Source organism: Aptenodytes patagonicus, chromosome 6, assembly GCF_965638725.1.
Source record: "Aptenodytes patagonicus chromosome 6, bAptPat1.pri.cur, whole genome shotgun sequence".
Classification (NCBI taxonomy): domain Eukaryota; kingdom Metazoa; phylum Chordata; class Aves; order Sphenisciformes; family Spheniscidae; genus Aptenodytes; species Aptenodytes patagonicus.
In genome coordinates this window covers 23,889,251-24,176,345 of record NC_134954.1, presented here as the reverse complement: position 1 = coordinate 24,176,345, position 287,095 = coordinate 23,889,251, and the positions used below count along the sequence as shown (strand labels likewise).

The 287,095-nt window shown below is 46.8% G+C and overlaps 4 protein-coding genes and 1 long non-coding RNA gene across 24 annotated transcripts in view; 4 read left to right on the top strand and 1 right to left on the bottom strand.

Moving 5' to 3' along the window:
• The first annotated feature begins 13,179 nt into the window (after nucleotides 1–13,179).
• On the top strand, nucleotides 13,180–17,534 carry SUCNR1 (succinate receptor 1). Of its 2 annotated transcripts, none has more exons than XM_076341525.1 (2): nucleotides 13,180–13,237; nucleotides 15,859–17,534. In XM_076341525.1, exon 2 carries the CDS (start codon nucleotides 15,889–15,891, stop codon nucleotides 16,807–16,809), a length of 921 nt encoding a protein of 306 aa, XP_076197640.1. In that variant the 5' UTR covers nucleotides 13,180–13,237; nucleotides 15,859–15,888; the 3' UTR covers nucleotides 16,810–17,534. The 2 variants fall into 2 exon arrangements, with proteins under 2 accessions (XP_076197640.1, XP_076197638.1); XM_076341523.1 differs by lacking the exon at nucleotides 13,180–13,237 and adding an exon at nucleotides 13,635–13,723.
• Nucleotides 17,535–65,116: 47,582 nt separating this feature from the next.
• Nucleotides 65,117–175,984, top strand: MBNL1 (muscleblind like splicing regulator 1). 19 transcript variants are annotated; one of them, XM_076341505.1, is made up of 11 exons: nucleotides 65,135–65,184; nucleotides 93,859–94,804; nucleotides 144,978–145,148; nucleotides 151,079–151,279; nucleotides 158,265–158,522; nucleotides 159,617–159,670; nucleotides 160,568–160,721; nucleotides 166,481–166,516; nucleotides 167,215–167,309; nucleotides 170,900–170,974; nucleotides 172,599–175,984. In XM_076341505.1, the coding sequence occupies exons 2-10, from the start codon at nucleotides 94,631–94,633 to the stop codon at nucleotides 170,954–170,956; spliced, it is 1,200 nt and encodes a 399-aa protein (XP_076197620.1). In that variant the 5' UTR covers nucleotides 65,135–65,184; nucleotides 93,859–94,630; the 3' UTR covers nucleotides 170,957–170,974; nucleotides 172,599–175,984. The 19 variants fall into 19 exon arrangements, with proteins under 19 accessions (XP_076197636.1, XP_076197620.1, XP_076197635.1 ...); XM_076341504.1 differs by lacking the exon at nucleotides 65,135–65,184 and adding an exon at nucleotides 73,424–73,492; XM_076341506.1 differs by lacking the exon at nucleotides 65,135–65,184 and adding an exon at nucleotides 73,746–73,823.
• Nucleotides 69,057–73,503, bottom strand: LOC143161968 (uncharacterized). Its single transcript, XR_012995615.1, has 3 exons — nucleotides 73,442–73,503; nucleotides 69,534–69,685; nucleotides 69,057–69,450 (listed from the first exon to the last, which is right to left on the bottom strand). It is a non-coding gene; the product is annotated as an uncharacterized LOC143161968 (long non-coding RNA).
• Nucleotides 175,985–220,830: 44,846 nt separating the features above from the next.
• Nucleotides 220,831–228,737, top strand: P2RY1 (purinergic receptor P2Y1). Its single transcript, XM_076341501.1, has 2 exons — nucleotides 220,831–221,048; nucleotides 221,781–228,737. The coding sequence occupies exon 2, from the start codon at nucleotides 221,849–221,851 to the stop codon at nucleotides 222,938–222,940; it is 1,092 nt and encodes a 363-aa protein (XP_076197616.1). The 5' UTR covers nucleotides 220,831–221,048; nucleotides 221,781–221,848; the 3' UTR covers nucleotides 222,941–228,737.
• A 54,790-nt stretch (nucleotides 228,738–283,527) lies between these two features.
• Nucleotides 283,528–287,095, top strand: part of RAP2B (RAP2B, member of RAS oncogene family) — a 4,440-nt gene continuing 872 nt past the window's right edge. The window contains exon 1 of the mRNA XM_076341500.1: nucleotides 283,528–287,095. This exon is cut by the window's right edge and continues 872 nt beyond it. Within this exon, the coding sequence (XP_076197615.1) occupies nucleotides 283,589–284,140 (552 nt within the window). The 5' untranslated portion in view covers nucleotides 283,528–283,588 and the 3' untranslated portion in view covers nucleotides 284,141–287,095.

The window sequence follows — 287,095 nt, the reverse complement described above, 5'->3', positions numbered from 1 at the left end:
GCAGCACCCAGCCTCTGCTGTCAGAAAGTGTGCCAGCCCAGCGGCAGCAAACCTGGGACACCCTCCTTGTCCACGCCGCCACCGACTTGGTGTTTTCTCTGTATCAGCTATGGCAGGGACACGGGGAGCACCCGATGCAGTGAGAGCAGCAGGGGGGTCTGTCAGGTGGGCATTGCTACTTTGCCTTTGCACCCTGAGCAGGGCTGGTGGTGCTTCCTGTGCTTCCCTGACGCAGGTGTCACACGGTGTGTGTGCATGCAGCTCCTGGCAAAGCCTGGGGAGGGCTTTGGATATGGGTCCTGGCATTTCCTCCATTTCTTCAGACAAATACTCATTGAAGGCATTAGGGAAGGGCTTGGCAGGGGAGGCAGGCTTGCTGATGGGATGGTTGTCAGCTGAGAAGGGAGCCTGGGGAGGCGGTGAAGGAGGAGGTGGAGCCATGCCTTAAGTGTAAATGCTTAAATTAGTGGAGAATCTGACTGAGCAGGCATCGAGGAGATAAAGCAGCGAAGATGTTGGTAGTGAGAGGAACAGAGTGAAAGACACCTCTAGAAATTATCTTTCTTAACTTTAGAAAAGTTTTATACTTGTAAAGTAGTAGAAAAATTTATGCTTTAAGCAAAAATGCTAACAGTATTACCAACCTCCCCCTGCATGTTTTTATATGACTCTGTTTGGAACAAGAAGTAAATGTCTCTTAACCACCAGCACCTAAATATGGATTAATGATTGATTGGACTGTATATGCTTTTGATTAAATTCCTAAAATAGACTTTTTGAGTTGGAAATGCATGGTGAGGCACAAAATGAGACAGTAAAAATTGCAACGTCAACATCTCTGGCAGGAGAGGCTGAACCCACAGTATGCAACTCATTTATCAAGAGCAGAAAACAGTAAAAACTACCCCAAGGGAAGGCTTTGTTCCATCTCCCAGTAGAGACTGAAATGAAATTTGGTGTTTGAAAGTAAAAGAAAAAGCTCAACGTTGCCGTTGTCACGGCGTGGCTTAGCCAGCAGCATCCCGACTGGGGAAGACTGCACTGGCGGGCGCACCGTAGCTCTGCTCTGCCGCCGCTGAACCCATCCTGCCAAACGTCACCAAGGCGCAGGCAGGCTCGTGCCCCTCCTGTGTGGCATGCTGTGCTCATGTGCCATACGTGCACCGTGCCCTTTGCTGCAGGTCCCGGGGCTGAGTCTTATCCCGCCAGTGCGTGCTCAGGATGCAGCATCGGCCTCTCGCCAGCGGCTCCTCCATTTTTCTCCTGCTCGGGAGATGCAGCCGATCCTCGCAGCCCTGTTGGGAGTTTGCAGAGAAGCCAGCTCCAGCTACAGAGATCAAACCCTCTGAGGATGCCCAAGCGTGCAGGGGTTCTGATTTCAGACTCTCCAGTTCCTCTATCACCTGTATAAAACATGATACAGTGGTAGGCGTATGCAGAGAAAATGAAACTGGTTTGCACTTGTAAGTGAGTGGAGGAGGAAATAAAGCATTTCCACTAATTAGGGTTTCCCCCATTATCAGCTTGTTAAGAGTCCTTAACTTTTTGCTAAAGTACTATACTAGTTTAAAAAAAAACAAAACCACCCCCAAACCCCACAACTTCGTAAATAGTTTTGGTTTTCTAGTATTTTTGGAACTGTTGATTAAGTTGTTCCCTGTTGGCAAATTCAGTTTAAGGCCCAATCACATTGGTGCTGCTCAGCATATTCATTATTTTCATTAACCACTTCATAGAAGTAGCTTCATGGGCTCCCTTTAAAGGTTAACCCATAAAGCTGTTTTATTTTGTTTCGGTTCTTCGCACTAAGTTTAGCCAGGAGCCCCAGGCTGAACGCTCCCCAGCAGAGGACAGCACATCTCAAACCTGCGTCACCAGCGAGGAGAGCCTGGAGCTGGCTGGTATTGCTTCTCTGATGCCAGGCACGCTGTGTGGGACACCCGACTGTTTTGGCAACAACAAAAACTGCTGCAGAGAGACCCTTTAATTCAGGTATTCCTTATTGATAAGCCTACTGGAAGACAATGTAATTACAGATGCCAGCTCATGTCACTGAGAGAGCTTTGCTAAGTCTCTGGCCTCAAAATAATCGAGGTTTAGAAAACTGTGCTCAGAAACAAAATGAATCTATGCAATATTCATAGAGATGTTAAACTGGGACAAAAATCCAAACCCACTGAAATTACATTAAGACTATTTTAACTACAGCAATTATAAGAAATTTTTGAAATGTCTTTTTCATTGAAATATTTGTGCCTTGCTGTACATTTCTTTTCTCAAGGGAGAGCATGTTTCGGGCTAGACAAGGATTGTGACCTGCCCTCCTTCCCTGCCTCTGCTGCAGCATCCCCAGCACTGATGAACCCGCTCATGCCGGAGCGTGGTGGCCCTGGGCAGAGCCCTGCAGGGACACCACCACCCCACCCCACCCCGCCCTTGCCCCCTTGGTGATGTGCGAGATGGAGAGACCTTCCAGTTCCCGCAGTGTCGGCACCTGCCCGGGTGCCTGCTCCTGGGGCTTGGCTGCGCTGGCGGGGGTACCGGGGCGGGTGGGATCCGGGGGTCAGGGGAGAGGTGCGGGGGGTCCCCGTCATGGCTCAGCTTTCCCGGCAGCGCTCTGGCTGTCCCACAATTGGCAAAGCTGAAAAAAAAACCCAACCCCCAAAAGTTGCATTTTATGTCTTTGTTTCTTTCAGCCTCAGCTGTTGGGTATCGTTTATACAAATCCACTAATTGTGGCTAGAAAGTGCTGAGGTGGAGTTAGTTATTAATTACCTGTAAAGAATGCTTATCTGCCCTGGGAAATTGTTTTTGCAAATAGACTGATGCCCAGCTGCATCACGCTAACTCACCTGCACCCACCTGTTTGAATAGCCAAACAGGGGCAGCGGTAAGGGCAGGTGCATTTTTGGAGGTTTATGTCTTCATTGCTCTATTACATGTTCTTTGAAGCTTTACTGCAGTGTGGAAGAAGAAATGCTCCATTTATCCAGCCCCTTTTTATCCTTCAGTGTAACAGCAGTTGCCTGAATGAACAAAATATTTAAAAGGTGGTGAATGAGAAGCCAGTATTATTTATCAGCCATGTGGGAAATTTTAAAGCAGCTTCTGTAATGCTTAAATATTAGCTCATTTATTGGCCTTGTCTTCAGAGAAAAGCTAGAATACCTTTTTATATCACAGATATTAATAGGGTTAACATTCTCTGACCTTGAAGTACATCACAATGAAGGGGAAGGAACGAAAAAAAAAAAGGTATTTTTAGAAGCTGAACCATGTTTATTTCTCCCATTTAAAAAGAATCATGGTAGTATTCAGTCTTTCGCTGATGTGTATCATGACCTTGCATTTAACTTCTCTTCTCTACTGGGCTTATTCACTAAGCCCTAATTATACCTACTGCTATTTGTATTTTATAAAAAAATACATTTATAAGCATATGATATATAGTTTATGTATGTTGCTTTGTATAAATCCAACAAAAATTTCACATTTTAAATAAAATACACGTTGTACTTTAGGGAAGCACCAAAGCTCTCTGCACACCTGCAGCTGTATGGGGAAGGAGCCCCAGCATGCATCAATCTGGAGGGCTCGGGGTGGCAGAGCCCAAGCTGGGTGTCACCCACCTCCCTCCCGCGTGGCCACAGGGCTGGGCTGCTCTCCCGGGAGCAGGAGGAGGAAGAAGGCTCCAGGGTGGAGTTTCCATGCGGCAGCCAAGAGCAGGGAAGGCCCCTTCCTCCTTCTCTTCCTGGGAGGTGGATGTTGAAAAAAGGGCTTTATAGCTTTGGGGGAGCAAAAGATATCTGTGTGTTGGAATTCTTGAAACATACATTATTAATGAAGATCTATTCCTTCCAGGAAAAAAATATTAATTGAATAATTGAAGCAATTTCATGTCTTTCCTCATTTTCAGGCCCTGCATATAATTAGTACAATTCTAAAAAACAGATGGCAAAGTGTTAAGGGAAGCAATTGTATGAGAGATGTGTATTATGGAGGCATTTTATGCAAATAACGTCCTACGTACAGCTATTACATTGCAGGCTTGCTCAGATGCTGCTGTCATAAAAGCAGAATTGTGGGCAGAAGATACACAGATGGGAGTGGATTTATTTGGGGTTTATCTGCTTTTTATATGTGCTGCTTGTCTGCACACAGCAATTCATAAAAGCCAGATCTCTTGCCCAACAGTGCCCAGCACAGTGCTATTGAGATGGGTGGGTACGGGTGCTGGCCCACAGGGCTCGCTGCCAACGTCAGCCTGGAGATGCTCAGTCCTTCTCCCACGCTCTGCCTCTATGCCCCTCTTAGCACACAACACCTCTCTCCTCCATCAAGTTCTAGTCACTGCGATGCTGCAGGTTTTTCTTGCTTCTCAAGCCTGCCATTTGCTCTCCGACATCCTGAATCGTACTGATTTTAGGAGCTGGAGAGACTCATCCATTACCTCTGCAAGGCAGCGATGGAAAAAATGTAACTTCTGGTTTACAGAAATGGCTGCAAAAGGTCTGTGCAGTACAGTCCTCCTTGGGCTTTGGTTGATTGTTCAGCTATTAAATATACTGCACCATGGAGAAGGGTCACAAAGTTTGTCCAAATGCTGTGTGGGAAACACTGCCTTGCTGGGGGGAGCTGATCACGTTCGGGCACAACCGTGGCTAAAGGCTAGGCACTGCACCCAAGTGAGTGCAGTGATAGGAGCTGCCCATGGCAGGGCAGCCTTTCCTGCTATAATGCCCAATTTATTTAATTTTGAACATTCAACAATTTAAGATAGCTTATTTTTTTTCTTTAGCAAAACCTTAACACTGCTGGAGGCTGGCAGCCGGGGACGGGTGTAGCTCAGACTGTGGGTTTGGCACCCCAAGAGCCCAGCTGTGCTGGGGCCGCGGCAGAGCGAGGAGAGCCGTGCTAGCCTGGCTCTGCCCAACGGTGGGGCTGGGAAGAGCTTGCAGTGCTGCTGGGCTTGCAGTGTTCCTTGTTGGAGCCTTTTGGGGCTACGGCAAACACTCCGAGTGCTGCACTAGGAAGGCTTCCTGCTGTCCCCACCTGTTTCTTCTTGATTTTTCCTCACTGGATTCAGATTTCTTTATTCCAAGTAATCTGACATTTGTGGTAAGCTATATTCAAGCCAAACAAAATTGGTTTTGAATTATGTTTATAAGCCAGCTCTGCCTGTGAAGTTTTTGTACCGCCGCGTTCCTTCAGCAGGGCAGCGCCTGTGTTAGAGCTGGAGTTTTCACAGCCAAACCGCAGGAAGTGTCGGAGGTTGGGAACTTTATCTTACACTTGCTCAGCAGGAGGAGTCGAGCCAGGAAAGCTTCACCCCAAACTCTGGGGCAGCTGGGGGCTTCCATGGGTCTGTCAAAACCTGCAGCTGGAGGGTGGTAGCACCGCTACTGAAAATCCATGTGCGCAGCCATGCAGCGGCATGGTGTGTACTTGCAGGGGTGACAGTCCTCGTGCTTGGAAGGGTGACGGCTCCTTGTGCTTGGAGGGGTGATGGCCCCTCAGTGCCCACTTGTCCCCCAGCTCCCTGTCCCTGGGGATCAGCTGAGAAGGCAGTTTTACTGCAGGGCACCATCAAGGGTTGGCTGGGAGCTGGGGTCCTGGTGCCACATGCCTGCAGGAGGAACAGCAACACCAAGGGTAAAGCGAGGTTGCTGGAGCATGGGCTGCTTTTAGCATCTGAAATATCTGGAGCACCCTACACACATCCCCTAATTACCGCAGCCAGCAGGGGCGGGAGGTGCCGCGGCCCCTTCATCAGGGAGAGCTGAAGACAGGGAGAGCACAGAAATGCTCAGATGCATTTTTCTGACAGGGAGCTGGCAAACGAGCATCTGAGTCCAAACACGATGACTTTGGCTTGGGGACTGAAGCAGAGGAGAAATGGGTCACATTTATTCCGGAGCACAGGGAAACCAGGTACTGCTGGGATAACATAAACAAGCCACAGATAAACAAAAGTAAACATTCAATTCTATCCCTTCTTTGTACTAAGGGTAGAAACAGCATTAGGCTATGTCATTTACAGTAATCGGCTGTACAGCCTCTGCCCAACGCTGTCCAGGCTGGTGTACAGCAGCAGCGTGTGCTGCTGACCTGTTTGTACTGCAGTTGTCATCGCAAAATTCTCTTCTACTGGTTCATGGTGGCCAGGGCGAGGTATTAATTAATTGCCCCTAGTAATAATTTATTACCTAAAAGAATATTCCCGTGTTCCATTTTGCTCACGGGGATGAATCCCGAGCGGGGATAAACATCCCCTGTTCAAAAGGTTCTGCAGGAAAGGCACCACATTTCACTCGAGGTCAACCTTAATGACTCACTCCAGTCAGTCAAATGCAAATACATCATAATAAACCATTAAATACGCATGACTCATTTCATAGGCCTCAGTCTAATATAAATTGACTAATGGGTATTTAATGACAACAAACGTGCCTGACTCCAGTTGCATTTCTTCTTTAAAGCCCACAGGATGCTAAAGAACCCAATGAATTTAACAGCACGGCGTTAATTTACAGCCGGAGCCTGCCCTTGTCTCCCAGTCTAAATGCCCAGTTTTTGCAAACTTGCTTCAAATTGACTGGGAGCTGCAGGATTAAATCTGGGCAGCACCATTTCAACAGCTTGCCTGAGAAATACTATAGACACCTATCAAAACAGCACAAAGTTCTGTAATCATTAGGGGCTGTTTTCTTTTTGAATGGACAGCGGTTGCATTAGGCTGTTTCTCAGTGGGAAGATTTGTACTGACGATTCCTTGAAAGACCAGTTGACTGTAATAAAAAAGTGTGTTATTGGGGTGCTGTAGGAACGAGGGTTCCCAGGTATGGGATGAATTTTCCCCTACCAAATCACTATGGACAAGTACGTAGGATCAGTAAATTGTGCACAGTGGCCAAGGCCACCTCCTGCTGCTCTCTGCCCCTCTGGCCCTGGAGCTGCTGGCACACTACCACTGCGCTTGCTGCTGCATGGAGACTCCCTGCGGGATGCTGCAGCTTGCACATGGGCAGAATCTCTCCTGCTCGCCGGGCTTTTAGTGCACCCTTGCAGTGCTCGTGCTTTCCACCCCTGCCTCTCTCGTGTGACCCCACCCCAAAATTGTCTCTCTCCTCCCTTCTGGACCCAAATCTGTTCTGGAAGGTTAGACTTCTGTAAGCAAATGTAAAGGTAAATGCCCGAGTACTGACTTTGCAACTTGTATTAACTTGTTCTTTCAACATAGCTGTATATGAGATACCTTGTATTCGTCAAAATGCCCTTTAAACCCCTCTGTGTGATAGAAGGTACAGTTAGGAGACCTGGAGAGCCATGGGTTTTCCTTAGTCAAGCCTGCGGAGTGCAGCATGGCTCTGCGAGCTGCTGCCAGGCAGAAGAACATCTTTCACAGGCACAATTTGTTTTGAAAAATAAATCCCTCTGCCTTTCAGTGGAAGAGTGGAAAAACATACCAGCTGCCTGAGTGTTTAGAGATTTGTGAGATGTGTCAACATTGTGTAATTAAAGTTTCCTTATTACCCATGCTGGAAACCTTGTCAGGCAAACACAGGTCTCTTCAGGTGCTCTGAAAAGACCCAGCATGCACCCTGGTATTCTGGCCACGCGACACTATTTTCACCGTAGACACTGGTTTTATTGGACACTTTGATTGGTTGTTTGCGTGCAGTTGTTGTTTTTAACGGAGTAAGAATCTATCACAGCCTGTAGCAGAGAACTGAATGGGAATGTTGGTGGTTGTGCTTTCCTAAAGCCTGGTGTATAGGAAAAGACCATCAGTTGCTTTTGAATCAGTTTCTAAATAAATGATCCATCAAGGATGTAGGCATTTGGAAAATAATCTCACACAGGGATGATGGATGTGTAGTATTTTGAGAGAAAAGCGCTCTGCGGGGATTATCGTTTCCCAATAGCATATGTTCAGGAACTGCGGTTACCCTGGCACGTGGCTGTCCCACAGTCGTGCGCTGACAAGCAGACAGCTGGTCACCCCCGTGGTCTTTTGGGGCATGCACGGGACTGAGAGCAGAGGAGATCCATCTGTTGCAAAAGCACCTTCATTCTTCTGAGGCATATTGTAGAAGTTGTCCTCAATATTTTGAAGAGCTCTAATCCTCCATCTTGAATGGGTCAATAGAGGAGGAGACAGACCCAAGAGGGGAAAAACTGTCGAGAAAACACTTTGCTCTCTTCTCACCATCCTCTGAGCCAATATTTATAGGTAGAAAAAGAAACGGCCTTTAATTATCATTAAACTGTATGAGACCTACCTTAGCATAATGCTATCTAACTTCAGTTGATTGCTTTGAATGCTTCTAGTTCGTTCTGAATGAACATTCATGATGTATGTAGAAAGTACCAGAAATTATGTAAAAAACCCACCCCAAAACAACAAAAAAACCAAAGGTGCAGGAAGAATTCTGATCATTATATTTTGTAGAAAAGCATTTGTCTCTGAACCTGTACTGGGATCAGCATTTGCTAGGAGTAAAACTCAGAAGAACCCGGTTCCCAGTAACATACCGTTGTGTGGATGGTTATTGCAAGTGCTCGACTTCGCCTGCACGCCGGCAGTGCCGGCTCTTCTCAGTCCTCGGGTGAGTCAGTGACAAGGCGTGAGGCCGGTGCTTCTTTATATACCTTCTGGCAATTGCTCACGTGAAGTACGATTTATTAGTGATCTATAATTTCCCCTTGTCATATCTAATCATAATCTTCAATTACAATAAGTGAAAAATATTACGGTAAACATTCTGTGCTAATTATAAAAGCAGAAGTTTTGACTCATTTGACAAAGAAACTCAATGTGAATCTATCTCACTCAGTGAAGCCAGGGCTGGCCTCTGGTTGCCAGCCTGCCTGATGAGCTCCGGTCTCTCCCATACCGCAGTGCCAGCCTGTCTCCCTCCCACCTTGCTGACGGCAACTGATTCCAGAGAAGAAAAATCAAAAATTACTGTAGCAGAAAACAGTTGAGGTGAGTTTCCAGCCTTGTTCCCATGGCGGCACCCTCAGCGACTCACTGCTGGCTGCAGCCGGGTGTCAGAAGCACCTTCCTGGGGCTATTTAAGCACCGCAGTGTGCCGGGCACTCACACCCCAGGACTCGTGCTCTGTGTCCATAGGGGCTGGGGGGGTGGAACTGGTGCCCATGGGGGTTTCCAGGACTCATCCAGACAAACCCACAGAGTAAACAGATTTCTTCACAAACCTGTGTTGTGGGTGGGACCTCATCAAAGGCTTTTTGAAAATCCAGATATACAATGACCACTAGATCCCCTTCATCACGGGCTTCAAGCATCACACCTTGGCATAACCTACCAGGTCTCCTTGAAAAAATCCCAGTTTTGTATGAAAGATGTGGAGATTTAAGATCAGTTAATTTGTTAGTTTTCCTTACAAATTGTTACTGATACACAGTAGTGCTCTAAAATGATGGGTTAATGTAACGTGTTACCTTTTATAATGCTTTACTTAGCCATTTAAGGAAGTCTCATTTAAGTCACTCATTTACTGTGAGCTTTCTGCACATACATATTAAACTGTTTCACAGCACTTCATCCACCATAAACTTCTTCCATCATCAATCACGTGCGATGACTCACTTGTGATGGGTTCTTTATGTTATCAGTGCCCATTCCATCCCATTTGGAATTTTTTATGGCACGTATCATGATACCGATGCAGAAATGAGGTAGTTGCTGCTTACAGTTTCCATACAGCTCTGTGTATGCTGATGCCCATCTCCCCGCTGCCCGAGCTCGCGCTCTGCAGAAACCTTCTCTGAACAGACACGGAGGTCATCGCGCTGTGACAGCTCAAGCCAAGTTACTGCTGATCATAGTGAAGAAACTGAAATCCCTCCGGTAGCTGGGCAAAAGATATGCAGACCTAGAAGACTTATTTCGAGCATAATGGAAATATTTATTCCTTTAGTTGATTTCACATTTTGTTCAGTTTAGCTGTCAGAGCGTGATGATTGTACAGCAAAACCAGCAGCTCTGAGCAGGTGGCAGCTAATCCTCCTGCCCCAGTTACGTTTCCCATTTCATCCTGCTGTTACCATGATAGGAGAGAATGGTAGTAGCTCCTGGCTCTTGTGAAACCAGACAGCTGCTCCATGTGAAGCATCAACATGGCCCACAGCACTGCTAAACTAATGAGCAGTTTCAACATCTGTTTGTTTTCCAATTTATCTTTTTTAAATTTTAATTTCATTGCATTAGTAAAATTCGGAAACTGCTCTTTTGTATAGTTCGCCAGGGCCGAGTAATGCTGAATACACGCTTGTGCTGATTATTTCCAAACTTTCAGGGACTGAAAGCTAATGTCTCATTTAGCAGTTTATTTTATTTAGCTTTTTTCCAGCTCATGATAGTTTTTCTGCAGCCATCTACATATGACCTGTAGCTTTTTTCTCTTTTTACTTATCCTTTAAAAATGAAGCACACAAATTTTGGCTTAAATTTAAGAACTGTAACTGTACTTCAGTTACATTCGCTAAACTTGCAATTTCCAGGTATTTTCATTTCTGACCAACATATTTGGCATGAACAATATAGGTATTTCTAAATAGTGTTTTTTAAAAGTACCTGTCCTACACAGCCATGTTAAAATGATCTGGGTTTGTCCAAATTGCCACACAACATGCAGTGGTGAAGCACATGTTCCCAGATAAATGTAATTTAATTTCCTTTCCAGATTTCCGCAGTGATTGTTGATGCATAGAAGTTTGTGTTGTGCCCCGTGTTTGCACCAGATGTTGTTTATAAAAAAAAAATACCCTCCTGTGACTTTAGCTGCAGTCCTGGCACAGACCATGGCTGGAGATGCTGCCCCTGGGCCCCAGGTTGGGTTTTCTCTTGCAGTCAGAGGAACAGACTGAGCACTGGCTGGGGACATGGGCACCATCCCTGGCTGCCTCAGCCATTGCAAACTGCCACATGTTCACTACTCCTGCTACCTGTATTAGCTAAATTAAAAGTATTATGGGGAAGTGGCATGTTCTGCAGCCAACCTCCAGCACTCTCAGTTAAAAATGGCTGTCGAACCTGCATCTTCTCTCAAGGTTCCCATTACTCTGTCTTAAAGAACGAGGCAGGTGATTGCCCTTGTCAAGCAATCTTAGCTCTGATGTCCTTTTTGGTCTGTGCTCCCAGCCATCACCACAGCACTTCACCGCTGCCTGTCCCCAGCGATGCTCCTGCCCAGGCAGCAGCCCGACCTCCTGCCTGTGCTGCGGGGACCGCTGGTGCTGCCGTGCCAGCTTGCCCCCGGGCAGGACAGAGGTGTGGTGGGGCAGGTACCTGCCACTAGTCCCAAACCTGCCCAGCTCTTCTTTCCTTTTTATTTTAATCTTGTAGCGGAAATTCACAGAGCTTTTTTAAAGCTCAGTCTTTCACTGGCACTCCTCTTTCTTCTTGCACTTTTTCAAAATGTACTTTTTGTCTGGAGCACTGGATCATTTTTCTTCTGAGCACTCACTCACCATGTACAGGAGCTCCTTCAGCACCACAGGGCTATTGGGTACATGGAGAGGAGAAAAGAAGTGAGCCTTATCTTCTCAGTTCTTTGTATTTCCTTCTGAAAAAGAAGGAAATTGCTTTTAAAAGTGATTTTAGTTAACTATGTGGTGGCCATATTTGCAGACAATCTCAAAGCTTTGCTCTGAAATGCTCTCCATGGCAGTGACCCCCTGGAGAAGGCTCGATCCCGGACTGGTCAGGATGAGACTGTGTGCTGTTACCTGCGTAGTCAGGAGCAGGGATGAGGCTGGGAAGACCACAACTCTGAGACTGAGCAGTTCGCCTGAGAACTGGAGATACCCACCCTAGCGGTGCTCTGCCTGCAGCTGAAACACCCCTTTCTCCTGGGCATGACCTTCCCCAGTGAAGGGACCATCCCAGCCGGAGCGCGGCACAGTGCTGCTGTCACCCACTGTCACCTGGGCTTCTGCTCCTCTCCTGCCTGAGGAAGCCTTGCCCTCAAGTAGACAAGCTGTATAAAGGGCTAACCCAGCAGAGAACAGCTTTTTTTGGATACGCTCTAGTTTTACATCGGAACTTAGCTCCAGTTTGTTTGTCCCTGCGAGGGATGAAGCAGTGGATCGGTGCTGTAACGACATACAGTGTTGCTGGGAGCCGCTCACCCAGCTCACAGCAGCGCCGGCACTGCCCGTGTTTTCCAGATGCTGCATGCGATCTAAATACTGCATGAATGGCCTGGTTTTGCTGGGATCGGATGAAGCAATTAGATGTCAGTATACATGCGCGCGTTGCAAATGCATGGCCATCTGCTCGTGGGTGCAGTAGTAGCTGGTTTGGTATCTGCCAGCAATTCTGAGCAAGCTGTCATTAATGGGTGAATAAAGCAGTTCTGGCTTGTTTACTAAAGGGGCGATTAATAAGCCCCACAAATGCTGGGATTTTATTTTTCCTGCAAAGTAGGCCTAGTGACTGTAAATGCAGCCCCGCAGCCTGCATAGAGTGAAATGTTTTTTCTGTAGCGGGCTGAAAAGAGCTATACTTCTTACATGAGCCAGGAAAGAAAGACAGATCCTTTTGTCTTCAGTCATTAATGTATATTGACAGATCACACAGTAGCAACTTTTTGGCTTGAAACCTGACTTAGAGCATGCTTATGCACAGCAGTAAAAGTTAAATCTTCTTACAGTGGAAGACAGCGGTCCACAGGTAAAAATACAATCAAAACCACACCTAAAAATGCCACTGTATCGTTTGAAACCAAGAAACAACTTTTGTGCTGATATAAACTGGTTCAGGTGCATTAGTTGCAGTGGAGCAGAGTCATTTTGCATTAGCAGCATTTATTCTCAAAGTTAAAAACATAATAATATTACATAGCAATGATGAATAAACCATCAAGCTTTGAAGTGTTAAAATGTGTTACTATATGAAAACTAAGTGCTCTTCTTTAGCATTCTGCTCTAATATAATTAAAATATGTTGTTTTAATTGGTTTGCTAACTATAGAATGTCACTGAGCTGCTGCATCTGTTGCATTGATCTCCGAGTGTAACAGGAGAGACTGTTCTGTGGTTGAAGAAGACTGGATGTGATCAAGACACAAGCCACCAGGCTTTGCCTTCCTGATGCCTCTGGGGATCTCTCAAAACGCGGGATGAAGAGCAGCGCACTCTCCCTCTTCATGGCTCTGTGAAGCAGGACCGGGCTCTCCACCTCGACAGCCGCTGCAGCCCGCACGCCGTAAGTGCTTTGCACAGCGCTGGCCAGGCGGGGTGGGAGCTGGGGACCTCTGACTGCTGGCCCCATGGCTCGCTGTGAGATCTGGACATTGTCCAAACAGAAGCATTTCACATTAAATCCTTTATCAGAGCCCCGCGTTCGGCAGGTGCTCTCGGCACGCCCCGAGCTCCCCATGGCGCGGGGCAGAGCTGCAGCCCCCCCGTCCTCCCATCCTCCCCGGGTGGTTTCCAAACAGGTCTCTGCAAAGGGGAAGTGTTTGTTTGGCTTGGCTCGGCACACATTTTGCAGTACCTTCCTCCCATGAAAACTGCCCCCGTGTTCTGCTCAGCCAAACAAATCGCTCCTTTGCCTTGACTCATTAATGATTGAATCATATGCAAACTAGGTTAAACGGCAGTGTTGTGCTGCACTCGAGGGATCGCAAAATTCTTGCCAAGGCATGGTCCAGGAGTGCTGATGGAGAGGCAGTATCCAGCCCTGGGAATGGTAAGGCGTCCTTGTGCCCCGAGAGCCGGCTGTCAGACTGCGGCTTCTCGAGAAGACTCTGTTATTCCTCTAGCGAGACCATTTCTGAATTAACCCTTTAATTGTTTTACCCTGACTGCTTTCTTTAAAATTGATTAATCAGCCTTTTTCTAACAACTACCTAAATCAATTAACTGTCAATATAGTAATTTTAAAGTTATTATTTGTATTTAAAGTGCTAATGTTAGTGCAGTGTTTTCTAGAATTAAAATCTCACTGAAGTGTTGAATTTCTTCTCAAGAGCCTGACCAGCCAGGGTTAGGCTAGGTGCTGCATGTGAGGTCATTCTGACCAAAGTGAGCATTCATGGCTATATTTTGTCCCCTGCAGTACACAGTGTAAGTGTAGATATTTGCTGGATGTAACTTTATGCTGGATATATGCTGGATGTATATGCTGTACTTTATTCTGTCTCATGACCTACCTTTAAAATAAAATACAGTGCTTTGAGAGCAGAGACCTATTAACAAATTCTAGACACCAGAACAACTTTGAAAATACTTAAAACAATTACATGGTTTGCGGAGGTTGTCTTTAGCAGGTTTTGTGGCAGTCACATTGCTGCTCTTTCAGAGCTTAGACTTAGCTTGATTTCAGTTTTAATCTATATCCCATTTTTCTAACATTTTGTTTTCCCCTGCTTTCTAATTGTTTTGTTAATATTTTAACCAAAGGCTCTCACTAAAAGCTTTCTTTATCTTGCAGTTCCCCTGCAGGTGGGTGCGGGTGTCTTTGCCTGAGGAGGGAGAGGAATGACTGCTTGAGAGCCTACTCCATTTCTTTCCCTGTAGCATGAAAGCATTTTTTTAACCAACCTTTAGAAAGACAGCAAAATTTGTCCTCAGGCAAACTCACACTTGGTGCAGCTTCCTAGAAAGCTTTGCTCCTTAAGGAATACTGATTGTGCTACTTACTTCCAAGATGAAAGGAGAAGCTCTTTGTCTGGAGCCAAAGAGAAAATGAAATAGCAGTGCAGGAGGAGTGGCAGCGGTGCTGGCAGCCCTGCCAGGAGCTCTCCCGGCTGCAAACAGCCACGCGTTTGCCAGCACGGTGCTCAGCGTTGTCCTGGCAGGGAAGAGCTTCTCCTCCTCCGGCCGCTCCATGGGGCTGGGCTTGGGGCACTCCATTACACACAGGGTGTGGGCTTAGCAGAAGTTATGAGCTGTAATTGAATAAATCATACACAGTGTTCTCACTTCATGGGAAGTTAATAACAAAAGTAACTTAGAGTTTGTGAATTTGGCTTTGAAGGTGTTTTATCCTGATCTTGACTGTGCTGTCCCCTTGACTACAGTTGCTTTCGTATCAACGAGGACTCAGTCGTAACTGAACCTTCCCTTCTTGAAAGGGCTTTTTGTAGAAAACAGAAAAGACTTGTAAAACCCCAGGAGCAGAAATGCCCTGTGTCTGCAGGAATGGCTCAGAAGCCCTCCGGCACGCCTGCCGTGATGCACAGGATATGCACTTCATCCTCACAGCGCTTTCTGTGCAATTCTGGTACCGAGTTACCAGCAAAACCGTACAAAGTGCGTGATGAATGGTTTGATTAATTTAATAAACACATTCTCTCCTGACTTCTTAATGAATTCCGAGTAATGCTGTCAGAGCGTGGCCGTATTGCTGCTAATGAGTTCATCCTTTATCAAGCTTGACAGTGGACTTCTGCTTTAGTGATGAGTGAGGAGACCACCGGACAGGGGTTGGGTAACAGGGAGGCAGATGACTTCCAGCAAGGGCTGCGACAAAGTGGTGACAGGCGAGTTTTACTTTCCCGGCCTCTGGTACTGCCATGGGTTTGGCCAAGCAGCAGCTGGCACGTTATGGCAGATGCCTTCAGGTGATGCTCTTACTTCAAACTCCTCACACAGGTTTTTGCTCACACAAGTTTTCACCTCGCTCTGTAACTCTGGTCAATAGCTGAAGGTAGAAATCTTGCGTGCATAAGGGATATTCTTTGAGTTCAAATCTCTACTTATCATAAAAGCTGTAAGGAAATAGCATGCCATATTCACCTATTACAGCAACAATATAAAAATAGTCATGCAATGATCTTTTACTAATTTTTGGTGTTTATTTTTTGTCTTTCGACTTTCCAGGCTGTGAACGAGACAGGTGGCTGTTTGCCGATGAGCAGAGTCCTAGAAAAGTATTATCTTTCCATCACGTACAGCCTTGAGTTCATCTTAGGCTTCACTGGAAACACCATTGTTATGTTCGGCTATATTTTCTGTCTGAAAAATTGGAAAAGTGGCAACATCTACCTGTTTAATTTATCATTATCAGATTTATTATTTCTTTGTACTCTTCCAGTACTTGTGAACAGCTACTCCAGAGATCAATCGTCAGTGGAGAGCATCTTGTGCCACAGCAACAGGTTCCTGTTGCATGCAAACCTGTATGGCAGCATCCTTTTCCTCACCACTATCAGTATTGACCGATACATGCTCATAAAATGTCCTTTCAGAGAACATTTTCTACAGAAGAGGAAAATGGCCCTTATCGTGTCTTTTGCTATATGGATCGGAGTGATACTGGAATTGCTGCCGTTGGTGTATTTCCTGGAGCCTGTAACGCCTGACAATGATTACAGTTGTCTTGATTATGCAAGCTCTGGAGACCCCGCGAAAAACCTCATCTATAGCATGTTTCTGACGGTCTTTGGGTTCCTTATCCCTCTCATGATCATGTGCTGCTTCTATGTGAAGATGGTTCTTTTTCTTAAAAACAGGAGTGAGCAACTCAGCTCCCTCCTGACGCTTGAAAAACCTCTTACTTTAGTCATCCTCACAGTGGTTATCTTCTCATTGCTTTTTACTCCCTATCACATAATGCGCAATGTCAGACTTGCTTCCCGAATACCAGCCTTGAATGTATCTATGTGCACGCAGAGAATCATCAACATCATTTACATCATCACGAGACCCATTGCGTTTTTAAATAGTGTCATTAATCCTGTTTTTTATTTCTTAATGGGTGACCACTTCAGAGAGATGCTGATGGCAAAAATAAGGCAGCTCTCGAGCAGGTTGACAACCACCAGCAAATGAACGAATAAGAAGACCTCTCGTAGTCGGAGACGGGGGGAGGAAAATCTCTTAGAGAGAGCATTCAACAATGTACAGTGCCATTTTTTAGATAACTTTATTTGTGCTATAGAATATGCGTAAGCTGATTGTGTTCCTCTAAATGCACTTGTTACCTTATTGTACAGGATACAACTGCTAATCTGACTCCAGCAAACCAGGAGTGATTGCTCACTCACAACAGTACAGCAGGAAACTGTGCTCTCATAGCAGGATACGCTATGGCCTATTAATATTGTAAATAAAAGATCATCATGGTAGTTCTTAGAGGGAAAATATGTTGCTCTCAGACAACTTCTTTGTGAGCCATAACTTGAGGCTGGACTGGACCTAGGCTTGGATAAAATGTGCCGCGGCACTAGTTCACATGGTCTACACAATCCGGGGATCAAGGTTGAGTCTTCTTTGTAGAAGTGTTTGCAAACTCTGCGTCTCCTGGGAGGTTTACCTTTCAGAATAAATAACTGGGACAATTCACATTTCCAGCTGATTTGGCAAGGGTTGGCACCTTGGATGTGGCAAAAAAGGAGGGTATGCAAATGGCTGGGTGGAACGTTTTGTTGGCATTGCCAGAAGGGAGGCAGTGGCTACGTCACTATTTTTGTTTGTGATGAGTGTGAGGAGTGCGGAAAGCTGTAATGTTTGGCTGCTGGTCATACAAGCGTTTTGTGGAAGCACTGAGACAGCAAAGGGTGTGTGTGTGTGTGTGTGGGAGGGGGGGGGTGTGTGTAGAGACAGGTTCTTTCACACTTTGATGTTAAAGCTAGATTCAGCTTGCAGAAATAAAAATACGAAAATCTATCATTTTAGATCTTAACTGAGATTTGCCTTCGTACATCACTGGGACAGCTATGCAAGCCCATACTGGCATTTTCACAGTCACTTTTCAAAGTATAGATTTACTTAACTTTAATGTAATTATGTATAAGTGCGAGCAGAATGTATAGCTTGAAGCAGAATTTGGACCTCACAGTTAGAACTTCATTAACAGTTCTGATAATGAAACAGGAGCTATCGAGGAGCCAGTTCTCTGCCTAACATCCCTGCAGAATCATTGCAGCAGCAGAACTTACTCTCCAATTGACTGACCTGACTTCAAATATAAAGGGTGAAGAGATCGATGAAGTAATATGCTTGTACAAGCTTGGGCTCGGGAAGGACCTGCAGAGAGCACCGGGGCGTGCCAGGCGGAGTGTGGACAGCAGCATGGGCTGGGTGCGAGCAGCCCCCTCCTCTGCCTGAGTTCCAGCAGGCAATGGAGGAGCCCGCAGCAAAGCACAAAGTGAGCGCTGCCCAGGGGCTCGCTGCTCCCCAAGGCATGGAGAAAGGACCGCTGGTCGTGTCTCATCAGAGACAACTTTAGTTCTGCTTTCTGATGTGTTGCTCATCTGCAATATCCTTAAATATTTCACTGATACCTGCCTGTCTGATAATAAACTGTGCGTCCTGTTTAAAAAAAAAAAAAAGTCCCCTTTGTGTTGAGTGTTTTGTTTTATATGCTATTCTCTTTAATGTCCATGAAGCCACTCTATCTGCCTTTTTCCTGTTAACAGTAAGACCCTAAAAGTCTGTGAGCAAAAGTACTCATTTGGCTCAATTTGAGGGATAAAGTGGCTGCTTTCCTCTGCGAGTATCTCGCACAAATACCCATGCCAGCGTTCCCCTGGCACGGTGGGTGGCCACGACACGTGCTGGGTGCTACGCCCAGGCACCCCTGGGGCACCTGCGGGGATCCCCCTCAGCTCAGGGTGATGATGCTGATGCTGCTGATCCCAGTGATGCTGCAGGAAGGATTTTGCTGTCACATCACACGAGTGTCTCCTGCACCGCTCCCCGAGAAGTTTGCCATGGGAGGGCTCGTCCCGTCCCCCCGCAGCAATGCTGCTGGCTGAAGCCACCGCTCTCCAGCTCAGCCAGCAGCGGTTCCCACGCTGGAACAGCACAACTTTGGGGGGGCTGGAAACAGCAGCCAGGCTGCGCCGGCAGGGAGAGGGTTGTCCGGGGAGTGCTAACTAAAGTTTTGACTGGAGAGAAAGGTGCGTAAATCCTTATTTTCTTCCCTCTGTTTGCTTTGTAACAAATCGTTACACATAAATCACTAAATCACTCGGTGGAAAAAAGACCCATCATGTGTGTTATGGCAGCACGGCCTGGGACAGGTAAGGCTGCGCTTGAGTTTCCATTATAAATACCTCCTGTTTTTTAAGGACCATTGTACATAGCACCAAGAGGCAATAATTCAGCTGGGTGTGACATTGCACACGTTCAGCCCAATACAAATGAAGCTAAGAGCAGAATTTCCAAAAGCAGGTCGAATATTCCCTTTTTAAAGTTGGAGCCTAACACATTAAAGAGGAATTTTCTTCCAGGGAAAGCACCATACAGCAATAAATATTAAGCTGAAACACCTTTAGTAGACTCACCTTTGCCTTTTGCAGTGGACAGAACAGGACTTTTCAAAGAAATGTTTATTTTCTAAAACTGTAGCTATTTGGGGCTTTCCTGTACCAGCTCAGTGGCTCCTTTTTCTCGTGAATGGGCTTACGTGGGGCACAAGAGGAGTTGGTGGGTTTTGGCTTTTTAAATATGTACGTAATCCCATAGCAGAAGTGGAAAGGCCACATACACTCTGCCTGGACATGCTGTTTGTATTTAATTTTTTTCCGCATTAGAGATTTGTGGTTGTCACCTCCTACATCTGACTATCTATATTTGCTTTCACTGCTGTTATCCATCTTGGGCTTGAGAAAGAATGTGAAAAGAGAATTTTGCATTTTCAACACAAACCCACTTTCTGTTTAGCCTGATTTCTTATGTGTGTCTCATATAGGAATCTGCCAAACCAAATGCAATGCCTATCGCTCCACAACACAATTCATTCTGGTCACCTGTTCACCTAGCAGAGTTATTCATGAGATTAGTGTAATAAAGTGGTGAATATTGTAATGCTGGAATAACTCATGGTTCAATTTGCAATCCATGCAGTGTTCCTGGGTTTATGTAGGCGGCTCCTTGGCAAGAGGCTCACCGTGGCTCCCGGTACCCCCACCCCAGACCCATCAGAGGCAGTGCCCGTTGCGGGCAGTTTGCCACGTGCCCTTCCTTCTTGGTAGTAGTGTTTCTCTTCTGGTGATTGCCATCATCTACACAGGGTATGGAAACAACTTTCTTCACCTTTTAACGTCATGGGGCAGTTTCATTATACCAGCCATCCCTTTTTTCCTCCACGTGATGGCTGTACGTGCTGGGCAAGAGATGGCAGCAACCCCCAGTTGTGCAAGCGCTGGTTCAGCACCCACATCTCGGCTGCGAAAGGGGAAGCGGAGGGAAGGGGCCACCAGGCGTTCATTCAGACCCCATACTGAAGGCAGGGCAGGAAGGATGAAGGCAGAAGAGAAATAAACCGTCACCTGCTAGCCACTTTCCAGTAAATAGCTTGTGCAATACTCAGCTCACGTAGTGCTGGCAGCTCAGCCTCCCCCAGCAGCTGTGTATGCAGAAGGGCAGATGAAGACAGGCAGCTTCCCTGGGAATATCCGCATTGGTAATTTGAAAGTATCTATTTAATTAGGCCTGTATGAGTCTGAAATGGTAAGCCACAGCCTACTTTCAATGATACTAGAAAACACATCTCTGCCCCTTCAGAGAGCATGCAGGATAGCAAGGCTTGTTGGGGGAACGCAGCTGACCCTGCCTGATGCTCGCCCCAGCTCCTTCCTGCCCGTGGGTGGGCACGGGATGCTCCGAGGCAGGCACAGCCATCCTGCCACAGACAGGACCACTCCTGTCACAGTGTTAGCAAAGCAAGGTCTGGTTTTCCCATCAGCACACATCGGCAGCAATTCTGTTACTGCCAGGGACATGACTCTGGGCTCTTCATATAAATCAGGAAGAAACTTACCATTTTGCTTTTAGGTTTTTTAGCACAGAAGCTCAAGTTGCTTTGATATGTGGAAGGTCTGGGTTAAGATGTTCTCCTCAAGGCTGCGTTGGCTGGAAGAGGAGGCATTGCCGGCCCAACAACATCCAGGTGTCACTGCCCTGGTCCTGCTGGGGTCTGGCCAGGGTCCGGCTCTGCTGTCCTGCTCAGGCTGGGATGAGGCCAGTCCAAGCCCTGTGACAGGGCTGGAGCTGCGGGCACGTCGGATGCCGCTGCCCTCTCCCCACCAGAGATGCATCTGTACAGCACGTGGTATCCCATGTCCGGGAGATCGATGGCCAGGAGATGATTTTTCTTTGTAAGCAATGTGTAGTGACAGTTCTTATGGATTAATATGTTCAATTATTTGTTTTGCTGTGTCCATGGAGGGGAGCAGGGTCATCTGCTCCTTATTAAGTGCATTGAGTCACTAAGGATACCTCCCTGTGTACACACCAGTGTCACATTTACCCACACAGCTATTCCCCGTCGGCTTGGTACCCAGCAAGTAATCATCATCTCTAAATATATGCTCTTTCTATTAATATATACTATATATCCATCATAAAAAAGGTGCAAAGTTAGAAACTAGTGCCTGGCATCTGAGAGCCCAGCACTACTTAATAGAACTCCCATACATTATATCAACTGTTTTTTATAATGGTGATGCTATTATTTCTCTAGTATGTGTACTGATCATATCATGGCATATGAAATTTTAAAAGACAGAGGTTAGCTAATAAGAAAACTGGTTATCAATTCATTTAGGTGAAATTCTGAAGGACTGTAATAGCTCTAACTTAAGCAGGAACAGGCTGGCAGCTGTTAAGCTCTTTTTTGTTTCTATGCAATTAAACCGCAAGAAGAATACTGAAAAGTCACGTCAACAATTTCCCATGAAGCGGTAGCATCAAGCTGCTAACAGGGATGCAGGGGCAAGCACTGCTGCTCCAGTGCAGAGTCTGAGGGCCATGGGGTGAGCAGGGCCAGGCTCAGCTGGGCGCAGGCTCGGTGCCCTGCATTTCCCCTCTGGACCCAGCTCCTGCAGCCCAACCCAAAACCTGCTTTCGGTTCCCACAAATGAGAAGGATTTGGAAAGGCAGAACAAGAAACTAGAAATATTTGCATGCCCTGACTAAGCAAACAATGCCCTGAGCGCTCGCTTCCTTCCCAAAGAGGAGGACGAGCCCTGGAGCTGGCACCTTCCTTGGCCACACTCAGCACCTTTCCACTCTTTGCATGCACAGCTGGTTTGTCAAGGGTTGAGCTGGGCTCTGCCTTTTAAAGTACCCCCAAAGGCAGACCTGGCACAGGTAACCTTGTGTCCAGCTGAAAGGTGGTTGTCTCAGCTATAACAGAATCAGCAGCAGGTAATATTTGCCTTTACAAACTGTGTGTTGAAATCTCTGAAACCGTTTTGAGACTCAGGATTATAAATCCCAAAGCTTTTGAAAACTGTCTTTCACAGCACTACCTATTATACAGGTTTGCAGCACTTACAGATCCAGGCAGTATGTAAAAGCAACATCTTCTGAGATTTCTCATGGCAGATATTATTTCCATTTCACATATTTTTGCCAAAATTCCACACTGGTGACAGTTAGTTTGTGTTTTGTATTGTCATTTTCAATGTTTCCTTCTTTTTAATGTCTTCGCTGCAGCTGATGTACTCCAGCAGTTGGACTTGTGGGCCACCTAAGATGTAGGAAGAGGATCTTGATTTTATTGACCATTTATTTTAAGACCAGCTGTTGTTTAATCCCAGGAAATATTTTCTATTTAATAATATAAAAATAGGTAATATCATAGGATAACTCAGGGTAGAAGGGACCACAGGAGATCATCTAATCCAACCTCCTGCTCAAAGCAGACAGCTGTGAGGTCAGACCAGTATATCCACAGTGTCTGATTTCACTCTACGTGAAGAATTAGATATAAAACAGATATAAAGATATATAGCCAAAATAAAAATCCATGTTATTTATATAATTAAGTTTTAGAACCAATCTGTTCAGAATGGAAGAAGACAATGAATTATAAATATCAAGCTGTACAGACTAGCTCCTTCTAGAAGGAAAATTTAGCAGAGGACATTCATACTATATACATCACTAGTGTTAGAAAACATAGGAGTGGGGAAGAGATGGCAATGATCATATTAAACTGCAGATATAAAGTAAAGCCACATAGTAAGAAACCTTTTGCACATGCACCAAAGCTCAGAGCTTTGCACTTGCTTTTAACTGAGCCAGGTCTAAGAACGAGCCTGTGCCGCAGCTCAAACTTGGTCGCGTAACACCCACACCCAAGACCCGAGCTCTTCATGCTCTCCTGTGGCTGAAAGGCAGCATTGCACCAGCTTGTTGGGACTTAAAGCAAAGGCAAAGAGAAAAAATGAAGTTTAATAATCTCTTAGTAACCCTATTTCTGAGTCTGGTTTTATCCTGATTATATGATATTGATTAACATAACAAAGTAATTTTAGCCCTTTTGATAATTCAAAACTGTGACATTTGCAGCTCCTGCGTTGCCTAGCCTAAGGTGAATATCGCAGCAGCAGCAGCAGCAGCAGCAGCAGCAGCAGCAGCAGCAGCAGCAGCAGCAGCAGTAGCGTACTCCTCTCTGCTATCGCCCCCAGCTCCCTTTAGCTCGCTGCTCTGATTTCTAACACTGCTGCAGCAGACCTACCCTTTTCTTCTCTTAGACTTCATAAAAGCCATTCTGTTTAGCTTGGGAGCTCCTAGACAGAACCCAGGCACCTTGGGTGATTTTAAGACCTGCTGGGCTCTGGTCCCTTTCACTGTCTGAGATAATCCTGGTTTGTACCTTTGATTTAGTGGCAGTCTCTAAAATCCCCACCTACTTCCATTTCCCCAAACTAATTAGTGAAAATTCTGATCATTACACATTTTACTAAGGTGCTTCTGGTCTTGCAATTAAAAAGAGCAAAAATGTGATAAAAAAGGATTCCTTACAGAAATTATCTTGAAAATGAATACACAGTCTGTAGCATCCAGCTAGAAAAACATGAAAGTTTCTTTCCAAAACAGCTACTATTCAAAAGGACCCTTTTCTTCCCTCCAAAGTTACTCTCTGCAGAGGTACCTGTTTTGCTTTCAAGGGGCAGGTCTCAGGGCCTTTGCACGAACCGGTCACATCTCACTTCACAGGCGAAATGCATAATTCTGTAAAAACCGTCCTAAGGTAATAGCGCTGCTCCCCCAGCCCTGGGTGTCATGGTGTTTCCAGCTCTGCAACCCCTTGCAGGCTTTTGGCTTTGTTTTGGATGTCCCAGGTGACATCAAGATAAAAAAACTCTATATTAAAGTTATGCATGCGTGCTCCTCTCTGCTTAATTCTTCTACTCCTGAGTAGTATACAGACAAATTTAAATTAAAAAAAACTCAAAGCACAAGCTCTCCTGAGGGCTGTATTTCACCTAGGCTGGGCTAAGCAGGGCTGAGCCGGGGTGCAGGCATGGGGTAAGCGCAATGGGCTGTTGGCGTGGGTCCTCCCTGGAGAGAGCCATGCAGTGCCCCATCACTGCTGTGGCTACGGCCGTAGACCAACGCTGACGCCAGCCTGAGTGCCCCCGGTGCCATCCTGTGCCAGCCGTCCTGGCCATCTCATGCCCCGCTCGGGATGTGGGCACCAGCACCAGCACAGGCTGGACACATGCACGCTGGGCTTCAGTTCGGGTCCAGCTGGGGTTTTTTTAGTTTCATTTTGATTTGTCTTCCCTCATTTTGGGTGGGGACAGAAAACTCGGCCTCCAGAAGAACAGGAATTCAGCTGTGAGTCAGACAGAAAACAGTCCAAGTATGTTTTAGTGGCGGTAAGTGATCTAAAAATAAATGTTCCTTGCGATGAGCAGTGCTGGGTACGGCAAGGGGTTGTGTTGCAGCACCGGGCGCCCTCAGCTCTCCTCAGTGCAGAGGCGTGTTCCGAGCCCAGCCATCTGCTTTCCCAGTCAAATGCAGAAGCCAAGACATTGGGCTACTTTTAACCACTGATTTTAGGCGCCTGACATGTCAGTCTGAAAGAGGGAGAGTTGCTTTCCAGGATACGCCTGGTTTTAGGGGAAGGAGCTGCGGGAGCAGGACCCGCCTTTTGAGGGAAATCACAGCTTGGCTCCAAACCCACCCGTCAGAGCAGCGGGCTGAAAAATGCATGAGTGTATTTTTTATTCATTCAAAACCCAAGCAAACCTCAGCTCCTCTGCAGTTCAGAATATGTAAAATGTTCTACAATGTTTTTTTCTGACATTTAGAGGGAATTTCCAGGATTTGCCTTTGTGCCCATTGTCTCTTGCCCCATCACTGCCCAAGCAGTGCTGCTCCCTGGCACACCTGCATCGGGGACAGGAACCCCGCTCCATTCCCCACCAGCTCTCCGGCAGTGGTCTATGCCAAAGCAGCTTCTGCTCTGCATTATTTTAATAATTATTTATAAGAATATCTTTCCAGAAGAACAGGATTGCCTACAGGCTACTGCAGTGGCTGTGGATTTAGTGTTGTGCCATGCGAAGGCTGGCTGCTTGCAAAGTCAGAAAAAGCCCTGGAAACTCGAAATGAGCTCTCCCCACCCCGTCAGCTGCAGTGTAACTGTGCAGCGTGTATGCCAGGCTGCCCGGCTGTGCCCACCTGCCAGGCTCCCATCGCTGCATGCTGGCACCCTTCTGTGTGAAGAGTGACACCAGCGAATTCTTGACAGTGTAGCTGGTACAGCTGGACAACTTCAGATTTTTAACTACTGATGTTGATAGTGATAGAGATAATATCTCTATCACATTAATTCAGCTGACTTTTGCTTGTTTTCAATTTGGTTTCCACTGTCTAGAAATATTAAAGCTAAAAAATCTTCCTGAAGCCCAGGAGGAACTTAATTCTTTAAGAGAGTCTGTAAGCCAGCCAAATGCACTCCTTTGTTTGTTTAAATGTTATCACCTCAACAGTACCCCCAAGGTCTGTGGACAGTATCTGAATTTTGCAGTAAAACTCACACTTAAATGCTTACATTTTTACATATGTGTTCAAAGCAGCTTTATAGCGAGTGATCAGCAACACACGGGTCTGACCTAAATGCATAAACACCCTGAGGATAGGACATTGCAGGTGACTGATGTCACGGGCAAGGTGGCTGTTAGACTTGCCTTAATTCTTTTTACTTTTCAGAATCAAGATAAGACATATTCTGATCCACATAAGTGAAGCCAAACATTTAACTGCTGCTTTTGCCTCATGTTGTCCATTCCTGCACTCTTACTTCACTTCCTGACGTAGTCACAGAAGAATCACAGGATGGAGTGTCTCATGAATAACCTTCCAGTTGAAATAATTAAGTCATTTGATAAATAAAAGCAATTCAGCAGCTTGCATGCTGACTTTTGAAATAAATTCTGCACTCTGAGCTACTGTAAGGCTTGGTCTTACGAATCCTTTTTCCTTCCTGGAGACCTGCTTTGTTTTGGTGAGTGCCGTTGAGAAGCAGACAACATGTCCCACCTGCTGTCGGCTTGATTCCTTCTTTCTGATGGGAAAGATGAAGACCGTGACTCGCATAACCCAGCTTTCCAAACAACTGGAGGCCATACGCTGTAGGTGCTGTTCTGCAACCTACCCAGCCAGGTGATGAAGTGCCGGGGCAGGGGGCTGGGGAGCATCCCACCGCCTGGGTGAGGGGCTGGGGGCAGCCAGCAGTGCTGATGAGCTGGAGGAGAGGATGAATCCCACCTGTACCCATCAGACAGGGCGTGGCTGCTCAGCAGGGATTAAATAGGAAGCGTGGTGCTGGCTATCTGTTTGCATGAGGACCCCCACTGCCCAATACTGATTGCAAGCTGTGGGTGGGAGCACCCAGAGTGCTGTGCCAAGGGTGCATGAAGAAAAAGCCAGCTGAAAAGGTAAGAATGAGATTACATTTCTCAAATGTCTTTTTCTAACTAAATAGTAAACTGCAGCAGAAAATTTTACTGCTGGATGTGGCATTTCTTGGGAAAACCTTGTTAGATGATCTGCTGGATGAGCATATGAGCATTTTGTGTGTTGTTGGGTTGTGGTGTGAACCATCATATGGAAATATGAGTTACTATAGAGAAACAAAGTGACCCAGTTTGGTTTATTTAGCAATGGAAATATATATTCAGTGTTCATGCAGCAATGTAAAGGGGAACTGGTCTTTGCTAAGATGCTCTCTGTGACACAAGCAGGAGGATTGTGAAATGTGGCACATGAAAGTGAAAGCAGGGTTGGCATACAGGGCTCACGGTCTTCTGCAGATGCATATTGCTGGCTGAGTCAAGACTTTGCTGCATCAGTCCTGCATGATAGCTCAGGCTGTTCCTTCAAAGGCATTCTCTCCTTAATGTCGTCCTGAGGCAAATGTGATGGAAACCGTAAGGCCATTAGTCTTCCAACACTACATCAAAATGTTAACTAACTTTAAATGAAATGCCCTTGCAGTGGCTGAAAAGGATTGGAGACTGATGGTCACTGCTAGGTGGCCTATGCCTTCCAGCAGCTGAACACCAGTGAGGAATATCAGAAATGCCATTCTGGCACACATGCCGTCTGTCCCATCCTGAGCTGGGGAATTCGGCTCTACCGCTCTCGCTGCCCTTGCAAACACCAGGAAAGCGAGCCTGGGTGCCGCATCTCTGCATGGTGTCCTGTGGCAGAGGCAGGTTAACAGAGCTGCTCCCTGATGGGATGTTCTCACGCTGGGGTGGCAAGAGGAGTGGTGTCTAAAAAATAATTTTACTGGTCAGACCCAGCGGCAGCAGTTCAGATGCTGTATTTTCTGCCACTATATCTAGCCACAAAAGCTATTGATGTGCCTGATGAGTATAATGTGACTAAGTAGGAAGGTATTTCTCTTAGTAGTGGCTTTGCAGCCTTTCCAAACTGTTAGTTGCTGTTAATGTCTCTGTTGGTGGAGAAATATGCAGATGCAAACACTTCTCCGTAAGCTGGCTGTTTGGTGGTATTCGCTTTTGGGCTTTTCTTTTGATTCTATCTACATATGCTTGCCTTGTGTAAATCTTTGATTAGGCTGAGAGCACTTTGGGCTCAGAAGTGAAGCTGGAGGGACCGGTGCTGTAATGGCAGCAGTTTGTGTTTCTGCCAAGCAGGAGGGGCAGTTCAACCGCCTACTGAAATGTCTGTGCTGCAAATGGGAGAGGTGAAGGAGAAGCCCCCAGAAGGAGTGCTTGGCCTCTGCTTGCATTGCTCCCTGAAAAAACTTGATATAACAAGCAGATAATCTAAATCTTGCTAATCTCCTGTGTTATTATTTCATATCAACAGAACGGAAACTACTCTTTGATGTTCTCTAATGACACACTTAAATCGTTAACCTGCTAACTTGAATAATGCTGCCTACTTGTGATGCTGAGAACTGAAAAAGCTAAAGCTAAAAATGACTGTAATTCTTAGGAACCAGATTTGAGTTATGGCGGTTGACAATAAAAAAACTACTGAGGTTCAGCAAAGCAATTGATTATGTGCTGATTACTTGGTGGCTTCTGGGATATGGCGAAGCTGAAAGTGGCTGTGCAAGTACAGCTTTTGGGGATGTAAAAGGTGCAATATTGACTTATCTTGAAAGGGCACCTAAAGTACTTTTTTCTTTGAAAATTATAAGCCTTTGTAGTAGGGGTGAGGATGACTTAAACTTGTAAGTTTTTGTTCAGTACAGATTTCTCCACTCTTAATTTAGGAGGAAAAGAATGTTTAAGCTGAGTACTTGTTGAAGAGTTGGGGCTTTTTTCCCCTCGTGCAGAATAAGATGCTGAAATCTGCTGTTTCTTTATGTAGCATTTTATTGTAGTATTTAGTATAAACTAAGATTTTAGAGATTTATTCCTTCCAAGATGTGAATGTCATAGAATAGTTAAGCCCACTCCTCTGCTAGGCTGTGCGTTTGTCCAGCCGGCTGAGTGGCCCCACAAAGGTGCAGCTAATATAGCATCTGGGAAAATACAGCACATGCCACGGTTCTGCTGGCAGCGGGGGGCTGTCCACACGTAGCCAGGTTCTAGAGCAGCGTGTGCAGCAGGGTGCTGTGGCTGCAGGGCTGTCGCCGCACTGAAGGCATGGAACAGCTCTGCGGGGTGGCGGTGGGCATCCAGGCTGCCGGTGCTGTGCCCGTCCTGCCCAGGGCCGGAGACGGCGCTTCCCAGTGCCTGGCGTAACAGCACTGGCTGGTGACACATGGCTGTCCAGACCCTGCTGTTACAGGGAGGAAGGGAACTGCTGGTACAGAGTGGCTGCAAGAGGGAACAACGGTTATGCCATGCTGAAGTAAACCCAGAAACTGGTGTAGCGTGAGCTGGTGTCAAAGAAACTTGTCTGGGGTTTGATGACAATGTGAATTTGACAGTACAAAATTTTGAGGTATAGATATATTTTCAGGATATTTCAGTGCCATGCCTGCCTTTGCCTCTGTTAGAAGAGTACTTGGCAAAATAGTGCCTAAGTGGTGCTGGCAGAAGAGAAGGTTTTTGTGCACAGGATGCAAGTCTCAGGTGTAAAACTGAACTCAAGTGCGTTTTGGCTGCAAATGCTTAAAAGGGAACATAAATGCCAAAATCAGTAAATTAAGCATTGATCTATTAATGTATTGGCTCCTCCATGATTTATCATCTGATGTTGATTAAGAACATCTTGGCTATTAACCTTTCTTTTTTTCTTTAGTAATGTGTCATTGATTTATTTTAAAGCATTGGCTTTTGCTTATTGCAGCGTATCTCAGTAAATATCTGAGAAAATGACAGAGTCACTTTATTATATACATGTTGTGTAACTGCACAGGTTTAAGGAAAACACTGCTGCAGCAGCAATGCCATTATTGACCTTGTTTGCAGTTCTCTCAATGCCAGCCTCAGTTTCCCTGCTGCTCGCTTTCCAGCTGCTTTCTTGTCTCCTCACTTGTAGTGTTGTAGAACAGGCAATGCCCATGACATATGGTTTGCAAGTTGCTAGGTGTCCTCCCCCACAGCCCTGGTGAGCCCCTCTGCAGACCTGAGATTGCAGAGCTGAAATGTCTTGCCTGTGCCTGGGAGAAGAGATACAGAGGTTGTAATAAAAGCTATAGGAAAATATGTCTGTAATAAGAAACTGTTACCTAGGCTGAGTGGCTGTGACATTACAGCTTCTTGGGAAGATACTGTCATGGATAGAGGGAAAGAGTAGAAAGGAGTATCTATTTCTATGGATTTACTTTGACTTCGAGGAATCACTTTAAAAAAATCTATCCCTGGGAAACATTTAAATATTTAGAATGATTCATTTGAGTGGAGGGTGAATGATGTTCACTGTGCTCTTAAGCTTAACACTTGCCTTTTTTCTTCCTTTAGACAGCACTTTCCCCCGAGCTTGACACCAGGAGCTGCTCCCCTGGGGTGAGGATGTGTTTTGCTGTTGGGACTGCGGTAATGAGAGCCTCGGGCTGAAGCACATCTCCCAAACACAGTTTCACTTGTGCCCCATTAGTGATACTTGCAGCGTGTCAGCTGTAAGCTAGCAGGGAAGTGTGGGTTTAGTACCCGTTTAATTTACTTGCTATGTATACCAACCCACACAATTTTCTTTTGAGTTTATTTCAAATGGGAGAACTCATTGTGGCACACAAACTGGGTTTGTTGGGCTTGTCTGACACCGAGTCAGGAAGTGGGAAAATTCGTCACCATCTTCAATTAACTGAATGTGCAGATGATGAAATTCTGAAGCAAAACTGAGAAATAATATCAGGCTAGAAACCCTTGACTGAAAATACACTTGTGAGCATATGAGCATGAGCAATATTCCTGTTTGTGTGAGCAGCTGCAATTGAGCAAATCAAACATTTTAAAGGCTGTTGGTAGGCTCTGACGGTCAGTGTATGCTCTTTCCATGTTTTGTCAAGACTACGTTGTGGCTTTGAAAACATGACAGCAACAGTAATGAAGCAGAGGCGATCCCCGAGCAGATGGCAAGGGAATAGCATGGGATAAGGAAGATATACATCATGTACTGGAAATGGAGGTGAGGGTTCAGATCTTTGTTTCTGAACGTTACAGGACACTCAGAGCACCACTCCATGATCCAGGAGTTGTCAGGCAACGTTGGCATTGACTGACATTTCTAGGGTGTTTGTGCCCCACTTCAGCTGCTGACATACCTCATCCTTATCCTTCCCCATGACATTAAAGCTTAAGCTAAATTTGCAAAGACATCTGAAATTTTGAAAGTGAGTAGTTCTGTTATTTGTAGAGGTAATTAAATTTTTGTTGAATTTGAAAACCTTTAAAAACAACTGGGGTCAAACCGCACCAGATTTGGTTGGATTAGGTGAGTACTGACATAGATAAATGTGAAGCATGTTTTATTTTGATATCATTGAAGGAATTTGCTAATATTCATACCTGAAATTTGGGAACATGTTACTGTATTTTTAAATCAGCCCCGTGAAGTCTTTTTTTTTGCATTGGAAGTAAACTGTGCATATTCACTGTGCTGTAAATGAAGTAAAAACTGGTATGCCAGCGTGCCCCAGGGGAGGGCAGGCCACGATGCTGTATTGTAACTGGAGGACTGTAATAAAACATGATTTAAAAACCTTTTGTTGCCAATGTGACCTTTAATATCACCTGTTATGACCAGCAGCATCACAGGAGAGATGCTTAGGAGACAGAAAAATGAAGTGACCCACCAAGCATTTGTTAACCAGGTCATTTAACAGCTACTCACTGCTGTTATCCCTTCCATTCTGTTGGTTTAAATACCTGGTGGTAATAATTTGATGCTTTTTGTTTTTTTCTTCACTTTAGGCTTTTGTGTGTGTGTGTGCTGAGCCAAGCACTGGCCGGTCCCCAGCCCTGCGTGGCTGTGGAGGGGGCACATGCACCACCACTGCCTGCGGCTGGTCTGGGGCTGACCCGCAGCGGTTTGATACAACAAGGTTAGGGAAATCCTGGGATAATGGTGTGTCCTTGTCTGGGATGGATCACGCTGGCAGCTCTGGGTTTGGGAGCAGCGACTGGGGCAGCTACTATTTTCTACCACCTCCTTTTATAAATATATATATAATCATATAAGATAAATTAAAAATATAACTATAACCATATTATACAATATATAATTAAAATATATCTTATAAAATAATATATATAATAGTTATATTTAAATTGACTCCATGCCCTCGCAGTTGTTTTCCCTTCCTGATCATTTGTGGTGTTCCTCTCATAGTCCTCCTTTTTTCTTCTACTCCTCTCCCTTTGTGCTCCTTCCCAGGCTGTAGCTGCTCTCCTCCACCCATGCCTGCCAGGAGGCTCTCGAGAACCTGCTCCAGTTCAGTCCCCCTGAAGATGCATCTGCAGGACTTGTCCCTGCTCCTGGCACCATGGACCAGTGTGCAGTACAGGTTCATGGAGCCTTTGCTCAGCATCCCCTTGCACCCAGCAGTGATGCCTGTTAGCGAGCGTGCTGGTGGGGCTCCCCTCTGCAGGTACGGAGATGTGGCCAATGGGATCATGACCCAGGAACTCCACCCCGAGGAACCTCTTCCCTTTGGCTGTAAGGAAGAGGAGTTAAAATATGGTACGTGTTATTTATTGAACCCTAAAGCTTGAGATGGCGTTACCATCAGTCTATGAGACTGCGCAATGTAAAGCTTAGAAAGGAGCTTCATTAAAAGCAAAACCCAACAGCAGTAAAGCTAGTGGTGAAAGCAGCAACTGTTTCCACAATTAAAATCTTTACCTTTATAGGTTTCTGAATTAGCTGGGAAAAAATATTGCCGAAGGCTCAAGATTGCCAGTTGCATTTAGCTTTCCTTTTATTTCTTCAGACTGTAAGTTTTGCATGAGCTTTAACAGCAATAATTCCAAATATTTATTTTAAATCATTGTCTAATTCAGGTGTGGAGAATTATGTTTTGAAAATGGCATGTGAACTTTTAAGACAAATGTGGTGCACACAGGCAGCATTCATACTCACAGCATAATGTGTTAAACTCTATCTGGCCCATAACTCAAATTTTAGAGAGTGCCAAAATATCCATTGGCATAATATAGTGGGTTTTAGTACCTTTGAAGTGATAATATAGAGTATAAGGGTGAAAAAAAAATGCTGTTTCAGAATCCCTGAATGAGGATGCAAAAGAAGAGCTGTTGTCAGGTTGCAGAGAACTGGGAAACTCTCTAAGTAAATAATTGCTTGATGGTCATTATACTAAATATTCTGGGTAAATTTTTACACTTGTATAGCTGAAAACATCAATTAATGGGCCTACTTTGATTATTATAGTAAATAACTCGGAAACGTGCAATAAAGTCTCCTGAGACATGGAGCCATCCCAGCAGAAGATACCACTCTAGTGTATTGTGGGATGTAGAAAGTGGGCAAGAAGGAAAACCCCTGGTTTAGCAAATGCCTTGACTGACAAAAAAAAAGGTCCCTGTCTTCTCTCCTGCCCCAGGAGGGACCGGGGGGTCCTAGGGCCACTGCGCTCTGCACTGCCCTTAGGCTGCTCTGAAGCTGCATTGCTCTACGCTGCATTGTGTGCAGGAGCTGGTGAAACACTGTGTTGGTGGGAAGTGGCGGCAGGAGCCATGGCGCTGGTGAACAGGGTTTTAATCAAAACCAACGCCAAATTTCTTGTAACAATACAGCGAGTGAAATTTATGATGAGACCAGCACAGGCCTGAATTTGCATCAAATGAATTATAGTTATATGCTAAAAGCAGTGGGCCCTTTGGGCTGCTGCTTCAAGTTTTCCTTACGTGGTTACTATACTGTCAATCAACATCACTGATTTATTAGATATCTCCTTTGGTTTCTTCTCTGACGGATGTTTTTTAACATTGAATATTAACATGTAATGGCACTGTATCCAACAAGATTGTTACTTAGTCATCTCATGTATGATTAATAGTGATTTGTTAAGATATTTTCAGAGGGATTTAATAGGATTCTACATTGCAAAGCGCGTGGCTGCGTGCTAAGCATTAGGAAGCTATTAGAGGTTTTTAGACAAGTTTAGAATTTTTGGTACAAAATTATGCACTATATGTCTTGCAGTGGAAAATACTGCTTTAGTAAGCATATTGGTATTAAATTTAGTATGAAATTGGAAATAAGAGTACTTTGATATGGTATATTCTTTCCTTCTGCTTTTCCAGCAACAGGTTCCTGGTGTATACTTCAGATGTTTATTCTAATCAATAAGCTTCTCTAAGGTCTCACTTTCCTCATAATATATGTTTCTGCAGATGTGGCAAATGGGAGGTAATGTGTGAAAATACTATTCCATAGAGCTGGTTTACAAGTAAAAATACTCAGAAATATCCCATGTAAATGACAGTATGAAGGGCAAATTTAACCCAAGTCACCAGCCAGGAGCCAGTCTGCCGTAGGCTCTAAGGGGGGTGATGCATGTGTGGGAGCTTGTGCCATGCTGCACCTCCGTACTCTGCTGATAGGGCAAATGACTTAAAATGTGTGAATCATTCGAATGTGCTTTTTGCATCCTTGTAATGGTAGCTGATGCAAGCTAGCTTTAAAAAAAAATTGGACTTTCTCTTCTTTCCTTTAAACTAACAAACAACCCCCTGCAGCTTATTTCCTCTAATTAGCTAATGGAAAGTTTCAAATTGAGATTTCTTTAAATGATGAACCTTGGGCTGCTCATATCTAATCTTTTTCTATTGAATAGCTTATGGCACTTTACGAGTTTACCATTCTTCTAACCAAATAAAGCTATCAGGATGCCTGATTGTTTTTTACTGGCAGGTTTACTAGAGGAAATCCTCCTTCTGAAGGAGCACAATGGCTGGTGATTTCTCCAGGGTGAGTAGCAGCCAGTAAAAACAAACATTATCCTGTTATAGTACATTTCTACAAAGGCCTGAATTTAAAAGCTTATGTATGAGGTTCAATTACCATAATTTTATATCTAATAATATATTTTTGAGTGGAGAGGAACTACTTTATCATGCTAATTTTTATGATGTGTGGAGAAATTCTGGTTTCTGTTGTGCATTTCAAAACTGGTTTATTTGCAGGGAATCACTTAGGTATAGACTGCCCTAAGCAATGCTGTTTTGTCTGAGGTTTGTGTATATAGTTCTGTCACAGGGAAAGAACCTTTTCCTGATATGAGAGCGCTATTTATTTTCAGTGCCTATTTGGTTTTCAGGTTGTTTTTTCTTATCTCCTTTTAATTAATTTTTGTGTGTTTTAGGGAGGTCATGAAATGACTAACCACCCATTTAGTCATCCTGTGGCAAGTTTCAATATATCTTCAAGAACTTGGTTTTATTTCATGGTGCTCTTCTCCCTGGGGCCAACAACACTCCTCCGCTTGACCTCTGTGCCTGGGGGCTAGCCCTGGAATAAAGCCTGCCATTAAGCCCAGCCCAGGCAGGCTGGCATTGCCCCAGTACGACCGTATATGCTGCAGAAGAGCCTTTCCCGGCGGCTGTGGAAACTGCGACACAGGAGCTGCCCTTGCGCCCTGGGCAGGTGGCCTCAATGGAGCAGCACCCATGCCAGTGGTGGAGGCATCTTCATCCTGCAGCTCTGGAAGGCTGGTCCCTGTGAAGCTCCACCTTTTGACCAAACAAAACCTGGCAGCACCATCTGCCCTTGCACAGGGAGAGAAAGCGCTGCAGCACAAAGTGCCACTTTGTTCTGTAATAGGTTGAAGGTGCATCATAGGAAACATAGATAACCTTGTACGTGATGCTGTTGGGTGCTTAAATAGTTAAGGAGTTATGCTGTGAGGTCAAAATGGGGATATTCTCTCAGGGACACTTTGTTCGTGTAGTAGCCATGCTCACTGCTATGTATGATTTGCATGTTATTCCCAAAGATATTTTGGGTGACGTTACTGAAATTTGCATGAAGAAAGCTTAAAGGTGTCTCTGGTTCCATGGGGCTTTTGGATGTGAATATAAAGGGAGTGGGAAATAATTCCCTGTGAAAATGGGGCTGAATGACATGAAAACACCAACTCCTGATCTTGTAATGGCTGTAACATCAGCTTAGCATCAGTTTGCATATTAAGACCCATGTTTTTGAAGGTGCCTTTTCTTTTTAAGGTTTCATTTGAATGACTGTACAGGCAGCCGAGCGAGCTGGGCAGCCTCCCTCCCGGGGCAGGTCCTCCAGCAGCCGCCATGGCTGCCGGTCACTTGGTGCCGTCCTGTGGACCCGCAGGCTGGAGCCTCCCTGCAGAGGAATTTCATTCCTGGCACAAGCTGCTGTTCCTGGCCCAGCTCTGCTGGGAGGGGAGGCGAGACGAGCACTTCTGTCAGGAGTTCTCTTGGAAAACTTTAACATCTTCTGTGCAGGGAAAACAGATGTTCTGGGAAGGACTGAAAGATGGTGCCTTTAAAAAAATATCAGCAGGCTGTGCTGAAGCCTCGTGTTGCTTCTGAGCTCTGCGCTGCCTGATGTGTTTGGAAACCCGACTGCCTTGCTGCCTCCGTCAGAGGCCGTGTCTGTTTGGTGAGTCCTGCAGCCTGTGAGAGGGCAGCAAATCTTCACTGACATATTGTGAAAATACATTAGTCCGCAGCCCTTTTGAGATTTAATAAGTACAGACATGGTCCTCGAGTCCTTAGTGCATGTGAACCCACTTGAGTTCACGGGACACCTTGGGTGCTGTGCTGGCAGACCTGGTGCCAGGGGGTTTGGGGTTCAGCAGCTGCTGCTGTGGGGGCAGTGGGTGTTCGGTGCCTCCCAGGTCAGACCCACACATCAGTCCCTCTCTCCCCTATAGCTCATATGTAGCAAAGGGTTCTGGCCAATATGTATGTTTGCTGAGGAGAGTGATTTCATGGACCATTGTTCTGAAAATTGAAATGGGGTAATAAGAATGATTTTTGGTTTGGTTTTTTCTCCTTTATTGGTGTATCTGGACAGGATTTTTTCTTTATAGTTTTCTTAAAAATGCAGCTGAGCCAGTCACTGGGTTCGTTCTTAAGCAAAGAATTTGGCCTGTTTGAAGTCAGAGCTGCAGCCTGGACCACTGACCTCTGGGGACTGCTGACCAAGGAACTTCACTGGTAACTAAACTACTGCCTGACCAAAATCAGGAGATCGGATGCTGGCACGTTCCTGTTTGATGCTGAGCCCTCTGGCTCTGCTGTGGAGCAGCTGGAAGGGGAAGACAAGAGAGGGGCTCTTTCTATAGGAGTTCAGCAGATTTATCCCATTTAAAATATCAGTGTAATGCAGACAGCTGCTTCAATCAAATGGGAAACCTGTTTCAGCAGTTTTTAAGGACTAAAACGTAAAAGTATGGTGGCAGTAATATTTTTCCTAATTTTGCTTTCCTGCATGTGAAGTTAGCTGTTTCAGTCTGATAATACCCTGTGAAACATGATCTTCAGGCCACTTGGGAAAATGATGTGCTGGAGTGTTTGCACCACAGACAATGTCTGTTCTTGGCAGTTGCCTGGATGAGTGTCCCACTCTGTCAGAAATAAATCCTGTGGAGAGCTGGAGCCTCCTGCCCAGCCTGGAGCATGCAGCAGTGCCCTAGTCAGTGGGGCTGAGGGGATGGCAGGTGCTTTTCTGGGTTTTTTAATTGAAATTCTGTGCACTCAAGTCAAGACTTCAGTGGGTATAACTTAAATAATGCAGATATATGGTTCTTTCAACCAGCCGGTGTTGTCTACCATGATAGAGTATTTTATTAGTTAACTGCTCCATGCCTGCAGATCTCATCCCAAACCTTAATTTGACATTTGGGCTGTGAAGATGGCACACCGCTTGTTCTGTTGTAAATCCTGCCTGAGAAGCTGGATGCGGGGACGGCCAAAGCCCTCTGTCCTCCTGCTGCTGGTGCTGCCCCTGTGGGAGTCCTGATCCAGGGCAGGGTGGGCTCTGTCCCCACAGGAGGTGCAGGACCTGCAGCCCTGGCCAGCACTGCTCGGGTCTGTGGCATTGGCACGTCAAGGGCAAGGCTGTGAGCGCAGCTGGGGGGCACTCACAAGGATGTCCGATGGGAGATCCTGCTCCAGGTGTTGGACTGTCAGTGTGGTGCTTCTTGCTGCCAGTTTTGCTTCGCTTAGAGAAGTGTCATGAGGCGTTTTAAAGGGCTTTATTTCCATAAAATCCCTTTTAATTCACAGATTTTGTTTGTTTTTTAGGATGAGTGTTGTGACCCCTGAATGCCTGTCCCGGTCCTCATCCTTGCCTTCACCTAGGACCAGTTGCGCATCTTTCATCTTCCTCTTCATCTTGTGCATGGAGCTGGAGTTGGGTGGGCAGATGCTCTCTCCTTTGTTTTAATTTTTGATATTTCCTAGAGTGATTTCAGTAGTACCCTCAAAGAAGCCAGAAATGAATTTTCCAGTTACCATCAGAGGTTAACATATCCTTTGTTTTCTCCTGACTGCAATACCTTTGGGCATAGTATTTGGTACAACTTGGCAAGGGAAGAAATAACATCAGAATTGACCTTGGTACCAAAATAAATAGAGAGGAATTAATGTTTAGTTATAATTATCCTGTTCTCATTAACAGTTCCTCTGCTTACTGTAAAATATATGAGGTTCCAAGGAGTTTTGTGTGACTTTTGTTGTATTTATGAAAGTAGCTTTTCAAGACCTACTGCCTGTGCAAGGAAGAAAGAATAAGCCTGCATGCTTCTTAAAACAGTTTTCAGACTGCTCTAATTAACACTCAGTATTGCTTTACACAAGACAAAGATCAAAATAAACACTTAAATGCTTCCTCTTAGCTACTTTATTCCTATTTTGAACTATATCAAGGAGAAATCAGCTTTTTTATGACAGCTGCTGCATATCATGACAATGATTCAACCTGTTGTATAACATACTGATATAATGGAAAATAATAATTTTCTGAAACAGTATGTCTAAGCATGAAGTACTTGAATTTGATTCCTTGTGCTGGACTGAAATCTTATTTCTTATTTTAAAGAAGGTTTCTGCTTTGTCTTTAACAGGCAACCTGTAAATCTTTTAATGGACTTGCTGTCTGGGTGTGCACTCTTTATTTATTTTTGTGTCTTTCTGTAATTTGACCTTTCATATCTTTTCTTTATATCCATTTCTAAAACATAAGGTACAAATAATGATGCCCACATGATTCGGGACTCTCCTTCTGCAGAATACTCTGTATGTGCTCTTGTTCTGCCATAGGGATATAGTCTGCCATGGACGAGGCAAACCAGCCTGGAACAGTGAAAAGACAACTTGGCTGCAAATGCAGTATTCAGAAGCTTGACTTCACGCATGGGCAAGAAATGTGATGTGTTTGTGACATTCCCCTACTCTTCATCCATATTCATTACTTTTCCTTCAGCCATCTGAAGGCTATTAATTAAGCAGCAGTGCATTACAAGTATTTTGGAATTAGGAGTGTGACATCTGGTGACCCATGAAAGGAGCATCTCTCCACAGCTGCCTTTTCACTCCTGACATGCTGCTTTGTATAGGCTGTACCACAATACAATACAGTAATGTGAAGGTTTGGAGAGCTTTTCTTCAGTAGGATTTTTCAATACCCTTATGATCAGAAGTTGAATGGAATGACATATTTTGTTTTATATGGAGAAAGTTGAAAAAGTGTTGTAAAAATCAGAAAAATACCAATTTATTTAAAGTAAGAGGAAATGTGTACATTCTGAAAATCCTGAATTTTATACTGTAATGAAACTGCCTGCTGTTAATATGAATCTTGCATCAGGCCAGTGCAGTCTGTAGTGGAGGAAGCACAAGGCAGGGCAGGTCTTTGGCGCAGGTGTGTGACAATGGTGGGGATCTTGTCGTGCTCAGTGCCTGCTTCACCTCTCTTGGGGCAACTCAGACTTAACCTCAGACATGAGAATGAGACGTGATTAATAACGAAATACATTTACTATGTCTTCTCATTGCAGCTATGACAGTACCATAACCAACCCTGCGCCTGGAGAGAGGCGTTCCCCTGCTGAGATCCTTCATTTAACATAGAGATGGGCGACCCGAGAGTGATGGTGTCATGGGGTCAGCGTTTGGGTCCGTTTGCAAATAGCAAAGTTCTCTGTAGTGGGAGAGGTTTAAAGTTTACTCTGGCAATGAGAGGTAAATGCAAGACTGGTCTGTGAATCCTCAGTTTGTTGTTACTCATATGTTCAAACTGTGACAGGTCAGTAATATTAAACATGAAATACCTGAGTTACATGTCAAATAGCAAAATAAAGGATAAATGTATTGGGTTATAATAGAAAAGTAATTAATTACATTTTAAATAGTTTAAATAAGGTAAATTTCCATTAACATCGTAACTGCAGATTCAATCACAGAAAGTGTATCTTCAGAAATAAAAAACTCTAGCAAAGTAGTTTTTACATTCATGCTACAGGTATCTTTGGGTTTTTTGTTTTGTTTATAAAATAAATAGCAAAAAACAATACTTGCATATTTATCTCACTGAACAAAATGCACTGCCCACTGGCTTTGCCAGATCTCCTGCAATTCAGTCTGCAATAATTATTAACAGTTAGTGGGAAGCTAAATGTTTAAAAAAGTTGCTGAGAAAATTGCTGAGAAAATTACCAAATAGTAACTGATTGGCTGAACAACAATAAAGCAGCTTGACTAGCATTTTTATCTCTAATAGGAATATCAGGAAATAAGTCAATATTTATTAAATCCCTCTACTCATAATGTAAGAATAAAAATATCTGTATCCATCTTCCATTATCTAGTGCTCTCCTAAATTCCTATTTTAAGGCTGCTTTCCCATAGCCTATGTCAGTGTTTCCTGCAGGCTGACAGAAGATGCTGCCAGTGCCACTTCCTCCTCCCAGAGACAACCCTGGCTCGCTGGACTCGGCTGGGTGAAACCGTAACCACCTAAAACACTAGCAGCCTGCCCCGGCCCTTGCCTGTGAGCAGGTGCCGGTGTTTCGGTTCTGTCCTCTGCCCTCCGGCTGCCTGAGCTGTGAGTGACCAGGCTTTCCTGCCTGGAGGCTGGTTAGGAAACCCCCTGCTCACCGGCGTAGCTGTTCATCTTGGCCATCCTGTTCCTCCAAGAAACCCCCCTTCTTCCCCCTCCCAACTGTTTGCTGGGGCTACCGCTGTGCTTTGCTTTTTGGGGTGGCTGTACAAAAGATTCGGCTAATGCCCAGGTCAGCAGTTAGTGGCACATGGTGTGTCCTGGTGATACGGCTTTATTGCTTCCCCTCCGGGATCCCTTGGACTGCCTTCGGCATGCTCATTGTGACTTGCTCCCCAGCTGCTTGTGTGTCTTGCCTGAGTTGCTGCAGAAACACAGGAACTGGGAGATTAAATCTTTCTGCCACTACTGAGTATTGAATATAAAATGTAAAGCTGAGCAGTTTCTTGTGCTTAGGAATGAAGGGTTTGCTTTTCTGTAACCCTGCCGTGAATTTTGTTGTTTCCTGCAGGATTGGATAAAAATCCCAACACAAATAATATTAAAAACTACTTCCATATGAGCATGATGCTAGCATCCTAAGTGTGTAATTTTTTTATATACTTGTCGGAGTTGGAGAGCAAAAGTATGGAAATGCAAATCTCAGAATATACCTTTGCTCTTTCACACGCTGTCTGTCAGTATTCTGCCATACAGTGACAGGACTCTGGCTGCAGTTTGGTATTTACTGTTTACCAAATTTTCATCTTTCAGGTAGTTCTGACCTAATGTGGTTATTAATAATAAATCTCTAATGAGGACTGCTCAGTTCAATGCTCCCCTCTGACACGCAGCCTTAGCTCATGTGCTTTGACTTCTCTAAGGTATGTTTTTTGATTATACCTTTTCTTTTCTTTTAATTAGCAATCATTCCAAACTGGGAATCCTTCCTGCTCAACTGATCATCTGCGGTGTGTAAGTGATGGAGAAGCTGGGTGCCAGCACTTCTTTCCCTGCCCTTCCAGTGCAATGGCTCTCGCTGAGGATGGGGGATGATGCTCTCGTGCAACCAATTTTCAAGCAATATAGAAGGCACCGTTTCATGCCACTGGTGCACCCACAGCTCAAAAGCTGGATGTTACTTTCCAAATGCCCTTTTTCATCACTGCTCTTTACATAACCTGGCCACATTCAAGCCCCTGTGGCATCATGTTCACCACCTGCTTAGCTCCTGAAGCTGGCTGCGATGTCACCTCTTTCATAGAATCATAGAATCATTAAGGTTGCAAAAGACCTCTAAGATCATCGAGTCCAACCGTCAACCCAACACCACCATGCCCACTAAACCATGTCCCTAAGCGCCTCATCTACACGTCTTTTAAATACCTCCAGGGATGGTGACTCAACCACTTCCCTGAGCAGCCTGTTCCAACATCTTCTCCCCAGATAGTGCCTCTTAAAGGTACTTTCTTAAGCATTTACCTGTACAATTCTTTAAAGCAAAAGTAATCTAGTCACCTTAAAAAAATATGAACTTTGTTATTACTAAAGCTCCAAGTTTTGGTTCTGGTTTGGAAATTTTTTTGTCTTGTCCCATAATAGTCCTTGGAAACAGCAAATTGTTTCAGCCTGGTTTCCCCAGTTGTGTCCTCTGCTAAACTTAGTGCAGATGGTGTTTTTTTCAGACTAACACAGAGAAATTAGTGCATAATATTTCCGATTAACTGACTCTTGTTTAAATTGCACTTCACCCATTCTTTCTGTCAGTGGTTAGTGGCAGGAGGCTAGTACTTATTTTCTTTCATTTTATGCTGTGCCTAACTCAACTGAATTCTAAATGACTGTTTTATCGGTACGGCTGTCCCTCACAGGCTGTGCCATCCCGTATCTCTGCAGCGCCTGCCTGACCAGCCCTGTGACCCTGATCCACTGCAGCCAACAGAGGAGTCTGGCAGTTGAATATCCCTGGGTTGGTGCAAGGGTCTAGATCTGTCCTATGTGTGAAGACAGTCCTATGACGATCTTGCAGGAATAGGATTAGTATACCAACAGGCTAGTAGAGGATTCATTAGAAACTTTTTTCCTGAAATGTCAAAATCTTTCAAAACAGAGTATTCTGAGAGGATATATTGAAGCCCTGCTCTGCTCTCAGTCTTCATGCCCTACTGACAGCACTGTTACTGCTCTAGGTGATCGCCAGCACCATTGCAGCTTCTGGGACAGGGCCAGACGAAGACACAAATATGCTCCAGAGTAATACTCAAGATGACAATTTACTTTCAGCTTGAAAAAGAGTTTCTGAGCCTGGCAAGACAGCTGATCAATCCAGTGGTCGGGTCACTTTCCAGTGTATATCAACTTTGGATGCACTTCTTTGGGGCAGGAGGAGGAGTCTGGCAAATCATCGGTAATGTTGCTCCCGCTGCAGTGGAGGACCTCAACACTTTTGAAATAGGAATTCACAGTTGGAAGAAATAGCTCTGCTTTTAATATTACCTAATAATGTGAGGTGGTTGTGAGAATGAGGAAGTCTGAAATGATTTTTTTTTTTCCCTCTCATTAAGTCAGAGTTTCTATCTTTGTGTCATTTCTGACCTTGGAAACAGATTGGTAAATCCACTTCAAATCCATAATGGCCACTGCCATAGGAAGCAATTAACAGCTCATGGACTAAGTAAAAGAAGATGTGTACTAGCAGATGAGTCTGGAGTGTGAGCACACTGTCATACAGAGAGCCCCAGGACTTGCAGTGCCATCCACCAGGAGGGAAGGTCAGGGCTGGAGCTGGGCTTTCCATCCCTTTGCACCGCTCCAGGCATGCGGTCAGCTGGTCTGCACTCACATGCATCTTGCACTGCTTTGTAGTAGGCCTGAGAGATGTCACCTCTCTTATGGCCCTTGGTGCTATGAGACAGCAGTGACTCTGCCAGTGCAACAAGGCTACCATTGCACCTAGTCTTCTGCAAGGATTCTGCAGAGGTTTGGGATTTTGTCACCATTTGTCATTGTGTGTTCAGTTCATTCTGGAGTGAGGTTACCAGGCTGCAGGCAACCACAAGACACTTGGAAGTCAACTAGGAAGGTGGTGAAAGGACACCACTGGAGATGGCTGAAATGCTCTGTCAAGCGCAACTGCAGATGAGGTGCAGAGGGACTAGCTGTAGCAGGAAGCCTGGACTGCATTTCTGAAGGTGATGCTGCCCCCAAAGCAGAGATGTCTCTGAGAACACGGCAGCTACACCAGGAAACTCTGGGGTCAGGATTCTGCTCTTTGCAGCTCCAAATGAGCTTTTGTCAGAACCCAAACTAAGCAGCCTTTATCATCTTGAAATTGTTTCCACTGTTGGCCATCTCAGTTCTCCATCAATAGCCTGTTTGCCAAAATTACTGTTACTCGGTTGATCCCAGATGGGGTACTTACCAAGTATGATTTTTCAGTTAGTGATCTTTAAAAGCAGCTGTTGAGTTTGACCTTCCTTTTTTGCTGCTTCTTTCATTAGCAACATCTGAAGTTACCACTTTCATCACTGTGCTCCACATCAAGTAACAGTTCAGCTGGTGAATGGACAAAGCACTGCCATAGCCCCATCCCCACTGGTGCTGCGTGGAGCCTTACAGATTGTGAAGCTCTGTGTATGCCCCAAAGGCTAGTCCATTTTTCACTAAAAAAAAATATTTGACCTAATATTAATTTACCTGAAATCTGATTTTTATGACACTTCCATACTTATTACTTAAATATAAAGTGTACAACTTTAAATATTGAGTTAGAAAATCCAGCTTATGGTTTACGGAATAAGCTAATCATTAACCCAAGGCTCTAGAGATACCGCCCTATACCCTATTATGTCCTTAGCTTGTAATGATTGCATCAACTGAACTTTACTGAGTGAGCACTGTTCTGTTTTTATTTCAATGGGATGGCAGGCTGTGGAAAGGCTGTGCTCTGAAGCAAGCGTTTCCAGAATACGGTCATGAGCCCGTACACTTTACGAACAGGATGGCTGTTTCTACTAACAGTTTTGTCATAGAAAAATAGATCATGGAATTTTTTGGTTTGTGTCAAAGTGAAGTGAATGGTGTGTGTTCCGTCTGTTTTCTGTCTGTCTGCTGGGGTTTGTGTTTGTCACCACGTTTTGGTTAAGTGGTAGGTACATCAGCCCATTTGTAGTTCTTGAGCAATGTGCGATTACAGAAAAATCCCTGACACTTTTTTTGATGTGGCCAGACTCAGATCCTACGTGAGAGGAAGACAGAAGTAATACTTTTGTTGTCTTCCCATTTTTTTTATCTGATAACTCTTAATTTGGGCATGAAAGGATGGGTCTGGGTGTCTATGGACAAGGGTTGTTGGCAGGTGAAGTGGTCATAACAAAGCAACGTGGCCTCTTGAGGTGCTGTGAATCCAATGCCACGCTCAAAATACTTTATCTGTGTTGGTTAATTCCTCAGACTGGGAAAATGTGCTATAAAAATGCTTGTTTGGAGGGCATTTCATAGCAGATGATGTGTTTGAAAGTAGGTCTCAACTAGACCTGTGAGAATTAGCAGCGTCTTCTAAAGAAATCAAGGACTATGATTTACTGGAGAGACAGGAAGTTACCAAAGGGTGAGGCATCAGTGATCTGTGAACTAGAATACCTTGGAATTTGCATTTGCAATCAGCAGTGACTGAGAAATTTCCTACAGACATCAGATTTTGATGTAACTTTTGCACCGGGAGCCAGAGCTGCAGCTGAGCCCTGGCATCTCTGGGACAAGGGGTGTAACTGCTGACATAACACTGCAGCGCTTCCCTTCAGATCTGCAATAGCACACTTAAGTAACGTCTAAATATTTGGTTTAGGCCACAGGATCCCATTTTCTGCTGTGAGCTGTAAAGCATAAAGCACTGTACGCACCTGCTCATGGCAGCCCTGGATGGTGCTGGCCAGGAGGGCTGCAGGGCACGGGGGTGTGCACGGCTGTGCCAGCCCCTCTGTAGGGGCTTATGGCAACCCCCTGGTCTTAACACATCTCCCACACCCTCCAGATCCCATGGTGGAGAGTTATCCCTTCGCGCATGCTGCTGCTGTCCTCGCAGTTTGACTTTTCCCCTTGGTTTTGGGGGCCCTTACCGTGTGTTTCTGTAGACTGAATTACCATTTTTTTTCCTCTGGATGATTTTAAGTGCAGAAGATGGAGTGGAGCATGCGCTGCTCGCATTAATGTTGTTTATAAGAACATTCTTTGCTGGGGGCTGGAGAAGTGTGCCTGTGAAGCCTGCCTGTGGAGCCGCTACCTCACGGATAAAGGGCTGGCTGGGCACAGTGCCCCAGAAGGATGCTTTGGTGAGCTGAGAAATGCAGTAGGGAAAAATACCTAGTCCTAAGGCGGGTGGCCCTAGGACTGACAACCCCAAAATGAAAGTATGTCTACAGCCTCCTCCAGAGCACTTGTGATCTGCTCCTGTGCTCTTTAGATATGGAATTAATTTTTTTTCTTTCCTTTCTCTTTTTCTTTCTCACATTTTTAACATGCATATTATGCATATTTGCATAATAAGGACTGTTGCTATCTACTACTGCTTTGACAAAAGATTAGATTTAATGTAGATTTTTATTTTAATTTGAAGGACCCCAAAGCCAGGCTGCTAATTCTTGTTAGGCTCAGCACCCTTTTTGGGGCAGGCTCTGTGAAGAGCTGCTGAGAACTGCTGTACCCTGGCAATACGTTTCATCAGTGTGGATGGACCATCTGACCTATGGGAACAGCCAATTCATTCTTCTGAAACTTGAAAACTGGTGTCCAGCACGTATAGAGCTTTGGCTGTTTGTCATTTAGGGACTTAATCACTATGGCAATGTTTTGTAACTTCTAATTACAAGTAATAGGAGAGTAATTCTATTACTGTCTGCAGTAATGCAGTCAATTAAAATTCCCCTGCATCCTTATGCAGCCTTCTGTAGCTTGCACAGAAAATGTTTTTCAACAAGCAGATTTTTCATCACCTTATGAGAATACTTAGTGTGAGATTCTGCAATTCATGGCTTTACCATAACGACTGTATTGGCAGAAGCCAAACCAAAGCTCTCCTGGCTGCGCTGCCCCAGCCATTGTCAAAGAGCATGAAGACCTCTTCCTAAATGTCAAGTTATCTAGTAGTTTTAATAAAGATTTGGGGATTGACAAGCCATATATATGGTGTGGACAACATTGTATCGATCATTTGGTCAACTGCTAGAAGAAAAAATGACTCAAGCAAAATGTTCTTTGATTTAGAGCACTGCCTAAATAAGGCCATTTCTTTCATTTAGAATATTTATAAGTATCATTCATCTTAACATATTCCCAGCCAATATTAATAAAAAAAATTATTCAGTGATTACAGAAATGTCTGTCTTCAAGAACTCTCATTATTAAAGTAATTTTCAAAATATAAAAATATACCAGGCCCAAACACTGGGACTGTAGGAATTCCTCTGCTTTTCAAGCTGTTACTAAAGCCTTGCAATGTGTCATGGTTCGGTAGCTGGCAGTGTGGTCTTCACTGCTGTGGCTGGGGTCACGCTCCTTCTCATTGCTGCTGTGATGGGAAGTACCATTTAATTAATTTTGTTTCCTACTGTGCTGCTTTTGGCTGGGATAGAGTTAATTTTCTTCATAGTAGCTAGTTTGGGGTTATGTTTTGGATTTGTGCTGAAAACAGTGTTGATAATATAGGGATGTTTTAGTTACTGCTGAGCAGTGCTTACACAGAGTCAAGGCCTTTTCTGCTGCTTACACCACCCCACCAGCGAGTAGGCTGGGGGTGCGCAAGAAGTCGGGAGGGGACACAGCTGGGACAGCTGACCCCAATTGACCACAGGAATATTCCATACCATATGACATAATGCTCAGCATATAAAGCTGGGGGAAGAAGAAGGAAGGGGGGGATGTTTGGAGTGATGGCGTTTGTCTTCCCAAGTAACCGTTACACGTGATGGAGCCCTGCTTTCCTGGAGATGGCTGAACACCTGCCTGCCCATGGGAAGCAGTGAATGAATTCCTTGTTTTGCTTTGCTTGCGCATGTGGCTTTTGCTTTACCTATTAAACTGTCTTCATCTCAACCCATGAGTTTTCTCACTTTTACTCTTCTGATTCTCTCCCCCATCCCACCATGTGGGAGTGAGCGGCTGTGTGGTGCTTAGTTGCTGGCTGGGGTTAAACCACACCACCTTGGTTATTTAAATAACAAACGATGTGAAATGACTACCTCGGGTGGAGCTGGTGGGTGGCTCACCCAGCATCCGTGGATCCTGTGGGAGGGGAGTGATGCAGGTGCTTGGAGTGAGGGAAACAGGATGAGCTGTGGCATTTGCACAGCTGTGAGATGACTCCAACTTTGGCATGACAGTGCTTGCTGTCCTGCTGATGAAAACCATACCCAAGCCAGCCTGTGGATGAAGGGCAAGCGGGGAGGAAGGGTGAGTGGGCATCCCAGCTGCACTCCCTGCCTCAGGCTGACCTGCTTGGGTCCCTGCTGTGAGCCCTGTAAGACCCTAGCCCTGCACAGCCTCTGAGCCCCCCAGGCACCCTGAGCTCTGCTGCCCTTCAGGGATGGGAGCCCCTGGCAGGATCAGCCCAGGGCCGGTCGCCGTCGCACCCCAACGTGTCTCCCTTCCCTAGACATGCTCCGGGTTTGAAAGCTTTCAGGGATGTGCTGTTTTGCAGGGGACATCTGAACCAGGGCAGCTACCTGAAGAGGAATTGCAAACCATCTGCGGATTCACACAAAACTAATTAACCCTGTGCAAATATTCCCCTGCCGCTCTCTGCCACTCTCTGGGTCGGCCCCTGCCTTCCCATGGCCCCAACGTCCTCCCTCATATCCTCCCCTCCTCTGGGCAGCTGTTCGCCCTTTCTGGGGGTGAAGGGTTGCAAAGGGCAGGGGTGGTGCTGAGCAGAAATTCGGGTTTCTGCCCCCCAGGGCCCTGAGCAGCCCCGGTTGGTTCCTGCCATCTTTGTCTTGCCTTTGCTGTGTCCTGCCTACTGCCTCGATGGCAACAACCTTGCCTGGCTGGGGAACAAGTGCAATCTTGCTCTGCCTTAGCAGGTAGTCACCCTAAGACCTACTGTTTTCTACAACATCCCGGTCAGCTGAAAGCCCTCGAGTGAGCTGCAGCCCTGGAAACAGAGACGTGGCTCTGGGCTAAAGGGGTGCACGCCCATCCCCAGAAACACTATGCAGAAATTAAGGAATGTCTAAAAAGCAGGCAGTGTATTTTGCGTGGCCTGTTCCAACAGTCATCTATGTAGTACTTGAGCTGGTTATTAATTTTAAAAAACGGCACATAAAAGAAGAAAAAGTGGAACAGAGTGTGTGCAGAAGATATACTGATTTGAGTACTTCAATTTGCAGGGTTGGAGGAGAACTTTAAGCATCACTTCAATGAAGTGATAAAAAAGTTCCCTTTCTTAGGCAAAAGACGGCCCGTCTCAGTTGTTTCACGCTGCCTGAGCGTTGCTTTTCCCCTGGCAGCCCCGGGTTCCCCCGGAGCTGCCCTCCCACTCTGGAGGGCATGGCTGCAGTCGGTCCTCTCCTGGGATGCCGCTTGCAGCCCTGTTTCCTCAAGCACATTCAGCCGTCCTCCCCTGGAGCCAGAGGAAACGTGCAGGAGCTGAAATGTGGAAACAACCTCCTTGCCACGCCTTTCCTTCCCTGCAGTGAACTGTGTCAGTCTGATGCAGACCCAAAGCCAAAGGCCTTTCATGGCAGCCAGCCAGGGCAGGTCCTGCTGCCCTCCTCCCCAGCCCGTCCCCTCAGAAACAACCACCCCAAACACCGACTCACAGGTATTTTTTCTGTTTGAGTGTTCATGGCTGTGCTTTGACACAAAAGTGCCAAAAACCCTTGCATTTTGGCACTGCAGGGGTTGCATTTTGTTGTTTAAAGCAGTGCAAGCAGACAGGAAGGCTGTGCCCAAGCAGGCAGCTGTGACCAGCCGTGGGACAGCCCTGGGGGTCCCCAAGCCCCGTGGTCCTGTCTCTGCTCCCTCTCCCAGCAGCACCGCTGATCGGCAGATGCACGGCAGACGGGACAAGGGCAGGGCGTTTGGTGGCCCAAACTCGGCTATTTGCAGAAAGATTTATGAAATGGCATCTCCAGTAGCAGCCAGAGACTTTGCAGCATTTTTGCAGAGCTGCTGTCGGTGCTTTGCTCCTGTGCTTTGCTCCTATGCTGCTCCCCGGCTTAGCAGCTCCTGCCCGGCACGCTGCCACTCGCCTGCCTGCCCGAGCCTCGGCTGCAGGCAGGGCTCAGCTCCGACACACCACAGCCTCCCCACCGCCCACCACAGCCCTCCCGCCGGGGCCAGGACCGTGCAGCCAGCCTTAAAAGGAGAAGAACGGCATTGCCTTCTTGGAACATGGGGCTGGTATTCTAAAACAGGAATGAAATGGCCTTTGGCTTTGCCAGAGCTGGCAGAAGGGGTGTGAAACTAAATACTGGTGTACAAAATGTGTAAGTCACCAAAACGAGGTGTCTAGCTGGACCTGGGGCACTGCTGTCACCAGAGTTTGAACGGCCTTGCTAAAAAGTGAAAAAAAATAGCATGCTTTTTATTTGGCTAAAAATATGTGGGGCACAGAAAGTCATGTCTGCTACGCTCATTATAATGTAATTATTTAAGTGTATGTGTAGACTAACCTGCAATAACTCTCCATGTTCACATAAAAATGAAATCTGACTTCGAAATGTAATTTTAATCTCCCTCATTGGCAGGAGGGAAACTGTGCTCCGTATCATCAACTTCCCATCACATAGGACTATGTAAGCACTGTTAGTGTGACTATACATGAAAGGCTGTGTATTATTTTGGAGCCATTCTGCTACTCACAGTGTTAAAGTGAGCCAGCAATATTAATAGGTCTCAGCATTTCAGTGGTAAATCCAGCCAATACCACTCTGGCGAGCTAATGTTAATCAGCTGATGTTGCTGCAACAAATGTGAGAAAAAAATGATAGTCGTCCTTTAGATTGTGATCCTTTAAAAACATCTCCGTTCCTGAAATTGCTGTATTCTGTGTAAAGGAAGAGTTGCTGTGTACTTCCACTTGTGCAACTTGACAATTTTGCAACAAAATACTTTGAAAATGTGATTGCTTTGGATCGCAGATATATAAAACCCTCTTGCCAAGCAAAGGAAATACTTTGATAAAATGCCAAAATGCCAGAGTTCTGAAACAGATCAGAGTTTACTGCTTCTGTTAGCACAGCAGCATACATACTTCTAGTTAAATATTAAATGCAACTAATAAGTAGTTAGCTACAGTGTCTTTCCATGAAGAATTTCTTCATTTCTAAATGTGGCTGGTAAACTATTTGATGCCTCTACTTGAACTGCAGTTCAAAATGTCATTTAATTGCTGAAGCATACAACAGTACCTTGCTTCTTTCACAAAATAATAATAAAGGTCAGTAGACCTGTCCCTCAGGTGCAATTCTTTATTTGCTCCAGCTGACTGCTGTTTTGCTAAATTGCATCATTTGTTGCAGGTATGAAATGCAGAGCAAACCCTTGTTGGATGCTCTGGAAAGGTTTGGTAGTTTTTTCCTTGTAGTTGCTTGTTCATACAGCAGAGCATGTGGTAGGGGTTTGCTGGCTTTCCAGCATGCTCCGGGCAGGTGCAGGAGACAGGTGCGCCTCGCCTGCTGGGGCAGCCTGTTTGCGGTGGGATGCTGCCCGGGTGGTGGGGCAGCCCCAGGTGAGCCCTCGGGCAGGGTGCTGCCTGCTGGGCTGAGGCTGCCCGTGCCACCTCTCTAGCTGGCCCGCACAGCCCCAACAGCCAGGGACTCTGCTGTGGACCCAAGCCAGGCAAGAGACAAGGAAAATGATTCCGCCCCCCCCAATTTCTGCATTATTGCCCACTGTGGCTTTTCAGAAGGATTCATGTCCAGGATCTGAGTTCCTGCAGGGTCGCTGCTTAATTCGGTCTCCTTCATTTAAAACAAACAAGCTGGAGTCATTTAAAGTGCAATACTTCAGACAAATAAGTTGAAGCTGCTGCATTGTTATAATATTTTGGCATAATTAGTATTTTTCCTGGGGAAAAAAAGGTGAAAGAGCTCAGCATGGGGGGCAGAAAAGTGCCTGTGCCCAGGCCCAGCACCAGTCCCTGAGCGCAGGGCAGTCAGCAGAGCATCAGGGCAATCCCCAAATTAATCCCTGTGATGTACCAGACTCGTGACGAAGGTGTGTGGCGTGGGGTCTAGAGAGAGCTGAACGCTCCAGGGGAGCAAGGCAAACCTCATTTACCATGTCTGTCCACAACTTACTTAAGGAAGAGATTTGCAACCGGTACTAGTTCCCAAATCCTACTTTATTTTAATTTTTACTAAAGTGGTTACAGGACATTTTCTGCTGTTACAATAAATGCTGTTGTGTGCTCCTAGTATATGAACTGGGCACTTGGGCTCTTTGAAGGGAGGGAAATAAGGTCGAAGGGAATGTTTCTGTGATAAAATATCAGGTTTTTACTGTTAGGTGAAAGGCCACTTGTGCAAATCCTGTGGGCCTTCAACTGTGAAATAGCATAAAAGTCTAATACTTTGTATTTAGTTAAAAAAAGAAAAGAAAGAGTGCCGGGATTTGGCCCGTGAAGGCCAATTTAGAATACTGGAGGGATGAGTCTGACACAAAGAAATGATGGTTGGTCATGGATAAGTAAAGAGTGATTTGTGATATTTGCTGGGCTTTTTCCTTTTTTATTAGATGTACAAGAGTTGTTCAGTGGCTGTCAAAAGCATTGTTTATACTAAGGCTTGGGAAGCTGTGTCTCATCTGGCAATACAGGGTCATAAAATGTAAAGAGTTAGATTAATGGACATCTATATTTAAAAAAAAAAATTAGCAATTAGTTGTTTTCTTTCTTTCTGAAGATATTTCTTTCTTAGATGAAGGTATCAGAGTTGCCTCTACTTCTGGTTGGCTTCTAATACCAAGTATTTCTAATTCCAGTAAACACTTAAAACTGTTACGGATTTTATATCAGTTTGAAAACAGTGTTATTTATGCTGATCTAATTTACTTTTTGGGGACTGTCATAGACTGTTCTGTTAAGAATTAAGATTTAAAAATTGGTAGAATTCAAGTGTTGTTAAGGAGGATAAATGAAAATGTCTGTTCATGAAGCTTGCCCAAGCCTGTAGTAAGTGATGGAAATACTCTGACTTAATGCTGGCATGACGCTTTACTTTGAAGGGTTCTCGTTGCCTGCAGGGTGTTCTCTATATTGTAGTCACATTTCTCCTTCAGAGTGACTTTAAGCACAGCTTTGGCTAGATGTGTGTGAGTCAAAAGCATGCACCCTCTCATGTTCTGTTTAAGAGAATATCTGTACGTTTGGGGAAGCTGCAGTAACGACGACCATATAGCAAAACATGGGAGATGCAAACACAGGGAACAGGCAATGCCTCTCATGGATCTTATAGCTGGGTAGCTAAAATTTGACATAGTAGATTTAGAGATGAGAGAAAAGTGTCTGAAGTTATGGTTACACAAGATGGTTGGATAAGATGCTGGTGTGCTGAGGATGGCAGGAGACGCGGGTCCGGCAGTGCCTTCGTCACCCACAGAGACAGGGGATGCTCATGGCTCACACCCTGTTTTCACAGCTGGGGCCAGTGGAGTTGCGGGGGGGGGGGGAGTGGGAGCATGGGGGCGAGGTGGTGATTTGGCCTTCCTTAAGAGGCTGCTAATTAAGTGACTGCTTGAGATGGGCTGCTTTGTGGCTTCATGGTAATTAAGGGAATTCTTTAGATGGTCTGCTCTGTGGTTTCATAAAATCTGAAGACTCCAGATAGCTTCAGAGGAGGAGGAGGTTGGTAAAACCAGACCAGGGTACCCATGGCTCGGTCAAGCTGGGACCCGAGCGATGGCTTCTCTGCGTGCTGCAGCTGTAGAGACCACCATGAGTTACTGCCTGCGTGGGGCTGATGTACCAGATGTGGATAAATACATCTGTATGGGATTAGGAGAATAAGAAAAGCTCTTATACATATAGCACACTAATTACCCTCTGCTTTACTCTTGTATTTAATTGGAAAACCAGTCTAGCATGCACATAACACCTCCCAAAATAAGCTACCAATACTGAAGAAGCACAAGGGGAGAACCCATATGAAACTTCTGGCTGGATGACGTGTATCTCAATTTGTTAAGGATTAGTGACTTTGGAAAACGTTAGCAGTAGTTTTGGTCGCTTCCAGAAGCCTTACTGCAGGGGGTTGTATATATCACCTTGGAGGAGAAAATTAATTTCCTTCTGTAGTAAATTCAGTTCTAGTCTCCCTACTGAAGTAAGGGAAGAAATAAGAGAAGCAAGAGACAATGAGCCTCTTGGTGGAAGTTATAACGAGCGAGGGTTTATGGTGAAGTTACCTTTATACACTGACAGAACATTTGATAATGTGCCTTATAAAGTGGCGTCGAAGAGACAGTTTTGTGTGGATTTATAGAAAGGATGAAGGACTATTAAAGGAGGTCAGTAATAAATATTTCTTCACTATGATGTTGAAGGGGTGAGGTTAAATCACCTTTAATATCATTAAGGATGTGGAAGGGAAAGATAATTACACTATCAGATGACACAGCTCGGTAGGGATCCCACAAACCCAACGCAAGCTTGTGAGTCAGGCAGGGGAGAAGCAATACGGACAGACTGGGCAGCAAGCTGACAATCTGCTCTGAAAACCCCAGCTGTGCCTGCTGGCAAGTGGCTGTGAGCACAACCAGTCCTTGGAAAAGAGAAACCTGGCACAAGTGATGTAGGGATAAGCAGCAGGTTAGATATTAATGTGTTAATGTGTGACACGGCACGGCAGCTGAGGAAGCCCAGGTATTTCTGGCTGCGCACACCTGCGTGCTGCAACCCACGCACCGGCCGGGGAAAGCCTTCCTCCAGAAAGCTGCTGTGTGGCGCCCAGGATGTGCCGTTGGCATCACAGGCACCGCGATACCGGCAAGCCTCAGAGCTTAGGGGGAGCCTTGCCCGGAAGATAAGTGAGAGAGAGAAATGAGGAACATTTCCAGGAGTTAATATTTAATTTGGCTGAGTCGGTATGGGCAGGAATGAGATATTGCTCTGAAAAAACAGGGAGGTTGTGAAAAGCAGAGCAGGAGAGGAGTTATGCTGGCCGTTTGCCAGGCAGTGGGGTGATAACAGGTAGAATTGAAAAAGAAAATTAAATAAAGCACTAGGCCTGAAAATCTGCAGAAAAGATCCATGGTGGTGTACTGCCCTGCAGAAGGATTGCCCGGAGAAAGGAGAGTGATGGCGTCGGCTGAGACCTGCTGACGGAAGGCTGCACAAAGCTCCAGAAAACGTGTCGGGAAGCGACAGCACATGCTTCCTTTTAGTAAACGGAGATAAACTTTTTTCACTCCTAAAAATCTATGACTCTGCTATATTAGGCATCTGTATTTGTCTCACATGAACGAGGCTTAAATCACTCTATTATCTCATATCTCATTATCTTATATCACTCTATTGTCTGTCCTTTGAGAGGTCGGCATGGGCAGAATTGTTGCAGTAACAAACCTATATTCCTCAGGAAACAATAAACATTTCAGTTTAGCGATCTACTTCTTAAAGTCCTTGGGATTTAGGAGAAATGAAATTAGTTATGAATCTTAGGGGGGAAAATGGCATTTTGAAGGGCTGCAGCATACTCAGACCGAAGATCTTCATTATTGCCATGGCATGGAAAGAGATTTTGAAAGTAATGCCAAACAGCAAAGCTGTTAGTTACAATTAACTGTGTCATAGGTCTTATACCAGTATTTGATACTGAAGAAAAGAAAAGGTATTTCAGTAAACATAAGGTCAGGGTGGGGGATGAACTGGTAACCTTACCAGTCCAGTAACTTAGCATTAATGGAGCACCATATATTGCTCCTGATATGAAATGGGAATATTTGTGGTTCCAGATTCACAAATCAAGTTAGTTCGAAGGTGAAATAAAGCTACTTTCCTGTATTATTAAGAATGGAATGCATGAAAGCACGGCTGGCTTGCCTATTTTAAATGCCATGCTTATGCTGGGATGTGTCCAAGGGGCAAAATAGTCTTGAGTATAAACAGATTGTAAGAATCAGATGTTTGGAGGACTTGTCAGCCTGCTCTCCAAAGCACTTGCTGGCTCACTTTTTAAAACTATCTATTATTTTATGCCTGGATACATTTAGTAAAAAAAAAAAAAAAAAAAAAAAAAAATCCAGCAGAAAGGCCTTTAATAGCTATCCATGTTGTTTGGGGTTTAACTTCTGAAAGGCAAAAACGCAAAACACAGAAGCCAAATAAGTATCAGCCATTTTACCTGGTGTAATTTGCATTTATATAGTGCCCATCTTCCGTATTCAGGAATTATATGTTTTACTTCCTTGAGCCAACCTCCTCCTTACGGTTGGATTCGATGATCTTAAAGGTCTTTTCCAACCTAAATGATTCTATGATTCTATATCAGATGGAGCTCAGGAAAATTAAGGTGCTTCCACTGCTGCCCATCCACACTAGAGCCGATGTGCCCATGGCGTAACTCATGGCCAGCGCAGGTCTGCGCTCGAGTTACACAATTTCTCATGGAAAGCAGGAAAGTTGCCTAAACAACACAAGAAGGCACGAGAGGGTCTTTTGCAGCCCCACTTTATTATTGCAAATTACACTGGTTTTTAATATAAAAATATCAGGATCCTGTTACTAGTTCCCATATCAGGGAAGAGACCTCTGTTTCCAATCTGGATCTGTTCGATGTGATATACAGCAGAAAGGCAAAGCTGTTATCTCCAAACACTGGGATGAAAATGAGGAGAGAGGATACTTTATCTCCTAACTAAGGAGAGAAGAGATTGTCCATACTTCCCACATTTCCTCTGATTCAGATAACCCTTTACAAATTAACCAGTGTCCTCATTCTTTTCAAACAAAACAAAATGCTCCTGCCCCTGAAAACTTTTAAAATCATGATTTTTCAAAATAGAGCCAGAGACCTGACGAAAACTCAGAAAAATAATGAAAAGGACAGAGTCAGGTGTCTAGCCAGACAAACGTCAGCTTTAATAAGAATGTGTTAAATCTATTGGTATATGCAGAACAGAAAACTGTTCAACACAGAAAAAGAAACAGCACTGTAGGATCAGTTCTGTTCTGATGGAAATGGCCTGGATTTTGCCTTTTCTATTGGGAAAACAGTAGAGTTCAGGAAGTTCCAAACGGATTTTTTTCTCAGTTTTATATTTTACTAGATCAGCATTTAAACATGTAGCTTCAGCTTAATATCTTAGTTTCCTTTTTTTCCCCTATTGTCATTCATCATCATTCGTATCCCACAGACAAAAAAAAAAGGATTTAATTGCACAGCTATTGTATGCAGTGTGGTGTCAGAGACCTTCTCCTTCCCTTGCCTTTGCATGCCGTCAGTGCACGTGCTTTCCAGATGGCTTCAGTTGTTTCTTATCTGAGCAGATAAAGCATCGGTGACTATATTTTATCCTTAATGGGGACTAGCAATTTTATCCCATCTTTAAAGACAGTCTTTTCTCTCACCTGCCTGATGGCCTCGGCAGGCTGGGATGTTCATTGACCGTTCTGGATGACCCCATAATTGTCTGTGCCGTAAGCGGCACTGCCCTTCATTTCGGGTCTGAGGTGCCAGTACTGGGTTTGGCTGTAGGGAAACAGGAGCTGGGAAGCGCTGGGACTCCCCTGGAGCAGGAGGCCGAGGGTCCTGGGAGCTGCCTCTGCGGGCACCAGCTCCGGGCTCACACCGAGCCCATCCCGCAGGACCACCGAGCGTGGCAACCTCCTGGCCCCGGGATGGCACACCCACCCCGGCCTGACCCAGAGAGGCTTTCTTGGCTTTGTTAAGGACTGCCAGCTTGGTAAAAAATTCTAGAACAGAAACTGAACCCAATGCTAGCGTTCCCCAAAGGGGGCTGGCTTTAAAGACTCCCAGGTGGGGATGAGTAACCTCGACTCCTGTTGTCACTAAAATTTGGAGAAAACACGCAAGGCGGGTTACCGCTAGGATTTCCAGCAACGTCCAGGTCTGCCCCATGTCTTTTGGTAGTAAACCATTTAACTGTCGTCTTAATTTTTAGTGATTGCTGTATGAAAACCATATTAGAAATCTTATTTTTACCGTACAAAGTATTTTAATCATGATCCTATTTTCTTTTTCTAGAAATAGACTAATTTGGGCATTTTGCAGTTCCTAGGTGTACTCCAAAGTTTGTTCCCTTTGGCAAAAGGTTTGTTAGGGCTTTGCCATCTCATCAAAAGCACAGACACGAGTGTCATGAAATACAAGGGGTCTCCAGGGCAATGGAAACGCTAATTTTAAAATGGTTTAGGCATGTCATAGCCCTTCTCTGCTAACGGTGTGAAACGAGAAAGGAAGAAATGAAAATGCAAATTAGCCTGCTGCAGTTACCGAACAGTAACGTGTACAAAACTGGAATGAAGTTTGTTTTCAAAGGACGTTCGCACACATACAGCTTGTATTGTGTGGTCAGGATCACGTAAGTGTATAAACATTTTTGTACCGTGCAATCCTGATTTTTTTAACTATGGATGATATTAGTGATGGAAATGCCACTTGGTAAGATGTATGCTGGTGGGGCTGTATACCATAATATGAAAAGAGAGAGTACTTTGTATATTTGGTTTCTACTCAGTCCCACATATGCCATTACTGAAGCAGAAGTACAGTGGATGCCCAGCTTGTTTATCAGAGGGCAAACCAGCTTGGGAAGATGTTGGCCAGTTTTATAAATTCCCTCATAGGAGAGCACTGGTATTTTTAGGGGGTTATATATAGCATAAAGGTCTGCTTTATATGCTTTATATGCCTTTATATGCCTTCCTGGCTTGTTTTAGAAATTTGCAGAGCTTTTACTGAAGTTGGGAGGTTTATAAATGAGGTTTGTGACAGCAGTGGCTGGTGCGACTTTGTGAGACCCCAGGAACAAAGTGGCTGTAGGGAAATATCAGACTATAGTGTGCCTGTGCAGGGCTGCTGTGCAAGGGTGGCTTTTCCCTGTCGGCATTTCTCATTATGTACGATGCGGCTTACAAAGACTTTTTCTGTGTTAGTGGGACTTCTGTGCAGAGCTACCTGGGACTCTTAGGAACTGGTTGAATCTCTGCTGACTTTAGCACAGTTTCCCCAGAGAATTACTTAGTTTTAGCTCTTGTTACTTCTTGGCTACGCTGTTCTCTTTCAGGTCCTATTCTGTTGAATAGTGAATGTCCTAACTGGGAAATGCTGTATATGCGAGTGATATGCAAGTGTATGTGCCAGTTACACTGTTCATAACACACGAACGCTATGAAGCACATAGATGACATTTCTTACATTTCTCCTTCTTGCTCAAATTTTTTTTTTAACAGAAAACAGGTATTAATGAGAGTTATTTCCCCCCAAAAGCAGAAATCCTCTGTAAAAAAATACTGATTATAAACTTGGAGCCTTTCAGCATTATGGAGGATACTTCGGTTTGGAAGAACAGTTTACTTTATGAATTTTTCATCTATTCTGCTGCCACTATAATTTGCATAATTATGAAATCGTATTATTGACTCAAAAAATGAAGTAATGTAGGGCTGTTTTCAAACCATGAGCAATCGTACACCCTGGTTTTGCCAGCAGTTACCACAACAGCTGTTGAACTGGATGTTTGTTTGAGTCTTTGCCTCCGCAGACAGCAGTGGGTGATAACGTTGGGACTGGCTCACTGGGAGGCTGGAGAGCAGGTTACAGCTCCCCTGCACCCGCTGCCCAGCACCGAGAGGCTCAGCAGAGCTGCTCTTCCTTTGGCCCGAGACCTGCTGGTCTCCCAGTCTCTCAGTATTCAAGATGTAAATCTTAGGTCATGTTTGCCCACCTTTCCAACAGCCAGATTCTCTTTATGAAGTAGCATCCCAAATAGAATAATTAAAAATACAATAATGATCTGTTACAATAAACGATACCAGAACCCCCCAAAAACCATAATACGTGTTCAGCCCTATAATGGCAGTGTCAGTTTATGGCTTTCCATGGCCCTTGGGGGTGAAGTGCTCCCCATCCCAGGATTGCTGTGGGAGGGAAGGAGCCGAAGCTCGGCCAGGGAGTGTTATCCCGCATGACTTCCCCCATCACGCACAGTCCGCAGCACTGCGTGCTCCTCTCCTTCTGAGGCTTTCCAAGTGGCTGCCATGCCCTGCAAGGGGTTCTTCAAAGGTTTGTCACATGAATTACTAATTGAACATCTTGACACATTTACATTTTCAAACCAAAAGCCCAAGTCACGGTAAACCTCTGGAGCGCTGGAGGCAGGTGCGGTGCCACAGTGGTGGCTTTGCTGCTGCTGCATGGCACGAGCCCTGGGTGCAGACATCTGCTCTCGGGACGGCACGCGTGGCCCCGGCACAGCCCTGGGAAGAGACGCATTCATGGTCCTCTCTGAAGGTCCTTCCTCCACAGGGCTAGCACTTGCTAATGACATTTGCAGGGAAATAAAGTATTTTGCTCAGCTCTTCTGCTTTTGCATACTGTTTTGCTCTCTGGCATCGTATTCCTGTGTTTGCGATACAGGCATCTCCACAGCAACAAGTCACATGCAGGGCTATGACTTCAGCCGGGGAACATGCAGAAAGCGTCGATGAGCTGCCAAGCAGCAAAGATGTTGCTCCAGCACGGATGCAAAAGGCAGACAGTGACACTGTGCTTGGTATCTGGCTGTCCTCCCTCCACTGAGCTCCCACTGGAGGTAATTTAGGCTCAAGAGAGAAGAAAGCCCTTCCAAAGGAACTCAATATTTTAGTATCTGTGGAATAAGGCCTAAGAAAGACCTCAGGCTTTGGACAACTCTTTAGGAGTAATAATAATAAAAAAGGAAGCAGCTAGATGGAAAGTGTTGTCATCTGACCTACCACCATAAATCTCCCTAAGCAGTCTGGTGTTGATGACACTTCAGCTCGATGCAAAAGAAACACAGAAAAGCAAACAACAGTCTGAGCAAAAAATGTGCCAACAAGTTTGTCTTTAATCAGTAATTAATGAACAGTTTTACTCATTTATCAGAGTGTGAAGACTTCCCCAGCTGGGTATCTGACACTGTAGGGAAAGCGTACTGGCCCTGTTCTAAACATTTTATAAGCCCATGTGTTAATACTACATTAAAGTGAATTACCTGAAGAGACAAGAAGGGGTGATGTTTGCTAACACGCAAACCCAGCAGTGCAAGAACTGTACGACAAATGAGAAATATCTCTTTGTAACTTTAGCTGTGATTTTCAGACCAGAACAGGACCCCTCTCCAGGGATGCCTCTGTTCTGACGGAGACCTCGAGGGCATGTTGGGCTCCTGCACAGGCGGCTGGCACACACGGAAAACCGTATGTGTTGCACCTCTGTGGTTGAAATTTCTGAGTACCTTTCACTCTCACCAGAGGTTTTACTCTGACCAGGCTGCTGAACCTCTGAAAAGCCCTGACAAATGACCAGCATGCCTGTGCTTTGCCTGGAAAAAGGCTTCTGGATGGGAAAAGTGGAGCACTCTCATGCATGGTATCCATGTCCTTGCAAAAATGCACCAAATTCTACACTAGAAATAGCTATTTCTTAGTAAAATCAAATTAGCTTATCATTTACATTCTGCAATTTATATGTATTTTGTTATTTATTAGCAATTGAAATCAAGCTCAAGATTTGGATCTTTGCAATGTCCTGGATCTCGCTTTACATTTGAACTCTCTGGGAAAGATTGCTGGTTATCAAAAGGAGAGAAGTACATTTTGCTGGAAAAGGTAACTACATTTTTCCTGCTCTGTTTACTACGTTAATTACATCAGTTGATTAAACTAATGATGCAAATCCCAGAAGGGAAAGATTTTATCCTTGAAACTGACAAAAAAGTTCACCCTGTGCCTCGCAGGACATGCAATAACACAGAATATACTCTTATGCTCCATGGTCCTGGTAAATTTGGGGTAACTGTGATACTTTCGAAGAGATAAGAACAGCAAGATTTTTAAATGGGATAGCTCTTGGATTAAAAAGCCTTATGTTGCTGAAAAATTGCATAAAACCATTCAGGCACACCAGGCCATTTTCAACTGTCTCAACTACTTACATGTGTCTGGTGGCTCAAGAAGAGTTCCTTAATATTTACAAGACTTTTATCTTGTGAGAAGCACTTTACTGATAAATATGCGTACTGGGATTGCACATGCTGTCTTCTAGTGTTGGCCTCAAATGTCCCTGCATTTGCAGGGTGCCGGTGTGTGCTCCATGCATGGGCAGTCTCGCCTGTGGGCAGGGAGAGCTGGAGCTCTGCACAGCACCCACCGCATCCCGGCAAAGCGTGCTGCTTAGATGCATGAATTAAGAATCCTTGCCCTGTGATAATGTGCAGCAGATAACATTGTCGTGTGAAAAGCAGCACACGACACCTGGCAGCACTCCGAAGGGCAGGGGAGGCTGGCACACTCCAAGTCGCATCTTTCTAACGCTGAAATGCGCGATTAGAGGAGCGCAGTGGGTCAGAATATAGAAATTGTTTATCTCCCCGGGGCTATCGTGTGCAGGACAGATGGTGTTTCTCCCCCTGCCTCCTCAGCAGTGCCTTCTCTCTCCCTGCCTCCTCCTGCAGCCCTCTTCCTGCAGTTGTGTTCTGCGGCTTGCATATTTTACACCAGTAATTTTCAAAAATAAAATATAACCTATGCAGTGTAAATTTCCGTAATCTTTTTCATCGTAAAACCTAGGAACACATGTGAAGTTTGTGGGCTTGGACTTCATCCCCCCCCAAAAACAAGCGGTAGCTGTATAAATACATGATTTAAAAAATCACTGCTTAGTGGACGTCTGTAGTATGAATTCCTTTAAATAGTTAATGCATTTTAATGTACTATATATTAAAGAGCAATTAAAACTTAAAGATTAAATGTGTTCCCCACTGCAGTTGCTGCAGATTAAGGACTTGCACATGATGATAGCAGTATCTGATCTCATTCAATCGTGTGCCTCAGCTTAAACAATCCTAACACAATTTAACAGCGTCCATACAAGGGATTTTGCCAACCTAGTTAAATCACTTTTTGACAGAAAGAGAGCCTGTCTTTATGGGCGGGTGTCCATGCCCTGCCCTGCCATGCACCGGCCAGGAGGAGGAGAGTCTGACAGTGGCTGGGTGCAGCATGGGAGGACATCGCTCCTGAAACACACCATTGAACTACAACTGTCCTGCAAAACATCTCTTTGTGAATCATTAAAAAACATTTCCTGGTGTTGTCCATGTGAAGGTGTATTTTGTTAATAGTTGTTGTTTGGGCTTTTAACATGGAAAAAGCCTGTTTTGTAAATCATCTCCTAATTTCCAGGTATAAAGTGAACCATGGTTGTTGTATAAGGTGCTGAAGTATTAAACTTGGAGCATCCTGCTCCCTAAAAACCAGTTCTTGGTGCTTCATCCTGTAGGAATTAGTAGTTAAGTCCCTCCGCCTGCAAAACAAATGTAAGCATAGTACCGCAAATATATTGTGCTGAGCAGTCTGCTTATTTCTGCTTTGAAACCCATGTGTTATTTCCCAGGAATAGATCCTTGAGAGATGCTGTCCGCAATGCTTGGTTCTTTGAAAGAGTCAAGCCAGCAGCAAGATCTTAAAATCCTTCAGACAAGGGGGACCTTGGGGGCTGCCGCCAAGGGAGGAGCGTGAGGGTCGGCGCTGCCCCACTGCTCCCTCAGCAATAAGCCTTCCCCATGGATGCTCCCCCTCCAGCCAGCCCACGGTGCAGAAGTTTGGTAGCGGTTACAAAAGGGAGCCCTGGCGCTTGCACGACTTCTCCTTTGCCCAGCATGCAGGGCTGTACTGCTGCCCCCGCTGCTGCCAGGAAGAACCATCGCCCAGCACCAGTCCTGCCTGTCCCTGCCAGCTTTTGCCTTCCCACCCCACCTCGGGCTTCAGTGATGCCAATATAAATGACCAGGTCTGGAGAAACCGCATTTCATTAAATGGCAGCTCTTGCAGTGACCTCAGCGATGAAGCCGTGCAGGCGAAGACACCTCCTCCTGGTCCCTGGCAGCGGGGCTGCGCCCACTCTGCCAGCACACCAGCTGTGGGTTAGCTGGTATGTGCCACGGTGCTGGGAGGGGTATGAAATGGGCTGAGTAATTTTTGTACAACTATTCTGTTAACTCATGCAGCATCCTGTAGGATGAGATGGTGAACCTTCGTGCCTTGACACCAGCCTTCCAACAGCACAACAGTAGTAGAGGGAGACACTGGTAGAGGAGTGGAAAGAAATAACAAGAAATCCTGTCCGTAATTCCTGCTAGTGTTGACTGCAGCATCCCTTTGCAGTGGTTTCCAGGCTGCTTTTATCTGCAGGTTGCACCTCCAGCACACCCTGAAAGCACGGGCAGTTAAGGGATGCAGCTCCTGAGAAACAGGCCGCTTTGCAAGCTTGGGTCTTGTGCACCGTACCCTGTAAGTAGGCAGCCCTCTTGCTCCCTGTGCAGAAAGCGGCTTAAACAAGCAGAAAGGAAGCCAGACAGCGTTTCCGCTGCAGCAGTTCCCCGCGCTGCTGCTCCCCAGCTGCCACCCACACACCCCTCCTTGCCCTGTGCAATACCCTCCACGGGCAGTCGGCTCCTACCGAGGCGCTGCCCCAGGCTGGGAGCCGCTCTGAGGTTTTACAAAGGCTGGCAGTGACCGGTGAAGCTGGGGGGGATAGCGTTTCCCTCCCTGGGTTGAGCAAGGGCCGTTTCCAGCAAGTTCTGCAGTGCTCTTGCTCTGCAGGGCTTTGGTAGGAAGGGCTGTTGCTCGTGCAGGAAGCCCGGAGATGGTGGCAGCCGCAGCAGAAACAACAAAAATGGGTCTAAATATCTCTGGTTGTTGAGGCCAGCTGTGCTGTGGGTGCTGCCAGCAGTGTGCCAGCAGCAGCACCGTCAGTGCTGGCTGGGCAGCCGTTATCTGCGGCTCACAGCAGGAAGGGAGCCCCAGGGGCACCACCCCAACCATCGCCCCATTTCCAGGGACTGCAGGTGACGGCCTGGTCGGGTGGCCTGAGCCCGTCCCCCCACCAGATGCCCATGGGCAGATTAATGGGTCGCAACGGAGATGTGTTCAACTGGTGCATTTCAAAATGCGTGTTTGTGCCCGAGACGCAAGCTTCCCCAGCAGCGAGCCATGCTGCAACTCGAGACGTGGCTGCGATGCAAAAGCACTTCCCCTTGCATCTCTTTTTTTATTAGCTGGAAGTAATTTTTGCTTCTTTAAGAAAATATACATGCAAACCACAGCCCGTTGCCATGGTTACTGCTGTATGCTACTGCGAATAGCTTATTTCACATCCTTAGACCTATAGGGCCTGGAAAACATAATTCTTCTGGCCTTTCACCATTTCCCCTCTCGCTAGGCCACCATCCCACTGTTGCAAAAAAAGCATGTTGTAATTAGCCCCGCGCGCTGCCGGAGGAGGCGGTGGCTGCGCTGCCAGAGCGCTGCAGCATGCACTAACGCACCCCACGCATCAGGCCCCCCAGGTAAGAATTACGCTTTTTACTCCACTTTGTGGCCCTTGCCGGACGTGCAAATTCGCAGCAGAATAGTGTACAGTTGTTTAGCGGGTTACGGTAAGTTGTTCAGAAAGCTAAATTGTTTTATTATGTCTGCATTTCATTGCGCCTACTTTGGCATATAGGTTTTGCTATCTTGAGATAAGTTAGGGAAGATTTAAATAATATGTTAAAGAAATGAGCACTAAATGTAAGATTTTGTTGTGTAAAGTTGAAGTAACAAAAATCTGCAGTTCTTAAGAGTATTAAAAGTAGCAGTCAGATTCCAAAGCAGACCCTTCCTGGCACTTGCCGGGGGCGCAACAGGACCCCTGTGGTGTGGAGCTCCTCCAGGTCCCCGAGCGAGCACTGACCCACTCCCAGGAATACGTGGGACAAAGCCGGTGCGGGAGCCAGCCACCGCAGCGCCGGCGGGTGCATTGTTCACTTGTCTTTTGCTTTACTATCATTTTGTCAGTTAATCTTCTGTGGTGCTTGTTCTGCTGGAAAAGTTGAGAGAAAGATTTTCACGTGCTTTCAAGAGCCCCATGAGTTGGTTTAACAGTTTACTCTGTAGTGTTGGTGGAGTGGAGACAGGGCGGGATGCTTGTGCTGAGGCACCACCGCCATAGTTGTGCTGCAATTCGGGTGTGTTTCTCAATGGGGGCCAAGCGCTGCTCCCCCCGTGTGGGGGTCCCCTCCAGCCCTGAGTGAGGTGGGTGGGTGCCCGTCCCTGCAGCATCGCTCCCTGGCCCCGCTCTGGCTCCCTAGGAGTTGTTGGTAAAGCCCACGAGAAATTAAAATGACATTAATCCCCGAGAGTGAACCCTCGGCTTCCTGCTGTGAAATATGTTGCTGCCGGCGAATGTCCCACCAGTTTTCCATGATTAAATATGATGTTGGATCGCAGGCAGGGTCCACCCGGACTGAGAACCTGCACTGCTCCCCATAGAGGTTAAAGTGGGCCCCAGCACTGCCAGCTGGGCTCCAGCACAAACTGAAGAGCAATAAAGAAATCTTTACAGAGAATGCAAAGGATGTGGCATATATCATAATTATTCGCTGTGAAGTGTGGATTTTGCTCATTTATATGCTTGTAGACTAGTAGAGATTTTAAATACTTTATTACTTTTAACAAAAATATTGTCACTTGATAGTTGCAGGAGGCTTTAAAATAAAAGGACAATACAGTGGAAGGGCCAAGTTTGAAATTTGTACATTAACTTTAGTAAAATGCATATGAAGATAATATCATTAAAACAGAAAAAAAAATCTTTTAGCACTGTAGTGCGAAAGCGATGGCCTCCATGTTGCTGTGAAGCAGAAGCGGAAGTTCGTTACTGCAGAAGTTGCACTGTGTTAGAAGAAATGTAACGATTGCTTTCTTTATCAGCAAGACTGAAATTTAATGTCAGACCTTTTCAGGGAACTCGAGTTTCACGAGTGTCAAACAAATAACAGCTTAAGGAAGCGAGTAGCTTCTCCAGGATCATAATCGTGTTTAGTCTGCGTTTGCAGTAACTTGTGTACTTGTCTTTTAATAAAGGCCAGGGGAAAAAAAGGAAAATTAAGAGTACAAGGTTTATTTTGTGACTATTGTATTTCAGCTATATGTTATGATAAAATGAAGCCACGAGACATATTTCAAGCTAGATTGATTTGCACTGTGATTGTTACTTATCTGTTTAACAGACAGCGGTACAGCAGCACCCTGTATCCCTCGTGGGTGGGAGTTCTGCAGTCCGGCTGCAGTGAAGAGCAGCCCAGTGCTGCTGTAGTCACTGTGCGGAACAGGGGGGCAGGCTGCTAAGGAGACTGCGGATCTCTTAATGTAGTTATCCTTTAAGTGCTATGTTACTGTAAATACTAAGGAGAGAAGCTTTGCTTTCGGGTGCACAGCTGGAAGTGCCTAAGCAGCTGAACAAACCTTTCCGCACCCGTTCCTGCCCAGGGCTGCCGGGGGCACCGGTGTAGTGCAGTGCAGGCGGGGAGCGTGCCGGGTGCTGGGGCACGGGGCACATGGGAGCGCTGACTGTTCATCCAGGCTGCTCTCACCCAGCGCCAGCTACACAGCTGGCTGGAGTCCAGGGACTTTGTCAGCTAGTTCTGAATCAAATTAGGTTCTTAGCTGACCTTTTTCTTGTTCTTCTTCTTTGGCAAAAGATTCCTGTTTGATTTACAATCTTACTCAAGCAGGAGCTGGGGTTTGAAGCAAAGAGCTGGTGCAAGCCGAGCTGGAGGCTTTGGTCCTCGCTAGCTGTGTGCGCATCAGTTTGTGCACCTCCAGTCACCTATGCCTGCCTCCCTATAGGCACCAGGCCTCTACAGGTACCCTCAGGCTGCGTGGGCAGGCAGCAGGCTGCCAGGGTGGCTGCCTTTATGGAGTAACAATTGAAAAAAACCAGTCGCTGAGTTGGCGGGTTACCTTCTCCTGCCCACACGGAATGCCTTAAGAAACCCACCTCTGAGGGAGGGCTAGAAATTATCTATGAGGCTTTCATAATACAAGTTTATTAATTTTGCAGACTTAAGTAATTTTTCAGAGTATTTATCACATTTGTAATGCCAAAGAGAAAATTTAAATATATTTTCACCTTATGTCCCTAATGCCATGCCTGTTACAGGATGACTTGTCACTCAGAGTTTTCACTTTAAACTTTTCCCTTCAGATCATTTTGAAGTAGGAACTGAAGTGGGAAGTGCTTTTATTCTGCTTGAGGCATAGTTGTGAAGAGGATGCCAACAGCCATCCTCACGCATGGCACCCAGGACACGTTGGTGTCCCACTGCTGTGCTTGGGGGGCTTCTGCCAGCCTGGGCTGGATTGTCATTGGCCCTGCAGCCTTCCTCACCGGGTTTCAGAGGGAAGGCCAGGCAACCGTTGCACAATCTTCAGAGGTCAGACTCTTGCTTCACTTGTGCAAGGGCTGCGTTAACTCAGCCAAGAGAGTTCCTCTTTTTTGCTCCAGTTGTAATATCACATAGGGACTCTAAAACATAAAATGTCTCTCAAAATACTTTCTCTGTACACAATGTGTTTCTTTTTTCTCCTCTCCTAATTTATGTCTTTTTGTTTGAATGACATACGAAGCTAAGTGTACAATGACATACTTCTTTATCTTTCTCTGCTGGAAGGTAATTTGTCCATTGTCTTGTTTGGTATCCCAGATGGTAATTATCATTATCAGATGATAATTTGGGAGACCACTGGATCTGCGATTTCCTTATGGTTTCCTCTTTACCATGCCCTGCCTGGACATGTTGTTACTGCAGAGCTTGTGCTTGGCATCTGTGCTCTAGGGTTTAACCCCCTGCAACCTATATAAACCTATGTGAAATAGAATACGTTCACTTTATAGGATATAGTGAGAAATGACATCACAGATGAACAGGGCATAAACCCAACGATAAGGCAAACTGGCCCTCTACCTTGTCAAAGAAGGGACATGTTTGAGCGGGGTTCCCAGCAGGAGCCAGCACCAGAAGAAACGCCTGGTGGTGGCAGCTGCCCGGCAGGGCTGGGAGGAGAGGCTGGCAGGACTGCTGCCATCGCAGGCAGCAAGTACCAAACCCAGAAGGCAGGTTGCTGTGTGCTGTCATGTGAAAATGGACTTGACAGGAAAATGAACCTAAGTAAACCTAATTACCAATGCAACCAAATAACGGCTGTGAAGGTAGGCCCTTTAAACTGGGGGCGGAGGGGGCTGGGTAGGGAGCTGCCATTCCAGCTGTGAGCATCTTGGTGTCCACATACCTGCTCTGCTGCCGATGTCAAGGCAGGACAAGGAGGCACAGTTTAGACACCAGTTATTTTTTAAAGCTAGCTCTGTGTATAGAAAAGATCATTTGTGCAGACACTGGCTTACTGAAGTTATTTAAGAGAAATCTGGGGAGTGAGGAGTTTGTACGGAAAATTTTGTGACCGGAACAACTGCTTTGAAAATGCCCAGCGTACTGATGTAAGCATACAGAAAGGAAACAGCCTCGCGTATTTCTTTGTGATAGAACAGAAACAGGAAGAGCAACAAATGATCCATTGCAACATTCGTTCCCAGAGACTATCAAGGTGTGTGCAACCAATGCTGATGTTATCTGAGTGGTACATCTGTACTGCTGCTGCTTTATATAATGACAGGCAAAGTCATGTATATCAGGCAAATATAAAAATACGATGGGATACCCATTGTCATGCATTTTTTACTGATCTGGATTAAACTTCTTTGAAACACAAGTGTAAATTCATGGCATATTTTCCTGAAAGAAAAAGGAATGTTTCTTTATGTCCTTTCAGTCTCCAGTTTCTATAAAAAAATCCAAAAATGATAAACAGAAAATACCAGAAAGTTCTCCCAGTCAGTGACGTGTCTTCACTTCCTCGGGCACTCAGCACTCCAGGATGCTCCCCGAGGCTGCTCGGTCTGGGCAGTTCCCGAGGAGGGACGTTCAAGGCATCCCGTTTCTCACTACAGGTTCAGAAGTGCTGTGTGGTCTGTTGCAGGGTGTGATTAGAGCACACAAAAAGAAAAGTTAATTATATTAATGCCAGGCTGTATAATAGAACAAAAAGCCTTAAGAAGGAAACAACTGGAGTTCAGATCTCTTGAGCAGGTAATATTATTTGTCTCCCAAAGTAAAGTGAGGAATTATTCATTAAAGCTGAAAAGCATATTATCACCTCATTTCACAGATGTCCTCTAGTCTCCAAGCCTAATAAATTTCAAAGCAAACAGCAAAGTGGTTTGGCTTATTCTGTTACGGACTGAAGGATGTGGCGGATGTAATTCTGAGCGAGCATTTGAAATTTCAGAAGTCAATAGAAGCTCAGTATCTATAAATGAATAAAAGTAGCATTCAATTGCCGTGGAAATACCACTTTAGTACTGATTTTTTTCATTTGTCAGGTAAAAATAAAGATATTCTGGAACAACTGAGTATGGGTAACAAGTGATGCTCAGAATAATAAACACAAATTACAAGACTGGGCAGGGAAAGACAAGCACGAGAGGGGGAAGATGGAAAGACAAAGTTCTAGCAGAACTACAACCCCCAATGTGGTTGGTAGAAAAAGTAAAGTTGGAACAAGGTTTCTGTGTTGATAGCGATGTTTAACACAAGCAAGTTAGTTACACTCCTGATGCTGGAGATAAAACCTTTGATTTTTTTCCTTGTCTCCCCTGAGGTCGATATGCCTTGTAGTTTCCTTGTTGACTGGCAATGAACACCAGCCTCACAGTTTAAAAAAATACATGGCATGGGAGTCCCAGCCTGCGGAAACAGAGACAGGCTGAAATTAAACCACATCTGAAAACGGGAGCCTGCTTGGGGGGAGGGAGGCCGTGTGTTTATTTTCTGGCAACAGGGCACCACTGCACGACCGCTGCTTGTCACAGCATCCAGCCCCAAGTGTTGCTGTGGCCACTGTGTGCTTCCAGTCGAGAGAATCCGGTGCGGTAGTAACGTTGAAAATAGTAAAGAATTGAGGAATCAGAATTCAGAATAAAGTCACCAAGGAGCGTAAGGTGTAAAGGACAGAGGCGTTCAGAGTATCTGGTATTTCCACGCAAAAGGTGAGCAGGAAGAGAGATGTGGGGCATGGGACATTGCAAGCAGCACGCACACCGGAGCATTAAATCAGCCCCTTCGGTGAAGTGCCCATGCTGGACTGGGGCACTGGCCTGAGCTGTTAGGGAGCTGAAAGGGAGATCAGACCAAATTTGAAAACTTAACCACGGAAAAGCCTTCTATAGTTTTTTGTGGTTTAATTTCTGAAATGTGTGGTACCCAGCTCCTTGCAGCAGCCCTTGAACCCCTTCTCTTGCCGTGCATGCCCCCGTGCTGCAGTCCCTGCCGGTGAAGGACCAATGCTTAACGCCTACGGGACTTCAGAAAAAATTGCCTCCTTACAGACATTATGATGACTTTTTGACATGGTGTAGATTATACTGGCAGCACAACTCATTTATAGGATTCACACTCTTTCTCTCTGTGAACACTCATTTATTTGATGGCTTTTAATTTTCACAACCAAAGTGAGGAGAAAGCTCTATGGAGGTGGAGCTGCGAGCGTTTGACATGTCCATTTGATAATGCTTTCCAAACCTAAGAGCGGTTAAAGCCTCTGTGGAAGCTCCCTGTGGTAACTGTCATTCCTGTGGAGAGGCGGGAGCACAGCGCTGGCAGCCAGCGGCCGTGGGCGGCTGCACTGGTCATCCGGCAATCTGCGGCCGAGGTACCTGCAGGTTGGGGGCCGAGCCTCAGCCCGGGCTTCGGCACCCCTGGGAGCTGCTCGGGCAAAGCCTGCGCCCAGGGGGAAGCAGGGATCTCCTTGTCTTAACTAATTCGCCTACAGTTACATTTAGTAACAGGGACCAGGAAGGAACAGAAACTGTGGAGCGCTCGCCATAAGGTAACAGTTCTCTGAATTGTTCCCTATGCAAGAAAACAGAAATTGAAATTAAAAGTTTAAGGGAAAAGAGAATAATTGAGTTTTTTTGAAAATGTATGTGTATATGCATTGAAATGTACTCACCTTACCAATAAACAGTTGCTTCATACAATATAATACTTTGAAAAAAAAACCCAAGTAAAATGTCTCCTGGAATCATTGCAAATATTTGTAGGGTTTGGGTGTCAGTTTGGCTAAGACATGACTGCTGCCTTGATATCAAAAGACAAAGTCAGAGAATCCTGCCACTGATATTATTAAAATAGTAAAATATAGAGAACTGAAAAACATGGTTTTCAAAGGCACAGGAATCTTTTATGGCAAATGGCAAAAAAAAAAAGAATTAACAATGTAAGAGGTATATTGTGAGCCTCAGGGATGGAACAGAAGGCACACTTTAAAAGAGAAGTATAGATCAAAAAGAGTAAACCTTGACAGGGTCAGAGGAAGATCGAGCTAGAAGAGGGACCACAAAAGGTCACTTAATCCATTCCCTTGCCCCAGGCAGGATGGAGTGTACCTAAATCACTCCTCAAGACAAGTGTCTAACCTTGATTTAGTAACCTTGTCAGTCCTTTTTTTTCCTCCAAGTCCAGCCTGAATCTCTCTCTCTGCAGTTTAAGCCTTCTTGTCCTCACCACCATAAATACAGAGACCAGATTGTTCCCTGCTCTTTATAGTGTCCTTAAGTCTTGGAAGATCATTGCTGTGCTTCCTCCAGTCTCAGCATTGGCAGGCTGCTTCCAGTTCTTTCCATTGTTTCATCCCCATCACCGTCCCCGGAGCTCCCATCCCACTTGCCGTGTCCCGGCAGGCTGACACTGGTGTCCCTGCGCACACCCCACCGCCTGGCAGCCTGCCTGCCTCTGGTATGTTTAGGTGCATGTCCTTCTCTTTTTCTGTCCCTTAGGTTAGTGCCACATTGTTTTGTTGAGACTCCTTCGCGTGTGGCCCTAGATGTGTGTCCTGGCAAGGGACACATTTATGTTGTGTCTGTCTATATTATGGTAGCTCCTTTTTCTGCACTGCTCCCGTCGGCGTCACCAGCGTGGCGGGACCGACACCTGCCCATGTGACACGCGGCAGAGCAGAACTGCCGCCTCGGTGATGGGTTTGCTGGTCTCGAAGGGACAGGGTCGCTCTGGAGCCCGGGGAGGCTCAGAGCAGCACCCGTCCCTCGTGGTGGGTGCCGGCCACCTGCTCTGGCCGAAGTGTGTGCTGGCTGTCCTGGGAGCAGCGGGGACACACCCGCCCAGGGCCCGTGGGAGCACCACGCCAGACGGCACAGCTCCCCAGGGACCCCAGCGGCAGCTGGCAGCCTTCGGGCTCGCCTTGTTGGGACCAAACGGGCAAAAATTACCAGTTTGCAATGCGCTTTATTTGCCAAGAAGGAATGGGGAACGGGATGAAAGCACGGTCTTTTTGCCTGCTCTGGAGAGAATATCAGTACTATTGCCTCACTAGGGGAAAAGCATTTTTGGGGGGGTCTGGAAAGAACAGTATTATAATGGATAATGCAGTTTGAGGAGACTTGTGCTGACGACCTCGTGCTGCAGGCCGGGCGGCGAGCGGTGGTGTCGGCAGGGCTGTTTTGCCGGAGACATTTTCCACTCGCTTCCCTCCCCCCGCTTTTTTTTTTTTTTTCCTCTTTCCTCCGAAACCGGAGGCGGCGGCGGGGCCGGGCACGTGTGCTGGGGCTCGGGCACCGTGACTCATGAGGCGCCGGGCCGCTCCGCCGCTGGGAGGATGAAGGAGGCGAGTCCCCGGGGGAGGGCAGCCCGCGACGCCTCTGCTCCTCACCTTTTCCTCGGTTTTGTGTCGCCCGGATCCCGGAGGCTGCGCCTGGCTTAGGTGAGCGCGGCCGGGCCGGGCCGGGGCTGGGCCCGGGCTCCCCGCGGGACCGGGGCCGGGTCTCCTCGCGGGGCCGCGACGGGGCCCGGGGCTGCCCGCGGGGCCGCGGCTGGGGCGCGCTTCCGGGCGGGGCGGGGGCGGCGGCGGAAGCCGGGGCCGGGGCCGGCGCGGGGAGCCCGGGCCGCTGCCGCCGCCTCCCTCCCTCCCGCCCGCCCGCCCGCCGCGCCGGCGGCGCTGTCAGCATGCGCCCCTGACCAGGCTGGGCCGCCGCGGCCGCCACCGCCGTGCCCGGGCAGGGCCGCCGCCCACCCGCCCCGGGAGCATGCCAGAGGTGAGTGCCGGCGGGGGCGGCTGCAGGTGCCCGGGGGCGCCCCTACCCCCGGCCCGGCCCGGCCCAGCCCAGCGGCCTCCCCCGGCGCGGCGGCTGCGGCGGGCCCCGCGGGCGGCGGCCTGCCAGGGGCGGCGGCGCGGGGGAAGGGGGGGTTCTCCGCTCCGCTCGCCGGGGGCGCGGGCCGGGGCCGGGGGCAGCCGCCGTCTTCCGCCGGCGGGGTCGGGAGCGGCGCCCCGGGGAGCGGCCCCGCCTGCCCGGGCGTCCCTTCCTGGCGCTGGCGGAGCCGGAGGTGTTACAGCCCGGCTGTAGAAGCTCGCCACGCGTGACCCGGTCCCGGGTGCCGGGAGCCCGTCCCGGCCGCGGCCCCGCTGCTGTGCGGGGCAGGTGCGGGGGGCGAGCGGCGTGTCCCGGGGCGCTCGGGGGAGGGAAAGCCCCGAGGGCGGCAACGGCGGCGGAGCCGGGCGGGAGGGCCGGGCCGGCGGCGTCCGAGGGACGAGGCGGTGTGAAGCGGGCGGGTGCCGGGACGGCAGGCGGCAGGCCGCTGTGCTGGGGCTGCCCGCCCGCCTGCGCCGCGACTGTGTCCTGGAAATGCGGGTGCTCGAAAAAAACACAGTTCTTTAGGTTAGATTTTTAAAGAAGACGGTAACTTCAAAGGGACGTCACTAGTCTGGGTGCAGGCACATCGCGGTGTTGAGCAAAATCCCATCCCACTCACTGTACTGCCTATCCCTTTGGGAGTTTCTAGATTAACTGGGTGGAAATAGAGGTTTGGTTTTTTTTCTCTTTAGAGAAAGTTCTTGCATTCAGAACTTTGTTTTGCATCTAGTTACTGGAAACAAATCAGTTAAGATGTTAGTATAGTTCAAGAGAAAAATGCAGGGATGTTGCCTGTATAAAATGGTTATTTTAGAAAAATATATGATTATTTCTTTGAGAAAGAAGTTATTTGGTGATTTTTTGAGGGGGGAATATATGCCGCAAAACGTATGGCAGTAGCAGAAGGACACAGGTGACAAAGAAGTAGAGGTAGTGAAACTGCATGAGAGCAGGTTTAACAAAGGGATGTAATGGATAGGAGAGAGGTATGTAAATAATGGATAACAACATTGAATAAGTAGCTGGACTGTATCTTTAGCACTACGAAAAAAGGTTCTAATGAAATGACAGCATGTTCCAAAGTGACAACAAGGAAATAATTTGCATAATGAACAATTAACCAATGGTACTTATTACTGCAGGGGAAGTTTGAGGGTGAGAGCCTGAGGTTGGGCACTTGGAAGCGGTGATGGGTTGCAGGCTCCCACCAGGGCGCATGGGCTCTGTCTGTTTTTGTTTGGTGCTGACCCTTGCCAGACCTGCGGACATATAACAATATTATGACAATTTAAAGTAGATAAAAGAGAAAGAAATTAAAGGCTTGGCATCCCCGGTTTCACTGAAATGGGTGACAAAACTGCTGGACATGGAAGGTTGGGAAGTACCAGTGCAGAAACCCAAGGTGTCGGGAGTCTGTCCGCTTGCAGGGCAATGCGGGCTGAGCTGGGAGTGCTGCCTGTGAGGTTTTCTGCGGAGTGGAGCACCCCGACACTCCCATCTGGAGGGGACGGGGATGCTGGGTGTATGCTTAGCTGAGCTCTGCGGTTCCAGCGTGTGTTTTTGCAATTTAAATTTTGTGAGGCCCGTGTCACTCTGCTTTCCTCAGCTTGTGTCGGATCAGGTGTAGACTAGAACATTGTAAAATGGAATTGGACTTCCCTGGACTTAAAGGTTGGGCTTCTGAGCTACAAAACTTCTTTAAGCTTAGTTGAAACAGATGATGTTTAAATAGAAGAGCAATGGCGATGACTGAACATTCTAAGTTTTATAACCAGTTAGTCTCCCAACTTGAGAAAATTTTGAAAACTTATTACCCTGTATGTTGTATGTATGAATTAATGGTAATTGTGGAGTCTGCCTAGTTTACGTGACACCTAAAAGTACAGGATTGTGCAGTTATTTACTCGGCCTACTGAGGAAAGACACGCAGGCAACAGATTTCTTTGTCTAATATGGGAGAGAGAAAGTGACAGGGCATATTTATTGTCCCATTTCTTTAAAGCCATCATTGGATTAAATTTATTTTGAATGGCAGGCAAGGGTCTGAGTCCAAGGATGCTTAGTTGTACTATGAGGCAGTTGAATCAATTGGCAAAATTGGAGTGTTATGTGAGCAATTTGTAGTTCACTTGAGTCAGGAAGCAACGTCAGAGCTGTCCTGTGAAAACTCCCCTCAGCTGCGGAGGGTATGGTTTCCATACATCCACGGCACAGCACTGGCGTTCCCTGCAGTGGGAACAGCCTGGCTTTGTGATTTCTTTTCATTTACCCACAAAATCCTCCTTTGTGCTTGCTGTCTCAGAAGTGTTGTGAAGCTCAGCTGTGCCATGTGCTGGATCGGCACGAGCTTCGTGTTTTTCTGGGCTGAAAGCTGTATTGCAAACATGGGAAATCGCCAGTTCAGATGTATCCAACAACTGCCTACAGCTCAGACCCTCCTAGGCAGATATCTGACCCACGTTCTTCACCCTCGTGGCAGAAGACGTTAGAGTTTTGGATCTAGTAGATTAACAAGGCAATGGATAGTATCTATCTTAAGGAGTATCAACAAAAGAGTTTAGTTAGTGGAAGCAGAGAATTTTAATTTAAAATTTCTCTGGTATAGTATTATCTAATTGTGGAAGTAACCATAATCATTATTCAGAATAGTCTTTACTCAAAGGTTTTTCTGTAGGCAATCAGGGCCAAGAAGGTATTCTTTCACTGACTCGCTGCAGTCGCTGTACAGTGTTGTGAGGGGCTTTCAGCCCAGTTAATCCTGGTGAGACTTAGGAGATTGTGAAAGCATAATCCTAAGCAAGATACTGGAATGGGGGTTTAGTAGGGTACTGTGCTGGTTCCTGGAGTACCTCGCCATCACAGCAGCCACAGCACGGGCGCCTCGGAAAGGCTGGGGGTGCGGGTAAGGCTCTGTGCTGGGCTGCAGTCAGACGGGCACGCAGCCCTCTGCTGCTGCCAGTGGTGGCATGCCTGGGTGGGCATGTAAAAATTTCAGGGGGTTTTGCTGATTTTTCTTTAGACTGGAAATGCTCTTAGTTCATTCTGCTTTGGGAAGTTCAACAATATAATCAGAAATAAATAAGCATGAATCAAGCTGCTTCAAGCCTTAAATAAAGATGTTCATTTTCAGTGTTGGAGAAAGGTTAATTTTGTTTTGCTTTTGTTTTGCTTTATTCCACCTCTTGAATTCTAGTACTCTATTGCTTCACTAAGTCTCAGATGGTGTTCATCATTTACTAGTATTACTTGGTAATAATTACAGACGCCTCCATGACAAATACCACACACCGACAAACATTTGAAAGTAGCAGGTGCTGCTGTTGCTTTCTTTTAAAACCTGTTTTGCATGGAGGTTTCTGGTGCTTGTCCAGTTTGCATGTCTCGGGAGCACTGAAAATGCTACTTTCCAAAATTTCATAAGCAAGGAGGATAAGATTGAAAAGAACCCATAACGTAATTTGCTGCAGTCTGTCCTCCAAGGGAATTTTAGAAGACTGGTAAATGGACTATTCTGTGGCCTTTGCACAATGCCCGAGCTGCATCGCTTTGCATCCCTGCATCACGTGCAAATCTGACTTTCCTGAACTTGGAGCCTAGGTGTATTGGAAACCTGGAAAATAAATTTGAAGTACAAGAGATGGTGATGCATCACACCAAACAGCTGAAACAAACATTAAATGGTCAAAAGAGTGTTGCTCCACAGGGCCACTCTTTTGGCTGCTCAGAGGAGACAGACCGTTAAAGCTGCATGGTTTTTACCGTATTGTCCAGGATGGGTTATGTGGCCACAGTAAAGGTTCTTACACATGTGGTATAGATGAAGATCTCGTGGCCCGTTCAGATTAAAACATACGCTTTCCCCTCTGTTTTTATTTCCTTTAAGTACTTGTTTTATTCTGCTGCTTTAGATTTAATGCAGAGGTGGTAATGACACAGGAATGCCTGTAATTAGGAGGATGAGCCTTAGCACCTCTTGATGTCCAGAATAGAGGATGATTGCTACTTAGGAACCACATGTATAAACTGCAACCATCATATTTCTAACAGTGCTAACATCGAGGAAGTCACACGTGTTGGATTATAAAAGACGCCTTGCAGCAGCTATTCATTACCTTCAAAGGCTTAATATGAGTTTTCCTTTGCCTTATGCACATTTTAAATGCAAATGCTATGAAGAGGTGATTTTGCTGTTAACAAAGACCAGCTCATTAAGATAAAACTGAAAAAAAAGTTCTGTTCCCTTTTGTTGTCACGTTTTTATGATTTTTGTCCATGCTGAGGATAACTTCTGTAACTATGAATATTTGTCAAAAAAATCCTGCAACTGCTCCTGTCCAGAAGGAATTTTACTGTGGTTGTAATTTATATATTTTTATGATGGTTTTCCAGTATGAGCAAGGAAAGACACTGATGTCAGCTATCAGGTGTTGCCTGAAATGATCTGGTTTTGTACTGTCGTTTGTTTGTAAGCGGTGGCAGAATAATCCTGCACACAAACGTGCAGGTGCTGCCAGAGGGCTCAGAGATCTGCTGGAGTGCGAGCAAAGCTCGGATGTGTAGATTAATGTGCTTTATACACCTAACGACTGTAAGGTGTGGAATCTGGCTGGGTTTGATCGCTTCCCTAGGGACTCCTATGTTCAAATCTGTTCTGCTGTTTTCAGCCTCACACAGGGCAGAGGGGTGGCAGGAGGACCCAGGGCAGGCAAAGGCTCAGGGCTTTCCTTTGCCTACACATGTGGTGGTCTCCACTGTTTGTGTTCCTTAGGGATTAGAGCAGTTGCCTATGATTATTATTAGGTTTTTTATTTTATTAACAATTATATATTGTAAACTTAGTTTCCCAAGTAATGCAGCAAAGTAAACAACATTTCCTTCCTACTACCCCATAATTATTTACCGAAAAGATAAACACGTGAATGGTTTTTCATTGCTATCCTCGGTGACATTTGGAGTCTGTTCTGCTGTGCGTATGTGCAATTGTAATTCCCATTAGTGTCAATGAGAGTTCAGAGCAATTAACAAGGAAAGAGAAGGGACCATTAGAACTGTATCACAGTTGTGATGAAACTTGAATACATCCCAAGATAAAAAAAAAATACACATTTAATATTAAAAGTTGAGAGGTGAAGGTTTTGCATGTGGCATTTTATAATGGAGCGTGGTTCCTGGTAAGGATGTTCAAGCGAGCAGTCAATGTCACCCTTTCCCGTTCTAACTTCAGCAGTTTGTGCAGGGTGAATGTCTTAGTCATTGCTTCGTTTGGAGAATAAAGCCAGTGACAAATGTTGTTTTACACTGTTATGTGCATTCAGAACCAGCAGTAAATTTTCCTGCTCTGAGGCTGATCTGAAATTTCTTCCATAGCTTCAGTGGATGCAACAGGAGAGCGACAGCAGCAGTGCTGAGCTGGTGTAGGTCGACGCACACGAGGCTGTCTGTGCCCATTGGGCTGTTTGATGACTGTGTGAGGGTTTGATGTGTGCTGACCTCGGGATGAAATCCAGCTATGTATCAGGAGAATTGCTTTTCCTCTGGGATCAATTATTTTTTTTAAAATGTCTGCTTGCTGTCAGCTACCACCCTGTGAAATAGTCCATGTTTCAAATTATGTGCATATGATGCATTGTTATAGAAGAATATTTTTATCCAAAATATGTTTATTTTAGGCAGCTGGGAAAACTCTTTTAATGTACTATAAAGAAAAAAAGTCAAAGTTTGCAATAGGTGTAATCTGTCCTCACTAAAGTCTAACTTAATTTCTCACTAAATGCAGCCTGAATTTTCAATGGGATGATTGGTATTTGGTATTAATTAGAAATATCAGCAGCAGTTTAAAAGGTAAAAGTATACTTCTGTCAGTAGGATGCTAAACAGTGTGCTCAGAGTTCATTTTTGTTTGAATCTACAGATTGCACAGGAAAACCAAGGAAGCCAAGCTTGGCTGTGAGTTTTGTGTAGCCAGATTATCATTTCCATGAGCCAAGTGTATAATCAGCATTAACCTAGCGCGGGGGCACGGGGCCGTGCTGCCTCCCCGCTGCCACGCAGCCCGTGTGCCAGCTCAGTCCCCCAGGTCTGTGTGTCCTTCTGCAGCCCCGCTACCTCCTGGAGCTGCCGGTCGCAGCTGGCAAGAAGTCTCAGAGAGAAACAACTTTCAGCCCTTATTTGAGCGCTATCAGAAAGTGTGCAAGTGCCTGTGTTGCTCTTAAGACCTTATGCTTTTGGCAAATATGCCAAGTATTTGTTTTCACAGAAAAATATTTTGGGACGTAAATATGTAAGCTGTATATCGGTGGCTGAATCGGAATGAATTTCAGCACAATAAAAAGAACCTGTCTAGTACTTATTTAAAATATGTTTAGTCATTTGGCATTTTGAGAAGTGAGCTTTCACATAGCCCTCCATTGCAGGCCAGCTGTATTTGACTCATTTTATCAGTTCTTTGTTTGAATGTACAGGTGGGAGTTTGAATTTCTACATATAGTCCAGGTTTTCCTATTGGAAGCATACCTTGCTGTCTGCTGCTCAGGGAGGCTGGTGTTGTAAAAGGAATTTTTTTTCACTTATGTACTTGTCATTACCATTACATTCAGAGTTGCTTCTTACAAAAGTGCATCAGTCTTGCTTGCAGTGGCACAGAAAAAAATTAACAGAGCGTGCACTGAATTTTCCCCTTATCTCACTATACCACATTTTATATATCTTGTAGTGAGGTGTTTTGTTTCTACAGTTTCAGACTGTGTTTCAGAAGATTAATAGACTTAGCAGCCCTGTTTGCTAAGCTTAGTGATGATAACAGTGTAATAAGTCATGAGACGGTCGCAGATCATCTGGCAAGGCAAAATATGGCTTGGGCTTGAACTTGGAGCAGGTATTTTTTGGAGAGAAAAGTAAAATGTCGAAAGCATTATAAATAATGTGTCCTGACTTGGGTGGCTGTAAGTTCAAGTTTGCCTGAAGAGCCTGCATGGGAAGCTCAGTTGACGGCGTCTGCATTCACTCTATACAGATACAGAGGGACAGCATTTATAAGGTACATGTATGGTATTTAGTGCAGCAAGTACAAAGCACGAAATTGTTCCTCTGGCTGAGCTGGGGTGAAGATGGCAGCAGTGCAGGCTGGAGGAGTGGAGGGCAGCGTGGTGCCAGACCCCGGGCTCCTGCAGCCGTTGCTGCCTGCTCTGCCTGGAGCAGCTCCGCACATTCCTGCTGCGCTGCTGGCTCCCGCGCAAGTGAGTCTGACTGTGAGTGGTGAGTAAGGACTTGAGAACCCAGAGCATGTTTGGGCTCTGGGCCCAATCCTGCTTCCAGAGAAGTTACTGGGAATTTTTCCTTCTAAAAAAGGGAGAGCAATCAGAGCTCGTCAGCTTGGTTCTGCAAAGCCCTCAGCGCTCCTCTCTCGGTAGTCCTTTAACCCCAAGCTCCCCCTTTGCACGGGGAGGAGATGGTCCACAGGTGCATGGCCAAAGCCCACCATGGGTCAGCCTGCAGCGGGGCGTGTGGGACAGGAGCTCGCCCCTGAGACCACGTTAGCTCTGGCATTGCAGTGACGTTACCTCCACTGCAGTGACACCTACACGGTGTTCAAGGAAATAAGCTTTTCTTTTAAATTTAAGTAAATTGCTGTAGGAGAAAATGAAGTTTGCTGTATTAATTGGGTCTAGATGTACCACAGGTCTTGAGCTTTTAAACTCCGTGCTCCCTGGGGGCACCATGGAGGAGTGTGCAGGCTCCAGGAGCTCGCTGAACCAGGCAGATGTGTCAGGTTTTCCGAGCAGGTTGCCAAGCTGAAGGCAGCAGTAATTAGGCCTGGATTCACCATAGAAAATACATGTCTCTGTGTGCGCAGGCGCCTGAGAGCCAGTGCTCCAACATCTGCTGAGTTTGCTTGCAGAGGTGCAGGCAGGATGGCGGCTGCTCTGGGGCTGGCTGTGCAGAACTGCCCGCCCTTCCTCCTCCTTGCCAATCCCCCAGGGTCGGTGTTTGCCGTCCCAACTGACACTGGCTATTTCGGTGTTGCTTGTGCCATCTGGATTCCATGGAAGAAAGGTTCTGTCAACTGCACATACTGATAAACACAGCATGATTTACTTGTGAGAAATAAATTCTAATTTTTCTGTGGCGCTCTGAGGCTGGAAGAAACAAAATCCAAACAAAAAATGTTTCTTCCAGTGTTTGGGAGACTTTTAGTGCCTGGGCAGCATTCTTGACTTCATGTGATCACTTTCGGTTTTCAGTGAAATCCTTTCCATATGTAATTTTTTATGGGAATCCTTCAGTGCTCAATATGTAGGCAAAACTTAAACTGACTTTGAGACTTCTTTCACAAGCAGTGAAAAATCAAAGGTAGTGAGTCTGTGATGCTGATAATGTAATTATGTGCTTTTCAGCTTTTTGGTGTGCAACGGTTAAAAATGTTCTTCTGGGAGCGCAGACACTTGCTGCTATGACTTAGCTTTGGAAACTGCTTAGAAAAAGTCCCTGGGAAAATATCTTGCCTTGCTGCTTATCAGCATTTTATTGAGCTCCTGTATTTATGTGCAAATATATTCCATAAATAAATCTTTAATGATGTGATTTTTTGTGAAAAGTAGACGCAGCTCTGTTCAATTCTTCTAATTAAATACAGCTAATGGTGGCAACTAAAATACAAGAATTGGAACTTCTTTCACTCATTTTTCTGCATGACTGACAAAATTATTGTTTTGGGTTTGTTTGTTTTGTTTTCTACAACTTCTAAGCATTCTGTCTTTAATCACCATTTTTATAAAAATTGCTTTTCTGAAATCTTTTCAGAAGCTATTTTCCAAATATTCCATATTTTTTTGTATAAGACTAGAATTTTAAACTTTCATATTCGTTTTTTTTAAATGGCTTTTTAGAGGTAAGAGTGAGAATACAAGGAAAATGGTAATCCTTTGAGCTTTTTCCAAAATTCCTTCACTGTGTTGTTCAGTTTGGGTAGCTTGCACAGGTACATTAATGAAAAAGGAGACAGATTGAGGAGAACTCAAGTAGAGGATAGGGAGGAATCTTCCATGTGAGAAATACTTTGGGAAAGCAGATAAAAATAGTGGAGGTAGACAGTTAGGATAAATCATTTGGGTATTATGTAAGCCTCTACACTTGCTGTGCAGTGCTGAGAGCATTAATTGGAACAGTGCTGGGGGGCTCGCAGGGGTCAGTGCAGAATCACTGGGTGTTCTCGTCCCTGGAGGCTGAGGGGTGGCTCAGCTGTTCTGCCTGCACGAGCTCCCCGAGCACGTGGGCTCACACCCTCACCGTCTGCTTGGCCGGGGGACCTCTGCCACAGCTCTTCTTTAGAAAGAAGATAGACAAGGAGCTGCAGAATGAGCGCTCAGCACGTGAGTGGCACCATTAAATGGGCTTGAGCACTTTTTTGAATTGGATTTTCCTATGGCATCATTCTTCAAGCTGTTATTTTGGATCGTTTAAGGAATAAGAATGTTTAAAGCAACTCTAATGGCAGGGGTATAACCTGAATCTTTTAGACGCTTAAAAATTGTCTAAAATCTTTGGTCCACACCTGTGGTCCTTTGACATATTAACACTGGTATTTTTATTCTGTTGTAGCAGGCTTTTTGGGGAAAGTGATCCATTTTTATGTTGCATGAAGATATAGAGGCCGTTTCTTCTGCAAGAAGAATTAATGGGAATTTGAAGGTTATGTGTTTGGGATTTGGCACCAGTTGAGCATAAAAAAGTTTTCCTACAGAGTGAGCAAAAAGGACACAGTTCACTTTTCCTTGCTCACGAAGGAGATTGTATTGGAGACCAGGCTGTGAGCCTTGTATGCAGGGCTTTGCTAGAGCGGTGGGAAATGCTGCTGCCTTGGCCTGACCTAAGCAGAGAGCAGCCTGAGAGAGCGAATCGCAGGCATGTGTTGTTGGAACAAGAGCAATCCGGCAGCTATTACAACATGAGACCACGAGGAATACAAGGATGCAAGAGTGTAATGAAGGGTCCACATTCATTCTGCCTCAGAGACATTCCTTGATTATTCCATGGAAGATGGGAGCTCAGAAATAGTTCAAATAGCTCAGCCAGGCAACAGCTGTGAATAAAAACTTAGCAAGGTAGTGGGTTATGACCCGATCCATAACCCAGAAACAAAAATTATTAAAGATCTGACTGGCCGAGCTGGAAACCCCCTGTAGCTACCATTTGTGGTGATGCCGAAGACAGTGCCACCGCGCTCACTGCACCTTCCAGCGGGGCTGCTGCTTGCTCTTTTTATTTTTTTTTTTTTTAATATAAGTTTAGCGACCTCAGATGATAACAGCCTGTGGGTGATCTTGTGTGCCTCTGTGTGTTACACCAATGGTGTCCCTGAAGCAGTTTTCGCTCAGTGGCCCTAGGAACACCCCAGGACCCTGCGCTGGCTGGGATTTCTGTTGCCGCGCTGTCTGCAGGGCTGCAGGTGTGACGGCGTTGCAGCTCCCTCCCATATGAGCACAGACCTTCTGGAAGGGCCACCTTCTAGGCGCTGAAGTAACCAGAAATCTCTTTTTCATCCTCCCCCGATTTCATCTTTATTACCCACAGCAAAAGGCTAAAAACAAGAGAAAAGTTGTATGCAAGCATGCACTGAAGCAGCGTTACACCAGCTGGGTCATTCAGACATTGGGGAATCCATGAACAAAATGAGTGTTAGCAAAATTCATCACCAAAGCCAGCTCTTGATGTCATTCCCAGAGCCTGACTGCTCCCAGGAAATCAGAGAGCCTGATCTTGGGAAGGCTACAATGCAGGAGCTGCTTTTCCTTCTGACTAGTCATAGCCTCCGGAGCTGGGGAGGAAGGCTAGGCTTAAATCCTGTGCGCAGTGCACCGCTGCACTGGGAGGGTATCCCCATTAACTGCATCGCTGCCGTCTCGCACGCTGGGAACAGCCTTGCTAAGAAGTCCCTTCGTAATTCACGTCCATCAGTCGTGGCGTTTCTTCTGGCTGAGGTTTTGTGCAGAAGAAGCTGCTCCAAACAGGGGCTGTCAGTGGGTTGTTTTTCATGATTATTGTTAGCTACGTAAGTCTCATGATTCAAGATGAACAAGCATAATAATAAATTATAGCAAATACTGATTAAAAAAAGGTCTCAAAGACATTTTTCACTTCTTTCCTAAAATAAAGCGTAGTCATTCAGGTTTTATTATTTCTTTTTAATACTGATTTGGAGCTTTTCCTTGATGTCTGAAGACACATATTTAGCTTGGGTGAGATTGTTCACGATGCAAAATTAATCGCATCAGTAAGTGTTTCTGTGCTGCTGAGCACTGTATGTGTACTGATCTCTGTTAAGTCAAGGAAAGTGTCTCTTAAACTTGATTAGTTTTGCTGTAAATAGAAGAATCATTTTACTCTTACATTAGTGCATAACAATTATCTCTGATACCTTGGATGGTGACAGAGCATAGAGAGTTAAAAACCCCATTCTCTAGGATTTAGATTCATACATAATGAAAAGAAATTACTTTAGATTCATTGTATTTTCTGATAAGTCGTGTAAGTTTTTACTATCCTGGAAGGATATGACTGATGAATATAAATTAAATGTAAGGCCAGAATGTATTAAAACTTAGAAAATACTCTATTTTGGATTTAAGAGTCTTTAAGAAACAGAAAGCTTTGAACTGAAACGCAGTCGGCTTTATCTCCTGCCTTGCAACAGATGCTGGAGTAGTTTTCCAGTACTGTCGTTGCCTTGTGAGTCATGTTAATGTTAACGGGAGTCAGGCAGTTATACCCTCGCACTAAGCTCACGATGCTTCACTGCTCTGGGTGTCCCTGGCGTGGCAGTGCTGTGATTGTTGGAGACTGGGGTGATTTCAGAGGCGCGGGTCCCCTGGGCCCTTACTCGGGAGGTGCTGCATGGTGGTGCGCTTGGCGGTGCTGTGGTGCCGGGGCGGTGCTGGGGTGCCGGCTTGGTGCTGCCATGGGTCTGTCCAGGGGAGTGCTGCTCTCCTTCAGTCCCTACCGCATCGGTGACCCCATTTTCACCCATTCCCACATGATTTTCTCATCCTTGAGAGAAGCATGTGATTGTCACAGCATTGCCACAGCTCACCGTTACTGAGCTGAAGTGACCAGGCCATCGAAACCTGAGTTCTAACTTGCTGTCGAAAGCGGAACTCTGTATAACGTGTTCCTCATTATCTGTATTCATGTCCCTTTTTGTTTGCCCTCAAGTCAGATGCAAGATGAAGCAATGCATGTAATTATAACTTCTGATTGGCCTCGCTAGGAGCATGCCCGTTTATGCAGCAGGCAGTTAGTGGTAAGGTGCCCCACACTGAATTTTGCTGAAGATGCCACAGTCTTCCCTGGCAGGCGTTGCTGCGCCGGTCTGCCTCTCCGCAGGGTGAGCCAGGGTGCGTGGCAGTTCAGGGGAGTGGGATGGCGGGGTGTGACTGGGAGTGGGATGACGTGCCGGTTCAGAGCAGGTGACATGAACGACCTCTTCTGTTTCTGGTAATTAAGTTTGGATTTAATCTTGCCAATTAATTTGATGTGTGCAAGGGTGTGGTGGCTGCATCCAGACTCCTAGTTCATAATTATTCACATAACAAAGCAATCATCATGCAAATGGGCGAGAGCTTTGAAATCTAGAGTTTGGTGATGGGGGCAAATGTGGGAGGGGGTGCCCGGACTGGGGCAGGTTAGCAAAGCTAAGTGGAGGAGCTTGTTGCCTGGAGCAAATGCTATTAGTAGTAAATTAATAATAATGTTAGTACTGACCATGTATATGCTGTAATCCATCAGGTGCTCACCAGAGTGGTCTCCCAAGACTCAGTTTACACACTGCTGGGATCCAGCCATTTCTGGGGAAGGAGAAAGCCGCCCTTTGTAACCAAGGCCATGTGGCAGCTGCTTTAGGAAGTGAAAAACGATGTATCTGATTTTTAAAATTGGGAACCTTTCTAGAGGTCACATGTAGATTTAATTTAGAACCTTAGTAGTAATAAGGTGCCAGTATATTTTCCCTTGCTATAAAGTAGACGTTAAGGCATCTGACCTGCAAGAAGCTAGGCTGGGTGTCTGCTGCATCTCACACAAGTGAGAGCTCCTCTGGGTCACTTTTCCTCCCTGAAACCATTGACATCAGCTGAATTCGATGCTAGAGGGAAGCGGTTGCTTCCCTTGCTGAGTCATGGCCATTGTTTTTTTCTGTAGTAGTTGTTATCATGGATGATGCTAATAATCACGTCTATATATATATAATATTTTCTATATATACACACATGTACAGTTAGAAATCACCTGTCAATATGGGAGTGTTTTTCAGTGATGTGTAGCTATCCTTTTTGTCACTGTTACAGGTACCTCCCAGTTTTGAGTCTTAGTTGTGGGACTTGTCCTGAGGTTCGGTATGTGGCTGTGTTCTTGAGGAAAACACCGAGAAACTGCTGCATGCGGGGCATTCTTTATTAATATTTGGCTGCATAATCAACAGGCACTGCAGCCTGCTCCCACTGAAACAAGCAGGAGAAGTGACACGTAATATAATGTCATGCGTGCATGATGCAGGAGAGAGTAGGAAACATTTTACACGTGAAATGTGCCTTTCTAGTGGCAGGGGACAGTGTGGGGCGGACAATTTGGCGTGACCGACCTGTCGGGCCAGCTGTGCTCACACAGCCCATGCTGCCCCAGAGGAGACGCTGGGTTTGTGGGAGACTGATCTTGGTGTGATGCCATTGACGTAGGTCATCTCGCTCCTCTCCTGCATCACTTGGCTTACGTGCATTTGTAGTTAATCAAACAAAATGTCTTTAATGTGCAAGAGTGATTAATAAATAGCTTTCTGCTTTTTAGAAGGATACATAGTTGTTTATGTATAATTATGGCCTCTTAAATGTCTTTGTATAGAAACTCAGTGTTTAAAATTAATATTCATTAGAACAAGCACATAAGACTGATTTTAATAAAAGAGCTTTTGGTTATTTCAGTTCAGTTTGTTTTCTTTTTAAAAAAACCTAGGAGTTTTAAGTTAAATCGTGAGATTACTGTTATTTTTAAAGATAAACAACTTCTTTTTAGACTTGCGTGGGAAATGTCACTTATTTTATGGTTGAAATTCCCCTATGTCAGGATAATGCAGAACTTCTATTTCTGAAATACATTCTGTAAATGTTACGGTAAAGGATTATAGTATGGCTATGTTTTTACTACCAGAAACAATATTTGCAACTTCAGTGGTGTGGGTGGATATGTGAATGCTTTGTAATACATAAATTAACGGTAAAATGGATGAAATGTAGAGTAGTCCTTCCTTCCATTTTGTGTCTCTGGGTTACCAGTTGAAAGAGAATAAGTAGCCAGTAGACACATTTCCTGGTCTAGAGACAGTCACTGACCTTTCCCTATTTTAGTTTATAAATACACATCCATCTAATGCTGTCAGGTAATGAGAATTCTGCATGTCTCTGAAGTCCCAAATTTTGTAAAGGAGATTGATATATACCATACATAGGTTATAAAAAAAGAAAAATTTCAACAGGCATATTTCTTGACTTTAAAGTTTTTTTTAATTACAGTAATAATGGTTAATTCATAACCGTATACTCTTTAAAGGAGAGAGGGTTTATGGAATTTGCAGTATAACTTTCTGACTTGAAAATAGCATTACTCTAATCTAAAATAAGAAAGGATTGGGCTATGGGATTTGTACGTCAGTGCCATTACACTGTTGTTAGAAATTGGTTCACAGTTTGATTAGGGACATAAATCTTGGAGAACTGATTTCAAGGAAATACCTTATTTCTGCACACTGCAGTAATGTGTGTGCAATTGGGGGGGCTTACTTTATGACGTTGCCTCTTTTTTCATTATTTATCCAGTTTTCATGAACTGAGTACACTTGGATGTGTTAAATTCAGATGTAATGTCACAGTTAGGTGTTTCTGCTAAAACCGTTTTAGAAACTGTGAAATATACTCAAGATAAAAACACGTCTGATGAGGATCTGCCTGAGAAGCCCATTGAAGTCAGTGGGAGGTTGCACTGTCTTCCCAAGCAACTCTGTCAGAGCTAAAACAGTACAGAAATAACCTTTAAAGCACTACTACTAGTACTGCTACTACTAAAACTATGTATATTATGCAAAATATCTGGGTCATAGAAGAAGTGTTGGCAGTTTTTTTACAAATCCGGTGTGGGACTTGCGTAGTAGTTCAATGCTAATATGTGCTTGTAGTTTTACCAAGCTCTGTTTATGTCACAAGTTGCTGGGCTGTGGAGGGCTATGACGTACATCTTAAATGGTACAGTATCAGGGCATTCCCACTTCAGAGCTGGCTGTTCTGTGCCGCTGCCTTTGCGCTCTACTTTTTCCCCAATATATGCAAAAGTACCAAATTGAGAGAGGGGTCTATTTGCTTTTACGTGCTGTCACATCGGTGTAGTAGGTACAGTTCCTACAGAGCTAGAGTACAAGACCAATTTGGTTTGTTCAGCAGTAGTTTACTAAAGAATATTTTTCTTTAACCAATCCTTCACTGTTATGTGGCCAAGATGTTAATTAGCTCATTGTTTCTGCTTAATTTTGTGACAGTGCTATAATTATATCCATCAATTGTGCCATGAAGTAATTGCTGTATCTTTTCCAAATTCTATGTTGAGATATGTTATTGGTAACTTTGAATTGGCAGAGGTGTTTTGAAAATACTGTAAGGCGGTCAGTAATTTTTGTATTTATTTAAAAGACAGCCATTTGGCAATTTCAAGCTTTGAGACTGTACTGTCAATGTAAATAGAATATTGATTTTATTCCATTTCCTATCTCATTAGAGTCATTGTCATGAGGATGAATTCACGTTGTGTAATTATCTGTTCTTGCTGACAGTTCTCATGTCATTGAGACTGGCGTTTTCAGCTTCCACTTTCTCTGAGCATAAAAATAGCATTCTTCACTGCCGTGTTCTTCTTTAGTGTTGTGCTTTTTGCCTGTCCAGCTTTATACATCTTTCTTTCCAAGAGATGTGTGTGAATTGAGATAGAGAAAAAAGGAACGTCCAGCAAACCCAGTTACAGGAAGAGTGAAAACAATGGCTCCTCGGGAACAGTTCCCAGCGCAGTGAGACACTCCTGTTCAGATACCTTATTTTTGTGTCAAAGACTGTAATGAGAAGAGGAGGAAAAACATGTCATTAACCTGGCTGTACAACATTTCTTTATAGCAATAATGGGAAGTAATAAAAATGGAACATATTTAATCAGAACTTAGAAACTGTAATCACATGGTCCTTTGTGTGTTAGTTTCACTTTCTTGGGCGTTTTCAGATAACCTTTCCACTGATTTGTGAAGTTGTTTCTTAATTGTTTGAATTGACCCAGCTCAGCAGACAACTGAGTCATCTCTCTTACCCTCCTAAGGAATGACTTCTCAGTGTTGTTTCTCTCTTTTATCTTTTCTGAGAATAACTTTTTAATTTGCTTTCAATATTTTTAGCTTCATTTTCCTTGTATTCCAAATAATCAGTGAAGGCAAAGCTACGCTTTGTCCAACCAATGTTGCAACAGTCCCAAGACAAGTAGCAAATACTTTCAAATTTCAAAAGGTGAACTTTGAAAACTACCTGTGGATTAAGAACAGCCTTTAGTACTGAATGGCCTACTAGGTGGAGTCTGGAAACTGTCAGCCCCCAAATAAATTTTAATTAAATAAATAAAAAAATATTAAAAATCAACCCAACCCCTTTCCTGTCCTCTCACTATGGTTCCTCCCTCTGGATTTGTTGCGGTCTTTCCTAGCTTATCAGAGACAGCCCAAAGAGACACATCACATATATCTGCTGGGGTTTTTTGCAGACAGTGGTGTCCTTTAGTATTTGAGGCTTATTGAGGACTCCTTATTGACGTGGAATATCACAAGTGAATTTCAAAGTGAGGGGAAAATAGTTTATGCAGATAAAAAAAAAAAGATTCTGTGCTAACATCTTCCTTTATTTAGTGAAGATATTGAGGACATACCTCTGGTCTGAAGTCAGTCTATTTTTGCTAGAAGGCTATTTTTAAAGCTGATATTTCTGGCTATGTTTTCAGGTAGGTAACAAATTCTGACAAAACAATTTTTCTTCAAGTAACTGTGCAGACAAAATATGCATCTAGCATTTCTTCACATTCAGAAGATTTACCTCTGAGGCATCGCAGCTCCTCAGAGTAATACTTTTCTTTTTGCAGTTGGCAGCCTGAAGAACGAAGGGTGAAATTCAGCCTTGTTTAACGCAGTTACAGATATATCACTGACCTCAACAGGAGCAGGATTTCGCTGCAAGTGGCTAGTCTGACGCCAAATAGAAAACTTACTACAAAGCTAGGAATAAAACACAGTTTCTTGAGTTTTACCGGGAAGATTACTCCTTTCACTACACGTGAGCACAAAAGATAGTTTTCATTTGTTTTCATTTTGTATGTTGCCTTTATGCTATCTTTCTTCGTAAGGGGTGACTACTCGTGCAATGAGACTGAAATTAAGTATCTTGTTTTGAAAACGTGGCCTTTAACTTGCTTTGGCTTTAGCATGTAAAATATATCAATTGCTGCTCTAACTCTTCTTGTTGTTTGGAAAAATCAATGCTTGGTATGGATTGTATACCAAACTGATGAACAGGAGAAAATCCACACTTAGAGCTGTTTCAGAACTTTGTTGTAGAGAGCTCTTACTGCCTGCATCGGCACCACCCTCTCCTGAGGGTCTCACAGGGAATAAACGTTCATAACAAAATAACACTCAGAAGTCATCATTTTGTGCTGTGCAAGAGCAATGGTGGGAGGAAGTGGATACATCTATTATCTGTATCTGCGGAGGACAGGGTGAGTTGCAGTACACCTTGGCTGGAGGCCGGGTGATGTGTTTTAGGATTCCAAAAGCTCTCTGATGTGAAGGGCAGTCCCACACAAGGTGGCTGGGGATGCCTGGAGCCCATCCCAGCAGGGCACCCAGGTGGGCCTGCTGGTGTGCGGCTGTGGCCAGGTGGCATCGTGAGGTCCCAGCATATTGTTTGGTTCTTTCAAATCTCTTGGTGCTAACCCATCGTGGCTGAGTAGTGTGGCACAGGTGGGAGAACCAAACGTGTTTGCCTGAGCACTTGTTACGGAATGAGTTTTCAAGACCCAAGTCTCTGCTGTATCCCCAAGGGCTGAGCAGTAGTGACTGCTGGCATGGGATGACTGACTTCTGAATTTTAGGCAGCTGAAGCAAATGAATATCTGTGTTTACCAAGAAGACACCTAGCTGTTAACTTGTGCTTGCAAGTAGTTATGCATAGTTGTTTGTCTCCTGCTAGCAGGGATTAAAAATGTGGGCACGATTAGAAGTGTCCTGGCAAGGAAACCATGGTGCCTGTTACAATCTTATTAGCTGTATTAGGTGTGCTTTACTTCTCCTGTAGTTTGTTGTTCTAATCACTTAGTCCCTGGGAAAAGACGCCTCGTAGATTTTTCCTCATCTATTGGTTTGCATCCACGCTGACCAGCATCACTTCCCAAGATGTGTTTTTGATGACAGTGTCAGTGATGCTGCTTTGGGGGGGTGGTGGTGGTGGTGGGAAATATGAAGATTATGGAGCAGTGTCTCTAGAAAGACAGGGATGGGAACAACCTTCCCCCTAAACGCAGGCGGGCAGGATGCTGCTGGGGGTTGCAGTGCTGGCAGAAGTCCCGTTGTTGGTGTTGCCTGTGGGCTCCGGTGTGCCGCAGCGTGCTGTGGGCACTGTCGTGAGGGCCCCTCTGCTCTGTAGTCCAGGCTGCTCTTTTGAGATCTCCAGGCTGGGACAAGTTACAATTTATTATGGAGTTAAATTTACACATGGCACCAGACTTCTGTGGCAAAGCTGGGCATCTGAAACTTGTCTCAAAGAAACACCTGTTCCACCTTGGCATCTGAGGGGAAAGGTTTACCCTCTCATTTCTGGATGTTAAATGCCTGGGTGGGTTTTTTTTAAGTGAATGATGTTTGTCACTAAGCTTGTAGTTCACCTGCAATACATTAATGGGAGGAAAAAGAGTGCCAAGTAATCATTCTCTTCTGGAAGGGGCAGTCGCACACGTGCAGGCACATTATTTCCTGAGGTCTTAGATGAATACAGATCCAGGCTAGTTTGTGGTGACCCCAAAATGACTATATATTAGCGACTAGGGTTACATAAGAGTGCACGGTTGTTGTCTCAGGCAGTCAGCTGTTGCACCAGAGCCGAGCCGGTCTTGTGAATGAGCGGCATTTTGGGTCTGTCCTTAAGAGAAGCAAGTACCGGCGCCCGCGGGAGCGGAGGGGTGGTGCCGCTGCCTGACCCCGGGCGGTAACGACCGCACGGTAACGCTGCGTTGTAACGGGCTCCCGGCGGGACGGCGGGCCCGGCTTTCTGCGTCCGTTAAGCCGCGCCGCTTCCGTGCGGGGAGCCCGTACCTGCGGGCCGCGGCCGGAGAGGCGCGGGGCGGGGGGAAGCGAGGCGAGGCGAGTGTCTCGACGGGGCGGGGCGGCGGCGGCGCGCAGGCGGGCGGGTCAGCGGACGGTACCATTCCCCGCGCCGCGCGTGGGCGCTCCGGCGGCGGCGCCGCGATGGTCCGTCCCCCTCGCTGCATGTCGGGTAGAGCCCGGGCCCACACGCTCGTCCTCCGGCGGCCGGGCGAGCCCCGTCGGGCGGGCGCGCTCGGCGCTCGGGGCAGCGCAGCCAGCGTCTGACAGGCGCGACCTTTCATAAGACGGCCCCCGCCATTGGCTTCCTGCCCGGAATATCGCTGCAACGCTATCTGCGATTGGCTCGCTCCCGATCATGCCTGGCTCCGCACGGGGAAGCGGCCCCTCTCCTCGCAGCCCGGCGGCGGCTGGCGTGAGTGCCCTGCGCGGGGCGGCGGCGGCGGCTCCGCGGGACACCCCCGAAATGCCGCCCGGTGAATTGTAACGTGTCTCTTCTCTCTACAGGTTGGTACTAAGAAGTGCCTTTCCTGACGTCTCTGCTGCTTGGGACCGCTTCTAGAGCAGCCGCTGCTTTTTGCCTTGCTTGCTGCCAGCTAGACTGCGACGACAGCGCATCCGCCCGCCACCTCTAGCCAGACACCCCCACTGCCACCCAAAACCGAGAGAAAGGCGCTATCGGGCCTTGCCGTAGGCTGCTTTACTGTAAAAATAAAAGTTTGCTGAGAAGGTCAGATATCTTCTGCCCGAAAATCAAGGAGAGGAGAAAAAAAAAAAATCCAATCTCGATCGTTGCTCTAAACTGCTGCATCTGTCTATGCCAAACTAATCGATACTGATTGCACCACAAAACCCCGTTGCAAATTCAGCTGCGTGGAGATTACTTTTCAGACAACTTTACTGAAAGCAGCTTGGAAATCCCGTGTCAGAGGGTCTGCCACGTTTTCATGCTTGCATTGTGGGCTCCGGTTGGCACTCAGGATGGGTTACTGAGCGCACGAGGCTAGTCCGGGCCACACTTTTTAACATTCACCTTGCTGGTAATCCTAGCATTTCTCTAAGTACGAAACCTCTGTCGATTAACAGTGTCACACTGTGAACTCCTGGTGGCACATCTTTTCTTTGACATTGCGGCCACCCAATTTTACATGTACTTTTAAAATAGGGAGTGGGGGAAAAAAAGTATTCTGGAGGTGGCGCTTTCATCGTTTCCAGTTTATCATTCAGCTACTTGTTTGTCCGTTTTATTGGAAATTTTAACTACCTGTAAAATCTAAAGATGGCTGTTAGTGTCACGCCGATTCGGGACACAAAATGGCTAACGCTGGAAGTGTGTAGGGAGTTCCAAAGGGGGACTTGCTCACGACCAGACACGGAATGTAAATTTGCACACCCATCGAAAAGCTGCCAAGTTGAAAACGGACGCGTAATCGCCTGCTTTGATTCATTGAAAGTGAGTAAATATTATATTATTTTCAAGGATATACAGTTAATGAAAGAAGCAGTTGTAGCCAGAGAAACCCTGCAGCCCAAAAGGGAGCAGTTGCTGGCTGCCAGCAGTGGGATGTTTTGCTGCTTTTATTTTATTGATGCTTGTTGATTTGTTTTGCTGTTTTCCTCAGGGGAAGGGGAAGGATAGGGGGAATGAAGGGAAAATATGCCTGGCAGGGCTCAAATCCTCCAGTATGGCTACAGTGACTGGTTCTTTGCCTCCAAATTACTCTCTGCCTGTAGCTGGAATAAAGGGCACTTCACGTAGAAACAGCAAAGTCACTGTAAGGATTCTTTGTTTTTAATAGCACAAACCACGTAAGCAATATGAGGATTTGTTTCCATCTCGTAACTACCAGCGGGTTGTTGGTGTCTCTGGACAGCTGATGGTGAATCTTAGAAGAGTGTTTTCCTCCCTAGGTTATTTGGGTGTCTGTGTGCACCCTGCTTGTATTTCTGTGTTTGGGACTGCTGTGGTTATCCTGTCTTTTTCACAAACACACTTGCTTAAGGGAAGGACAATGCTTAGCAGAAGGCAAGGTGCCTCTAGACGTGCAAGCAGGGCTGTAGCAGAGAGTGTACAGCCTCACTGTGATTTTTAGGAGGCATATCCGAGTTAGGTGCTGCAAATGTATGGCTGCTGTTTTACTGTAGCTGTAGTTTCAGCAATAGGTGTTAAACGTGTGGATCCCAGCGCCTTCCCTTCAATTTTTATGAATTAAATAATCTTAACATTTAAAATACTCATCCCACAAACAGTACAGAATTAATTCAGTAGAGTCCGTTTCCCAACTTTTAATTTTTTTATGAAATATGTCTGTCAGTTTTTTCTACAGTATAATTTTCTCTTCCTGGGACCAAATCCCGGGAAGCGGAGCAGAGCCCGAGTGCGTGGAGTTGCCTCATGGCAGAGACATGCTCTGGGGAGGGAGTTGTAGCTGTAACCAGCTACTGCAGGTCGCTTGTGCAGCCAGGCCCCGATCGCAGCGGGAGCTGGGCAGGAAGTGGGTTAATAGCGGTTTTATATAAATCCTGCAATGCTCCTGAGTTTAAAAATGTGTCTTGTTGCAGAACAGGGTAGATGGTGAACCTTTAAAATGCTCTCAGGCCCGAAATACCCAACCCCACCACCCCCAGCCATGTTTTAACTTACGGATATTGAAACGTTTTTGTTTGTGTTGTTCAAATTTATTTTAAAATTACAGTAATCATAATGCATGGGGGGAGAGAAAAATTCATTTAAAAACATGGAAATAAAGTGTTTCTATGCATTAAAAAAGCATTGGAGTTAGGAGCAGTGCTGGGCGCCACCAGCGCCGATGGGGAGTCTTGGCCTTGAGGCATCGCCCTTGGTGGAGGAGTGGCCCAGTGCCTCTGCCCGCCGCGGCCACCGCCCCTGGGTGGCAGCGAGCCCGCCTGGTGCTTCCTCTTCATGGCGAGGCATGGCGTAGTGTGGTATGGTGCAGGTCAGCTGCTGCTTCGAGGATGCTGCGCCGCGGGCGCCACCACAGCCGCCCCGCCGGTGTGTTGGCAGTGTCAGAGGCTGCACGGCCTGCCGCAGCGGGGACAGCTGTGCTGCAGCGCTGCACCCACAGTGGCATACCTGCCGGAAACACGGGCCTGGCCTTGGAGACTTAAACCTGCCTCTGTGTGAGAGGGTGTGAGAGTGAAGATGTAAAATAGTACCTGCAGTATCCCCCGGTTTAATTTCCCACTGAACTGGTATTCGATCGCACGGCGCAGTGCAGTTGCAGCGGCCTTACTCCTCTGGCCTTGCGCTTTTCAGAGCGAGGATACAACCGAAAAGGTTGAAACAAGACGCCAGAGTTAATTGGATGTGAATCTCCTTCGCTATGGGAGGCATCACCTGAGTTTGCTGTACATCAGTGTCCTCCACTCAGATTTCTGACATCCGTGGTCATTGGAAGTGCCTTAAAATCTTGGTGCTGGATGAGGAGACCAGTGGCGCTGGAGCCAGAGCGGCAGCTTGGGCTTGTATCTGGATGAGAGACAAACTGGGGACTGGCCAGGCTTCCTTGTCCCCGGCGGCATGGCTGGCTCTTGTGTTGCCGTCAGTAGGGCTCTTCCGTTTCCTTTTTTAATGAAGGAGATAATTATCACCTTTGTAAAGAGCTGCAAGGTCCATGGATAATAACTGTAGGTAACATTACAGCATTATGACATTGCTTCAAAATACCCTGTCGAAGAGAGTCTTCCGTTGCCCATGTAAAGTCAACGCAGTAGCCGAGTTGTAAGCTGGGAAGGAATCTGCTGTTTAAAAATACACTGCTTACCAGATATGTTTACTGGTGTTCATGCTTAAAAGGTCTACGTGTGGCTGAGGTGCTTCCTCCATGTGCTGTGTCCTGGAGAGGCTCCCAGGGGATCCAGTGGATCCCCTCACTGCAGCCTGGGGAGCAGGGCCGGGTCGTGTTGCTGCTGCCTCCAGCATAAGGAGAGCTGCTTGCTCCTGAGCGTGCTTTTTTTTCTTTCTTTTTTTTTTAGTTAAATAGCTTCTATAATCTATGAAAATAACTTTGGTAATCAGAAAATGGAATATCTCTTCACTGAATTCCCTGTCCAATCCACGTGGTAGAAAAGCAGTTACTCAGTTTTGGTTTTGTTTCACATCTTTGTCAATTTTTGTGTGTGCTAAGTTAAACAAGAACTAGTTATTTTGTTACATTTTCTGCAATATCACAAACTTTAGATGTTACACAAAAACAATTTAGGGAAATGTTATACCAGATTTGTCTAGACCCTGTAAGGTCAGTTAATAGTTTACCAAAGAAAAAAAAAAGATTTTTGATTAGGACATTCAGAAGTAATTTTTAATTTTTCAATAATTCAGTGTGGATGTCCTTGCTCTTTACTAAAATAGCAGTACACCTAAAAATTGACCTTAATATTAAAATACTTGATGTCTTATAAATGTATGTAATATTAGTATTAACAGCTACTCTTGCATTGTCTCTTGGACATAAGACAGATATTTAGTCACTGAATTTTTCTTTACAAACTATGAATGCATCTTTCACTCATAGCGCTCCCATGAATTAGTGTGTCTTAGAAAAAATGCTTTATATTAGCTGACATCACGCAGGTGTGTGTTAGTGCTGCAGAGAGCTGCAGCCCCTGATAGCGATACTTGCTCATGAGCTGGAGATGGCCGGTGTGCTCTGCTATATTTAGAACATAAACAGGCAAAGCAAATACTTTCTGAGGGGACCCCGTGAAATGGCAGTACCCTTCAGCTCTGCCTGGCAGACTTTGGCCTCCGTCCCAGGTGTCCTCCGTAGATGTTGTGCAGGGACGGAGTGCACGGAGCTCACAGCCAGCCGCAAGCAAGTACGACTCATCTAGTCTGCTCATAAGAGGTAAAAATAGATTTCAGAAGTGGAACTTTCAGCTTGGGTAAAATACTTTGTTTGTTTTTTCTCCCTGTGAAATGAAAGCAAAAACTGTGTATGTAGGTGTAGAGCGAAAATAAGAGGGGCATCTACTCCTGTGAATCTCTCCTCCATGTTGTGTTGCCACCCGCAGGTACTGTGTCGGGGTTTGCAGGGGCTGCTTGTAGAACTGTGGCACTGCAGCGTTGATCTTGGGGCACGTGTCATTTGTTGGGAAGCATGTCCTGTGTGTGCACCTTATGGGTTCTTTCTTAAGTCTGAATCAGTAACAAACAGCAGTTGTTACATGTTAATTAGAAGTTTGGAGGAGAAAAAGGAAGACACATACATTTCTGTGACCTCGATGAGGTAGTGCAAGGAAGAGGTCAGGGTCATGTCAATCAGAGCAAGATTTTATCATCCTGCTGTTGAATACCCTGCTTCATAATTAGTCCTAATGAAATCTGCAAGGCTGTCCTTAGGGTAGTGCATTAATCAAGATAAATGTGTGTGGGATAATGTAGCCCTTAGATATTAGGAGGATAATTTTAAAACAAGAATGATTATGTAGTATATTCAAATTGTGCGCTTGAGTGGCTGAGTCAGCTCCAGCTCTGGCTCTGCATTGTTTAAATGCCGTAGGATTTTTTTCCTAAATTTGGATGCCTAAAAGCCTGTTAAACTGTCTACAGAAAAAATAAGCTCTTGTGTTCCTAAATCAGGAAACTGGTTTGCAACAGAATTAGATTTTTAGCATAATTTTAAAACATTTTTCTTCATTTTTTGCTTGGAAAAATACGCCTAAGTAGGATTCATTTTTGAAATTACATTAACTTCATCAGATGTTCCGATAGATGAGTCATCTGACGTTTCCTGAAAACTGAGATAAAGATGTCTTAACAATGGGGAGATGGATGTCAAATGCAAATCTTGTGGGAGGCTGCAGATGCGCTGAGGACACGCTGTCACCCTGCCTGCAGCTTGTCTGTGCACGCCACATCCTTTGGCTGCCACAGTGTCTTTCCTAGCCATATATTTTTGAAAGTATAAAAACAATGAGGAAGAAAGCGGAGAAAGGGTGATGTGGACTCACTCTCTTTTCTGTAGTGCTGCGTGGTTGTGGTCAGCGCTGCTGTTAGGCGGCGCTTCTCCACTGTAGTCAGCGGGCTTTCTACGGGATGCAAACTGTTGTGATCCAAAACATGCTGGTTCTAACTGGTTTGAACTTCACTTGATTTCAGTGGACTCAGTAAACAGTGCAGGATTTGGGCTGCATCACAGTTTATCCCTTGAGAGCTAATGTTCACTATGGGCACTGGAACTTTAAAATAAATTTTTGCTCTCAAGTTATGCTTCTACTAAGGCAGCTACTTCATGCCCGAGTTGGATGTCCCAATGAAGTGTAAAAGCTTTTTCCTAATCTTTTCAACAGCTGAAAACTCTTGAACTTCCACATTTCTCTGCTTTTTTGAAATTCTAAGAAAAAGCTAGAGACTAGAAGTTCAAGTCTTTTCACTGATGGTATCTGAGTTTGAAGCTCTGGTGCTTTGTGTCCAAGATCCACCAATACATAGTATGTTAGTATTTTATCTTCTGTTGCAGAAGTACTTATTTTTTAAAAATTAAACTCCTGAACTCTGTAAAAGTGACATGCCACTTTTTACCGAGAAGCCTTAAAAATATATAAATGCATTATTATTATTATAGATTAACTCAGTGAGCACCTTATTTCTACCGCGTCAGAGATGTAATTGTTAATTGTTCAAATCTCTCTACTTCATCACTGCTTCAAAAAATAATGATTTTTTGACTTGTCATCCCCCTTCGTGTTACACTTACCTAAGGGTGTAGAATAAGGACCTTATTTATTTATTTTAATACAAAGAAAAGAAAATCATGGTAAGCGTATTTCACTAATAACGTGAGAATGGCAGATCATTGGCTCTGTCAGTCCTTTAATTAAGGCAGAAGAAAAAATCCAGAAACATAGTTACAGAACACTTTAGCAGGTGACTCTTCAGTAATTTTAACTTTCGGGTGTACGGCATCACTTGAGTGTGAGGCAATAACAGCATTCAGGATGCAGAGGTTCGGTTTGGCTCGGGGGCCGGGAGGCAGATGGACACACGTCTGATTCCAAGGAAACTCGTAAGGCAGTAACCCTTAGAAAAAAATGAAAATATAAACAGTGTTCAAATTCCTGAGATCTGATTTGCCATTTTTCTCCTCTTCAGCCTGTGCGTCTGCCAGTAGGCTGAGCTCCAGAAGAGGAAGCAAAGGGATAGTGGCAAATGCATTGGGAAAATGGTGCAATTGTTAGGCTGAGTGGCAAATAGTCCATTAAAAAAACAAACAATCGAAACTGTGCGTGTTCCTCTGTGGGAATATAAATGGCATTTTGAAATCTTATCGGATATTCAAACAAAAGAGTTATGGCTCACTACGGTGTTCAGAGTTCATGTTATAGTTTCAGCTCTACATCTGCAGGAAGAAATAAAACAAAAAACATTGCATTGCAGCATTTGCACTGTCATTTTTTTAGAGGCTGTACATAACAGAAACCAGCGTGGGTTTCTGTTAACGTATGGTCAGGAACTCTGCTGTGTACAGTCAAAATCAGTAACATTCTGAACTAATTTGCAGGGAAAATTTAAAGAGGCATAAAATAAGAAAACCTTGTGTCAAGAATATTCAGTCATTTGTCCCAAGTCTTCAAATGAGGGTCAAAAGCAGCCTGTGAGGCCTCTCTCCTTCCTGGGATGACCCCAAGCCTCTGTTGCTGTGTTTTTCTGAATACAGATGCCTCGTTGCCAAGGTTCACTTTAAAATTTGTTGGAAGCAACAAATTACATTCGAGACCGAATGATCACATCTGGTTTCTGACTTTGGAGAAGCATTAACGTTTCTTCATTGGGACTATGTAGCCTTGTTAGCCCAACAGGATACCATTTAGGAAATACTGCCCTGGGTGCTTCTTAGAAGTCTGTGCTTCACATCAGGAATAGCTCCCGTGTCAGGGCTGTGTCTAATGTCTGAGAATGGCCAGTCTTCTAGAGAAGAAGTCTCAAAGCCAAGGCAAGTCTGCCGCCCTCCTACTGATTCAGTCAGATTGTGAAAACCCTGTTAAGAGAAAAAACAACATTGTTTTGGGGATGATTAGTAATGGACACCTCTTTAATCCTCTCCCTGTTTTCTTGTGCTTCCTTCTGTGCCGCGTTGTTTTTCCCCATGGGTTGGTGATGGATGCATGGGGCTGGGCTCGGTGGAGAGCCAAGCGCCTGCTCTCCCTGTTTCGCAGCAGTGGTTCTCGCCCTGGGAACCAGCTCCCAGCACCGTCTCGGCACTGTCCCTGCACGGTCCTGCTGCTGGTCGGGGTCCAGACTTGGGGAGGGCAGCAGTGCTCCATGCTCAAGCACAGGCTTGGGGTAGAGAAGGCTTTGGTGAAGAGCAATTAAAAAGTATTCCTGTATATCCTACATCTTTCCCCTGCTCTGTGTTGCTTTCAAAGGGAACAAAAGGCGGAGAAAGCAGAGTCCGGTGCCGGCTGGAGCACCTTCAAGGGGGGAGCACTGCCTGCGGCCAGATCAGCTCTCTCGTTCCGAGGACCAGGATCCCAGAGAACACACAATTTCAGTGACACTAATTGCTTGATTTTGTCCACTGATTTGCCTCGCTGTGTGTTTCCTCCCACCGGAATTGTGTTACAATGCTTGGGAGAAACAGGGTGATCTTTCTAGTCGTTAAAGGATATGAAGCCACCTCACTGTCTTGCCAGCTGTGCTAATTGGCGTGCTTGCTGGCAGCCTTAATCACGAGGGACTGCACTTGTACAGGTGAATCTGCCCTCAAGCACTACAGTGGCAGCTGGTCCCTGCTCGCCTGACTCTGTGAGCCCCATGCGATGGCTGGGGGATCCAGGCTTTTAGTTTCTTCATCCAGGGCTGCACAGCAGCACTTAAATTAGTTCCTGTACAAAATAACAAAAGAGATGCTTTTATTCTGATCCAGAGTTCTGTCTTTTTCCTTAATTTGCACAGTGCCACTTGAAGGACTACTGCTATTAAAATAAGATTTAAGTAAACACTGAATTGTAATATACTGAAACACAGGATTATGCAAACAAGAAAACCTTTCTGGGGTTCACGTTTGAATTTATTGAAATACTTAATGACATACCCTCTTCGTTAGGGAATATCTAATTATTTAACTGGTACAAAATACTAGTTGAGGTAGTTGGAAACAACTCCAAGATTTTGATCAAATAGAGGAAAGTATTAACATCTGATAAAGTGGACTTTTTAAAGAGGAATAATAAATCCAGCTACTTCATCTGCAGGGTGTAGTGGTGCTGGAGTGCTTCACACCAGCAATGGCAAGCTGTGGGACGCAGCAGCTTCGTGAGCTCCTGCTGTGTTAGTAGCAGCAACGTAGGAGACCTCAAGGGACCGCTGCTTCACGTGATCCCACCAGAAGCTGTGCTGGAAACTAGTCGCATACCCAGGCAACGCTGGTTTGAGCTCCGGGAGCTCTGGTGCATCCCTGTTGGGAGCTGCCCCCGCGCCACCCCTGCAGGGATGAGGGGCTGGCAGGGTCGCGACAGAGCGGTCTGGTGCTGTCATCTGTCCGCAGGTGGGCAGCAGGGTTTCCCGAGGGGCAGCACTGTGGCAGAACTGATGAGTGCCATTGGGGGCATTGCCCCCTCCGGGTGTCTGTGTGCCCAGCCTGGAGCCGAGATCTGCTCCATCACAGAGAAACGGAGCTGCGTGTCATGGGCACTGCCTTAAGAGGTGGTGTCCCTGCTTCAGAGTGAGTAGAGGCATTCCTGGATGTAGCAGATACATTGATGTGGTAAACAGGATCTGTTTCCTCAGATTGCATTTTTTTTTTTTTTATATCTCAGTCACTGCATAAACTTCCCAGTTGATAAAAGTGCTAAACTCAGCAGCCTTTTGCACCCCAATGCACTTTGACTGCCAGCTCTCAACCCTGGAGATCCTGAAAAGTCCTCTTGCTTTTCAGAGACAGGATGCTGGGAACACTACTGCTGCTCCGATGGGAAAATGCTGATACTTTGGAAATTTGCTCAAAGGCTGCTGAAGAGCAGTGGTGCTTTAGCAGGAGGGTTTGAAGGGGCCGGCTGGGGTAGTGAGTTTGGATTGAGCTTGCCTCTCGAGAGCACTTCAAGTCCTGTGAAGTTCCTGGAAAGACTCTTTCCGGCTCCAGATTCCTTTGGACCATTCCTAACTTGGTGAAATAGTACAGAGAGTTAGTAAAAAAGGAAGAGAGTACTATTTGAAGAAAGGAGCAGCTCTGAGAAAACAAAGCCGTTCGCTTTTTGTCGGCATGATTTCACTGAAGTTGAATAGGATGGTTTCCAGGCCTAAATATGAACATAAATAATTGTAAGATTGAGATTTAAATTTGAAAAAGAGGAATGGCAAAGTATGGAAATTGTCCTTCACGTATGTGCACACTGTCCATCCTGCCGTGCCGGCTGCACGGGAAGGCCTGTGTCCTTATGTGCCCAAGGGGTCAGGAAGCGGCCAACGTAGAGAGGAGACTGTGGGGACATATTTTAGATCACAACGTAGAGAGGGGGCTGTGGGGACGCGGGAGGTGGGTGGCTCTGAGGCCACCTCCATTGGGGGAGATGCCTGTGGGACCAGTAGGACCAAACACTCTGTTGAACCCGAGATGGAAGATGGCAGTTTATGGCTGGGGCAGATCATGGGCAAGAGTTGGCTGAGGTACAAGGGGATCTGCAGTATACCTGGGGAGCAGGATCGTTTGTTTGTGGACATGCTGAAAAAAACACAATCCAGGAGCAGCCACGCCAACCCGGGGTAGCTGTAGGTGTAGTAGGTAACCACCACTTTGCAGGAGTAAAGGTCATTGCTTTCTGCTCTTAGTCTTTCCTGTTTCCTGGTGATAGATTGAATTGCTGTCCAAGGGAAGTACCCACCTGCTGAACTTCAGGGACATCGGAAGCCCTATGGCATTTTAGCCCCTAGCAATATTAATGCTTCTTCAATTCCCAGCTTTTCCAGTGTTGTTTTCCCTTTCCCTGTCCTTTTGCTAGATGTACGTCCTTTTAAAAACATCCTCAGTCTTGAAAGCACAAATATGAGCTGATTATAAACATTACTAGGTTAAGATTGCAAGACACGAGTGAATTTTAACAAATTTGACTAGTGCATGCTTTATACATGCTGGAGAGAAATCTAAGGAATAACCATGTGTAAAAGTGTGCAAGTGAGCAAGCAGAGTTCCATGATGAATTTATAACAGTGGTTACACTCTACGAGCACAGACTGATAATCCATTGCAGAAGTCAATGTCTTTATCCTGACAGGATTCAGTCTAAAATCCTGTGCGATTTCGGTGCTAGTCTTCTATACTGGGCGAGTGAGAGGCTGCACGTTTATTTTGAGAGAAGTCTTTCCAGCCTTGACTGGCGTTCAAAAGATCATTTGCATTAACATATCCTTGCTTGTCCAGTACCCTGGTAAAATCTTCCCTGCAATGAACTGAGTTAAGAGACAACTAGGATTTATGCAGTGATTGCAACCAAACAGAAATACAAGCAAGTTAGGAAAAACCCTGATGAGCAAACTGCATGATTAAAGATTTCACACTCAAACTAGACGCTCCCAGAAGAAAACAGAAGAGTCAGTTCTTTGTATTTAATACATTGTTATTTATTCCTGTTGTTTATTGAACACTGAGGCTGCACCTGGTGTTTTATGGAGCAGAGCAAGATGTTTCCCTTGCACAGGGCATGCAGGTAATGGATGGATGGATGGATACCCATGGATATATATGGCAGCTTTATTTCAAAGCCAGGTGGCTTAAAATGCGAAGTTCTTTTTGATAGTGGAGTGTGAGGAATTGTTTCATAGAAAAAAAAAGTAATTTGTGATTTAAATATTTCCAGTTGATGCTGGGGGGAATGGTGGTGAGTTTTGTTGGTCAGGGGAATTTCTCACTTGGCCAAGGGGCAAGCGTTTGTTGCACAGACGTGAATGTGCATGGAGCTGCAAGCTGGTAAAATATACCTGCAGTGAAACAGTAAGCACACTGTAACCAGAACTAAGTGTTTTAATCTTTTTCTGTGGCTGGACTGAACAGGAGGAAAAAAGGGATTTTAGAGCAGGAGTACCATGCAGCTTCAGTTAAAACTGGCTTTTTTGGAAATTATTATAAACTCTTGAGAGCACTAGTTAAAAGAGTCTCCAGACTGTAAAGTCAACTCAGCTTTTCATTGCATTGAAAGTAAAACTACCTGCACTTTCCTACTGGTACTAGCAAAGGTAGTATCAATATAGGATTGGATGATAGTTAAAATATTGCTGGAAAAAGTGTTTAGAAGTATTTAAATGTTCCCCCCCACTAACTTACTTGTAACAACTTATTTGCAAGTTGTATTTTGTGTTCAGAATACATTCTTAGTGTTGATTTCATTGATGTGCAAACAGAGCAGTGAACACACGGGTGTGATTTCTGCTCTCTCCCCTGTGAAAGCGCACAATATGTGGAGCAGTGTTTGTGCTGAGGGGAGATAAATTTGCAAGGAAGCTTATTGAACTCTCTAGGAAGAATAAACCTAAAGGCATATAAAAATTTGATAAAGTTGGTGAGAAATTCACTTTTCTGCATGCAATTGTTAAATAAGCCTAATGGCAACAAATCAACTAAAATATGTGTTCAATATAAGGAAATTGATGCGCTAAGCAAGGACCGTTTTCAAAACGTAGAAGAAAGTATTACTCGAGGACTGAAACAAGGGGAAGGGCAAGATGGAAAGGCTGCCAGTGCAACCCGGCAGCCGGGCTTGGGATCTGTCAGCTGGTGTGGAGTGTGGAGTGAAATAAACCCTCCGTATTATGGTCTCTGGGCTTGGACTTGGCCCCTGATGTGGCTGCCAGCTTGCGGCCAGGGGTTGCCTTGCTCTCAGGAGCGCTTGTGGCAGACCTCAGTCAGCCCAGGTAAACGGATTTAAAAAATACTTAAATGGCAACCCTGTAAGATGCAGCACACTGAACTGGCCATTTGCTAACACAGTGAGAGGACCCAATCTGAAGCATCATGAGTAAAACTGAAGGGAGACAAGTAGAAACACATGTAATCTTTTTTTTTTAAATCAGCAGTTTTCCTAGTGACTCGAATGAGAGAAGAATGGGTACTATCACATAAATTGGAAAATAAGACCAGACATATAAATAGCCTGCATAATTTTTCAGAAATATCTAGATACGTACGTGAGAGAGAAGGGCACAGTGATTATATATAAACCAAAATTTAAATGCCTGCACAGTGTGATGTAGCCAACTTTTGTCAGTGGTACAGCTGCTTGTATCATTAAAATAAACGAATTGGCAAAGGTAAGAACGCCATTGTCAGAAGGCAGAAATACCAGCTTTTTGGCAACTGTATTCAGTTTATTAGATCATGGATTACTGTGTTTAAAGTTTTCCTGGAACATTACTTTCCTAAAGTCTGGAAATTGACTGAAATAAGCTTAAATTATACACAGAGTCAAAGTCTGGTTTATATACTCTGCCTTCTTCAGAGGTCTTACAGTGATTCATGTTATCTTGCAATCATTAAGCTGCCCTCTTCAGTTAAATTTCAGTGGAGCAGGACCTTGCAGCCCTCAGCTCAGAGATGAGTGTAGAGTTCAGCCTGTTGGAGATGCTCGTAGCAGCTGTGACTGGGGAGAGATCCGTCGGTTAGTTGTCAGAGCCAACAATTGCCTTTTCCTATAGTCGGTACCACTAAAAGGCATTAATTAAAATAGCTGTAAACGATTAAGGTTTTTTATGTGCCTGCTTCCTTTGAATAGAGATGAGCATTCCAAAGTGCAAGTTGTATGCAGTGTTGCTCATTTTACCTTTAAAAAAAGTTTTGAATCATGCATTAATTCAAATGCTGATTTCAAAAATGCAGAAAAAACTGACTCGGGAATTATTTCTCATTTGGTTTTAAAACCTCCTTGAAGTGCTGGGGATTTTTTTGTTTGGTTTCTTTTTTAATTATCCACTGCAGGTATAAGTTGATAATGGCTTCTTTATGTTGAAGTAAACAGCTCTTCCTAAGGAGGTGTGCCAGTTTTACTAGTTAAGGTCTGGAATACTAGAATTTCTGGCTGCTTTTTTATATCACATCTCCTATTTGAACTATGGATAGCTTGATTTTATACTTAGGAAAAAAAAAAGAAGGGAGAAATAGAAAGAAATTACTTTATTGAGTATAAACTCAAATATCTCATACCAAAATGATCTGGAGCAGACATATCATGAAGTGGTTAATCATAATTAATATTCATTTAACTATCATCATGTTACTGACCCCACTTAGGACCTGGTCAGAAGTGTGGATGGCAGGGTGGTTCATTTGCCCTCATCACACAGGTTGGTTAGGGTAATGCCCAGTCAGGTCATGGGCTTTGTGCCTGCAGGCGCTGAGCAGGTGCGTGTGTTCCTGCTGGAGTGCCCTGAAGTCTGTTCGCTTATCTCTCTGGGGTAACTCGCCGGTGTTTTTCAAGTACGTAAGTGTTGACAGGATGGGAGCCATGAATATTTAGATGAACAAAATGTGTTACAAGTAGTTTCTTTAAAAATATGTACAACTGTGTGTAGAAGGAAGAATATCATTTTAGTTGCTGTATGCAAGATTTTGAATGGAGCTACTGCACTTCTTCCTTTTTAAAGTATTTCTTGAAATCAGAAGTTTCTTTAATCTCATTCTATTTGTTATATAAGAAATTCAACCAATTTTCTTTGGTCTATTTTTATTTGCTTTAGTACATTAAAGACATATTTTTGCAGGAAGTTCCGTAAGGAGGGGGTTGGTTGGTTTGTTTTAATTCAAGGCTGGAAGAACAAAGATGTTTGGGTGCTAAAATTTTTATGTAAATGGCCTTATCACAGCTAGCTAAGGAACTGGTACATCATTAATGCCATTGTCCCTCATTTTTTACAATACATTTGGCTGTAAGTGAAAGCAGATAGCGTATTCATGTATTGGGTTTTGGAGGAGAGCTGGAGGACAGGAGGAGGAGCTGCTGCGGGGCTGAGTGGATCAGCAGAGCGGGCTGCATGCTGGTCCCTCACCCCTTTTTTGCATGTGTATTTTCACTTCACACATTGGAGGATAAAACCCTGTTCAGATGGAAAGCTGCAGCTATCCAAAGGGTGGCTGGCTCCGGCTGGTAGCGATGGGTGGGTTCGACGTTCTCCAATTCACCAGGCAGGGTGCTGGTCGGTGCCAGGCAACCCCTCATAATGGTGGGACGGGTCCTCCTGCCCCCGAAGGTGCCTTTTCCTCTGGGCTTTGTCTTGGTGGGGGCAAGAGCGTGGGGATCGCTAACCCCGCTCCACAGCCCACGTGGGGTAGCGGTTGCCCTGGGGTGGGAGCAGGGCCAGGGCTGGGTGTTGCTGCCCAGCCGGGCCCAGACCTCTGAGCATGGCCCCTGCCATGGCTGGGCTCCTGCAGAAACCTGCCACAGCTGCTGTGACGGTTGGCCCTGGGAGTGGGAGCCCAGCTGCAGCTGCGAGCAGGAACTGCAGGAGGCACGGCCGCCTCTGCTGCACCCACTGCCTCACCAAAACCGCAGACAGGCACCAGCATGGCCAGGGGAGCGTCACCACTGCTGCCTCCGTGTGCGGGGCTCAGCGCTGGCGTACCCCTGCACTGAGGTAAATCATGGTGCTGTTAGCTTCCCAGCTTTACCCCTGTCTGACAAGCACGGCACAGGGGGTCTGCATGGGGGCCGTGGTCTGCACGGGACAGTGACCCCCACGCTGCTGGGCTCCTCTTGGCCACTGCACCATGGTTGAGGCCCTGAGCAGAGAACGGACCGTGGTGGTGGCGGCCAGGCTCAGCTGCCCCTCCTCGCCTCGGGGCTGAGCCGGGTCCCAGGGAAGGCGCTCGTAGGTGAGATGGCGCAGGGCATCAGTGAGAGGGCGTGTTCAACGTGCACAGAAATGGAGATCATCAGAAGGAAGTGAAAAAAGAAAGTAGTCAAAGGGGAAGAGGAGGTGATGACCACGAGCGTTCTTCAGCTTACAGAAATAAAATGTATAAGGAGGTGATTAAATCTCTAACTAGAGAAGATGACAAAGCAGAAGAAAGAAAGAAATTAAGACGAGAGACAGAAGACAGAAAAAAGGCATGAGGTTGAAGGAGATCAGATGCTGTAACACCACCTGAAAGATACCAAGGGAGAAAGGACTCTTTTAAAAGTGTCAGCAGACAGAAGGGGAAGAGGAAGAAAGAGTAAAACACAAGAGACGTCGAGAACTAAACTGTTCAGGGCAATGCATCAGTTGGATGTAGCATACAGAAAGGCTCTTAAATTCCTTGAGAAAATGTGTTTGTTCTCAGTTTGTCAGCTCTTTGCAAGACAGTTTTTTGTACTTAGTTGCAAGCATGGTTACTGGTGTGATTTTAAATATAGCTGAAGAGAAAACTTGTTGATACATCAACAATACTTGTTGATGGATTTTTTTTTTTTAATATGGAGGAAAGTGCACCTAATTTTGCCTTGTTGGAAACTTCTAACATTTGGCTTAAGGCACTGAAAATACGAAGGGAAGCAGAGGCTGCCTCTTAATCTTTCAGGCCATTAGCTGAAGATATTTTTAATGTCTGTAACAATGTAAAATATTTTTTACATGGTGTTTGTCACACATTTATTGTCTAGATGTTTCTGGTGATTTTAGATGTGTAAATACCTAAGTGGTTAGACACTGAAAAAGTGGCTACAGTGAAAGTTTAAAGTTACTTGTTATAAAGCTTTCAACTAAGTGTTTTACTCTGTGCTATACATATATGCGTATATACACACTGTATACTATTTGTATATATATTCTCAGTATATACTATATATATTTTATATATGTCTGTATGTATATGAACATCACAGATTAATGACAGAAAATAACACAAAGCAAGGTTCACTGAAGTCAGGTGAGGGACAGCAGGTGTAAACTTTTAGAGCTGTGTTGCTTTTGGGAGTTTGTCGGGGCTGATCACTGCTGTCCCAACGGTGTGAGGTGCGGGGAGGCCCTGTGCTAGCGGGAGCAGCTTTCAGGAGATGCTCAGTTTTCATTTCCCCAGGGTGGCTGTGCGTGCCCTGGTACTTCCAGTGCCGCCTGCAATGAAGCCCAGCCTTGCGCCGCAGGGGCTGAGCTGCGAGGTGCTTCCTGGCCCTGCCTACACAACATGGCTCTCTTATAATTTGCGTGCAAGCCGACTGGCTTTAGATCCAGGCAAATGCTGGAAAGGACCATGAAATTTAAGTAGATCTGTTATCAAAATTGCTCTGAGGTTCCAGCGATGGGTTTGGATTCTGATGAAAGCATTTGGCACCCAGGCATGGAGAGGTGTTGTCGTTCATTAATTAGCTGCAAGCAGACAGGCTTGTGGTACTTGGGAGCAGGCACACGCATGTGTGTGTGTGTACACACATCAGCAATAGTTATTTGTAATACCTGTGTTGTGTATTGGCATAATGTAGATAGCAAGAGGTATTCCAACTGTTACATGATTTACTAATCATAGTGCATTGCTTTCTTCTGGCATTCTAGCTATCTATCTAATGTATAATTTTTTAAGTCAGGCTGTTTTTCAAAATTCTTTTGTACTTGCTTTCTTTTTGGCGTCAGTTGACTAGTGTGCAGGAAACCAAGAGAGCTCCCCCCAGAACATGTGGGTGAAAGGCAGGGGAAGTGCTCTCGTTATGTTTAACAGAAGCAGGGCTTTGGGGTAAGTTTCCCTCCAAAGACAGGAGGGAAACACCAAGGGACCTGAGTAGGATTAGACACCTGCTGACTATTTTTTTTCAGTGATAAAGCTTAAAGACTTAGTAAAGTACAGGAAATGCAACAGACGAACTATTTATTTAGTTTTTTAAAACACCTGTCTTAAACTCTAGATTGTCAAAATCTGTAAATAAAACTTTTACAGTGAAGTATTTGAAACATAAAAAAATTTTTAGGGAAAAGAAAGCTAAGGCTTAGTCAGTGTTTTCCTTTCATACCCCACTGCAAGACATCCCCTTCTTCCTTCGAGTTGAGGCTGGGGAAAAGGCAGTGTCTCCAATATGCTGGGACTGGGCTTGATGAGCATGGCTTGCCGGCAACGCCGCAGGCGTTGGGAACCAGAAGTTTTGGCAGGATTGGCAGGTCCCCAAGCGTGTCTCATTCCTGTGTCTGTGGCATTTGCTGGTGGAAAGCTGATGAGGAGAAGAGTTTTTACCCACTCTGGCCCTGCACGGCTAGGGTAGACTCAGTGCACTGCTGTGCTCCCTTGCGCTTCCCCTCTGGAGCTGCCGACGCGGTCACTGCACGTGGTGAGCAGGACGGGCTCTGCTGGCTGCGGTAGTCTGCACCCGCATGGCATGTCTGGGTGCTCCAGGGGTGTGGGTCATGCCCCGGTGGTGAGGGCAGCCCACTGTAATTCAGAGTCAGACTGTCTGCTTGGGGCGACGCCGGGTGTTTAGGTCAGCACCCCAGTACAGCTCTCCCGGCGTGTGGCTGTTTGGTGCTGGAGGTCTGCTGGACCAACAGACAGTCTGCTGAAATAGCACAGAACTGACAACTACATTGTGGATGGAAAACACAGACGTAGCGAGCCCGCTGCACTCCAGGTAAATCAGGGCAGTATTCAAACCAGCTCTTTGATCTCCCTGCTGTAAGGCTAGTCTCACCTTGCAGTCTGTCTCATGTACCTACTGTTACTCAAAGGGGGAAAAAAAAGACCCTGAAAGTAATTTGATTTTTATTTCTATTTATGTTCTTCTTCCTTATTATATGCACTGGTTTGAAAAATACCAGAGCTTGGCATTAATCTATTTTATTTCATATGACAGTTTTTAAAAATTAAACTTTATGATGTAAATTAAACTGTCAAAATTACTTTCTCGGTTTTACACTTCATCTACTGCTGATTCCAGAAGGGCTCTGGAGCTGAAATATCCCTTTCCTGTCTGACTTTTTTCTGTTTCTGTGTGTATGTGTTCTGATAAAGTTATGGTTGGTTGTGGTGGGTTTCCTTAGTTTGTACATATGGACAGGTATTACTGCTGCATGTATTTTTGCAGTACATTGATGGTTTGTTTTTAATACTTTTTGAAAAGTAATGTTTTCCAAATTTCGTTCCCCATATACATTGCTTGAGACTGGAGAGAACTGCCATCAGTCTTTTGGAAGGTGCAACAGTGACGCCTTTCTGACACCCAGAAGCCACCTCATGGTGTGAGCTGGCAGACTGACAATGTAGGGTGTTACTGCTAAGATTTAGCAGGAGTGCACAGCCCTTGGCCTCCAAAATACTGCGTGATGTGTCGCTGCTTGGTGTGGCGTTGGGCAGGTGGGTACAGACTGGCAGTCTCGCTGGGGACATAAGTGGGGATTTCCCACGGGGTGGGAGGTCGGTAGTTTGGGACGACAGAGTTGTTATCATCGTGATACACCCTGTGACCCTGCCTGTAGCAAGGAGATAAAGTGGCCATGGATCACTGGGGCGGCATCCTTAGACACCAGCAATTTTGTCCCATGTCTCTTGAATTCTTGGCCTTTCTATGGATTATTCCAGCAATTGCAGCAACTGGTGCCAGGTGGCTCCTCCAAGTTTTTTTCAGACTGCTGTTTTGTATATTGACTTTGGTTTTGTATGTAAAAAGGAGCCTTCAGCAGCTGGAAAGGCCTTTTGTGAATTAAGAAACTCTGCTTTGTGCTTAAACAAATTTAAAATAGCAGTTGCTAAAAATACACCCGTATTTAATTTTTAAAATTTGGAAAGCATTGCTGGATTTTATTGTTGTCTGGAGTACAGCAAAAGGTCACTTGTCCAGCACCATCCATAGTTGCTTCATTCTTTTCTCTCTGTTCTATTTAAATGACAAGTAGTTAAGTGTTATTAAGTGACTACTTAAGTTCTGTTTTGATCACCTGACAAATTACTCAGTTCAGCTTCTGCTCCTTAACTTTGTTTAAAAAATGTCTTAGCCCTCGGGAGCTGAGAAAGGCAGCGATTTCCAGTGGTGGTGGTATTGCTGTGTCGCTTCGAGTGCTCTGATGGTTGGGAGGTGATTTATCTGCTGGAAGCTGGGACCTGTATTCCCAGGCAGAAACACTCAGTGCTGAGCCACGCGGTGGAGGACGGGGAACTCTTTCTAAGGGCCTGCCTAATACAAGTTCAGATATTGTTGATAGGGCCAAGTCCGGGAGTGCATGAAGGCATCAGCAGTTAGGGTCCTCCTTGCTCTCTGATCTTGCTGTCATTACTGTGAAGCCTGAGGAGGAAGAGGAGGAGGAGGATGGTGCATGGTGTAGCATTGCCTGGAACAGCGGTGGGAGCAACCATGGGCAGCAACACCAGTTCTCCCTCCAGCCTTCTCGCTCCTTTCTTTTTGTCTTGGCTTCTGGTCCCATCTCTCCTGCCTCCTCTTCTCCATCCTCCTCCTGTGTCTGTGGCAGGAGCGGACAGCCTCCAGCCCTCATTCTTGGAGTGGGAAAATTAATTTTGCCAGCACTGCTGAGAAGCCTGACGTTAAGTGGCTTCATCCATGCAGAGGAAAAGGAGGGAGGTATGTGTCGGTGAAGCCGTGTCTTGTCCTTCGGCATCGCCCTTGGAGGCGCCGCAGCGGAGCGGGATGTGAGTGCTGGGGCAGCGCAGGGGACAGCACCAGCTGTTGGGAGCAGCGCATCTCCTGATCCTGTGAAATACCTTGCTGGGGCTTTTAGGGCTTGGCAGTAGTGGTGGGCAAACCTTTCAGCTTGAACTTGTTTTATTGTAGGGAGGTTATAGTGTAGAAAGTTCTTATTTGTTATTTCACTTCTTTCTTGTTTTACTACTTTTGGAGCCAATCTGGTCTCACTTTAAAAAAAAAAAAAAAGGTGGGGGAAAAGAGGGGAATTTAATGGTGTTTTTATTTCCTTTTAATTCTCAGAAACGAGTTGTTTCCTCCCTCATAGATCTGTGTGAAATATATTAAAGGAGAATTTAGGTTCTTGAAGAACAAACACCTGTAACACAGCTCTCCAGCCCAGCCCTGAGGCCGATGCTCTCATCTCTGTGACTTTGATTCTGCCTTACATGTGCTGAACTTAGGGAAAAAGTGCTTCTCAAATGAGATCATGATATGCTGGTCTTCCTTCTGAATGTTACTTTTTGTTTCATCAGTTCAGTTGGCTCCCACACATGGAAAATTTTTAATTTCCCACCAGCTATGTGGCTGAACACTTCAAGTGAGAGCATTCAAGTCTTCAGGTCATAGGCATGTTTTTGAGCTCATACGCACTACAGATAATATCTGCAGAGGTTATATTTTCTTTTTCTCAGTGTATACGGGAAAGGTAGTGAACTGTTGAAATGTCTTATAACGAACTTAAACTGCCATTAGTACAAAGGCCACTTCCTACAGAAAGATTGCTAAAACAAATACTCCCCCCTGCCCCTTTTCACCATTGCATTCAGGTTTTTGTACCTTCCTCCTGGTGGGTGGGACCCTCTGCCCAGCCCCTGGGGCAGCCTTCTCCTGCAGCCCAGGCACTGAAAGGACCTGGGAACTGAACTTCCATCCAGGGGAAAGCTGCTGCTTCTGTCTACACAGTTTGCTTTTGTGACAGGACATTTCAATTGTCAGTGCCCATGTTAAAATAAACAATTAAGGGGAATTCTGACCACAAAGCAGTATTTTGGCATATTTTGTGATTATTTAACTTTAGAAAAATAAAGTCTGCCATCTGTTTTTCCCACTAATTCATGTCCATTGACCTCCTCTATTCAACAACTCAAGCAAAATAACAAGGGCAGATTAATCTTCACCTCTTTATTCCTTCAGAGCCCAGATGCTCTGTAAGACCTTACAGATGCTGAAAAAGTTTCTTCTGTTTATATGTACTTTCTGCTCCTCTAATGTCATTGTCACATATTTCATAAGCTTTTCTGAGCTATCATTGCCTTTTTTCCCTCCAATACGTGACTTCGACAGAGTTCAGCTTTTCAAGGCTTTGATGCCAAATATTCATCCTGCAGCCACGTTTCTGAACACACATGGGCTTCTACCTGGGTCCTTTCCAAAGAGAACAATGTGTGCATCTTAAAATCGTACGGGGGCTGTCGGCTGGTGCCAAGGCCAGCGAGCAGCCTGCCCTCGGGAACGGGTGGGGGATGCGGGGATGTGCCTGCAGTCGAGGGGGATGGACTGGCACCATCCCCGGCTGCGCCGAGAGCTCCCAGCCCACTCCGTGACAGTGCTACAGTGTGTGGTCCGTGTGTTACCAGCTTTGTCTGGGGCCGTACGGAGTCCCCCCAGCTCCTCAAGTGTGAGAACCATCGGACTTGTTCTAACAGTGCGGATCTATGCTATGTATGTATGTATTTGCTCTAATTAGAGTTGCATTTTTAAAAGTGAAGCCTATACAGGGACTTTAACAGAGGGAAGATAGAGAGCTCCTGAGAGCAAGTGATGTTTTCTCGTAGCCTTAATTATATTTGCACTGCACTGGTACGGACAATGTAGATACTATCTTTATTTGCACACTGTGACTTACAGTGGGTCTTTTGTTCTGTCGTTTTGTTGTCATTTTGTTTTATGTAGAAAGTGAGCAAGGCCAAACCTCTGGTGTAAAAGCTAAAAGGGATACAGAGTGTGTGATTACAGCAGCACTGCTTGTTAGATATGGTTTAATTAGTGCATACATCCATCATGCAGCTTTGTCTTTGTAAAATATTGATCTACAATATCAGTGTTATGAGGCCTGGAAAGCACTTAGTGCAGGAAATTATTCCCAAGCTGTATGAAAAAAATAATCTGTGACCAATACAGGGCCTGTTGAGTCCAGCTTTGCTGCCGTGTCAGCAGCGTCCTGCCATTCCCCTCCGCTTCAGGCAGTGCAGTACAGAGCTCTGAGCAAGAACTTCTTCATTGGTATGGGTTGAAACTTTCAATTTTCGTTAGCATTTCTGTGTCCCAGTGTTAATGATTATTGGATCATGTGTGTCAGTGGTGGAGCCAGATGCTGACCTGAGGGCGCAGTGGCTGGACACTGGACTGAGCCTGTGCCCCGGGTGTTGTTTTGTTATTGTGTGGTGAAGGCAAGCCGCAGCTGGCCACCACAAATTAGAAATTAAACAAAACTTTACTTGTGGCATTGGGTGACCCCCTCCGGAGCTGGGCAGAAACAGGCTGGGCTGGTGGACCCAGTGCAGCCTGGCTCACCCACCCTGCTCCATCCCCTGCTGAGCCCTGCTGTTTCGTCCGCGGCTCTGCCGCCGTCCTGTGCTGCCTGTGGCCAGGGAGCCCCTTCCAGAGCTTTCCTGTGCTGCTGGCCAGCCCTGGCTGTCCAGCTGGGACGGTACCAGCAGCGGAGACCCAAAGGGGCCAACGTCTGCGGCACTCCCTGGTCCTTTGGTCTGTGGAGGGCTGCTCCGTGCCTGTCATGCCATGAGCATGGACTGTGCACGGTGTCCGCCGGGTGAGATTTGCAAAGGCAATGCCGGCTCTGCTCAGCCAACCTCACTCAGGTGCCCGCTGGCCGGCTCTTTGCCCTCCGCCTGCACGTCTGCAGGGCCATGCTGTGGCACCCGGCAGCACTCCTGCCATGGTGCTGGGCTTGTCCCGCGCTGCCCGGGACGCTCGAGCTGCGCGCTGGCTGCTGGGGTGTCCTCCACACATGTGCTCTGTTGTGCTCTCCCTCACAGCCCCTCCCTGCCACGCCATGTGTGTGGTGTGTCCGTAACGTGCACATTTCTAACGAGGCAATGCAAGCTTCCCAGAGGCTAAGATTAGTGTCTTCCTCATGCTTTTCATTTTTCCATGTAGCTGTTATGCCACTTCAGGGTTGTGTTTGGTTTTGGTTTTTTTAAATAAACATGACAAGTGCATCCCAAAATGTATTGTGAAGCAGTGCTTTATGTGAGGTCTCAGTGTTGCTCCACTGCTTGGATTCACTGGCCCAGGCCTCCAGCCGTACACCCAGTTGCTTGATTTTGCCACAGCTGCAGTTACCCTGCAGGGACTGGAAGGTTGTTTATTTGGTTAGGAAGCTTTTATTGTGCCTTAGCACACACTTGCTAGGTAAAACAAACTAATGTATCAGCCTTTATTTGCCCACGACACTTTTCCTTTGCTACCCTTGCTTGCTTAAACTTGTTCTTTACTAAAAACTTTTAACTCTCCCTTTTCCTCCCGATATAAAATATATCAACTGGTTCTCTTTTTTTACCACTGAAATTTGAATTACATATAGACAGATCTTCATTGTAGTAATTTTTAATCCATAAACTTGGTTAAGTTTTTTTATTTCTCTGCTGCTGAACCGTTTGGTCATTACATCCTTTTCTTCCCTCATTTGCCTAAGCAGTCAAAAACTTTATTAATCAAGCTTGTCTTCATTTTGGCATGGTTTGGTTGCTTTCTTTATCTAGCCTCTAATTATTTTAAATTTGTCTTTCTCTCTTGCTATGCATGCCCTTCCAAATGATGTAGTAAAATTTTGGATTTGTGTTTTTCTAACATAGTCCCTTTACTAACATCCAGTGCTGTTATCCCTTCATCACTGAGCAGTGCAGACTGTATTTTATGGGTAATGAGTACTTTTCGATGTGGAAGATTGCCATCAGGGAAATCTAATCTTCTTTTCAACTTTTCTCCCCACTTCCGAGGCTTCTGCAAAGTACCCTTACAGTCTGAATACCATATTGCTTGAGAGCTGCCAGAAATGTGCTAATTCTATACACCAGCAAAATGTTCTCCAGGGTTACACTTCGGTGTGATGGTCCGTGGTCTGCCCTCCTGGGTCCTTTCGTCAGTTGTGGTTCACACACTCCCATGCAGCTGCTAGTCATCTCCAACACTGTTTCTGTGGTGGTTCCTAATGGGAGCAAGCAATCACTGTCTGTGAAAGGTGGCAGGTGTCCTGTGCTGCATCGGTCATACTTGACTCACCTCCTGAAGCTGTTCTGCGGTAGGTTTGAATGATAATGGTAATTGTTTGAAATTAAATATATCCTTAAATTCTAACTGCTGTATTTCAGCCCTTCTTGGCCTCCCCTAGTATTTTCTTATCTGCCCCCAAGCTGAGCAGTTGTGGTGCTCACGATGCTTAGGAAGGTGGAGGAGAAGCTAGGGATGTGGTTTAACTAGGTCACAGTTTAACTTCAGTCATTAGCACAAGTCATTAGCTGAAGTCCCCTGGGGATGAGAGGAGCCTGTGCAGCAGATCCTGCTGTATTCGCAAAGGGTTTGCTGTAGCAGGGCTGCCCGTCGCTCCGGCCTGGCACTCCCTGGGGGCATCCAGGCAGGACAGCCCTCCTCCTCCAGCCAGTCCGGCGTCCGTGGCAGAGCATGTCCCCTGCCCGTGCCTGCCTGTCCTGCAAGCTGAGCTCCGCTCTCTGGGCCTTCCCAGCCTCGCCACTCCGGCCTGCTGCTCAGCTCCCCGCCCGCCCCTCTATCATACGCTTTGATTTTTTTGTCCAGAAGTGACTAAGCTTCCTGTTTTTCCACTCTGTCAGTTTTTCCCCAATACTGGTGTCGTGTTGAGCAGTATTTACTTGCAGCAGCTTCCTCTGCCACTGTCCTGCTCCGGCTCTGTTGTGTTCCCACGTACCTTTCACCAGCCACGCTTTGTTATTAGCAGCCCTTACGGATGTTCACATTCACTCAGTTGGACTTGTATCCACCAAAACCAGTATTTATAAAGAGAAGTCAACCCCGGAAGAGCTTTAACTAGTTACTCCAGGAATGCACTGTGAACCAACGTTCAGTCTGCAGAAGGGAAAGTTGCAACAGTATCGGTGCAGCTAGAGTGGGCATTGTTAAGTTGTCCTCAGCTATCCTGAGCTGATAAATGCTGCTTGTGTGTATGAAGGAATTGTTTCTGCCTCGCTGGAAACTGTGGAAACATTTTGATTTAGAAGGGCTTTCCTCCAGACGATTGGAAATGAAACGTTTCTTCTCCGGCAGCAGCAGCTCAGGTGAAGGCTTTCTTTCTGGAGCTCTGAGGGCAGCGTGGAGGCACTGGCCGATGCCGGGTGGAAGTGGAGGATGGCTCTCCCCGGGTGCCCGGCACAGTTGGCAGGGTGGACAGTGGCTGAAGGTATTTCTCTTAGACCCCCCCTGGGTACAAGGACCTCTCCCAACCCCGCAGGGCAGCCCTCTGCACCAAGGCAGGCCGGCTGGGCCGGACAGAGACGTCCCCTATCTGGCACCCTGCAGGGCTCACTCGCCCAGCCTCTGCCGCATGCCTTTGCTGGGACCAGTGGCAGCAAACTGCCACAGATACCCGGAGCTGCCGGTGTAAAAATAACACATCAGGAGGAATAAACAAGTTATTTTTGTATATTAGGGGTGGCCATGTGTAACTGACTCAGGGCCTCGCCTTGCTCTGCCACTGAGGGCTTACTCAGACATCCCGAGCATTTAGAAACAACTTGAGGTGTTTCCCCTGTTTTTCAGAAGGCAGGATGGGGGCCAGTGGGGCACAGGGGGGGTGTCAGTGCCCCGGAAGGGGCCACCAGCTGCCAGGCAATGCTGCTGCATCTTGGAGGAGTGGGCATCCAAGTGCCAGGTCCGGAGGTCCTGCAGCAAGACAGGCTTCTCCTGCCGGAGCCGCTGCCCGTTCTGGTGGTGTTTGTGCCTGGGCTGCCATTAATTACACTGGCGTTTCAACAAACTATGAGGGATGCAAAGCACTCAGTCTTTCTGAAAATCAGCCGATTTATAAAAAAATCTGAAATTTATACCTAAATTCTTTAACTAGTAATATTTGAAATGCTGCTGGCGCAGTTAAATGGAAGGAAAAGAGCCTGTTTTGCAAAGTTAACGGAGCTGACTACGACCTCCCCTCCCCGCTTCTCCAGTTGCGTTGCAGGACGCTGCGGTGATACGTTCTCTTGGGACAAGTTTTAAGATTGTGCTTTCCTTCAGAGAAACATTTCCTAAAAGTTAATAGAGATAAAGCTGATAGAAAATTAATAGCTCCCAGCAGAAATTTGGCATGAAAAATAACACAGAATGGAAAATAGTTTCTCTCATTTAGAATTAAAATGCTTGTCACCTACAGACTACAGGAGGCCTGGCTGCGCAGGGGAGAGCATCTCCCTCTTTTTTTTTTCTTTTTGATGGCACTGTACCACTGTAAAAGGTATTAATTTTAATTGTTTTAATTTGCATGTGCTGAATTCTGTCAATTACTAAATTATATGGAACAGTACCCATTCCCAGTTAGGCTCCATAGGTTTGATGTTGATGAGCAATGACCATATAACAAAGCACTCCTCATTTCTGTAGACTTTCTCCCTATCCACTTCTAGAGGTTTTCTTCTACAAGAGCAGGCAAGGCTTTAAGCGTGCCATAAGTGCTTGTATCAGAGCCCGTATTTTAGATTTAATGTTATCCCTGTTTTACTTACACAGATATATCATTTGCACTGGACACGCTCTCTCCATGGCCGGGGAAGAGCACTGTTGGATGCCGTGCTGGTTGCCAGGCCATCTGCGGCACCGGCAGGTGCAGGCAGCTGCCCTGGCTGGTTTGGCCAAAGGGCCGCCTGAGCAGTCATTAGATGTGTGTGGAAGGAAACACCTCTTTTTGACTATAAAAGGTATCTGTGCAAGTCCTCGTTGTTTATTTGCAACCATATAAATAGCTGCCCGCGTGTACCTGGTGGTGCGAGTGCTTTGGCTAGCATTTGGCAGGGGGCTGCTTCCAAAGCTGCCCTGGCTTGGCTCCCGCTGCCTCCCCGCAGGCGCTGACTCAGCGTTCTCTGCAGCTTCTAGTATTGCAGACACTGGGACGTGAATTATGGGTGTCTTCTGGATCTCTACCAGAATGAGAGGAAGCCTTCTGCTCTTTGTTGAAGGTAAGGAACAGGGGTAACAAGTGGATATTAACGAGCAGAGAGGATTTAATGAGTGCTGGCCTGGGGAAAGTTTAAAGGAAGGTGGGACAGCATGGCGAATTCGCCTGGCCTGTGGCCATAGCCACAGTCAGGACACGTGATACCATGTACATGGTGAACTGTGAGCTGTTACAGAGACTTCTGCCTGCGCTCTGCCTGCAGTCCATGTTCAGTGCCTTGGGACCAGAGATGTGACCTTCCCTCCACAGCCCTGTCCAGGTGCTGCTGTCGTGGTGTGGGCAGAGCCTGAGCCTCTGGGCTTTCCCGTCTTCGTCTTGCAAAGTTGTTTTTTCTCCTCCTCTTCAGTCCTCCTCCTCCACCCCTCTCCTCTCCTTTCCACTCACTTGCCTTGTGGTGGTGTGCTCTCTGCAGTGCTTTTTCCTCATGGTCTTTTGTCTTACCTATCAAAGTCAATTGTTTCTATTTTCTCTTTTATTCCCTGCCCTTTTTTTTTGTAATGGCACTGATTTTGACAGTTCTCCAGAGCTTTGCTTACCTGTCCTGAGGGCATCTCTTTCTGTCACCAGCTATTCCTGGCACATTTCCTAGAGCTGGCCTCCAGGTGTCTTAAAAACTCGACTTAGTGCATCTCCCTTGTGTTTCAGTACCTGCTGTCTGACAAATTTCATGTGTGATCTCTCATTTCCACCAAACCTTCTGCTCTTCAAACACCTCCTTTCCTTCTACACCCAGCAGACAGCAAGGAGAGTGAGAAGGAGTTGCGAAGAGCAACAGAAAGTATCCCCTGCCTTACCCTGTGGCAGATGGGCAATTTATTTATTTTTTTTTAATCAGAGAAGTTTGCATGAGAGTTGTGTGCCATATAACCAGCCCTTCCCCTGTTTCCTTTTGAAGTGTGTTTACTATTTCTTTACATAAAACTTCTTATATATGATTTCTAGTAATCAGTCTAGGAGAAAGATTTCACTCTTTGGTGGAATATAAAGTTCAGCTACGGCCAAAGCTAACAATTTTACTTATGTTATAATTATGATGCAGTAGAGAGGAAAAAGAGAAGAGCAGTGTTTGTTGTGTCTTGCACATTTAAGGAAAAATGCAAATCTAATTTTATGTCAGCCTAATCTTTATCTTTTAATGATTGTTCTTTGATTTTCACTTCAAAAAAGACAGAATTAAGCTTTAAAAGAAAAATTTCAAAGGGATGGGGATATTCAGTTGCTAGCCGACAGAAATCAAGAGGAGAGGTGTGGGAACATGGCAGTGCCCTGTGGGTGGGTGGCACACCAGGTTTCAGGAGCTGTTGCTGATCTGTGGATGCTTTTAGGCTTGAAGTCTGTGTGTTGTCCTTGCTCATAGGTGCATGCTGCTGGGTTCATTAATTCCTCTTGAACTACTGATTAAGTCTTGCAAAATTTCATTGCCATTGATAACTTGTTAAGTGTAGTAATGTCAAGCTACGGGAAACTTTGTAGTTGTCTAATTGCAGCACAGGCAGCGTGGTGAGATGTGGTGAGGAGCTGTATTTCACGCTGACACTTGGACAGCTGGCCTTGTCCTGTGGTGGTGCATGATTGCACATTAATTACCACTTTGTTTAGTGTACTTCTGCTTACAGCAGCTTCTGACAGCTCCAGCTCCATCAGTGCAATAAATAATCAGATGCCTCGGGGCATCACATGGTACTCATAATTTTTTGTTTTTTCAGAACAGAAATTCTTCAGCTTTTATTAGTTTCTGAAGTTCTTGTTGGACAGGGAAAGTATTTTCTGCTTTACTCAAGTATGTTTGTGGTTTTGTCCTTTCGGTTGCAGCAATGATGCTGTCTAGAAGAGGGACGTCCTCTGGCCCGACGTCTCTCGTTACTGGAAGCTTTAAGCGTTTTTCCTTCCTTTTCTATGTATGTGAAGTTTTTCTTTTCTCTTTTGTGTCTCTTTTTAAACAACCCCATAAGGTCAGTCTCCATTGTGCCATTTCATTGTCCTGCGCTGACTTGCTGGACTTTGTCTTGTGCCTGGCACAGGGATTAGCTGGACCTTTGGCAGCCGGGCACAGATGAAAGGTGCATCCTTCCTCCTGCAGCAGAGAATGCCCTGAGCAGCAGCCACCAGTGGTCCCTGAGCGGTGTGGCACAGCAGTGTCTCAGCATCACCCAGCCCCGTGGAGCAGCAAGCCGGGCTGGCACCGCTGGGGTTTGCAAGGCTGGGTGGCACTTGGTCGGTTCTCCATGTGCCTCCGTCAGTGGTACCATGGTGGTGGCAACCATGACCCAGAAGCAAACCTGCACTGTTAAACTGTGAGTCACCCCCTGACTGGTGCAGCAGATCAGCTCGGGTTTGTACGTGGGACCTCACACCATTACTCTAAGGGTCGCAATGTCCAGTTTTTGCCTGCTGTGATGCATGTAAGTGGTCCATCAGCCCTGGCATCCTCACGTACCTCAGAGCTGAAGCCCCCGTGGAAATTACATCTCAGAGCTTAATGTTTTGTGGTGTAGTGACATTAGACTAAACCAGTTTTGAAATCCAGTGCAATTAGGGGTAAATGTGAACCATGCCTCCTGTATAGGCTTTTCTTGTGTGGCTGTGTGTTTTATTTCAGTCTCTCTCTTTTTTTTTTTTTTTTTTTTAATGAGTAGACTGAATGGCCTTAATTTGATTACTATATAACCAAACTGTACAAAAAGGGCCAGAAGTTTTAAGTTTTCGGTGTTGCCAAAGTCAGAACTCAGTGTCAGCTGCCAAAGGCAGCCTGTCCTCTGCTGTTGCATACCTCTGCCCGAGCGGCACCCACACAGGTGTCCCCGCAGCTGTAAAAATGCTGTTATTTGCTGTAATGCCTGAGAGAGTCTCTGTTGCAGACCCCTGACGTCTCTCCCCTTTCCCCTCCATAGCTACTGCTCTCGGTTTATTTTGGCAGTGCTGGGTATGTGCAGTAATTAAGTAGAAATGTTTGGATGTTATTGAAGCAATATGTTTCCATCTAAGAAAGTTTACTGTATTGTAAAATGTCTTGCACGTGTTGGGATTAGGGACCGGAGAGCTGTTTGCATTCCTGAAAATCAGGTCACTTCTCCGTGCCTCCTTTCAGAGACTTTCAATGGATGGCCATGCCCTGCAGTTAGTGGCTTTTCCTAGCAAGCGAAATGTGCTGGGTTTATTTTGTCTGGTTTGACTAAAAATGCCAGCGAGCTCTTACAGAACTGCCCAGAGAAGCAGAGCATAATTCAAAATGGTTATCCTTTGCAAACTTTTGGAAAAAAGATGTTAGCGCTGAGAAAGTAGCTATTCACTTTTCCAGGTAAAAATAGCAGTTGCTTCCCATAGTGCCGCTAACCTGCTCTTCGTTACATGTGTAAAGATTCATTAGAGCCCCATGTTTGGTGTTCGCTTGGTGAAGATTCACTTTCTGCTTTTCACATTCAAATGAAAGTGGCATCTCGGAGCAGAGCTCAGTGGATGCATTTGAAATCATTTCCGCGGGCTTTGGTATTGATTCACAGAACAGTTCCCATTTGAGTGGCTGACCTTGGTTTCAGGGAAATGTTTTATTTATCTGAAAATAATTTTCATATTTGTAAGGAGTACCTCAAGTCCTGGCAAATTTCACATTCTGTCTTTTTCCTTTCCCCAGAAACCGGTCCTCTCCCCCTAAACCGATCGTATAAGCAGGGAGAAGGCATCATTTAGCTCTTCGCTGTCGGTGCATGCTCAGACATCTCTTTTGTTCTCTGAGCAAGTCTGCCTGGTCACAGGAGAACTGCTGGTCCTCCCAGCTGAGACCTTATCTGCCTTTTAGTGGTGGAAGTGACCATTTAGATGTTTAAAATTTGGAGTACAGATTTTCAGTATTTGACTGAAATCTAAGATAATTTTTCAGCACAGGTTTGAGATACCAAAATCAGCTGAAATTATCCCATACCCAGTGTAGTCCCTTCCAAAGGACGGAGACCAGCAGGAGTGATGCAGGCAAGTCTTGCCAAATATTGAGCGTCTCCTGCAGGGCACTGAAAGCCCGCAGCTTCCAGTAATTTCAGTAAACATTTGGGGCTGGTAGCATCCCCGGAGGGGAGCTGACCTTGCCCAGTGCTCCTTTGATTAATCCCAAGTCAGTGGGTCTCTGCTGTCACGAAAGAGTTGTTAGAGAAGGTCCTCTGTGAGCTGCCTGTGTTTTGGGTAAGAATCACAGTTCTGGTACTTCAAGCCTCTAATTAACCCTTTGGCAGATCCATTCACCTCTGACTTGGCAAGCTTGAAGCAGAGGGTACGCAGTGGTGAGGCAGCCCAGGCTGCGGTAGGGTAGTTCTGCTGCAGAAGTGGATCTGAACAGACTCATCTTATATTTGGATTTGCTTGGGGAAGGAATCTGGTTGAGAGAGAGACTTTGCCAGCAGAAGAAATCAAAATCACAGAAGGGTGGTACGGCACGGACACCCAAACAGGACAGGGTGCGTGGAGCACGGCTGCCGGTGCACCGAGATGCCCAGCGCGGGCACAGGACCCATGGTGGAGCAACCGTACGGGGCCCATGCGGTGGGGTGTGTCCGCTGCACCTGGGGTGCTGGAAACGCTGCTGGGAGGTCTCACCATCAGAAAGCAAATAGTGGGGTTCTCTGTTTGGATGCTGTGGCCGCACAAAATACAGGCTTGGAAAGCTTTGTTTCAGTTGTGCTCAGTTGTAAAGTCAAATTCTATTTTGAAATTAAGTTTAATAATTTTCCATATTTCAATCAGAATTCATCATTTAACTTCACTTGAATAAAATAGTATTTTAAAAATTATTTTCCCCACTAATTTTGTTAGGTAATTTTTAGTCAAGTTTAGGAATAATTTCAGCCAATCCATATTCATTATTTTTCAATCAAAATATTTGCCTGACAAATTTATTCTAATTGTATTTAAAATAACGTGTCAAGATGCTGTATTTGCTAAGAACAAGGAAAAATACTACAAAAGGGATAGCAAGAAAATAGAGAAATGTGTAATTCTTATGTAAACCATGTCAATAAAAAACCCCAAACATGTCAATGTGTTGGCATTTTCAGGTTACAATTCCAGCAGTGATTTACAGCGTCGGTGGTGTGGGGCTGCAGTTTTCACCAATGCATTTAAATCAACCTCCCTTCAATAAAAATCCAGACAAAAAATAATGACAGCAATTGACCTTCAGATTGCTAAAGGAGGGCTGTTGGTGTACTGTTGGAAAGTGGAGAACAATTTATTGATATGACGTTACTTTTTTTGTTACTCAGCAATGACCTTAACTATAAATGCGAGAAGAGGCGGCACGGCGTTGGCAGGCTGCTCGGCCACTGACGTCTCACCCAGCACAGCAGAGCATTGCAGTCTGTGTCCTCATTTCATCGGGGGCTTCATCCCTCAACAGCCAAGTTATTAGTTAGGATGGAGGCAGATTAGACACCTCCCAGGTTTCACTACTTGCATAATACAATATGCCATTTGCTTAAAACCTAACCCTACAAGGGACCCAGCATGAGGAGGTTTCAGGAGAAATTAAACACTGCCACTGCAAAAGTATACTAGCAAAAGTAATGTGCATTGTAAGGGGTAATATTGCATGAAAGAGTGTAGGGATCACTTCTCTTAATGGAGTAAATACAGAATGAGCCTTCAGAATAAGTCTGATGGTTGTAGGACGTTACAGAAGAGATTTAGCAATGAGGATTTTGGACATCCAAACAAAACTGGTGAGATTACTTTAATACAGGAGAGTAGGGGTGGGGAACGTCCTTTTTGTCACTGTCTGACTGTCTGGGACCGGCTCCCCTTTGCAGTGTCTTCATGGCTGTACCTGAACACCTGCGTTCAGGCTTTCCTTTTCTGAATGCACCTCCACATTGTGTCTTGTTTGAGTGTTGTGGCAGCCTGTTATCAGCTCTTGGTTTTATCTTTGTTTTTAAATTAGTCCCACAGGTCTACAGTGCTTTGCTGGTTTTGTGCCTTGAAAAACAGGGATGCATTTCAGCAGTGGTGGTGAGGTGTAATGCGGGCAGCTCCAGATACTGCTGTATTGCTGAGGATTCACCAGCTTCTGCTGCTTCCCTCATTACATAAAGGACTGCCTTCAAATTACTCTTATTAAAAAAAAAAAGGGCACTTTGCAGAAGCAGTGGAAGTGCAGGCAGGCACAGCTGTGAGTGCAGCTACAGCATCATGGAAAGCTGTTGGAGCAACATGCTGGAAATGAGATGCAGAGCTTAAAGAGGGAAATTAATCGTATAATTAAAGTGAAATTTTCTGAAAATATTTTATATCTTTTTTAAAGGATATTTTTGGTTTTGCAGTGGGTATATTGTGACTTGGTTATCAAATCACTCCTGTTTAGAAAGAAGCATGGCAATTTTCAGCTGTAGTCTGTTAATGTTGCTCATGTCTCAGACACCATAATTGCAATGCAGTGGTGTATGATCGCCATAACGCCTCGTCAGAGCTTAAAGCAGCGGAAAGTGCGCTTCCCCTTTCTAAAGGAAGTGATTTAGTAGGAAGAGGAGAGACTTTCCCCCACTCCCCTCCTGGTCCTTGTTCTGGAGCTTACCCCAATGCACATCTTGAAAGGGGCCCTTCAGTCTCTGGCCGCATCCAGCTGCAGGCTGGTGGGGGGGATGCTGGTCCCGTCGGTGTGTCGGAAGGGCTGGGTGCCCTGTCTGAGCAGGGCAGGTGGGGGGATGCCAGGCTGGGGATTCACTGTGACTGCGGGTGTCAGTGGGAGCTAAACGCAGCCTTCAAGGGTGCCGGGGTTGAGGGTCCCTCCTGCAGCGGGTGCCCCCCCGCCAGGCCAGTCTGTCCCTGGGCTCTGTGCAGAAGGATCGGTGCAGTGATGGTGCCTTGCCCCCTCTCGTGCTGCTTGTTTGCTCTGTCTGTTCTGTATGTTCTAGGTTAAATTTATTATGAAGATGCCATAATAGTGCTCTGTGTCGTGCCTGTGCAATTTAGGGAAGAGCTTTATAAATCGAGCATCAGACTGGCGTCGCTCCTGCCACAGAGGCACAGCTGGCGAGCTCATTGTATTTGGCCTCAACTTACTGTCCATTTGCAGATGTAACAGGTGATGGCAATTTCTCTCTCTTGAAATCACAAAAGCAAGATTTAATTTTAAACTACAGAAATTCAGTTTTAAATATAGCATCTATAATGGAGAATTCTGCTACGTATTTACACTTGGGTGAGGACACTAATTATCCAATTTAGATCACCACGCCAACCACCTCCCCTTTTCACCAGGTAGAAGAGACTTAAAATGTCAGTGTGCTGCAAAGACGAATGAAGATAGTTACATCTGGGGTGGTTTTTTTGTATTTTACATGTGCATATATCTACCTTAAAAGTTATGTTTGATATCTAGTAAGAAAACTATGCTTGAGTCAACTGAACTGTAAAGAGTGTGCGGGCAGGCACTGGAGTCAGCGCAGAGCGAACGCCCTGGGCAGCAGCAACAGAGCTGGGGCTGGGATGGTGGGAGCACCCTGCAGACAGCCAGGGCGGGTTTCTAAACAATTTTAAAATACATCAACTATGTAAAAAGTATATGATAACATACATGGTGTTACTCCTCTTGTGGTATTCCCTTTTTAAATTTGCTGTAAATAACACTGACCTATTACAGCAGCTCTGCTGAACAAGGGCCGTGTCCTTTTTGTTTGTTCCCCCAGTTTGGATGCAGCGTTTGACAACTTGCCTGTTTTCTGTCATACCACACCAAAACAAATCAGAAGCCTGAAAATGTTGTTAAATATTAATTATGCTGCAGTACATCCATTAAACAATTGCAGTGGAACCCAATGGATCTTCAGCTTACTGCTCATTTTAGTAATTTACTTGGAACTACTGAGATCCTAAGCGCAGAGGCTAGATGGCAAAGGGACCATTTTTCAGACCAAGTCATTTACAGGGAGATTATACACTGTGAACAGAAATGTTGATAAAAGTAATGCTCAATACCTGCAGCTGGCGAGGCTTTGTACAGCGCTGCTTTGTTCATAGCCTCTTGCTGGTTGGCACTGCGTGAAGCTGTAACGATAAATAGATTAACTCTTGCGTGTGTTTTACTTGATCTTGACATGAAGTCATTCATTTTACTCTTAAAATGTTAGTTATTATATGCTTGAGTGAAGATCATACGGATTACTAGAGATTGCTCTAACAGGATTTTATGGCTTTAGGAGTTTAGAGACAGCAGTTCTAAAGTCCTTGCTAGAAACGTTTCGTAGTTTCTAATACTGTCGTTATCCATGTGCAACCCCTGGGAGATAACCGACTCCTGGGGAGGTGTTTGGTTTTCCTGTATAGGCCTGGAAAAATGCAAGTCCCTCTTGTCCTGCAGTGCAGCGCTGGTTGGGGGGCAGGTGGAGGGTTACTTGGGAAGAAATCCAGTGTTACTGTATCTCAGTCTACAGAGTTTGTGTGACTTGGGAGTTGTGGTGGTGTAAATATAAATATTGATAAATTGATACATATAATGTGTATATACAGACACATGTGGATATACAAATATTTGTAATAATATGAATATCAATCCCAAATTGTATTAAAGGATTAGAAACATATTTATATTTCTGAAAGCTATTGATGCATTTGCCAATGGCTATTACAAAGCAAAGATTTGGGGTGGTTTGGTAGAGAGCAGCCACCTTACCCCTGGGTTACAGACTGACTTGAGCTGGACGAACGTTTCGGTGATGCTGTTGCAGGTGGTGCGCAGGAGGAGGGTGCAAAGCAAAGTGGTGCAAGCATGAATGTCCCCATCCCTGTCCCCATCCCTGTCCCTGTGCCGCTGTTCTGGAGCTGGGGGTCATTCTATGTTTCCCCTTGTTTCGTCTCCCTGTCTGCTCCTGCTCAGGGTTGTGCAGTTTGAATTGCCGGTGATGATAGGGCAAGGGCTTGGCCGGGCCGGAGCAGCACGCTGCTGGCAGGGGGAGAGGCTCAGGCGAGTCCCGGAGCGTGTCCCCTGCCTCGGTCCCCATGCGTGGGCTGGCAGGAGCGCTGAGCCCTCCCAGCAAAGCCCGGGGCAGCTCCTGGCAGACTTCAGAAACAGCGGGGTGGGATTTGCTGCTGTGCTGTTTTCTTTCCTCCTGGGTTCATGCTGGGAGTCTGCTTACTCTGTTTTCTTTTTTCATTTTTTTTTTTAAGCCTGTTGAATTTCATGGCAATTCGACGGCCTCTCTGCATTTCTTCCCATACAAGTGCCATTAGCAGTATAAGACAAAGTGATAAATTAGAGGGTTTGAGACTTCTGTCTACAAGGTACACACACAAAGACATCATTAAGTGGTCACTTCAGTGTGTTTTATGGCTACATTGGATATGAAAAGATGCACAAAGGTAAGATGCTAAGACAAAGTGTCTTAGCAAATTCAGATGAGTCAGATTTCTCCTTTTGTCAAGGCACCCATGACACCTCCTGGAGTGCTCGTATGGGGCAGCGACATGAGAGTGAAACGTGGTCTATAACACATCAGTATTTTGAAGAGGTTGATTTATCCAAGTGCTAAGGAAGTCATTAACCTGTTGTTTATTATTATTAAATGGTGAAATGTAATCTAACTGGATACATAAAGCAGGTGCCAAAGCAAATTGAGGTTTGTAGGAATATTAATGAGCCAAAAATGTTGCAGTTAATTAGGAAGGGGAGCAGGCGTGTGAGTGGCATCTTCCAGTGGTTCCCTGTTGTTGTTTCTTTTTTCCATTTGCGATTAACTTAAGCAATATAAAATTCTTAATTTACTAACATCAGTTATTTTGGTTGATGAGTTGCTGGGATGAGGTGGGGGTGGTCGGACATCGTCTCTCTATCCCTGGCTGGCAACAGCAGTGCCCCAGTGCCCTGGGGCCGTACCGGCCTGGGTATGCTGGGTGGCTGTGCGCCGCAAGCTTGTCTCGGCACGCGTGCAGCATGGATGCGGTTCCTCTCCTGGTGTCACTTGGTGCTGTGGCCGTGCACTCAGTGCCATGCTCCTCAGCTTCGGTGTTTTATAATGGGAATATTCAGCTGTGACTGGCCGGTGCGTGTTTATGTGAAATCCTTTGTTTAATAGAAATTCAGCAGTTGTTGTCAATATTTATTCTCATCCGCTGCTGTTTAATCAACCCCTTATCATGTTTTCTGCTGCTTTGCCTCTGTGAGCAGGGACTCTGCCGCGGGTGTCATGGCTGCCAGTCTCTGTGTGGCCGTACCAGCTCGGCACTGTGCCGTCCCCGGGCTGCTGTCGGAGCTGAGCACTCGCACCCCATGGCTGCGGGATGGATTTACCTTGACCACTGCAGCTCTGTGCTTCGTTTGTAGGTTGGATTCTACCTTACTTACAAGTTTCTTTAATTATCTTGAGGCTAGTATTATAAAGCTGGGGCCGGTGGCAGCCCGCTCGCCTTGGCGGCCGCTGGAAGCAGGAGGTGGGGCTGGCAGGGAGGTGGAATTGGGCTGTCGCTCAGCGGGACGTTTAGGGATGATTTTCCAGACCAGAGAAGTGTGCTTGGGCGGATCAAAGCGTGGTGGTGATAATTGGGGAAACAGATGAGGTCTGAAGGGCAGCTTGAGCTGCTAACGAGGGGAGAGACATAAACTGCCACATCCATCACTGCTGGCCTCTGCGCCTGCAGTTCTCTTGACGCTCCACATGTCGCCAGGCCGCTCACTGTACTCAACGGGGAAATGTGCGTTTTGAGGTGGGGGTGTTTGTCTTGCCTGATTCTCCATGTGTTTGTTGTAGGCAGCTGTACCAGCATGCTTGCTTGCGGTGTGGCCCAGCTACGATGGTGCCAGGAATGTGGTTATCGTACATAGAAACAAGAGCCTGCTGGGTTTTGCCGTGCTATGGTGTATTTCATTTTATGCATTGAAACCGCATACAGAAACAGAAACATGCAGATGCTTTTAATCTTTTTTACTCGGGCACAAAGCATTGATTATCCTGTCTTGGCATTTGCCCTTCTGCTGGTACTCTGGAGCTGGTCCGTTTTCCTTCGGTGTGCCAGTGCTGCGGAGGAACTGGCAAAGGAATGCACTGCTCAAATGGCTGCAAAACGCAACAACGTCCCTGCTTATCCTCTCGAGGTGAAAACACTGTGGTGCAGGAGGTGTGAACCAGTGAGGCTGCGGGCAGATCCTGTTTTGAGATGCTGCATTGAACTTTGGGCTGGAGCCCAAGTCCCCTCATCCCTCCGCTGTCAGGAAAGTCACTGGTTTGAAGTCAAGAGTGGTGTGTGCCGAGGGCCAGCCCTGCAGGGCCTGCACAGGGCAGAGGGGCACTGGTGACGGGACCGACTGCTTGGATTTTAACGAGTTTTGGAACAGACTAATTTAAAAAATAGAGAGCATGTGTTTTGAAGGACAGATCCTCAGGATGGTTTGTGCAAAGTATAAAATCAAGTATTTCCATCCCGGGACGGCTAAGTACGTACTTCTTGTTTAGAAGCCTGTGTGCTCACTGGGATGGAGTGCTGCTAATGGGTGTGATCTGCACCTCTTGCAGTAATCTGGTCCCTAGTGAAGGGCTGCGTCATGCGGTTGTGTGCTCACATGGCTTGTGTGAGTGGCTAATGACAAAGCATACCTCGTTACCATTCAGTCAGCAGCAGGTTTCTCCGGCTCAGCCTCTGGAGGAACCTCAGGGATGCATCAGGGTGAAGGATGCCCATACCCTCTTGTATGCCTCTTGGGGAGCAAAAAATGAGAACCTCACACATCTGGAGTGTGCGGTTTTGGACAAAAGAAAACAATCACAGCCGTTTCCCCCTGGAAAAAAACTGAATTTTCAGCTTCACCTTAAGTGGAAAAAGCGTGTCTGCAGAGGGTGTGAGCACCAGCTCCTGTGCTTCCATTGGTGTCCCCGTGCCATGGCCCAGGACTGGAGGGGGCTGAGGGGTCTTCACGGGGCCAGTGCCCTCACTTCCTTCTCACCTCCTTCCTCTGCAGATGTGCATTTGCCACCAGCAGGCGTTCTGGTTGCATATGAAAATTATTTGGGAGTATCCAAGCCTGTGCCATCTCTTTGGCAGGTTGTCGGGCTGTGAGCCGGGGCCTGGCTGCGGTGGGGTGTGCCACAGGGCCTGCCTCCGCAAGCACGGATGGGCAATTTGCCTGGGGGTTTGTTAGCACGCATTGCTCCCAGCCAGTGGGTTTGGCAGTGAACCAGCAGCTGGTTATGGTGTCAGACTGGCTCTGGGGAGAGGCACCCGTGGTCCCACAGCAATGGGGGGCCGTTGACCATGCTCCGGGGCAGCCAGGGCAGCGGAGGAGCTGAGGTGCAGCCACTCCTCCTCTGGTGCATGTTGGGCTGGGTCTCAAAATGGGCTGTACATCAATGTGGCGTAGTGCCTCAGCGATCATGGTCCTGCCTCCGGACCACTGCCCGGCTTCAGAGTCGTAAGCGTAGCCATTGACTCACCAGGACTGCAGTTTGTATGCTTCAAGTCAGTAAAATAGGTCCAGTAACTCTTCTTGTTCAATATTAAAAAAGTTTATCTGAATGTGTGCTTGGCAGGCCAGCTACAACAAAGCAAGTGCAAACAGTTTATTTTTAAAAAGCAAACCATAGCTTAAATGATTTCCTGTAAAACACATGGGCATTGGTATAAATAGTTTTACCATTTACAGGCAATATTCGGATTTTACGTAACAGCCATCTTCCTGCTTGGGTTTTAACGTGCCAAGCTTTCTGCTGTTGGAAGGAATTTATACTCCCTAAAAGAGGGAGGTGTTTGCATGTTTGTTTTGGATCAAAAATATTTAATCTGTTACAGCTGTGCCGTTCAGCGTGGCTGCTGGTTTGCTAGATCTGGCTCACCCAGATGCAAGTAGGTCGGGTACCTGCAGCACGGGGGGACCAGCAGCGCTGGTGCGGAGGCGCCAGCGACGGCAGAGCCCCCCAGCTGAGAGGAAATGTCAGCAGAGCATCCTCAGCTGTGGCTGTTACCATTCAGTATTGTGGCACGTTTGGAATACCCGAAAGTGATTGGTTTAATTATGTCAGTCATTAATAATTGTTAAATAGTGATGGGGTGGTAAATGTTCATGCAGTGCAGATGGGATGTGCAGCACTCATAGGAGTGTCTGCTGGCCACAAGAAGCTTTTTCTTTTGTTTTTAGGAGATAGCCTGTTAAATATTAGAGGGTTATATGTCTGATTTTGAAAAGCAGGATTTGGTAACTAACGGCACAGAAACACTTTGGTGAGTCCATCGTAACGTTGCAGGTGGTTAAATGCTGTGGTAGCTTTCAAAGGCCATCAGCAGAGATTAAAGCCTGTTTTTGGTAGACACTTTTATGTTTAAAAGCTGAGTTCTTTGCATCCTGTGGCATGGAGGTTGTCTCATTGATTTAATGGTAGCAACAACAACAGCAATGCTGCATGCAGGATAATACATCTAACCGTAATTGCACAAAACCACCCGAGGAAACAATGTTTGCTCAAAACCTGGAACAACTCCCCAGGGCTGGTGTTTCTTTCACTTCAGTTTTGTTTTGGAATAAGCAAGAGCAGAGTTTGGAGCAGAGTTTGGGCTGCAGTTTGTGCTTCCCTGTGGCACTGGAGAGTTGTTTTTACCTGTTGCACACAAGGTGCCCCATGGACACCTCCATCGAGGCGGGGGTCCGGCACCAGCTGTGGGCTGTGCGCCCTGGAGCAGAGGTGGCTTCTCACTCCCATCCTGCCTACCCATGGCCAGCCATCACGGGCACCCTGCTTTTCTCTCCTGCATCTCAAACCCTGTTGCTAAGCAACAATTTTTAATTGGAGAATTAATTTGGCTCCAGGACATCCTGAGCAGCAACGTATGCTAAAAATCTCAATTGAAAGGTTGTTGCATCAGTCCTGTACTTATGCTGTGTTTAGAGATAACAGTCCCTTTTTTAAAATATTTTGTTAGCTAAGGGGGGTGAGGGGAGGTAGCTGCGGTCCCAGTGGGGCAGCGCTGCGGGGCTGCAGGTGAGTGTCGTGGCTCTGAAGCGAGTGGCCGGCTCGCGGTTGGGGTGAGCAAACTGCCCTAGCATCCGTGGCCAGTGGTGTCCCCGCCGCACCATGCAGGGCTCCATGCTCCTCCTCAAGCCACGCCAGCTGGACGTTGTGCCTCTCCCTGCAGTGATGGGGCCGGCGCTGCCACCTCGGGGGAGAGCAAGAGGTTTATTCCAGGGACCCTGGGGGAAGAGCCAGGGTTTATTCTAGTAACATCTCCACACAAAGTGGTGCTCTTGGTTCTCCTCTGCCCCTGGACTTCTATGGTGATATTTTAATGGTACGGTGTTGGTGGATTGATGAAAAACAAGAAGCTTTCCCGTTTGCTTTTGTGAGCAGTAGTTCTTGTATAAACACGCACAGAGTGGTGTAGCAAGTGCTCGGTAACTCGGGTTGTGCTACCACAGTGGTATAAAAATAGCATAAATAAACAGACCCAGCAGGCTGGCGCAGCTTAGTTCTAAGAGTTTCCCAGACCAACTGCATTTATGAAACTTGTCTGTACAGATGTATTTACTTCACATTTGCAGAGGGTGACCAATGTTACCCTAACTCCAGCAGCATAGAGAAAAGCTCCGTGTGGAGTCAGGCGGCTTGCCCTGACTGAAGTAAGGGGACAGTGCCGTTCCGGGGACATACAGAGTCAATGGCACACACCAGCTTGCTGGGTCTGTTTGTTTTTTCTGGTTTTATACTGCTGCAGAAGGATAACCTTAAACAACGATGGCAGGATCACTGTGCTCAGTGTGCACTCTCTGGTGTTTATCAAATGACAGCAGTAACTGTGATCTTTATTTAGTCTCTGTCCATGCAAAATTATTCTGTATTTCTACTTTGGCTGTGCCCAATCTGATGTTTGCTGATCCTCCCAAATCAACTCTTCTGCAAAGGATGCCCTCTCTCCAAAACGGCAGGCATCCCAATACTATCAGTGTGTCTAATTGCCGGTAACATTGCAAATATAAATGCAAACACAGCGTCACCTCTCTGCTGCTCTCCCCTGTTACGTGGGTTTGGTTGCAACCACGTGGTGCCAAGCAGTGTCCCTCTTGGCTGTGCATGCGCCATCACAGTCCAGAACCTGTCCGGAGGCTAAAGGGAACACTGACAACAGTTACACATTATGTTACTGCAAATAGTGTCCCTGTGGAAGTAACCAAACGCAGAGTAAACCCTGCTTTGAGGAACCTCAGCCTGAAATTCAGGGGTGTACTGGAGGCGGCAGATGTGGTGGGCTCCCCGGGGCTCCTTCTGGGAGAGGAGGGTTCATGTTGGGTGTCACACTGGGTGACGGCACTGCGGGTGCCAAGCCACAGAGGGGTGGTCTGGGTCCTCCCTGCCTTCCTGCACCCTGCGAGGACTTGGGTGTGGAAAACCTCCTGTTGCCTGCTCGCAGAGTTTCTGAGGACAGGGCGTCTCGGCTTTGGCAATGCCCCTGCGCGGGGGCTTGTCTGGGATTCTGCAGGTCCTTCACACAGGCGCCATGGGGTCCTGATGGCTTGCGCCTGGAGGAGTAATGACCTTGAGAGAGCAGTTTGCTAATTAGACGTTATTTATTGCATCACCAGGCTGTGCTTTCCAAGAAAGTTTTAGACTGGAGCCAAGTCCACCAGGGTGATGAGTTTGCTGTTCTTCCTTTGTGTGATAGATTAGATGGTGTTTCTAAGGAGAGGTATTAGAAAGTAATTTGAATTGGTTTAAAGTTTATGCGGGTACTGAAGCCGTAGATGTTTGCAAGTTCTTAAAACAGCTTTGAAGGCCTAATAGCAACTACTCAAAACACGAACTACTCAGGGACCTGCTTTTCAGACCTCGGTGCAGATACTTGCCCAAAGTGTGCATGCTTTGGCCTGAGTGTGCATGAGATTGGGGGTTCACACGCACCTTACTGGAGCAGAGGTAGAAACCAGCATCGGCGTGCCAGAGACGCCAGGGCCACGGGTGCAAAAGCTGGACCCAAGGCCACCCTGAGATCTTCTCTGCAGATTGCGTGGTTGGATAAGAGCAACTTGGGTGCCATTAATTTGTAAACCCACCTGGTGTCAGCAGTGAGGTTGCTGCCATGAACTCTGCTGCTCCAGTGGGTGAGGGGAAGGCTCACCTCTGGCCTTTGAAAGAGCATTTGCAGGGCACGGAGGATTTTGCCCAAAGCTGTGGGCTGCGCCATGGCTGTGGGTGAGCATCGGGGCTGTCGCAGCACCGCGCTGCATGCCTCAGGGCTGCCAGTGGGTCACGCTTCTCTGCTGGGTGGTGGCGCAGTTGCACAGAGGGCTCTGCAGCACACTAAGCTCAAATTATCTTCTTGTTAATTAGTTATTGACTTCTGCTGATATTTCCATTAAATATTCCCTCAAGAAAAAAGTAAAAATTTAGTACCCATTATTACCTAAGCCGTAACTGCAGTGGATAAAGGAGCTTGCAATCCCAGAAGTGAATCCCAAGAATACTTTTTCATTATTAAACATGCAATCAGGGTGTTTTCTGGAAGGAAATTATTTTCAGAGAGCAAGAATTGCTGTTGTATTTCTAACATTTAGTGTGGGATCTGAAAAACAGGACGTGCTGCACTTCACAGAAAAATGGTGTTGTAGAGAAGAACATAGTAGTGACCTCACAGAAATCGACTAATTTCTTGCTCATCTATGTGAAAGTCTTAAATATCTAGGTGTAATATAAAATTCCAACATGTTTGTCAGATGATCCAAGTCTTGTAGAAATACTTACACTGTATTTTCAGAATGCAGAATTTTTGGGGTCATTTTTCCAAGACAGGATTGACTATGGTTTCTTTTTTGTCTGAGTTTTGCATGTTTTCTCTTCCACAATTCTGCAAATATCCACATGAAATGCCTCCCGCTTTGTGGGGAATAAAACCAAATTGCATAGGTGGGAGGTGCTTCTGGCCATCTGTGGGAAGCTGCCTGGGGGACAGGTACTGTGTCCCTGCTCCCCTGAAGGCAATGGGAAGAAAAACTCCCAACCTGACTCCTGATCACCAGACCTTGATTAACCCCATGCTGCACCTCGATGAGGCATTACAGGAGACTGAACACTGCTGGGGTCAGGCATACGTGTCCAGACTGCAGCCAGGGCATCCTGATCCCATGACTGGAGTGGACTGTTCTTTACAGCATTTTTGAGCAATGAAAATGAAATGTACAGAATAGGAAATGAATTTGTATATTAAAAACTAAGACAAAAATGGAGAGCCAGCATGAGTTTAAAAGATTTACTTCTGTAACGAGAGCAGAAGCAAATGTGTACTTGCCCCCATATTTCAAACAAGACTTAAAAGTCTGCCTTTGTATAGTAGCTGCTGTCAGCTAGAAAGATTATACTTCTTCATGGTGTTTTACCAATCATTTAAACAGAAATCTGCACATCTAAAATGTGTCTGCCCCGATAAGTAATGATTTTTCTGTAAGAGAATTTGAAAAATAAAATAAGAAAACCACATTTCCCTGTGGTTGGGAAGCAGTAACATAACACGGAAAGGTTTGCCCGCTTCACTCTGTCCCTTCCATGTCGCAGTGGTTTGCCAAATATAAAGGCAAGTGCTGTTGTCTGGCACTCAGAGAAGGCAAGGTGCATGCGGAGAGGCAGAGCTACTGTCTAGGAGAATAAATAGAAAACTCAAAGAAAACAGGCATTTTCTGTCAACAAATGAATAAACAAAGTAAATATTTTCTTATGGACACATTTTTATTAATTCCTATTTCCAATTAAAAACTCCTCAGCACAGTAATCTGACTAGCAGTTTTTACAAAAACGCAGTAATCTTCAGGAAAATACCTAGATTGCAGGGTTTGGTGTGTAGGTCAACAAAAAATTGAGATTAGCAATAACCAATTTTTTAAGGTATGTTTTGGGGTCTGTTTTTTATTTCTTAGGAAGCTGTGGAAGGGTGAAAAAGCCGTGTTTGATGGCTTCCGTGTAGCATCCCAGTGTCCCTGGCCATTTGGGGTTGCTCACCCCTGCGCTGGCTCCTCGTGCAGCATGGCAGCTCCCGCTCTTCTGCAGTTGCCGTCTTTGCAGCTGCTCCTGGTTTGGCTTTTTTCACTTACCCGACTGCCGTGGTTTTGGCCGGGATGCAAACCCAGCTTCCCTGGAGCAGCGTCGGGTGCCGATGCCATCTGGCAGCGCTGGCACATCCAGTGGTGTGTGCTGAGCGCTTGTGAAGCCAGTGGCAAGTCTGTCAGTGCCCTCCGAGCGTGGGACCTGGCTGTTAGTGGCAGGGAGTGAGTGGCAGACGAGGACCTCTGGGCATTTTTGGGTGAAGGTGCAGTGTGTCCCCGCAGTCAGGGCCAGCTGCCTACACGGGGACACAGGAGCTGCACCAGCTCAGCATCACACACAGGTGTGAGAAGGGCTCTTGCAGACGCTGCTAGGAGGAGGAATGGTGCAGAAGGTAATGCGCAGGTAGATCAGCTTGCAAACAAATGTCTTTTCTTGTCACCGCCCTTGCAAGCCCTCATCATTTCATGATGTTTGCATGGCGTTTAGATTAGGCAGGTATTCAGAGGTGGGCCTGATCCAGCAGGCAGTGGGGGCAGACGGATGGACAGAGCCCCTGGGGTGATGCTGGGCCGGTGACCCCCTGGCCCCATCCCTCCTGCCTCCCCAAACGGTGCTGAGGAGGCAGCCAGGTCCCCCCGCAGCTCAGCGTGTGCTTGCCATGTGCTCGGGTCAGTGACCTGTAAATATTTAACACGGGCACGGGAAGCGCTGGAGAGCGAGGCAGGAGGCGTTACCAGCAAAGAATGACACCCTCGGTCCCCCAGCCCTGTCAGGGCAGCTAATGCCAGACCCACGCCTAGCACCACGGGGGGGTGCAGGGGGGCGCCTCCTAGCGCCCCGCACAGGTCCCTGGCGGGCAAGTGCCACCCACTCCTCCCTGTCCCTGTCCCCATCACCTGCTTTTGCCAAGGCTAGACAGCTTAAAATACTGCAGACATCATGCTGCCCTAATTTAATGACAGTCAGGCTCGCTGTTTAGTTCAGCCTGGGCTCTCTGCCTGAAGGTTGTTGATATGATAGCTGGAGAAAAACATCATGTGAGAGTGTCCTGCGTGTCCTCCTGCTCTGGCATTCCTGCTGGGAGGACGCTGAGCCACCCGGCTGACAGGCCGAGCTCTCCCTCTTCTTCCTCGCTGTGCAGGGTGTATTCGTGAGCAGGGTGTGCACAAAGGCTCATCACGGCGCCCAGGGCCATGTTCTTGCCGTGTCACTGCTGTCAGGAATGTAGTACCTGATGGGTGCTGGTTAGTGACAGCAGGATTGCTTAGCAGGGACATGTGTGGGGATGGCGCTGGCACTGCCCTGCATGGCTTGCAGGCCACTCAGGCCGCCCGGGCCTGGCTTCCCACGGGAGGCTGGTGGCAGAGCCACAGCGTGGCCACAAAATGTGGCTCGCTCAGGCCAGTGCGCCCTGGGCGCCGTAGCAGGTCCATGTCCATGCCTGGCTCTAGCAGCATCGCCTGGGCCTGGCCCAGCCTCTTCTCCTCATGGCTGCTGGTGGGGAGCTGCCGCTCCAGCTGTTGGCTGCAGTGTGAGTGAGAGCCGGGTTTCTTCCTGCAGGAGTCCAGAGTGCAGAAGTAAACACGGGATCGTGGCAACAGGTTTTTGCCCAAATATCACATCGCTGTGTGAGTGATTCCCCCCCCCCCCCCCCCCCCCCGCCATGCTGTGCACCCGTAGTTTCCCTGCTGGCTCTGCCTGTGGGGGAGGCCCTGTCCCGCTTGTCTCGGGACTAGAGATCTGCAGGTGGCCTCTGCTGAAGAGTGTGCCTGAGGAGCCTCAGGAGCATTTTTAATAACTTTTAGTCCAGCAGGATTCTCGTAAAACTCTACCAGTGTGCTGGTACAGTGTTTCAGGACACTGCCAGTGTGCTCGACTTCCACTTCTCTGAATTTACTCACTTACAGTATTCATTTTTTTTATGATTGAAAAAAACAGGAAAGGGTTCAGAAAAGGTTCAGAGAGATGAAAACCTGCCTTAAACTTTGTTGACTGAAGTTACCAGAATCTAGTGAAAAGGTAATTAAGAAACTACTTGCTCACAGTATAAAGGAGATGAATGCAGTCTGTGTTCTTGATTGAGATTTTTGACAGTAGTTTTCAGCCTGCGGTTTCTGACTCCTGGGCGCTCTGTGGACCATTTCTGAAGGTCCATGGAGTATAAGTAAGACAAGAAAGCCATTTCCCAAACAGAGAAGTCTGCATTTCTTTTGGAAAATTTGCAAGGATCTGAAAATTCAAAAAGGTTTAAAGTTAAATGCTGCACTAGACTCCAAAGCAACATACAAACAAGAAAGATGTAAACTTTTTGAGAGTAGCTAATAATAACTAAGCATAAGCACAGTTTACTTGGGTATGTGGTATATTCTTGTAGTTTTTAACTCAGAGTAAATTGTCTTCCTTAAAGATCAGGTGCTAAGCGAAGAGAAATGATGGCCTTGATGGGGCAACAATGGAGGGGCCTCCTTGTTTCCCAGGAGCCTGAGGACATTGCATTAGATCACTGGAACGGTTTCTTCTGGGCTTAAAGCATTTGAGTCTATGAAGTACATTAAACAGTCATGATCCAGTCTGGAGAGGTGTGGAGCAGCCTAGACCTCACCACTGAAATAAGGACATTGAGTTTAATCTGCATTTTGGAATCAGGTTTGTTAATTGCTCCTCTCTGATTCCAGCAACACATGTAGTAGTTTCATGTTACTCATTAGCAGTAATTAAGTCTGAATTTTACACTGTGCTAATGTAAGATATCATCTTCCAGGCAGCTAGTAAATGTGTAATTTTGCCCTGTGTTACTTAGTGGTAGCAACAATTAACATGGGTTTTAGTATCAAGAGAAAAATTGACATAAATAAAGCTGTTCCAAAGTGCTTGCCTTTTACCTACCATTTCATAAAATTGTGAAATGCTTTGGGGGGTGGGGTGCTGAAATGACGTTGGTTTATTTGTGCAAAATGGCTTAAATACTGAACTGTGTTGTCAGTAAGGCATTAAAGGAGAGAACCAAGGGTCATTTTGTCTGAAAGCATCCCCCCAGGCTGAAAATGTGCTTTCCCCCGAGCGTACAAACAAGCCGGGTGGGAGATGTCCCACACGTCGTTTCAGCCAGTCTACCGCAGGCTGTGCTGGCCCCTGCACAGTCTGGCCGCTGCTTCAGGCTGTCAGGTGCTGGCTTTGATCCCCACCGGGGGGATCGCCGCTGCTCTCGCCGTGCGGTGCTCGAGGTGTCCTGGGGAGCTCCCATGGGTGGAACAGCAACCAGCAGATGCATATATGCATGCATGTATATGTGTATATACACACACACGTATAAAATTCATGCTCCATAAACACCAATTCCTGTTGCCACCATCAATTTGTCTTTTCTACTCATGAATTGTTAGTTACTGAAGTATCCTAATCTTTATTTGCAGTAGGAAACTCCATTCCCCTGTAAAAATATTTTCTCAGGCTGCACATGTTTTTTTCCCCCATCTTATCTGTAGTATAGATGTTGTGCTTTTAGCTTTTGTGCATTATCTGGCCCCTGTCTTGATTGCTTTCCAACATTTGGAGCTGTGTTATTAGGGAGATTTTCTTGCAAGTGACTTCAGTGATCCTTTCTGTGTGTCAGCTCTGCCGAGGACAGCCCATAGCACCCCTCAGACCAACGAGCAAACGCCTGCGAGAGCCCTGTCACAGGGCTGTGTAAGGGGAAGGCCCCACACCAAAGGGCTTGGGGGACCCCTCCGACTCTTGCCACAAACGAGAAGACTGATGTCTGCAGCCCCGCGGCCCACGGCCAGCAAGGTGGCAGCGAGCACAGCACGGCCGAACGCCGGGGCAGCCTGCGCTGCAGTTTCTGTTCGTCTGCGCCTTCCCATTGTGACTGGCAGCAGTCGCTCAGCTCTTCTGTGTTGTCTCTGGAGGTAGACGGGATCATGTGATGGAAAAAGCGTTTCATTCAAGGAAATATGCTCAGGGATTATGAATGGAAGCTCTGAAAGATGAACTTTCTTTGCCGTTCATTACAGTAGTGGTCTTCATATACATAGGGCTTTCTGTAATCTTGGTGTGTAGCCTAAAGATATCCACAAAACGTTACGTATTTTTCTTTGTATCAGGTATATCTTCCTATGCAAGGATCACTCAGATGTCAATTGAATAACTATGAAAATGAGTTTTAAGAACTTTGGACTGCTAGCAGGAGAGATGGATTGGGAGGGGGGCAGCAGCAAACCGTTTATCCCAGCCTTAAGGGAGACAAAAATCATTGAACAAATTAGATTTCTGGCAGATCTTGTAACAAGAATACATTTTAACTTTCTGAGCAAAATTGCAGTATAAGGTCAAACTATATTGAATTAATTTGTTTCCTGATAAAAACAGTTTCTTACTTAAATTAAGGCTCTCTTTTGCTTTGTCATTGTTCCTGTTTGGATTTATTTCAAAGATGAATAAGTAAAGGAAAAAAAATGTAATTTAAGGAATCTGTTTTTTTCCAGAAAAGCATTCAATTCTCCTTTTTAGTTTGGGTTTTTTTATTGTTATCATCCCTTTAGTGAAAGCATGGGCTCCAGTGTTACAATTTTAAAGAACAATTAGTGTCTAAAGCGTCCATATTAATGAATTTGTATTTTCTGAAGTCTCATGGCATGCGAGACCACAGCTCACATGCCATGAGAAGAGGGGATTCTCTTTCCCAGGAGAGGGGGTTTCTCTTCCCTGACCTCCCTCTGCCACACACCGTGGCTGAGCGGCTGTGCAGGCAGTGCCCTTTGCTCAGGCTGTGCCTTTCATTTTAGAGGTTTTTACAGTGGAGCTACAGCTGGGGGGAACTTGGGGCTAGTTTTCAGAAGTCACGTTCGTGCCCAGCTCCCCGTGCCCCAGCCGCCGGCTGAGCACCCAGCGCTGCCGAGCACCAGCTGCCCTGCTCCCAGGTGGGAGCCTACCGGTGGGTGCACCCAGAGCAAGAGACCGTGTTAAAAGAGTTCAACCAAGGAGGGTTGTCTTGTGTGCGAAGCTGGTTTATGTGGTAACAAGGAGTTGTTACAAACTTGTTAACAACCCCCAAACAGTGGGGTTTGGGTATATATTGTACATAGAATTATTTTTTATTATTTCTTGATGTGAATGGTTGTCAAATTGATGAATGTCCTTTCATCCAAATAAAATTAGTGCATGAAATTTGTTGTTTACCACATCTGAATTTAATAAAAAATTTAGAAACAAGCTAATTCTGATTTTCTTGTTTGGTTTACACAATTGCAACAAAAATGGCTCATACGTAAGAGGTTTTCTTCAAAGATGCTGTATTCCGGGTCTAGTGAAAGCGCAGAGCTGGTGCTGTTTTCCTGGTAATGCTACTTTGACCACCTGTCTTGCTGTGCGCTCAGTGCTTCTTGTGCCCCTGCACAGCAGAGAGAGAAGTGAGCCTTTAACATTTTCAGAGTTGCACGTGAGCTTTTGCAGGCTCACTGCTGCAGCCAGACCACATTTCTTTTGTTGGGTTTCTGGCTCCGCAGCCGCTTGCTTCCTGGAGGCAGCTCTATGGGGAGGGGGGAGCCATTCTGAGTCCCAATGGGCATAGCTTTCACTGAGCAAAAACGTGTGCCCGTAGAGGATGGGCATGCTCTACTTTCAAAACAACTGGTATTTGCTTGCCTTCAGCAGCTTTTTAAAGAAACAGTATTTTTTGGAGTCGTACTACAGAAATACATAGTTTAGAAAAGCAAAGGAAGCAGCTGATACTAGAATTGTCAAGTTGCTCTGGTCAGTATGTGATAGCCTAGAGAAGTAGCCAGGGGCTTTCCTCCTAGGTCTGTAGCGTGTGTTGTGTTTGTTTTAGCTGATGACATAAGGAATGAAGATACGCCTATAGCTTCTAAGGCAATTGTGTGAATTCTCTTCCTCAGGGTCGATGTTCAAGGGAAAACTGCAAATACCTTCACCCACCACCACACTTAAAAACACAGCTGGAGATAAATGGACGCAATAACCTGATTCAGCAGAAGAATATGGCCATGCTGGCCCAGCAGATGCAGCTTGCCAATGCCATGATGCCTGGTGCCCCGTTGCAGCCTGTGGTATGTACACTTCTTGTTTCGATCAATGAGTACAATGAGTTGTAGTTGAAGTAAGTTAGTAGGTGTGCTTACGTGCCTGTAAAATGCCACAAACGTTGGTAACTGGTGGAGAAATCAAATACAATGAAATGCTGGTCTGTATGTCTTTGTACTGCTTAACTCTCTGTTGCCTGAAGTAATTTTGTTAATCTAATTAATTTTGTTAATCTTTTGTTAATTTAATTAATTTTTTGCAACTTGTTTCTTAAAACTAAGAAAGTGAATTATCTGTGTGGGATTTTCATAAATAGACGTTTCCTTTGCAGTTTCATGTGCTCTAGGAAATTCCTGGGTTTGAGAAGATTCCCACTGGATGTTTTCCATTCACTCAGGGGAACCTTCTCAGGGAATTACTTGCTGGAATTGGACTTTGGTTTTTACAGCACGTTGTCAGGCAGAGCAGAAAGCTTGCCCTGAGTGATGTATGGTGCATGTCAGTCTGACCTGCACGATCCACAGCTCAGGCTTGGCAGGAAGAAGAAGTACAGATAATCATACCTTCTACAAAAAATCAAGGTGTGGGGGAAGGAGAATCTATCAAAAATCTCTCATCTGGTCACAGTAAAATGTGATCATATATTACATCATATCTGTTTCTCTTATACCTTAGTAAGTAAGCGCAGTGCAGTTTTCCACAAAGTCGAACGCCATGGCTGAGTTTCTTGCTCTGCAATAATCCCTCGTTTCAGCAAATGTAAAGATGACTGGCATCAACCCGCCATGCACATACACATTTGGGAGCTGAACACCCTGTGCCAGATCCCTCTCTAATGCAATCCAGAGAGGTCATTTGAGCTAACCTATGGATAAATTTGGCCCAGAACCCTTTTGATATAAATTTCTAGTTCAGATATTAGAGGGTACTGATTAATGTATGAGCGAGACTGGCGCTGATTAATGTATGAGCAAGGCTGGTATATTCTACATAAAAAGGCAAATAATGCTCCCCTGGCTGAAGCTCTCTCCTTCAATGGGTAAAATGGCAGCAAAGGAAAAAATAAGTTGAAATATATATATAAAATAAATACATCTGCATTACCACTTCTCTGACAATTCTTTTGTTCCTTTCTTGCTGGCAAAGGTAGAATTTAGGGAGTTTAATTCCAGATACGTTCCGTTAGGAAACCTATATTCACTCTGTTAGATGAGTTCTTCAACTTTTATTTCAAAAAACATACTGACAATTAATACTCCTCAAAATATAGCTAAATCCTTAGGAAAAATCATCTCAGCAGGAAGGACTCTCATACTTGTGCCAAATGGTTATTTGGCCCCCTGTTTTGTGGGTGTACAGAATACCAGTAAATATGTTGTAGCTTATTTGATTCAGTTTATATAACTGTTATTCTTCCACAGAGCTTTATGCCTCAGCTGTTTCAAGAAAAAGGGTGTGTGGGGGAGAAAAGCAGAAAATGTTGTGGTAGGATTTTCACAGTAAATTGACTTTAGTACCTGTTAGCACAGTGTGAGAAGATACCACGTTTTGTTTTCTCTCTTTTGATTGGCTTTTCTTTAAGTAAAATTGTCTGTATCACCTGGGCAAGGAGATGAGCTGAGGCAGCATCAGTGCACAGACACCAAATGCTGTGGCACCGCAGTGCTTCAGGGGATGTCCTAACACTGCGCAGTGCAGCCTGCTCCTTACTCCTGTCTTGCAGGAGAAATGTGGCTGCCTGTGGGCTGGTGCCCGCTGCTGATGGCTTTCAGATCAGAAACAAAATTAAGTGTCTGTACAGCTAGACAGCTCAAAAGCAGTCTGTACTTTACGTGCTTTAACTCCAGAGCAACCTCAAAATGATTTTTCAATTTCAACAGCTCAAAACAGACGTGTGCACATGGCACAATTTTACTTTTATTTCCTGATTTTAGTACAGTGATACAGCCTTAGTACCAGCAAATTCATATTTGGGACTCTGAGAAAGCTTAAGTCAAAAGGCAGCCAACAGTAAGAACCATTGCTTAAAATATTCTTCTCTGTTAACCTGTTTGTTTGTTTGTTTCATGAATTGTAACCAAATACGGCATGCTCGGGTTTATACAAAGCAGTGTGTAGGCACACACCAACATTTGGGTAAACATGAAAAAAAATACTAATGCAGTCCTTTGGATTAACGTTCTGTAAAAACAGGCTAGTGTGAGGATAACATTTAAATAAAATTTAAATTCTCCTTTATGCTACACTCACACTGTCCCTAACGAGCAAAATTTAAGTCAGTATATTTTGAAGTGCAGCACAAACCTTCTACCCGTGCCTGGGTAATTTCTGTGTACAACACTTGAGTTCAGACATGACAGACTGTGTATTTTCAGAATTCAGTCTCATTGAATATGAGGTTTCATAGCAAGGGCCGTTGGCTGTCCCAGCAATAGTGTTTCCATTAGTAGGATGTCATCCTACTAATTTGGCCTTAAAATTACTTTATTTTTTAGCACAGTTGAAATGGATGTTATTTCAGGGTGTTCTAGCAAGTGATTTATATCATCCCATCTAACGATGCTTCAGTCAGTCTGTTTTGTTTTACAAAAATCAAGTCTATGCTTTAATAAAAGTAAGTGAACTAACTGAACAAGAGACTCTAATTTGGTAAGCAAAGCAGTAGGATCCTTTCACTCATATTTGTGTTTGATAAATGTTTTATCTTAGTTGCAAGTAATGTCTGTGGACTTTTCCCATCTTTCCTTTTTAGTTCACTCTTTTATCTGTCTTTAGCTGGCACTTGAGGGAGGGGATTTCAGATGGTGAGCGGGGATTGCGTGTCCTGCTGACTGCAAGCACAGAGATCCTGAGGAAGAGCTCTGCCTGCTCGAATTGGTTCTGCCCTCCTTGCTTGTAAACTGGTTTAGGGGGAGTTGGGCTCAACTAGACTAATGCTTTAGTACTAGAGCATCAGTTGGTATTAGCACATCAGTTGATACTAGCACATCAATGGGTGATGCTGTGCTGCTGCACAATAGCAATATCAGACCCTGGATTTGCCTTTTCCAGTGTGGAAGAGTGTGAAAAATGCTGAACAGAAGCAGGAAGATGCAGATGTGAGACCAGAAGAGCAGAGATGGACCACGAATGTGGCTGGAGACGCTGGGGCCATTCCTCGCCTCCAGGGCCATGTGGAGCGCTGGGAGCACGAGGAACCCCGAGGCTGCTTGCTCTATACAGGCCTGAACCGCGGGGCTCTTAGTCAGGCATGCATTTCTGCAGAGCGCTGGCGCTCCAGAGGCGATCAGCTGCACACTGCCGGTGCAAATCCGCAGCAGAGCAAGGTCCCAGACCTTCCTGCAGGTGTGTTTGTAATTCACAAGTAGCTGTAGATTGTCAGTGTTTCTCTCTGTGTATGTGGTACATTCTTGTGCTTTCCTTGGCACGGCAGGTGCTTGGTAGATGACTCTTAAAGATGCATTAAATGAGTCCAGCTCCTTCCCTGCGGGCAGCCGGTCCTGCGGGGATGGCGAGCTGGGGCGCTGGCAGAAAGCCCGTCTGTCTGTCTGTCCAGGGAGGAGCTGTGGCTCTGCTGCGATGCAGAGGCCAATTTCCAAAGGTGCCCCCGTGTCTCCTTCCCAATCGATAGACCCCATTAGTGAGCAGTGCCTTTGAAAGGCAGAGCTGTGGAGATCAGACCCACTGGTGAGGTTCACGTTGGTTGTGCACAGGCATTTTTAGAGCAGAATTATTCAGTATATGGGATGATGTGGATTCTGGGGCATCTGGCAGCACAAAGCAGCATCCAAGGCTATGTCCTCCTTCACCTCTGTTCTCTCTGCATGGTAGGGCCCTAACTGCAAGGCCAGTAAGTAGTTGTATGGTTTGGTCGTGGTGATAAAGAAATACTACCTCTGCTTCTAGAGATGAAGAAGTGAAAGCTTGCTGGAAAACAAGTGAGCAGTAAGCAGCAGAGACGAGCCCAGTGGCTCGGACTGACCTGGAGCCTCCCCCCCTGTCTCTCCTTTCCTGCGTGGCATCAGGGTCCCAGTTCTGACCAGTTTGCAGTTACAGGCTGACCCTCGGCTGATGCTCATGGATGGCAGGGCCGTGCTTGGGGTGACCCTTGCGGCAGAGGGAGCAGTGCACTGGTGTCCCGCTCCTCCCCGTCCCACAGCCACCCGAGCCTTGGGTCAGGGCTGGGGATGGTCCCTGGGCAGATCCAGTCTGTGCCATGTGTCCTCTGGGGCCACTGTATTGCCAGAAATTTTTCCTTGGTGCAGGAGTGTTCGGGTGGCTTTGTGCCCTGGTCTGCTACCGAAAGTGGTTGTGTGCTGCCCAGGTTTCACCACTTCATGGTCTCTTTCTGCCAGCAACGTGGCTCCGAGTCTGGGCTGATACGACTGTAAGATAGTTTTTTATCTCCTAATTTACATGTGTACAGCACATTGCGAAATACCTGTGAGTTTCAGAATAATATGCAGTGGCTGTGATAAAATATGCTATTATTTTGCAATGGTCTAAAGGCTGCAGGATATTTATAGTAGTATAAAATGTTCTCAGTAGAAAATAAATGGAATAGTCTTTTATACAGTGACTATATTGGGCTGAAATCAGACATTGGTATCTCTTAAGTTACACACTAACAGACTGGTTCATAGTTTTATTTTCAATGTTCATTATTACATAGCTGATAACACAGTAATGAAAAGTGCCATTAATTGTGTATTTAATAGTAATATTTTATTTCCTGTAAAATTTGCCTGTTTGTTTTTCATTCACATTGATGAAGAACCAGAGACTTTAAAGAAATTGTTCCCATTTACACAACTTTCGGTCTTTTTTCTTCAGTAATCTTTGCATGTGTTTTTCTCCAGTGTTTCAAATGGACCTGTTCCTTGCTTCCAAACAGTTCAGTCATTTCCTCAGGAATACAAAAACATGTGGTGTTATATGCTGTCTGGCTGAAACAGATATGAAACAGAGAAAAAGAGTTGTGTTAACTCCATAGTTGTTTTTCCCTCTAGCAATTAGTTTGGAAAAAAAATTTAAATGCCTTGAGTAACTACTTTATTTAGATACTAAAGGTAAACACTCCAGATGAAATTTTATTTGGCAATTACACTGGTAGCGCAGTGCCTTTGCATTCAGTGGGGCAGAAGAGTTATTTAATCTTTACTGCAGTGTAACAGCTCCGCATTGGGTCTTGCAGCATTATTTGGTCTTCTACATCCAATTATCTTCACAACATGTGACAGCCTACAAGGGCATCTGACTCTTTTTTTAAAACAAGCAAACAAACAAAACCCCCTGGTATTTGCATGCTCTCTCTCTCTGGCTTAATGTTTTAGTATAAATAAAGCATATCCTTGATGCAGTATATTTCTTTCTGAATATCTGCGTGGACAGCCTGTTTAATTTTGTAAAAATAAATGATTATGATTGTCTGGTCTTGTTCCTGTATTAAACTCCTGTAATTTCTGAACCAGAGCTGGCTGTCATCAGGGTCAGAAATGTATTTATCTGTGTCTGAAGTTGAGTGTGGTTTGATGGTGTGTTGGGGCTCTCACGCAGATGCCTTTTTTCCCAAGAGCGGATGTTTGTACACATTTTGGACGTGTGCCGCCAAGAGCCTCCGACTTTCTCCTGTGGCTGTGAGGCGTGCTCGTTAATGATGGCATTCCTCAAGTGCAGATCAAATGAGAGTTTGCTCCAAGAGCTGCCACGTGTTGGAAGCTTGAGCAGGAGAACCAGCGGAGGCTGGCAGGGGATGCCTGTCCTCATGGTCTTGCTCGTGTGCAATGTTTGCACGGGTGTTCTTCACGTCCCACAGACACGACAAATGCTTCTTTCCCATTAGTAACAGAAACTCACCACCATTGTGCTCAAGATGATAGCCAAAAAGTTATTATGCTGATGGCATGGCAAGTATAAATATTTAAAGTGTCTTTCTTCTTCTTTTCTCTGATTGCAGCCGATGTTTTCCGTTGCACCAAGCTTAGCCACCAACGCATCAGCCGCCTTCAACCCCTACCTGGGGCCTGTCTCCCCAGGCCTGGTCCCAGCAGAGATCCTGCCCACCGCCCCGATGCTGGTGACAGGGAACCCTGGTGTCCCGGTTCCTGCCGCTGCCGCCGCTGCTGCCCAAAAGCTAATGAGGACAGACAGGCTGGAGGTAGGAGCTGATATGTGTAACTTACTCTCACAAGTTGTATCACTTATGTCTCCTAGATATAAAACATTTTTCTTGTGAAAGAAAATAATGCAGGTTTTGCTTCAGCTGATAATGTCGTATCTTGGTGACGAGTAAGGACAGGGAGTGACTGAGTGATAATATAGTAAGTTAATGCTTGTGGTTCTGCTTCTGACCCTCCGTTGCAGAAAAAAATGGAAATACTGAGACCTTTTAGGAATGACAATAATTGTGGCAGCAGCAAGAGCACCTTGAAACTGTTTGTGTGTGCCCAGAAGGTGTTAATGTGAGGGTTGTACAGGCACGGGTAGTGAGCACCAGGGGCGGGTGTAACGGCAGAGCTTCAGCTACCTGGGTAAAAGATGGCTTTCAGCCTCTCACTTTCGCTCTGGACAGATGGTGCCAGCACTCCCCCACCGGCCTCCCGCGCCCGGCTTATCAACCTTGCTACAACCCTGACAAGTGTTAGTGCACTCTAGCTGGTACTCTCCCTTGCCCTGAATCTTTTTTATCTGAAAGGCCTGACAGTGTTTTCGGCACCTTATCGGTGCTGCGGCAGCGTGGGCAGTGAGCCAGCAATGTGCTGCCGGCTGCTGCACACTTGGGGCGTGCCTGCGAGCACAGCCTGCGAGCACAGCCTGTGTGCAGGCGCTCCACAGCCCCGGTCAGGTCTGGTGGTTAAAAGGCGGCGATGGGAGAGGCTGAGCAGGCAGGGTGATCTGCTGTCACCCCGTTTGTCTGTTGGACACAGCTGTGTGTTAGGGCATGCACTGCCTGCAAGAGGTCCGCTCTCCCTGTAGCACGGCTGGTGGTGCTCTCCCTCTCCGGCACCGTGCAGCAGCCGACAGCAGCTTTGATCAGCGGTGGGGGGGGCTGAGTTGTGCCATGACCCATCCCTGCAGCCACAGCCCTCCTGCTCTGCCCTCAGCCCCCACCCCGGTGGCCAGTGCTCAGCACTAGCGCTCCTGTAGCATTAGTGCAGTGGCAGGTCTCAGAGATCCTGGTACTGCAACATCTCCTCTGCGTGGGGAGGGTGTGAAGGCTTGAGGGTGTGGGGGGTGGATGGGTTGATCTGCTCTTGGATATGGTCCCTGAACTCAGGGAGCATGATGGGAGGAGCAAGAAGGATCTCTGTTTTAAAATGCAGCCAATTGTAATTGTAATGCTTTTGTTTCTGCCCATGCATCTGCATTAACAGGGATTAATTCTCCTTACAAGGAAAATTAATTCCTTTTTCTTAGTTGCATCTCTGACTGACAAGCTGCTGCTCAGAGGCTGCAAGCTGGGAGGAGTGTGGAGGGTCCTCTGGCAGTGAGTGTTTCCCACTGTCGCTATTCTCAGAGCTGACGTCATCACAGGTTCCCCTTCTGCGGGATCACATCATTTCCCTTTTTAGAGATGTTTTCTCCGAGGAAGGCATTCCCCAAAGCATGGTCAGGTTACAGGAGAGGCAGCCGCACTGAGCTGAGAGCTGGCGCACGGGTGGCTGTTTGGAATCACTAAGACATGTTTTTCCTTTGAGGACTCTATTTCACGGTGGATACCTGCCAGAGGTGGATTAAAACCAAAATGCAATTAGATAAATTCATAAATAAATCATGCTAGATTTGGAAATGAGTACCGAGAGGAGGATGCCGATGGCGGAGAGCCCTTTGGGTTGCAGCACCGAGGTCAGCTGCTGTGTTTGATTGTGCTTCCACCCATGTAGAGGCCACGGCACTGGTCAGTGATGTTGGGGACTTGTGGGCTCAAGTAAGCAGGAGCAGGATGTACCCGAAGTCCCCAAGCACCAGCTCTGCCCACGGCCAGGGAAGCGTGTACATCAGTGGGAGCCTGAGAGGGGCTGCGCAGGGGCACCTCTTCATGTGGAGCCTCTGGGGCAGAGCTTGTGCTGTCTGGCAGACTGTGACCAACGTGCATGGGAAGCTAATGAAATGTGGGACTTCAACATGCAGGATTTGATCCTCTGGATGCTTGCGTTCTCTTTATATAGCTATTTAGAGAAGTGATACACTGCTGAGCCAAACTCCTCTGCACAAGAGGGAGTTGTGAGAGTGTTACTCTCACAAAACACCCAGGGGCACAGTCTGCAGTAAAAAACATTTTTATCAATTAGGAAAAGCCAGCAAAAGCATCTGAAATCAGTAAAATTTAAAAAAAAGGCTGAATGGTTTTGCTTTGAACTTGTATGGAAAGGAAGATGATGGCCAAGTTGGAAACCCCTGAAAATAAGTGCAGAGACTTAGAGGAGTGCCTCTTTTGTCACCTTTCCTGGTGAAATGGCACGGTGCGGGGATTCCTCCAGGAGCAGACTTCGTTCGCTGCAGGAAAAACTGGCAGTGCAAGAGCGTGCCAGGTCCCTGCACGCTGGCCGAGCTCCCACGAGGCAGCACCCTGCACCAGGGAGAGCCCTCTGCAGTGCTGGGGAGGCACCACCACCCTCCCGTGGGCTCAGCTCACAGCCAGAACGTGGTCAAGCAGGACACCTACTTCTTAGCCATGTTCTCCAGTTGACTTAACATCCCAGCTCAGTCAGCACCCAGCAGCCTTCTCTGCTGTAATTGCATCTCAGTAGGCACCGCTCGAGAGGTGTCGTCCTTGGAGGAGGGCTGTCCCAGCCCAGCCTTCCTAACAGGGCCCTTCCCTTCACTCTGCCCTAGCCATTGCACCATGTAGATCACTTTAAAGAAATCCAGTTTCTTCTACCCTTTAAACTGTTTAAGTTTTGCTTTTTATTTTGACTGGGATCAAGAGTACATCCAGGTTGAGCCACCGACTCTGCAAATTCCACACCACGCTGCTGTTGTACAAAATTAGTATCTGTTGGGTGGGGGGTGTCTTTTCCTCCTCTTTTTTTCCCTTCAGCAGATGCAGTTTAAATAGTTTAAGTAGGTGAGAAGATAATTTGCCAGTGCTTTCCAGTATATTGGTGTATCCAAATTTAGTACACAAATACCAAATAAGCACATCATTTTTATGAACAGCAAAACATTTTAATGTACTTTATAGATTACAGAAATGCAGAACTGATTTGAAAGATGTGGCACTGTCTGATATCTGCCTGCTCTTTAAGTGAGCTTATTGCTGTCGGTATTGTCATTTGTTATGACATGATTAGAGGGCTTTATAAGGCTTAGCTCGCTCTCCCTTGGAATGAACTGTCCTCGAGAAAAATAACCGCTATAATGTTAGCATCTAATCTTGGAATATGATTTGTTCTGCTTAGAATTTTAAATACTTATTTTCAAGAATGATGTACTGTGGCGTTAATTAAGTTAGCACACGTGTTCTGGGATACTGAATCGGGCTGTTCCACAACTAAAAGCTCTCAATACGTATACCTGGGATTTTAAGGAAAGCAGGCAGACAACACAAATCTGTCAGGCAGTGTGCCTAGTCTTCTGAATTAATATGAATATTCGTAAGATAAGGTCAGTGACTGTTAACTAGCAGTAGGATTAATTTCATACATATTTGGACCGTGTTACCTGTACAGATAGCATGCAGGTGTTTGGGTGTCCAGTGCGTTCAGTCACTCCCATAAGGAATCTGGGTCTCAGGGTGGAAATTTCATGGGTTAAGGCTTTTCCTACAGCTTTCCTCACACTCCTCTCCTGCCAGAAATATCTTGAACAAAAGTGTGGCTCTTCAAGTGAACTAGAAGAGAAGCGAGAAGGACAGGGAAGTGAGAGAGAAAGGAATTGCCTAACCATTTTGTGTAAAACGCATGTGTTTCCATTTGAATGCCATCATTTTCTATTAGAAGTATTCAAGAATCAAGAATGACCACAGCCAAGCTGCTGTTTCCTGCTTTCTTCATATATACCATCTTCTGCCAGAAAGAAGCAGCATAGAAGTTCTTGGAGATTTTCAGATCTTGGGTAATCAGGAAATCTGACCTAGCGGTGCTGTTTGTTTAAACATTCAGAATGTACTGGATAACAATATGCCCATTTTGATAAATTCTCTTCAATGCAGAGAAGAAGACAGGAGATGTGATTTGCTCAAGGAAGGGCAGGGATCTCAGCTCTGCTGTCCATGTCCCTCCAGCCAAACCTCTGCCCGCTTTTGGGTGGGCAGCGTGGGACCTCTGCTGTAGCTGAGGTGACGCAGTGGTTGTCTCCCCACCAGGGTGGGCAACTTGAATCCCAGCAGAGCGATCAAAATAAACTCAGCCCAAAGTTAGAACAAGTTAAGTGAATTACGATAAATCAGTAATATTGCAGCAATAACTCAGCATTTTTGCAGACAGGCTAGAGATGTACAGGTGCCTCTTTTGTTTATGTTTCTTAACATACTGAGTTGAAAATTACGATACTAATTACAGGGCTATTAATAAATAACTAAATAAAAGCTCTCCAGATCTGAAAGACCAGACAACATATCATGCTTCTGTGCCGCTCTTTACTCAAGCAGATGAATGATATATTACTGCCTGCCTGTGACAAAAAACACCGTTCTCAATGCTTGCTTTTAAATAAACAAGAATTGGAAACTTTCTTGGCTACCGTCACAGTGGTTGAAAAGCCATTGCTGGTCACACTAATTAAAAGGACTAGCAGTATCATGGTTTGTGTCTGACTGCTGTAAACCATCATTCAGAGATCTGTTAAGGAGCACCGAGAGCGAGCCATTCATTGCCTATCTCAGCTACTGCATGACAGCTCTGTGAAAATTTGCTCAGGACATGCCAAAGATTATCTGCCTAACTGTTTCAGTTTTCTGGTCATTCTTCTTTGATTTTTAACTATGATAAAATTAGCTTATCTGTGGATGCGTTTTCTTTCTCTCTGTGTATACAGATACTTTTATATATATATACTTATATATGAATTTGTGTGTATCATCTTTGTGTTATTAATGGAGTAGTTCTTGTTTACATGTGGAGTGGTTTTGAGACCTCAGTTTTGTGGATCACCAATACAAGACAAAGAGCAAAGACAGTCAACTGACATTAGTTGCATCCTTTTCTTTATCTTCAGAGGAAAAGACTTCAGTTTACTTCTAGACTGCAAACAAACAATCAAAGGAAGTTATCCATTTTTGTCTATTTGGGAGGCCTGTGTTTGGGTAGAAGACACTGGTTCATGGCCCAGAAAGTATTCCTAGATGATGAAAGAGAGCAAGTTGCAACGCAGGTGGTGGGGCTGACCAACCCAACACAGCTCTCTTGGAGAAGGAATAATATGCCAGCTCCATTTGGTGTATGCTTCAGAGTGAGGGGGGAGAGAGACCAAGGAGTCTCGTGTGAGCAGGGATGGTGCTAGCACGCAACAGATGCCAGAAGCAGACTTGTATTTTTTGATGGCTTAAACAGGCGCCGCCTCCTTCCCCAGTCACTCCCTGTGTCATGCTGGCTGGCAAAGTGGTCCGTGCCACTTCATGGGGACTAGACCAGGGAACAGATCTGGCTGAAGAATTACCTAGCAGGCAAGTGATTATTTTCCAGCTGAGGAATTTGCCCAGCCTGTTTCATGTGTGCTGCAGAAACAGTTCTGCAAGCACCGAGCTATGAGCAGTAGGGCCACAGGGATGAACGAGAGCAAGGGAAGTGCCTAAACTGGCTCATTTGGCTCTGCTGCAAATGTACATCCAGAGTCTGTCACCGCATGGAAAAAGACTATAAATAGGGTCATGCTGGAATGACCCTGGGGAAATGGATGTTTCCTGCAAGCAGATTCACAAATGGCATTGCTCTTGTCATTCGGGGGTGTCATTTCATAAGTCTTAGATGATGGGCAGCTGGTACTTGAAGCAGCACAGGGGTTAAAAAGCAGCTAGAGCACTAGCATGGATGGAAACCAAATAACAACCAAATTTGGCTTGTTGCAGGGATCAGAGCCAAGGTCCTTGAGGAAATACTGATGATCCAAGCTCATGGGCACCCACCTTTAAAAGGAAATTCCATCTACTAAAGTGGTTTTATTTTTATACAAACTTGGTTGCTTTTGTCCCTTTCTGTTTCCTATAGCCTTTGAAAAACTAAAATGACAAACACATTTTTGTTTGCGGTTTGTGAAGAGTTGACCATGAAAAGAACACACGTCATTTTTTTAAATACAGGGTTTGCAAGGTGTGTGAAGAGGGAGCCAATGCTTGTCGCACTGGTGGCGAAGTTAGTGTCTGCACCACTGGCGGTGGCTGGAGGTCCGGGAGGGGCCTGTGCCAGCTCAGGCCTGGGCTGGAGCCCGCATACCAGCAGAGGGGATGCTGCAGGGGGATGCCCTCCAGCCAAGCAGGTTTCTTCCTGCAGTTTCTGATTCCTTCAGCTTGCTTTGGCTGCTGTCACGCAGTGGCAGTGTGACAGTGGGACTGGTGACCGCTCTGGCTGCAGCCTCTGCTCTTTCCCAACGGGGCCCACCTTCTGCTGATCTGCAGGGCAATTGCTGGGCAGCGCGGGAGAGGCAGCCACTGCCACTGCGGGTTTTGGATTGCCCTCTCGTGGCAGATGCCTGGATCGTGGGGGATGGTGCAGCGCCACATGCCCCGGCGGGTGCAGCTCACTCTCTGGCATGGGCACGAAGGGCCCGTCTGGTGGGGCTGCTCAGGGGCAGCCATGCAGTCATCCTCCTGGCACCTGTGGCCAGTCACCTTAATTAATGCATCAAGTGTTGCTAACTCAGGCACAGCCAGATCACAGTGGAGCACGACCGTGTCTGAACACCATGGTGCTTGGGGTGATCTCTGAGAGCTAGCCACAGCAAGTTTCTTCAGAAAACAGAAAAAGCCCTGTGGGCGGCTAAGCGGGAGCCAAAATAAAACCTGCTGTGTGCTTGGCTCTTGATCCTGGTGGGTTTTGATGCTCTTTGACATCAGAAGTGGCTTTAGAGAAGCCAGGTCCCTGCTGCCAGGGAGCCAAGCCCACTGTCCCACCACCACTCTGCTTCTCCTGGGGCCAGGCGCTCATCCTTGCAGTGCCCTCGTAGATGTTCAGAAATTAAGCGATTTTCTTTTCCTGGTGTTGCAGGTATGTCGAGAGTACCAGCGTGGCAACTGCAACAGGGGAGAGAATGACTGCCGGTTTGCTCACCCTGCCGACAGCGCGATGATCGACACCAATGACAACACGGTCACTGTCTGCATGGATTACATCAAAGGGAGATGCTCACGGGAAAAGTGCAAATATTTTCACCCTCCTGCACATCTGCAAGCCAAGATCAAGGCTGCCCAGTACCAGGTTAACCAAGCTGCAGCTGCCCAGGCAGCAGCGACTGCAGCTGCCATGGTGAGTTTGGAAAACGCTTCTGGAATAGAAGTATGTTGACAAGAGACAATAATTGATGTGTTAGCTGTTCTTGCTGGAGGGGGGTGCGTATGCGTGTGCTCGAGGATCCCAGTCACTACATGGTGCAATGAGCTTTCTCAGCATGTGGTGCCAGATCTGCTCTTAAGTAGTTTCAGACCGTTAAGGTGTTTCACTAATTTTGCCTGCTCATGTACAGAGTATCTATATGTACATATATGTGTGCATACGTGTGTGCGTGTGTGTACGTGTGTGTGCATATATGTATATATAGTTTATTGTATGTTTGTGTGTGGGTAGATGTGTATCTATCTAGTTGCACAGATAGATAAACCCATATTTCAGTTACTGTAAGTCTGTGTTTGTAGAGACTTACTTTGAAGTCGATCTTACTGTGTTAATGCTATTCGTAGCTCATCTCCTCCGGCCCCCACCTGAGGGCTGTCGGCAGCTCTTGCAGGGCACTAGAGCAAACCTCGTAGTTGTAGCAGCCAGATCTGGAACTACTCAGGGACTGGTTTCCTAGCAAGGAGAGGACAGCATCTTGAGGAGGGCTGTGGTGGCATATTGTCCTGTCTGTGCTGAGCCCCGTGGGGGTGTGGGAAGAGGAGCGCAGCGGGCTCACTGGGGCACGGCAGCCAGGAGGAGCAGGAGCGGCAGCGCCGGCGGTGTGAGGCGGTAGCCATGGGCTCCTGAGAGGCACTCCGCCGCCGGCCGGCGCAGGCAGTGACCTGGTGGCCGGTTGCGGGGAGCCCCTTTTCCGCTCCTGCGTAGCCATGAGCGCCCCGCGCCTCACCCGGCCTGCCCGCGGGAGGGAGGCCGGGGCGGGAGACGGCCGCAGGCGCCGCCCTGCCTGCCCTGCCCGCCCTGCCCGCGTGGGGGCCGGCCGCCGGCCCCCCGTGCATGCCTAGTCTTGTTACCGTTGTACACGGCATCCGGTGATTTGTTTTTATTTGTTTTTTCTCACCTACCCAAATGCACTGCTGCCCCCATGATGCACCTCTGCTTGCTGTTTATGTTAATGCGCTTGACCCCACTGGCCATTGCCATCATGTGCTCGCTGCCTGCTAATTAAGACTCAGTCGGCTGTCAAATCACTGAAGCGACCCCTCGAGGCAACCTTTGACCTGGTACTATGACCTTTCACCTTTTAGCTTGGCATGTAGCTGTATCGTAGAGTGGAGTTTGGGGTTAATGTGTAGAAATGGAATATCCCGGTTCCCTCCCTCCCCAGTCCCCGGCGAGGGACGCGGGGGCGGCCGGGCCAGGCTGGGCTGGGCCAGGCCCCAGAGCAGGGCGCCAGAGCAGGACCCCGCCACCCCCACGCCCCGCCGGCCCCCTCCCGTCCCCTTCCCTCCCTTCCCATCACCCCTGTCCTGTCCCATCCCGTCCGCTCCCCTCCCTGAGGGTGCTGCGCGGGCGGCCATGGCGCAGGGCCGGCCGCGGGCGCAGGGTGCGTTGGCATGGCTTCGCGGCGCTGTGGCGCGGAGGCGGCCCCGGGGGTGCCGGCATGCGGCGCGCGCTCTGCATGCCCGGGCAGGTGCTGGGGCCCGGGGAGTGGGTTGGCGCCAGCAGCCCCGCCATCCGCTCCGGACGGTGACTATTAACATCGCTTCTACGTGTTGATCCTCATGGAGCTAGCAGTGCTGCTTCCCCCTACCCAATAGCCTCGCTCCTGATCAAAACCCTGAAGCTTTACCGTAGCGTAATATTTACGCCGGTTCCTATAACGTACGGCTCTGACACGTTACCTGTGCCGCTGTAATGGTAGGCTAAAGTAGTGCTCCCTTGTAATTCTTTTACCTCGCCTTTTATTTGGTAGTTAAGTCTGCTATGCTGCTTGCTTGCTCATGGATAAACATGGTGCTGCCTGGTTTTTTTGCCTTCTACTGATTTTTCTTTTTTCCTTTCTCTCTTCCCTTTTCTTCTCCCTCCCTCCCATCCTTGTCCACACCCCACACCCCCCTCCCCTTTTTTTTTTTTCTTTTTTTTACTGGACTTTATTTTTATACCCATCCACCATTCAGGGAATTCCTCAAGCTGTACTTCCCCCATTACCAAAGAGGCCTGCGCTTGAAAAAACCAATGGTGCCACTGCAGTCTTTAACACTGGTATTTTCCAATACCAGCAAGCTCTTGCCAACATGCAGTTACAGCAGCATACAGCCTTTCTCCCACCAGGTAAGTGCTTCTCATTTGTCTTTTTCTGGGGAGGGAGAAGGGGGAATTCTGAAAAAAAGACACTAGGAAATAACCGTTTGTTCCTGCCAGCAAATGCGTAGAGGTATTTGTGTGGTGGCTGCTGGTGCCGGGGCGGCTGCTGCCAGGTGTAGGCAGCCTCTCTCCAGGCTGAGACACTGCCGTGCCTGGCGAGCCGTGGGCAGAGGAGGTGCTGACTGCAGGAAGGCTGGCTTCTCTCTGCTTCTCTTGGAAGCTGGGTGGGTGTTTTCCAGTCTAATATAAAAATCAGTGTCCTGCTCTGTCATCCCAAATCAGAATTTGAAATCTCCTCTCTCGTTCCTCTTTCCCTTGATTAACTTCTCTTCATTGCACATCTCTTAAGTTGTTGTATTTGTTTCTCTTTGCTGTAAGACCCCTTTGCCTTCATGTGCTTAGCAACAGTTGTTCTGAGTCACACACTTGAAGGTTTTGATTTTAATTATGGTGCAGTGATCATAAAAGGCATAGGCAGGCAGTCTCACAGATAGGCTAATCATGAACCTACACAAGAAATCAAGGTTCAGGCCTCTACCACTAAAGCCTCGGGGGTGATTTTGGTCAAAGCAGAACCGACGTGCACTTGCTTTTATTCATGGGTGATCAAATCTGCACTTGTCCTAGTGTAATTGCTGAAGAATTGATGCCTGTACTATTTACATAAGCAGAAATCCCTCTGAAGAAAATGGGTCTTAAAGTTGGAATATTTGTTTTGGTTCTGCAAACAGCACTTCATGAAAAATTCTATATCTAGTATGTCATGTGAAGTTATGCCTATATTAACACAGCTGAGTTAGCGTTTTTACATGTGAACCAGCACTGTCATTCTAGGAGGTAAGTGATGAAACGCAGAGGGCATCTGGTAGATCTATACTCAAAATATTGGAAAGAGTCTGTGAGGATGGCCCTTCGTAATCCTGACTAGCTGAGGGGAGGGGAGAAAAGAAAATACAACTATTCAATCCTTACCAAAGAAACTTAAGTATTTTGTCCTAAACAGTTTTGGCAGTTCCCAGGAATTCGGTATAATGCCTTTTACCATTCTTTCTTGATGGTACAATCTGGCATACAACCAACATCTATAATTTAAATGGCACAAAAATTAGTTGCTTGATGTAGTACATTGTAATAACTTATTTAGGTTCCAAAAATGCATTGCAACCACTAAGACATATTAGTAAAAGCTTGTTGCAAAGCTTGTTGGAGTCAATAGAAAGACTCTGGTTGAGTAAGCTTTAGGTCAGGTCTCTAGCCCACATACTAAAATTCATATAAAAATGCTTGTGCAATCACAGTCCTTCCTGTAGATATTAAACAATTTCACAGATTTGTTTTGGCAAAGCATAACTGATGTAGTCAGTAAACCACGCAATTTTCCAGCTTCCATTAAATCAGCAAGGGCTGGATGATTTCTAGAAGTACTTCAGCTGCTTAGAATCACGCCGTTTGAACTTAGAAGCTGGGGTTATGGTTTGTGTGCATCAGACCTCATTTGCACTACATCATTGACCGGGATCTTTCACGCTGGCACTTACACGCAACGTACCTCAGCTCTTCCTCTAGCAAATCTATACTGAAACCTACAGGAGTTTGCGCAGTGGTTCTTGATGCTTCATTTGACCTTTCTTGACCACTGAAGTTTAGTGTATGTTAAACAAGAAGAGTAAAGGATTTTTTAGCATGAGCTACTATAAATTCTCTTTTTATATTTTTCAGATAGCATCAGTTTGAGCTTTCCACTAATCCAGTACTTTTCTGAAAGTTTGAAAATTTTACTTGCCACCTTGCCCTTCTTAGTTTTCCCCACTTAAAATTAACTAGCATCAGTCCTGTTTGTGCATAGTCATCTGGAAATAGAGTTTCTCCATCAGTCCCTAAGAACCGACGGGAGAGCACAGAGTGTGGGTGCCCTCAGCTCCACTGCCATGGAGCAGAGGTAGGTTAATTCAGTGGGGTCTGAATTAAAGTGACATTTTTCAGGTTCAGACACCCAAAGTGTAATTACTCATATGCATTCTTAGTTGCTTCAGCTGCAATTTATGAAAATGCAGCAGGTCTGGAGGGCAGGACACTTGCAGAACCTACACAGTACAGGTGTGTACCCCTATGGAGGATCTTCAGGACCCTCCTCTCTGCAGAGCACTTCATTCTTGATGTTTCACCCTTGAGAGTTTTCCACTCATGTTCCAGACAAACCCAGATACCTCTTCTAAATTGTAAGGCTTAATTCTGGCTGCCTGCATGCAAGGGCATGTGAAAGCAAATAAAGGGATCGTCCGTGCCAGGGGATGGACACTGGGACTCCAGCACACTTTTAAGTGATTAAATGCTGTTAGATACTCATCTCACCACTCTCAAATAAAGCTCCCTCTTTGCACGGCTACCCTTTTGAGGTCTTCCTGAAACCTTGGCTGCTGGAAGCTGTGCCCAGACTGAGAGGGGAGTGTAAAAGGTGTTGCAAGAAAGAACTGGGAACACTTGTGGTGTTGGCTAGTTGAAATAAGTGGAGTTAGTCTGCCGAATGAGGAGGCTCTGCACAACTTAATAGATGTTCACAGCTATTTTGGTACTTCAGTCCTGGCTGCCGACTCTTGACGCCTTGGCAGACACGCAGGCAAACGTTTCACTGTGGGGCTGTGAACTTGCAGAGCACCGGTTACTTGGCATTCACTACTTCTGCACATGCTCTTTGTCCTGCAGTAACTGTGAGCTGGCTGGGGGTATGCTTGTACATGCAGATAGAGAGCTCCTGTCTGCAACTAGATGAAATTCATGCCCTGGTGCTTATTACCATCCTGTGCCTCAGCTCACTGTCTCCTCAGTTGTGCTGATACAGCTGTTCCTGGCCTGTGCGTGTAAACCGGGTGACCAGACGGTCTTTGAGAAAGGTAATCCTCCAGAAGAAAGGGGTCAGGTTTACAGGATACTCCCAGGAGCTGTTGTCCTGATGCACGTGCAAGCGGCAGAATTGCAGCAGGGCAGCTGAACCACGTAGCTAGCAGTGGCAAGGCTTCAGCCACCTCTGCCGTTAAGTTAACGCATTGCATATTTATTTAGTTACTGCAGCTTCAATTCCAGAGAACTTACTTGCTCATTTTTACGACTCAGTCAGTGCACAGGTGCTTTCCTAAAGTGATATCGGTGTAAGCACCTTCCTCCATGGGGCTTCTGGGTCTGTGTAAAAACACTGCTCTCCTCCAGAATGTTAGGGAGGGAAAGATCAGGCACAGCTGTTCACCTTGACAGGAGTGCTTATGCTGTCTATGGTGATATTTTTAATTAGGATTTAGTAGACTGGACAGAATAAATAGACTGAGGGGAATAATACGAGGGAGAGAAGAGAAAAAAATGCTTAAAACACCAGTAAACCTAGAATATTTATAAAAATAGCTTTATTCCACTGCAGAAATAATCTGGTTGTGAAGTTATGATCAGTTAACTGAGCACATCCTTGAATTAAAATTCTGCCTTGTGCTGAAAAGCTAGGGAACATTTGAAACTGCACATTTATTATTCATGCATTCTCATTAGTCAGTCAAAGCTTCTGAAGTCAAGATGAATATTAAGGTCATAGCAAAAATGATTTTTATTACTGGTAAGAGGGTCATACAGCATTACATCTTCATATTTGCAAGTTATTGCACCCTAGCTAGTATTTTCATTTCCGCCTTATGTTCATTCGCTTCGATTCCCTTTCAAAACTGTGTGCGCTGGTTATAATGTTAATGATGATAACTCAGACTAAAATTTTGAGCTGAAAAGCTTTACAGTGATATTTCAGAGTCATTATGAAAATCTAACTCGTCTTTAACATGTAGACCTAATTATGCATGGAATGATGTAATATTCCAGATCTAATGAAGTATGTGCAACCTTATAAATAGGGCACTTCTACAGAGAGACAGAACTCAAAGGTCCTTCTGTGTAACCTCATTAATACCACAGAGATGTCATAAGAGGGACCGAGAAAGCAGTTTTACTTACTGTTTGCACTTTATAGCCAAATTCTGCTCCATTTTTTAATCTTGCAAGTGGTCCCATTGACTTCATCCATGATTCGTGCATGGGAAGTCAGAAAAGCTGCCCTTCTTTTATTTAACCTTTCTTTGTGAATATTTTCAGTCTCTTCCATGACACAGAAATAGAAGAGTAATTAGGAAACATGACTATGCCCTTTTCTTTGTAGCCTTGCAGATACAGTGATGACAGAGAATAACCTTGTCCCCAGCAGTAATTATACTGACTGACTTTTTCCCTGCTTAGTTAAATGCTCTGGAGATTGTGCAAGCCACTACAGTGCTTGGCACCAGCTAAAACAATTTCCTGTCCCCCTTGTTACGGTCACGTAATGTCAAGGAAGCAGCATTGCCGTGGCTCCCACTGGCAGTCTTCTAGAATACATTTCCATTTCCACTCCAATCTCTGTTCCCAGATTTCAGAGTTTATTTCAGTTTCTGCTGTGTCAGGCAAAATTAGCGGTGTTAATAAATGTTATTTGTTAAATAAAAAAGTAAATCATTTATTAAAAATTTATATTCTGAAATATCAGTATATCTTTATCATATGGGAAGCAAAAATAGAAGATTCTGAGTTCAGTCTGGTGGAAGGCATTTTGCTATGTAAAGTAAACAGAATTACCAACTTAGTGATAGTTAAAAAATGATACCATAATGTTCCTAAAAACACCATACTGCTGTTGGCTTTCTAGTTGCAGGGCAGAATTCACCAGGTGCTGTCACTTCAATTATTTTTGTGTAGCCTAAAGAGAGTTGCAGGTTGTGAGCCCAGACACCAGCCGCTTAAAATACGTCCAATAATGTAGAAAAAATTGCTGAACAATTATTCTTAGGTGCTGCCATGAGCTGCATGGGAAACTTTAACTATTCAGTCACTCCTCTGACCTGCATATTAAGCAAACAGACCAGAGGAGAGTCAGGATCACTTCCACTTCACCGGCAGCTCACAGGGCTTGTACAGATATGACAAACGTACTGCATGCCAAATTCACCTGGGTTTTGCCTATGTATTACCTAAATATTGGAGCAGTCAGACTGCGACTAATGAAACAGTATAGATCAAGTCATCGCTCTGCGAGGAATCATCGCTCCAGCCCATCCAAGAAGGGCCCTAGCTGAAAAGGCTGCTCTAGCAGGAGGGGAGAGCCTCGCTTGCCTCCTCTCGCTGTCTGTCTTACCCGGACAGAATAAGCCTTACGCTGTGCTTCCCAAGCAGCTGCAGGGAGAGGGCACAACAGTGCTAGTCCCTTGCTCTGGCTACTCCGTGTGTCCTGGTGTCCTAGCAGGGGTGGACCTCAGGTATCTGTAGGCAGGTGCAACTTTAAAGTATTTTAATCTGAGGAAACCAGGGTAAAAACCATTACAAAGCTTATGTCAAAAGGCAAAAAGATTTAAGACTAAAAGAGTTTTAAAATAAAGCTAAAGAAACTTTTCCTAGCCATGCTAATATTCCATGGTGCTACAAAGGCAAACACGATATACCAGCACACAGTTCAATCAGCTCTTTCCCCTTCACTGAAGACTAGTTCTAATGGATCACTGTGCTATTGTATGGTTTGATTGTGCTGACAGTTACATGCCACTGTTCCCATAATAACAATTTTTCTTCTTTGTTCAAATGAAATTTTCTAATTACACGTGTGATGGGTTGTTTTAATTCTTTTCCCTTTCCAAATCCACCTTCCTGTTGCAATGCATGATGGGCAGGCTCAATATTGTGCATGACACCCGCTACAAGTGTTGGTAGGTGCCAGCTTTGTTTCTTGATTATCTTAAACCTGTGGTGCAGCTCACAGACCCTCAAAATCCACTGCTAGATTTTAACTTACAGCTCTTGTGCCAATCCATCTCCCTTAGCCTCCTGCACTAACACCTGTCAATTAAATGCAATTGTTTTATTTAATTGACATGGACACATAGACATTGTTAATTTTGTATAGCAGTTGTTTGAATTGCACATTGTTCCTTGGTGGATTTTGATTGGACTATGAGTTCCAGTGTTTAGAAACTATCTTGTGTTAAATAAAGACTGTATCTTACTATAGCCACATAGACGTATACTGTCCTTCAACAAGATTAATTTTTGTTTGCAGTAAATGTCTGGGTTGAATTCTTAAAAGACAAAAATTTGTAAATATAAGGGCATTTAAAAATTCTTCTGTTGATTTTTGTATTGAAATGGTTAAGCTTGTTTGTGTCAATTTTCTTGATTTGATGGTAACAAGCATTTTCCCCTTTTTTTCTCTTTCATTTCCCTCCCCTCTTTCTCCCTGGAATGTTGTCCTGCTTTGCACTGTGATTGCATGTCACGCGCTGGCAATGATGTCTCGGGCTTTTTGCTGTGATAAATACCATGCTCAATTATCCTACCACATGTCGCTCTGGTTCCCATACTGCTACACTCTTCTGTATGTTTGCTTATATGATTTTCCTTCCGAAAGTTCCCATGGTGCACGGTGCTACGCCAGCCACTGTGTCTGCAGCAACAACATCTGCCACAAGTGTTCCCTTCGCTGCAACAGCCACAGCCAACCAGGTTTGCTAATTTACAGCTTTGTTCCTTACAGACAACTTGAAATTGGTGCTTTTAATGAGCATGGGGGTTTTGATTTTACCTCTTGTTGGCCTACACATTCTCTCCAAGACCTGCAGCGCAGCTTAATAAGCCTTTTTCCATGCTCAAAAGGTGCTGCAGTTCCATTTCTGATGCTAAAAATAATTGATAATAGAGTTTCTGACTCAGTCTTAACATTTATGGGCTGTGCTGCTTATTTCTGCTCTCAGAGATGTAAAGAGAAAGGGATAATACACGGAACCCATTATTTATTTCTATTTCTGTGAAGCTGACAGTTCCTTTTAGTGCAGAACTCCAGTGAAAGCCAATAAAACCTTTGTGCAAAGGGGTTGCAGGATCAGAATTTTAACAGTCGGAATTGAGCAGTCTGAACATGTTCTGACTCTTCCTCTTCCAAGAGCAAAACAAAAACGTTTGAGCATGGGCCACACAGAAACTTCTTTCAAACCTTTGTTTCAGCTTGTGATTCTGCTAGGAAAGGGCCGATTACTTGTTGCAGTAGACAGATGTCAGTTAAGAAAATGTCTGTTAGAGTCTGGTTTTATTTCTAAATAGCTACCCCGATTGTTGCCATGTTTGGATGTATTTCAGGAATAAAAGAATAATGCTGTACTAAATAAGTGATTAAAAGTCCTCCCCAAAAAGCCAAAAACTGTGCTGCAAAGATGAGTACCAGGGGCCAGAGGAGCTGCACCTGAGAACAGAACGTGGCCTGTTGTTTTCATCTAGCTGGGTTGTCAAAAATGCAGATTTCTGTAGTACATCTGGCTGAAAGTGCAACATTAAAAACTTTTAAAAGACCCTCTTCTTTCTCTTATAAAAACAATGATTTGTTGAGATTTACTAGGAAGTTAGAATTGCCTTACGTCATGAAACGATCAGTTCTGGTCTAATATTGTTGTGGTTTAACCCAGCAGGCAGCTAAACACCACACAGCCGTTTGCTCACTCCCCCCCCCCCCCCCCCCCCCCCCCCGTGGGATGGGGGAGAGAATTGGGGAAACAAAAATTAAGATTTGTGGGTTGAGATAAAGACAGTTTAATAGGACAGAAAAGGAAGGGAAAATAATAATAATAATAATAATGATGATGTATTACTCTCGACTCAGTGGGAATCATACATATGCCTTTTAGAAAAGGGAACTAAAGATTTTCTTCAGCATTTTGCAGATGTGGTTCTGTATGTGAAATTAATTCTGAGGATAAATGTCAGTTTTTAAGGCAGGCTCACCTGGCATACTCGGCTCCCTAATTCATTAGAGCTAACCCCTTAAACAATTTCAAAATCCTATCATAAAGTTGTCAGGTTTGCGGCTGCAGTTGGGCGTTAAGCAGCAATACCTGTGCCCGTGCCCTGCTGCACCTGCACCTCTGTGCTTGGGGTGGATGGCGCCAGCTCCTGCAGAGCCAGGAGCCCCTGGCCTTGCTGCAGTGTGCTGGGCGCTGCGCTGCCGCTGAGGGTACCAAGTGCTTCAGGCTCTCGCAGGATTAAGTCCAGAGTCTTTGGCTTTGAGCCTTTCCACCTTTGCCTATTGAGCACTACCATTTTGTACTACGCCCAGCTGTACGTTCTTTGTTAACCTGTCTGCTTACTGATCTCTCAAAAATATTATTCCAAAAATGACGCTGTTGCAGGGATACATAGGCGTGCGCATCCCGAGTCTCAAAAGGGACCTGGATATTTTACAATTCCAAAAAATACTTAGGTTAGTCTGCTTAGCAAGTAGCACTTTCTACTCTTCAGAAGTGTTTGCTGAGTGACCATGTCACTGATGGATTTAAACCAGCATAAGAATTACTTTGTATTTTGAAAAGCTAGTTTATAGGTATGACTACCTCTGCATACATGTCACCTAAGCAAGCAACCACCTGTATGCCCAAAGTTTCTTAATATTGTAATTTATTGCACCATACAATTAATTTAAGCGTCTCTATATCCTCTGTAAGTCCAGAGAGTTGTGAGAACAAGCCACAGAAAAACAACATTATTTTTTAAAATAATCTCTCTGTCTAAATAACCATGCACTTTCCCAAATAGATTACAGGGAAACTTTCTGTTGTAGAATCTGATCATTTCATGCATATCCTCCCTGGAGCCTCATAACACACTTAGTAAAGTACTGCAGCCAAACCTCAATATATACATATATAACAAATATATGTATATACTATGTGAGCAATGCTGAAATTATTTAATGCCACACGATGCAATGTGCATGCATGCCAAAAGTCTTAAGATCTGGCCCTTCATCTTCACTGACCGGTGTTGAAGGTCCTTGGTATGTTCCGACAGCACTATCCCTGATGCTTCTACACAGTTGGGTGCAACAGCCTGTCCTGCAGCAGTAGAAAACAATGGTATGAGAAGCTTCATTACACTTGAAGCACATTTCTGTACAAGTTGGCAATGTTGTAGAGTTGTGTGGAGTTGTTAGGGGAGGAGAGGGCACAAGGGGTGGAACAACCAACACCAAGTCGTGTAAACGATTTAGTTAAGAGGAAACCTCCCCATTCCCTTTCTTGTGCGGATTAACAGGTCAGCCTTAGTATCCACTAGGAAAAAGAGTCTTTTCAAGTGCAACAGCCATTTGTGATGCTACAAATCAATTTTGTGTTGTATGCCCCAGCATGTTTCCCTGTACGTGGGCGCATCTATTTGCTCCTTCCAGCCAGACTTCTGGTCCTGTCTGTAATGCAAAGTCGCTCACGGTTCCTCCAACACCTGCATGCTTTAGGGCTGTCCCTTCTCAAGGGCCTGACCTGCGAGGTCTGTTTGGGCTCGCTCCCACGGACTTCAGCCTGTGCACTGCACACAGAGGGCTGCACCGCTGGGACCCAAGGGTGGGATGTAGAATGTGTTTGTTATTTGTACTGTTGGTAATCTACTCTGTTTTTAATTTTTTTTTTTTTTTAAATGGGAAGCTGAGTTGATGGGCCACTTCAAGAGAGCCCCATAGTGAATTCTGTTTACGCAGACGAACATTTTGAGAATTGTTTCACTGCTTTGGGGAGTCTTAGCTTTTCAGCTGATCCACCGTGATGCCTGCAGCGGCTGTGGGAAGAGCAGGCAGCTCTTCTCGACAGTGGATTATCACCAGCTGTGAAAATCCAGCTCAGGGCATCTTAGGTTTGGCATTCAAAAACCAAGACGGTGAAAGCAGTGAACACTTCACAAAATCAGACTGAAACAAGGCCACTGTAGAATTTATCATTTTAAATGATACACTGAAAGTACAGAATTTTGTGTAGGCCAACAAAAAGGGCTATTTTCAATTACTGCACTGCATGACTTTTGTAGATTTTAACTTCTCTTATTTCCTAAACAACCAATAATATTTATTTATATTTGTCAAGTACTACTTAACACAGTGTTTTCCAGTTTTAAGTTGCTGTTGTAGCACTTCAGTTGACTTTAACTTATAGTTACAATATAAAATCCACCAACTCACAGCTGATCCTCACTTTTCCAAACTTATGTTCTATAGCAAAATGCTGTGTCTCTGGGTCAGCTCATTGTACATGTTATTAATTGTTTACATTTTTTACCTATAGATACCCATAATATCTGCCGAACATCTGACTAGCCACAAGTATGTTACACAGATGTAGACATTTTGTCATCAAACAGTAAGTTCCCAATGCATTGTTGCTTGCAGTTTTCTTACCTATATGCGTGCATAATTTGTCTTTTTCAGGGACAGAATGTTTTTATTTTCTCTCTAAGAAAACTAGTAAGATATGGGGGAAGAGGCTCTGAACTCCACCGACATGCCATTCTTCTCTGAGTGGAGATCCCACAGTTAGCAGTGACCACGTTAGCTAGTGTGTTGGACCAGTTGACGGTATTAGTTTGTACATATAGAAGGGACATATTATACGTATGGATAAACTTCTGAATAGCAAAATCAGAGAGTCTAAAGTTAGAATTTTACATTTTGTTTATAAAGGATGATGGCTCTAGCACTGATGTGAGCCAGGTCTAGGGGGGAAGTGGTTACGTTAAGCTGCCTTTAGAAAGAACTAATTTTAAATCTCCAAATTTGGAAAGCCAGCATCTCTAAAAGACAGGTTTAGTCATCTGCCCAGCTGAAGCCTGATTTCTCTTGAACGCAGGTTGTCAGATTACGATGCATTATGTATGGTATTTTCCTGGCATGGGTGATATGGCAAGGAGAGGTCCCACAGTGCAGGCGCAGTTCTTACCTCCGTTGTGTTGGTGTGAACGGCGATTGCAGATAGTGTATGTCAGCTTTTTGTACTGTAACCTTTCACCCCACAAAGTTTGAAATCTAGGTTTGTGTGCCTAAGCTTGAGAGATTTTTTCCCCTGTGTCTTTCTATGAGTAAACTGTAGTTTCCAGTCTGTCACTAAATTACCTGTTGTCATTAAGACCACCCGCAGCACATCACCTCCCCTAGGATAGCTTGTCATTTGTATTACCTTTCTCTCCGTTGCACTCCATTTTTGCTGTGTTTTTTATTGAATGGCTCAGCCATAATGGAATTATTACTTAGGGTGAGGATTAACTGATTTGCCACAGTGGGTTTATAATAACAGTTATTCCTTTCAGCTGAGCACAAACATTTTTACACTGCTTAAGTGACTCAGGTGGGATGCCTCTAGTCTGCAGCCTAAGTTCGCTACCAGGCTTCCCTCCGCAGTCAGCTGGGTCTGGGGTGTCCCCATTTTAGAGACCGTCCAGAGGTGGAGGAGGAATCACTCTCTAGAGGTGTGATAGGCAATAGAGACCAGAGAAATAGCTACACTAGATGAGCAGTTAAGTAAGAAAAATTACCTTGGGAACATAGGGCCCAGATTTCTAAGGATGTTTAGGTGCCTCTCAGATATTGGTTGGGCTCCCAGGTTTTACAGGGCAGCGGCAACAGGCCCTGGGAAGAGAGAGGCGCCCAGGGCTGCTGGGCAGTGCTCACCCAGCACTTTGTGGGGAGCTGCCTCCCAGGGTCTGGGCTCTGGGGTCTGGAAACTGTCCCCCAAATTCTGATCCCACGGCTGGGGTCTCGGGAACAGCAGGAGGCCAGTGTATCGTGCACTTCTGTTGCTGCAGAATTCAGGTGTAAAGTGAACCTCTGCTGCAAGAACGTTACTGAAGGGAAATCCCGCGGGTTTGGGTGCAAGCTTCCCCGATACTCGGTGGCAGATTTCCCTGTTGCAAATGCAAAGTTTGGGCTGATGTGGTGCTAACGAGAAGTTATGACTGCGTTGAAAATGCTTTATCTTTTTTCCTTTCTAGATCATAACTAAAGAGAAAAGGACAGTGTGTTTGGGTTGAGAAGAGGACGAGCTCATTAGCCATAATGTATATACCGTCAAGCAACACTCGGAAACTCCCTCAGCAGTAAGACATCCACACATTGCATGTTAACGAGATGAAACAAGAACTTGGAAATCCACTGCACACTGTTGCCTATATACTTTGTACATTTAATTGATATTTGTGCTGAGGTGATCTTATTGTCTAAAAACTACAACATGGTCTATCTTTTCTAGCACAGAAGTATGCATATGGATTTGAATATGCATATGTAGTCTATTTCCTACATAATCATGTATGTCACCTTGAAAAGACAGACAATGATGTAACCATAAATCTATTATGTATTGGTACGTCTGTAGACCAAGATATAATTTTTTAAAGTAAGTTTATTTCTTTCAAGGTTTACAAATAACAAAGGTGCACCTTGTATTTAAAATTGCCATTATAGATGAGAGCGTGCATGCACAGTAATTTTTGTTTAAGAGTAATATTTTTAATGTAATAGATTGTAAGAAGTGGTAAGAGAGGTATCTGACAGAGATGAATGTGCCAAGCAAAACCACAACTGTGTATATTTTAAAGCACATCAATGGCTTTAAATACCATGTTGTTAAGGATTCTCATGAAGTGCCATAGACTGTACATCCGATTAGAGTATTATTTCTGCAGTGTTATTTTCAGAACCACATTTTCACTTACTTTATTAGTACTAATCAGTCAAAGGGCACCATTCTGTTTCAAACCAAAGCTGTCTCAGAAATGGCCAACTATTCCTTACAGTAACAGTAGACAGCACAAGAAAGATACTCTAGCCGTACAAATTAACCCATACTGGACATATATATAAACTATTTTAAGGCATTGTAGTGTAATATTTATGCATATTTTACTGTATAACATGATATACGAAAGGGAAAAGCCATTTCTGAGACACAGTAACAAACATTTGAGGAACTTTTGCTTCTATTTATAGCCTCTGTCGAAAGTCAAAAGGACTATAAATGTTTTGCAGAGATGGGTTTCACTTTTACTTCATCAAAGTCACGCTTTACATGGTGACTCTAAACAAAGACGAAAGAAGCACTGACATCAGATGCATGACAAACCAAAATATGAAAAAATGGAGATGTTAATTAGTGTAGAAATTGGGTGGGTTAAATACTTGGGTGAGTTTTATATGTGAATTTTTTTGTTCAGATTAACTGCTTATAGCCTTAGAAAGCCTTTACAAAATAAAAACAAAAAAATAGATGTGCATTCAAGTTTTAAGAATGGATTCATCCAAAGGAATTCCTTTTTGTGGTTTGGATGTTGCAGCTAGTAAAGGATATTTTTGCTCTGTTCAGCAAAGTGCTGAAGTGGGGGCCAGGTCACTGGTAGCGTAGCGTGGAGTGGAAGAAGCGCGAGTTCGGTTGTAGAACTCTCCATACTTCCAAGTTTACTGCGAGTTTTTATGCTTGAGAGAGATGCTTTATAGTATAAGAATGATGTGTTGATTTTACTGATTGTACTGTACATCTATTAAAGCCTTAGATTATTACATTACGGGTTAAAACCCATACCAATGTAATTTCAATCGTGTTAAGAAAGTATAGGTGACTTCACATGTTATTGTAGTTACTTAACATTATAGAATATTACTTATTTTTTTCTTGTTAAAAGTGTAGTTTTTATTTCTTACATTTATTAGATTGTTTTCATTTTCTATTACCAGTTGAATACCATTTCAGTTTATAGAATTTTGTTTTATTAGAGTTTACTGATGACTTTTTCAAAATACAAAAAAAAGTAGTGTTCTTCATAACATACTCAGTTTTGAATTTACATGTAGTGTCATATGAGTATTCGTATTATTGTTAACTAAATGATTTATATTTTACTGATTTAATATTACAATGTAAGAATGTCAGTCATTGTTAGTTCTTGTCTAGTTTTCATTAAAAGAACAAAGATCTTTTATATGGATATCTTATAATTATATAATCATTGCTAAGTAAGAAGTTAAGTTGTTGCTATCGCAACAATCCTGGCAGACAATTGAGTAATATTTTGATGATTTATTTTGTTTGTAATTAGTTATTATGAGAAAATCTAGTTCCTAGATATTAGAATAAAATTTATTTTCTACTGTATCCATTTCAAATGTTAAAATATTGTTTAAATATTTTTTGAAATCCCTGAATATCAGGCCTTGTTATAAATAAGCTGCATAATCAATAGATCAAGGGACTTTTTGTTGATAATCCAAATACTCAAAGTTTACGTAACAAGAATTATAGTGTGTGTGTGCAAACTCTTGAGGGTTGATTATGCTGCAGTTTAGCATGTGGGAACGTATAGAGAGAAGGTTGACTTTTTGCACTTCTGTATATAGTCAAAAAAGAGAGAAACCTGTATAATAGTAAGATCTTATTTTGAATAAAAATGTCTATAATTACAAGGAGTTTTGTTAAGGCTAATAAAATGACAGGCTGAACAAAATTGCTTGCAAAAGTGGCACAGAGTTAGCACTCCATACCCCTTCAAAAAAGTTGCTTTGCTTTATGTGGACAGCTTGTAGTTTGCCAGGATTTTTTCAGCTGGAAAGATAGGCCATCCTTCCAAGATCTCATGACTGACAAAAGCTCCACTGGTTCAAATCTGCCTGAAAATCATTAATAAAAAAAAAAAAGGAAAAAAAAAAAAGGAAAAAAAAGCAGGTACTTCAAACCATCAAGGTGAAATCATGGATCAAATATTCCGTACATTATTCAAAACCTACTGCATGTTTAAAGTATCAAAAAACTATATTAAAGATATATGCTATTCAAACCAGTTTCTGACAATTTCAGTGGTTTATTGTTCACAAAAAAGATTCTTCAAAACAAATACTGACTTTCACAAAAGAGTTAAATCATGAACAGGCAAACCAAACAGCACACCGTAGCTGTAGTTGTTATGTGATTATTTTTTATTGCTGTAGTGGTCCTGTTCTTTTAGCAGGTGAAAAAAAAAACCCTGGGAGATTTTACCATTTTAATGGAAAGCGTTCAAGAAACCTTGTCATTATATATGCCAAAGCTGGAAAGAGAAAGTGATTAGGCCATTACTTTTGTCTGATCTCTCCAGTACTCACACTGAATAATTAATGAAGTTGCACTTATTTGCAACCCCGCAACTTTTCATCTGCTGAAAGGACAGATGTGCTTGGTTTTACTATTATGTAATCACAGACTTACTTTTTGCTTGTAGTTGCTCCAAATTATGTACTCTGTCCTGGGCTGCAATTTGTTTTTATGCTTATTTTATTATTACTGCTATAGTTGACCTTGCTGTATGGAAAAAATAAAGTGAATTTGCCCTAATAAAATTCTCTTTCTTAATTATGTTTTTCTATATCTATCAGGTTAAAAATTGCACCGCTTTCTTTTGTACGCATTTTTCATTTTATCTGCATGTTTGTTTGACTGAAGGGATATAATTTATTTGTGGGGAAAAACCTATATGCCGGTATTGGGGGTTTTTTTCTTCAACGGTGCATAGTATGTTAAATATACAGGATATATATTAAGAATGCTAAGTATACACGCTATTATTGTTAAATCCAAAGGATACATATAAAGCAACAGGATACCATAGAGCCAGACCAAGCTGTTATTACCCTCTTGTGGCTATACTTCCAAGATACGGGTAAAAAAAAGGCACCCTCAACATCTGCCTGCCCCCGGTTTTAGTGCCCACAGCAGGCAAATGGGGGTGCAGCGAGGCGGCGACTGATGTTAGAGGGAGCCCCATTTCCACGCGTTACTGTCGCTTGATCAGTCTCGCACAAATCACTCTGATAATCAAAATTATTGACGAAAAAACCACAGGCTTAATTCGGAAAAGGAAACACGTCGGAACACTTGTTTTCCACGCGGGTTTCGGGTGTCTCCCGTGTTTGTTAGCGCAGCCTGAGAGACCTCACAGAAGAGCTCGCATTTCAAAGGCCGCTTTTATTTACTTCATTTCTCAGCTCAGCACATCAGGATGCCTCATTCCTATCTGCTGAACAGCCGGCTCGTTTGCATCAATACTGGCGATGACACCAGCATTTTAATTTGTCATTGCATTTAGCTGCCAAGTTAAAAAATAATGTGCCAAGCAGCGCGAATGTTCTAAATTAGCAAAAAACCACGACTGTGTTTTCCTCTCTAACCAATGAAGGCGGCCACGGAGGTTCCCACGGTTAATCGGGCAGCTCCGACAGCTGCTATCGGTTAGCGCTCCCGTGACCGAAGTCGGGCGGGCGGCTGCTCGGCGGCGCTGCCCCCGGGTCGCCAGCCCCGCGGGAGGTCGGTGTCACGCAGGACCTTCCGCCGCAGCCGGGTGGGGTCTGTCCCGTCGCACCCGGGCGGTGCCGGGGGGGGGTGGGCTCGGGCCGCAGCCGCCGGTAAGCGGGTACCGAGCAGCAGCTCTGCCCGCAGCGGGGCTCTCGCCGGAGAGCTGAGAGAAAATAAAACCGCTCAGGTGCTGAGGAGGGCCACGAGAAGGAGCTCCTGCCAAAGCGGCGCCGGCTGCCTGTGGCCCGGGAAGCCCGCGGCACCTCGCCAGCCGGGGCTGGGATGGTACCGGCTGCAGGAGCAGCGACAGCTCTAACAGTTCTGAAAACCAAATAAAAGAATTTTGTTCAAAGGGATCCACGTGTGTCTGCAGCTGAGATGCTTTCTGAAATGAGGAAGGGATTCTCAGCCTTCGGGGAAGGCGGAGCAGAAACCTGAAAAGGAGTTCTAATTGCCTTTGTGTGATTTGTGATGGGAACAGGGAATGGCTTCAGGAAGAAGGAAGCGGAATAATTCTCAGGGTCTCTTTGCATCCAGATACTAGCTGTAATAAAAAAAGCCTATTTCCTGCCCAAACAGAGCTGATCACGCCACTTGCTGTGGTCCCAGCAGTGGCATCACACGATGCCTCGGTGCCTCACGCTGGCTGCCAGCGCAGCCTTGGCACTGGGGAGAGGCGCTGGGTCGGGCACGGCTCTGCCCTCTGGCAGTGCCCAGGGAGACGCAGCAAGACATGGGGCTGGGGAGAGCAGCTTGGGCAGCCTGCACACCCACCGTGCCACCGCACTGTGCCGTGGGATGCAGCGACCTGTCACAGCATCAGCTCCTGTGGCCTCCGAGCCGCAGGGAAAGCAAGTTTGGAGAATTGCACAGGTGCCTGCAGTGGTGCTGAGCGGCCCCGGGAGGACGGATGGGGGTAAAGGGCTGGAGGGAGCTGTGGCTGCAGGAGGGAGCTGGGGGCTTCTGGCTTCTGCAGGTAGCAGCTGGTTGCTGCTGGTGGCTGGGGTGGGCATGGCTTGGGGTCCCTGGGGGGAGATCCTCCAGGAGGCTGCTCATTTACAGTTTCAGGAGGACACCAGCACTGAGGGAGACTTTGCCCTGGTGCTTGCACAGAGCTGGCTCAGGGTCAGCCTGGCCAAGGTCAAGCCCAATTCACCTGGTTTCTGGCTAATGGTGCAGAGCAGCGGTGAGGCTGCAGTGCCGTGGGATTCCCTTTGGGTTTATGCCTCTGTCGCGGCTCTGAGAGTGAGTGATTAAAGTGCAGGATGGTAGTGGACCCTTGATGGTGCTTTTAAGGAGTTAAGAGGGAAATGGACCTGCTGTAGCTGACCTTCCCAAGGTGGTGGGGCCCTTCCATGGGGGTGCACCCCCCTCAAAATGCTTTCCAGTTTATTGCTGTGCAGAGTTGTCGGGTGTTGGAAAGGCACGGCTGAAAGGCCCCAGGGCAGCTCACGTGCAGCTGCTCTAACTGGTATTTCTCATTGCACGTTGCTGGCTGGTGATGCAGGGAAGCCTTGCTGGGGGGGGATGGCTGGTGAGAGCAACGGTACCTGATAGTGCTTTGTGGTGCTTCTGCAAAAACTCTGTCTGGTGAAGGAGCTGTGCCGTGTGCCAGAGGAGACCCGGGCACTGCAGTGTTTGTAGCAGGGTGCCCTGCGCTGGGTGCCAGCTGCCTGCAGCCCCCAGGGCTGGGGGGAGGTGGAAACGTCTCTCTTGTTTATATAGACTCAAGGAACAAACTGAAAGCAGGTAAGAAGTCAGTGTGCTGTTTTTCATGGAGTTGGTAAAGACGTTAGAAGGTGCATTATCCCTGTGCTAATAAACCACAGGAGGAAATGAATCACAGTATTTCAGGAATGCACTGGAAATAAAAGTGCAATTACTCCTAAGCACCCTGAAAGTGCACCAGGGGTACAGCCGAACAGCATTCATCACATATACATTCTTGGTACCTAAAAATAGCCACTTTGGAGCCTTCTACCCATCACAGGAATTTAGCAAGCTTGTTGTGGCATATATTGGCAATTACCTGGTACCAACAGGAAAACATTCAATTAAATAATGGCAAGAGAAGAGTGACAATTATGGGATGGGAAAAGACAAGTTGTGCTCTTCTGAGGGCAAACAGCACGTGGCACAGCACTGCATGTTCAGTCCCCCTTGGGGCAACAGGAGTGGGGTCCCTCCCTGGCAGCCACCCTGTGAGGGGTGGGATGGGGGTGCCATGGGCACAGTGCAGACCCTTGGCTTTGGGGGTAGAGAGAGCAAAACCGCATTGACTGTTCTCACGTGCCCTCAGCAACAAGGTACTGCAGTGGTGGGAGGCACTTGTGGCACTTCCCGAGGATGGGGGATGTATCTGAGTGCTCGGGAGAGCGAGCCCACCCCATCCCCCGGGCTGGGGGAACGGGAACGAAACTGCAGGGCTGAGCGTGGGTGCCTGAGCAGTGGGGTGCTGGTGAGATGCCCAGATGGGCTTGGCCAGGAAGGAGGTGGGATGCTCGTGCTGGAGAGCAGCATCTGCACTGGAGAAAACATCCAGTTATAAAGGAACTGTTTTTTTCTCTGCTCTTCCTTCGGTGCTGTTATTAATCCCAAGCCATCCTTGCCTGGATGTGCTGGTTATCCAGCCCCGGCTGTATACAGAACACACGGTATTTGGGGCTATACTCACCGTGGGGAGCGCAGCGTGCTGCATAGGGCCAGGCTGGGCACGCAGCCCTGGAAGCAGCTTCACAGCTGGGCTGGCGCAGCTGTGGCTGCCTCCCGGCCATGGCACTCTTCAGGGGCATTGCAAAACGCTGTTCAAGGAAAAGAAAACAAACCCTTCTGTAAAGCAATGTTGCTAATTGCCTTTTCCACCCACATCTCGTTTTTCTCTTCTAAATGCATACCTCTGGTCCAGGAAAAGGTCAGCAGTGGAAGTTGCTGCTTTCTACCTTCCTCTCAAGTACAGCTGGTTTTTAAGAGCCCTAAGCCACACTTTATATAAAACAAACAGTGTATCTTGTTGTTAGCATTAGTAGGGTGCAGTGTCATGGGGTAAAACTCCTGCGGCAACAAGCTGACCGCCTCTGAGTGGGCAAGTCTCAGCCAAGCTGCTTGTCTTGGTAAGGCTAAAAATAGACTTCTGTGTCCTGCCGATAGCACGCTCACCGCAGGTCAGGCACCACGTCTTGCCATCAGTGCACGAAAGAAAAGCTTCTCCTGGTGCTCGCTTGAGCGTGGAGTCTATCTCGGTGTTTGTGTGCAGGTTTGGCAAATCCAGGTGGACCTGCCCAGGGTCATGCCTTCATGCAGCGTCAGGGCACAGAGCCCAGGTGGCTTTGGACAGGCTTTGCTTGTCCCTTCCCTCCTCTTCCTGTACCCTCCTCTTCCCGCACCCACCTCTTGCCAAGCAGCCGGGAGCAGCGATGCCTGCCCCCGCAGCAGAGCCACTCTGGTGCTCGCTGGCTGTTTCAGCAGAGGCACATTTAACGCTGGGGGCTGGCTTAGCACCAACCAGTGGCAGTGGTGCCTCAGCCCAAGGTGCTGCCGGTTCCGGGTGCTCCCTGGGCACCCACCGCAGTGGAAGCGTAAGGTGCTGAAATCCTGACCAAGAAGCATGAAGAAGAGCCTGGCTTGGCACCAAGCTCTCTCAGTTAGTGTGCACTTGTTAGTGGTGGATGAAAACCAGCGTCGGGCACTGAGAGCCGCTGTGTTCCTGGTCTGTAGGATGTGCTGCATCTCATTTCATGGGGTATTTCTGACATCTGGTCAGAAAGTGTGGCAACAGCCTGTGCGGGGTGTGTACATCCAGCCTGGGGCTGCAGGTTTGCATTTTTTCCCCCGCCCCAGGTCATTCTGAGCACCTGGCGGTGCAGCAGCCCCCACGCTGCCCCCCCCCCCCCCCCATGCAGCACCATCACCTGTGGTGGGGAGGAGCTGGGGCCGAGTGCTGGGTTTGGATGATTCCAGCAATGCTCAGGGGCATTTGGGTGAAGGGGGTCCCAACCCAGGGGTGACCTGGTCCACGAGCCCAGCGCAGGTGGCAGCTGGGGTGGAAATAGGTCTGAGCTCTGGCAGCGCTGTGAGCCTGGGCAGGAGGTGATGGGCAGCCACCCAGCCGTGCCTTGTCCTTGCCGTTTGCTGCGTGCTCAGCACCGCTGGCCTTGTGTACTTCTGCTGCAGTGCACGGGGCCGGTCACTGCTTCTCACGGGGCTGTCGCGACCATACCATGTGTCTTGCAGCAAAACTGATCTGGTGGTGAAATAATGTCTGTGTTTAAAATGCCAGCTTTGTAATTAGTACATATGCACGTGCTAAATGGATCAATCTCTCTCTGGTGTCTGGTTGGGTACGCCGCTGGGGAAGATGGGCTGCTCCCGGGCCAGGCTGGAGGAGCAGCTGGTGAATGACAGCTGGTGCAGCGTCCGGTGTGTTCCTCACGGTGCCAGCAATCTCAGCGCGTTACCTGAACATGGGATTTGGGATGGGAGGGACATAGGAGACACCGACACCTGATGGTGAAGGGGTCTGTGACTGTGGTCACAGGGCCTGTGGCATCGGGAGTCGTAAGCAAAGGGGGAAAATATATCCAATGTGTCATTTTACCCAGCCTCTGACAGCTCCTGCTGGCTCCAGCTCCTTCCTCTGTTCGTAATTTCCAGTGCAAAAAGGAAAATGATGTGAAAAGATTGTTACTGCATGAAACCCAGTTCTGAACATCTGTGCTGAATTGGAAATTTCATCCTAAAATAGACATACAGATACAGAGTGAAAAGGAGCAACTTACGGAAAAGAGCTTGAGGGAATTAACAAGAATCTAACTTGCCCTATAAAATTGCTCTGGGGGTATCTGAGCATCTATCAGCATTCCTTCCTAACTTCACTTACAGCTTCATTGCTATATTAATTTCTCCCAATACCAGGTATACCAGGTATTAGTCACTTTAACTGTGTCCACTCTCTAAAAGAATTCCGTGCTTTGGAGGACATGCATCTCTAAAGTGTGGTGCAAGCGTTGGGTCTGTGTTGCCCTTTTATGTGTTTTATCTGTAACACAAAATCAGTTGGCCAGGAGATCCCTGCATACTTTGAAGCCAGCAGCACCTTGGGCACAAACTGCCTTGCCATGAAAGCTAGTCAGAGATGGAGTTTTACCGATTTCCATCGCTACAACACTGCAACCCTGGAAAGCTGCAATTTGTTTGTAAAATCCCCTTTGGTTCAGAAACCCCTTTCCGTTCGGTTGACCGGGCTCTGCCGGAGCCGTGGAGGCCATGGCCGAGTTAAACCAGAAAGCTTTGTGCGTGCAGGCTGCCCGGCTGGTGGGAGCCCCAGTCCTCCCTGGGGTGCCACAGAGGAGGTTAAGCAAATATAAACGCACCACAGAGGCGTTTTCCGCTGCTGGTGCACTTGCTGCTGCAGCCAGGATGGCCGCTGCTCTTCTAGGGGGGCTGGCATATTGAAAATCGGGGGATTTATTGGCTACATTGAAATTACCGTGTGCTGCGTGGAAAACCAGGATGGTAACATATACCTGAACATAACCTACCTCTTCAGTTGGTGCTTGGTTTTATGAGTTGCTATAATGGAGTTTCAATTTAGTCACAATTAAATTATCTCTGTTCGTCTTTTCATGCAGCTTGGAGCAGCCCGTTCCAAGAGCTCTGTGCTCTCAGCACAGCCGTAGCTCAGCGACACTTTATAGGAGCGCATGGGCCAGCATCTGCTTGCCTTTAGTCTTGAGACAGAACACAGAATAAAAGGTGATGGGCAGCAGAAGGCACTGGCTCGGCAGCTGACGGAGGCCATGTGCCGGTGCAGCGGTGTGAAGGTGGTGGTGCAGGTGACGATGCCTGTGTTGGTGCCAGCCCAGCAGTGCCCGGTGGACATGCAGGGGTGCCATGGCAGGCAGGGGTGCCCGGAGCCGCCAGCCAGCCCAGCCTGGTAAAGGTTTCCCTGAGCTGTGCTCTTCAGGGAGAGAAGGCAGGATTCACCCCTGTGACCCCAGGGCTGAGAACTGCCCTTCCCCTACTTCAGCTTTGTATGGAGCAGGAGGAAATACAGCTCTGTGTGGTTGGGTTTTGGGGGTTTTTAATTGCATATTGTCCATAACGTAAAGCTTTATCTTGTCCTCTTGTTCCGTAAGCAGCACTGGTTGATGCTGGGAGGCACGCTGCCACCAGGAAGCTCTTCAGCCCTCCCACTCAGCCGCTGCCTGGAAAATCCCCTGGAGTTGCAGCTAACACCCAATGTATCTTGTAGGGAACCGCTTTGATCTTTATATTTTTAAAGAAAATTCTGGAACTTGGCTTGAGCATGCCAACTTAAACTGCTTAGAGAAGGGCCAGGAGGTATTTTATCACTTGAGTAGTTTGGGGAGAGTAAGTGCATACATTAGGGACTTTACCAAAACCAGCTGAGATTATGTTTGTCATCTTGTACCTATTACATGCTTGAGCAGTAATAGGTACAGGGTGAGCAGTTCTTACTGGTTTTGAACAGAGAAAATCTAAGATGGCCTAAAACCAAAGAGTTTTTAACTGTATCTACAGGTCTGTTCTTGAGTTAAATGACCGAGCTTGGGACTTGCAAGAGACAAAACGGAGCAGCTCCATCATTTCAGCTGCAGTTACTCAAAACCCAGGTAGGGCTTCTCTGGCTCTTGTGCTTCAGAGATCACGTGCTTCCCAGCGTAAGGAGCACGAGCCCTTCTGTAGCTGCATGTGGATCCATCCAGGCTGAGTCCAGGGTTGCAGCTGGCCTGTGTTTGGGCACGGGGAAGTCTGGGCAGGCACATGGGCTGCTGGCGGGCTGCCATCTGACGTGGTACATGTGGAAGGAGCTCTGGTCAGGCTTCTGGTGCCCACAGAAAAGGGGGTTTTCTCCACGTCCTGAGCCCTCCTCTCATCAAATGCTCTGGGTAACCAGCTGCTGACTGGGGTTGTTGCCCCGTTTGCAGTCCCTGAGCCTCTGAGCAGGCAGTGCAAAAAGTTTAATCGTTCCCTCCCTCCCTGGCACAGCTTCCTGCCCTTAACCCCCTAAATAGACCCAGTCTGGGGCTGCAGGTCACCCCCCCCTGCGCTGTAAGGCAGCAGCTGGCTCTCCCAGCGCTCCTCTGTGGCCTCTGGAGCCGATGGTGATGCTGAGAGGTGATAGCAGTGCTAAGGGGGTGCGGGGGGCTGGCAGGGGCTGGTGGTGCCTCAGCGAGGGAGGTTGCTGTGGGATTTGAGCTGTTTCAGGTCATGGAAGCAGTCCTGAGATTCGCAACCATTTGCTCACTGAGACGCGCTAGTGATGTGAGTGAAGCAGGACAGGGATGTGCTCAGTGCTGCTGAGAAGATGCACCCACATCCCAAGGGATGCGCTGCAGCATTTCAAGCAATTTCTACGCTGCTGCAGGGCCCCATCGGCCCTCCCGTTCACAGCTGTAGGGCACAGCCAGGGACACCCCCATCCCGGTGGCTTGGGAGCTCTTGGAGCTCTGCCACCGGCGTGTGCAGCGATGCAATGCGAAAGCACAGAGCAGCGGGGCAGAGAAACGTGGGTTTTCTCTGTCACAGTTTCAAAGACTGAGGCCACAATATTTTCTAGAATATTTTACGGCCAATCTCAAAGCTCTCGTGCTGCTGGAGAGTGAGACGGCCATGCAGCTGTGGTGCAAGGCTGCTGCTCTGTGCCTGACACCAGCGAGGGTGGCCGCGGTGGCTGTGACAGCTGTTCCTGGATGGGGGCTCTGCTGCAGGGGCTCTCCCATCCCCTCCAGCGTAACACAGTGCAGCTTTGTGGCAAACAGCATAGCAGTAAGATAGCAGCAATGGGGACCCTGCCCAGGGGCTGGGGGGCGAGGGGCAGCATCTGGGGTGTGCAGGGTCATGGGATGCTTCACTCTGCATGTAAATGAAGGACAGATTAAAAACCGGGTCAGGGGAGCGATGTGGGAGTGGGCGGTAGCAGCCCAGCTGGGGGAGCACCCCTCTCCCGCCGGCACAGACCTCCTGGGGGCTCGGCCAGCTCTGTGCCCTCCGCCTCCGTGGGGTGGGGAGACCTGGGGCCCTCGGGCCACCTCTCCCTTTCTGATCTCCCCAGCCCTCCAGCCTCCCTGCTCCAGCCTTCCCTGCTCTGTTAGGCTTGTCCTCCTCTCCCAAAACTGCCCCCTCAGCCTCCCATAACCACTCAGTCCCTCCTCCAGCCTCCCACCCCTCCTCATGGCCACTAGCCCAAAACCTGCACATCCTCCACCGCCTACCACTCCCTCTTGGACTCCCACTGCCTGCAGCCTCCACTGCCTCACCAGACTCCCACTCCCTTCCCAGCCCCACAATTTTCAGACTCAGCTTTTTTTCCAGCCTCCCGTGACTTCTCCACCCATCTCTGCTGCTCACCTCCCAGTCTGTTCCTGGCTTCATGATTTTTCCCAGCATCTCATTCCTTTTGGCTAAACCTAATTTCTGCCCTCACAACCCCTTTTGACCTCCACTTTTTCCCCAGCCTCCCACCCCATTTTGGCCTCCATGCTTTTGCCAGCCTTCCACCCCCTTTTGGCCTCTACTTTTTTCCCAGCCTTACATTCCTTTTTTCCTGGCCTCCTAACCCCTTTTGACCTCTACTTATTTCCTGGCCTTCCACCCCCTTTTTGGCCTCCAGTTTTTTTCCCAGCCTCCCACCCCCCTTTTGGCCTCCAATTTTTTCCTGGCCTCCCACCCCCCTTTTGGCCTCTCCCTTTTTCCCAGCCTCACACCCCCTTTTACCTCCCCCCCCCCCCCCTTCAGCCTCCCACACTTTTGGGGCCTTGACTTCTTTTTTTCCAGTCTCATCCATTGATTTTTTTTTTTTTTTTAATGTGGTCTCCACTTTTTTCCAGTCTTGCAGCTTTTTCTGCCTCAGCTGGGCCCCTGATGGACTCTGGGAAGTGGTTCTGAACTGTCCGATGTCTTCATGGTCAAACACAGCAAAAAAACCCCATTGGCAGAATTTGGGTCGGACATGCCGCCTTCTGCATCCCAGGAGGAGCCGGGTGCAGCACCCGCCATGCCGGTGCTGCCCTGGAGCTCCTGTGCTATCAGGTGGTGGTGGAGGAATCAAATGGCAATCCATCTTCCTGCTGGAGCCGCTCATCTTGGCTCTGCAGAAGAGCAGCTGCAGTGTCCTGCTGATAATCAGTGTCGTGGTTTAAACCACGAGGCAACCAGATTGTCTCTCCCAGGGCAGGCAGTGCGTCTCCTGGGACTCCTGCCCAGCAGCAACCCTGGGCAGTGTGCAGGCAGAGCAGGCTGCCAGGAGGATCAGGGTTGATTCCCCAGTTTGGAGTTCAGTTTTACACTATCTTTTATTAGTGCAATACGCTTCTTATTTAAATCCTAGAGAAAATGAGAATATATGAATTAATTTACTGGGATTTTTCTTTTGCGTTACAAACCCTTCAGTGCCTGTCTGGGGCACTGGTCAGTAACGGCAGCTGCTCTCGGGGGCTCTGCCCACCTGGGGCTGGGTGTCCCTGAGCTGTGGGGACCGGGGTGCGCAGGCAGGAGGGGCCGGGGTGCTGGATGGGACACGAGGATGCCACTGGGCAGGACAGCACTCTCCGCTCGGGTCATCTCTGCGTTGCCTGGTGCAGCTGAGAGGTGCCGCTCCTGTAGGGCAGTTACCAATAGATGAATTGTGCCCCTTGTTCCTCCTGTGTATCAGCATGGTGCCTGGCTGATCTTAAGCAAGTTAAAATAGTGAGGGCATTTGCTTCCCAGACCCAGAGAGGCAGGAGGAGCTGGTGCGTCGGCAGGGCTGGGCTCCTGCCAGCGAGCCCACCTTGTGCACCAGCCTCCCTTTCAGTGCCCCGGGGCAGCCGCTGGCAGCTCCTCCGCAGCCCACCCTGTGCCACCAGCCTAGGGTGTGGAAAGGGGTGCTGCAGTGCCAGGGGAGCCATGACCTGTGAAGAGCTGCCTAAGCAGGAGTACCGTCCATGAATAGCCTTAAACATTGTAAAAAAATGAGGGCAAGCACTGATCTGTGCCTTACCATAGCTACATCGGCTTGCCCAAGATGCTACAGCGAGTGCTTGCCACCTGGGCTCCTACTCATGTCTCGGGTTCAACGAGTTTGTGTCTCCAACGCTGCCTCAGTAATTGAGCTTTGATACACTATGCATTCAAATTTACTTAGATCATTTTCCTTTAGAGGAACCTCACATAACGAGGTGTTGGCAAACACAGACGTTGGCCTGTTGTCGGAGGCAGGCTTCTGCATACCCACGCTTGGTAACAAATGTATCAATTACAATAATAAAACAACCACTGTAAGCTTAAGGCAGTTGTTTACCATCATTGCTGGAACTGGTCAGGAAAATGCTGGGCATTTCAATTCTCCTTAGTCCCTGTAACCACAGCCATCTTTGTGATGGTCCCCTTCCCCAGCAGTGGCCATGTCGCTAAGGCAGGCTGTGTCTCAGGGAACCACGGGGCAGGGATGCTGATGGCTGGGGCAGCGCTGCCGCTCTCCAGCCCCGGTTCCCGGCAGGCGGCTGGCCAGGACTCACGCAGCGCTGCCGCAGCACCGGGTGCCAAACCGAGCCCAGCACCCTCGGAAATCTCTGCCTTTGGCAGCAGCACGGCTCAGCCCAGTGCAGAGCCTGATGTGCAAATACTCTGCCATCAAAGTGAGAGGTTTTGTGTCCTCCCCCCCCCCAGGTAGTTACTGGCTGCCTTCCGGTACCCCAATCAAACAAAAAGCGCTCGCTGCCGGAGAGCAAAAGTGCCAGGTTTGCCACTTTCTGACTCACCAGTAGGTGAATTGGGCAATCTTCTGTTTACCAATCTGTTTTTCCTTCTCAGGAATTCAGCCTTCGCTTTGCATGCAGGACAGCAAAAGCTAATCCAGCTGCTAGTTCACACATGCATCTATCTCCCTGCTCAACAGATGCCGGCAAAAGCCCTCATTTTTCACAAGAAGGAAGACAGGGCTGTGCCCAGCACCCTGGCAGCTGCATGCCCGCCCAGCCTTGCAGGGCTGTGACCTGCGCCCCTGTGGTCCCTTCCTGCAGCATGAGCCATGTCCCAGGGTCCTGCCGACCCCAAATTGCTCCCAGGGCAAACGCTGCGGCTGGCAGCCATGAGCCCCCCCATGAGCTGGGGGCTGCTGCAGGGCCAAGCGCTGCCCTGCTCCCCTGGGGACGGGGCGAGATGGGATGGGATAGGATGGGATGGGACAGGACAGGACGGGGCTGGCCCCATGCCCTGAGATGCCCCAATGCGCAGGCGCAGGGCGACGTCCCGCAGGCAGCACCCAGCGTCAGAAACTGCCAGAACCTAACTCTGTTTTTCACATGCCTCTTCTGTGTCATTTCATATTCAGCACTAAAATGTAGGCCTCGCCACTTCCCGATTTATTTTCTGGCATTTTACATTTCACCCTGTTTCAGTCACTCTCAGCGCTCCCCTTCCCTGGTGCCTCACAGCCCTGCTCCTGGAGGGCAGCGCCTGCACTCCGCTCTGCCAAGCAGGTCAGCGTCCGTCCAGCCTGCTGCGAGACGGTCGGATGGCAGGGGAAGGGACACACGTCCCATCCTTTCCCCCTTTTTTTTTCCTCCTCCCCCCCCCCCCAATCCCAGGCAATGGTTTGTAATGCTGCAGTTTGAAGGTACGCACTTGTGACGGATGGGCAACATTTTCTTGTACTTTATTTGTAAATTCTTTCCCAATAGAGTGGATATTAATAATTATATGAAGTCTTTTGCTTTCTAAGTGGCATCAGTTCAGGCTACGACAGGGCAGAGATCAGTGAAGAATTTGGCACGCTATTTCGAGCATGCTGTGACAGTCCTCTCAGGCAAACAGAATTTTATATTAATTTTTTAATCCCTCATGTCCTACCCTTCTGAGCTGAAGACTCATTCTGGGAAGAAATCTGTTAAATCCCGCACGTGACTTTCTCGCAGCACCGCTTGTGATGTAGTTTTGAATGGGAACAGGAAGAAATGTGTCAACAACTTCGTGTCTCTTCTTGTCTGGAAAGCAGCATCCCTTGCCAAATCGGTAATGCCTTTCGGCGAGGTGCGCTGCCTGCCAAGCGCATCTCTGCGCTGCGGGCACGAGCACCCCTGGGATGCTGCTCAGAGCCCTGCAGACCAGCAGTCCTCACCCATGGCCGTGGATCAGAGTTTGCGTGATGGGGACATCTCCACCTGCCTGCCACCGGCTGGCAGGAGCCACATGGTTTGCCTCCACGCAGTGCTCCTGCCGTGCTTCGAGGGGGAGGCTGAGTCATCCCCTCATTTTTAATAGTCCGGAGGAGGCCCAGCTGTCTCCCCGCCAGGCGTGGAGCGTCTGTGCTGCACGGCTTCAGCCTCCGTGCAAGCGTGGTGGCTTCCCACTTCATCCTTAATGTCATTGTTTCTGGAGAACAGTGTGTACCGGCAGCGTACCGCCCTGCCTCACAGGTCACTCATTGTCGCTGCATATGTTGGGATTGACTTAATTAGGGCTAAAATATGGCTGTGTTCATACTTTCTCTCTACAAAAAAGGAGGAGACGAGCATTAAAACCATGTTGGAGCTTGTGTTTTGTCCAACGTATTTGTCGCAGTTGAGGTGTGTTGGCTTCACACACCTCTTTTTTTCCCAGACTTGGTCTAATGATTGGATCAAGGTAGTTTTGGTAAGGGAAGCACATCCTCCTACCAAACCTGATCGAGCGCGGTCGGGCCGTGCCGTAGAGCCACCACCAGCCCCCCACCTCTGTTTTGGGCAAAGCTCACATGCTGAAATGCAAAATATTGAACCCATGGCCACAGGGAAGCTGCTGGCTTTTATCATCCATATGTAACCTGCAGCAACAGGGATTTAGATGCAGCGCTGGCACTGGGATGGAGCTGGCGGGGTGCTCACACCCGGACACCCCGCGCACAGTGCTGTTTCCCCAGTACCCCCAGCCACAGTGGTGACACGTGGTGCTGGACCGGGTCCCACAGGCACCGCCAGTCTTGTAAAGCCCGAGTCCCTCCGTGGGCATCACTACAGCATGTTGGCACTTGTTTGTCCAGGTGGGTTTTGGTCTTTGAATGTTTGTGCAGAGTAAAAGAAAAGATCTAAGAAAACAAACATATATGTCTGAGCTTCACTAGCTGATGGGAGATGGCCATGATATTGTACAAGTCATTAAAAATATTATTCTGATGGGCAATGCACTGTAATTAAAAAAAAATTGTTTCCAAATCATGCAGGGATTTGTTTTAATTAAGTGTTGCCTTGTCAGACACACGCTGGGTTACAGAGGCTGTGAGAGCCGAGTTTATCTCTTAATTAGCTGATTACCTTCCCTGGCTGGAGGAGGCCGGCAGACATGGGCCGCAGGATGTGTGTGGGGGTGACTTACACAGGCCATAGTTTGGATTTTGTGGGGGGAGGAGTAGAGCAGCACGGGAGCTTGATTTACTGCGACTGCAAACAAATGAGGAAGTTAACATTAAAAAAACCCCACCAACCAAACAAACCAACCCAAAAGAGCCCAGCCCCTCAGCCCCAGGCAGTTGCTCTTTCTAGGCTGCCCCAGCCGGGCTGTGCCCAGGGGGACCAGGGACCCCCCAGGCAGGGATGGTCCCTTTGCCCCTCTGCGAGCGATGGGGCAGCACCCAGAACGGCATGTACCGATCAGCGGTGGTATGCAGAGCTGCACAACGGGTACCAAGCATTCATTAGAGCTGCATTCCTGCAGTGTGTTTGACGTTGAACTGATGCAGACATTACTGCAATAACATAAAATACATGATGCATTTGTCAGAGGAGGAAAAGGGACCACCCTACCCACGGTGCCAGAGAGGTCGGTACTCTCATCGCTGCTTAGTGGACGTTTTAACTCAAGCATGGGGACGGCCCCTCTGCCTGGACAGCTGTGTTACAGCTCCAGCCTGAGCAGGAGCTGCTCTGACTTACCGACTATTTTTTTCCCCACCCAGGCTGAATCCCAGGTTTGCCATCGCTTGCCAGGGACTGCAACTAGCAGGGGAGTAAACGCAATGAGCAAGGAAAACTCCTTGTAACTCACTCTGCAAAACTGCTTGAAACGCTGCCATGCTCTAGCATTTTTTTGTTTTAACACTATTCAATGTGAAAAAATTAATATTTTGACTCAAAATGCCGAATAGGAACTATGAATGTTAAAAATTTGTAGCTCATTTCAAAATATGTCAAAATTTCCCAGGGAACAGAAATACAGATTTATTTATTTTTTGGACAAGCTCTAATCTTGCCAAGGAACTGTGATGGGTCTTTGCAGCAGAACTGTCAGTGACCAGCGAAAGGCATCGGGGTTCTCCAGGGCAGAGCCCTGCGCTGATGTCCCATGTACATGTCCAAGCCCTTTACAGAGGGAGGAAAACGCCCTCGGGTTTCTGTGTGGGGAAGCACTTTCAGGTGCAGCTCGCTTTCGGTATTTGGCGTTTTCAATAGGTATGTGATGGTCTTCAGAGGTACTGGAGACCAGCCAACACTACCAAAGCTGCTGCTGGAAAATCACAGCACTTGGTGCCTCTGAAAATTGGTGACTTATTTAAACAGCCTGCTGGTTTTCCATGACTGAAAACTATCCCCAGAACTGGGGGGCAAACTTTAAAAACTTCAAATGCATGACCTTCCAGTGGGTGTTAGCCCAGCTAACGGGGAGTGCTTCTTGGTGAACATGCTCTGCCCCCGCGTTCGGGCTGCTTCGCTTGTCTGTCGACTCCTATTAAAATGCCGAGCGCAAGTCTGGTTTCCTCCTTCAGTGCACCAGAGGAATCTGCGCAGTATTCCAGTAATTAAAAAAAAGTCATTAATTATTAAGCAGGCATGTATCTGGGGTCAGTGAGATAACAGCCTGAGAGATATAACTCTGTTTGCAAATCTATTTGTGCGGAACATCTGTTTCTGCAGCACAGCATATTGTGGAGGGAAGAAAATTTATAAATAAAAAAGTTACAAAATGTCAACAAAGGCTCTGGTATGAATAGCCTAAAGTTCAAATGACATAGGAGCCTTTACAGACTGCTTTTCTCAGCTTTTGAAAACCAATTGGAATTTTTCAACAGTAAAACTTGTTTGACCTGCCTGTGAAGCCCTGGGGTGATCCCAGCCCCTGGAGTCCTGCTGCCGGCAGGGGCTGGGCATGCTAGGGGCAGGAACCCCGCTGGCCCCAGGCTCTGCCCTCCCATGGGGCACCGCATCCCTCTGCCCCACAGCGAGGAGCCAGGACCTGTGTGGGAGTGGGGCGGCTGGTCCCGTCCCGTCCCGTCCCATCCCATCCCATCCCATCCCATCCCATCCCACGGGGCAGGGAGAGGGCAGGAGCAGAGCCTGGCCAGCCACCTCACATGCCCTCGCTCCGGCTGGCTGCGAGGCATCCCAGCATCCTGGGTGAGGAGAGTAGCAGCTGCTCCCTGCATCTTCTGGTCTTGTTATTGTCCACCAGCACTTAAACCCATAATAGCTTGTGCAAAATTAGCTTTACTGGGAAAGCGTGTGTACTTTAGCTCTCTCCTAATGCATCAATTAAGCCCCGCGTTATCTGGGAAAGGCGTGGGGAGGCTGGCGGGAGGAGATGGCAGCGCCCGCAGAAGCTGGGCTGCAGGCAGGAAAAGGGAAAGCTGCCTGCCCATGCCTGGGGAGTGGCAAACCCTTGCCCCGGTGCTCCTGCTCCCTCCTGGTGGGGCAGACGCACCGTGTCCTCCGCAGCTCTGCTGGGGCGAGCAGAGGGGACAGCAGCCGTGCTCTGGGGATTGGCACCGGCCCCGCTCAGCCCACCTGCTGGCACGGGGCTCAGGGGGCCCTGGCACACTGCATGACAATAGCTTCCAGAGGAAAAACAAAAGGGTCTGTGGCACGAAGGGAATTAGTGTAGAAATGTGCTCCCGGACTGTAGGAACTGCAAATTGTACAACTCAAGTGACATTTCTCACATCACTGCGAGGACAGGCATTTGCAGGTGTGGTTGCCAGTCGTGTGAAAAGCGCAAGCTTTTTTTTTATTGTTTAAATAATAAAAACTATGTGCTTAAAAAAAAAAACACAAACAAACCACAACCCTAAATGGATGGCATTAAAATCCTTCACCTGGGATAATAGGGAGATCAAAGAGCAGAAAGAGACACAGGCTCTGGTTTCGCTTTACCTCGTTGCTTGGCTAGCCCCTCTGACTTCAGGCTGCTGGGAAGTAGCTGTCTCTTCTGCAGCAAGAACTGGTTGTTTTTCCACTGGCTGTAATTACAGGTCAGATTGAGCTCATATGCATAACACAATGCAGTTTCCAGCATTAATTATGCACCATCAGAACTGGCATGTTTAGCAGACAAGTGGTCAGGATCCTGGAGGTGCTGGGGAGAGTGATGTGAGGAGAGACACAGAAGAGCTCCTCGTGTGGCCTGAACAGTGAGTCGAGTCCGTTTGGCTGGCTCACTGTTCAAACACTGTATTTATATCTGAAAATCATCTCATTAACCAGGTTTAAAAACCCCTGTGATGCTGTTGCTCCGGCCAGGTTGAGAGCAGACCACTGGCACAGGACTCTCAGGCAGCCGTCTTGGCGCGTGCCATTCACAGAGGCAGTGGGTGGCCCTGGAGGATGCTGGCGTTGGACACAAACTGAGCTGAAAGCATTGGCCTTCAGTGACTGTGTTTTGAGCGAGGGGGGTGGTTAGGGTCTAATTACAAACGGGCTCGTGGAAAGCTCATTTGCAGCGGGCTGAGTGCTGCAGTGCTCGTGTGCCCGGATCAGGCTCTGCTCTTGCTTTAGCGAGAGGTAAATCAGCCATCGGGGGCTCCTGCTGTCAGATGCACATTAAGTAACTGCACACTTGAGTATGTGCTGCTTACAGGTGTAATGCACTGCTGAGGATTTATTTTGATCCCGTGTTGAAGGCCTTCACTAATTTCAGAGGAGTTTTTCCCAAGGAGTTTTTGTTTGGTGCCAGCTTGAACAGAAAACAGAGATGCTGCAGAGAGACCAGCCTCCCTGGAGGATAACCTGCCTGCCCTCCTTTCGTGCTCTTCCATTTCAAAGGGGAGGAAATAACTGTAAAGCAGTTGTGGTCAGGCTGCAGCGGCAGCAGAAGACACCAGATAGAGTCAAATCTGTTTCCTGCCTGGTGCGACCCGTGGCAGCCTGGACAGGTCCGGATGCTCCTGCGGCTGGAGGAGCAGAGGGGATTTCTCTCGGTCTCGAAATGACTCAGCAGCCGGCCGGATGCTGCAGCCCTCGTCCTGCCGCTTGCTCGTCCCAGCCCTCCCAGCGCGAGCAGTAAGGGCGCTGGCACCCAAGCATGGTCTCCAGGGAGAAAACCAAAGAATTTGGCTACACACGCTCTGAGGACAGCCAAGGATGATTTGAATGAGCTGATAATGCTGCTTCCTTGTTTTCAAACGACTTCTGAGGGTTTTTTCCCTCCTCTGCTTCTTTTTGACTCTTCCTTATTGCTCCTGTTTGAGGAGTGGTGAGCATCGCCCTCTGCTTGTGCCCCATGGCTGGAAAGCCCACCTCCCCCCCCTGCACCGCATGGCGGTAGGTGCAAAAACCTACCACTGAATCCCAGCCTGTGTTTGCAGCTCTTAACTCTTGGGTCATAAATAATAACTATTGAATGTTAAAGTTCTATTATCCCTCTACAATAGATTTAGCTGTTTTACAGCCCTTTGCATTTCTAGATTTCTGAGTGTTTTACCAGGGTGGTTAATTCTGATTATTCTTCTTTACTACTGGGAAACTGAAGCTGGGGCAAGTGAAGGGACTTGTTCCCTGTCGGAGCAGGTCACAGCTAGAGGAAAACGCCAGGCTCCCCTTGGGCAGCCTCCTGCCCTCCCACTAGCAATCCTGCCTCCACTTTGCTATTAGAAAAGCCCATGTATGGCCAACCACACTGGAATTAATTCTTCTTTTAAATTAATCATGCTAAAAAATTAATGACTCAGGAGCGGAAGGATTATTTTTTGGAAGAAGCCTTGCCTGCAGGAGGCACAGATCCTGGCGAAGTAAACCTTGATCCTCCCAGCTTCCAGCAGCAGGCAGAACCCATGAATAATGAAAAACCGCCCTCCTCCTGAAAAGGCCCCTCAGCTCCCACCCCGCGCAGTGCTGGCAGTGCCCCCGCCATGGCTGGGAGAGGCTCTTCCGGGGCTCCAGCCTGGTGCTCGGAGGGGAGCATGGCCTTGCTTCCACATTGATGTGATCCCGATGGGAAGGGTCAGCTCAGCAAAACTCATCTTTTTTCTCATCAGAGAAAAAGTGGGCCCGAAAGGGAGATTCACCTGCCTGCCAGCCCCAGCTGCCCCCTCTACCTGCACCCCTCACTGCCCTCGGTCCCTGCCCATCCCTGCGCCCCCGCCCATCCCTGCGCCCGGCTGCTTTGCCTTGATGAAATTGCTCCTGGTGACCCGCTGCTTCATGGGCAGTGACCTCCCTTCCACCAGGACCGGCCATTCTGCATCAGGGCCACCCCGCAGGACAGTCGGCGAGCCTGTGGTGCCTGGGACAGGGGGATGCTGGTATTACCTACACACCTAGCATCATGTCTGCAGGCTCTGCGTCACCCTAAAGCCACAGCCCACTCCTCACCTGCACAGAGTGGGCTTCTCTTACACTTTTCCCTCCCACCGCTACAGGACTGCACGCACACATGCATTCACAGAAAGGCCCTTGAGGTTTATTTCAATCAGAAAACGCCAATTTGAAATGCAATGTGCTTATAGAAGGCTGAATAAACCCAAACCTGGTTTTGCACTCCCTGCGGTGGAGTGCTTCCCCGCCGTAGGGTCTGCAGTCCCTGCCCACTGCTGCCATTTCCCTGCCGACTTGGCAGGCAGCGTGGGCGAGCCACCCCAGCTGGGTGCTCTCATGGCACCCCAGCCCTGCGCCGGGCCCTGGTTTGCCCTGCATCACCCCCCGGCTGGGCAGCGAGCCCTGGCAGGGCTGCGTGGCAGTCCCATAAGTGAGCAATATCTGTACCAGCAGGAGTGCCTAACTGTTCCAGTTTAATGGCTTTTTAACTTAATCATCGTCCAGATGGAAGGAGTGAAGGGAAGCACCACTTGACAACACTTCTTAGACACTTCAGCACTGAAGCACGGAGCGGCTCTGTGCTGGCAGGCGTTGGGAGGGATGGACAGGGGGGCATTTTGCTGTGATCTATAGGTGATGCACAGCTGCAATGCACACATGGAAGGCTGTCTAGTTCCTTCCTTTATGTAATGCTCAGCATTTTCTCTTCACCTTTGTACCTAGAACAACTATTTGCTACCTAATGCACCTTGCTACAGTGAGCAGTGATGCACCAGGGAGTTAGCAGAGGAATTCCAACAGCATTATCTCCGTGACTGTGTTGCTGCATTTCTTTGCTGCTTTGCAAAAACTGGGGCAGCTAAAAGGCAGACCTGCTAAGTGTTGGCTGGCTTTTCTGGGGTTGTAGCCCTTCTACAACATGTTGCCAAGGAAAAATGTGAACTGATTGATTTAAATACAACTTTTTCCTAATTTGCCCTAGTAAAGAACACAGGCTCCTAATCGATTTTTCTTTTGATTCAAGTCTTAAAACGGTTTCTCCAATCAAGTATGTTACCTTTAAGGAAAAAAAAAAAAAACCAAAACCACCTCCAGAAATCCTCTTGCCTAAGGGGTGAAGAGAAGCATGTAGTGGTTTGTTTTCATAGGAAAATCAGTCTTTGTTTGGAGAATGAATCAAACATGCAGGGACTTTGACTTGGATCAGTTAACGAGGCATTTAGCAATACAGTTTTATAACATGTGAGTGATTTCTAATGAACTGCATGACAAAAAGTGGCCAAAACTGCGATTGGCAACAGCAGGACTGTGTTTGGTAAGGAAGGTCTGCTTCAGTATTTGGCACGGCCCTGCCCACAACCAGGAACTCGTTCGCTTATTGCAAGAGCTTACATATGACATTAAAATATGTATATTTGTGCAGTAAATAACATCATCTGCTTGGAAAAAAATGTCTGCATTTACCTCAGGAGATACTCCCATCGGTATTTAATGGGAAATTGTTGTATGGTTACATATGAATTGGGTCACACTGCACCCAACTCTGGGACTCGTATGAAAGGCTTTTTGTTTGGTGGGCTGATTTCTGAAGCCCCTGTTTGGATGGTGTCTATGTGCTGTTACTTATCACCGCAGCAGGTCCTACCTGCTGTATTTGTGGCCCAGCTGGGAGGGGGGTCTGGTGCAGCTGGCGGTCGTGGGGAGAGCGCCTGGGCTGGGGACGGAGCACCATGGCCACCACTTACAGTACTAGTGGCCTGACAGCAGCTGAGCAGCTGAAGGGTTCTCTGTGCCATGAGAAGGTGGGAGCCAGACAGGCTCTGGGGCGGCTCTGGGTGCGTTTCTCAGACTGGGCTCAAGCCGATGCAGAGTTAGTCACCCTGTTTCTTGGCTGTTTTTCTTTGCTTTGAAATGCATCTTCCGCACAAGGCTATTGCAACGCTTGCAGTCCCTTCTAAGCTCATCCAGACCCTGGAGACCTCTCTTCTCCCTTACCGAGCACGGTTGCTCTCGGGCCCCTGGGGATGCTGCTCCTCTTCCTCCCTGCCCTGGCTGCCCTATGGAGGGTCCTGGGGAGAGCCCACACATCACACTCTGAGCTGGGTGGGTGCCTCCAGGGATACCAGAAAGGCTGAAAAATTAGCTTTTTCTTGGCAGTAACGCTGGAGGGGAGGGAGGGAGGTGAGATGGACTCCCAACTGGAAAATGCCTTTTCTGCCCTCCTCTGTTGAAAACCATCCTACTGTGAATGTAATACTTTTTTCCGCAGCTCTAGGAAATACAATAATAGGTTGCACATTCAAACCAGCTGCTCGGTTATTTTTTCAACTGCCTCTGAAAAATGCTTGTAATTAGGAAAAATCTGTAACAAGAAGTACAAACAAATCAAAGTCTGTCATTAGCCAGAAAGAGTCGGCTCTCTGCCTTAGCTATGGTTTTATTAAATTAGAATAATGAAGCAGAAGCTATACAAAGAAAAACAAGCGCTTTGGAAAGGTCTGAAAATATACAGCCATCAGTTTAGAAAACACATTTTCAAATTTATACGTGAAGCTGTAAACATGTTAGCTTGTGCTGTTCTAATACCTCCTTCTGTAAGGCTGCGTGAACCTTAAAGAAATACTCTATAAAAGGGAAATAGGAGGAAGTCTTCTGTAATGCTTTAAATTTAAACTGCGGAACTGCAGAAGCAGTCCCATAGCAGACCTCCAAGGGACTCGGAGGTGGTTCCGGAGTGTCCCTGTCAGCAGTGGTGCCAACAGAGCTTTGGCAGTGGCCAGCTGGTTTGAAGGTCAGTGGAGAGGCTGTGCCATGTGGGACTCAAAGACAGTGGTGGCATTATGAATTTGCCTCGTCTCCTTTGGGAGATTTAATCCCCCTGCAGAAATGTTCTGCTCATGCATAGGGGCATCATGGAGCGATGTGCACTGGAGCTGCTGGGACACAGGGCGAGGAGAGGAAGGACATCCTGGGGTGAGGGGGCGGTCCCCAGGGCATCTGCACTGTGTCACACCTATGGTCAGAGCTTCAGGACGGAAACACGCTTCCATAGGTTTGATTTCTGCAGGAAAGGTGTTTTCCTGGCTCTGGTGCAGACCAGGCTCAGAAGCTGTAGCCTGCAGATCTTCCCGTTCATTGCCTGGATCCATACTTGCTTCATACAACGCCTGGACACAGGCAGAAGTGTTGAAGACCTCTGTGGCCCCAGGGACAAAACGCGGGCAGGTTGCTCGAGGACACCACCGCCGAAGAACCTGCTTTCTTGCAAGCACTAGAATAAGCCAGTTTCGATGCATTTCACTGTTTCAAAGTTAATTTTTTCCCATCCGTTTCTTTTAATAACTGCCATATGGTAGTTTGTTGCTTTTAAAAACAAAACAAAAATGACCTTGCCATTATAAGCAGAAAAACACTTTCAAAAATCTTCACCTGTGTGTTTTCTAACGTATAGTTGTGAGCTGGAAAAATAAGTCTTGCCCTTAACGCTCTTTAAATGGAGGTGCTGCAGGGCTGCAGCCAGGGCACCCTGTGGGGCAGGGCGGGCAGGACTCGCTGGTTCCGCTCCAGGGTCTGGGGCAAAGCTGATGGCCCTGTGTAGGGTCACGGTCAGAGTCAGGACCCCGCAAGTGGCATTTTCCATCGTTAGATCCAGATGACAGCCCAAGCCAGACTTGGGGCTCGTCAGCTTTTAACAGCATTGGCACTAGGGGTGGTGATCTTGTCCTTGTGCACAGAGATGGGGCAGCCGTCCCTGAGTCCATGGGCTCAGTGGTGTGCAGGAAACCGTGGCACAGCTGCCACGACGGGTCTGGTTTGAGAGGTAGTTTTTTATCATAATTATTTCTGGTTTATTTAAACCATGATTTCTGAAGCCTCAGTCTCTGGAACACAAACACATGTTATTTGGTCGGAGTGGGTTTGCAACGCAGTAACAATGTCACCTCGCATGTGTGTGCGGATATTTACCTGCAGGTTGCAATCCCGCTCCCTCATACCGAGAGTAAGGACCACTTGAGAGTCAGTAACTTGGCTGGCAGCTTCCTTCAGCTGGTAACTTTAATGAGCAGGATCACTCGCGGCAGTGTTGAAGTAGAACAATAAAAATAAGTCGTTTTGGAGTTTGAGCCCACACTGAGCATACCAATCTGTACTCTGGGGCCCACCATCCAAATTTATCATCTAAACAATTTCTGGTTGTTTGTGGACTACAGGTAACACCGGTCACGTACTCTTTGGTCTGTCTTTGCTGGGAAAACCTCTCTGTGAACAGGAGCAGTTTTTGATTATAAACTTTTCAACTGTTTGTCCACAACCTTTTGTAAACAAGCCGCCAGCACAGAGGTGAGGGCTTTGCTGCTCACAGCAGCTGGGCGAGCCCCTCCGAGCTCTGCCGTGCTCCCTGCAAAACTGCTTGTCCCTTTCCCCTGGCCACCTTTCCCCCTGCTGGCACCCGCCGCCGCTCCTGGCTCCGCTAATTGGGAAAGGTGCCCTGGCCTGTGGCGTGCAATGCCCGGAGGCACGGGAGCATCCGGAGCATGGAGCATCACCCAGCCTGGCCAGCCCGGGGCAGCCCCTCGCCCCCGGGCTCCGCACAGCTCCTCGCCCCCTGGGCTCCTGAGCAGAGCAAAAACTGCACCTAGCAGGGATCTGCCGGCAGACAGCACTGCTGGAGATAGCTCTCTGAAGGAATGTTTGCTTATTGCTTCAGCACCAGCCACAAAAATCCCTAAACCCGGATAATTGAATATTTATCTTCTGTGAATTCTATTAATTCTGCATTTTGTGTTCTGAAGAGCAAAATAATTGCTGTAATTTCATTTCAAAACCTAAAGTAAATAACCATGAGCCTGTCATTTTTCTGTGTGTTTTCACTGAAAGGAAATTCATCTGCCTGCCTGCTTTCATTATGAAATGATCAGTGGGGCCGCTAGAAGAACAGCATATTTATTTTTACATTTCTCTGCAAAAGCCTATTTACTCTAAGTGGCACAGTTAACATTGCCAGTGATTTCTTTGTCCTGATTTTAAACAACCTTTTAAAACCCAGCAGTAATTTAAACAAGATGATATAAATTAAATTTTGTGGTTTGGTGCAGTTCAGTGTTCCCCCCTTCAAAGGCTCTGCCTTTTTTTAAACAACCCCTAAGGAGATGCACTTTAATACTAATCAGTGCTAAAAAAAAAAAATCATTTAAAACAATCAGTTTGTATCCACTAGAGAAAAACACAGAAAGGAGATGAAGTTTAAATGTGTAGATTTGGCACCTGGCACACAGGATACCTGCAGCAGCGGGGCAGACAGGCAGGGGCTCTGGGGAGACCTGGTGAAAGACCTATGTGCATGGTGGGGTGCGTGGGTGGGGGGGTCGCAGCGCTCCCCTCGAGTGGCCGTTTGGGTAAAGCAGCCAGTTAATGCAAATCCCAGCTGGAAAGGGCACCTGCTGGAAGGTTTCCCCACTCTTTAAGCAGTGTGCGTGGTGTGACCCTGGGGCTGTCTCCGGTTCTCCCATGCGGCCATTAGCTTGGCAGGGGCTTGAGAGTGAAAAGCTGCCTGCGAGAGAGTTGTAAAAAGTAGTTTTTATGCCTTCTGTGCATCTCCTGGGAGATGTGAAGGAAGTCTCCATATCTGGCCTTTTTCCTTGCCCCCCCTTATCTTCTCATCAATGTTTACCAGACACACTATTTTCTCATGAAAGAGAAACTCCGGTTTTCAAAATTGAGGTCACAGAATCATAGAATCATAGAATAGTTTGGGTTGGAAGGGACCTTTAAAGGTCATCTAGTCCAACCCAGTCCCTGTGGGCAGGGACATCTTCAACTAGATCAGGTTGCTCAGAGCCCCATCCAGCCTGACCTTGAATGTTTCCAGGGATGGGGCATCCACCACCTCTCTGGGCAACCTGTGCCAGTGTTTCACCGCCCTCAGCGTAAAAAATTTCTTCCTTCTATCTAGTCTACATCTACCCCGCTTTAGTTTAAAGCCATTCCCCCTTGTCCTGTCGCAACAGGCCCTGCTAAAAAGTTTGTCCCCATCTTTCTTATACGGCCCCTTGAAGTACTGATAGGCTGCAATAAGGTCTCCCTGAAGCCTTCTCTTCTCTAGGCTGAACAACCCCAACTCTCTCAGCCTTTCTTCATAGGAGAGGTGTTCCATCCCCCTGATCATTTTCGTGGCCCTCTTCTGGACCCGCTCCAACAGGTCCATGTCTTTCTTATGCTGAGGGCTCCAGAGCTGGACGCAGTACTCCAGGTGGGGTCGCACCAGAGCAGAGTAGAGGGGCAGAATCACCTCCCTTGACCTGCTGGCCACGCTGCTTTTGATGCAGCCCAGGATACGATTGGCCTTCTGGGCTGCGAGCGCACATTGCTGGCTCATGTGCAGCTTTTCATCCACCAGTACCCCCAAGTCCTTCTCGGCAGGGCTGCTCTCAATCCCTTCATCCCCCAGCCTGTATTGATACCGGGGGTTGCCCCGACCCAGGTGCAGGACCTTGCACTTGGCCTTGTTAAACCTCATGTGGTTCACACAGGCCCACTTCTCGAGCTTGTCCAGGTCCCTCTGGATGGCATCCCGTCCCTCTGGTGTGTCAACCGCACCACTCAGCTTGGTGTCATCTGCAAACTTGCTGAGGGTGCACTCGATCCCACTGTCTGTGTCATTGATGAAGATATTAAACAGTACCGGTCCCAGTACGGACCCCTGCAGGACGCCACTCCTCACCAGTCTCCATCTGGACATTGAGCCGTTGACCACTACCCTCTGGATGTGACCATCTAACCAATTCCTCACCCACCGGACAGTCCACCCATCAAATCCATACCTCTCCAGTTTAGAGAGAAGCATGTTGTGGGGGACCGTGTCAAAGGCCTTACAGAGGTCCAGATAGACGACATCTGTAGCCCTTCCCATGTCCACTGATGTAGTCGCTCTGTCATAGAAGGCCACTAGGTTAGTCAGGCAGGACTTGCCCCTGGTGAAGCCATGCTGGCTGTCTTGAATCACCTCCCTGTCCTCCATGTGCCTTAGCATAGCTTCCAGGAGGATCTGGTCCATGATCTTCCCAGGCACAGAGGTGAGACCGACTGGCCTGTAGTTCCCCGGGTCTTCCTTTTTTCCCTTTTTAAAAATGGGGATTATGTTTCCCCTTTTCCAGCCAGTGGGAATTTCACCGGACTGCCACAACTTCTCAAATACGATGGATAGTGGCTTAGCAACTTCATCCGCCAGTTCCTTCAGGACCCACAGATGGATCTCATTGGGTCCCATGGACTTGTGCACCTTCAGGTGCCTTAGATGGTCTCGAACCTGATGTTCTCCCACAGTGGGCAGCTCTTCATTCTCTCAGTCCCCGCCTTTGCCTTCTGCGGCTTGGGCAGTGAGGCTCGAGCGCTTGCCAGTGAAGACTGAGGCAAAAAAGTCATTGAGTACCTCAGCCTTCTCCGTGTCCCAGGTAACCAGGTCTCCCGTTTCGCTCCGGAGAGGGCCCATATTTTCCCTCATCTTCCTTTTATCCCCGACGTACCTATAGAACCTTTTCTTGTTGCCCTTGACGTCCCTGGCCAGATTTAATTCTATCAGGGCTTTAGCTTTCCTAACCTGATCCCTGGCTGCTCGGACAATTTCTCTGTATTCCTTCCAGGCTACCTGTCCTTGCTTCTACCCTCTGCAGGCTTCCTTTTTGTGTTTGAGTTTGTCCAGGAGCTCCTTGTTCATCCATGCAGGCCTCCTGGCGTTTTTGCCGGACTTCCTCTTTGTTGGGATGCATCGCTCCTGAGCTTGGAGGAGGTGATCCTTGAATATTACCCAGCTTTCTTGGGCCCATCTTCCCTCCAGGGCTTTGTCCCATGGCACTCTACCAAGCAGATCCCTGAAGAGGCCAAAGTCTGCTCTCCTGAAGTCCAGGGTAGCGAGCTTGCTGTGCGCCCTCCTCGGTGCCCTAAGGGTCTTGAACTCCACCATTTTGTGGTCACTGCAGCCCAGGCTGCCCTTGAGCTTCACATTCCCCACCAGCCCCTCCTTGCTGGTGAGAACAAGGTCCAGCATAGCACCTCTCTTCGTTGGCTCCTCTAGGTCATTTGGTATCTGTGTCACTTATACACTAATTCCTTTGGCTGGGGGCCTGCAGACGGTGCTTGGAGGGGTGAAGGGAGCAGTGACACTGGTTTGTGCATCTGCTCTTGCATGCTCAGACTGAAGGTCAGCAGCATGAAGGGCAATACAAGCCATCTGCAGTCCTGCTGAGTCGTACCCGCATGCGGACCCTGTGCTTGGTGCAGGCAGGTGTGGGTAGCCCCAGGCCGGCAGCTGGCGGTACCTGTGCCAGGGGCAATGGTCCTGGGGATGCCCCCACCAGGGGATGCAGCATCATATTTATTACTTACTATTTAACACATCATGCCTTCACACGTTATATTTCATCAAGTACTAAAGTTCAAACTGCCTCAACCTCCAGGAGCAGCATCATCTTTCTGCCACGTTGCAATTTATCTTCTTTCCACTGAGGAGCATAGTAAGTGTGGTAGCACCATCACCCACCCGCTGTCCCGTTGTATCCATCCTGGGGCAGGCAGACCCTCTTCATATAGACACTGCAAAATTTGCTTTTGCCACAACGCACAGGAAATTTTCCTCACAAACCCTTCAATCTGCTAGCAGGTATGAGCTACTGCATTACTGACAAATACATTTGGAGCTCTAACTCACGGCTCCTGCCAGCTGGACATGCCAGTGGGTTCAGGCACACCAGCACACTCCTGCTGCTCATCTGCCCCACCACAGCAGTACCCACCCCACATGCAGGGAGGGGAAAATATTGGGGCCTTAAAATAACTGACCCAGATAACTCAAATGGCAAGGCAGCAACCCCAGCAAAGATGCGGCATCTCTCCTTTTCAGTGACTGCAAATTGATGGGTTTATCCCACCTTGCCCTCTGGCTGTCTCCCAAGGTTCAGTGGCCCCTGCAGGGAAGTATTTTGGGGAGTATGCTGAGACTAACCAGGCTGCTCCATGTAAGCAGCGACCTACTTCTGCCTAGTGAGATTGTAGATTGATTTATAGCTGAATTCTGACATCTTGGATTTTTTTTTTTTTAAATTTGAACAGTTTGGGGAAGGGCTGGGGAGCCCACGCAGCTGCATGAGCTGCTGCTCTACTGAGCAAACGTCCCACGCCGGTGCATGCCGGGGAGTGCTGCTGCCATGAGCGGGGCGACGGGTCGTCCCCTCCAGGTGCCAAACTGCCCCGGTTTTGCCGGGCTGCCGCACATGAGTCCCCGCAGCACCAGGACCAGTGCGTGGTGTTGGGCAGGGCAGGGAAGCAGGCATGCCCTCCCACTGTCGCACAGCCTGGCCTCCTACCCTCGTCCCCCTCCCGTGTTTGCTAAAACAGCGGGACCCCGGTGGGTCCTATGGCAGTCGGTTGGGCTTATGGCGAGAAACCCTCCTGAGCCAAATCCCATGGTACAACGCCTCGGTGACAGCCGCAAGCACTTCTGGGCTGCAAACCCAGCGCAAGCTCATGGCCCCCTCCAGCGTAAACCGATGCTGCTGTTTAAGGGGAACTGAATTTGGTCAAAGAAACTCCCAGTCTCTTTGCAGGGACTCATTACTCTGGAGCAGGACAACGTTGGTGGGAGAAGCCTTGCAAACGTGGTGCTGTGGCTGTGCCAGGCCATACTCCTGTCGAGGAGCTGGGTGTGCAGCTCTGGTGCTCTGGGGACAAGGTGACTCGCCAAACCCTGCCCACCCCCTGTGTCCCCTCCCTGCACGGGCTGTTGGAAAGCAAGGCAGGGATTGATTCATGCCCTGGGCCCGCGGGTCCCTTGGCTGCTGGGGAGGGGGCAGCTGCCTCTGCCCCAGGCGAGACTCAGCACAGCAGTGTCACCAGAACTGCCACTTCTCCTGGCTGCAAAGCCTCTTCCCTGCAGCCGTCTTTGGCATCAGCGCAGCATCCCAAGGTGTGTGCCAGGTGCGAGGGAGGGGAGTTGCCGCCCAGCAAGCGAGTCCTTCTCGTCAGGCTGCTTAGCCCAGACTAATGTTCTGGGCAGGAAAGCTCATGCTATTCCAGCCGCTTGCTGCTCAGCAGGCTGTAAGCAGCTTACGGGGCTGGCACGAGGAGCCTCTCAGCAATTAAGCACTCTCCTGCTGGACCCGAAGGCAGGAGGTTCCTGCAAGGTGCTTGGGACATTCCTCGTGCAGCAGAAGCGAGACGTGTCTGCAGGGGCATCCCGTCACCTGGCGGGGGGTCAGTGTGTGACCCCGGCCTGCATCCTCGACGGGTACCCAGGGAGCTTTAGGGCAAAGTCGGGGCTGTCGGGGCTGGAGTACCCTGCAAACCGCCCTGGTTCTGCAGCAGGCTGCCGGACACCTGCTCCTCGATTTTTTCTAGAAATGGGTCCAATAATTAGACCTGTCAGTTTACATAGAATTAGTCCTGTTCACTTAACCACCAAATTATGACTTCAGAGATTCAATCTCATAATTTGGCCAGTAAGCTTGGCAGGATGATCCCTCTTCTCTCATGACTTTACAAAAGAACTAAGCCTTTGCCTTGGCTGCTATTTTCTCCGCTGCAGCTGGGACCGAGGGGATTTGGCAGGGTTCCTGTGGCAGTTGCCTTAGCCAGATGAAGCCTCATTAGCACCTGTATCAGGGAGGTATTTATTTCCATTAAGACAGCATGGAGGGTGCCTTCCTGCTGGGCACAGCGCAAACACAGCAGGAGACAAAGTCCTGCTCCCCTTTCCTCGAGAGCTCCCTCATCACTTAGCATCTATTTAAACCGTCTGCCAAAATCAGACTGAGCTGCAAATGAGCTTGTCTGTGGCTCTACCCTCCCCTCTTGGCAGCCAATGCTGGCACCCCGGCAAGCCCAGGGGCACGGGGTGTCTGCAGTCCCTGGGGACGAGGCTGGGACAAGGCAGCCCGCCAGCATCTCTGGGATGGTCAGCACGCCCTGTCCCTGGAAATGGCTGCAAAAGGGCTGCTGGGGCAAGCCTTTGCTCTGGATCTGCTGCATTGCACAGGATGGGTGAAACCAGTGATACAGAGGGGCTTAAAAACTGAGGTCTTCACTGGGGCCTTTATGCCCAGAAGGGGGTTTGCTGGTATCCTGCCACCAGAAAACACAAGCCCCATAAGTCTCCAGGGTTGTTTTTAATATGCTGGAGAAAGAAGGCACAGTCTTTACATTCCTCCCACACTCAAAACAGATCTGGGCTGACCAGAGCCAGCGCTCTGCACTGGGACACGCAAAGGAGGAGATGTTGAACCGCGGCGAGGTGAGGCAGCAGAGCCAGCCCCGGGGCAGGCTGCCTTGCTGCTGGGGCTCACAGCAGTGAATTTACGCCTTCTGGCTTTTTTAGGAAGCTGTTTCCTGGGGTTGCTGCTGCAGAGGTGTCGCTCCCTGGTCCTCCTGCCCATGCCCATTTTTTTTACTAAATTAGAACTTAATTCCTGTACAACCTGTCCATCAGTTTTCTATCCAGCACAGGGCAAAAAATCTCAATATATAGTTTGCAGCCAAGCTGTTAGGCATGGAGGAAGCAGTCCCCCGAGGAAAAACCTGGGTGCAGGGTAATGGCTGGGCAGAGCTGTGCCTGGACGTGGCTCGGGGACGGCGGCACGTTTTGTAGGGTAAGTCACTACTTGGTTGTAAGTCTTTGCACCAAGACTACACAAATCTACTACAAATGTTGCTATTTTAATTGGTGGACCTCTCTCTGTCTCCTACTGTCATTTCTTCTTTCTCAGTGACTCAGGCTGAAGGAGTTTTTTCCCTCTTTGTCCCCTTGTCCCTTCTCATGTAGAGATAAGGGGAAAACCGGCCAGTAGCAATGCTCAAGTTCTCTCATAGAAAGGGAATGATCACCAGACGTATCTCACTGTTGTTTCCTCTTCCAGACATTGAGATTTCAGTAAATCACTCTCTCTGTGGTTGTGCAATAGTAATAGGAGAGCACATAAAAGGGCATTCCAAGTCTGAAGCAATTTGTATTTACAGCTTACAGCCACATCTCATTTGTTTCCTGTAAAACCACACAGTCACTGGTGTGGTTTTCTTAACGTTTACAACTGTGTCAAATCAAGATTTTAAAAATTTATTATTTTGTGTGGTGATGCCATTTCTTAAAGGTCGGGGTACAGAAAGGAAAAGGTAGGCAGCTCTGTGCAGTTTGGGGTGCCTAAGCCAAGTCAGTGAGGCTCTGAAAGCAGGTAAAGCCCATCCCTGCCCTTTCCCTAGCGAGGACATGGGCAGATGGATGAGGACTCCTAAGAGCAGAAATGCCTGAGCAGGCAGCGGAAGGGAGAGGGTGTGGGACGGATTCCTGGGAAGGGTGCTGGGGTGATCTCAGGTCCCCAGCAAGGGTCCCCACGGAGCCACAGCTGCCGGCGATGCTTCCCCTCTCCCCTCTCTCGCGGTGAGTACAGAAAGAAGCTAAAGCAGATTACAGTAAAATAGCTATCAGAGTGGACAAAATACCAGAACACAAATGGCAGACATTGTAAGAACAATTGAAAAGCATTTAATAAGATACATCTTAAAATAGAGTTATGTTTCATTAGTTGAAGAATTAAATAAACGGCTACTGGAGATGAGTAGAGGTTGCACTGAAGGCTGCTCTGGAAAGTCAGATCAGGGCTCTGCAGCAACGTGAGTTACCTGGTTTGCTGTTACATGCAGAGCGGCAAATTCTGTGTTGGTACAATTCCAGGAGTGAATTAGATTTAGGCCACTTGGCTGAATATCACACTGGCTATCTCTGTGCTTTACAAAAGGAATCTTTAAGGAATTCTTAAAGAAACTTTTAAGGAACAATTTTTGCAAAGTGACAGTTGATTACATGGGATTACATCGGATCCACCATGGCTGCAACATCAGCGCTTCCCAGCAAGCTCTGCATGATGATGCTGGTCCTGTGCATGAAGGACAAGTTTCTCTTAAGAAACCCCATATTAAATAGCAGTTTGTTTTGGTATTGATCCTTATCTGAGACATCTCTGCAGTTCTGGGAGTACAGCTTTTCTACCTGCCTCCATTTATAATTGCTTTTGATTTTACTTATATTAGAAATCAAAGTGGCAAATAGAAACTCACAGACGACTTTTTGCCTTTCTACACACAAGTTTGCTATGGTTTTAAGTCAGTGCTGATCTTGCCCCCCATTAAATACAAGATATTAAAATCAATCATTAATAGCTTTAAAAGGTTCGTACAACAACCACCATACTCACTCATATTTGAACATTAACGGAGGTATTTTTCCTTAAAAGTGGGTTCTTTTAGATAAATTCTAGAGATTATAAAAAGGATTATCTATGCCAGTGATTTTTTTTTCCAGTACATTTTTAGACTAGGCTCCTCAAATAAGCTCCTGAAGCTCCAATTTTAAAAGCCAAAGGTTAATCCCTTAAGAGCTCAATAAACAATCATTAAGGGGATGGAAAGCATTAGTGCGGTGCAAGCAGAGGCTGAAAGGCAGGAGGGAAAGATGCGTCCACAGCGGGCAGCAGCCACTGGCCTTGCCTGGGCATGGGGAGCGGAGGGTCCCGCTGCCATAGCGGACAGGCACGGCCCACGGCACAGCCCCGCAGGCGCTGCCAGCTGTCAGCGGGTGCAGCATGCCCGGGGTGAGCTGACTTGATTTCTAGGCAAAAAAGCCAAATACTAGAAGAGGGAAAGAGCATAAAATTCACCTGAGGGGAAGGAGGGACTATTTGGTTTGTCTGAACCGGTTCAGGGGAGCGCTTGTGGTTTGGATGGCTCCACGCCTCATTTATCTCTGTGTGGGATTTCTCTGGGAAAGAGTCAACAGCAGCCGGGCAGCGGAGGCATCGCTCGGTACCCACCCGGGCAGGCATCTGGAAGGTATTAGTGTGCAAAATGGTTGCACACAGTGGGTGGTACAAAATCAGAAAAGTGACTTGTTTGGTATGAAACGGGAGACAAAATCAGGGACATAAAGAATGGTAGCTCAAAAAAAATCAGATATAATGAGAGACCTGGTCCCAGTGTGATTCGCTGAAAAGAGGGGGGTTCTGATGGGGATGAGCCATTTGCAGGGACAACAGTCACAGCTGACCTGTAACACTGCAGAGACCAATGCAGCCTGTAATGGCACCTTACAGAGTCATCTGAACATTCATCAGCTGGTCTGAAACTGGTACCCCATTTCCTAAGGGAAAGTGGAAACTTGTCTGGCTTAGCCAGGACTTTCCACCAACACCGCACTGCGGTCTGCTCCTTGAGAGCATTTCTGTCTTGTGTCCACATACACATGTCGCCTGAGGCATGTGCTAACTTTGCTTTACAACATCTCAGAATAGATTTATATTTATGTTTTTTATGTTTTTTCTATAGTCAACATGCCTATCATATCTTTTTTATAATGACTGAGATACAAACCAGGTAAGTTTATGTGTATTTGGAGTTTAAATAAGGTAGGTGGGGACTTGGGGACAGATGAGTCCCTGCAGCGATGCCGCTTCCGACCAGGACTGCAGTGCTTCAGCTTTTGCGCTTAAACTGAAGCTGTTGCTTCAGCAACTGCACATTAAATTAGAAATGGCCTTAGTAATGATTGCCAGGGTATTTCTTTCCAGTAAGAGCTGAACTGGCATTTCTTTGTACTACATGATTAGCTTTTCATTAAGCTTTTTTATTTCAGGTACTGACGTATCTTTTTGTTTATTCCTTAGCATCACCTCCTTCCTAACTGTCAATGGGAGCTGTCGAATTTTGCCTTAAGTTGTCAAATGCATATTGAAGTTTCACTGAGTTACAGAGAGACGAGAGATGCCTGGGTGCTCTGAGATGCGGCCAGGAAAACGTTCAACACGCTCGGTTTCAGCCCAGTGGCAGGACAGAAACCAGCTAAGAGCACCCCAGTAATGAGAGGTGACTGCAACCCATGCAGCAGCTCCCAGGGAGGAACAGCTCTGGGAAGAAGGAGGCCAGAGCAGCTGGAAGAGAGAAGGAGCTGCAAGATAATGAGAAAGGGAACAATAGCTGGAGGAGGAATGAAAGGGTCTGGCAGTGGAGGCATCAGTGCAGAGGTATTGCTCAGGGTGCTCCTACCCCGATCAGCTTCAAACCTGTCAGAAGTCAGTCCAAAAAAAGGGACTTCTAATACTTACTTTGAATTCCTGTCACTTCTTTGTCATTACCATGTTTTCATATATTCCCAAAATAAAATAAAATAGAGTATTGGCATCAGGACAGCTAAAAATCCAGAATTCATTATGCGGCAGCACTAAACTGAATAATTTAGTTTCCGTTTCCATGACTGGTATTTTCGAGGCTCTTCCTTCCCCAAACTAAACCCTTCGGGCAGGAATGTGAGGGAGGGCAGTTTGCAAAAAGGCCACCGAGAGGGGACAGGCAGAGCTGGTGCTGCAGGCAGGCAGGGCAGGCAGGGCAAGGGGGGCACCACCGCCGCCCAGGGCCACTTGGGTTTCATCACCGACAGTGAGACTTGGGCAAGGACTGCACCTTACTTATTCCTGTTGTAAAACCAGTGCCAAAGTAGATCCTTAGAATGCATTAGAAAAAACATTGACTGATCATTACTGGTAGCTTTGGACCCTCGAATTCAAGAACTAAAATATAGCCAGACTCTAACATGGCCCACAGTTAAACAGAGCCTGTGCCATTAGAAGGGATCTGGTGAATAACATCGTTACGCTAACAGCCTTTGAAAATGCAATTCTAGGGTTAGAGATTCAATATTTCCATGTTCGAATGCATAAGCATTTGTACAGCAAAGCAAAAGGGTACATGGATGTTTATTTTTATACACGTGGAAATAACAACCCAACAGAATTCAGAAGTTATATATTTTCCAGTGAACTAACAGGCATTAGTTCCATTCAGAGCAAGGCAGTAGCAACAGCTTCTGGAGTAGCCCAGCCTGGAGAGGAGGGTGAGAGTTCAGGCAAACCCAGCACAGCTGCTCGCTGCAGGGACGGTGCTTGCCCTTGGGCATGGCCTGTCCTTGGGAAACGGGCACCACCAACACTGGCCCGAGCTCTCCGGTGCAGCAAACCCAGCAGCTCCCATCGGATACAATGGGGCTGGTGAGAGCCTCTGGCACAGGTACCCTGGGAGGCCATTGGGTGCTCTGCACCACAGCAGGTGAGATGCCACTGTATGGAAAATGATGAGTCACCCACTTCAGCTCCATCAGGATAATAGCATAGGGTGAGATTTCTGCAGGAAATATAATACCATGCGTGGTTATATGGCATGTTCCTCCTTTTATCTAGATCAACTCATGTAGAACAGATTGGGAAAGAAAATGTGGGTACAGAATAATGAAAACCGGAAGAATGAAAGCTCAGAAGGGCTTCAGTAAGTGGTTTTTTGCTAACAGCAGCAAGAGGTCACCTCCACAACTTTAAAATTGCAGTTGTTTCTACCTCCAGTCCATAGAAAGGCAATATGCCAGGCTTTTACCTATTATTACATTACTATTCTCTGATTTCTTAATCTTAGCTTTCAAAAAATTGTTACAGATCAGTTTTAACATCTTCTTTCCATATTTCATACACAGTAGGAAAGTTTAGCACCTGAAAACGTTGCCTGATTTTAGCTTTCCTCTATTTTTAGTGTTGACAAAATTTATTTTAACCAAACAGATGACCTGATCAAATACGATATTAAAATGTCAAGAAACAATTTTGCCTACATTTAAACACGTTTCTAAAGAAATAGCAAAAGGGAAGTTTGCTTGAAAATCCAATATTACTATATTTTCTAATATCTGCTAAATGTTAGCAGGTTATGTTTACCATTGATACGATTTGCCGGTGATGCAATTGCAGGTATTGTCTAAATAATATTTTATTTCCTCTGTTCCAGAACTGGATGCTGCCTCCAGCTGTGCCTGCTGGGCCCACAGCAGGACTGCTCTCTCAGCAGCCTAGTGAGCTTTGGGAAGTGCATTCAAATAATTGCCCCCTGCAAACCAGCATGAAGCCGGGGTCTGGGCGTGCGGTCGGGGCCAGCGCTGGAGCCCAACGCTGCGTAAATGTACAAAGTGGCTAAGATCTGATTCCTCTGAGAGCATCTGCTGAGCGCCCTTTGCACATCTGATGCTGGCCAGGGAAGCAGCCCTTGCCATCCTGCCCTGGTCAAGGGATGCAGGGCCACGTCTTTCAAGTCCCTGCCTTGGGCGGGAGTCCGGGATCCAGCCCTCCCCACACCCACACTGCAATCCCGTGGGCACAGAGTGAGGCAGGGCCAGCTCCTGCATCCCGGGGGGTCCCTGCGCGTTATTATGTCTCGGGGTCATGGCCGAGACATCTCCTTACACAAACAGTAAATCATCGCCTTCGGCACCGATTATCCAGCAGCGCGAATGTGTTTTCCAGCAAACACACCGTATGCCTTGGGCACAGTCAGAGGCGCCCTTAAAGATAGATACATCACTGGCGCCCAGGGAGCACAGGTTTGCTGCAGCTAAACCAGAGAAAACTGAGAGCTTTGCTCCAATCTCTGCAGCCTGAAGAACATGCCCGCTATGCTGATTACCAAATTCTTGCTGTCGGTATGGGTGCCTAACTGTACCTGTAAGCCATATGTATCTGCAGGAGGCAAGACAGAGCTGAAACCTGCCCATGAGGTGAGGAGTGAGGACATACGCAAAACTCCTGACTTCTGAAGAGCTGTTCTGAAGAAACGTGGCTCTCGCATCCATTTCCATCACCTCAAACAAGATCACCGCTGGGATCACTAACACGGAGTGCAGAGTTAACAACGCTCTTGAAACCACCCGAAAACTCCCTGCAGCAGCCAGGGTGTGTACCAGCGGTGTCGTGCAGCTCCCCCGAGCACAGGCTCCCTCCGCTCCATTCGACTGCTGCTTCCTCACAGCCCTCACTGGGCTGGGACAACCTGTCTGCCTTCCCTGCCGCTAACTTTGGTCCAGGTAACAGAGAAAAAGACAGAGAGAGGGCTAAAAAAACCAGCCAACCCATTAGGCAGATGTACACAACTGGACATTTAAGTGCAAGCTAGCTCCAGTGAAAATTGGAGTTAGGACTCAAAACAGCATTAGGGTGAGATGTGGTGCTGCCGTCGCGTGCTCAGCTGTACAGGGAAATCCAGCTTTGCTGCAGGGGCAGCATGGACCTGGGGGTGCAGAAGGCTTTGGGGGAGCAAGGGGAGCCAGGCAGGGCTGGAAGGGGGCACCAGGCACCTGTGGAGCCCCACTGCCACCCCCCATGGCTTCCCTGCCAGCCAGCTGGGTGGTCATGTGGAGACGCGTCCCTGCAAACAGGAGAACCTGTCCCTGTACCCCACCGAGATATGCTTGTAGAATGCTTCAGTTATAGCACCTCAGAGGGAATGCTGTTTCCCTCGATGCATTAGGTAGCAAGTACTTAATTGCAATACTTAATTTTGTCTCCCTTGGTATGCGATCTTCACTGTTTCCTGCCTGTTTGTCTTCTTGGCCATTTGAGGAAACTGTGTAATGTGAGTATTAACGCACTATTAAACCTTCTCAGTAGAATTGTCTTTCTTGGCTGGTAGCTGAACAAAAGATCTTTTCTACTGAGAATAGTAATTTCAATTTAAAATGGCAATATAGGAAGGCGGCAAGATGCTCCCTGCTGTAATTAGAACAAGTTTTCCAGTATTCTGCATTATCTTTAGACTCCGTAAGTGTAGTTGCTCTATTAGGATTAATAAGTCACCTCCATTAACTCTGTTGCTGTGTTGGTATCACAGGGGCATCACAGCGGCAGTGCTGATCAGAAACCATCTGCATATTCTGAAATACAGAAGGCACTCTGAAACAGCAGTTTTGTTATTCTTGTTGGTTTATAATATTAATAAAGGCAAAGAAGGAAAAGAAAAGACATATAGTATTCATCCCTATGGGAATAGATGACAGTCATATTGGATACTTACCAGGGCCTTACGGACTGTTCTGGTTTCGGCTGGGATAGAGTTAATTTTCTTCCTAGTAGCTGGTACAGTGCTGTGTTTTGGATTTAGGGTGAGAATAATGTTGATAACACACCGATGTTCTAGTTGTTGCTAAGCAGTGCTTACACTAGTCAAGGACTTTTCAGCTTCCCATGCTCTACTGACAGAAGGCTGGAGGTGCACAAGAAGCTGGGAGGGGGCACAGCCAGGACAGCTGACCCAAACTGGCCAAAGGGACATTCCATACCACGTGACGTCATGCTCAGTACATAAACTGGGGGGAGCTGGCATGGGGGGCGGTGACCGCTGCTCAGGAACTGGCTGGGCATCGGTCGGCAGGTGGTGAGCAATTGCATTGTGCGTTACTTATTTTGTATATTCTTTTATCATTATTATTATTATTATTATTATTATTATTATTATTTTCCCTTCCTTTTCTGTCCTATTAAACTGTCCTTATCTCAACCCACGATTTTTACTTTATTTTTCCCCAAATCTCTCCCCTATCCCACTGCTGGGGGCGGGGCAGCAAGCGAATGGCTGTGTGGTGTTCAGCTGCCTGCCGGGTTAAACCACAACATGGACCAAGCACTCTGAATTCTTGTGCTCTCCGCTCACCACATTACCCACTATTGATTATAAAATTATAATCTTTTGCATGCACAATACTGTGTCATTCTCTCTTCCAAAGTTCACACCCTGTTGGGACTCTGTTGCTCCTTGGGGCTTACATTATGCTGTGTGCAGATCTATTTAATTAGCCCATGAACAGCTTTTGTTTTCAAGACAGCAAAATGTCAGCTCAGATATTAAAAATGCACACAGGCGCACGCTCCTCTCACACCGGGGTGGGGGAAAGCAGCTTCCTGTGCCTTAGCAGCAGGCGTTGGGGGTATCTCCTTGAGGACCGTAGCACAGCAAGATTTTTTTCACCCCCTAAATAGCAGGCTGACAGTCTCCAAGAACAGCAATAAGGACAGCAACTTCCACTCTGCAGGGGCAGCAAGCACGGGAGGGCAAAGCAGTGGCGAAGCAGAGACTGCTGGCAGAAGCACCAGCGGAGCTTTGGGCACATATTCTGCTGGCAGTTTTTATGAGCAGGCTGGGAACTCAGTTAAGACATGCTTTCAACCAGCGGTGCATGTCGTATCTGCAACAGACACGTCTAATTATTCTTTTCAGCTCTTGAACTGTCTTTTCCCAGGTTTGTTTTCCAAGGAAAGGCAAACAGAGGCAGCCGAGGCTTGCAGCGGTGAGCAGGTTCCGCACCGTGCCAAGCTTGCTGCAGTGCTGTGGCGGGGCGGCATGCCAGGGCTGCCGCACCAGGGTCGGGGTCCCCGGCTCCCTGCGCCTCCCGCTGCCCCCCCCCACCCCCTCCCAGGTTCCCAGGGGGATATGCACTCCTTTTCTGCAGCCAAACAGCTCCTGCAGTGCCCTGTTCAGTAGGATCCCTGAGGCTGGTGCAGAACCGCAGACCAGAAACCCCACCAGCCCTTCACAAGTGGGAAAAGGGAATATTGGGCATCTCTTGTGGGAGATTTTACACTCCTTCCTGTTTTTCTTTATTGTTATGGACATTTCTGTCTTGCACATCATTTCCTTGCCGGCATTCAGCCTTCTGCCTCAGTTGCTAAGGGCCACAGGTTCTTGCAGGAAGGTGACAGAAATTGCTTATTGCGCAAAAGCAACTTTCCACATACCTGTCTGCTCACCCTCAAATTTCCCAAATAGATTTACTCACAAGTCAAGGCCAAACCTGGGCATTTTCAGCATGTGAAGCTAAGGCTGGAAGGAAACAAAAACTGGGGCAAATGGCCATTGCTCACAGTCTGTCTACTATATATTTTTAAGTATTTTTAGATAGACAAGGATGAGCTTTGCTTTTTTTGTACAAATAAGTGTTTGCTCGAATCCTTTAAAGCAAAATTTCCTCAGTTCTCACCTATGTGCAGGTGGCCATTGGAAGTCCAGCTGAGGGACCTCTTACAGCTTCAAAGGTGTAGTGTTTTAAATACTGCATGCAGTAGTATTTTAAAATAAAATAATTAGTATTTCAGGCTCACCATGGAAAATCTGCACGCCATATAAGGGGTGCTGGGAAGAGATGCCGTCTTCTGTGACAAATGAAAAAGGAAGTTATGAAACCGCAGAGACTGGAGAAAGAAAACACAGTGTGATAAAGCCTTATTTGACCTAAAGAGCTTCCTAATGAAAAGGGGAATGCAGCTCACCAGAAGCCAATAGGTAGGTCACAAGCCAATTCAGGTAAAATGTGAAACAGGCATTTTTGCAGCAGAGATGATGTCCTGCAGCAGCGATGTCAAGAGCAGCTCACCCTCTGAGTTCCATGCTCACTCATCCCTTCCAGCAGCACTCTGGAGTGAGGCACGGAGTGGCTTATATACATACGTGTGTGTGTGTGTGTGTGTGTGTGTGTATATATGTTTACCCTCACTATGAGCAGGCATTGCGATGATCATTTATGGGGGTCCTTTCTACCAGCCTCTCAGTCTGCAGCTGGTTTGGGCCCATTGTTCATACTGGCACACTTTGAAATATCGAAATCTGCATCTAAGTCTTCCTGATAACGAAAACCAACAGGTAGAAACAGCTGGATTTATGTCCAGACCGTTCCCTTTGCACACCCCCACACTGCGATAGTTCAGCACTAATTGGACTGACTGGGAATTTCCATTTGCTCTTGAGCATGCTTTCTCTTCTCATTAGGGATATATCATCCGTTTGAGTTAAATCAGCTGTTAGCAGAACAAAACATTCAGTTTAATGGAAATCAGTGGTATAAAATCCTAGATTTTGCAGAAAGTGCATTAAGAGGCAAAGCTGGAATGAATTCAATTTCAGCTATACCAGATAGAAACCTATTCAGCTACAAGGCATATGCTAGAGCTATGGAGGAAAAGGTGCTAATGCAACGTGATTTATAGTTGTGGTCCAAAATAAGAATAGATCAGTGATATAAGCAGGAAGACACTAATTTGCTGGTTCTGTATGAAGGCACGTAACAGTATGGCTGCTAAAAAATATGCCTTCTTCTTTACTCATGTAACTGCTTGGACCTTTCACAGCCAAAGCACTGCAGTCAGAATGAGCGAACTGTTAAAACCAGTATGTGAGATTTCCATTTCCAGTACTGGCAGGCTCAGATGGGCGGTGCTGAGGTGCGGGCTGCCGATGAAGCAGCAGGGACGTAGCTGCTTATACAGCACGGGCTGCATGGGTCCGGCTGCAGTGGGCAGGCAGTTTCCTTGGCAGGTCCAAAGTGCCACTAAAGCAGGTGAGGAGCGAAGGTCCTGGCCATTCGCACGCCTCTGCCCTCCATCAGCAGCGCCCAGCTGACCCCAAGTTGTAGCGAGAGGGGAAATGTAGTGTAGGCAGAGATAACAGATGAGGTTTGCAAGGCTAGGCAAAGGATGAAATATTGAGCGGTCACAGTAATTGGGGTATAAAAAAGGAAAAGGGACGCCTGGATGAAGTGAGGTATGTGAGGCAGGACTAAAAAGGAGGCAAGAATGCCAGTGATTTAGAAAATGTGCATAAAAAAGGGAAACACTCATTTCCACTCTTGTGAGGAAAGGTGAGTGTGGTTCTGGAAAGATGCTGCTGTTTCCAGTATGTGGTAGCACCTGATCTGATGGTGGAGGTTCTTCCCCAGAAGCTGGGAGACGACGCACGAGTGTGATGTTACACCCTCGAGGGGTACCATCAGAAACTGCTGGGGCAGGGAGGCAGCTTGATGCTTGTAATCGATGTGAACAACACTGTCACAACAGTGTCTGCTTTGGGTGCCCACCCTTCAAACAAGCCATTGAAAAATGAGATGACACTCAGAAAAAGTTACAGGGATGAGTCAGGTATCTTGGAAAATCCTGCCGTGGCACAGCAGACTAAATAAATTGAATTTTCTCAGACCAGATTATAAATCTGAGCTTGGAGTCTTTAGTAATGGATCAACAGTACTGCAGCTGAAGAATGTGAAGCATGGGTTTGGTACAGATTCAACTTCTGCCTTCGGATATTTATACATTTGTATTCAACCTTGAATATGCATATTGGTCCCACAAGAACGTTACGCCAGATGAGGTGTCACCTCTCTATGCAGCCACGGCTTCATGCCAGATCAGGTGTTGTCTCTCCTGTCCCCACCAATGTCATGTCGGCGTTGAGCCCGAGGTCTGTGTGAACACTGCCACGGGTGCTGGGCAAGCCCAGCACACACAGCCACGTCCTCCTGCCTACTCCTGCTAACGCTTGTGCTGGTGATCTCGTACTTCTCCAAGGCCCATTATTAACGAACCGCAGCCCTGTTCATAGCTGGGCTCACAAGCCCTATTCCAGAGAAGGCTGAGAAGTCCCCACGGCCGGACCCTGCGCCTGGCGTTGCTGCCTGCACCTCAGCCTGTATCAGGCATGAGCACAAATCCTAAGAAATGCCTCCTTCTCCGGGCAGCTGCGGGCTCCCGGAATTACTGCTCTGACCTTTTGTCTCCACGGTTTGGTTTTACGGCGCTGCTTAGGTAACAGAGGAAAACAGGCTGTAGTTCATAGTGCATATTTACTGATGCGATCTAACGCTGCTTCGGTATGACTCAAAATTTGCTCAAGACAGGGAATTCAAGGAAGCTGCCAAGAGAAGCTACGTGTTAGCAATGGGACTGAGAAAATCACTAATGAAATAAGAATTATAAAGGGAAAGATAAATGAAAAGGCTATTAGCAAAGTACGCTAATAGCATCGCTTTGTATTTTTTAATTATTTTTTTTTACACAATAATCCAAGTCCTTTATTAAAATGAACTCTGGTTTTGGCCATGCGGTTGATTCTCCGAGGAGCAAGATGGCTTTTTCATAAACCAGCATGGTGGGCTTGATATTATTATACTGTATTTACCGTGCGTCTGGTTTGTGGGTTGGGTGTTTTCTCTTGTGGGAACGCCGAGGCTAAGGATTAATTTTTGCTAGCACTTTAAAATCCTAGAGGGCACCACTGAACAGTTTTGTAAACCAGGCTTGCTTTACAACACAGATTTTACAAGTGTTGCCGTTGTTGTCTCATTTTTCGCTTTCCTTTCTCTTCACATTAAATTGGTATTAAAATTAAAAAGAATCTTCAAAGTAGTAAATATGCAGTTAGTGGATGAGTACAAAAAGAAAAAAAACCTAACACACAGGAAGAAAAGGTCTTATATTTACAAAATTTAAGCTGTTGCTTCAAAGTTGTAGTCTGTGTAGCTTGCCCCGAAAGAGATGCCAGGCTGGCAACTCCATCTGCATCCACTTGCATATTCCTACAGGAGTACAATATGCAGCTGATTTCCCAATTAGGCTTTCCCAACAAAGTAGTTTTGTAATTTAGACAAGGCTCAAAAGTTTGAAAAATGAATACATATTCATGAAGTACTAATAATCCTCCATCTAGAACACAGCTTTTAGCTGAGAGCAGATATGACTAGCTCATGTACCACTCACCACACATCCTAACTAAAATGTGAACAAGGAAGAAATGGCTGAAACCAGCAGATTGTGTTTTGCTAAGACAATAAATAATAATCGTATTCTGACTCAAGTGCCAAATGTATAGTGCTTAATTAGAGGTCAGTAGAGCATATTTCTGCTCAGCTGTTCCATTTGCAGCAATTAACATGTTCATGTAGCTTAAACTGGGTTGCAGAGCAGATTTCAAAGGGTTGAGTGAAAGCAAAATCAGGAAAGCGTTGCTCAGCCGCTCACAGCAGCTCAGGAGGAGCACACCTGGCACCCCGCTGCCTGCGCCCCGCCACGCGCTGGTGCTGGCAGGAGGGGGCTTAGCCCAGGCGCGGCGTCCCCCTCCTCCATCACTGCGGGGGCCTGGAGGGGACCCTCCCCTCCTCCGCCTCGGCTGCCTGGAAGGGGCGGGCAGGCCGCAGCCCTGCCCCGGCCAGCGCAGCGCTGGGCCGGCGCTGGGCCCTCCCGCGGGCCCCTGCTGTGCCGGACCGCGCCCGCGGGAGCCCCTGGCGACGGGCGACGCGGTCAAAGGCGCGTGGCCGTGCCTGCTCGCGCTGGCCTCGCCTGCGGCGCCACGCCCGCCTCGCCGCGTGGGCCCACCCGCGTGCTCCACTACCGCCCCGCAGCTCCGCTGGTGCCAGTGCGTGCGGTCACGCCCCGTCCGAGCCGCCCGTCTCGGGTGGGCCGGGTGACCCGGGTGGGGGCCGCGAGTGTGGCGTGTGCCGGCTGGGGGTCACAGACCGCTGCCCCGGGCGAGGCGCCACCGGCACCAGCCCCACCCCGCTCCCCGAAGCGCCCACAGCCCCCCGGCGCGGCCCGGCCGCCATGTGGCGCGGGCGGGGAGCGGCGAGCACCGCCCGCCTGCGAGGGCGGTGCGGGGGGCGGGCGGCGCGCCCCTGGGCCGAGTCGGCGCCTCGTCCCGCCCGCCCGCCCGCAGTCCGCCCCGGGCCGGCGCGCTGCCTCCAGCAGCAGAGGGGCTGCGGCCGCTCTCCCCGCGGCGGCGGCGCCGCCATGGAGGGGTGTCCCGCGCCAGAGGCGCCGTAGAGCCCCTGCCCCCGGCTGCCCTGCCCTGTCCGGCGATGGGAGCCGGCTCGGCCGGGGCAGCTGCGGGCGGGACGCCGCCCCCCGCCGGGCGGACGCTGCCGGCGGCGAGGAGAGGCGAGCGCCGGCTGCGAAGGGTGCCGCGGGAAGCAGGTGGGGGTGGCCCCGGCGCTCCTCGGAGCCGGGCTGGGGCGCGGCGGCGGCTGAGGGCGACGCGGGGAGCGGGGCCGGGTAGGCTGAGGTGACCTGGGGGAGACAGGCGGGCTGAGGTGACTTCGGGGAGCCGACGGGCTGAGGTGAACGGGCGGAAGCGAGGGGAGCGGGGCCGGGCAGGCTGAGGTGACCTGGGGGAGCCAGGCGGCTGAGGGAGCCGGGCGGGCTGAGCGGAGCGGGCGGAAGCGGGGGGAGCGGCGGCGGGCGGGCGGCGGGCTGTGGGACGGGGCCGGCAGCCGCGTAGGCGGCCGGGGCGGCGGCGCTCGCCTGAGGAGCGCGGGCGGAGCGGCTGCCCCCCGGCCGGCCCCGCTCCCGCTGCCCCTTCGCGGCGCTCGCCCTTTCCCTTTCCCGCTCCCCGCCGGCGCGTCCCAGGGCAGGGCCAGCCCGCTGTCGCTATCGCCCCCGCCCCGCCTGCCCTGTCCCCGTGCGCGGCGCGCCGGGGCGGGGAGAAGGGCCCGCCGGCGGCCGGCAGCGACCCGCCGAGGTGTTCCCTGGCTCCCGACGTGTGGCAGGTCCGGGTGCTGCGCGGGGGGACGGTCCACACCCCACTCTAGACCGACCTGCGCGGGTGGGAGACACTCAGCCGAGCACACCCGCATGGAAACCCTCTGAAGAAAAGCAGGGCAGGTTTTACCTTCCAGTTAGGTTTTCTTTGCTCTCTTCTTTCTTCAGATGCGTTACTGTTCCTGTAGAGACTTTGTTGCTTCACCTCAGACCTATGTGACTCTGGTGGAAGGATCATGACCGAAGTCTTCTTCTCTGCTGCTTTGAATGGAACTGAACCCAACCTGTTATCCAGCAGCGGCTGGTCTGCGGGAAACGCCACCACCAAGTGTTCCCTGACCAAAACTGGCTTCCAGTTCTATTACCTGCCCACCGTCTACATTCTGGTCTTCATCACTGGGTTTTTGGGAAACAGTGTGGCCATCTGGATGTTTGTCTTCCACATGAGGCCTTGGAGCGGCATCTCGGTTTACATGTTCAACTTGGCGCTAGCTGATTTCTTGTATGTCTTGACTCTGCCTGCCCTCATCTTTTACTACTTCAATAAAACAGACTGGATCTTCGGAGATATCATGTGCAAGCTGCAGAGGTTCATCTTCCATGTGAACCTGTATGGCAGTATTTTGTTTCTAACTTGCATAAGTGTGCACAGGTACACGGGAGTGGTGCACCCCTTGAAGTCGCTGGGGAGGCTGAAGAAGAAGAACGCGGTGTACATCAGCACCCTGGTCTGGGTCATTGTGGTGGCCGTGATTTCTCCAATACTCTTCTACTCGGGAACGGGGATAAGGAGAAATAAAACCACGACGTGCTACGACACTACAGCCGATGATTACCTGAGAAGTTACTTCATTTACAGCATGTGCACCACAGTGCTTATGTTCTGCATCCCATTCATACTGATTCTTGGTTGCTATGGGCTCATTGTGAAAGCTTTGATTTACAAAGATTTGGACAATTCTCCTCTCAGGAGAAAGTCCATTTACCTGGTTATTATTGTGTTGACGGTCTTTGCTGTGTCTTACCTTCCTTTCCACGTGATGAAGACCTTAAATCTAAGAGCCAGGGTGGATTTTCAGACTCCACAAATGTGTGCCTTCAACGATAAGGTTTATGCCACTTACCAAGTGACAAGGGGTCTGGCCAGCCTCAACAGCTGCGTCGACCCTATCCTTTACTTTCTGGCAGGTGATACCTTTCGAAGGCGGCTTTCCAGGGCGACCAGGAAATCGTCCAGAAGAAGTGAACACAACGTGCAGTCCAAAAGTGAGGAAATGACTCTCAATATTTTATCTGAGTATAAACAGAACGGAGATACGAGTTTGTGAACGAATGCAAAAGATTTGGGAACAGTTTGAAAAAATCCACTGCTTTGAGACAGTAGGACACTGTAGTGCTACAAGTGCGTGAGGAAAATCTACCAGTCTCTCAAATTCGTTTTAGGTAAAGCCTCATTTTCTGACCTTAGAAAAAGCTTAACAAAATCAGCGGAAGAATTTTAATGGAAAATAACATGTCAAAATTCAGCTTTCCTCCTCCTTACAATATTCTCATTTCTTTCTGACTCGTGTCAGATAAAATAAAATGAAGTAAATCCCCTAAAGGAAGAAGGCAATCCAAGTGCTTCTGTTTTAATGACTTAGTCTCCCACATTCAAAAATGTTCTCAATCAGCCTCTCTTTAAAAATAGGAAATAACAATAAGAAAAAGCAGTGTCTTCTCTTCTGAGGCTCAGTCCACATACCTAGCCTTTTGCTCACTTGCTGTTGTAAACAAGTATTTAAATCAAAGTCATGATGCAGTTATCTCACCTTTACAGTTTTATTATTTCTTCATCTACTTCTAGTGTTGATAATTATTTGATAGTTCGGTAGCATTTATGATTCAGTCTTCTTTGAGTGCCGGTGTTTTACAAAAGGTAGGCTTACTGATGTGTGCATGATTATGCTTTCAGATTACGATGGTTGTTCATGAAAAATCTGGACCCCATTAAAGGCAAATTGGCTTCCAGGTGAACTGACACCTCAGCCACTGGCAGATAAGCAGGTGCCTGCTTTGCACTTGCACGTAGTGGTGCGTTCCGTGAACAGATGTCTGCGTGCAAATGCGTGCGGAGGTGATTTGGTTCTGGGCAGCTGATGGTCCAATCCTGCCTTCCGTGCTGAGGAAAACTGGCGGGTTGTCAGCCAGAGGAACCGCGGGACGGGGCTGAGCACGGACTGGGCTTGCCTGGGGAGCGCCTGCGCGAGCTCTGTGGAGCCATGGGCGAGCCACCCTTCCCAAAGGCTGACCAACATCTCACTGCAGCGCGAACGCTTGACTGCCGGTGTTGGGAGCCTTGCTGGAGTTCTTTACGGGTAAAACATGAGAAATGTGTGTGCTGAAAATAACTGTACCTTTCAGAGAAGTAAAACTACAGTTGCTCGAGTTACTTGCGTTTTCATTTGGTACGAGAATATTTCTGTTCCTGGCAATCTTTAGAGATAACGTAAGAGTTGTTTCCCAAGAAAATAATTATTAAAATGGGTAATATAAATGGATTATATATTATATATATATAAAAAATAATTGGGGGGAATTAATTTTTTTGTACTGTGACAAATAAATTACTGTATTAACAAGATGTTACAATATACTACAGACTAAATCCGGCCCTTTATTATATATCTTCTTCAAATGTGGAATAGGTCATCCAAAATTAGCCAAACTGCAATATTGTGTAACACAAGAGCTAGTGATCAGAGCACAGATGAAATCTTACATGGGCAGTCTTACTCATTTCTCATATTTTTAAGAAATGTATTTGAAAATACTGTGTGCTAAAAATGGTACGAAAGCATGCTCTAAATTATAAATTTAGTGTACAAAATTAAGTTCTATGTAATCCTAAGGGTGATTTTAACAGATCGTCGTTCCTCCAGTCTTCATAGTAAGAGTAAAATATTTATATTTTACTTACGGATTTCCAGTGATTGGTAACAAACAAGAATAGCTCTAGTTATTTTTTGACAACATTGTAAAGCAGCTTCTGTTCACGCGTACAGCTTCTTCATCTGCAAAATCCCTATTTATTGAACTTATTTATTAGAAAGCTAAATGTAAAGTATGTAACGTGTGGTTCTCCGTATTCATATTCAGAATTGGGCATTAATGGAAAATTTAACAGCATGTTTCAATCACTGTAATACTGTGTCTTCTAGCAGAATATCTTTATAATAAACTCAATTCCACCCTGACTATTCACTGTTGATATGTAACCTAGTGATAAATTAAACTACTGATTTATAGCCCAAAGATAAATTAAAGTGCTGCTTAGGAAGCATGGCTTCTTAAAGCAATGTTAAGATCTCATTTAGCCCTATGAGATGAAAAATGTAGAGGTAGTGAAGAAATCCCAACCAAGGGTCAACTGCTAATTAATCCCTACTGACAAAAGACCGTGGAACAGCACAGCCTATTTATATCACCAGAGAATGAGCCTGATTCACAATAAATGACTTCTCCTATTATGTGATTATTTGAGACTTCATTCAACTGAGGCATGTCTTGTTTGGCATGGCAGATGAATTAAATGGAGAGAGAGCATAAAAATAGGATATTCTCTGAATCTGCTTCTCTAGGTTTAAAATTGTATTCATCTCCCAGCATTTCGTGGTCTATTTCTCTCTTTCAGTTAGGAAGTAAAATGTTCCACTTATCCATGTCTGAAAAAAGATCCTAAACAGACAGAGCAGAATGTAAAACCGTACACCCAGGTTGGTCCTTATGTAGTTACTTACAGTCTTCTTGCAATATGTCTCTTTAATACGGCAAAGTTGGCTAACTATTACAGTGTGTATGAAATCCAAGTGCAACAAAACTCTACGGGCCCAGCTGCAGCAGGCTGGGCATGCTGCAGGAGAGACCCACGGTCCGGATAGACACCCTGCCAGGGAGATCCACCTTCTGGAGCTTAGGACAGCCGCCTCTGTTCCAGTGTCTGCCCTGCAGTCTTCTGGGTCTTGAACACCTGCGATGTTTTTATGCTTTCCTCATGAACCATTGAAAGCTCGGTCTGTTTCATCTTGCCTCACTGAAGAGAACTGTGCAACTGGCCAGATCATTCGCGCAGTTCATTACTGAGGTCTGTTCTGATTATTCAATGAAGATCACTTCTGATGATCAGCCATGGCAGGCAACTGCACTCGGCATCTTCACCTCCCAGAAGTGTATGGGAGCCTCCCACCAAACACCGAGAAGCATCATTAAACACATTTTACACACAGTTTCTTTTCCATCTTTCAGATCCTATGACCTGCAGAGCTAACACCTCAAACCGCATCCTGCTCCGATGTGACTCCCTGCTGCACACACGCTGAGAGTCACAGCCTCCTCTGAATCCCGCTGGAACTCGAAGCTGAGCCTCGCAATCTCATTTAAAGTTCCTGCTCTTTTTTTAAGCATTGCTATATTTGACATGGGGTAGTAGGAACCGCTGCAAAATCACACCAAATTCATTTCTCCTCCGACACGATTACTTTTTTACCTGCAACATGATGGAATAATGTCTGTTGGGCCATCCCGTCAGAGAGGAAGCTGGTCAGACGTGGGAGGATTGGACACCACCAGGACAAAAACCAAGCAGATCTACAGGCAGTGTGGTGGCTGGAGCCATTAGCTCCTGGGGAACTTGGCAAGACTGTTCTTAAATGTTTGCCTTTTGGTACTTATCCTTACTATAACATCTTTGTGGAAGACAATCAGTCCACCAGCCTTAGAGGCCCAAGGTGATCCCTGTGTTTATACATAAACCTCTGTGATGGGTACAGTTGAAGAAGCCTTTCCCTAAGCCGCTCGACTGGAGTTTGTTTCTGACCTATCCAATATGCAAAGAGAATGCAATATCTCAGCTACAGCCTTTGGGCTTTTAATTAATAATCAATGATGACGATGGGTTGCATTTACTAGCAACAAGATTCAGCTCATCATCTCACTACAGGAAGACCACTTAAAAGTTCCACCTTCCTTCATTGTGCTGTATTAGCCTTCAACTAGCAAATGAGATTAAACCTTTTATGATTTCATGGTCATGCTTTTAACCTATTCTTCCTCTGGGTATATTTGGGAATCTTTTAATAACTACAAATCATTCACTGAAGATGCCAAAAGGGTTGAAGTAAATAGTTATTTAGAGCTTAAGTTAAGTTTTGCCAAAGCATTCTACAATGATCCACGCCGAAACAAATTATTATTCATTAGCTATATTTTGCTTCCTCCAGCTCATAGGGTTAATTTTTTTTTCTCATTTATGCCCATTAACTCCCACATATGGTAATCTTTAACACAAAATGAAATCAGTATGAAACCTACACATGATCTGCTGTCAGTTTGTACATTTTCATAACATAGCATGTAGGATTTTTTGTTTTAATCCAGTTCATCTGACACCAAGTTAATGAAATAATGATCAAACATAGGGAACCAGAAGTACCTTGCCTGACCCTGCTTTGAGCAGGAAATTGCACTACATGCCCTGGTAAGCTGCCTCCCAACCCAAATTCCCCTGCGATCCTGTGGAAGGTGACTGTGGGAAGCTGCAGGGCCATTTTTGTGGCTGACAGCCCATGAGTGAGTGAATGCCGCAGAGCATCCCGCTGCCTTCCTGTTCACACCCAAGAACAGAAGCTGAAGATTTGTTTCCATAGTGTGGGCCCATAGACTAAACCCTCAGGGTCATGCTGTATGAGCCCAAAGAGGGTCACGCCAAGTTTTCCTGAGCCTGGCATCCTCCTCTTCTCTTTCTCGATGAGGAAGGACAAGGCGGGGAGGACACAAGGCTCTGGGCACCCCCGGGCACCTCTGGCGCAGGAGCCTTGTGCAGCAGGAGCTCCGGGGAGCGGGTGCTGCTGCTGTGGCTGCTCCAGCTGCAGGACTGAGTCCGTCTGGAGCCCGCTGAGCGTAACGCACTTGTTCTGCTAGCTCTGGTCCCACTGAGAGCTGGGCAGAACACATTATGGAAAGGGCTGTTCTTCCCCGCTGCCACCCACAGACAGTCCTACCTGGAAAGTCAGGTCTGTAGCCGTTAAACACGCTGGCCCCAGGGGTGCCAGAAGACAAAAAACCTGCTAATTGCCTTTCTGGGATTCTTTTTTTTTTCCCTTGTGACTAGTTTTTGTCTTCAGATTGGTCCAGAACAAAAACATTAATAAAGTCATATGTCTTAACACAGGCATTAGTTATTTCTGTGATAAGCTCATTATTTTTCAAGTCCATACATTCATATTTGTTACTTGCAGTGGTTAGTCTCCACCTCTGGTAAAATTTTTGAAGGAATCTATAGGCCTGAAGTTGAATTTGAACATGAAAAATGTATTCCAAGCTCCTGAGCAGCCGTGTTCGACAGCTGCCAGTTGCCAACTGGGGACAGTGCAAGCACTGGGGACGGTGCAAGCAGAGCTGCAGGGAGGAATGCTGGCCCTTGGGTGGAAGCTGGTTTGGCCCTACACTAAAAGCCCTTAACTTTAAAAAAAAAACCAAACACCAAAACCAACAATTATAGCTGCTTGAATAGGACTGTTTCACTCTACTTACATTTGCTGTATTATTTCTAACTTCAGGTGCTTTGCACTGAATCAGAACCTACTACAGAATATTATTTCTGGAGCCTAACTGTATTGGCACAATAATTTCAAATACTTTGAAGACATATGACTTGTGAATTAAAACCACTACTTATTTTGTGGCTATGAATTACAGTGTGCTTCAAGGATATACGTGAAAATGTTTATTTTTCTATTGTACTGTGATTTTCATATTGTTGAGTAAGTTCAATTTTTGTGTAAATACTAGTGAAATTTGACTGCAATATCTGCAGAGACAGTGCTACTTGGTATTTAAGCTCAGGCTATGTAACTGCTTTAATTAAATAGTGGTAAAAAAATCCCCTTATTTGTCTATAATTTTAACAAATAAAAGGGTTTTTTTTTTTGATAAAGCACGGGGTTGTTTGCATGTACATTTACTGTTAGGCATGGCTTTTGAAGTTGTAACTATTTTTAGTGGCAGCAGAACTGCAGCCACAGAGTTACTGGCACCGTACCTAGCAACCTCACTTTGAATCTGCTCCAATAAAATTATGAAACACTTTTTCTGCCTTTTGTATTATTGCAGTTAATTCATGTTTCCAGGTGATTCTTCAGGCAGCAACACGTACTTAAAACCAGATAATAAAAGGTTTGCAAAATATATAAAATTTAAAACGTTGAGAAGAACCAGGTGGATCAACTGAGAATCAAAATAAGTGAGTAAATGAATGATGCTTTCGTCTTCTAGGATGTTAGGGGATGGCATGTCTGCAGGTGGCAGGTGAATGACCCAACTCCTAACACAGATGGAAGCAGTATGCCTGCGGTTCTGCGGGTAGAGGGCTGACCCAGCGCCACCCTCCCCACCCGCTCCGAGCACCTCTCCCATTTCTAGCATTCAGCCAGCGAAGAACCTGCTTCCAGTCCCTTTCTGCCTTTTCCTTGGCAGCTCCTGCTCAGCCTCGGGTATTTATTCCTCCAACTACTGTCCCGCATGTGCAACCATAATCTGACAGCCTGGAATGCATCGCCTAGTCTGTACAGATCAAAAGCTAAATCTGTCTTTACAGAAACTTTCTTCTTTTGTCTTTGGCAATGGCTGCTGCATGCTGATTTTGTTGCAGGATGCAGAGTGACTGTTCCTTCCCAAATGGCTTAACATTTAATAAACCAATTAAAATATTTAACCCCTTTTTTTATCCATACCTTGCCTGACAGTATAGGTATTTCAGATTTTATGTCGACCTCTATTTTCGTGCCATTGACTTGTTTCGCTGCCTGCAGCTACCCTAACTTCACACAGCGTGGAGTTTCGTTCTGCTTACCTCTCTATTTGTGTCGGACGGCTGCAGTGCCCTGAGGCAGCCCTGCAGGGGCCTTAGGCTGAGGATGCTGCTGGGAGAGCTCAGGGGCTCCGAAGGGCCGGGGCGCAGGCTGCCAGGACCCATGCCTCTGCCGACTCCTGCATCCTGGCTTCCCACAGCAGCACGGCTGCTTCGGGTGACCGGGGGACAATTTCTGCCATCTTCTTCCTGTTGCAGTAGCTGCGAGAGGCAAAACCCCGATGCAGAGCCCAAGGACCCAGGCCCTCAGCCTGCGTTGCAAGGGAAGGGACGGATTTCTGTTTTTGAAGACTTTTTGATCCTGCAAGCTGAAGGTACAGGTGTGGGGTACTGACAGTGATACTGTGGTGCAAACTGCAGGTACATGGGATGTAATACATCTGTATTTCATTTATCACCTGTTTTATTTTAAAATTTATTTACCTATTTTATTTTCATTTCTTTTTCCCATTCTTGGTTTGCCTTTGCACTTCATGAAAACTTTTTAGCTTTGCTGTAATATCCCTTCAATTCTAATGATATTTTCTTATCAGTAAATGGATTCCATCTACAACAAATCGTGCTGTTTCCCACCATTCTGAAGTTCCCTTTCCTATCCAACACCCCCTAACACCCGACACCCTCTTCCATCCTCAGCACAGAAACCTTTAAATACTCACAAGTAAGTCAGGTCTAGAAACACTGGGGTTTGTAAAGCTCTGCTCTTGCTGATTATATTTAACATAAGCAGCAACATACAGAATGCAAATGCCATATTTTAATACTTGAACTGATATTGCACATTATTTCTGGCTTCCTTTAACTTTGGCCTAAGCATGCAAATGTGGTTTGCTGTTACCCTGGCAGACGTGAGGCAGCGCATGAGCATAAGGAATATTTGTTTATAAACTTTTTTTAAATTATCTCACAGCATTAGAAAATAGAAGACAAGCCTGTGGCGATAGGCAATGGGCTGAATAGATAAATAATTAAATAAATGGGGGTTTTCAAACCATGCTGCTCAGGTTTCTGCTGCCAGCATCAGGCTCCTGCTCCAACGTGAGTGGGAGATGCTGGGAACGCAGCTGTATGGTTCGGGCTGAATTCAGGCAGGCTGGGCTGGGAGCAGGTCAGTGCTTGGAGGCTACCGGGAGAAGTGACACATTCCCTTGGGATTTACCCCGAACCATTGCTGGCAGTGAGGTGGGTGGCCAGTGCACAGCCCCACTGGACTCAGTGGGGTCCCGGCCCCGCTGCCCATGCAGGCAGTCCCACAGCCGCCTCCCTGTCCCGCAGCTGTGCCTGCATCCCCGCAGGGTTAAACCTGACTGAGGGTTAGGCTGAGAGATGCAGAGCTGTTTGGTGCCTCTGAGACTGAACCAACCGCGTCTGCTGGCAGAAATATAAATACCTGAAGACTTCATGAGTTACATGGCAGCTGAGTGTGGGTGTCACAAATGATAGCAGTGTCTCTACATGAGGTACCAAGAGGACAGTGAAGCACAGGATGTATTGATAGCCCCTGGGGCGCACACACCAGCGCAGTGCTCCTTCAGGAACAGTGTCACTGCCCTGCAAGGTGGCTGCCCTCCCCAGCCCTGCACAGGGAGCAGGGTGCTGAGGTGTCCAGGGGAGACAGCTGTCCACTTGTCCGCTGCTCCTGGCCGGCAGCTGGGCTGCACGAATAGCTCATCTCACTGGCAGGGCAGGAGGAGATGTGCAGGAGCTGGGCAGGCTCTCTGCACCTACAACATCCACACCTCCTTCGGGGCTCTCGCTCCCTAGCTGGGATCATGGCAGCAGGCACTGGGCAGCAGGCAGCAGGCAGGTGTCCTGAAGCCCGGGTGTACACTGGACTTCCCAGCCGAGAATCAGGCAGCAACTCCCATGGGGAAACCCATTACCAGGGTCCTGAGCGGCCATGCCTCTGCCTGTGCGTGCACCCCTGGGCTGCTGCCTGCCCATGGGAACATCCTTGTGTCCCTGAGTGACCACCAGAAGATCCACTCATTTAAAGTGCTCGAAACACCATTTACCCTTCCTGGCATTCCCATATAGCCAAGGAACAGCAGAGCTATTTGTGTAAATAATTCATAAAAGTCTTCCCCATTCAGTTTATGACTCTTCCACGCAGCAGCAGCAGCACCAGCAGCCGCCCTGCACGCTCCTCCTGGAGACTACGGCAGCATCCCGGGGACAGACTGAAATCCATCAGCAAGAGCCCTGCCACTCTCGCAGACCTTACCCAGCAGGGCGTGTGCCTCAGCTCTGTTTAGTGATGTTAGGACCAAAGCCAGGTCCTAATATGTGTTACTGGCCATTGACGGGACCACTTCCATGCTTGCACTGTGTGAAAGAACACGATGGCTGCGAGCACACTGCAACGCAGGGGCTGGGGCATCCCTCCGCGCCTAGGCCAGACACCTAGGACACAGGCATGCTGGGCTTGTCCCCTGCCCATGGATTGCAGAGCTCCATGCTCCAGTGCCGCACATGGGCACGCAGGCGCCCACCGCCCCCCTGGCAGCACGTGCTCTCTAACAGAAATTTTTCTGTGAAAGTGGGGTTGGTTTGTTAAAAGAGCGAGCGCTTAAAAATGCGTTTCCTTCCACTGAAAATAACAGCCTTTTGTAGGAGACTGATTTTTCTCCAAGACAGTGACTAAGAAATGGCTCAGCTATGGAGTTAACTGCTAACTCAGCGGAGAGGAGGGTGCTGGGGCCGGGGAAGCGGTGCAGAGGCAGATGGGCGTGGGGCAGCGGCAGCGCAGAGCTGGCACAGTGCCTCAGCTGACCCAGTGAGCAGCCGGGAAAGCGGAGCAGGGAGAATGCAAGGGGTGAACGTTCAGGAGAACACAGAAGCAACTTCTGAGCTGTAGAGCAGATAGCGTTTACTATTGGACATCATTATCCAGCATTTGGATTATCGTAGCACCAAGGCCCTACCCTTGATATCAGGCCACCCAAACAGACAGAAGGGACTGACAGAGGTGGGGAAGGGACGATCCTGCACGCAGCTGAGCATCCCGAACGGGTGCACCAGAGACATGGGGCACAGCCCTGGCACCTCTGGAGGAGGACTTGCTTGCTTGGTCTCTCTGGGACCCAGCTGGGAGAAGCTCTTGGGGGCTATACACAGTTTTTGTACCACATATTATGCTATTATTAATTTCAGAATTAAAAAGTACTTTTAAGAAATCACATAAGTTTAATTTTTTGTGGACTACTTGCATGGTAGAATTTGAATATCCTCAGTATAAACACCTGAGGAGTTCAGTCATACATGGAAAATAAATAAAGTTTGCATTGTAGAGAAGAGATGATTTATTTGTTTGATATTGCTGAGCCTTTTTTATGGGAGATTCATCAAACAACACTGCCCTTGTTGCTGTCATTTCCTTAAAGCCTCCACTGACCCTCCCACGAGCGAGCAGTGTCAGCACTGGCCCTGGTGACCAGAAACAACTCCAGCACGGCCAAATCGCTCCTGTGCTGAACCAGGACAGGGGTCTGGACCTGCCACCTCCCACCCCACTGGGCGGGTGCCATGGTTGCTGGAGCCAACGATGTTGGGCTCAGGCAACCCAAAGTTCACCTCTCCCCCTTTGAAGATCGTGCTCAACATTGCGATGTGCACGTCTGCATTAAAGAGAAGAAACTGCAGTTCTGTCGTGGCTGCTTTGCTTGGGCATGGCCCTGCTCTGCGCAGCCCCGCTGGCACCGGCCACCCTTTGGCTGGCTCTTCTCTGGGCCGAAACGTGCCGAGCACCAGTGTCAGGCGTCCCCAGTGCAGCCAGAAGCTGCTTCTGCACCACAAACACCGGTGTTGTGGCTCACTCGCCACCCTGAGAAACCTTTTTCTGCTCCGAGAAAGCTTCGGCAGCAGAGAGAAACCCCTCCTGGAACAGCAGCTGCCTTCAGAATCGTAGATGAGTGCAAAATGAAGTCATACGGATTCTGTCTCAGCGTATGGACAGACCGGTACATCCCATGTAACCAGTAAGAGCAGTACGTTGTGTGGATTTTATTCCTGCTCCAGCAGAGTTGTGAATTAGTGGCGCTGCCACAGAGCACGTCCTTGGGGACACACACAGCTTTGGCAGGAACCATGGGACCAGCACGGGCAGAGATAAAATCCAGGTTAAAAATAATAAACCACTTTGCTATAGGGAGGGGTCTGTACCTATGAATTTTAGTTTACGAAGTCAAACGTAATTTTTGCAAAAAGAAATCACAAATTATCAGCCACTTTGGATAATTTTGGAGGTGCTGTTCAGCCGCTGGCAGTCGGAAGAGCCAGCAGAGCCCGCGGGCAGGGGAGACAGCGGGGCAGGTCGGCGCCGCTGTGAAGGGCCTGGGTTGTGCTGACAAGGGACAGGAGCCAGGATGGAGCTGGGTGTGCCAACATGTAATTACTGTTTCCCCCAGCAACTCCCATTTCCCTGATTTCTATTAGATTCATTCCATAACTGGCGATGTCCTCTATCGCATACCTGCACAGCAGCTGCTCGGCGTAGCAGTGCCAGCCAGGGACCACCGGCTGGAGCCCAGCTGCTGAACCAGCCCATCCCCATCCCCGTCCCCATCCCCGTCCCCATCCCCATCCCCATCCCCATCCCTGTCCCCATCCCATCCCCATCCTGACTGCGGGCTCCGTACAGGACCCCAGGACCCGGCCGGGTGCAGCAGAACATGGGTTTGCCTCTCCCTGCTCCCTTCAGCTGCAGTTAGTCAAATAAAACATGAAAAATGGCCTTTCAGGGTTTTTGTAACAATTACCAACATGGCGACAACAACCAGGCCAGATAAAAGTAGCACGCCCAGGCTCTGCCTGTGCTTTCTTTTGAGCTGCAGCTTTCATCTGCCTCAGCAATGTGTCAGGATACGTTTGGCACAAATAAAAAAGTAAGTTGTTGTTTAACATTCTTGTGTATTACTGAGCGGTGGCAGTGATGCTTCCTGTAAAACATATCTGCAAGTGTGGCAAAGCTGTTTGATATTACAGCCTTATTTAAAACAGCATTTAGATAGTAAAAGCAGTCATTTCCCTCCATCCCCACATACCAGCTACCCATTAAAATTCCTCCTCATGCTCTTGCACAAAGACTAATTTTGGCAAGAGACTGACTTGCCCTAGATTTTTAAAAGACTACTTGTTTTAAAACAAAGTCCTTCAGGGAAGGGAGAGAGCTGGGAGAGGGACTGCTTCCTCTCCCTGCCCACCCCAGTCCCGTGGTGGCCCTGACACCCCTGGGCCCCGACACCCCCCCATCCCATCACCCCCTGGCCCCAACACCTCCCCGGCCCATCACCCCTGGCCCAGGAAGGTGCAGCAGCAGCGTCCTCCCCCATTGAGGGTGCTCCTGGCCCCGTGGAGGGGTGCTGGAGGGGAGCGGGAGCTTTGGGCACTGAGCAGGAGGAGCCAGGGGAAGATTGAAAGGCTGCCGTTCGCCTTGACATTTACACGCTAAAAATAAAGTTTCCAGTGTTAAATGCTTTTAAAAAAAATTATGCCAATATTCAGATATTACTTAAGGGACTCGATTCAGAGTAAAAGCTCTGGTTTTATAAGCTGGCTCTTGCTACCATCAGAATAGCTTTTCACCAAAATGATCTTTTATTTCTAAGTTGTTTCCTCTCCTTCAGACACTAGGCAAAATGTCACTTGACAGTGATAACTGAGCACAGCAAAAATCAGAAGAAAAATGACCTACAGGTGTCCAATGTAACACCACAGAAAATAGGTACAGAGAGACCCACGGAGGCAAATTAACAACTAAACCCTCACTTCAAGCAGATGGAGAAGGCTGACTTGACTGTTTGGATGCGATTCAATGAAAATGTTCTCTAGCCTTCCCTTTCTGCATGGGGAATAACTCTGCAAAGAAAAACATTTCTCTTTGCTGTTTGCTGGCAGCACTGGTATCATACCAGTGATATCTAGCATTGCTATGGCCAGCTTCATATGTGTTTCTTAATAAGTATACGGAAAAGCTTCTTTGGCTGGCTCTGGGATCATCAACAGGCTACTAAACCGAAGAGAGGTTAAATACCATTGAATACCACTGAATGCCAGTGAATACCATTCCTCAGTAAATGGCTGTATAAGCAGTTGCCCTTAATGCCTGTACGTGAGGCAATAGACCTGAATTTTTGGCTAGCAGCTCTCTGCAGCACTCCCATCCCAGGCCATGATGCCCTGCAAGGGACGGCTCCGTGGAGGGATGCTGCCTTTAAAACCTCCATGGGGGCTCACAGGAGCCCTGCCGGCAGCCGGGGATGGAGCCCAGCACAACCACAGCACCCGCCTCCCCGCTCCCATCTGCCAGATGAAATTCACCCCATCGCCCTGCACCGGGCTCAGACAGCAAGAAGGGGCCAGAGCTGGTACCCGTGCTGTCACCCGTGGGCCAGATCCGTGGCTGCTGATGCTGGTGGAGAGGCTCCAGGTTGGCTTCGCGGCCCCGGCACGTGGCCCCAAACCTTCGCCAGCAGGTTTGGTCACCGGCTCTGCTTATTTAAGCTCTCCTGCAACTGATACTGGAAGGGATGACTCAGTCCTAAGTATAGTTATCTGTACCCAAAATAGAGCCGAACCCTGCCTGCAGCTTGCCCGGCTTCGCAGTGTGCGTGTCAGCCCTCTAACGACTCCTAAATCAGCGGGAGCTGAAGGTGCAATGCAGAGCGGCAGCCCGCAGGCAGTGCGTGAGCTGCAGGCAGCAGCAGCGCAGGCTTTTCGCCTGCTTAGGAAAAATCACCAGCCATCCTGGAGGGGATTTTGAAGTAAACCTTCGAAATTCATTTTGAATTCAGTTTCCTTTCCAGAACTGCATGAGTACTTTATATTTTTATAGAAAGAAAAGCTTTCAGTTGGTGCTTTTCTTAATCAATTTGTGCTAACCAGAGAGCTTATGAATAGGATCAATTTACACTGCATCTAAAAATACACCGTCAACTACATACACACATATATGGGGGGTGTGTGTGTATAAATACATGCATGCATGTCTACCTAAAATGCTAGCATCCAGTTGTAATTTATATTATTTTTTTCCACTTTGAATGACAACATTTGAAATTGCTTACTGCAATAACCAGCCTTGCAGGGACAGAAGTTTTACAGGTTCTCTCTGAGATGGTTCCTACCACCCTCTTTTGACAGGGGCTGAAGAAACAGGTACTACTACCAGCACGTTCCCCCAAAGCCCCATGTGCTGCCTGGGGCTCGGAGCCGCTGCCCTGGGAATTCACAGTGGCTGAGAGCACACGGCAGTGAACCCAGCCCCATCCACAGAACAGCCCTGCTTCCCCAAAGGTCCAGTATCCCAGTGACCAACCTGCTTTAATATGGTCCTTGCAGCAGTTACCGTAAGTGTTTTAGGATTTCAAAGTTAGAAATTCCTGATACTTTGCTGTAAAGGGTGGGGAGGCAGAAAACACGATGCACCGGCAATGCACAAATGGTGCTTTTGTAATTTGCCCAGCATGCCATGAAGCCCCCCGTGCCCGTAAGAGTCAGGAGCTCATCTAGAAGCACCAGTAAGTTCACACTGGTGGGAAATCTCCAGGAGAGAACGGAGGAGCCGGAGCCACTCAGCCCCATCGTCCTTTTCATCAGCATCTGACACCAAGAAGATGAGGGGCTGCGTTCTGGGCTCTGCTTTGCCTCTTAGACCGAATTGTTTAAAATATCAAACAAAATAATTTGCTTCTTAGGCTAAGATAAACTTAAATTAAATTGTGACAGGGTCTACCCCAGCAAACCCCAGAAATAATTTGCATGTTGTGAAATGCTCCTGCATCTCATCAGTGCGACCCTGTTGCCAGCAGGAGAGGTGCTGGCTGTGCTGCTGCCTCTCCTTCCCCCACCACTGTGTTATGCCTAATAGCAGCTGGTGAATACAAACCTTGGGCTTAATTACTGCATTATGACTAACGTTGCTGTCATCACTACCTGTAATTAAATGCCAGATTTAATATTTGAAGCTAAGCAGGTGACATGGCAGGAACAGAGGTTGCCCAGAGGAGCCTTGCCAGGGCGCAGTGTTTCCCAGCTGGATTTCGGAGCCGGGGCGCTGTCAGCAGCAGTGGCCAGCTCCGCTCCTCGTGCACCACCAACACGCAGGCAGGACGGGGTGAGCCTGTGGGACAGCCAAGGGGGCTCGGGGCAGGCTGCAGCCCCTGGCTGGCTGCCCTTGGGTGCTCTGCATCAGGCTGATGGGAGGGAAGAGACCCAGCCTGATGCTGGGACGGGAAAGGATTTAGGAAGTAGAAGTCAGATGGCTTTAGCCAAAATGAGGACAGCAAATTCATTTTACCATGGCGAAGTGCAGTGAATTACTAATTTTCTACAGTTTTTCTCTATCTTCTGAGATACCCTCATCCCGCTCAGTGTTGCCAAAGCAGCAGCTCCTCAGTTTGCCCACGTCGGTGCCTCTTGAGCTGGATGTGCTGCACCTCACCTGCAGCAGCAAGGGCACCTTCTCAGCAGGAGGCACTGAGGGGCCCCGGGATGTTGGGCTGAACCAGGCTGTGCACCCCCAGAAATCCCTGGGACCCCGGGCTGAACTGGGCTGTGCACCCCCAGAAATCCCCGGCTGGGAGCCACAGCAGCACGCCTGCCAGGCCGGTGCTCCTCGAGAAGCTTTTGCTCTTCTTTCCTAGTAATACTTTTAAGGGTATAAATATGCATATGAGATCACTCAAAATGAGTCATATTTCAGTGTCATCCAATTATTAGTTATATTATATGATATTTGCCAGCTCATATTGTAAACAGTTACTTTATATAACATATGGAGAAGTGTGTCAGGCTGCCAGTGGTTAAGAACTCTGCTTTGAAAATGATTTGAGTGTGATGCTCATTTTCATTGACTCCAAACCTGTAAAGTTGTTAACACATTTTATCCAGCAAAATGAGGTGTAATGCAGATGCAATTGTCATGAAACCTTTTGAACTACCCTCTGTGTGTGAAGATCATTTCCCAGATGCATAATGCCCTTGCTAGCCCTGATGCTGTGATTTAAAGAAAAGTCGACAGCAACAAAAGAAAAAAAAAGTCCCTGTAACACTATTCAATTTTATGCAGGAAGCATGCGTCAGGGCTGGCACCGCTTCCCCTCCCATAGATCTGCTTAGACTCTGTCGCTTGCAAACTATCAGCTGATCCTGAAGACTCCTGCTCTCCTTACAGGCTGCAATTTGTAATTTGCAGACTTTAATGTAAAAATATGTAGGTGCAATCTGGAAATGTGCAGTTCCAGATACCGAGCAAGGAGAGTCACTCCAAATCATTTAGGAAGGGGCACCGGTGACAGATTCCCCACCGCTGCGCACCGTGCACCATCATGCACAGACAGCAGAGAGCAACTCAATTGCTAGCAAGGCAGGAGAGCAGCATTTTGGTTCCGCTTTGAGAAAGGATGTGGGGTTTGTGGTGTGCAACTGAATATAACAGTCATCGTCTGTCACTGCCTGGGAGCAGGTGAGTGCCCACGTGTCCTCCCCAGAGCCATCACCCCTGCTCCCCCCTCGGTGATGCACACGGGTGCTGCAGGATGGACCAGGTCTGGGCTCCCAACCCCGGAGCTTAGAGCCAGGCCTGGCAGCCGGACCTCTCTGCTGCCTTCCCACCACTCAGATGGGCGTTTGCCAAGCCAGCCCCTCTGCCATCTGGTTTTGTTCTGTGGCTGCTCAGACCAGCCTCAGCAGCAGCGCGGAGGCACAGCCCGGATCCCAGCTCACTCCCACGGCTGGGCTCAGCGGGAGCAAACCCAGCAGAAATGCACTGGTTACCAAAATACGCGGCACTGCCAGGGTGGGCACTTCTTAGGTTGGAGCGGGCTGGCGAAGGCTGTGGCACAAACCCTGTGCCCCCCTGGCCACGCGGAGCTGCGCCCACACCCCTGGGCATACGGCCCTCACAAGTGGCTGTGCTCACCAGCTGCTTCTAGCTAGCACGAGTTTATTCTTAGCCCCATGGAGAAGAAAGCAGCCTTGTTTTAGGATAGAGCTGTGCTGTGTGACGAGACTTTGTCCCCTTTCATGCTCATACTGGCAGAGGAGGTCGGCCAGCCCAGGGGCTTGCCTTTCCTCCCAGCCACGGGCACGCTGGTCCCTGTCAGCAGGGACAACAACCGTGGGGAGTGGGGAGGGAAAAGGTCCTGGTGGAAGAAGCTTGTCGGGGCTTTTGGGTAGCTGTATGGATAGATGCACATCATGGATTTTATTTTGCAGAACTTGCACTGTGAGTTCAGCACACACAGCACATACATGTGCACAGCATACACAGCCTGCCCGGCGTGCAGGCAGTGAGAGGGAAGGGAAGGAGGAGGCAGCTCAGCCTCTCTGCCGGGTCAGGGGCAGCGACACACACAGTGCCCGCAGGGTCCAGAGTGTGACAGTGCTACCACCCACCCAGCGGCTGCCCCAGCCGGCACCTGTGGGGACAGGATTTGTCCCCCATCATCCCCATGGAGCCCTCTGAGCCCGACCAACGCAGCTGCCCTCAAAACAGGGAGAAATTGCGCAGGAGAGGCTCTAGGGATGGCATGGACACTACAAGTATTCAAATGGGCTTTACTGTGGCTGGCGAGGGGCCTTTCTGGCATGGAAAAGGGAAAGACCACAGTTTTTATTTCCCCTCAGACTTCTGGGCTATTTTAAAATAAAAACAGTTCTGCTCCAGCCCAGTGCAAGTCAGTGCTGTAATTAATCAATCACCAGGAAAGTTGGGATGCTGGGAGACAAGCAGCATGCGCTCTGACGAGCTGCTCTCAGCCTTTTCCTTGTGACTTGATGTCTCGTGGCTTGCAGGGAGAGATGTGCGCTATTATTTCAACTTTGTTTTGACTGACGATGAGAGGGAAGGGAGCACTGGAGGCTGCTGGCATTGTTTGATTTAAGTAACTTCAGGAGAACTTCTCAGTGCTTGTCTTTGCTCACCTAACGATCCATGGTGCTTCATTAACCGTCCCCTGTGCATCTGGTGTGTCAGGAGCTGCTTATTTGGGAAGTGGCGCAGGCAGGCAGGCGGGCAGCAGCAACACCTCCTGAGAGGTGCCAAGGCTCCGGTGCTGGCGTTCCCCTCTGCAGGACACCCTGAGCCCGGCTCGTTACTCTCTGCCTCTCCTAAGTGATCGCCAAAGCCACCACAAGTGTTTCAATCTCTCTTGTCACCATCGTATCTGAGCTTCAGTGCCTTTAGCATCTGTTTCCCTCTCCAGCCCTCCCCTGGGCTAGGAGAATGCTGCCACCAGGAGAGAAGGGGACGAGGAGTGATGGGGATGCCCCAAACCATGTGGAAAGTCTGTGGAGCAGCAAAGCACTGAGTCAAAAGCACTGACCACCACATCAGCTCTCTCAGCCAGGCTGGAACTATAAAAGCCACTTAACTGGGATATAAACTTTCCCCAACAAATCTAATACATTTGTCTCAATGCCAAGTGACCATTAAATGAACATAGTCCAAAAACCACATTAGCGCGTCCTAATGGGCTAGCCCCAGGGATGTTGAGGGCAGCTGGAGAGAAGGGGTGTGGGCTCCAGCCCAACCTACTTGAGCTGCAACCTTTCCGGCACAAGGACGTAAGCTGGTGGTAGACAGACCAGGGTCATCATGTGGGAGCAGGGACCCAGTCTCAGAACCAGCAGCTTCAAGACCGATGATACAAGGCCTGATTTGGCCAGGCAGCACTGGCAGTGCTCCCAAAGCCCAGGGAGCCGGCACAGCCCTCTGTTCCTCCAGCACCCTCAGCACAAGCAGTGATGCTCAAGGCAATGTCAACAGACAACTCCTGCCACTGCATAAGGTAACTGATGCTTTGGACAAATCCTTTCACAGCTTCTGGAAAATAAGCAGAGAGAGGAGCTGAGGATGAGAAGCGAAAGCCACCAGCGTGTCCTGGGAGAGTCGGTGGAGGAGCGGCCCTGTGCCCGGCTGCATCCCGCACTGCCCACAGCACTGCAGTCCGGCCCCTTCCCCTCCCCACCGCTTCTGCTCCCAGCGTGGTTCGCCTTAGCTATAAACTCTCCACAGAGATTTCAAATCAGCGATAATATGTGCTGAAGTGTATTCCCAGCTGGCAGCGCGACAGAGGAGCTGCATTATCGTTCCTGGCTGCACTTTCAGCTCAGGCAGCGAAGCGTGAACCGGCGGACGCCCCCCTCACCAGCACTCCCCAGTTTCTCAGCCTCCCTTCAAAACATCTTCCTAAGCCGCGCTGCTGCCACCGCTCCAGAGCTATATTTAGCCGCGGGCTGTCGTGCTCTCTTAATTGTCTGGGTTAAAACACTCAGTAAGATTTCAGAGCTAGGTTTAAAAAATTTGGTTAATACCTTTTGCATGGCAAAATGGTTAGAAATGCCCACCAGCGGTGGCAGGAGCCTGGCACATGCATGCCCTCCTCTGTCCTCAAATAGCACCCGGCACTTTCATCCCCCCTGGCTGCTGGCGGGCCGGGGGCTGCGGTTCCCTGGGCTCACTCTGCTGCGGGCGGCACCTCCCTGGCTAGATGGGGAAGAAAGGAAATATTGTGATCTTTCTTAGTGGGCTTAGTACTGTGTAGAAGAGCTCCACACGGCTGAAAACTGACCGTGACAGTCCCTGAATCAAAGCTGCTTTGTATGAGATACTAATGAGGTAGAGAACAGTTGTGCAGGTGGAAGCCAGGGCTCCCTCTGCAGCTCTAAGACATGGCATTTCTCCTGTACCAACCTGTCATTTCCACCACCATCACTGTGCTCCAGAAGAACCAGGCATCCCTGGGACCCGCTATAGGGTTATGGAGCTGAAGCCGTACGCAGCTTGTCTTCAGCCACCCCCCCTCCCACCCCCCTGTGCTGCCCCACCGGCAAAGAGCAGACCTGGCTCCCCTCTCCTGGGAATGTAATGCGCTAACGATAGTGACATCGCTGACTTTGGACTGGCAAGTTCACTGAGATCCTCAGATGTGTCACCCCAAGGTGAGTTCTGGGTGGGCTGGCAGCAGGACCCCTGCTGCCCCCTCCAGGCACGGCTGCCTCCAGCCGCTCAGGAAGGGGCATTGCCCCCCCGCAGCAGGTTCCGCAGAGGAGCCCAGTGATGCAGCCAGAGGTCATTACGCCAGTGCACTGACACAGCCAGCTGCACACGGATGATGATTAATTGCTGAGCAAATGTCTTTCGTGCTTTTAGCATTTAGCACTAACCTGGTACTCAGTGACCATCAGGCAAAGCCAGAAATACACAGAAAACGGATTTCCCTGTAAAACACAAAGGTATGGCTGTCCCATGGTCGTAGTCATTGACTCTAAGGCTCACATTTGGAAAGAGTGTATAAATACTATACAAGTGTGATCTCCATTTTCAAAGCCACTTAAAAGGCTACAGTTTAAAAAATAAAACAAAAATAGAACTAAAGGTATTTCTTTAGCAAGGACTTAACCAAAGCAGAGATGATTAAGTGCAATCCACTGTATTTCCAGCTACTTAATTAGAAACAGGATACTATAGGAAATTATCATACCACAACATTTCAGTAAAAAGCTTTTCAATAGAAAGATTAAACATGTCTATAATGTGTGAAGATATGAGCAGGTTATAATTACTATTGACCTCACCCCATCAGCAGTATTTAATTGATGTCAGGGTCTTTGTCTGCTTGTTCAAGTTAATCAGCATCCTTGGTCCTCCAAAGACCACATTTGCAAACCTCCTAAGGAAGCAGAAATCTTTCTGGTTTTTTTTTCTCTCTTTTCTTCAACACGTTTCTCTGAAATGCTGGCATCTCCGGCTCTGCCAGGGGCACTCACTGCCTGTGTTTTTAAAATAAAACACTAAAATAGCTGCTCAGAGCCACCTCCTGCCACTTGTGTTTCCCAGCCACTTGCAGCATGTTAATTTTTTCTGGAAATGTAATTTTACACTTTCAGGAGTGAACTGCTCCCGAGTGGGCTGCAGGTGTCACGCGGGGTTTTTCCAAAACCACGCATGTCGACCTGGGTGAGGACGCCCAGGGTGGGATGGCCACCGGTGAGTGCCAGGGCCCTGGACCCGCGCAGCCCCTGGCCCCCATTGCACCCTGCCTCTGCAACATGCCCCACCAGACCCCACGCGCCGGCGAAGGGCCGGCGGCTGACCTCACGCTTTTATAGGTATGCACATATTGAGGGTTTATAAATACGCCGTGAGCCGGTTATGCATATGTATGGGCTGCAGCAGCATGCCGAATGGGAGGTGGGTTGGCTCCCGCGGGCTGTTCTGCTCCATTGTGGGCATACATATTTATATACAGAGATTTTTTTTAAATATCAGATTTTTTTTTACCCTGCTGGCCACCAAGGAGCTGAATGCCCTATATAATGGGTGTTAAAAGCAAATCAGTGCACAGACTTTTAAAAAAGCGATGCTACAGTTGAAGAGACAGGGATTTATGCTGTGCTCAAGTGCAGTAAGTTTGAAGCGTACAAAGCATACAAAAGCTCGTGTCCAGACTCCAGGATGGAATAATCACAGGCAAACTTTTCTTAAATGAAACAGATTATCTGATTATACTAGAATCAAACAGAACCAGGACCAGGAAACTTCCCCTTTGGCACTGCCATACTTTTTCCATAGAATCTATTATGGAAAAAAACCCAAAACCGCAGCAGTGAAACATTTCTCTTGGCCTTGAGCATCAAGCTCACCTCTGATTAAATCCCCAGCTGCTGGGAGGGCGTGGCACCTCAGGGGGTTGGGTGCTGCCTCGGGCTCCCTACGTCCGTCCCAGCTGCATAGGGTCCCTGGAGACCCTCATCCAGGGAATGTCCAGCAGAGACCAGGGTGGAAGATGTGTCCCTCCACATCTCCTTCCCTCTCCCCTCCCACCCTGCAGATGCACGGAAAGCAGATTTGGAGACAGGGCACACCTGGCTAATTCAACAGTGAGGTCAGGATTGCAAGGTTTTCTAAAATTACAAAGCAACTTCTCCACTGCGCCTTTCATTGTGTTAAGCTGATTAGTACTGTTTAAAAAGAAAAAAAAAAAAGTAGCTTAATTCTGTATTTTAGCAAAGCTTCTTTACCAAATGCATTCAGGAGAAAAATACCTCTTTTCAGAGGACCTGAAACTATTAGGAGAGATTTGCTGCAGGAGTCCATCCTCTTCCCAGCTCCTTACAGCCATCTATGTGTCCTGGGTTTCATTTAGCTTTTTATTTATTAAATACTCAGGAAAAATATGCCATAGCTGTAACGGGCTGAAGCAAGGAAATGTCAAACAAGTTCTGTGTCACCTCTGCCAGACACAAACCCACTGTTGGTTTAGGCAAGTCCCACTTAGCATAACTAAAGTTTTTTGAATCTCTCCTGCTTAGAAAACCTCCTGACTTTTGCCAACCTCCAGCTGAACTCTGTGAGAAGCAGCATCTCTGCCAGGAAGCCTCGTGCGCTGGAATTAAACCTTGCCGGGTGCCGGACTGTGAGCAGCCCCCTGTGCTGTCCCTGCGCTCGCTGGGACCGACCGGGTGCCGGTGCTGGCAGCTCCCCAGCTCTTCCCAAGCACTCCCATATCAGACCTCTGCTGCAACATAATCACGGAAATTATTAGAGGCTTACACTATTTCCTAGAGGTAAGCGTTTGATTATAACCCACAACATTTGAATCAGCACTGCAGCCTCCCGGCAGGGCTCAGCGAGCCCTCTATGGACGATCATACACCGTATACCAGCACACGGCCAGGCAGCACCTCTGTGAGCTGTGCCTGGTGTGTTGCACAGTAACCCTACTGCGGGACACCATTTAGTCTATGTTTGCACTTGCACAAGCTGTGCTTTCAGCTAAGGACTACAAAAGCTAAAAATAAGTAAAGAAACAAACTATTAGAGACCAATTATTCCACCAGTGTTGGAGCACCGAGCATGGCTGGGAGCACTGGGAGCACTGGGAGGGCTGGGAGCGGCGGCGCTGCTGTCGGGAGCAGAGCAGCTCCTGCCCCACTCTGCCCGCAGCGAGGAGTGGCTCAGCCCCACACCGGACCCCACAGCATCTGCCGGACGAGTGACCCATGTCCGCACAGGCAGCCCCAGCAGACACTGGCCCCAGCTGTGAAGAGGAGGGTCAGCCTGGCTGAGCAGTCGTGGAACAAACCCCTGTGTCAGGCCCCGGCTGTTCAGCAGCGGCCCTTGAGCCTGGGCAGCTGCTCCCGCTACACCCGCTCCCTTCAAAGCAGCCTTTTATCACCTCTCCCCTCAGCCTTCCTTTCTCTTCCCAACTCTGCTTCTCCCAGCATTTCTTCCCAAGACAGCTTCTCCACACTCCTTGTCACTCTTGCTTCGCCCCCCCCAGACTCTCGGCAGCGGGTTTGCATCTCCCCAGGCACAGCGCCCACGGCCGTGCCTCAGGCTCCGACTGCACTTCAGCTAACATTTATTATTGCACAGTAGACAGGGAAAAATGTTATCCGAGGGATACCACACTCCCACGGCTGCTTTTCTTGCAATAACACCGCATTTCTGGCTCCTGTTCAGCCCCTGTGCTGCGGCAGCCTCAGCCCCCTCCTGCCGGGCTGCTGCCAGCCGGGACTCAGGCTTCTGTGCTGGAGCCGCACTCGGCCATGCCGAACCTCGCCAACGGCGTGGGCTGGATCTGCCGCCTGCCTACTGCCCACGCAGCCATAGCCAGGGCCTGTGGCACAAGGGCATGGTGACCCCTGCTGCCTGCCCTGCCTGGCCTGCCTGCCCTGCCTGCCCTGCCTGCAGCCCGGGCTCCATCCTCCCCTTCCAGCACCTGAAGAAGGAGCACGTGGGGGAAAACCAAAACTTTAAACTACTTTTATGCTCCACCGGTTTGGCTGTCCGAGGCTGATCCCATTTAAGCTTGGCTTCCTGCAGCCTCTCCGGGCGCTGGGAGCAAACACGAGGGGACAGGCTGCTGACGACCTGCCCACACCGCCAAGCAGGATGAGACCCGGGCTGCAGCCCCCAGCCTGTCCGGAGGGGACCCTGCGTGGAGGCTGGCCCCAGGGGGCAGAAAGCAGCTTTCTTGTAATTTAAAAGAAAAAATCAAGCTATGCACACTGTGACCAACAAAAGGAGCAAAACCTCCCCTACCACCCCGGCAGGGCCCAATGTGGTTTGTGTCCGGCTGCAACGCGCCGCTGGAGTCCGGCCGTGCTGGGGCAGGGGACACACATTCATTTCAGACATTGTTTACAGCAGGCTGCAGCAATTCAGAAGTCAGCAGGCTTTCCAAAGTAAATGAGGGAAAAAACTGCTGTTGATTTAGAAAGTTGTTTTGTGCTTAGAGCCAGAAAGTGGCTGTTTTCTGCCAATTACACTTTTATCACAAGCCTGCCATTTATTTCGGCATACTGTGACTTGGAGACATGCTTGAGGCCCAGGTGCATCATGACATCCCAACAGGGCAGTACGCCCCGCTGCTCGCAGACCTGTACCAGGGACTGAGCCTTCTCCTGCCACCTCTGACCCTCTGAAGCTTGGATGACAGCTACCAACTACCTCAAATATGGTTAAGGGGAATGCTGCCTGCCCGCCCGCCTGCCCCAGCCCCTGGCAGGGAGTGTGCCAACCCTCTGGCCATGCTGTCCCATCTTCAGCTCGTTGGACCCACAGGAGAAATTGCCATAGGGTGCTGGGCTGTGCAGGAAGCTGGATGGAGCGGAGCCTGGGACGTGGCACCAGCAGTTTCCCAAGGGATACTTTTATTTTCCATAGGGCTAGAGTAAAACTGCACATCGGAAAAGTCAAACATGGTTAGCTGGGATTGCACCCTGAAGGTGCGGATGGAAAGCTAGTGGTGAAAGCCTTTGTCCTTCGACAACTGGGATTCCTAAGTCTTCATACATGAAGGTATGTCCAAAAAGGGAAGTTTCAGATTAAATGTCCCTGTTAGCGCAGTCCTGGAGCTTAGATGCCCCATCGCCACCCCAGAGCCAGGTCACATTCCCCAGGGGCTGAGTGCCACAAGGTGAATATTCCCAGTTTCGGGAAGAGAGGACAAGGGCTTTCTCTGCCGTTCCCAAATGGGGAACTTTCTGCCAGCACTACGGAAGCAGAGTGATGTATTCTCTCTTGTTTGAGAAGGCATTTACTGCCACATGCCCATTTTAATCACAGCATTGCTGTGCCAGACCTCCGAAGTGCTGCGCCCTTTCTGAAGGATGCTCTCCTTGCACGAGTCGGTAGAGCCCAGCACAGGGGAGCGCCAGGAGAAGGGCTTTCCTGTGGGGCTGAAAGCAGTGGGACCCGGCAGGTGCTGTGGGCACCAGCTTCCACGGCAGCAGAGGGGAGAAAGCCTCGGTTGTGTTGGGGATAACACAAGCTGAACAGAAAGGGAAGGGACAGAAAAGGTGTGTCCGAGTGACAGGGGAGCACCAAAATTAAAAGTGCTTATATATTCCTTGCATAGTGAAAGCACAACCCTGCCATCTCACAAGACGCTGAACACCGCAATTCGGGACTGGAGCAAAACAAGGTGGGTGTAAAGAGGCTAAGAAAGGAGTCGTGATGTTTTGGTAAAATGTAAATTAGAGCTCTAACAGTGTGCTCGGCAAATGGCGATCCGGATGCAAAAGCAAATATGTTAGGATGGAAGCAGGGTAAATGAAACAGTCTTCTGATAACCCCAGCAGTTTATAGGATGAGTGCTTTGGCATTACGGTCTGCTCAAATGTGTCAGTAACAAGAAGTCGCATTAAAATCATGAAGTGTTTTGTTTTTGGAAAGATGATGTATTTCTCCTCTTGAGCTTAACAGTGTCCTACTCCCACTAAAAGAACGATGGTCTTATAATGTGAGCTCCTAAATAATGTATCACAGGTCAATTTAGAAATACGCTAGAAAGCATTGTTTAGCACTGAAGGTTTTTTATTCCCTTTAGGTATGGTAATGCATTAGTTGGATCCCAGCTTCTTAGGTACTGCAAGTGTCTGGGTGTCTCTGCCCACCACACACAGGCTACTGACATCAGATGGGTTTGTTTCTTGTAACAGGCCTGTGTCTTGCAAAGCTTGCTGATCTGTCTCTTTGCAATGTGTGATTTGTGAGAACAACACGTATTTTGCAAGTGCCACTTGTACTCTCGTACTTCACAGAAATATCAGGAGCAGGTCAGGTACGATGTTGGGCAGTTTAAGGAAGCGTTATCTCTTCACCAAAGGATGGACAGGGAACGACAACATCTTTCACTGTTATATGGAGCTGGTCTCATCCTGACCCAGATTTTAGCTGTGTTTAGCAAAGCATATACTTGTTTATTCTCTTTCTAGATCCACTGTAGTTAGATATCACATGTTTAGGTATCGTGGCACTGGAGAGCTGGATACAATCCCCAAGACGAGCTACCTCATTAAAGTGCCTTTGAATGGGGGCAGTGCAGGTAGGGATGTTGAAAGCCCCTAACAAAGCTCTCTCCAAACAGAGGTAATTGCTGTAAAACCTGTTTTAAGAGATTCACCCCCTTTATGGGAACCACAAACACATGCAGTGCCCATGAACAAGTTCTTGCTGGACTTGGCTGTTTCCCCTCCCTGAGCAGCCCCAAGATGCCTTGTGTTCCCCCCCCGCTGCCGACGTCCACTCGCTGCTTGTGGAACTGCTGCGAGCGACAGGGACCGGGCAGACCTGCCTCAGAGGGGGTGAGGGGGTCTGAAGGATGGGCCACAGCAGAGGTGAGTTTGTCACCGGCACAGGCCTGGTAACAGTCCCCATCTGGGAGGTGAGTGTCAGCTCTGCGGCTCGGCTGCTGGACACCATCAGGTTTGTGCTGGGCAGAGCAGCTGGGTTGCTGCAGACCCAGGGTTAGCCATGCACCAGCATGGATATTCAGCAGTACGTATGAAGAACAAGAAGGGGACGATTGCAAATAATATTTTGCTTTTCTGCAAAGCGGCCTTTCTCTTCCTCTGCAGATCCACTGGAGAATGACCTGGGAGCCGCAGGCATCTCCATGGTTACTGCTCGGCGCAGGCTCCCGCAGGGTGCTCAGGCAGCACCAGCAACGGCAGCTTGGCTGGGCTCAGGGAGCCAGGCAGGAGCGGTAGGGAGGACACAGAAGGATGGGGTTACATTCGGCAATGGCCTGCCATGCAGAACCCCTTCAGGGCCAGCACTGGGTAGAGACACAGTCTCGGCGCCTGGGAAGGCTCAGCACAAGCTGAGATGTGCGAGGGCAGAGGTGGTTTTGGCGCTGGCATTGCACCGGTCCGTGGTGATGGGTAACGCACCCAGCGCTGTCCTGCCCCACAGCGACCCATGGCCACGACCTCTCTGGTACGCTCTGGTACGTTAGCAATAGCTGCAGGCTCATTTATGCCTGTTTTTAAGTTGGTGATATTGTCTCTGCACTGGCTAAATATATGTCTTGTACCGTGTGGTGAGTAACGTTTGGCGAAGAGCCATGGCAAAGCAGCATGTGGCCGAGCTTTGAGAAAGCTGCAAACGTGGTGCAGTGGGGTAGAAGAAGATGAGATAAAAAACACCGAACACCCAAACTGTTGCTTGTCACATCCTGGAAAGTCATGTGACAGAAAGGGCAGTGCTCACGGGTAAGCTGGCAACGCAGCGCAGCAGTGATGGAGGAGATGCACTTGGTACCCTGTGCAGGAGCAGGTCTGGAGGGATGACTGTCTCCACGTGGGCAGCACATGGGCCGTATGGGGAGATGCTGGTCCAGGTGGGTCCACAAGACCCTTTGCATTTGCAAGGAGGTTCCAGGTCCTGGTCCGAGGTCTGGGGGTTCGGTGTTGTGCTGCCAGCTGTGTGGCACTGACTCCACCGGCTGCCATGTCCCCATGGCCCTGTACGCCCCCTGGGAACTGACCCGTCCTGCCCAGCCCTGCCTGCACCCTGCCCGCTCTGCTGCCCCTCGCCCTGGCCCCACTCCCCCAGGAGAGGCTGCCCAGGCAGCTGGCAGGCACCGCACCGGGTCCCGTTGGATCCCCCATGGGAGCCTCAGCTGTGCCATGCCGCTCGCACAAATTAATTCACCTCTACAGAGTGTTTGCCAGACAATTAACATACTCCCTCAGCACTTATCATGCAGAGCCCTCCATCTCCCACCACTAAAGCCAAAACCCGCTTCCCAGCACCCTCTCCAGAGGGCAGCCAACGGCCCCACGCAGGGGGCTGGGAGCTGGACAGGGACCGGTGCCTGTGCACGCAGGCGCAGCAACTCCTCGGGCCCCTTTATATTTCGGGAAGCGCAGGCTGCGCTGGGAGGAGCTGAGTGATCTGGTCTGTTCTTGGGCTGAAATGTCATCCTCCCGCCACCAAGTTTCTCCAGCAAATATCAGCGGGCAGCTTGCGTTACAGGTCCCATTCATGCAGGTTTATTTAAGAAGCCTTAAAGAACACATTTTCTAAAAGACGTTAGGAAATACATGAAGGCCGAGCTAAAGTCCCCCTTGGAAAAAACCGCACAGAAATGAGCTGACATATACCACTGCAATTAATTAGAAACCAGACTGCAAGTAAAGGGGCTGTGCTTGGGTTTTTGTTTTCCTTTTACATGAAAGACATTTTATTTTCTGTGTCTTTATCCTAAACTCCCTCCGGGAGATTCTTGATTAATAAAACTGCAAGCAGAGGACTGGGCTGTGACTAGGTCACCGCGCCAATCCTAAAACTGTCACCACCTGATGGGTGGCCCGTGGGAAGTGACCTGTGCCCAGCCAGCCATTTGTACCTGTGACGGGCAATGACCACAGCAACGCTCAGCTGCTGCTCCGGGCATGTGGCTTCTATCCGCTTTCTTGCTCTGCTCCCTCCCAGCCCTGGGGGTGACATCCCAGGGCTGGCTGGTGACCGCAGCACGTCAGACGTCCCCTGCCAGCGAGGAAAGGGAACGATGCAGAACCAACTGTGACAATTCACATTACTTGAGACTGTGGTGGCAGTTGCAGCACAGGGCCAAGAATAAATGGACACTAGGATCTCTGCTCTTCTGAGGGGGGGCTGGTTTTCATTTTGCTCTCTGTGTAGCCAGGAAACCCTGGCGGAAAAACCCTGCAGGGGCTGCCTCTGGGTAAGGGCGCAGGCCACGATGCCCACAGCCTCAGATCCATCAGCAGTGCAAAGTTTCGCTTGTTACTTCATCCACAGTCCACTGAGCTCAATGAGTCTTGCAGTAATTTTGTTCATTGTAGCATTGAAGGGGAGTAAAAGACACAAAAAAATGCTCTTCCCCTTGCTAGCTTTCTGACATTTATTATGAAATTTTCAGCATGAAAGAGTTAAATGTCATTGGCTTCATAGTATTAGGAAAAAAACCCCAAACTTTTGAAGTTCCTCATTTGCCTTTGGAGAGATCCGGCTGCTCCCAGCCCATGTGGGACAGTTCCCCCCGTGTAAGGTGTGTTCAGACCTGAGATTCACTTTGCCAAAATCTCCAGCTGATGAGGGATTGTCACCTTTGCTCTCTGTTCTTTGGCCTAAGCAAGTAGTCAAGGCAATCTGTATCTAAAGGTATAAATGAGGGTGGGAAGTTACATTGTCTGCAAGTCTTCGAGGAATAAGAAGCACTTCTGTGGGCGTTGTTGCGGTGTTGCCCGCACTGTGCCGTTGCAGGCTGGTATCCAGCAGCCCAGCAAAGCTGCTGCTCCCGGCAGCGAGGGTTTGCCTTCGGCTGCGGTGGGTGCAGGCTCAGGCTCCCCCGGCACCCTGCACCCTCTGCCCGGCACCCGTCCCCCGCCTTGAACGGCCACTTGCTTCCAGAGACGGCACACTTAGCCCTCGCTCTTTCCTCCCCCCCGAAAACGCGTGTAGCACCGTCCGTGCGTCCCCGTGTCCGCCCTGGCCGGGACCGCGCCTCCTCCCCGGCCCCACGCGGGGAGCGGCGGTACCCCCCCAGCCCCGGGCTCCCCCCGCACGCTGCCGGGCGGGACGGTCCCCGGAGAATGTAAAAACCCGCAGATAGCACCAGATGGCGCCAGCGGCGTCTGGTTTTTCCCTCCCAGCCAAAATAAATGGAGAGAAACCGCGGGGCGAGAGAGGGGCGAGGGGCCGGGGGGGGACGCACGCGTGGGGGCCCCTCGCGCGGCGGGACAAGCGGCAGTGCGGCTGGGGAAAATGCAAAGCGAATGGGGCCATTCAGAGAGTGCCTCCTTGCCCGGCCATCGTCCTTCTCCTGTCCCTGCAGTTCACTCAGGTTCAGCAGGTACCCGGGGTGAGCGGAGGGGCGGCTGACTCAGGCTGTGACAGGTTGGGTTGCAGGAAAACTGCTGCAGCACCATCTCTGAAGGTCTGGGGGGGATTTGTGAAGCCTTTTCACCTCCTTGGATTTCAATGTGAGAAGTCTTTTCGACCGATTGCTCAGTACCTCGAGGATTTGTTGCTGATTCAAACGTGTTTTCTCTGCGGTGATGGTAAAACACCTCCCTGACCAAGGACATGATTCATTACATCTTGACAAGACAGAGCAGTGTTGATCCAAGCCACCTGCCTCCATGCAGGATGCGGGTTGTTAAATGGCTTATCTCTACAATAAATAGCATATGACACTGTGTTCTGTAATTTTCAATAATGACTTGGTTTATTTTTCCTATGATAGCTCAGGTATTCTGGTTTGCATTTTGCAGGCTCTACTTGCTGTAGACTTACAATCTAGATTCAAAGACTCCAAAACCGGAAGAAATCACTGTAATTTTCCGATATGACCTTCTCCATACTATAAATTGCAGCACTCCCCCAGCCGCATTCCTGCCTGCCTGCAGCACCTCATGTAGCAAAAACCTATCTTGTTTTAAAAAACCCACTAGGGGTAGGAGGCTTCTTCTAGTTTTCAGGAAACTGTTCCAAACTGTGGTTATTCTGGCTCTTCACATTTGCCCCAATCTGCCATTACAGAGCTTCAACCTGCAGTCACTGGATCTTAAAACACGTCTGTCTACTAGGCTAGAGAGACCTAAAACTAGCACACTTTTTTTCTCCTTATAGGTGTTCATAAGCTGTAATCAAATTACTGTAAATATCTGTCTGTTAAACTAAACAGATTAAGCTCTTTAGTTCAAAGAGTGTTGAATATTGTTTAAAACTGGACCTTCATTTTTGATTCACCAAATTCCAGCTCTGAATGAAGAGCAGCAGCTGGTTTTGTGGGATCTTGTTGTTTTCATTTTTAAATGTAACTGAATCTAAAAACATTTCCACACCCAACCTAAATTTGAAAAAGGCAGAGATGTATAAAATAAACACAAATACACTCATAGCATTGCAGTGCTGAAAATATTCAGCAGGCTACACGTAGGCTGTTAGTGCTGACCCACCAGAGAGCATCCTGCCAGTTACCCACATCATCGAGAGTCCATTCAACCGATATCACTGAATATAATGCAGCTTCTTCTGCTGTGCACTGTTGCCTTGGAGATATTTTACATACAACAGTAGGTATGAGGTTTCCTTTGTGCCCAGGTTGGTGGTTAAAAGCAGTGTATTTTTCTTCATGTGTTGCCATTTGCAGCATTTTGGCCTTTTGAGGATGCCCATCCTGGGCAGCACAGCAGCCGGGCTCTGTGCTGCCATCCATCCATCCAACCCGCCCAGTGCTGCGCTGCCTGTCCCGCTCTGCCCCGCTCCACAGGGGCCGGCGGCCGGGGAAAGGAGTGTGGGAGAAAGGGTGATGCAGCAAGGGTATGAGAAAATAAGGTACACGTCATATCGCATGTGATTTTTAGCCCGACACCTCTCTCCAGCAGTTTTGTGGTGCTTTTGGGTAGGAAACAGAAACAATTTGAGATGAAGCATGCAGTTATAATTATTGCTCGTCAAGGTGAACACAAGCATGTTGCTTTTCATATTGAGTCATTTTGGGACCCGGAGGAGAAGGTGCTATTGAGTTTGAACTGCCACAGGAGCAGAGACTCAGCAGATGCTGTGCCTGGGGCTGGCTGTGCATGTAGCCACACACAGGCCGGGAGTTTGGAAATGTCAGCACAGCAGTAGCCGTGAAGCACCAGCACTATTTCCCTTTCCCAGGCATTAGGAGAAAGTAGAGCCCAGCCCCAGCCATGCCACCAGCCTCGCAGTGAGCCTGGGGGAGCCAGGGAGAGCCAAGCCACAAGGTGTTTCAGTTCGGAGCCTGCCCTCATGTTGCTGGACCCCGGGCCAGGAGGCAGCACGGGGTCCCCGGCTCTTCTGCACCTCAGTGGAGCAGCTGCCAGCTGAGCAAGGCTGTGCCACCGCTGCTGCCTCCCCACCACGTCCCCATGGCACCCGCCGCTCCGTCCTTCCGGCTGCTCTCTGCTCCCAGGTTGCTGCTCTGTCCCCTCCGCTTGCCCTGCCGCTCCATGCCAGCAGCGCACATCCGTCCTCCCCACGTGCTCTGGGGACAGCAGGAAGGCTGAGCCTCTGACCTGCTCGGCGACAGGCCTGCTCCCTCCCGCTTCCGCACCACCCGACGCCATAGCCCGCTCCCCCTGGCACTGCCCCGCAGCCCTGCCCACAGCCCCCTGCCTGCTTGGGCAGCTCCTTCAGGGGGATGTGAACCCTTGCTTCTCTTTGGGTAGAAAAGAGGTTTTCATCGAGTTCTCCCATGTCCTAGGTGGCAGCTCCGATCTCCGGGCTAGCACAGAAAGGCGCAGCAGCTGCTCCCACTGCACTGAAAAGCAAAGTGTGAGCACATGTCAGTGCTTTTGAGGGGGGAAAAGGGAGAGAAGGCTGTGCTAGCTGGTGAGGGTGGGCAGCTGGTGCCGACTTCAGCTGAGCCCTTCTCCATGTGCAGGCTGCTCTGACCCTGCTCAAGGGGTCTGGCTGTGCTGGGCTCAGCAACGCGGCATCCCCTGCTCTGCTCCACCGAGGCCACGCGGCCAGGACCTGTATTGTTTGGGGTTCCTGCTCTCTGTGGCTGTTTGCGCTGTACACAACACCCTAGCCAAACTTGACTCCCACTCAAATGACAAACCCCCCTCTTAACGCACAGCAACTCCAAATGTTAGGTTTAAAACTGATGAGTGCAGCAGTCTGGTGGATATTTATTGGTTTGAGAAGCAGGGAGGGAGAGTCAGACCTGGAGGGCAGTGCTTGCAAACCCCCTGGCTGGTCGCTCGCACTGATGTGTGTGGAAAAGGAGGATGAAGAGGGATTGCTCTTCCTTCCTCTCCAGCCCTGGCTTCAAGCTGGTCTCCGCTGGCTAACAGTGTGCGCAGGGCTTAGCTGGGTGCAGGTCACAGTGCTCCCTGGGCCAGCAAACACGATACGAACACAGCTGCAGGCAGCGAGGTGGAATGTTGAACTTCAACACTGGATATACAATTATTACAGGATTTGTGTTTTGTGGTTACGCAGTATTTGTGCCACTGGGTGAGGAAGCTGGGCAGTGCTGCAGCCCGCCTCCAGCAAAGTCTGCAGCCAACTGTGCTCTCATACCAGCTGAAAATCCTCTCTCCTATACTTACATAAATCTTACAACTAACAGCTCAGGTAAAAAATACACCGTTTATTCGTGTACCTGGTGGCTGTGACCAACAGCTAGACCTGTTAGGAGAGAGGTTCCAGTTCACGAGGGGTTCGGAGACAGGGTTACAGGCTTGCCTGGTGTGGGGGTGATAAAGAAGAAGAGTTGCTTTTAAAGTTGGTGGTTGCTCACTTACTTCAGAAGAAATTTTGGTCCCACGCCACAACTGAGACCAAATGCTTATCTGTTATTGGGTTAAAAACAAAACAGCGGCAGACGTACCAATAAGGTGGCATTAGGCCATAATCCCCAGTGCTTAAAACTCTCCCAGGACTCAGTATTTATAATTTGGGGTAACTCAGTGGAAGCCAGTGGAATTGCAAAACTTTCCACCAGCTGCTGACCAAGTCCTTGAATTCTTCTTGCTTTGTCCTCATTGTTGGGATATTGTTGGATCTGGGCCAAAATGACCAATTCCTGTCAAACTCACTGGTTTTTATAGCACAGACCAAGACGTGTGAAAAGTGGCAGCAGTGCTCATGTGATTGAGACAAAGCTCTGTGTGAGTGTCACATCCTTATGTGAGCGTTCACTTGCATGATGGGAAAGGGGAGCCTCTTCTAAATCCCCTCGTCAGCGCCGTGATCTGCAACTGTGTCCATCCCGTAGCTTTGGCTACTCTCAACCGTGATCTTGCCTTAGTGGTTGGAAAGTTTCAAGTACATACCTATAAATGCAGTGCTTATGAAGGTAAACAGACATGGGCTCACCTCTTTGGATGTTCTCCAGTTTGAATGTTCAACAACTTTTTTTTTACAAACTGCTTACACACCCCTACCAGAAGACTAATCCTGTTTGTTAATCTGACTCTTTTTGTCACCTTGTTTGGCTAAGAGAACTGATTTTAAAGTAGACAAGACTGTAAACAAGAGTGGCAAATGGTGCTTGAAACCTCCCAATGGGTTGTTGAGCCTCAATGTTCCCATTGTTCCAGCCTGTGAGAAAGCAGGGCTGGAATTACGGCTGCATGCGTCAGACAGGACCTTCCCAGCTTCAAACCCTCCTGGCTGGGGGACCCTTTTGTTTACAGATGTAAAACCTCAGCCTGCATTTGGCCTTCCTGCTACCTTCACTAGATAACCCTGTTTAGGGCAATTTGCTTAACTTTGTTCTGAGCTGTCAGCAGTCCCCTCTGCTAAGGAGGGATCCTGAAGGGATTAGTGTTAACACAGAGGCTTTGCAATAGACCTTCAAACACAATACACATATGGAGCTTAGTTTAACACTAACAAACCACTAAAATGACCCATACATTTGAATAAAATGTTTATAAGATTTTAAGTATTCTCATACCATTAATACACTGCATGAGTGATCCTCATTTCCAGGGCATTGTGAAGAACAAGCCAAAAGGCCTTTGGGAGGGATGGACGTGCTTGGCCCACCCCACGGCAAGAAACAGCAGCTCTTCAACCCACCTTGGAAATCCTTCCCCTTCCCAGTTCTGTGCCAGCCTGGGTCCAAAGAAAAAAGGCTGAAAACACAAAGGAAACCACCATAAATTCCCATGACTGTCCAATGGGGGTAAAGGATTATTTCAGATTTCAAGGAACTTTGACACTTTTTTATTAAGATAGTGCAAGGAATTTTAAATTGTCTTCTGCACAGGCTCTCAGCTGCCCGCTCTAGAGACTGACTGGATTTCGGCTCAAATCACTGCATCAAGCTGTATATGGACTTGCTGTGCAGCCCCTTGAGTATCTGTGACTGAACAGGGTCTGATCAGCATAGAATTTGCCCCAGTGCAAGAAAAACAAAATAAAGCTGGGCTGGATTTGTAAGCCATTCATTGAAGTTAATGAGAGTCTTTTTCCAGTAAAATAAAATTTAGCTCCACGTGATTGAGCAATCCCAGAAATGCAAAGACAAGACAGCACAAAACCAAACACTTCTCAAGGGCAGATTGCTCATGTGCTGATTGCAGTGCTAGTGCTAGAAATATGAAATGAAGTACAGCCTGTGACCTTACCTATATTTCTGGCTTATTCCTATGCCCAAATTAAAGACTGAAATTTATTGTCACCCAGCCCTTCGCAGGCTGAGGTTAAAGTAACCCCACTAATTCCAGTCCATGCAGCTTACATGAACCAGGCTCTGCAAGCATCAGTCACCAGGCAAATCCCTTCTTTGTCCCTTGGATATGTGAAGTGTGTAAGTCTGTTTTCTGGAAACATTCCTTCACCTTCACTCTTCTCCGGAGGTAGGTATTTGAGCTGGAAGGTCTCCAAACAATTTAAATAATTGCTTTTCTAATTATCTTCTCCATGGGAGATGAGGGATGCTGGCTAGGGACAGTGCCCCGCTTTAACCACAATGGCTGCTTGGGGAAGGTGACATAAATAACCCGCCCTTCTCTCCTGAGCACTCCCACCAGAAGAGACCTGCTATTTGCAGGGCCAGGGGACATTTCAGTCTGAGTTTTCTGCTGGGATGAGCAATCACAGAAAAGCTATCATGTAAACAGCTGATGGGTCTGGCTTTTCCTATATACCATCAGCTATAAGCTTTGTTTAAGCACAAAGCTTGGCACATAGATAATATAATGGCAGAGAAAAAAAGACAAAAGGCAGTTCAGTTAGGCTGAAGGTGTTTCAAACACTGTCTTTTCCCCCTGGGACTCAGAGCAGCTCAGTACCTGCGGCCTCTTGCTGGATCACCCCATCAGCTCCCCGTGGAACCACACCATGTCCCAGTGACTCTACAAGCACCAAACACACACATCTCTGACTTCTTATCCCAAAAGCATTAACTCAAAGGTGCTTAAACAGCCACTTAATGATGAAATTTCAGTACATTTAGACTGGCTCAGTCAGTGCACTCTCATTTTTTATTCTGTAGACATGTCTACATGAATTTAGCACCATATTAAAATATGAGCTTTCAGATTTCTCAACATCTGTCACAATTATTTATTAAGCATGAGATCCAGCGCTGCGCCGAGGACCATGTTCAGCCCACAGTGACTGATTAAGGTCCCTGTGCCTGACTCCCACTCGCTTCATTCTCTGCCTTGATAATGTGAAAATGCTGCACACCGAGATCAGTGGGGCAGCAGTTTTTATTAATACTCAAAGAACTTTTATAAATGGTAGCTGTTAATTAGTTTTAAGAGCTTTGCTTAATTTTTTGTGTGACTTAATCCACAAACAGCACATGGAGAACTAAAAATGTTCATTTGTCTCCAGGTGAAACATGGCTAGAGTTGTAAGAAAAGGTGGTTGGTACTGCTCTGCTAGCACTTGCTAATGCCTCCTCCTGACAGCTGCACTCCTCGGTGCAAAGAAGGAGCTGAATTGAGCCAAGGACCTTCATTCTGTGAGAACAGTTTGCACCACAGCAGTTCTACAGCTGCAGCTTCGCATGGATACCTACACGTAGCAGGTCAGTGAAAATTGGGTTTCTTTGCTATTCCCTCCCCTGGAAGGTGTGGCTTTGTTGTTCACAGGTGAGTTTTACCTTTGATAGGGAAATTTCCAGATAGGTTTCTTCTTGCTGATATAGACACTGATGTCTGCTCTTCTCCCAGGTGGGAAGTGGGGTAGCAGCCCTGGCTCACCCCTGGGCAGCAGTGGGGCTCCGCTGCTTTCATACAGCACCTGGGGCTCCGTCACTTGGGGACCACACACTGCAGACACCCCCTGGCCACTTCACCCAGCTGTCAAATGCTCAGATCCATGCCCAGCAGATGAATTTGCAGTGCTGGGTGTTCCTGGGTGCTGGTTCCCCAAGCACCACCACAAGATCTTCAACAGCAGTGCTCAGGTACCGATGGGATCCGTGGTACTGCTCCTCCCACTGCTCCCAGCCCCTGTCTGCCCCAGGGAGAGGATTTTGCTCTCCCAGCTGTGCCACGTCACTAGTTTTTCTATGTGATATTTGCACCATCCTGGAGCTGAAATCTCACAAAGAATCTAGATTTGATGTTTTGCCCTTAATCAAATCTCAGGCGTTTAAAAAACCCAAGAAAACTGTAGAGAAACAAAATTTTTAAAGGGAATTTAGTACAGATGAAAGTACAGATGAAATGTAAATAACAAGCCACGAATGAACTTCTATACATAAAGAGTCAGGAGAACTGTTGAGAAAGACAAGCTCCACATTGCTGTTAAACCAAAGCTGCACCTGAGGTGAAGGGCCAGAGCTTTTATCCACTTAGTTACCAAGCCTCTGGTTTGAAGCACAAGTATAAACCCATCTGCTCAGCAGGCAGCACGTAAGAATCAAATCAATTAGTGCCATGTTATGTGACTTTGGAACCTTTATGTATTTGGAGGAAATCATCTGCATTTATTACTTGCTTAAGAAAATAATACTACCTCTAGCTTATTTTCCTAATAATTATTTTTTCAGTTTGCTTCTGTAATAATTAATCAAAGCACTGCCTTCTTAATGGAGTGCAAAAACCATCCCACCCATTTATCTATCCCATAGCAGCAAAATGGCGTTTGCTGTCTTAAGCAGGAAATAAGCAATTAAAAGGCAACAGGAGGTTATTTTTTATTTCCCTCTCTCCTGCAGACTAATAAACATATCAGATTGTATATGTGCTGTGTGTGTTGATTACTTGGACAATTGGATGTGGGGCAAATAGTCCTTAAACATGATGGCAATAGATGTGTCCATTACAAATTGAAAGATTCCATTAGCTTTTCAAAATAACTAGGATTATATCTTTTCCAGAAGCACAGGGTAAGCAAAAACCTTTTAAATTAATCAATAAGAAGGAAAATAAATTAATTTTCCCAGACTGCTTCAACATGAAGGGATGCAACAGCGCAAGTACATGCAATTGACCATTTAGCTAGGCTAAAGCTAACAGTTGTTAATACACAGCTTTCATCGTATTAATTCCAACCTATTAAAAATTCCTGTCAAAAACAGTAAGTGGAAAAGACTAAAATCATTTGGCTTGTAAAGGACATTGGCACAATGGAGGTTGTCTGCAATAAAAATAACAAGTACTTGGCAGTGCCTTTTGAAGGATGCATGCTTAATCTAGGGAGTAAACTTCAAGAAAAAAGTCACAGCCCAAATAACAGTTCTCCACTGCATCAGTGTTATCTTGCCTTACACATGTTTTTGGGTTCATAGAGCTCTGTAGTTCCAAGGGCCATCCCTGCCACCTCTTTCAATGAAGCTCCCCAAAGCACTTCGGTGAAGTGCCCTGAAACATGGGCAAGTGTGCCTGTGCTGAGTGGTCCTGACCCTCGGGGTGCCGCAGGACATCCCTTCCCCATGGCCGCAGCCTGAGCCAGGAGGCAAGAAATGCCCAGGGCAAACGTGGTGGAGATTGAGAGCCACAAACTGTTACTAGATAACTGAAACTGGAGTGTGGCCAAGCAGAATAAATACATCTCAATGTATGGACACACAAGGCCTGATTGCGTATGGGCTTCAGTGAAATCCATCAGACAGCGCTGTGTTTGCACAGTAACAGCACAACGGGACTCTGCTTTGACCAGGATCTACAGACACCCCCATACTTCAACCCTCAAATGAAGACATTAGCTGTCGTAGGGCAGGGGAGCAGAGCTCAGCCCCCTGCTGAGCTAAGGGGCTGTTGTAAATAACACCTTGTCAGGCTGCCCCTCCACGAGCGTGCTCTGCATCTGAATTTTGCAAACAACTGGTCTCACATCCCTCTGTGCCCACTGCTCCCCAAAGCTCCCCAAAGCGTCCTCAAACACCTGAGTGAACAGGACTTTCAGAGACTTTGGACAGTGCAAGCCCATGCAAGATGCATGTCTGCTGGACCACAGACTTACCTCGGTATCCTTAAGGCCTGCCCAGCCCACAGAAGTGAAAAGCAGAGAGAGAGAGAAACAGAGATCAAAGTCTGAGGAAGAAAGAGTACATGTATACTAGTGGACTTGGCTTTGTCCTTGAGAAGCCCAGCTTTATTGTGAATCAACATCGAAAAAAGAATATATGCGCAAATTCCAAGTGGAAAAGTGAGGTTTTACTGAAATAGCTTGCTCCCATAACGTTATCAAATACAAATACCTAGGTTCATCCCTGTTAACTTTTGGCACCTCCATGGAGCAATTCAGTCTGAGAGGTCATTCATCTAGCCGAAGCTTCCTCTGCCTGAAGCTTGCTCTTTCTTTCCATTGGTCGAGTAGTGAGGCACTCTGGCAACCTGGCTTCTAACATAAGCATCTTCCATAAGCGTGTGTAAAAGGGATGAATCCAGGTGTAAATTCATGTCTGCAGAGTTGTGCACCCAGAGACTCATATTTACGTTGCCCATGGCTAGACCTGAGCTAGCTCCAGTGAATAAGTGGAACAGCCACGTGGCTGTGCTTGCGCCATGCTGAGAAAGGTGTGTTGTTTTGGTGCAACACTTCTAATGCAAGTATTTGGCTCCTCGATTGGATGCAGCCTGTATCCTACCAGCTTAGAGCACAGGCGAAGTAAGCTTGGGTCCGTCTTCACCAAGTTAGCAAAGATGTATCCTTCAGTTCTCCCCCAGCAATGGATGGCATGCTGTGGGTGGGTTGTAGTTCCTTTGGTCATCCTCCATTGCTGCCTGTTCGTGATTTGGTGGATGGTTGCTAACTAATATAGGGCATGCATCTCTCTAAGCACATATAGAATAATGCTCCACACATACAGACAAGGTTTATCTAGGCACCTTTTCTTTCCATTCAGTGTACATGTTTTATATATACTACATATATACTATACTATATACTACAGCCGCCTACAACATCAGTGGAAATGCAGAGAGATCTGTATCAGACCCACAGCCCACACAGATACCTAGTAAGTCCATGCTTGCATTGGCCCAGTAACATCCTGGTGTACCTCACATGACAGGAAGGGTTTCCCTGTCCTGAATCCCGTGCCATTGATTTTGGCATACAGTGGCACCAGGTCATGAGGCAGCAGCAGTGCAGCTGTGGTCTTTGCCAACACGGGGGCTGAGCATGCTGCCTGCCTCCTGCTTCTTCTCTGTCGTGCATTCCTCCCTCTCTCCTGGCTTGTCTCTGATGTGCCTTGTTAACTAAGCTGCAGAAAGCATTTTTGTGAGATAAATGGGAACACTTGCATAGCTCAGCCAGTTCTGCTCTTGAGCAAAGTGTTGAGCAAGTCTAGCTGGAGAGGGGTGGCCAGAGCCCCAGAGCCAGCACTTCGCCCTCGCCTCTCTGCACTGCATAGGTTACGGTAGGGTAGGTTAGATGGAGATCAGTGCTCATTTTCTAAGCCCTTGTCTTAGTTCAGTGTCTTTATTCACTTTAGGAAGGAATATAATTTAAGATTATTAGATTGCATAATTTATGCTATTGGAAAGCATTAACATAAGCATTAACAAAAAATATATTCGCAATCTTTGATAAATCATTGTTAAGAACTATATGAATAAAATTACAACTTTGCACAGAGCAAGTGATTTTATCTGCATTTGTTCTAATTCGTGGGCCTTGAACATAAACAGTTTAAAGGTGTCCATATTCTGTTTTACCAGTAGTGAAGCAACATTCAAATGTCAGACCAAAAATTAATTAATAGATGTTCACGGTATGTAACAAACCAAACTACTTTTCAGCTAGATTTTGGACACCAGTTCTGTTGTTCCTGCTCAGGCTACAGTAGCTGAAAATCTCTCTCTCTCTCTCATTTGTGTCCCTAACCAAAACAATTAGCCTGCTCTTTGCTGAGCCTGAACTGCAGCCGTGCTTAATGACAAGGAGGGAGGGGAGAAAAGCCTGTCAAACAGGATTATTCACAAAAAAAATAGCTAAGTGGATTTAAAATTGCAACCTGTCACTGCCTTCTGCAAGTCATTTAGGAAGAGCTGGAAACTAGAATAACAATTTTATCAGGAACAGAAGATCTAAGAAAGAAAGAAAAGAGAACTTGTGGGAGAAGATAGACAGACCTGGCTGTGGGCAGAAATGGTGGTGGTGTGTTCAGGTCACAGCAGTCCTGATGAATGGGGGAGATGAGAATGATGCCTGCAATTCCCAGAAACGGAATAGCAAAAGACATAGAGAATACAGAATTTTGTATGTATTTTTAATATGGAATATATATATTCTATTAAATATAGAATTATATATAATATATATTAAATATACAAATATATAATCTATAATACACTTATATATTTAAATATCTATTTAATATTTGTATGTGTAAACATATAATACCCTGGTATATATTTTATATACATATATATGCGCATATATATAACTTCCTTAAACTCAGTCGTTCCTACGATTGTTCCTGTGATGACAGAAACAACGATGCTTCATTCCTCTTTGCCTCCTTCCTTTCCACCCCAAAGACCACTTCCTGGCAGCTTTAGGAGATTTCAGAAATCTCATGAAATAACTAACTGAAGATAAACACAATTTAATTCTCCAGTGTTCAGCTCCTTCTGTAGCCTCTTAAAACCCAAAAAACTCTTGTAGCTGGCCCAGGAAGAGAAGGCAGCTTGTGGGTCAGGAATTTTGCCCCCATCCACGGCTGTGTCTAGAAGCAGACTGAGTGCTGTCCCTCTCCCATACTGGGGAGATGGCATTCTGTAACTACTCTGGGTCATAGACGCTAATATTAAAATAAGCTAGAATATTTTTAAAATCCTTAGGGTGTCTTAAAATATGTATGACGGGGAAAAAATAATGCCAGAGCGGAAAGAATATGGACATATTGGTGGTTATGTGCTGGACAGGAAAATAAAGTAAGGACTCCTGTTATTTCCAAAGATGACATGAAAGTGGTGACAAACTGTGAAGGCCCACGTTTTACATTCTCCTTCCATAAGCTCTTCAAAGGAAAGAAATGGTGACAACAACAATGTTCTTACAAATTACAACTAGAATATCTTTATCCTGGCCAATGCAGATATGAACTTTTATCTTCTAAAATTTATGAGCTTCAGACAATTTGAAAGCCTTCCCTCTTGGCCATAGCAAGGCTTTCTTGCACTAAATGAGAAGAAAAAGATGCTATCCTTCCATACGAAAAGTAATAAAAATCCTACTAGAAAATGAAAGAGAATGACTATACCTACCGTTCAGAGACAGAAGGCATCAAAATCTCTTTACATGTTGAAGATATTCCTAGGTTAGAATTAAAGAATAGTATTGGCAAGCTCTACAAAACCACAGTTCAAGCATGGCACAGGTCTCATATCTAGACTGTGGATGGATAAAATTTGGAAGTCTGATCACAGAGGCATTTAATCACAAATCAGCATGACTCAGGCTGATTTGCAAGGCAGAGCAGACGCAGGACCCTCCTGCACGGTCTGACAATTCACCGTTCAGCAGAGATGTGTCCCCTCCTCCATGTCTAAAGAGCAGGTTTCAGTAGCTCCAGACACTGCTGGCCAGAGCAGGAATCCCTGTGGGGCTCCTACTGGGCTAGAGGCACTGCAGGAGCAAAAAAGCTCTCCTTCTCCTCTGTGCAGTTACTTAAAAGGTTCTATTTATTTAATGATGTGACCCATCAATGAGAACATGAACTGAGAACAGAAATGAGAACATGAGCAAACCCAATGATTAAATGCCAATGCTTGTTAGCCTGTGTTCTTCTACCCCCTGCATCAAGATCTGCAGAAGAAAGCCAGGATCTCTCCACCGAAGCCCACGGACATAAACAGGGTTTAGCCCCATATATCAGATTACAGGATATCGGTCCTGAACTAGTCTTGAACCAATGATCTAATCCCATTACCAATCCTGTGAGTCATTCAGCTCCACCAGGAGCTTCTAAAGTATTTTGTATTTAATAAAAACATACAGGAAAGACATAGTGTGTATGTAATACACTCTCATTATCTCTGCAGATGTACTGATAGTGAAAAGAAGTCTTACAAGCCTCAGACCTCTCTTGCGCAAACTGAAGATGTAAGAAAAGCATAAACAGCTTAAGTTGTTGGTCCTCCACTAGACTGGGTCCTAACTTTGAATTCTCTCCAGCCAAGTTGGTGCCAAGATTTAGGGTTTCACTCAACTGTTCAAAATCCCTGGAAGCAGTGGTATCTGACCGGACTTCCTCATAGTTTTGAGAGATCTACAGGGGACCACAGAATCACAGAATGGTTTGGGTTGGAATCCAATCTGGCCTTGATGGGGCTTTGAGCAACCTGGTCTAGTGGAAGGTGTCCCTGCCCGTGGCAGGGGGGTTGGAACTAGATGATCTTTAAGGTCTTTAAGGGATCTGCCCCAAAGAAGCATAAAACAGGAAAGCAAAATAGAAAATACATTCTTCAGGAAATAACTAGTATCAGCAGTTCTTGGGTCTAGTTTTACAGCTCTCTGAGTGAAGTTAATGGATTTTGTCCAAAACAATGGACGAGGAGAGCCCATTCTGTTACTCTGTGTATTGCAATAATTTCCTCCTTGAGCTCAAACTGTCATCTTCTGATGAGCAGACATCCCAGAGCATTGCAACTGAGTCTCTTGAGATACTCAGTACAGAGAAAAAAAGGCAATTTAAAGAAGTATTTCGTTATTTGAGTGAATACTAACACCATTTCATAAAATAACAGCAGAAAGAAATTTTCTGCTGTTAGAAATTTCTGGATGAATCAGTTTTAGAAGCTATTAAGCAATTATTTTATCACAATCAACTGTTTTTCATTGGTAATTGCTGTGCTAAGGCCGTACTCCATAATGGCCCTTCGTGGCAGTTTTCCTGTCTCTTCCCTTCACAGGCATTTTGCAGGTATTTTTGTTTGGTGGCTGAATTTCCAGCTCTATTCAGGCTGCTGTCCTTTCTGTGCTGTTGGTGCTGACAGTAGATTTGTGCGTTGCCTTCAGTTCTGTAAGCGGTGTCAGGGCAGCACAAGGCAGAGCTGTTCACAGACACCCCAGCTCGTCCCAGCCGAGTGAGCGCCGGGAGCCGCACAGCGCTTCGGTGGCCACAATACCCGGCTTGATGTGTCCTGCACAGAGGCGTTACACTGCCGTGACAATATTCCCTCCAAACTCAAGCCTGCTTAGAGCTCATTCAAGTATGTTACACAGCACTGTGCAAACTTGCTTCTTGCTAGTCTCAGCCATTTATCTGCTTTTATTTTGCATGCACGAAGAGCGCAGTATTAGGCCCTAACAGCTGTGATATCATCAAAAGTAGGAAAGAAAAACAAAACCAGAAGCTATAAGCACTGTCTCACTTTGACTGAATGTCAGAAAAAATTACTATCAGCAGTTTGAATTTGGTAGGACCACGCAAGCACTGATGTATCTATCACACCTCCCTGTGCCTTCACTCTGTACAACACTAGCTGTGCTCAGGGCAGGGCAGGACTAGCTCTCGTTTTACTATTCAACTGAAAGTGGTCAGTTTGACTTTTTGTTTTGTACTGAGAGCTAAGTGGACAGTGTGTCCTCTGTCCTCTGAAACGGTTCCTTTGTCATTAATCAAATTCAAATGTATGCCTCAGCTGCTCTCTTAAATTCTCATCCATGAACTATGAAGCAGCAGTGGTTATCTGCTGAATTAAGTAGTTCAACTAAAAGAATCACATATATTGTTTCCAAGTCAATGGACACTATGAATAGATTTTATGTAAAATTACTGGGAATGCATAAGCCATTTTGCCAAATGTTATGGAATTTCTTATCCCAAACCCTGTGTGAAACGTAATTTATGTTCAGATACTGACAACTGAATCATACTCGGCATTTATATAGTGCTTTACATATGCAAACTGCCATAAAACATTAATTAAGCAATAGATTTCCTAATGCTGAAAAAGTACTTACACAAGGCTCAGTGTGTTAAATGTTTAAATACTGTCAAAGCTTAAATACTATTTACAGAATTTCATTGTACTATGAGTTCAGTTATTGGCATCGCTGTAACATTCAGTGGCTTTTTACATACGGTAAGTAGGAGTAGGAACGGTGGTTTGGTCTTTATCTACACTAAACTTTACTTTGAAATTTTACTTTTGCTACCAATATGTTATTTTAAAAATGACTGTAGTAAGAACACAGCCTGTCTATTTGTAGACTCATGGTACATCTAAAATAAAGAGATAACACTACAGTTTATTGGGTTTTTTCCTAATGTTCCAGATGACTTTTACTCCTTTTTCACAATCTATTCTTTCATATTTCAGGACGTGCAAAGGAGAAGTCTCGAGAAACCCTCTTCATCCCCAAACTACTACCCGCAATCCCCAGGTAATGACCATACTGTTTATGCCACGGCTACATCCTGACTAACAGGTAAATCAGCCAAGTATCAGCTGCTTGTGGGCTCCGAGGCTTACAAGGGTAAGTTAAATCAAGTGAAACTCCTCTTCAGGTGAAGGTTCGGTATACTATTAACTGAGGGTCGCTGCAGTTGACTCTTTAATATAGACAGGACTTAGAAATACAACATGAATTCCTTTGCAGTGAAAAAGACACACATTGGGCATTTAGCTGTAGAGCGATAGATAATATTTTCTAAATGAAACTTTAAGAGCCTCTTGCCCCTATGGGAGCTCTAACAACTCACACCAGGGCGATTTAAAAGGCTGCTGTCTGTGACTGCCTACTGGAGCCCTTGCTAGAGGTTGCCCTTTCCCTTCCTCTGGCAGCAGCAGTAGATGCTTCTGACCGGTGCCGCTCACAGCCCAGCCCATACTGAAAACAGGGGCAGCAGCTTCTCAGAGCAGAACAGGTGATACACTGCAGGTAGCAAGCGGCCCCGTCATGAATCCCCAGGACTTTGAGCACCTTGCATTCAATATACTGCAAAAGAAGCGCCAAGAGTTCTGCAGTCTGCTGCATACAACGCTGTAGGTGGGTATGGTACGTATGTGTGCACACACCTGCATACAGACATAAGCATTTGCAAAAGCACACTTCTGTCCTGAGAACCCCACAGTCTAAACTGGACTTAACAGAGTGAGGATGGACACATGATGAGACAGGGAAATGTGAAGACAATGGCTATCCTAAGACAAGACAAGGTTTATATAATGTTGTAAATGTACTGCGTAAATGATAGTAGGGCTTTAGCCATATTATCTATCCCATGGCTTAGGAATACCATTACAATAAGCATTTATTTGATCTCTGTAACTGAAATCTTAGCAGATCTCACAACTCAAAGAATCAGACAGACATAAATTTGTTTTCACCCATGAAGCTAAGCATCACCAGTATTGCAAACTTTCATTCTTCATCTTTGTGTCATCTTTAATTTTGCTCACAAAAACATCTGCATTGAAAATGCAGCATTTATTTTTATCTGTTTCTTTGTACAGCTTTTATTGTCACATCAGTGAAAAAACCATTTGGATCCAGAGGCAACTTCACAGCCCCAGCACCTGTCCCCTGGCCGGGCCAGGCAGAGCATGTAGCTTTTCTCTCTCCAGGAACTATTGTCAATTCCCTCAAAATATTCCCTTAGTAGTACAGCCTAAGTAGAGCCCATACCGTTAAAAATTTAAATGACCTTTGTCCCTATAGCAATCAGAAGATGAGGAATTGGAGAGCATTACCTAATTTTTACAGCCATAATCCTACTTCTCTTTTAAAATGTCTTACATGAGTCAATGTAAGACATTTCTTCAGACAAGTCCCCTGGCACTGGAGCCTCAGTCCTTCTCTTACATGGAATAGAAGAGCACACTCACCAGTAATGCTATTTACAGCTCCAGTAAATTTAACCGTGTGACTTCTCAAGTGCCTCATGTGTTGTAACTATGACTATGAAATAGCCCATACAGTTATATTCACTATATAACAGTAAAGTTAATGATATCCTGGATATTCTTGTCGGAGCCTCTGCTCTTTTTCAAGTGAAGCAAAACCCAGGGTGTATTTTCTGTAGAGCACATTCATCAGCAAGAATAGACTATGACTTTGATTCCACATTCAGCTCTCCCCTTCTAGCACAGCTTGTTTTTCTGAGATCACAGGGTTTCAGGTATTTGGTTAAAAAAAAAAGAGAGAGAAAAGTTAATTACATATAATTATCGCTTCTATAAGGTTTCTACTGATGATGGGAATAAATGTCTGTGTTACATATAAAAGAAGAGAATTAGCTTTTAACAAATTTGTCATTTGGATAGCATTTTTTTAATCATTCAGATCAGTGATGTTTGTCACTAAAATAGCAAACCCACTTTTGTCTTCCCTGGTGGTGCCTTCTCTCTACAGACATGCGAGTGGCAAAGAATTTGCCCCAACTTCTGCCATTCTCCATAAAACCAGCTAGAAAGTAAAGCCAGGTCTTTGCATCGAGAGAGCACCAGACTGTGTGGAGGCAACAGTGGCTGCGGTATTAACCACAGTACGGCCCAGCACAGCGGGAAGCACCCCATCCTCTCCTCACGCCACGCAGCACAGCTTGCAGCTGCAACTCTTTCCCTCTGCACAGTGCCCCTTGTAGGATGATCTGATTTTGTAATAGTGTCTAGTAATCTCTTTTATCAGTGCTAGTGGTAAGCAGACTTAGTTTAAATGCAATCAATTTTTTAATAGATGTCAATCTTTTCATGACTGAGCTTGATAACTACATGCTGAGAACCAAGGCAGATCTCCATATAAATGTAAGGCTATCCAAAGCCACGGGGCACGTTTATCCGTGTGCTGAGATATTCTCACCATGTTTGTTACTGCAGAAGCAGCTACCTGCATTGCTGTGGTGGTTCCCAACCCCTACAGCTCCAAGCTGTATCCTCCTCCTGACACAGGATGTTAGGTTTGGTGCTCAGTGATCTTACATGGTATGGCAGACAGCCACTTTGTGCTGTTTAAGTCGTGGGGTTTTGTTGTTGTTGTTACTGGTTAATTCTGTTTATTGGTCAGGAAAATCGTAAGATTTGGCTGTAGCTAGCCTGAGTCAGCACCACACCTTATAAAATGTCCCAGGTATTACGTGCTTTCCCCTTCCCTCCACTCCCTGGAGTCCCAGACACGGCTTTCAGTCCTACACAGGAGGCATGACTCATGTTTTCTGGGTGGTATTTATAGGCTGACTGCAGCACCCAGGTACTGACATTTCTGTGCTCGCACCAGGTATGAATCTGGCAGACAGAGAGCAAATACGACTCACACTTGCTAAACACCGGTAACTGCACTCCCTAAAAGCCTTTGTCCTTCTGCTGTCAAGCCTTACCAAGTCAGCCAGCTGGGTGAGCCGTGCCAGGGACAGCCGGGTCAGCCCCTTCGCCAGGCGCCGGCACCTCACCCTGGCCGGAGGGAAATGCCCGGACCAGTCACACGCGGAATAAGGATCTCGGATGCTTCTGCTTCCAGTTAACCAAGAGCGAAACTAAATGGGAATTTTTTTTTTTTTAACCCCTTCTTTGACAGCCTGCCACAGCAGTCCTTCCTGGGTGAGGGAAGTCTTTTCATATGAGAGACTTTAATCAGGAAGACTAAAAGGAGCTTTAAAATCATTATTTTGAGCAATGACAGTGCAGAATGAGTTCATGACGCAGAGGACTGGCATGTTCCTTCCATATCCCAGCAATTGTGAGATCCCGAACCCTCCTCCAAACACTTCTTCAGGCTGTGCAGACCCCAAATTGTTCTTGCTTTAGGTGCTATGCGCTACAGTGCTGGATGGTTTAGTTTAAAAAAATCAACAATAAAAGACTATTTTTAATTGATTTGTCAGTGCAGCCATGAAATTCCCAGAGAGTTTACTTTCCTGTTCTCACGAATGTATTTGCGGATATTTGCAGGATTCAATCTGATGTAAACTATGAAATATGTTGTTTACTGTACAAAGACAGCTACCGAGGCACTAGTTAACGATGAAATCAAAACCAACTCTTACATACATATTTGCATTAGTCAGTCACCTCAGTGTCAGCATACCTGGCCGAATACTACAACGCTTCATTAAACAGTCTGTGAAAGCATCTAGAAGATAATAACCTGTTAACTTCTTACGTGAATCCAGACATAGATATGACCAAGCCACACCACGGTGTACTACACAGTTTCCATTTTTGTCCAAATAAGTGGCCACATACTAAAAGTGGGAGCCAGTGGATCTGATGTATTTTTGACTGTAGAAAAGCTTTTCCCACACCCCCTATTTCTAGTAAGAAAAAAATTGTGATATATTACTGTATTGTATTCACAGTAGTTATCAATAGTCTGCCATAAAACTGGAAGACATATCAAAAGATTTGTAATGCATTTTCTATTTGTATTAATGCTTTGAACACCCGCAGTCCAAATGCAAAATTTGCCGATGCTATCAAGTTGGTTGTCAGCACTCTGGAGAACAGAATTGGAATTTCAAGTGATTTTGATAAATTGGATAACTGTCAAACATCTGCGCCTTGGATGCCATCTTTAATGGTGTATCTATTTTTAATTTTTAGTTTACCATTACAGAAAAAGAATCTGGTCATAGGGTGAAGTAGCCTGCAGGCTTCACTAGTAGGGTGAAACCAAGCAAAAAAACCCCTGAAGTATAGCTGAAAACTGAAACTCTCTGACCATCTTGACATTTTGTTTTGCTTACAGGGTTAAAATGCCACATCTGTTTCATTGATACTAAGAGATCCTCAAAGTTCACCTCTTCTTGAGCAATTGAGAACTAGCCAAAATTAACAGAAGCATTAGTAAGATTAATTAGAATAGAACCTAGGACCAGGTATCTTGTTTGCTGTTTGCAAGTGGGACAAACAAGTAGAATTCAATTCTGTCCTGGGGAATGTGCTCCCTGTAAATAAAGTAACTTGTGTCTTTTCCCCATTTACTATGGATCAGCTCCTGATACCTCGTTACTCTGTTTTCATTCAGACAAGATTCTCAGGTAATTCACAATGCACTTGATGAAAAACCATGGGATCTGTCTCTATGAGCCTACTGAAGGTCCCTCACCCTTGTTAAGTGATGGATTACAAACAGAATCAATTAACATTTGAATTAATTTTTAGTCTGGTCTTTCCAGTATATTTTTCTTACATGATGGGACTACTGCCATTGATATTCCTGTGGTATCTTCTTACTGGAACTACTTACAACAAAATAAAGTATACAGAAATATAAATACATCTACATTCAGTGAGTGATAATATTTTATATTTATTGTTGCAGTTATGGACTGTGGTATGCAGAAAGACCTACAAAAAACTCAGAGCGACAGGTTTCCATGGTGGGGCAAGGACTCTGCCTGCCAAGAGCTGGCCTGGGGATGAAGCCCTAAGGGAGCAGTCAGTGTCCTGACGGTGCGTGATGATAGCCAGCCTTCAAACAAATTCTCCAAGGGCTTGTGGTCACATCAGCATTCCTGACTGCCCTGGCTGACAATATCAAACATGGCTTATAGATCAAGTAGTATCAACATCATTTTGTCTTATCTGTTCATTCTCATGAGGTCATCTGTCAATACAGCAGAGGTTGTTTGTGCCGTGACTTGGCCTGAAGTCAAGCTGGGTGGGGTTATCTGCAGAGGCCAGGTGTTGCAAGAGTCAGTTTGCTCCCACATTCACGTTAATCTGGCCCAGCAGCTGAAGGCCTGAAAGAGTACTTAGGCTGGTGACACAATCAGTGGTCAGCCACAATGATCCCTCCAACCTTGAGCAGCCAGAAACAACCTAAGTGTGAGCAATCTATAAGCAGCAGCCCTTTAAAACAATCAGAAAACATGGCATTTTGTTAAAGTAGAGGACTTTAAGAGATTTGGAGGCTGTTGAGGCTGCAAATAACTCATGTCAGTCTGAGCCTATCACGGGTCTTAGTTTTCTCTATCAAAAAAACCCTTATCTCCTTTGTTGATATGTTTACCCCTAAATTACTTCAAAATACTCAAATACAAGGCTACACACATGTAAAGAATAACAATCAATATTTAAACTCAAATGTTTTCAATTAGCTAAGGCATAGCAAAAGAACTCTGCTGGTTACCATTGGAAGTTTATATACTATATAAAGAATAGCATAAGTTCCAGAGCTAAAATGACGCCATCCTTTCTAAAATCTTGTCTTACATAGTCTTCTCAGATGACTGAAGAGTGAAATTATACAACTGGCATTGAAATAATTTTCACTGACCTGCCATGTGGTCATCATCAAGGCTGCCAAATCTGCGCCAGTTGTTTTATAAACTGCCATTGCCCATATGGCCACATAGCTTGCAGAGATTTGCTGACCTTGCAGTCTGCCTGTATACTACAAAATAAAGCTCAACTGAGCAGGCAGTTCCTCTTGTCTAGTTTAATTTCTTTTCTCTTGCAGTCTTAAGGACTCAATCAGGGTGAGGCTGAGGGATCTGTGGCTTGCCTGTCTTCCTGAGACTTAGAGATGCTCAGCTTCCTGAAGGGCCATACTGTAAATATTTTATGAGTTTGTACCAAGTGCCTAAAAATGGGTGCATTTTTTGTGAGCTTCTGCAAGTCTAGTAATATCATCGTTCCTGAAAAAATCATGTGGGGATAGATTCGGACAGAGAGCAAAACATGCTTGTGTGGCAACCTTCTTTTGCGCAACTCCTACCACGAATATAAAAACAAAAGCAGGCAAAAGACCTTGATGGTTACTCTGTAAGTTTATTTGGTTTTAAAGCTTTGATTGTTCACTGATTGCTGTGCGATCTTTGTTAAACCTAGAGACACACACTGCAGCTTGTCTTCTACAGCCACTGCCATCAGAGGAATGCTATTTTAAGTCTCCTTCAGTATTAACCAATTTGGCTCAGGAGCCTAAAGGATAAAATATGGTAACACAGGACAGAGAACAATGAGTCAGTCAACTAATCCTTATTGATCTGTCAGGTAAGATGTGAATTTATACAAATGTCCCTGGAGGTTGAATAAGTGAAGTTTTTCCATAACGCAACTTGGTTTGTTGTAACCAATGTTCCTAACTTGGCATCTCCCCTTTGTAGCCAATGTAAATGTTCACTGCACATAGTATCGTGGCAAAAAAGGAGACTTTGGGTTTAAATATATTCACTTTGCAAACACCTCCTGTGATTGAAGGCTCAGCTTCCTCCATTCCTCTTACAACTGAATCTACACTAGAGGCTACAAGAAAGCTGGCAAAAAAAGGAAGCTGTGGACAAGCTCCTTGTAGTTCAATGCAAGGTTAGCTCTCTTAGCTTTAACTGACAAAGGGCATTTGGGCTAACCTGGCCCGCTCTGCACTGAACTGGCCTAGGGAGCTGTCATACAGCTTGTGATGCAGGGCAAATTATGGATGTAGACATTTTCAGCTGGGTATGATAAAGTCATCAGGTGCTCCATCTGAATCCAGAAGCAGATATATTGTCCACACTGTTTTTAAAATGTAGTAAGAGAAATAATGTCAGGAAATGGAAAGAGTTTACCTTGACAGACGTGTCATGATAATTTGAACTAGAAGAAAGCAAGCACTAGCAGCTATTAATTTCTTAATTGCTATTAGGGTTAGTCAAAATGTACCACAAAACACTGTTCAACAGATAGATATTTTGATTAAATGACATTCTAGGGTGAAATTCCATGCTGCCCATTGAAAACTATAAAAACCCCTAAAAATTAAAACATTTTATGTATTTTCAGTATGTTTAAATCACTTTTTCTTGTTAATGAATGGAATAAGTATTTTTATTTCTCATGTTCTGGTACACAGGGGAAACAGGTCCTCTTGCTTCGCCACCTACTGGCCCTTTGCTCACGCCAGTTCCACAATATCTACATAATGGATATGGACTCACCGGTTTGTTGGATTCACCTATCACTCTGTAATGTTCATAGGAATTACAGGCAATGGAAAAGAAATGGAATACGACTCTGGCTTTATCTAGGAGACTTCCTTCTGTAGATGTACTCTCATTTTTTAAAATGAGAATGTGTTTCTCTCATTATTAGTTAGGGAAATAATCCCCAGACCTTAGTAACTACCAATACTTACAACCACAATTTTACACCACCAATCTGAGACCAAAGGCAGACTGTGACAGTGATTCCTCACATGGAAGAAAAGACCACAACCTGGTGACCTGCAAACATCACTTTCTGCTTCTTTAGGACTTCTGGAAATCTCCCATCTCTCCCTTACGAAACATGATAAGATCACAGTTGAAAGTATTCATTCCTTGCTGCCATTTGACAGAAGACTCTGTCAGGCGAAGCTCTTTGCTCCTGGTCAGGAGACAGAGGAATTAAACAAAGAGTGAAAACTCTCAAAATTATAACTTTTTGCTGTATCTGAACGCTACTGCCAGCCGAGTTAATACTGCAATGTGATATAATGCCATGGGTCAATGAAGAAAATGCATTTTTCTACAAAAGGGCTTTTGCTGCAGACAGAAAGTTTATTTTTTTAATTAGTCACCGGTTTCACTTCATGCTGATTATACCATTTTCATTAATGTACAATAGCACCGTTTCCATGCCAGTGCTATCAGGATTACATTTATGGTTCCAGAAGCTGTTTCACTACACCTACACAAAACTTGACTGCTGTGCATAGTAACAGATAAGGGTTCTCTCTTTGTTTCGTATGCTTACCTAAAATCCTAATCTTCATCACCTGTTACGTAAACTGCTACTGTGGTAAATAGAAGGGGGTTGATAACTAATAAAGAACATAGAAATAGACCTGAACTTTGACAATTATGCATATTTTGACTATAAACATCACATCTATGAGTGGGATATAAACATGCCATTGAACACAGTCTTTATAAAGTAAAATAAAGTGGCATTATTACACCAATTCAAGTGAGATGATATGTAATAAGTTCTGGCAGCACAGGCTATTTTTTCAGTAGTGATAAGATCTCTGGCAGGACTTTTGATGGAAATAATGAACTTTTTCTTCTGTGTATGTGTCACTTTTTTTTTTTATTTACACCCACCAGCAGCTGCTATTATTTCTTGAAAAATGAAAGTAAGGTATTTTGCATTTGAGAATCTTTTTGCAGAGGAAAGTCACAGTGGGGCTACATTTCCCAAAGACACGCACGCTAGACTTGCTAATACAGACAGACAGGAAAAGAATGACTCTGCATAAGTCAGCTCCTACTCAGGAAGTAGCTGGCAAAAGGGAGACTGTTCATCTGGTTGAGTCAGGGGAGAAACCAGCTCATACTACTACAAACGTATCCAATTACAGCATTAAGCAGTACCTTTGGCCTGAGTCACTTAGCAATTTGTCTTATCAGTTTCTTTCTGATTATCTGGGTGTTGAGCAGATGGAACAGTTTCACTTATAATAAAACTAGTCTACCCGTGGAATTATCCTGACTATCTCATTTAACTCCATATGTAGACATTTTGATTCTAGAATAAGAATACCTAATACCATTGGATTAAGATAAACAGACATTAGGCAGTCTTGTTTCAGATATGTATTCACATATAGAATTACCAAGAATAACTCAAGGTGCAGACAAGTTAATATTTAAATACTGTTGAAATGCCAGATTATTTTTGATGAAGAATTTTGAAAGTTCTTTTCTCTCTTAAATATTAATCTTCTGTAATGTAGAACGTAGGAAAACAAGTGCACTTTTATAAACCACCACATAACCTGGACACAAAAACCTCCAGCTTTTTGCACAGCTTTCTGGGCAGAGCATGAGAGCAGAATACTTTATTACAGCAATATATTTCATTACCTTCTGACCAGTGTTTAGGGTTACTGGTATGGGAAAGAGGAGGGATGAAGTAGGAGAAGTAAAGATAGGAAGATAGAGATCTTCAACCGCCTATTGCCAGGATGTGGACAGATTTTCAAAAGTAGTCAGCTGCTTCCGCTGTTATTCTTAAAATGAGTTCATACCCACCATGTAAATCTTTCTTGCTCATTTTTGGTTAAAGCTTGCCAGCAAATTTTTAGGGCTGAGGACTGAGTCTCTCTCTAGCGCAGTGCTGAATGCACCACCACTATTCAACAGGAGCAACCCAAATTAAATAAGGAAAACTAAAGTCATTGTTTCAGAACAAGAGAGACACACTGAATGTCAGTACCAATATTATTAGACACTATTGTGACAAATGTAACCAAAACCACTCTTAGCTACTATTAAAGGGGAGAGGAGGTCTTATGGATCAAATATGCACACAAAATCTTAAAAACGCTACTTTTTATCAAGTAGTTATGAAAACATGCAAATACTTCAAAATGTGAATACTTCAGTTTTTGTGCTCAGAAGGTCATCTTCACCTTCCTCAACCCCACCAAAGGAACCCCAAACCAACCTACAATCATCCTGCTGGTGAATCCAAAATAAAGACTTCTTTGTGTACCACTGAATTAAAAACTAATTCAGGCCCAGAAATCTTGCTCAGTTTCATATATTCAAAAATGAATAAACACTGAAAAATTTCTCCAGATTTGTCCAATGCCAGAAAACACTTAGTGCAATTCTGTACTTTGAACTCTTAGAGGCTTATTTCATCTTCTTAGTTTCCCTCAGTAATTATTCTCCCTTTACCTTAAGGTTTACTGCTAATGTTAATGTCACATACTAACAGCATGGGAGTGACAGAATAGCATCTCTTCCCCAAATGATTCTGAATCTTCTCAGTTTAACTGTCTTATATCAGATTCTGAACCAGTTAAGTCATTAAAACTTAAGTGAATTGTAACATATCTCTATTATATCCAGGGAACATTTCAGACATCAGGAAGTGAAATGACTGCATGCAGTATTCTTAGACCATGACTTCCCTCAGGATTTTCTCAGCAGCAGTGCTAAATCAAGACATTCTCGGACCCCTTAGTTCTGCTGAAAATGAGGATCAATTCACCGTTCAGCTCTTTGCATTTGGCCCCAGTGGCCCATAAGCAGTTAAGCAGAACCCACAACAGAAGGACCTATTCCCATCACAGATCAGTTGATTGCTGTAGGGCCCGCTTACGCCATGGACCTAAAAACTGTGGCTGTACAACTGAGAGCAAAGAAGGGTATCAAGTCCATTAGTCACCATTGTCACAGAGGAAGGGAGGGGAAAAAGTATATGGAACTGCATCTTCATGTTGAAATGAAAGACATTACATAGATATGTTATGAAATTATTATTAAAATCACTCATCTCATAAAACTTCAATGTCAAAACACAACTTTTAGTATTATTTGTAGCCTTAAAATTCAATTATCACCATGCCTAGCTAGTACATGGCAGAGCACTATGATCTCAGAAGAGTCTCTTTCACAGCCACAAGAGCTTCCCACATATTAATAAAAATTATTTAAATGAGTAGTCACTAACAGAAGCCAGAGAAAATCTGAATGAAGACTATCGTCTCTTTCCACTTGAGCATTGCAGAGTTTCAGATTTCTGATACAAGCAAATTTGCATGTTCACCTAATTCAGAGCATATTTTCAAAGTGTCTGTTTTAATCAAAGCTGTGCATTTCCTACAGATTCTAGCTCCGTTTCATTTACAGAGCTCAGGCCTTCCAAAGTTCAGAAGTATACAAATGCTACACAGGATGTATCTTGCAACTCAACCCACTGCTCACATAATTTTTCTGTTCCATGGGTACAGCACAGTTTTTCTATAAAATACTCATCCTAAATAAGCTCAGTGGTACTTAATCATATCTCAGGAGGTTATATGTCCCTTTGCTAACACTGACCTTGGCTGGGAGTTAATCCCATAGCTGTAAGTGGTTTGGCTATGCCTTTTTAAAGAAGGACTACCAGAGGGCCTGGTTAGAAGGTCCCTTCAGTAACACCAGAATGTCTTTACCTATTTTTATAGCACTAAATCTTGTTGTCATCAGATATTGACAAACTCTCATGGTACTGAAATTTTAGATACCATATGTGTTACTGATTTAAACTACACTTAAGTTTAGTCTTTGCCTATAATAAGTGAAACACATTTTTTAAAAAAACCCACACTGCTTTACAGTTCTACAATGCTGATACTTGTACGGACAAAGATAACTATAACAGAAGAAGCTAATGACTTGATCTTTCTAAACTATGCAAAGAAATAATCTTTGCTTGTATGAGTAGTTTTACTGAATGAGCAGGGTTACTCAACACAGTAAAAGCTAGTTATGTATGTAAATATTGTATGGTAAACTGCTTAGTAACCAAATTCATGCTTTTCAGCCGATTTTTATTTTGACATTTTTAAGATAGTATCAAATCATCTTGAAATTGGTTTTAAAATATACCTTATCATTTTGAAAATCAAATTAATACAGCCAACTGACTGATAATTATATTTTGCCTAGGTTCTGCTGTATTGTAATGCTTTCATGTTGCCCAAACAGAGCTTGTTTCAGGACAATTTTCATTTATTCCTGAGAAAGTCTAAACCATGGTACCATTCACGAAGTACAACAACCCAACATAACGTGTGCTTCATATTTGAAAAATGATCTGCTGAATACTCTTGCAATTTATTTAACTTAAACGTCTAAACCCTTAGCTGGGGATTTTCAATCTTTTCAACTCACAGATCCCCTTAGCGGTCTGTAGCCATGCACAGAAAATTTATTTCCAACAAAACCAGACTTGCTTCTTTTAGTTACTTCCCACAGACTCCTTGCTATTACTTCACGGACTCCAAATTTCTAAAAGTAGTACTGCAGACTAACTAATTACCTAGAGCTGGCTGGTAACAAAAGAGATTAAATTAATAGATGTAGTAGGGGACTGGGACTTGAGAAATAATATTCCATATTTAAACTCAACAGCGTAAAGATCATTTGTTACTTTGAACATGATACATTTCCTTCTTCAGAAATAGCAGCAATTAAGAGCATAGTGTAGAATGAAAAAATATACAGAGTAATTGTATTCTGTCACTGAAAAAAAAAAACCCCACATCACAATTCAACAATTTGGGATTAAATAGACTGGATTTAAACCAACATTACAATTGTCTGGTCTTTAGAAAATCTGCTACTGCCATGTTAGGGGAAAGTGCAATATAAGTAATTTACATGTGGGCTTGCTATAGAGGTGACAAAGGTAAGCAAAGCCACATTGTACCCAAAACCTTAGAGTAGCGCAAGTAAAATGTGTCAGCAGAACAAGAAAATAAAATATTTTTGCAGTGATACTGTAGCCTTTCAACCAATTTTTATAGCTGTTTTTAAAGATAACTTTGCAAACACTTGCCGGCTGGTGACTGGTTTTGGCTGGCTTACGCAAAGGTGGGAGTGTGCTGTCAGCAGGTGATGTGCTAGCTCAGCCTCTGGAGTACTTCTAGAAGGGGGAATCAGAGGGACTGCTGAGAAACAGGAAGAGGTGGGGAAAGGACTTAAAAGCCTCATAGCGAGCTTGGTTATTTTGTTTCCAAAACCAACAGTCATGCGTGTCTACGCATGAGCTGAGCAGTCATTGCGAGGAAACTCATTCATGGAACACGAGGTTACAAGCACTTATAGAGGTCTTAACTTTTCCAAAGAACTGTAGTACTGCTCTGGAAAAAAGATGGCCTACAGGTTCATCACAAGTTAAGGGTAACGTGTTTAGCAGGTAGAGTCTAGAACAGAGATATGGCCAAAGCCCAGCCCTCGGGGTTAAATATAAGATAAAATACCTGATCAATCTCCAGATTGATCTGTACAGTACCTTGAACTAGCTTAGGATCAGCCTGCAGCTGACAAATTTTGCAGGTGAGTGAGAAGAATGTGCACCTGGGAGAAATGAGGTGGAGGCCTGACAGACCAGCATCCCACCTGGGGACTCCCAACTAACAGGTACAGGGCATGACTACACCTACAAACTGAATACAGAGAGTGCCAGTTTTCAGATAAGTGATATATTTAAGAAAGTTGTTTAAACTGTTGCCCACTCCGAAGCAGGGTTGGTGGAACACAACTTCTGTATTCATCGGGAAAGGCTTCATTTGCAAAGACTTACTCAAGCAATAGCAGAGGTGTTTAGTTTAAGCTCCTGAAGACAGGGGGTCACCAGAGATGCGGTACTCACCAGAGGATCAGCGGAATTGCAGTACTCACCAGATGACCACGGGGATGCAGTACAGCTAGACCCAGCAGAGTGAATCCCCACAGTGAACTCTGGCAAAAATAATTTAAGTAGAATTTAGTCTCTGTGAAAACTGTTCAGGAATAATAGAATGCTGCTTACAAAACCTATTTCAACTCCTTTTGTCTTTGTCTACCACAGCCTGTTTCCCCAAGTACTGCGTTTAAATCAGGTTTGTAAACAAGGTGGGGTAGAAAGGACCTACATGCTACAACTACTTGAGTAAATATTGAGAACAGTAAAGAACGGGGGCAGGGTATAAAACCAAAGACTGGAGGGTGCCAAAATAACCAATGACTTGAAAAGAATGTCTGATTGATAGAAAGTCCAAGGAACCACTTCTACAAACAGTGGCAAATAGCCAGTCCCCATGAGTCAACCCCACCAGGCTAAACTGCCGTTCATGGGCCAGGAAGTGCAAACACCATCAACATCTGGCAATTGCCACATCTTCAGCCTGCAAGATCAGCCAGTCCCGACTTCAGATGGACGGGGAGAACACAGAAGCTGGGGTGTCCTGGAAGGGGCTCCTCAGTAGCCGCCGATGGCCAGAGCTGCCATGGCCTCCCAGCTCAGGGGGCTGCCCCTGCTGGGGCAGGAGGCAGACAGGCCAGCCGGCTCCAGTCCAACTAGCTCCAGCCCCGTCTCCCGAGGAGCCCGGGGGGGGGGCGAGGGAGCCTTTCCCAACAGGGACGGTTTTCCCCGGCAGGGAGGGGAAAACCTCTTCAGCCTCCAGAGCCAGCTGGGCAGCGAGGCGCTGGGGGGGAGCTAAGGGGGCTGGCTCGGGGACCCCAACGCCCACCAGCCCCTCCCGCACTGGATAAGAGGGCGTTACCAGCAGCCCCTCCGTGGTGGGGGACCCGGCCTCGGCAGCGACTCCCCTCTTGCTGCCTCCGTGGGGTCAGAAATGCCATCAAGTGCCCGCGAGGAGACAGCCTCGGGGAGCGGGAGGTCTCGCAGCTGCCTGGGCAGAGGCCCTGGCGCCGGCTGCGAGGGGCGCCTCGTCCCCTGACGAGGGCCGACAGGGCGGAGGGCCCGCGGTGAGGAGATAACCGGGCCGTGCCCTCCGCCGATAAGGGGGCAGGGGGACCTGGGGCTGCCGGTCCCGCCACCCTTCTCCCATTTCCGTGCCGGGCACGGGACCCCACCGCTCGCCTGCCCGGCGGCAGCACGGTTCTGCCCGCCCCGGGTGAGCCCGCCCCGCTCCTGAGGGGACCCCGCCATTCCCTCCGGGCGCGGCGCTGCCACCCACTCCCTGAGGAGCGCGGAGGGGAGACCACAGGCTGCGCCCCGAATCCGCCCTGCTCTTGCCGGGCGGCGGCGGGGCCTGACGAGCGGGGCGGGGCGCTGCGCGCGCGGCTGCCCGCCGCCGGGAAGCCAATGGGAGCGGGCGGCGGCGGGCCGGAGCCAATGGGCCGGGGCGGGCCGCGGGGCGCCATGGTCCGCGGCAGCGCCGTCCCGCCGTGGGGCCGGTAGCGGCAGCGCAGCCCACCTCCTCCTCCTCGGCGGCGACCGCCGCCACCTCCCCCCGCGGCCTCGCGCAGCCGCCGCGCAGGGCCCGGCGCCCGCCCCCGGGGCGCGGCGCTGCCCGGCGACGGGGCTGGCCCGGCGCGGCTCCGTGAGGCGCGGCCGCCCCTTCCCCGCCCCGGCGGGCCCCGCGCGGCGCCAGTGAGCGCCCGGCGGGGCGTGCGCGCCCCTCCTTCCCTCCTTCACCTCCCTCTCTCCGCCCGCCGCGAGGGCGGGAGGAAAGCGGCAGCCCCGAGCGGGAGGTGAGGGAGGCGGCGCGCCGGGAGCCATGCGGGAGTACAAGGTGGTAGTGCTGGGCTCGGGCGGCGTGGGCAAGTCCGCCCTCACCGTCCAGTTCGTGACGGGCTCCTTCATCGAGAAGTATGACCCCACCATCGAGGACTTCTACCGCAAGGAGATCGAGGTGGACTCCTCGCCGTCGGTGCTGGAGATCCTGGACACGGCGGGCACGGAGCAGTTCGCCTCCATGCGGGACCTCTACATCAAGAACGGGCAGGGCTTCATCCTGGTCTACAGCCTGGTGAACCAGCAGAGCTTCCAGGACATCAAGCCCATGCGGGACCAGATCATCCGGGTGAAGAGGTACGAGAGGGTGCCCATGATCCTGGTGGGCAACAAGGTGGACCTGGAGGGCGAGCGGGAGGTCTCCTTCGGGGAGGGCAAAGCCCTGGCCGAGGAGTGGAGCTGCCCCTTCATGGAGACCTCGGCCAAAAACAAAGCCTCGGTGGACGAGCTCTTCGCGGAGATCGTCAGGCAGATGAACTACGCCTCGCAGCCCAACGGGGACGAGCAGTGCTGCTCCTCCTGCGCCATCCTCTGAGGGCGGCGGCGGGCCGGGGCTGTCTGCGGGGACACGGCGGTGGCGGCCGGCGGGAGCGGCGGGGAGAGGAGGCGGGAGCGACTCCGCGCCCCGGCCGGCGCAAGCCGCAGGGCGGGCGCGCTGTCCTCGGCAGCCGCCAAAAACAAACACACACACAAAAAAAATCGAAAAAAAAAAAATCTTGTTGGAAATGTGGCTTTTTTCGGCATGTACGTTTCGTCCAGTCTTGGTCGTTGAGTGTTTCCTGTCAGTGTCTGCCGCGGGCTGCTGCCCTGCGCTGGCAGCGGGCACGGGGGAGGAAGGCTTCGGCGAGGAGCGGTCCCTGCCTGCCTCGAAGAGCGAAACACACGCGGGGAGCCCCCCCCCCGGGACACGCGCGAGGAGAAACCGCGGCAGCGGTGACGAGCCCTCCCCCGCGGCCACGCGTGGAGCGCCCCGCCGCCGGTCCCGAGGATCTCTATGCAAAGTTGGGTGGTTGTGCCGGGGCGTCCAGCCTGGAGAATTGCACATCTGAACTGGGACTTTAACTTAAACACTGATGCCAATACAGTGTGGGGTGCCAGAAAGTGTCTGCTGATGATTCGTGAAATAATTTTCTATTTTGTTTACCTGCTGTATCGGATGGGAGTTTGCAGGAGAGTGGTAGCGTGTTGGTTTTTCCTGTTTTGGTTTTGTTTTGTTTTTTAAATCAGCTGTGAAAATGTTACAAATCTGCACAATTTTTTAGGTGTGCGTGTGTGTGTGATTTCGTTTTTATTTTAATTTTTCTTTGGCGGGTGGGAGCGGTGGTGTTTTTGTTCCGAGGGTTTTTCTTTTTAGGTTGGCAATAACTGATTTTGATGACTAGCTCTCTAACGTGCAAAGACTTCCTACATGTGATGCAGGGCCAACAGCAACCCTGTGTCTATAGAGTGCCTTCAAAACTCAGCTGTTCCAGCCGGTGCCAACCTGTGAAAGCTCCACAGAATCCCATTATCTACTACTCCAAAAACTACTTAACAGTTTCCTTGCAGTAATCATACCGAACAAGCCAGGACAAAAGGGCCTATTGTTAGTGGAATTTATTTCTTATTTCCATCTGAGCCTTTTAACTGTAATTTCCATGTCTTGCAAGTTCAGGCTTCATTTACTTCAAATTTACAAGAATTTAGCCTTTTGGGATTTTGGGGGGGGTGGGCTTTTTTTTTTTTTCCTTTTTTTTTTTGCCTTTGGTTTTGTTGTGGGATGTACCTCCAGCCAGCAAAGAAGGAAATCTTATCGTTGTGATGTACCAAGAAAATTCTAACAACTGTCATTTTAATTCCAGACATGCATTTAAGAGATGTCTATCCATTTTAAGAATTTTAATACAAATGCTGTTTTTTAGAAAACAATTTTGTGCGCTTTTATGTATTACATGAAACACTAACTTTCACATAAGCTGTTAATCCTGATTTATATCTTAATAGAAGTGAAAGGCAGGGGGGGCTCGATTTAGCTAAGGAGAGTGTTTTAGAAAAAAAAAAAGACAAACCACAAGATTGCTATTTTACCTAATATTTAGTAATTTTTAATATAGTTTTTCATTTGTGTTTAGGTCCCGACCCTATGTGATGCCAGCATGTGAGTGGAACGCTGTATTCAGTAGGCAGCTTTAGGAAGGTAGTGTGGCTTTAACGCAAAAGGACTTGTAAGATTAGGCCCTTATTCCTTACTGGGAACAGCATGGTTTATTGGGGTAAAATTCTAAAGGTCGATTATTTATAAAATTTGAGCTTTCAGTCTCACTGCATTATAACTCTTTAAAATTATGCATCAGACCATTACTTTTTTCTGGTTTGCAGAGGGGTTGGAGTGGGAGGAGACCTGTACCTTCTGTCATTTGGAAGATCTAGGGAGTTTGTTTACCTCCATTATCTTCCTCTCTTAGCTCGTTCTTTAAAGATTAGCACACAAAACCTGCAACTCTTCCTCCCCCCCCATCCCAAGACGACTTGAAGTTATCTTACCACATGAAAGCAAAAGTTGAGCAATGATGCGTAAAGGGGTTTTTAATCAGGCCAACTGAAAACTAACTGCCATGATTCCTACTGTGAATCTGATGATTTCTTCTATTTTAAGTAGGAAAGCTTTCTGCTTGAGCACTGGAAGAACAGTTTTTAGTATTAGTTTAGTTCTATGTATTGAAATTCCAGTGATTGAAATTAAAATGATAATCTTGTGTTTTAGCTGAAAATTGGATACCTATTTTAGCAACACCTACTGACAATTTGGAAAAGATTATATACTTAAGTATTGAACATATCTCTTCTCCTTAGCTCACATGTATCCTTGAAAACAGCAAGGACCTGTTCTGATACAATCAGTTGGGTTGTATTGGTCAGACTGATACAATCACAGTTAAAAACAAAGAGGGTTGGAGAAGGCAACCCTAGTGATGGTCCCTCAACTTGTGCTTGGGGCCTTCATATAACAGACAAATTGATCCAGCCCCCCATTTTTAAGTGAAAACTGAAAACCTCTTTGCAGCTTATCTTTCAGAAATTTCTAAAAATTAATTAGAAGCCAGCTCCTCGTGGCCTTCCATATTAGAGGGGCAGGGGAATAATGCTTATTAATAGTAGAGACTTCTTTTAACGGAAGTGTTGCATTGAAAACTAAGAAAGCTTGACTGCAGCCGTCTTGCACTGAAGTTTAAAAAAAATGCCATAAATTTACATCTCAGCTATTGCTATGGTTCAATTTTGCCTTAAATTCAATGGGATTATACAGTTTTTAGCACCCAACAGGCCTTGCTCCAGATCAGTGTATTGAAAGCAACTTGTTCCACTTAATAAAAGCAGATATTTATTCTGTTCTCCCCAACAGATAGCAGATTCTTCATGTTTTCTAGTGCCTCCTGTTTCCCTACTGCCTGTGTTCTGACTGAGGAATGATTCAAAAATGGGTGTTTGTAGCACACAGCAGCACATAAAG

What these genes read in the sequence shown, in the direction of transcription:
- SUCNR1 (XM_076341523.1), top strand. Translation starts at nt 13,694, where the DNA reads ATGGAGAGGCAGTATCCAGCCCTGGGAATG. An exon ending in AGTATCCAGCCCTGGGAATG is followed by an intron (nt 13,724 to 15,858) that starts GTAAGGCGTCCT and finishes TCGACTTTCCAG; the next exon opens with GCTGTGAACGAGACAGGTGG.
- MBNL1 (XM_076341505.1), top strand. Translation starts at nt 94,631, where the DNA reads ATGGCTGTTAGTGTCACGCCGATTCGGGACACAAAATGGCTAACGCTG. An exon ending in TGAGGACAGACAGGCTGGAG is followed by an intron (nt 151,280 to 158,264) that starts GTAGGAGCTGAT and finishes CTGGTGTTGCAG; the next exon opens with GTATGTCGAGAGTACCAGCG. An exon ending in CAACAGCCACAGCCAACCAG is followed by an intron (nt 167,310 to 170,899) that starts GTTTGCTAATTT and finishes TTTTACCTATAG; the next exon opens with ATACCCATAATATCTGCCGA.
- P2RY1 (XM_076341501.1), top strand. Translation starts at nt 221,849, where the DNA reads ATGACCGAAGTCTTCTTCTCTGCTGCTTTGAATGGAACTGAACCCAAC.